Source organism: Anastrepha ludens, chromosome 5 (genome assembly GCF_028408465.1).
Source record: "Anastrepha ludens isolate Willacy chromosome 5, idAnaLude1.1, whole genome shotgun sequence".
Taxonomy (NCBI): Eukaryota; Metazoa; Arthropoda; class Insecta; order Diptera; family Tephritidae; genus Anastrepha; species Anastrepha ludens.
Window position 1 is genome coordinate 36,028,667 of NC_071501.1, and position 288,358 is coordinate 36,317,024.

The 288,358-nt window shown below is 37.3% G+C and overlaps 3 protein-coding genes across 4 annotated transcripts in view; 2 read left to right on the forward strand and 1 right to left on the reverse strand.

The window, feature by feature from the left end:
• Positions 1–4,866: 4,866 nt before the first annotated feature.
• On the forward strand, positions 4,867–15,864 carry LOC128864281 (lipase 3-like). The gene is made up of 3 exons (XM_054103876.1): positions 4,867–5,180; positions 14,447–15,184; positions 15,267–15,864. The coding sequence occupies exons 1-3, from the start codon at positions 5,082–5,084 to the stop codon at positions 15,675–15,677; spliced, it is 1,248 nt and encodes a 415-aa protein (XP_053959851.1). The 5' UTR covers positions 4,867–5,081; the 3' UTR covers positions 15,678–15,864.
• An 80,246-nt stretch (positions 15,865–96,110) lies between these two features.
• On the forward strand, positions 96,111–218,233 carry LOC128862799 (uncharacterized). Of its 2 annotated transcripts, none has more exons than XM_054101541.1 (4): positions 96,111–96,392; positions 115,087–115,939; positions 116,499–120,065; positions 217,291–218,233. In XM_054101541.1, the coding sequence occupies exons 3-4, from the start codon at positions 118,055–118,057 to the stop codon at positions 217,944–217,946; spliced, it is 2,667 nt and encodes an 888-aa protein (XP_053957516.1). In that variant the 5' UTR covers positions 96,111–96,392; positions 115,087–115,939; positions 116,499–118,054; the 3' UTR covers positions 217,947–218,233. The 2 variants fall into 2 exon arrangements, with proteins under 2 accessions (XP_053957516.1, XP_053957517.1); XM_054101542.1 differs by having other exon boundaries at positions 117,171–120,065.
• Positions 218,234–286,177: 67,944 nt separating this feature from the next.
• Positions 286,178–288,358, reverse strand: part of LOC128864653 (uncharacterized) — a 4,041-nt gene continuing 1,860 nt past the window's right edge. Inside the window, exon 3 of the mRNA XM_054104409.1 lies at positions 286,178–286,512. Coding sequence (XP_053960384.1) covers positions 286,178–286,512 — 335 coding nt within the window. The remainder of the gene's footprint in view (positions 286,513–288,358) is intronic.

Sequence of the window (288,358 nt, forward strand, 5' to 3'; positions counted from 1 at the left end):
GTCGAAGTGAACACGAATGTTCTCAAAAAAATAATTAATTTGTTTCTTTTTTTTAATTAATTTTTCTTCCGCAAAAAGAATTAATTTTTCCAAAAAATTATTTATTTAAAAATAATAATTAATCCTAACGATATCTAATGATAACATGGGTTACTGGCTATTGTGACAAATTGACTGATGAGTACATCACAATAATATATGTATACCCTTACAAACGTGTAAACTACTTATCCTCAAAGAAAGTGTAAGAGTAGCGACTGTACGATGTCAGCTGACTCACGCAACTTTACTTTACGATGTTTTTATGTTTTCTGGTTTTACCGCTTCATTTGGACGTCCGCTGCGTTGTGTACCATAGGTGTCTTTACGACCACGTTTGAAGTTAGCGAACCATCGTTCTATTGTTGTTTCTGACGGAGTGGAGTTCCCATAACACTTTTCAAGGCATTGCCTCATTTGAAAGGTATTTTTCTCATCAAGAAGCAGAAGAAGTGAAATTAAAACACGAAATTCTTGTTGACCCATTGTTTTGAAAATAACAAAAGTAGCGTCAGTCTTAGCACAATAGCTCACGAACTAATAAATAGAATATCATGCAATTTTAACAGCTGCCTTTTCAAGGTTAGTACTAACTGAAAAAGAGGTGAATGCAATAAAACTAGTGCCATCTATGTGTTAGGCCTGGGACTTCTCAGGCCATGCGTACTCTATGAAGCAGTCATGCCGAGACTTATTGTCTTATGATCTGTAATCGGAGTCAATTGATACTTCACTTTCACGCAAACAAGCCGCAGCAACAGTCTAATGGACGGATACTCACAAGATCTGTTAAGAATTAGTAGATCTGAGTATGAACTAAAGAACTGAAAGACTGAAGAATTAATTAATAATTAAAAAATGAATAAATTTTATTTCCATTATTTTTTATTTATTACAAATATTACATTAACAAAATATTGGGTGTTTTTTTTAGCTCCATGAGAACTATCGATATCGTTAACTAGGGATTGACAGCTTAAAATAAGAAACTGTGTTCACATTCAGTAAGGTTTGGAAAGTCGACTTAATATGAAAGTGAAGCGTGTTTCAATCAAGCAGAAACTTCATTGCTTCACGAACAAAAGCTTCACGATAGTATGCAGAATATTCTGGAATAACCCAATAAGTAACGTAGAACTCTAGAGACAAACGAACCCCATGAGCTCATCTTATGCCAATAAATACGTAGGAAGTGCAGTTCGGTGGGCCACGCTTTTAGAAAACCGCCCCACAGCGTCACAGTAATGGTCCTAAATTGGAAACCTCAGGGTAGTAGAAACCGCTGTCGTCCAAAGATCAACTGGAAAAGATCCATTCTGCATGACTTATCCCCCATAAACGCAAATTGGGACAATGCTCAGACGCTAGCATCTAACTATGCACGTTGAGGAACACTTGTAGAGGCCCTATACTCCTCAAAGGAGGGATCAGGAAAAAAACGCCAGAACGACGCTTCTAAATAATGGAAGTAGCTGCCTTTGTGGCGAATGTTGTTTCTAAAAATTAATCAGCGAAACATCGACGACCTTTGGTTCCAACAAGATAGAGCAACTTGCCGTACAGCGCACTTAACAATCGATTTAGTGGATGGATCGAATGAACCATGTTTCTCGTAGTCACGGCGCACATATGCCGGAAGCTTAGCAGAATGTGGCGATCTTGTACCCTGTTACTAATAACCAAACTTAAAATCTTCAATACCAGCGTTAAATCGGTTTCTATATGTCTCTGAGACCTGGCTTGTGTCTGACCACAAAAGTCGACGTCTTCACACGTTTTTCTACAATTGCCTCAGAATTATATGCCGTATCATTTGGCCGAGAACCATCTCCAATATGGACCTTCTTCTGCTTACTAAAGCAATCCAATTAATGCCGAAATAAAAAGGCGAAAATGGAATTTGATTAGACATAATCTCCGCAGAGAAGATAATAATGTTGCCAAAATTGCATTTCAATGGGATTCGCAAGGAAGTCGACGCAGAGGTCGCCCACGTCAAACTTGGGTGCGCACAATCTCCCCCGAGATTCCTTCAACCACCATCTGGAACCAAATCAGACACATAGCGGATGACAGAATTCGTTGGGGAACATTTGTTTCCGCCCTATGTTGCGACTAGGAACGATATAATTTGCATTATGATGTTTTTCATATATATGGGGTTGTCAGTTAAGAATTTGGAGATTTTTTTTAGAAAATCAAAGACAATTTTTTCATGGAACTAAATAACTTTATTCCGTAATGTAGTGCCGTTTTTCATCAATGACCTTTTGCCATCTTTCAGGCAGCATCATGATCACACGTTCACAAAACTTGGTAAAAACTGGTTTTTATTAGCAAAAAACTGAACCAGGCAGGTACGATTTGACATCATCATCATTATTGCAATTTTTACCATCCAAGGGGTCCTGAAAAGATTGAAACAAAAAGTAACCACAGGACTATATGGCGGATGTGGCAAAACATTCCAACCAAGCTCCCATAATTTTTGCCGAGTGGCCAAAGATGTCCGTGGCCTTGCATTGTCATGATGGAGTACAATACTTTTTCGATTTGTCAATTCGGGCCGCTTTTCTTCAGCTGCATTGTTTAATTTCGTTAGTTCAATTCAGACATCAGAATTGATCGTTCGGTTGGGTGGTAAGAGTCCGAAGTAGACAATTCCTTTGTAATCAAACCAAACTGATAACAAAACCTTCTTTTGATGAATATCAGCTTTTGATGTTGTTTGAGTTGATTCACTTGGACTGCTCCACGATCTTTTCCGCTTGGTGTTATTGTAAACAACACATTTTTCACCGCCAGTTATCAGTCGTTTTGAAAGTGGAGCATTTTCATTACGTTTCTTTAGCAAATATCAGCTGTAAATGCGTCACGTTAAATGCGTTTTTTTTCAGTCCGTGAGGAACCCATGTAACGAGCTTTTGAACATAGCCAAGTTGTTTTAAGTGATTTTCAATCCGTGAAGCTTCTCTGCAATCGATCTTCTCTGTGACGATCCGAATCGACTATTGCTTTGATTAGGGCGCCATCTGCTTCAACTGGATGACCAGAGCATTTTTCATCTTTGAATGAAAAATCACCAGAACGAAATTTGGCAAACCAATTTTGACACAATAAACAGTACATAACTGCGGAAATAAAAAAGCAAAATATCACGAAAATGTTCCTTTTGATTTTCCAGTTTTCTACGAACGCCAAACGAAAACTACGCAACCGATCAAACAACTTTTTTACTGATTGACAGCTGTAATAAATAACAGCTATCAAATAACAAAATATGTTTTACATTTGCACTACGTCTGCAAAGCTAAAAACGGAACTGAAGCTATCTACGAGTGAAATCCGCATTACTTAGTTGCCAACGCAATAGTTTGTTTATTTTCAATTGAGAATGCCATCTAAATGTATAATTTATCAAGGAATAAAAAAAAAATATTCAAGAAATAAATGCCATGAAATTATCTACCAGATTATAATAAAAAAAATCATTCTCAGTTCTCAAGCTCTTAAAAAACACCCATTATATACGCATTAGGCCGGGTCGATTTGTGGGGAGGCAAAAAAATCGTCCATTGCTCTGTGAAAATCATATTCTAGGGATCAAAATAAGAAACTTTGCCGAAGGAACCATACCTCTAAAACGAATTCTGATGTCCTCCAATTTGGGTCGAACTTTTTAGTTTCTTTTCTCATGTAAAGGCCAAAAATGGTGATATTTTGAAATGATTGTATGGGTAACCCCACAGAGGAGTTTCAGGGGGTGTGCCACTGGCATGGGTGGATCAGCCGTCCAAAGTTAGTGGGGTCGGTCGTACATTTGGACTCGATTGGAGCACTCTAAATGGGTCAAGGTGGGATTTTTCGTTCGACCCAAATTGGGGGACATCAGAATTCGTTTTAGAGGTATGGGTCCTTCGGCAAAGTTTCTTATTTTGATCCCTAGAATACGATTTTCACAGAGCAATGAGCGATTTTTAAATCGACCCGCCCTAGTACGCATATAAATATTTATTATAATCTTACGCTTTTATATTTACATATTTAAAAGTCAATATTCATTTAATTTTCTAATTTGAGTTTCAAGAGTTAATTGAAAATTTAAGCAATAAATTTAATTTAGATTATACATATATATCTTAGTGAATTTCGTTCTGTATATCTTAACGTTCAATATAATCTCTACCTTTTATATTATTTACATAACAAAAAATCCCCTTTTGCTTATAATGGCAACTGAAATTCGTCAGAATTAAATAAAATTCTAAACGCTAGATGGACCACCCTGCAAGTATGAAAATACTGCGTTGAAAATATATAAATTTATAACCGTACGAATTTTTACGTACGCCACTGTTTGTTTACATGAACATACTTAAATACTCCCGTAATAGGTAATACTAAGTGGGCAGATACACCACAACAGCTGATGCACGAAAAGGCTAACAAGTTCGAGTAGTTAGAAACAAGTTATAAAAATTAAATAAGACAATTTAATAAGCTGAGTGCGAATAAGTGAGTGGATAAGTTTAGCAGTCTGACAAGTGATGTTAAATTCGAAGTAATTAAATATTAAATCGAGGGAGAGTGAAGCCGAAATATTTATTAAGTAGGTATGCAAAGCCGTACACAATATCAAATGAGCCCCAGCTAAAAACCTCTAAAATTTTCTACCCTGAAAATTATGAAACTTTGCTATCCCTAACGAAAAAAAGTGCTTTTTAAAGTTATATCAGGCAGCTAATTGCTTGAACCTTTGACATCATTTCATTTAAGAAAAAAGTAAATCGTATGCGAGTATAAGTAAATGAATATTTTATTTGTGTACCATAAGCCTGCTTCGCCTTCGCATTGTTGTGCTGCGGGGCTTAGTGATAAGACTCATGCATTCTATTGCCCATATGATTTTTTTACAATTTAGTACGTAAATTGAAGCAGCGCGTGAAAGTGAAGCTCATACGCGCGATTAGAAAGTTATAGAATTTTAATAAAATATTTTTTGCATGTTGTTATTAAATAGAAACAAACTTAGTAATTAAGAAATGTGTGGATGTGCGCCGGCAATTGGGAAAATCTATCTTCCTGTGATATTTATTGTAGTGTTAAACACGCTTGTGTCGCCGAGTAATAGCCATTTAACGGTAAAGTGCGAAAGGAAACAAGAACAAAAAAAAAAAAATATTGTAATGTAGTTCATTTAAAAACTTATTAAGTTTGATTGATTTTGATGTGCCATGCCCGAAAATGGCGAAGATTAAGAGGGCAGACTAATCTTCACCTCTACTTGTCCTTTTTCTTACATTTTCTATTATTCTTAGTACCAATACGTTGGTACATTATTGCTGGTATTTAGTATTTGTTATCATTTGCTAGTGATATGCAACGGATGTTTTTTATGAGCACACAACTTTTTTCTTTGAAAAAAAAAAAAAATAAAAACAAAAAAAAAAAGGAATATTAAGAAATATGACTTTATTGAAACACACCAATTTGGAGTGTGCGTCTTGATGTTGTTCCACAAATGGAGGAGCCTACAGTTTTAAGCCGGCTCCGAACGGCAAATGGTTTTTAATGAGAAGCTTTTTCATGGCAGAAATACACTCGGGGGCTTGCCATTGCCCCCCGAGGGGCGATCACTATTGGAAAAAACTTTTTGTATTATTTTGACGTTTCATGTACGGAGATTCTAACCTACGCTCGAATGGTAGCTACGCAGCAATCCATTCAGATACGACTTGCAAATTTTATGGAATTTACTGTTCATAAATAATTTAAGTTTTATAAATAATTTCAAGGTTATTATAAAAAAACAACTTAGTAAAAGTTTTAGACCATAGTGAAAATTTCTCTCGTTTAAATATCATTTAGTGCATTCAAATTATAATGAACGTGATGTATTATACAGGATGGCACAAAATTAATCACCCTATCGGAAGAGATATAATTTTTGCAAATAGCGTCGTACGTCAGTCATATTTGACTTTTGTGAACTAGACAGCTGCAGTAAACAAACAGGCAAGCAAAGGAGCGCGTAAATGCCTACACAGACGGTGGCGCTAATTGGGATTACCGACTTAATTTGGGATTGTCTCAGGAATTAAGTGCAACTAATGCGGATTGACAATAATGATGACTAAGATGTTTTATGAGGTATTCACTTCGACGCCATGGTCTTTTGTGCTCTCTACTCATTACAGTACCTCATCCAGGCCGAGTTTCCTTATTAAACTCAGGATAGAGCTGGGTTGGATTGAGCGTATGTGCCTTTCTTCTGGCTGCAGTTGGCCAAGATATCTCAATGCACTCCCTGTTTTAGCGCTGCATTCCAGGAGAAGGTGCATTGGTACCTCCTGAGACTGGTCGCAGAAACGACAGGAGTCCATGGACCAAATGTCGATCATGAGCAGACAACTTCGCAGTTTGAAGGGGCCTGGGAGATCCCTCGTGATCATTTTCAGTTTATTCTTGGCGAGGGTTATGCGTTTCTTAAACCTCTTTTGGTTGTACTCTCCCGGTAGGGATTTTGCTTGACGTAGCCCCATAGTTTGGTCCCAACAAACCTCTCTCAGCCCTAGCTATTCGCTCCTAAGCTTCTCCTTGATAGTGTGCTGTCCCATAGCAAGGAAGGGCTTGGATTGTATTAAAGGCGAGGCCGCAGCCTCTCTCGCCAGTGCGCCCGCTATTTCATTGCCATTCCTTGGATTCAAGTTAGCCGGATGTGATTGTGTGTTCCTAGTAGATTAAGTTTCGCAATACAGTACGATAGAGCCATGAGTGCCGCGATTCGCTCATTCCGCAAATTTCTGCCCAAGTTTTTCTCAGCACATAGACAAATGGCATACATCTCCGCTTGGAAGATGCTCCGAAAACTACCCATCGGCACAGAGCGGTTATGTTTATGGGGCCGTAGATTTTTCCGGGCCATCTGTGTTCCCGTGCAGAGTACACTCCTGAAGTTTCTTTTCAAATGCAGGTCTACTCCAGTTTAACTTATTGTTCAGTTCAATTCTGAACTCCTTTTCGTATTTGATGACTTTAGAGATATCATTTCTGGGTAGCAGCAACCTTTTATGTTTTTGGATGACATTACTTTTCCTCTCCCGAAGCCTTCGCTGGTAATAGTCAGCAGGTTACGCTTGGCTGGGTGCCGGACAAATGTATAAAGCGGTGCCAGTTCAAGCATCCCCTTCATCGCAGCTGTAGGACAAGTACGCATCGCCCCCGTGATGCACACACATATGTATATATTATGACTTAAAATGATACTTAATTCTCATAATTTAAGCGGATTAGTGGAAACTGCGACGGCAACATTGCCGAAAAATGACAGTTAATATCTATTGTGAATGAAAACTAATGTCATCTTTAAAGAGAAGAACAAGAAAGACTGGATGCAATGCTAGTTTGTACGAACATGTGAGAAAATACATTAATTGTTTTTATATTTCGATATTTTATTTAACAAATTGAAATTTAAGATATTTTTTTAATTAATAATAATTTCTTAGTATTTGGGCAGCTAAAACCCGTATTCAGCCCGTGGTTCATCTTTTACTGACAAAACTGTCTAATAAGCAAATCAGCTGTTCACTAATCCGCGTAACAATCCCGTCTGTCACACTACAATTTTAATCAGAATCAATTGAACTGGTAATCCCGATTAACGACGCCGTCTGTCTAGGCTATAAAGGTCAAGATAAAGATTTTCATCACTCAAAAACATTTCTTTATTTAATAAAAAAGTCATTTAAAAAAAAAAAAAAAATGGATTATTAAATTTGCGCCACTTATAGTGAGTGAATGATATAAATAATAAGGAAACATCAATGAAAAGTAAAATATCTCTCAACAAGTTAATAAATTATTGCAAGAATCACAGCATTTTCTATAATAATTTCCAATCTCTATAACCAATAACCAATAATCATTTCATGCAAATATTGAATAATTGTGAGCAATACGCCTGTCTCAACAACCCAAGAGTCTGTATTCTACGCGCCGGTCAACTTCGATTATTTCTGTATTATTCGGTATTATCGACATTTTCTGTAAACATCAAAAATGCCTGAATGGAATCGACGAAACCAAAATTGTACGTAATTTCCTGTTACAGTATCGGCACCATAAACACCATTTACAATTTCAGCGGTCTGGCTTGCATTTTCGCCTTTATCAAAAAAAAAAAAAACCTGTAATATTTTCTCTTCACTGACTTCCATTATTAACACCCAGTAACTTACTAGTGAATGGAACAAACAAAAAACAGCAAACGAGTTTTTTAGTGTGTAATGTCACCTTGATAACCAGTATAAACTTTACGAAGGGCATTTTAGCGCTTATTTGTATCCAAAACTAAGCAACAGAGAGAGTGGGGTTAAACTGCAAAATTACCACTTTTCCCCCCGAAAATATTTCTTCCGACATAGCATCACTATCATGAACGACGAACGTGAATCTGAACAACGACTGATCGGACGGCCGTAAGAACATGTGAAATGAGCGAGTAGAATTCCGCTTTCGAATGTCCGATAACGTGGCAACCAAAGTTACTCCAACCTTAGAATCTATCATCCTTGGGTATTAAAGTGCCGTCGCTCACCTATGGCTTGAACAACTTAAAACAATATATCCGAATTTTAGTTTACTAAAAAGTCACCGAAATGGGCTGACTAGCACTTTCAAGGTCTTGGCTTCAATGTCCACTGTGAACTCGAAGGTCAAATGAAGTAAAAAGCGTTTTGCCTCCGCCATTCCCCACAAAAACACACAGAATTTGTCTAATTTTTCAAATTCATCGCACGAGCCTCACTAACATAAAAAACTTCATCATATTGACATAATTCACGTACGGATTTTATAAATATCTATGAATACAAATTTCAAATGAGGCGTCGTATTTCAATTGTTTACAAAGTTAGCTGTCTGTTGTTTATTCTCTGCTTCACTTATTCGTACTCAGGCTGGTTTACTTGTAACAAGTTTTTTCATATGTAAAGTATGTAGGTATATTTGCAAACAAAGTGTCAAAGTACAGCTTTCTGAATGAACAGGTGACTCATAATCTGTTTTGTGTGGGCAAACGCCAAACTAAAAACCTAAACACGGAGCCAACAATACCGTAAATGGTGCGCACAACTGACACATAATTTACAGCTTCTTGGCTACCTGTATCAAGACTAACCTTCTAAGTGTCAAATTGTTGCAAGATTATTATACTAGATTACATACGAGGGTTTCCTTTTATATTTTGCGCCTTTGTGACACTATACGTGATGAGCTGTAATTCGATATTTTGATCCTATTTTTTAGCATAAACTTATTTTTTCACTTACGAGCTTTATTTTTTCTTTTTTCAGTGAGTTGAAAAATTCATCTCGCCCAAATAGGTTAGGTTAGGTTGGTATGGTTGCCCAGGGAGTGAGCACACTTGGACGAAGAAGGATTCGTCCTTTGTGATACCATTGTCAAGGAAGTGAGGTGAAGAGAAGGACCGATGAGGTGCAGGGAGAGGGCGGGGAGAGGTGGTGATGGAATGGTTAGGAGCGTGCGGATTATGAACGATGACTATGTGTGCGTCAACCGCTTTGTGCTGCTGATGAAACTCATCAGATTTTTAATGTCAGCGGCAGCCATATCAGCAGGCGTGGCAAAGAAGTAAGAGCCAAGATGCCTGAATCTTAGCCCCGCCAGAGCAGGGCAGCTAAGGAGAAGGTGCTGAGATGATTCCACCTCATCCTCCATACATCCAGCACAAAAAGGACTCGAGGTGATTCCAAATCTGACAACATGCATTCCTCGCGCATTGTGTCTTGTGAGTCGACAGTGAGGTCAAGCATTCCTTGATCAATTCCGAATGCAGCGTCATAGACCCGAGGGCCCTTATTGCCGCTTGGCTGTCGGAGTAAATATTTACTTTCTTGACTGTTAATACGCATTTGAGCAGCCAATCAGCTGCCTCCTTGATTGCGGCTACCTCTGCCTGGAACACACTGCAGTGGTCCGGTAACCTGAGTTTTAGTCTGATGGGGAGCCCTTCGCAAAAGACTCCTCCGCCAACCTTTCCTTCCAACTTCGATCCATCCGTGAACAAGTTCACCAGGCCCTGCCCCCAAGTGTAGCCCTCCGTCCACTCTTCCCTTGACGGGATGTGAGTGGAGAATGTTCCGGTTGGACTAAACGAGGGTATACACTGGTCTGTTGACAGAGGGATGAAAGTTTCTAAGGATGCTTGAGTGCCCATAAGTGAGGTTGAGCTTATAGCTCCAGCCCCTCAGTCTGATTGCGGTAGCGGCAATTCTGCCTGCGATATCTACGGGTACCTACCACATTTAACATTGCGTTGAGCGCCAGAGTAGGAGTCGTTCGAAGCGCCCCACTGATTCCAATGAGTGCCGACCTCTGAACTCTCTCCAGTTTCTTCACCAATGTCGTCTTCTCTAGGGAGTTCCACCAGACTATGACTCCATATAACAAGATAGGCTTTTAATAGTATTATATAGCCAGAAAACAACTCTAGGCGAGAGGGCCCATCTTTTGCCAATTGCGCCCTTGCACCCATACAAGGCGATTATTGCCTTCCTCACCCTTTCCTCAATATTGGGCTTCCATGTAAGCTTGCTGTCAAGGATAATACCTAGGTACTTCATCTTATCAGAAAGCATCAGAGGAGCGCCCCCTAGTGAGGGAAGTTGAGCTCTGGGTATTTTATATTTCCTCGTAAATAGGACGAGCTCCGTCTTAAGAGGATTCACCGACAGGCCACAATCCGTTGCCCATCTAACAACTGCATTCAGATATCCCTGCATCAAGTAGTACAGAGTGTCCAAAAATTTTCCTCTAACAATTAGTGCCACCTCATCCGCCCAAATAACTCGTGGAAATTTTTGGCTGTAGAATGAATTTCGTGAAGATCGTACAAAAACTGTTTTTGTGCAACAAGCAATCGATGCTGTGCATCAAGTGATAAGGCAAGATCGTCATGTAACATGTCATGAGATAGAGGCATCTTTGGATATTCGTGGGATCAGCCTGCACTCAATATTGTATAAACATTTCGACGTTAAGAAGATTTGTTTTCGCTGAATACCACATAATTTGGCAATTGCCTAAAAAAAAGAAGTCATCGTCACCGTTACAACTCATATTGCAACCTAACTATTAAGGAAACTTAAAACAGTCAATTCAGAGTGGTACACAATGATTTGTCTGACAAAAGTTTTCAGAGAGTTGAGGAAAACTAACCGCCGAACAAGAATCATCCTTCCCCAAGGCAAGGCAAGCTCTTACGTATCTGCATACAACTCACACAAGCTTTGAGATTTTGAGCATTCAAAAGATCCAATCAATAGGTCATCCATCTTACTGCCCTCATCTGGGACCCAATGATTTATTTTTGTTTCCGAAAATTAAAAATAAAATGCGAGGTCAACGTTTTCAAAGCCTGGAAAAGCTGTTGAAACCTTTAAACAGCTCGCTTTGGAGGTATCCACTGCTGAGTGGCAAAAGTGCTTTGAATATTGATTCAAGTGAATGCAGAAGTGTATCGACTTCCAAGGAGAATAGTTTTAAAAACAATAAAATCATTTGCATTAGGCAACTCTCGAATGAATCAATCAATTTATTGGGAAAGTTTTGAGCGAGCGAGACAACTCCAGCAATGAACCATATGCTTGACTATTTAGAACTACATTTTCAGTGGTCTAGAGAGGGTGGTTAAAGATACCTACACATATTTCATATACTTAATTTCTTTTTGAATACTATTCCTTTACTTTCCGATACAACTCGCAAACTTCTGCCAAAATTGTACAACAAATATACGAAAAATATACAGTGGTCACACAATTTTTTCGTACACTCACAGTTTACAAACAGATACACCTGATACTTAGCACGATTTATACAAAAGAACCAAATTTGCATATATTCCTAAAAAAATTACATATTTATTCAATATTTAAGGAACAAAAACTTCCAAATTCATCATCAATAAAAAACATTTTTCCTACTACAGATGCAGATATGCACCTCCAAGCCATTACATTTCCTCCTCCCTGCTTGACGGTAGAAATGAAATTTTTCCATTTCGTTCTGCATTTGTTTTTCGCCAAACTTTTGGAGGGCCATCTGATCCGGAAACCTTAAATTTCGACTCATCACTGAATATGACGTTTTCCCAAAATGAATCTGGCTCATTTATATAGCGTTTAGCGAACTCCAATCTCTTCTTTCTGTTAATATCTGAAATGTAGGGCTTGCGGCGTGCCACTCTGCTATGATAACCAGCATTTTGCAGACAACTACGGGTTGTTTGTGGGCTTACTTTTTTATGAAAAGACTCTTGAATATTTCGGCATAGTATCGTGGAGGTTATGTTTGGATTTTGTGCGACTGATGCTACTTTGTTGCGTTCCTCTCGTGGAGTCAATATTTGTCGCCTTCTGGCTTGCTGGTGATTAGCTTCCAATTTACCAGTATTAACGTAATTACCACTAACATTTAGCATCGTGGATTGCGATTTGCCAATTGTTTTGCCGATTTCGCGCAGATACTTGTTTTCCAAGTACAATTTAATAACAATTATACGCATTTCTAATGGTAAATCCGCATTTCGCCCCATTTTGTTGCTTTCAACCGAGATATTACGCGCAACTGAAACTGAATCGGCGATAAAAACTAAGAAAAACCAATCTTATTTCGTTTTCTGCAATATTAGTAAAAAAAAAAATGAGTTTTACTGTTACTTTTGCAGCAACAATATCATGACCTGAAAGTGTACGAATAAATTGTGTGACCACTGTATGTCAAACACCATTTCCGGGGAAACTTTCGAAAAAATGTAAATAAAAAGCGGCGACCCAGTTCCAATCGGTTATGTTACAAGCTCTGGATTTCACAAAGGACCTGCAGATACCCATCAACATAAGCATACCCGCAATGGTTGATTAACAACGTCAAACCAAAACTTTCCAAAGCAGGCACTCCAATAGAGAAGTAGGTACATAAAACTCTTCGCCGCACAGAAAGAAAAATATCAAAATCTTGTTTGGAAATTCATATACTCGTACGAGTACACTGATGAGGAAAATACTGAAATTAGCACCTCCTTTGCAATAGTAGCTCAAAATGGAATAGTACCTCTGATTGGCGTGAAATTTCGGCATGTAATTGCAGAAGCATCAGCCTTTCGAAATATGCAAGAATCATGAAAATCGGTTGGCAAACAACAAAACTGTGAAATCTCCTCGGAAAAATGTCTCAAACATGGTATACTGGACTCGATATGGTCGGTGTTTACGGCGGAAGCTGCTGCGCTGCTCGAAGCAGTTATCGACGTCAAGTTAAATAAAATAGAATGCATTCTGTGCTCAGATAGTCACTCGTGTATTGACGCCGTCGTATCACCAACCAATACTCAGAGTGGAATGGTGACCATCCGCAACACATTAATATGCTGTTCCAACAAGAAAGTAGTTAATCAAACCATATCATATCATATTGGAATTCTTCTTAAATTGGTGCTGTGTATTATCTACACATGACAATAAAATTGATTTGCTGCAGCACCACGCATTACCGCACGTTACAGGAGAGGTTATCACAAAGTTACGAATCGCTTAATCGCACGTAATGCGAGCGTTATTTTTATATGACTTTCAGTTACTTCACTAATATGGGAAAAATCTTTTAGAGCCGATTTCAACAAATACTCCATGCGAGTTTTACTAAATGATGCAAAAGAGCAAAAGAACACAACGAGAAAAAGGAACCGAACAGCAAAATGATATATGCAGTTGAGGATGACGATGAAATGTTCTTAATTAAATCAAAAAGGCACGATAATGCAGTGGCCGAACGAGTGAGAACGAGGCGGAGATTGATGGCGAAAGCAGAACTGAGTGACGATTCAAGTTAATAAAGGGTTTTCCAATATCTGGTGTTATTTTGCATAGCCCGCTATTTCGGTAGATGTCACTTCTGAAGCTGTCATTTTTTGATAGTTGACAAGTAGAAGCTACGCCATTAATAAAAATGGAACGATATACGCTTAAACAACGTTATTAAAATTCACTATAAAAATGGTGCAAATTTGGCAGAGTTGGTTCGTAAAACTCGAACAGTTTTGGGAAGCACTTGTCGGACCGCAATACAGAAATTGGTGACAAAATTCGAGCTATAGGGACAAGTTAGTGATGTGAAAAAATTTCGATGCATGTCAATACTCGTATCATCGCCGAAGAGCTAAGGATCGACCATAAAACTGTTTTAAACCATTTGCGCATTGCCATTTGCAAATTTAAGGCAAAAATATGGATTTCTTTTTCCCCAAATTAATATTTATTTGTATTGTGTATTTCATATCATAGTTAAAACATATTTAATATAAACAGATATTTCTTTTCCGCAGCCCAGGAATATAGCCCACCACAATTATCCAGTGGAGGAACACTTAGTCCACACCAGCGATGGATACTTGCTTAACATTTATCGCATACCAGCCCCCGTTCAATCACTACCTATCAAAAGAAACAAAGTGGTACTACTACAGCACGGTTTTACACTCTCCTCCGATGTTTGGCTGTTGCGCGGCCCCAGCGCCGATCTGCCCTACCTACTTGCCGATGCCGGCTATGATGTTTGGCTGGGCAACCACCGCGGAAATCATTACGGGCGCAGACACAGCAGTTTAGATCCCAACATCGACACACACCACTTCTGGAACTTCACTTGGCATGAGATGGGTTACTATGATCTAGCCGATACGGTGGATTATATACTCGCGCAAACTGCGCAAGAAGCATTGCACTATGTGGGCTACTCACAGGGCGGAATGGTGGCGTTGGTGCTCTTGGCAACACGTCCCGAGTATGCGTCGAAATTTAAAACGTTGCAATTTACTGCGCCCACCATATATATGAATGATATCTACGTACCGCTGCTGACCACTTGGAGCCATAAACTAGTCGAATATTTCGGTAGCTTCTTGGACTGGTGGGGCTATGCTGAAATGTTGCATTTTGGGCGTTGGACTGCGCATCAGCGCTTGTGCAAGACGTTATGTGACGACGGTGGGTGGTTGAGGTCGGTCTACATAAAAATATATGGCTTGATCGCAGGTGATGTGGATGCAGATGAGAATTATGAGGTGAGGAGCGTGTGAATTTAGAGTGCATTGTTCATATATACTCGTATGCCAGGTTATATAATATATTATTTATGCCCTCTAGCATATTCTCACCGACATGTGTGGCACTGTTCCCGTGGGTGCTTCGAACAAACAGCTGCTGCATTATATTCAATTGCACCCCTCCGATGGATTCCAGCAATTTGATTACGGCAGTGCGGTTAAAAATCTACGTCGATATGGTCAACCTTCACCGCCCATCTACAATTTGAGTTCTATTAAAAATTGTGTAACGATCTACTATAGCGAAACGGACTTTATGTGCCCAGCGAAAGGTGTACGTAGGCTTGGTAAGGAGCTACAATGCGCGGAATTGTATCAAATGCCTTATGCGGCTTGGAATCACGGCGACTTTGTATGGTCCCGACATGTGCGAGAGGCATTACATGAACGTATCATAGCGAAGATAATTGGATGGGAGGAGAATGAGGATCGGGAAATTATGAAAGCATAAAATTAACAAAAATGTATGTAGTAACTAACATATTAGAACAAAAAATAGTTTATCTAAGTGCGTATGTATGTATATATGTATTGTAAATAGTAAATTTATATGTAACATTTATTTTTATTGTTTTAGAGTTTTATTGAATTTGACTGGAATAAATTAAAAATAAAATCGAATATTGCAAAACTGTAAGCACTACTAAAAATAATAGACTACTATTGTATATACAGTGTGTAATCATATATTATATTATTTTGACACTGACAGCTCCTTTTCGCTCGAAATTTTGACCGAAAGTCAATGTTATATGTCCACATCTGAGCATCGGAAAACCCGCACGTGATCGCCAAGAAGCCTATGCATTCTCAGAGAGAGCGACAAATTTAGTGCGAATTTCGGAGCGGTGGATTGATAGACCAATTTTTTTTAAACGCTGCTAGAGACTTCATTTCGGTCAACGGTGAGCACTACAGAGGCTCGATGAACAATTTTTGCTTCCACATATTTATGACATGGACGCTGACACCAACGATATTTTGCGTGCCAATTTCAGTAACTATGTCAGCTGTTTCGGCGATGCCAATTGGCCACCTCGGAGCTGTGATTTGACGTCATTCGACTTTTTTGTAAGGTGTCATGAAGTACCGATGTTATGCGCATAAATGTGGGATTACAAAATTTGTCTATGTGGAGTAAAATTATGGGAGACGTAGGGAACTTGACAACTCAACTCTGCTCGCTCAAATCACACGTATTCTTACACTCTTCTAAACAGTCGCTGGTTAGATGGCAAAAAAATATCGATTGATTTCTTCGTAAATTCCAACACAATCTGAAACAAACCGCTGTGATATTCCTTATTACGTCAGCAAATTATTTGATTTCTTGAAATGCGCTGTTTGTTGTTGGTTAAACTTTTACTCTTTGCACATCGTATGTTATGTGAATAATCCATTAACGATTGAGGCCTTTAAAGCGTATATTGAGCACGTCATTCGAGAGATAGAGCGAGAAACGGTCACAGAAGTTTTGGGAAACTGGCTTAATAGGTTGGGGTGCTGTGAAGGCAGTCGAGGCAGCTACATGAATGAAAACGCATTTCAAAAACAATGATAATGTTTTATCTTTTGAATAAACCAAAAATATACCGCAAAGATTTATCTTTTATTAAATTGTTAATATATAATACTAAAACTAATACGAGAACGAGTCTTATCTGCCAGGGCTTACAACTCAATAGTTTAATAAAAGAGCCTGTGCTATTAATAGCAAATCATATTAAATCACAGTTAATTTACAATATTTTAAAAAATTATTTACAGCAATAATCAGAAGAACAGAAGGCTTGCTGGATTCGTAGTGTTTCTTCCTGATACTTTCTAAGGCGCAACAACTGGTAAAAAGATGGTCAGCTAACGGGTTATTACAGCAAAACGAGCATTGTTGTTGGGTAAAGAATATCTTTTGAATAAACCTAATATAAGTTTTTGAAATTTTTAAGGAGAAACTACTTATACTACATATATGGATCCACCCGCCCTTCAAGCTAGCGTGCTTAGGTCAAGCTTTGTTTCCAATGTTCGGTGTGTATACCAATGTTGTTCTACAAATGATGATCGCTACAATTTCAAGCTACCTCCAAATGGCCGATTGTTTTTTGTGAAAACGGGGCTTGCCATTGCACATTGCAGACTTTAACAACTGCCTAGGAAGTTGAAACGGCTGATCGATCAGAAGCAAGCAGAATTGGCAAATGGAAAGGATGTTGTCTTCTATCAAAACAGCACAAGGTCAAGCATGAAGCTCTAGTAGCTCGCATAGGAGGTTCTATTGCATACCCCGTATACACCTGTCACCAAGCGATTATCACCTTTCCAAGCATTTAGCAAATGTTCTTAAAGGAGTGGGTGTACAACTTTGCTCCCGTCACTTTGTCCCAACGTGTTATTTTAAAAAAATTGATTACCTATTTACGCTGCGAAATACACTCCGTCAATTATTTTTACGTTTTTCTATCTTTGGGGTAGGGTACGTACTCCATGGTGATTCATTAAACGATCCAATTTTTGGCTTCTTTTTTGGCTATCAGCCACAGCATTAACTATGTATCGAAACAACTGAAAATCCCAAGAGGTAATATCTAAAGAGAGTAGGGCAGGTGAGGCACGACTTCTCCGTTCAATGAGACTAAATATGTCTTCCTATCTTTTGCGACAGGAGGTTAACTTTGCCGTGTCTCGCTAATTAGATACAATGATAATTTTTCTTTCGATGCTCGGCTCAAACGCATTAATTGCAATCGAAACTGGTCCTGCGCCTTGATTTCTTTCAGTCTTAATAGCTTCTCCGAACTCTATCCAGACTCACAAAGCGAAACGCCATTAAATTTGGAGGGCCCCAATTAAGTGAAATCAACCATCAAACCCTTTGACCAAAAAAAAATGAATAAAAATCCGAGCACAGTGTTATAGTCTTATCGTAAGTATTTAAGAGCATTCGAAGAGCTGAAGACGTAGTTTTCTTCAAAGTACAGAAGAAAATCTAAATTTCCCGCAAATGATGAGGATTCGACATGAATGCTGACATGTTTGACAGAGAATAAAATTATGAAGAAACCGTAAGGCTGTTTTGGGGTTATGTCTATAGATGTCCAGGTATACTGTAAAATATTTGAAATCTGTCTATTTCCATTAGCTCTTACCACTCCAACTTTCTGTTGAAAACCGGTGGAACAAATGTTGTAGACCTAATACAAAACTGGCTTGTAAAAATTAGTTGCTCGAATTGTTTTTACAAATGGATTCGCAACTGTTTCATAGGCCGAATGGCAATATTTTCGAACATTTTCGTAAGGTCAACATATAATGAGATGACATAGATATATATTTTGTGCATTTTTTTCTTCTTCTCGAAATGGCATCGCATTCGAGCAGCAATAATGTTGGTGTTTCAGAGAACGAGTCGCAGAGCCAACACGAGTCGTTAGACCATACCCCGAGCTGTGTGCAGATGGGTTCGTAGTCTGCAGTGACCCGTGAGATTGTCTATAAACTTTTTTAATTTGCTATTTGGGAGGTTTATAAGTTCTTAAAACCTTTTAAGATTTAGTGCTCTCAGTGAGGTGTTTGAGTGCTCAAACTTACAGAGTAGGGCCAGTGTAAGTTTCGTATATTTTGATCTCTTCTTATGAGCTGTGCTTGTTGCTGTGTTGTCCCATCATCAGAAAGGGATACGGTCCCATTTAGAAGCCAAAACTTTTTTTGGTCATTCGATCAGCTGTTTCTTTACCTTCCATGGGACCTGCATAAGCTGAATACAGTTACCTATCCCTAGAGAGTTTTTCCTTTGTTAGGAGTGACAATTTTACCTCATAGGAAAATTTCTCTGCAGATTTTTATTTTTGTACAAATTCCCAGCCCCAAACTTCCGCACGACTCAATTTACATTACGAAAAAACTATCTTGTTTTTCCATAATATCACGGCGTCAGTTGTAATTCGTCATTGTTTTCCATGACATATTCTTGATCCCAGCAAATACAGGGTGGCTGATGAATTTTGCTACATTAAGAAACTCAAATAACTTTTTTTTTAGTGTATGGAATACATTTATTTTTTTTTCAAGTTGAAGGTCATTAAATTTTATTAAATGTAGCTTAACCAGTTTTAAAAATAATTGAATTTAAATGCCCCCCATGCTCGTTGACACAAGTGCGGCATCTTAGTAAAAAGTTGTTCATTGCTGCTTTGAGAGTTGCTACAAGAATAGCCGCAATTGTTGCCCGAATGGATTGTTTTAGTTCATCCAAATTTGTTGGCTTTGTTTTATAAACTTCTTGTTTACATAAACCCCACAGGAAAAATTAAGGTGCAGTAAGGTCAGGCGACCTGGGGGGCCAACGAAATTCGGAGTTTCTTGAAATCAGTTTATTGGGAAATTTTGTCTGCTGCATTCAGTTTCTTAACCATTTGAATTTTGTAGGGAAATAAGTCTCAATCTTTGTGCATTATTGTTTGCAAAGACTGTCGGCTGACACCAAGTTGAGCAGATAAGCTTCTTGTTGAAACCCTTGGATTGCTTTGTATAGCTGCAGCTACAGCAGCGATCGTTTCCTCCGTCCGAACTGGTGGGTTTCGATGATAAGGCCTTCTTGCGACTGTTCCTTGCTCAGCAAAATTATACACCAGTCTCATTATGGTCCATCTGCTCGGGGGATCGCCGCCAAACATCCGCCTGTACTCTCTCTGTACCAAAACTACGGACTCCAGTGCGTGATAGCGGCGGACTATCCAAATTCTTGTTTGCGTGTCCCACTTATCCATTTTAATAAATTTTAAAGATCAATCTGCAAATTAAAACAAAAATGGAACAGATAACTTAAAAAGAAGAAAAGTTATTCAATTTTTTTTTGGTAGCGGCTTTCATCAGCCACCGTGTACTTAGCATAAATTTCGAACTATGGAATCGAACTGTGGATTCCTACAGCTTGGACTTGGGACCCAATAACTTTTCCTTTTTTTATATTTAAAGAACAAAGATCTTTGGAAGACAGTGAATGGCAGACGGCCGCAATTAAGCAAGGTGGCCCAAAATTAATCATCCAATTTTGTTCTTGCATAACTTTTTATTAAATAAAAAAATTATTTTGAATGATAAAATTTTTTATTTTGACCTTTACATGCTCCATTGCTTGTCTGTTTGTAACCTGTAGTTGTTTACTTCAGCAGTTTGCAAAAATAATAAATCCTTCGATAGAGTGATAAATTTTGCGCCACTTGGTATAAACTATTCTGAAAGTCTATTTCACTTGAAAAGGAATACATTGAAAAAACAAAAAAATTGTAAGAAGTATTCATTAAATATCTCAGGCCGCGAACTTGTCAGACGCACCTCGTATTCATCAAGCAAATTTATATGTGTATGTAGCTTAATTAGAAAAAAGGATAACATAGAAGCTTCCTTTATTTTGTGTCAGTATTCTAGATTATCTTCAAGGTCAGCTATTGGCTTTAATTTTTCTATTTATATTAAATTTTGTTTATCTATTCGTAGTTTTCATATATTTACATATGCATACATATATGTACATATTTATATTTAAACTTTTTTGTCGCGCGTCACTAGTTTTTCAAAGTTCAAGTTCACAATGCGCAATGACGATGAAAATATAGTAAATACGATTACTAAACTGAATGCAAAAGCGGACAGAAAGTAAAAAAAAAAAAATAAATTTAGAAAAAATTCTCACTCGTTAAAAATGTTTCGTAGTAATGTATGGGTATTTGTGTATTGTTCAACAGTGACAAACAATTTTTAACAAGTCTGCAAAAGTAGTTCATTGTCAACGCCATAAACTTTTATTTAAATTTGTTCTCTTTCCGTTTTTGGATATTTGGTTGGTGAAATGATGGCGTAACGGCTGCGAAGCTGAAGTATGAATGTCGCTGCATTTAGTATTCAGAAGTGTTGACTTTTCAACAGTAAATACATGCAAGTTTAGAGAATACAGCAAAAAAGCTACAAGGCACGGTGATCGATCTAGCGAAAATCTTGGTCATAAAAAATAAGTGGGGAGATAGAATTCGATATTTATTGCGACGAACAGATGTAGGGCTCTGCTACAAGTGTCTGGTGAGATGATGCAGATTGAATGGTTTAAAATGTAATTTGTTAAGCTTCTTGGAAAACCCCGGACCTTCTCCACTCTGCCACGGTAACGCCTGGTACCAAGATAGAGCGAAACTCATCGCTTGTGAAGACAATAGGTCAGCTCAGCTCTACAGGTTGGTTGTAAGCAAAGTCGGTGAGGTTTGACCGGGGTCCAAACTCGTAGCAGTCAGCAAGGAAGAAATTCGAAGCAGACCAGGAGCTCGAGTATGGATACCGTCCCAGCCGGCGGAGGAAATAGAGCAGATCTTTAGATCATGCAATTGTGACCTGCAAGCACATAATTGGAAGGTAGGGAGGATTAGCAGCCAGTAAAAGGTAGAAGGCAGGTGTTGTTGCGGCTGTGCAATACTTTTTTTTGTGCAAAAGCTTTGTGAATACTATTTACGAGGCTGTGCACCTGCTCCGTTGGTACCGTGTGCCTTTCCAAAGTTGAATTGATGATTTGGAATTAATTTTCGGATTTCAATTATGGGCATCACTATTTTTCTTTTAATTTAACTGTAACTACCTGAGGTACTTGTGTGTGTTGTCACTTGGTGAGAGAGGATGTTGAGTTCCTTGCAGCAAGATAAAATAATTTTTTGATGAAGCGATAGACTTTTTCAAAATAAACGCCTACTAATTTGTATCAGCCATTTAACTTTTGATTTTTAATTTTGATTGATTTCCCATTTAAAAAAAAAACTTATTGAAATGATTTTCAGCACACATCAAGCATCTAAAAAATCGTGCGCGATTTTGTTTGTATCATTAAAAATAATAAAATTATAAGCTACGAAAATCTCTTTTGCCCAGTTTTTTTTGGTAAAATTACCCACCGTGCAATGAAAAGTGGAAGTGTTGAAGCAGTGAAGGAGCATCAATGATGAGTTAGTTGGAAAAAGTTTATACTTGTTTGCACGCGTACTAAAAGTGCGCACATTCCTATTACGGATGGCAATCCCGAGATCCCGGGCTGTTTGGGAGTTTTAGTTTCTTCCGTGGCATATGAAATGGAGGCAGGAAACCTCCTTTTTATAGCAACATTGACTAAAATTTTTTAACGGATATTGAATTGTACGAATGTTAGAACAATCTACCCGTTCTGTAAACAATTGTACCGACTTAGTTGAATTTTTATTGTAACACAAGTTAATGTGTATTAAAACCTACTTTTCCCGCTTATTCCGCTTAAATTGTGTGAGTTTATAAAATATAATAGGTATATGAACAGCTTTCAATGACACAATTTGTACATAAATAATTTTTTTTACTTCTTTGCACTGAATGTTTTTTGACTTACTTTAAGTTACTTAACAGAGATGTACACACGAGGTGTGTTCAAAAAGTATCGGGAATTTTGTGTTTTTTCCAAAATTATTTATTTATTCATGAGCATCTATTTTGACCTCTTCAAAGTATACCCCATGAGATATTATGCACATGTGCAAACGTTTTTTCCAATCTTCGAAGCACTTGAAAAAATCATTTTTTTTTATCTTGTTCAGCTCCTCTTTCGATGCCGTCTTTATCTCGTTAATCGCAGCGTAGCGTCGTCCTTTCATGGGGCTCTTCAGTTTCGAGAACAAGAAAAAATCACAGGGGGCCAGATGTGGGGAATGCGGTGGCTGTGGCATCATTAGTGTGTTGTTTTTGGCCAAAAAGTCGAGCACAAGCAACGATGTGTGAGCAGGGGCGTTATCGTGATGCAAGAGCCAATTTTTGTTCTTCCACAAATCCGGGCGTTTCTGGCGGATTGCTTCGCGCAAATTGCGCATAACTTGCAGGTAATATTCCTTATTGACCATTTTACCCTATGGCAAGAACTCATGATGCACAACGCCCGTACAATCGAAGAAAACGGTAAGTAAAACTTTTACATTGGACCGAACTTGGCGCACTTTCTTCGGTCTTGGTTCGTGCGCCCGCTTCCATTGAGATGATTGAGCTTTGGTTTCCACGTCATAACCATAAAGCCACGATTCGCCACGAGTTATGACCCTCTGGAGCAAATTGCGGCAGCTTCCATTGAGATGATTGAGCTTTGGTTTCCACGTCATAACCATAAAGCCACGATTCGCCACGAGTTATGACCCTCTGGAGCAAATTTGGGTCGTCGCGGACAGAGTCCAACATCTCATTAGCAATGTTCATGCGATCCTGCATTTGGTTGAAATTGAGCAGTTTTGGTACGAATTTTGCGGCAACCCGTCTCATGCCCAAATCATTGATTTTTCAATGGCACGAGCCAATCGATGTGTCTAGATCCTCAGCAACTTCTCTAACGGTGATTCGACGATTGCTCAATACCATTTTCTTCACTTCATCAATTTTTTCGTCTGTTGTTGAAGTGCTCGGGCGTGGGGCACGCTTTTCGTCGTTCACACTTTCTCGGCCTTCTGAGACCATTTCGTACCACCGATAAACGTTGCTTTGGTCCAAAGTAGCTTCTCCGTATGACACAGTCAAAATTCGGAATGCATACGCGCACTTAATTTCGTTTTTCACACAAAATTTTAAACAGGTTCTTTGATCCATCTTTTTGAATAGGTAAAAATCGAAGACGAGCCGAAACACGTGCAAGCAAAGCAGCTGTGCGAAAATTCAAAATTCGCTATACTTTTTGAACACATCTCGTACTCTTCCTCTTATGCTCCCCGACTGCGATCATTTCTTCTTAATTGTGCTGTAGGCAAATTAGTCTGGTCCAGTGAGGCCTTTTGTGATATAAAAACAAATAAAATATATTTGAGATTAGCCTTTCTCTATGAAATTTCATGAAATGGAGATTCGGTCTTCGACCTTAAGGTCTATAGTGCCCCAAATTTCCGTTAGTTAGTATCCTAAAATCCCATTAAATATATTTCTGTTAGTAGGAAAAAATGTTTGAAAGAATAATACGGAGCGTTTTAGTGACAGGAGTAGTGCGTATGTTGAAAGTGCCAACAAGGTAATATGTGAGATGCGAACAAAAAATATTTTACAGAGTCAGTTTCACTCGCTTACACCTCGCATAAACATATATCATTTGAAAAGTCCGTTTAAAAATAAAAACTACTTAAATCTTTGGAGTAAGCTTTTTTTGTTTTTTCACATAGTTCCTTTTTAGGCTTTTACACTGCGCCCAACGCTGTTCTGGTTTGTTGATCGCTTTTGAATTTTACGATTTATCCAGTTCTGAAGAATAGTCATTCGTTTTTGCAATCACCTCCTCGTTTGTATGTATAAAAACGTTTTCCCTTCAGCCATTTCTTCAAATTGGGGAACAAATATTAGTCCGAGGGATCTGAGGCAGTCAAGTCTGGAGGCATGAAACGACTTCGAACTCTATTTCCATAGATTTTGTGAGCAGAATTGCGGAGGCGTGAGCTGGTGCATTGTAGTGATGGGAATACAAACTCACTCGATTTCCTTGACTCAATCGAATATCAAACACAAAGAAATAGATCGAAACTTGTTGTGCCCTTTCCAAGAGATGCTATTAACTGAACATAATATCGGTATGATATCTTTGACTTTGCACGGACTTTTCAAATGGCTTTCTTACAGTACGTTACTCAAATGCTTTTTATGCTTTATGTTGCGATATTCACTGGAATCGTTTGCAATAGCTTACCCCTTGCCTAACCTTACCAAAATTCGACAAGGTCAAATAGGAAGAAAAAATATCTATGAAAGAAGGCCACTCTACTCTACTACGCACATCTCCTACTTAATAATAAATCCTTTGTAAAATTTCTGATTTCATGCCATTTTTAACAGCTTGGAATCCAGTCATTCGAAAATGTAGACATAGTCGAGTGTGGCTAAAAGCAAACAATCAACTAAATACACAAGACACACATACTTACACATCTATGGTAGTTACAAATAGGCGGTTACAATATTAGCCATAGCTATAAATCATCACTGACACAACGAGCTACTCGCCCATAATTTTGTGTCAAACCACACACCGCACGCAGCAGCCAAGGCGTGCCAAAATCGCTGTCAAAACAAAACAAAAAAACTACTCCTACTTCAAAGTCAGAGGTGAGCGAAAGTAGCAGGAAACGGGTGTGTAAGAAATAAGGAAATAGAGAAATCTTCATGCAGAATCATACACGTGCCGAAGAGAGGCAACCGAACCGAAATTGAATACACCACAACTTGGCGAGACCGCGCGTAAACGCAGTTGACACAAAATTTATTGTCGTCTGCTTTCGAAAAAATAACGAAATGAAAAAAGGAAAAAGCAATATGTAGCAGCGCGTGTAAATGTGGTTGACCTCCTAATGAGCGGCAAAGTGCCTAAATTTAGGCAAATATATTTTGAGTATATGAAATTGCATAGAAATGTGAAACTCTGGCAGATTTTTTATGACCTAATGATTAATGTTCAAGGGCAAATGTCCGTTCGGAAAATTGTTTGCTGTTCGGTATCATAAATGTGATTAATGAATCATCGAAAAATAATAATTTGATTAATTTGGCTTAAGAAAAAGATGCGAAAAATCAATCACTATACAAACATAGATAAAATGAAATAATAAATAGTGATGGTGGAATTACAAAGTCAAATCGTGTTTTTGAAAAAATTATCTGGTTTCCATCAATAACCACAGTTCAGTATTTAGTTTCATTCATAAAAAAAATGTGCAGTAACGCTGAGTTGGCATAAACGGCGCGGTTGCTTAATATTGGAGGATGCAGTTATAATTTGATTCATTATGATTTTTTTTTTCAATTTAATTAGATCCAATACTAAGAAATTTTACATTGCTCAACAATACACTCGAGAAACTGAAAAATTATTCAATAATAACGTGTTTTTTTCAAGGATACATATGAGTATGTCAAGTCAACTGCACAAAAAAATAAATTTTTTCTATTTTTCGGCTTATTATACTAGGTGTGGCTATTAAATAACAAGATCGCCGTCACACGCTAGCCGCCTCCGGCTTCTGTTAACAATTCTGTTTGGGGGCCTTCGGCTTCGGTACTGCACAATTTTTCTCTGCTTTGTGAGTTTTCAACAATTGCTGATCCCCCAATTGCTCAATTGGGGCATTTAGCAATGGCTAAAGTCCATGAATTAAAGTTCGAATTATTGGCGCAGTCAGCGTGTTAACCAGATTTGGCCTTTAGCGACCTCCATCTGTTTCCAGACCTGAAAGAAAAATGCATGCGTGGAAAGCGTTTTTCCACAAATAATGAGGTCATAAAAGCTGTGGAAGCGTATTTTGCAGTCCTTCCAGATTCTCACTTCAGGCATGGAATGCATAAATTGGAGTCTCATGGGAATAAGTGCATTGATGTTTAAGGAGACTATATTGAATCATAAAGTGCATTTCAATCCACAAATTTGTGGTTTTCTTATCGAACCGCAAAACTTATTGAACAACCTAGTACAAGTAGTAGCATTACTCCTCGGTAGTTCAGTCTATTTTACTATATGGAATACTTGTGTGGTGGCCATCAACTCAAAAAGCAGGTTACACGAAACTGCTGAGCAAAGTCCAAAGAACTGCTTTTTTATGCATCAGCGGCGCTTTTAGGACTACCCCTAATAAAACGCTCGCGCTGCTAGTCAACTTGCCTGCTCTAAATGTGGTAGGGAAACACTTGCCCGCCGCTTCAGCACTTAGACTTTATTGTATGGCGCTGTGGAAGACCTGGCGGTTCGGCCACTCTTTTATGCTACATACTCTGAGTAGTTGTAATCAAGAAATCGACTACTCTTTCCCTAAGCCCACCTTCGACAGGCTCTTCAAGATTAATATCTTGCCAACAAGATAGTGGCAAACTCAAAACCCATGGGAAAGAGGGGAATTAAATTTTTACACGGGTAGTTAGAAAACAAAGTAAGCAATGGAGTTTTTGCAAAAGAATTAGGATTAGAATTGTCTGCCCGACTTCCGGACTATTGTGGCTTCTACCAGGTATAAGTCTTAGCCATGAAGGAGGTAACTGTGTACCGTAATACACACGTCCAGACAAAAACTACGATAAATATCTTCTCGGGCAGCCAGACGGCCAACAAATCAATGGAGGTAATTATACTAAGACCACTCAGGAGTGCCTGGCAGCTCTAAATGATATTAGCGCCATCTTCAAGGTCAGCCCTATATGGGTTCCGGGGCATAGAGATATTAAAGGGGATGTCCAGGCCAGAAAGGGTACTAAAACGGAACCCTATGGCAATTCGTAAGTTAAGCATAAAAAATAATATTCTTTAGGAGGCCAATAGGTCATGGAGAGAAGAAAGTACTTGTATTAGAACCAGGCTAATTTGGCCGCAAATATATAAAAAAATGTCAGGAGAATTGCTCAATCTCTGAAGAGAGAACATCTCGCAGGTCGCGGCTTGGGTCACCGGCCATTGGCTGTTAGGTAGGCATTCTTCTAGGCTAAGAGTATTTTCTCATGAATACTGCAGAAGTTGTAGAGACGAGGAATAGGAAGAAATAGTTGAGAAGTTACTCTGTAATTGTCCAGCCTTAGCTCGGAGTAGAGCGAGTTTGTTTGGAAAATACTATTTTGACTCTCTTACGGAACTATCCAGTGTTGCGATAAACCCTATCTTACGCTTCATAAGAGAGTCTAACTGGTACCATGAGAAATAAATAGTAAGACTCCCGAGATACACAGTAGTACCACAACGGATCTACAAAAATCTCACCTAACTCTAGTAAAGGGGTTTTCAATAACAGGTGTTAGGTGTTAAACAGGAGAGATGATTAACGATTTTTTATTGCCGGAATCGGATGGTATTGGTCTGGACATCGTTTATTTTCAACAAGACGGCGCTACGTGCCACACAAGCAACGAAACCATTGATCTTTTACGGGAAAAGTTTCTCTCGAAGAAGTGAGCACAATTGGCCACCGAGATCTTATGATTTAACACCATGTAACTTTTTTCTTTGGAGCCACGTGAAAGAGAAGGTCTACGCCAACAGCCCAGGGTCGATTCAAGGCCTCAAAGATGGAGTTCGTGATGCTATCGAGGGCATAGGGCAGCCACTTACGGTTCTGGAAAATTTCATGAAAAGGATATTGTCCTGTTTGCGTGGTCATGGTGGTCATTTATATATATATATAAATGGCGCGTACACCCTTTTCGGGTGTTTGGCTGAGCTCCTCCTCCTATTTGTGGTGTGCGTCTTAATGTTGTTCCACAAATGGAGGGACCTACAGTTTCAAGCCGACTCCGAACGGCAGATATTTTTATGAGGAGCTTTTTCATGGCAGAAATACACTCGGAGGTTTGCCCTTGCCTGCCGAGGGGTGACCGCTATTAGGAAAATGTTTTTCTTAATTTGGTGTATCACGGATATTCGAACCTACGTTCTCTCTGTGAATTCCGAATGGTAGTCACGCACCAACCCATTCGGCTACGGCGGCCGCCCGTGGTGGTCATTTGCCTTATGTTATTTTCCACTATTAACGGCATACCTAATGAAATAAACAACCGATCATTTACATATATTAAAAGTAGAATTTTTCTTTGAATATCAAAATAACAGCTCTTATTGGAAAACTCTTTACAAGCAGTATTTTAGGAGCTTCTCTCCAATTATTTTAAATCTATTTGTCTATAAGTTTCGCATTTAGCGATTTGATTGAAGTCATTTCTCCAGCGCGTAATGCTTTGTTTTTGTCTATGATAATTTATAAAGGCTGGCCTAGGGAACGACATAGTTTGAGCTGCTTTTCAACTCTCGTCCTGTTCTACACTGCATGAGTAAAGTACCTTTAAATATCTTAAATGACAATAAGCTATTGGAAGGCAGAAAGAAAAGCTCAACAAAATCAGCGCCAACATTTGTCATCAAATTTAACCCACTCAGTGCACTTAAGAATATTGTATTTAGAGCTTACATATACATACACACGTCATACTTACACATAGCGCGCGCATACAGCTAAATACCAAATCATTTTTACACGCATATATACACACATTCATCCATACATATCTGCATGCCTCAAAAGTATGTAGGCTGATTTGCGCGTGTATGCATGCACCTGTCATTGCCTACCTCAAATGCTGACTAGAGTGATCGCTGGTTAAAAGTTTACAGCGAATCAAAATCAAATGTCAGCATGCTTACACGCGTGAGTGTAAATGCCATAAAGTCGGCGTTCATACATATTTAAATGTAGGTAACTGTGTGCTACACACATGCACATAACTACCACTATTTGCGGCTTTGGAATCCACTTCAAAAAGCGCCATAAATAAAATCATTTGTTTTGCGGTGCCGTTGGGCTGCCGCTGCTGGAGACGCCTGCCTCCCGCGCCGCAGAATAGTTTATAACAAGCATGAGCTTCTATTTAAATTTGGTTGCATGCATGTGTGTATGTCTATTTGAATACAAGTGCAGCTCAATATAGATGGATGTGGCAAGCAATCTCAGGCAAAATAGTGAGGGAGAAAGAGGAAAGAGAGCAGCGTTGCTACTGCTCGTCCTGTTGTAGCAACGATTTTTCGTCGTTGACGAAGGTTCGTTAAAGGCTAAGCAAAAGGCTTACAAACCAAGGCATTTCAATATGGGCCGTCGAAGCTTGCTGGTTTTTTTAGTGCGGCAATGAAGTGTGCAATAACAACAATGGCGAAAATACTTAGCACAACTGGCGCAGCCTCACCGGCTGCGGCATCACAGAAATCGCTGCACATGTAAAAGAGAATACTTACATACATACATACATACCTATGTAAATATATGTAAGCAAATAACTCTGCCAATGATCTGCCTGTAGGAAAATCCATTTCGATTCCAATAATTTTGGATACAAGAAAACTGTTAAATTTATATAGTCGTGTAGGAAGTATATTTTTCGAAACAACGAAATCAGAACTAAATCCAAATTATCAGATTAATAATTTTCCAACAGATTCTTAATGTATTCGATTTATCAGGCTAATAAATGTCTCAAGTAAACACTTTAGTGAGCAGTGAGCAAAAATTTTCACATAAAAGAGAAATACCGAAAGAAATCGAAGGGGATATATACTAGAACTAGACTCTGAAACGTAGCATTGCCAATTATTTGGTTCAAGCATATTTGTGGTCAAATGACCCCGTCGCTTTAGGTAGTTGTATTATTTAATAAAACGTGCGAAAAAACGATTCAAAAAAATAACTTGTAAAATAAATATCTATATTGACAGTCAGATATGAAAATTTGTTATATGGCCCATGTCCGATTTCCTAGCTGAACTAATCAGCCTCTATATAAGCACTACCGCTTAGACTCAGCATTTGCATTATCATGCATCATACCATAATAAAAACAATAGACTTGTTAAATACGCTGAAAAATTTTTGCGGGAACACCAATGCGGCTTCTGTGATTGTCGGTCAACTTCTAACCAAATTTTTACGATTAAGCAGTCAATGGGAAAATGCAATGAACACAGCATTGATCTATATATAAGGTGGGCCATGTAAAATTTAATTTTTGAATCGGCTATAAAAAAAAACTAATCAATATTTTTTCAAAATTTTTTTTTTATTTTGAAGATTGAACATTGTCATTTATGAATGAAAAATAATATCGTTCAAATGAGTGCCACGACTGGCTTTACAGCAGGCCATTCGATCAACCAAAATTTTAAGCACATTTTCGATTGTTTGGGCTCCAATTTCATGAATGGCAACTTCGATTTCGCGTTTTAAAGCATCTATCGTCTCTGGATGGTTCGCATAGCATTTGTCCTTATCGGCCCCCTACAAAAAATAGTCCAACGGGCTTAAATCACAGCTCCGAGGCGGCCAATTGATATCGGAATTTCGGCTGATTATTCGGTTTTCAAAAACGGTAGCCAAAAGTTCGAGAGTAACTTCAGCAGTGTGACAAGTTGCACCGTCCTGTTGAAACCAAATGTCGTTCATGTCATCCTCTTCAATTTTTGGAAACAACTCGTTGAGCATTTCACGGTAACGCTCGCCATTTACTGTAACCGCGGCTTCGAAAAAAAATGGCCCGATGATGCCGCCAGACTAAAAACCGCACCAAACAGTGACTCGATGTGGATGCATTTGCTTCTCTACAGCAACGTGTGGATTTTCCGAGCCCCAAATCCGACAATTTTGCTTATTGACGTAGCCACCGATGTGAAAATCAGAAAAGAAGATGAAGACTCACCACTTTGCAAATAGGTTTTTAATATTTCCCAATTTTGTTCAAGCGTATAGCGTCCCATTTCGTAAATGTCAAACCTTTAAGTAAATTATGAACACATTTGACATATCATATGTGTTACCATTCTCAAAAAAATAGGTGGTTCAAAAAGCAAACGCTATATGGCCCACCCTGTATGATTTTCATTATCTTCAAACAAGCATTTGACACCATCAACTGAACGACCATGCCAACAATCTTCAAAAAATGCTAAATCCCAGAAAAACTCATCAGGCTAATACTGAATCCAAATCGTGAGACAGGATAAGAAATTTGTCCTGTTTTTAACTTAATACTGAGCTATGCAATAGATGAGGTAAACGATGCCAAAAGAACTGGACACATAATGAATAGAACAATTCAAGTATGATAAACTCTCTAGATTGAAAAACAAACAGCGACTAAAAGAGGTTGATATTGTAAAATACAAATTTGAAGTAGTAAGCATATTTCTATGCTGCTAACTGAAGACAGATAATGCGGTGAGTTTTGGTATAGAAGAACTAATTCAGAAGAACTTTTCAAATCAAAACTCCGTAACAGACCGTGCAAGCCGTAGTTCGACCGATTCTGTGCTATGGAGCTGAAACATGGACGTTGAGTGAAAAAGATAAGAAACAACTGCAAACATTTGAAAGGAAAGTTCTCGAACTTATTAATGGCGAAAATGTAGTTAGTTACTTTAAAGCGAAACGAATACGATGGCTAGGTCACGTTATGAGAATAGACAGTTCAAGAGCCCAAAAGAAAATTCTGGCGGCGAATGCATACGCAAATAACGCAAGAGGAAGACCAAGATCGTGGTGCATAGATGAAGTGAAAGAAGATCTGGAACGGCGTAATGTCAGGTATACTCTTCAGCAGGCCAAAGCTCACAAGAAGCTGCAGTGCCAACCGATGATGATGATGATCGAACTAGTATGACTTCTTCCACCTGCCACCTTGTAAAGTAGTAGTAGTCAAAGTAATTCACATATATAACATATTATTCAAATTTAAATAAATATAAAGAAATTCTGGATTTGTAAAGAAAAAACCTTAAAACAAAATCCTAATTTGCTAAATTTAATTTGCAAAAAGTTCAGTATACTGATACCCTTCCGAAGCAACAGGCGATTCTTGCTCGAAGTTGGAAGGATGGACGAGCGGTCTTCTCCGACGATCTCAATATCACTGCTTCTTTCATATACAGGGTAGGCCATATAGCGTTTGCTTTTTGAAGAACCTATTTTTTTGAGAATGGTTACACAAAGGACATGCCAAATGTGTCCATAATTTACTTAAAGGTTTGACATTTACGAAATGGGACGCTATACGCTTGAACAAAATTGGGAAATATTGAAAACCTATTTCCAAAGTGGTGAGTCTTCTTCTTCTTCCGCAGATACAGTAAATGGCGAGCGTTACCGTGACATGCTCAACGAGTTTTTGTTTCCAAAAATTGCAGAGGATGACATGGACGACATTTGGTTTCAACAGGACAGTGCAACTTGTCAACGAAATTCCGATATCAATTGGCCGCCTCGGAGCTGTGATTTAAGCCCGTTGGACTATTTTTTGTAGGGGGCCGATAAGGACAAATGCTATGCGAACCATCCAGAGACGATAGATGCTTTAAAACGCGAAATCGAAGTTGCCATTCATGAAATTGGAGCCCAAACAATCGAAAATGTGCTTAAAAATTGGGTTGATCGAATGGCCTACTGTAAAGCCAGTCATGGCAGTCATTTGAACGATATTATTTTTCATTCATAAATGACAATGTTCAATCTTCAAAAGCAAATTGCCGATTCAAGAAGCAAATTTTAAATGGCCCACCATATATCTGGCAGAAAAACTTACATGTATCTGTATACAAATCTGTGAAATATCTCAAAATCTTTAAGAATTTTATTAAAACGAAATCGAGATAGCCAATCACTTTGGTTTCAACCTTAGCTGATATAGTTTTAAGGGAAGAGAAGTTGCCATTCTTAACGGAAGGTTCAAAAATTGTCTAAAAAGTTCCATTATTTTCTCAGTGAGAGAAGGTCACAAACTTCCAAATATGGATAGCATTTTTCCAGCCAATACCTATTTAATTGGAATGACGGAAATGTTGGTATATATGACGCAAGTTCGCATTCTTTTTAAACAGTCAAGATGCCCTCCAGGTCCTTACGATGTTAATGACTAGCTTGAAATTTGTTAAAAAATGTCGAAGATTCTTACGATTTCTAGATTAATTTAAATGAATAAATAATAATAATATTTATAATGTACATATGCAATTATTCTATACGCGTTTACGACCTAATAAATATATCCGAAATATTTATTACTTTAATATCTTTTTAATACGAATGTTTTCTGCTTTAATTTGAGATAAATATGTAAACTGAAATGCATACTTCAGAAATATATATGATATGTATATATATTTTGATTATGTTAATTATATATAGTATCTGTTTTATAAATTAAAACGTTGGCACTCAAACACCGCCACTTGATATTCTAGCAGCTAATCGTGGTTGTTAGACTGTGTGAATTTGTAATTGTGAGCTTAAATGTCTAACTTCATTGCAAAGAAATACATTTCACATTAAAAAAATCATTGTTCAAATATTTTTACATTAAAAAAAAAACAAAATTGAAAAGAGTTTGAAAACAAAATTTGTTTCCAAACGGACGCATGCAAGTAAAAATTAAATAGAAAAATCTAAAATCAAATATAATTACATCTTGACCGCTTCTATTATTTTGCTTAAACTATTGAAAATATACACTCAATATTAGAACAACCTTTGTTTTATAGTTCATATTATCCAGCGGGGCTCACACTATCTCAGACAGTCATTCGAACCCAGTGAGCAAATAATTCGATAACAGAAAAAAACTACCAACAATAGTTTGGCTAATTCTCAAATACTGAAAATCTAGCCAATATTAAATCAAAAATTCTATGCTAGTTGGGGCCTTCAATATACTGGATAGACCAGTTGAGCTGAATATTTCCAAATACTGTATTGTTGAACTAAGAAATAAGAGCAAGAAAATAAAAACAGATATTTGTTGTCGATGTCTCACTACGCACTAAGCTCTTAGTTGGTTGATAAACTATTCGGAGTGTGATTCTGCAAATTCATTCTTGTGTTGTTTAAAAACTTCTGCTATTTATTGTTGTCGGGTCCTACGAAATCTACTTATAGTATGTATATATGGAGGACAGTATGTAGGGAAAGGGGGGTATGGGAAAGTGATGCGAAATCTATAACCTCTCCTCTTCAAACGACAACCTCACCCACTGTCTTTTAGACTTGGTGCCCCTTGTTATCGCCAACGAGGCAATGTCGACCGAGTAAGGGCGGGATAACCCTGGCGCTGAGCAAATGCTGGGCCCTGCGCAGGTAAAAATTCCTGCCGCAAACTTGCTGAAAGGCACGTGGACTTAGGGCTGACACCCTCATTTCATGTAAAAAACAATAAGTCATGACACCTTCACAAAAACCTCAGATTGTCTAAAGCTACAAAGTTCACTATGTACAAGACTCTTATTCGACCAATCCTAACATATGGTTGTGAGGTATGGACTCTTAAGGTTGATGATTGTGCTCAGATTTCTCGCATGGGAAGAAAAATTTTAAGAAAGATCTTTTGCCCAATAAGAATGGATGATGGTAGCTATAGAATCCGATTGAACTCGGAACTGAACGATCAAACTCAGAACGAGACAGCTGTGCGTTTTGTTAAAGCGCAGCGCATAAGATGGCTAGGTCATGTGATCCGTTTGCCTGTTGACTGTACCGTGAAGAAAGCCTTGACAGGAAAGCTAATGGGCGTGAAGGCCAAAGGCAGACCGAGGAACCGTTGGATAGACGCAGTGGAACACGATCTTAAGAAGCTGTGAATACGTAACTACGAAGCAACAGCTCAAGATAGACCGCTTTGGAGGAGCATTTTGAAGGAAGCTTTGACACACTCCGCGTTGTAACGCTATGAAAGAAGAAGAAGAAGAAGTATGTAGTGAAAATGACGCTTACAAAGTTGTAGCTTAAGTTCTACTAAGGGCAAATATTTTTTCCAAAAGCAGAAATGAAAATATATTCACATCATTGCAACAAATAAAATTCATTGACAATAAGCGAAGTATGAGCATTTCACTGCTAGCGGCTTGAAAGTTATAGTAGTTTCTTGCGAATTTATTGACTTGTTTTTTCTAGATGGCCTCTTCTGGTAGATCTTTTAGGATGTGTGCCGGTTTCTCTTCCATTTTCGAAACTTTAACGGAAGCAAATCTTGTTGCTTTTAATGTAGATTTCCTTTAAGAAAATGTGGTCGAATTCACGTAGCCATATAAGAATGATGGCCCAACAGTGGGATGTTGTATTTGGCTAGAAACTTCATGAAGAGGTTTCGTTGAGGTTGAAGCTCGTTACAAAATTGAATATTCAAATGGTATTTGCAGCTCATACCAAAATCAGTGAGTGTCTTCTCGTTTTCCTGGTCATGGTTTCAGTACAAACTCGGAAAAAGTTAATTTTTTTTTTAAATATTGTTTCATGAATTCTTCTTTGTTTTCATTGAACTGACTTTTTTATTGAATTCTTGGCAACATATTCACAAAGATCTCAAATCCAATTCTCAACGAGCTAATCATATCAAGAGTAGGTAGTTAGGCTTGATGGCAAGAATAGCACGGGTACACTACAGTGCCATTTTGATATCAAAAACTTAAAGGAAGAAAAACATATACAGCCACCCAGTGTTGTTGATGTAGTTGGGGAGAGAAATGGATGCCGGCTGAAGAACTGCTTCATGCTATACCCAAAAGGCACACTAAGAAACCTGAAGTTTCTAGCTGCCAGGCCCGGCTATTTGCAAAGGAAGTGTTCAACAGTCTCTTTCTCAGCAGGATTCGCGCAACTGATGTATGTAATGGCAGTTGTACTGAAGTCCAAGCTTCTCCGGATGAGCTCCGATCTCCCAGTGACCGGTGAACACCGCTATGAGTTTGGAAATTGAATGGCGGGGGATCCCCAGTACTTTAAGCGTCCGGCCTCTGCCGTACTGAGGCAAACGTGTTTTTGAGATAGCACGCGATCTGATAGAACTCCATCAGTCTTGAGCTTTTTTAAGAAATAAATTGTGCAGTTTCTCGTTTTAACAACAGTCAAGTGGACACAGTTGTCTGAGATGGGCGCAACTGAGACCAGCTCTATCGACCCTTTTCTGGCAATCTCATTTCCCACTTTGCTCCTATGCCCTGGAACTGAGATAAGATAAATGTTTCCTGCACATTCTAGACGTTTGATTTCTTCTTTACGGGAGTTGACCAGATGAGTTAACCACAGGGCCTTGATCACAAAAATCTATAAATTTATATAGAAGTTACCTCGAGTGGTTTTCAAAGTGGTAACACTCCATTCATACCTTTGCCAGCAGATTCCGTCTGTAGGAAGTCAAAAATAATTCCAACCGTTAGTTTTCTATACTAATTAGAATTATTAGCCCTAAAACTATATATATCGAACATTTTTTCGCCGCCGTAGCCGAATGGGTTGGTGCGTAATTACCATTCGGAAGTGCGAGGGCTCGAAATCCCGGGAATAAAACACCAATTAATAGAAAAATAGAGGTTTTTTCAAACCTCGGCAGGCAATGGCAAACCTCAGAGTGCATTTCTGCGATGCATCAGAAAGAACGCTCGGCCGTTTTACTTCCGAAATGTGTAAAAAACAAGAAGAAAAAAGGATTATCTTAACTGGCCACACGGGATGACCCTCTTAAGTATGCGTTAGTACCATATTACTTTTCTTTAATCATTTAAAGAGTTTCTATTAAATATTTCTTCTAATCCCCGTATCAGAAGTAATTAGTTTTTGTTTACTGGGTAACTACGGGTATTTTACACACATTTACATGTTGTATAATATCGCCTCCAGCAGGCTCAGCTCATCATGGTAACGGCTCGGCGGCAGCTTGACATCACTTTTAGCCTCATCGTCAACTACCTTTTTGTCTTTTACTTGTTTTAATGCCACAAATGATTTGGTTATGTAAAAGAGTTTTTCATATATTTTTAGATTTCATTATACAGTGCAAGTATGCATATAAGACACACACACACACTCAGATAGCTTTGTGCGAATGAATAATATAATTTCTGTATTTAAATACGTAGCGTATGTATGTATGGGTGTTCTTAATCTACATATATGTAGACTTTTGATGTGAATTTGCTTGGGCTGGCATGTTGACGCCACTATCGATTGGCATGACATCAGCCATTATCCTTTGTATTTTGAATTTAATACTTATTTGTGCATTAGAATAACGTAAAAATAGTTTCATTTCGCTGAAAACTTTTTTTAAGTAGAAATCAATGAAATCTACATTTAGCGTTTCAAGATTATTTACAAAGTTTCTGTAACGGTTATTGCAATGCCCTAATTTTAGTGAAGTGTTCGTTAAAAATGCTGATTAGTGCGTGCATATTTTTATTTGAGATTTACGTAGTGATACTCGTTTCGCAAGGAAGGTTTGAATGTGAAATATTTACTTTACGGGGAGATGTGGAAAATTTATAAAGAAATGCTTAATACTTTGCTCTTAATTATACTTAATTTCTATGTTGAGTGATATGCACATCGATTGCAATAGTAAGAAAACCTGGAATTTTATCTCTTGAGCTTTGGAACCTCACGACGAATTAATTTCTGCTTCACACTACCACGAAGGCCATTAAGATTATCTAGTTTTCCTGGTAGTTGGAACATTAATGCCTACACTTGGAAAAATACTGAAAGCTGAACTAGTCTATTCACGAAACGAAGAAGACAATCTGTGCTTACGATTAAGTTTTTAAGCTGTGGAAAGAGCTCAAATAAGTAGGAGTTCTTCTCGATTCTAAAATTTATTAGGAAAGAAATATCGAAAAGCGGTTGTAAGATCCATTCTTATCTACGCCTCGCTGCATCCCCTTAGAAAGTAGAAAATCATGTCCAAGGAAAGTAGCGACCAGATCCATGTCAAGACTAATAAGATATGATTTCCACATGATAGCCTTCTGTTGCTCAACTGAAAATATTTTTTTTCCCAGATGAGAAAATGTTCACAGTTGAAGAAGTTTTTAATAAACAAAATGACAAAATCTATATTAAAACTTCTAAAGACACAAAAAATGTTGTTCTAAGGGTTCGGCGTGGTCACCATCCAGCATCCGTAATGGTTTGGTGAGCAGTATCATTTAAAGGCATTACATCTCTTCATTTCTGCGGAAAAGAAGTTAAGACCGGAGAAAAAGTGTACCAGGAGGATGTCTTAGAAGGCGTAGTTGAGCAGTACTCTCTTCTGAGAGCGTTGGATCGTCCAGCAAGATTCCGCTTCAGACCATAAGGCAAAAACTACCTTGTAGCCGCAGAAGATTGACCGTCTCGAGGTCCAGATTTGAATCCTTTTGTCTACAGTTTGTGCTCAGAACTAGAGGCCAGGCCTCACAGAAATTGGAGAGACTCAAACATCTTTGGCTCGATCAGGGACGTCAACATCGATGGAAACCGTGCGTACTGCAAGAACTGAATGGCCCAAACGTTTGAAGGCTTGTGAAAAGTCAATGATGACCATTTCGAATGAAAATTTCAAATTTTGGTTTAACTTCATTAAAAAAGTATTAAAATTTCATATCTATAATGGACTTAAGTACTACATGAAAAAGTATCGAAATTTTTAGAAAAATTTCATCGGCACGATCATATTAGAAACACATGTCGGGTAATTCTGCAGAAGAATGAACAGCCATACCTTTGAATTTATATTTGAGCTTATGTTTCGAATGGTGAATAAAAAGCTTAGAGACCAATTAGAACCTTTGTTAATGGTTGATACGCCTATTACTCACGGTGGTTGGTTTATGAGAATCGCCCTGTAGAAATAGGAATATAATATCCAGCAAAGCAATAGTAATGAAATCTCCGAGAATATTAATAAAATCATCAAAATCGTAGAATCAGGTTGGTGTGTGGGCACTTATTTCATTGCTTAGGAACTGAAGCTTATTCAGAGAATTTAGATCAGATGATTGCAACTCTTTGTTAATTTCTTAAAGCAAAAATGTTCACCATTTTTCGCTTCTCCAACATATCACTAAATCCAACTATAACCAAATGCTGCTGTATAGAAATTCTTTTCTCAGTGCACCTCGACATTTTAGTTTATTGCTTGTAACTTATCAGGTTCAGCATTGACCTCTATGTAATAACGTACTTCGGTTTTGCTAAAGCTCAGCTGCTACTTATAAACTGGGACAATTAAAATTTTTTAAATTGAATTTGACGAATATCATTTTGTCATCTCTTAGCCCTTCGATTTTTTATATATAATTTCCTTCTAGTTATTTTTAGCCTTGCCATACTTTCCACGGTCGTCTCTCACCAATTGAGGGTAGTGTCAGAGAATTCCCACTTATTCCGCTTAAGGTAGCACAATAATCAAAATGCGGCATCTTTTTCATCTTAAAAAAAAAAAAAAATATGCCCAAAGGAGTGTAAAGAATAGACTGGTTTCTGTAAGAAGCCAATTAGTAACACATTCGAGAGCATATTTCAAACGCACTTAGCTTTATTAACGATGCGGCTGCAAGGGGTTGGTAAAAGATATTTCGACACATATGTATAAATAAGAATATCAAACAATTTCACTTGGTTTTATAGTGCGGCCACAATATGTATGCATGTATGTATGCATGTATATCTATACGAGACCAAGTTTTAGGTACAGCATAAAATGCTAATGTTGGTATTTTATTTATTTTTACCGGAGACAGGGCGTACTCTGTATTTGGAAATTGTGTGAAAGAAGAAAAAAAACAACCATAAAGGGGTGAAGAGAAAAAGAAAAGTGGAAGAAAGTACCCTATAAAGGGAAATATTTAACACCAATAAGGGAAATATTTAACACCAATAAATGCTTCTGAGTGCAGTGTCTCACCATGCGCACAAAAATTAAAAGAGAAGCTCGATCAAGCATGTGTATACAAGGATGATAGATTTCAAAGGTTTGCTTGATAGCTGTAATAGATAGTGAAAAAAACTTTGAGGGGAACTTTGCCGTTATGTCACTTGGAATGTGTTTGACAACATTAACATTTTTTAGTGTTCTACGAAAGAATCAACACAGCCAATGCTCATGCCATCGGATTCGTATATTATTCACACAAGCTAAATTTTGTTAAACGCATCCCAAGTGAGGTCAGCCCATCAGCCGATTCTGTAAAATTCGCTCAGAGTCGAGTAACGGTAGGCATGGTGAAAAGACCGTAAACCGGCTCTTAGTGAACTTGAAAGAATCAGCTGAATTGTGTTAATGATATACGAAACAAATCTACTCAATCTCCACTCATATCATTTGTTGCCATCCGAACAACGATTGATTGGCGTGAATACGTGCAAATGAGCGGGCAGAATCCTACTGCCGAAGTTACTCGCTCGTTTATTTTTAGATGGAGTATTAAAATCGGCAAGGCGGCCGCCGTAGCCGAATGAGTTTATGCGTGAGTACAATTCGGAATTCAGAGAGAGAACGTAGGTTCGAATCTTGCTGAAACACCAAAATTAAGAAAAACATTTTTCTAATAGTGGTCGCCCCTCGGCAGGCAATGGCAAACCTCCGAGTGTATTTTTGCCATGAAAAAGCTTCTCATAAAAAATATCTGCCATTCGCAGTCGGCTTGAAATTGTAGATCCCTCCATTTGTGGAACAACATCCAGAGGGACGCCACAACTAGGAGGAGGAGCTCGGCCAAACACCCAAAGAGGGTGTAAGCGCCAATTACATATATATATATATATCGTTCTTTCTTTACGTTCTCGAAAATACAGAACACGAAATGAGTCAGCCGTGCATAATTAGGCATGATAAACTAGGAATTCAAAAAAAAAAAAATTTGTTTAAATAACGGTCCGGGATCTTAGCCAGAGTGAGCCCGTGATAGAGGTTGAATTGAATTGAATTTGAAAAGGTCGAGCCAAGGAGCACCAGGAGATTTGGTGGCTAAAAAAAGCCCATTGTATTTAAAGGCTAAAAAAAGCCCATTGTATTTAAAGCTCTGGAAAGGGGGTAGATAGTCAAGGAGGGAGGGAGAAAAGTATCATAGAAAGAGATAGGAAAGAATAGAGACAGAGATAGAGATAGTTAGTCCTGTGAGAATTTTCCAGATTCTTTGACAAATTTGTAAATATCCTCCAGTTTTAGAGAACGAATAATACTCATTCTCATGACATCGGAACCCAATACTCGTAGTCGCGCTCTAGCAAAGGCAGGACACTCACAGAGAAAGTGCTCAGTGCTATCCGCCTCCTCCAAGCACGACAGGCATACCGGGCCCTCGATGATTCCAATGGTGGTCATATGCTGACCCCATGGGTTGTGTCCTGTAATGATGCCGACCATCAACCGAATGTCTTTCCTTCTAAGTTTTAGTAGAAAGTTTGACAGTTTTCTGTTCGGACTCGTCACAAAACACTTTGCAGTTCTGCAGCGTTCTAGACCGGACCATCGCTCTTTATGTAGATTGCCTACATAATCGTTGATCCAGTTCTTGATTCCTGCGGGACTGATTCCGATTATTGGCTCTGGCCCCTGTGGAGGCACCGCTGATCCACGGTTGGCCAATTCGTCGGCAATTTCATTTCCTTGAACACCGGAGTGTCCTGGAACCCATATAAGTACAAGCCTGTTCTGTCTTGCGACAGAATTAAGCTTCTTCTTACATTCTTGAACAATCTTTGAGGTTTGCTTCGCGTTCTCCAGGGCCTTCAATGCAGCCTGACTGTCACTGAAGACTCCAATCTGTTTCCCGCTCCATCTCCTCTCGATTATCCATTCGGCTACTTTTAGGATGGCAAAAACTTCTGTTTGGAAGACAGTTGCCATTCCCCCCATAGCGTAGTGATACTTATTACTATCGTTTAAGTACCATCCGGCTCCAGACCCTATTTCAGTCTTGGACCCATCGGTAAAGAAAATATCCGTCAAACCTCCCTGCATGCCTCCTGGATTGCTCCATTGCTCACGCAATGGAAATCTGACATCAAATTTCCTTCCGAATGAAACTGTGGGTATCAGGTCATCTTTAGGTGCCAAAAACAGTGGATACTGCTCCGACAGCAACTTAAAGATTTCTCTGTGTCCCGAAGCTCCATCTTCGTGCCAGAAACCATATTTATGGAGTCTACACATAGCTTTTATTGCTTCCTGTTGCATCTTAAGATCCAGGGGGAGCAAATCAAGCATAGTATTTAGGGCATCTCCAGAGGTTGTACTCATGGCACCCGTGATGCATAAACATACACTTCTTTGCAGCGTGTATAGTTCCCGGATTGTGGACTTAACCATGCTCCGTCGCCACCAGACCACAGAAGCGTAAGTGATGATTGGTCTGATAAGTGCCGTGTATATCCATAGGACCACAGCAGGTTTCAGACCCCAAGTTTTGCCAAAGGCTCTACGGCATTGCTGAAAAATCTTCAATGCACGATTCACCTTCAGTGAAACGTGTGTCTCCCAAGTCAGCTTCTTATCCAAGATTACTCCTAGATATTTAACTTCGTTGGAAAGACCAAGTGTCACACCTTTCAGTGTTGGAAGACTGAGTCCATCCAATTTCCGTTTTCTCGTAAACAAGACTATAGTTGTTTTGTTCGGATTAACAAAGACCTTGTCTCATGCACCAATCATTGATTTTGTCAAGAATCCTCTGCACTTTCGTGCAAAGCCTCCTTAAGGATTTATCCGATGTTAGCGCACAGACGTCGTCCGCATATGCTTGGACGTGAAAGCCGAGTTCCTGCATCTCCACTAATAGGGAGTCTACGACGAAGCACCACAGCAGCGGAGAAAGAAGACCCCCTTGGGGACATCCTTGCTTGGCCCTGACTGTGATTTGCTCGTCATCGCTCCCACCAGCGGTTAACAGCCTCTCAGAGAGCATGGAGTATATCCATTTTATAATGGCTTGATTAACTCCGTGTCGTTCGGCAGAAGAACATATCGAGTCGAAAGTGGCATTATCAAAAGCCCCCTCAATGTCCACGAACACGCCCATTGTGTATTCGTCAGCTTCCAGCCCAACTTCAATCTTGCTAACAAGATCGTACACATGATTTTCCACTCTGGTAAGCGTGTTGATTTCTACTAAGTGGACTTCTCGGCAATACCCCCACTCGAATATGTTTCTCCACCACTCGTTCCAGACTTTTCAACATGAATGATGTCAAACTGATTGGTCTGAAACTTTTTGCTAGGGAATAGTCATCTTTTCCTGGTTTCGGAATAAATACTACTCTTACGCGTCGCCATTGGGATGGTATATAACCAAATGCAAGACAGGCTGTGAAGATCCTTTTCAGGGCCTCAATCAGCCTGTCTCCTCCTTTTTTAAGCATTGCTGGATATATTCCGTCAGATCCAGGGGACTTAAAGTTCTCAAAGGAAGATAAGGAAAACCTTATCGATTCCCTTGTCACTATCCGACTAGCAATATACCAGCTGTACCTAGAGGTTCCACCGTTGCCACCGTTGTTGTTCATGCCACTCTCAACTTCAGAGATAGTTCTACTACCCGGAAAGTGAGTTTCGAGTAGAGCATTAAACGTTTCCGATTTGGAAATGGTGTATGAACCATCAGGTTTTCGAATGGAATCCAGCCTTACTGAGCGGTCTAAATGAAGGACCTTACAAAGTCTCGCTGTTTCCCTCATTTCTTCGACGTTACTGCAGAAATTTCTATAGGATTCAAGTTTGGCTTGCCGTACTTTTTTCTTATATTCTCTCTGTGTAAGTCGATGATTGGCCCAGTCCTCTTCTGTTTTGGTCTTCAAGGCCTTATTAAGAAGTTTCCTGGACCGTACACGAAGCTTCGACAGTTCAGGGTTCCACCAAGGAACCGCTTTCCCCTGTCTGCTTTGCCTGAGTGGACACAGTTCCTCAAAGCAATTGATTAAAGTACCTTCTAATTTCTTAGTCGCATCTTCAATCATTTCTGCTGATTTGAGTTTTTTCAGGTTTGGTAATCGCTCGTTACAAGCTCACCATACCTGTCCCAGTCCACATTTCGAGGATTCCTACCGGAAGGTATTGATATTGTGTCAATTCCCAGTCGGAATTCGATAAGACGATGATCAGAAAGAGAGTCCTCCTCCAAAACTCGCCATCGGTTGATTTGATTTCCAACTGACCTATTGGTAAGTGTTAAATCAATCACCTCTTGTCTCCTTCTGGTCACAAAAGTTGGTTTGTTACCAGTGTTTTGAATGACCAAATCGGATGACAGGATAAAATCCAGTAGCTTGAGACCTCTGGGGTTGCATTTGCTGCTTCCTCACACAATGTTCTGTGAATTTGCGTCACAGCCCACTATTAGCCCCAGATTATTGGATTCTGCGTACTTGACCACTTCTCTTAGCTCCCTCGAAGGAAGTGGCTGTAAAGAGTCGTAGGGTAGGTAGGCCGAAACTATAATAGCTTCGACACTGTTCCCACTTTTCAAGTACTTTATTTTTGCAGCAACGATATCTCCGGAGCATAGCTCTTTTAACATCGTGTGTTCGATCAACCTCGGCATGATAATACATGCTCGCGGTCTCACATTCCCTTCACAATGAAGTATTTGTCCCCACGACATAGCACTTAGACCACAGATACGCTTGTGACATACCTATGGTTCTTGTATAAGTATTATGTGTGGGTTTGTTTGCAGTTTTGCATGCCTACGGCACAAGAGAGCCGTAGACGCTTTGCTATGCTGCAGATTTATCTGTGTAAATATTACTTCAGTCATGAGACTGAGTATATTTACGCTTTGTCCTCCACCTTATCCTGGACGCGGAACTGGATCCGCCCCAGATGTAGGTGGGGACGGCACCCGTACTTCGACTTAAGAACCTTGAGGGACCCAAGATCGATACCCAGTACCAGATGGGAACCCGCCTCCGAAGTGGTAGCGGATTTCTGCCTGGTGCACGAGTATACTCTCCAGAGAGTCGTGTCAAGATCCTTATTCTGAACACGGATGCGTTTGAGGAGTTCTGCTGAATTACAGGAAGGACCCGGAATCCAGACACTCGCTCGTACCAGCCTTTCTTTGCTACTCTCAACAAGAATAAACTTGCTGTTTTCGCAGGCTGGGATTTTTGCTATCGCTTTTTCTAGCCATTCTCGGGAAAAAGCATTGGAACAGTGCACCTTTACGATGCCGTCCACCACGCTTTTCCCCTCGAAAGTCGGCGCGTCTTTCGACTCACCGATAGCTTTCCACAGATAGCTGTCAAGATAGTCTTGTTGCCCTTTGGACAGTAGACCATCTTGTTTGTCGGTATGTATCTCCACCGTCATTGCCTTTGCTGCCATTCTCGCGAGTGATTCGCCAGACGTTGACGGAAGAGTGTCATTCGACATTTGAGGTCCCTTAGCCTCTGCCTTGTCAGGCAAAGGTTTGTCTGCCTTGGATGGGGTCGAGGATGCAGGCATTTCCGAATTGCGTTTTTCAACTTTCCTCTTCTTTGCCTTCCTCCTCTTCCCGGTCGTTGGCACAGACCCCGTTTCGTTTCCGGAAGAGCGCAGCGCTACAGAGGAATCCTCTGTTCTGCCACGCTTTCCCGTTTCCGTTACAGGTGTCGAAGTTGACGGAGCTTGAGTCCTTGCCTTAGCTAGTGCTTCGGCTTGCCTCGCCTTCTGTCTTCTTCGTTTGATCTGCCTTGCGGTTAGACCAACACCTGCGTTCGACTCTCCAATAACTTCGGTCTTTTTACCGGTACTTACCTGATTCACACCAGTTTTAACCGTTGTCAAAGACTTACTCGGTACCAGAGATCCGTCTGAGTCTACTGAGAGATTGTCCGCCATCTCCACATCCTCCACAACTTGTTCAGTTGCTTCAGATCGTTTCGATGGCGGTGTATCGCTCACACTCACTCGGCTCTCCATTGGCATAGCCAATGTGCCATGTTTCACCACTAGTAATGCGCTTCCTCCGGAACCCTGGGTGTCAGTTCCGGTCATAGGGGAATGTGGGGTTCGGGCCTGCACATCCGATGCCCGAGCCGTCGATTGCTCGACGGGAGGATTTCCCAAAAGTGGGTTACCTCGTGCAGAAATATCTTTATTTAGCCTCCACATAAGAAAAGAAATGCATTTTATCCCTCCTGCCAGGTTGTCGGTACGGTACTCTCCACATAGTATTCGGGTGGCCACCAATTCCGCCGTTCCGCGGATGAGTGGATACCCAATTCCTATATGAAGCTGCCCTCTTAGTTCGTGGTAAGTTAATCTCCATAGAATGGGGTTAACTCGCCACTTAAGCCTCATCCCCGCGGCAAGGAGACCGACATGACAGAGGTAGTGATCGTGATAGAGGTAGTGATCAACATCTCTCCTTTCCGCATAATTGGCCTACTTTGGTACACAAGCAAAGGAATCCTTGGCGTTCATCCTATAACGGATTGCCGTCTGAATTTCCCGCTTAGGGCTTCGGTTGTGATGAGGCTCAATCACATTGACTAGGGAGGGATGCGCAGGAACGACAGCAGCAGTTGGAACTTCAATAACGGCAGCAGCAGTAGAAGCAGCTTTGCGGTAGAGATAAATTGTATTAGACGGATCGACGACAGATACAGAAGCTTGAGTAAATCACTCACTGCAGCACCAAACAGAAGACAAGCCAAGTATGTGTAATAATTGCTTTGCGAGAAACTTAAAAATCACGAAAGAAGTGTTATGTATTGAAATGAATTTTTGAAACAAAACATTTCGGTTTATAGTAGAGCTCTCGATTTTGCTCGCACATTTTCGAACAGCAATTAATACCTGATCGATGCTCATTACTCGAAAATTTTCGAGCCAGAGGAACATCATGCTAAATCGACAAATAGGAAGTACCTGAATTATAACTTCAAGGCCAGGATGTCTTTGTAAATTAACAGGAAAGGAAAGTGCAGTATTCTAGGTTTTGTGAAGAAAGATGCAAAGGTCTTCAAAAGTAAAAGCTGAAATAAGAAATACCATAAATTTCAAAAAGATGCTAGTGCTAAGAAAAGCCGGAAAGAAAGCATGGAAGATTTGCTAGGAAGAAGCCATTTCCCCCCTAATAAATAGTCAAAAACAGCTCCAGAATCTTTGAAATTTTTTCGGTTAAAAGCAAGTTTTGTATATTTGGAAGAAAAATGATGTGGAGGAAATCTGGTGCAGCGCTGAAAAAATAAAATGTACTTCCAATAATGAAACATGGTGGTGGAGGGGTTTATGACAGCTGGTGGCGTGGGCAAATTGCAGTTTATTCATTTAACAATGGTAAGTTGGCTTATTTGGATATTTTAAAACAAAATTGGGAGCAAGGCGTATGACTGCTAGGGTTATCAAATGAATAGTGCTTTCAACATGACAACTATCTCAAGCATACGGCTGATAAATCAAAGTCTTGGCTTCCCTTTAACATCCCCATGCTATTGGCCACACTTCCACAAGCGCCAAACGGAAACACTTCTGGAAAGAAACACGAATTATAAACGAAAAAATATTCAAACATATTTCGTAGGAAGAGTGGACTAGATTAGAAGAGACTATAACCAATAGAGTTAGGGAAATGTTAAAACACCGTAGGTACCCAAAATACTACAAAAAACGTGCAAATATTTTTGAGCTTTTTTTTAATTGTTTTTATAAATGAGCGTAGATTTTTTTTGTAATGTAATTTTTGTGTTTCAAATAAAATCTGTTATTTATTTGACGAGACTTTGTTATTTGCTTGAGGTCCTATGTATACAGGATACCTACGATAGTTCCCGACATGCAAATATGTGGCTATAACTTCCCGAAACTATTATTTTTCGTTGTGGTCTTTTCCAGATAAGACATGGAAAACTACAAATTAGCTCTTCAAATTAAGAGACATCGATATAGAAACTCTAATTTTCTTATATCTCCGGTGTCAATCCTACGTTATGCGCAGAAGACAGTTCATGTCGGAGCAAACACAAGAACGCCTTTTAAACAAAATTAAACACCTTGAAGCGCCTGAGATGCTATGAATTTTCTGTGGTGACAAAAAAATTTGGCCAAGACCCAAAGACCAAGCGCAGATAAGACCAGAATAGCAGTTGACTATGTTCCAATCCCGCAGAGGTTTCTACTGTCAGGCACACGAAGCTTTCCGCCGCTGTTATGATTTTAGGTGTTGTGAGCGACAAAGGACACGCCCTGCCACCACACTTATTTACTCAAGCATTTCGAGTAAATTCCGCTGCATATATCGAAGTTTTAGAGACAGTAGTGAAATTGTGGGTCGATAGTGTACGCTATGACAGCCCATACATCTTTGAGCAAACTCTGCTTTTTTACACGAAACTATGGCGACGCAAAATTGGATGGCTGAACATTTTTCCACTGGATTCCAGTTTTATCCAGTATAGGGAGTAGTTGAGCATGACACCAATAAGCATCCTCATCACGCCATTTCTTGTCTGCAATTAATACCATTGTGATCAATAGGAATAAGGAGCATTTGATCCGGGCAAGCAATTGCTTCCGGACCCGGATTGAGGAGGTTATTGCAGCTAATGGAAATTTCATTGGATGATTTTATAGATATATTGGTTTGAGGAATAAGTTCATAGCGTTTTTGTATTTTCTTTTATTTTACAATAACTTGTTTGCTGTTTGGCGGAGGGTATTCTTCTCTACAAAACTATGTTAATTGTATTTTGGAGTTATTTAATTTTTTATTAGTTTTGAGTCTTAGAAATGGAATACCCAGGATGCAAGAGTCAATATTTTCCACGTCTGCTCTTCTTTGCCTTTCATCGAGGTCAACAAGCTGCCGAAGCAGTCCGGGACATTTGCGACGTGTATGGAGAAGGTGTCATGCGTGAGTCTACGGCACAGAAGTGGTTCGAAAAGTTCAAAAATGGTGACTTTGACGCCGATGACATGTCCCGCAGCGGAAGGCCTTCCGAACTCGACGAAGAACGTCTCAAATCACTTTTGAAGGGGAACAGTCACCAAACCAGTCATAAATTGGAGGAAAAAATGAACTGCGATCATAAAAGGATTCTCAATCAAATTGGGAGCCTGGGTGCCTCACAAGCTCAACAAAAAAAGAAAAAAAAGGAGGTCGCCTTTAAATTGTTTCTCAGCATCTCGTACACCATCGAGCAACACGCGGTCATAAACAGAGCTTTTTGTAGGGAATCGTTACGGGAGATGAAAAATGGTGCCTAAACATCAATATAGGAGCAAAGAAAGGAGTGGGTTGCTCTAAGAGATATGCCAAAGCCGCGAGTCAAGCTGGATCTTCATCCAAAGAAGATCACGATATGTATTTGGTGGGACTGGGAAGGCCTGGTGCACTGTGAAATGCTCGACAAGAATGCCACGGTCAACGAAGAGCTCTACATTGCGCAGCTACACCACCTGAATGAGGATATTCGATTAAGGGGACCTGATCGACATGGTCAAACCATACTCTTTCACAATAACGAAAGGTCCCATGTTACACAAGACGTCAAAGTCATACTCCAAGAGCTCGAATGAGAGTTCCTTCAGCATCCGTTGTATTCTCCGGACCTTGTACCGGCAGATTACCATCTTTCCCACTCCCTATCAAACCGTATGAAGGGTGTTACCTTCGATAACAAAGAGGTCCTTAAAAACTGGCTTAACAACTGCTTTGACAACAGACCAGTCGATTTTTGGCGGAACGGCATCAACAATTTGGTCGAGAGATGGAAAGACCTTGTAAACAGCAAGGGCGAATATATAAGTGATTAACTTATTGATATAATTATTGGTTTTTGGTTCTTCGGTAAAATGCCTACCTGGGTGTTTACAGCTTTGAAAGGCTACAATCTATCCTTGAACTGGAGCTCGACCCCTCTCCTAAAATTCGCGAATAGTACACGCATCTTGAGTGATTCATATTTTCGCTTAATAGGAGCCTGATCTTGTATTGCTATGGACCAAAAAGTGTCTCTGCGTGGCTTCGGCCAGCCGGTATAACCTGACCTAACCTAACCTTCGGTAAAAACGCTACGAAGTTCTTCCCCAACCCAATAAAAGCTAATTAGTTTTACTCTCAAATTGTTCTCAAATACTGCTGGCACCCTGTATATACATATTTATTTGTTAAATGGTGCGATTCGAAATGAATTTCGCACTTTATGTAGTAAGTTTAATGTCGTTAAAAAAAAATTATTTCAAAAACTGAAACACTTTTTTTCGTGTTACTTTTTCAACTGCCCACAAAGGAGCGTAGACTTATGACACTAAGTGTATATGCATCAATTAAATAAACACATCGCACAATTGAGCTACTGTTTTGCGAAACACACATTACAAATACTAACAATTGAAAGTGAAATGTGAGGTTTATGTACTGTTTTTGACAATTTCGATGCGTAAAAATATAAAAAAGTACACCCAACCATTCGCCCTTCAGATTCAAGTGTCTACTTTGGTAGCATGTTTATGTTTTTGTTCATGCGATTTGTATGCACTTTTATTTTGTGTACAGTTGGTTTTTTATCGCTTTTTTGCACTTCCATCTGTGGATGACAAAAACATAAATTTTAAGCGCTCACTGACCGCAATCATACATCAGCACCAAGTATGACCATCAAAATTAACAACAAGCAATAAGCAACAATAACGCGCAGAGCGATAGCATTAACATTGAACAATAACAATAACGCATACAATTAATAATCGCCACTGTTGGGATGAGCTGACGCCGCAGCCGCAGCCGAAGCTAAAGCGGAGGCTGCCAATGCTAACGCAATGCAAGCGGACAGCCGGGCGAGTGCTTAAAAGCAAAAGCAGTAGCCTTGCATAAGGACAACACGCGCAAACACAAGCACTCACACATGGCAAACAAAGTGGACACACACACACAAACACATACAGTTGCAAAAGCTGACAAATGCACATTTTGAATTGAAGGATGACATTCGTTGGCATTCGCAAGCGAGTGGCCCGCAATACTTTTGGATGTATGAATGCACGCATGTGTGCGTGTATGCGTGTGTGTTTGTTTGTGTACATGTTACTTGTCCGTTATCCGCATTAAGTGTGGGCGTGTGTATAAATACATGGTCACTGGCATTCTGCTTCCTTTAAATATTGAGTTGTTTTTATTTGATTTTTTTTTTGTTCTCGCTTATTGTTTGCTTTGTTTTTGCTCGCTCGTCAGCTTGTTCGAAATTGTCATGGTCAGTCGTTTTTGGTGGTTCGACTTACAGATACAAAAAAAAAAACTAATAAAAGTAAAATAAAAACGCACACAAACACAAAATGCAGTACAATGCGCGCATTTCATTAACACATACAAGTGAAAAAAGAAAACAAAAAAAGCCACCAACAACAAAGGTTGAACATTTCATTATTTAAAATACTTTTATGTGATTAATAATGTTGGCACATTTTGACAGTTGTCCATATGCAATTTTATAAATTGCCAAACATTTCCTAGAGTAAAATGGGATGCATATGTATGTGTGTGAATTGTTGTAATTTACATATATGTACATCTAAAGTGTGCATTTTTTAAAGTAGCGCCATTGTAATGATATTGTATGAAAGGAGAGGCCAACAATTGAATAATACGCGGAAAATAAATAAAAAACTCGAACAGATCCATAAATTGTGCGCTGATTTAAGTTGAGCAGCAATTCAAGGTCAATATTTTTAATACTACTGTACAGTAAAATACTTTTTAGAAAACAGAATCATTTTGATTTCATGCTAGCATGCTGAGGTGTTATGGTATCTACTTAAGGTCACTTCTGGTGCGTTCCGGACAGCCACCTGGGGTCGATTCGCTTCTTGATATTTATCAATGATATTCCGGAGGTTTTCGTTATTTAATGTGCGCAGACGATCTAATCATATACAGTACACACATAGAAAACGTGTTTGACTGCATTAAACTTACTCAGATTGGTGGAACGTTGTGATGCCTGCCTGATGCGGTGATACTATCGGGTGTTTTTTAAAAGCTTGGGAGCTTAAAAGGATAATAAAAAACATAAATATTGATGGGCTGATTTTTTTAAGTACATATTTCCGCCGCGGCTACGAGATATACAGCTATGGTCAGACATTTAGCGCACTTTATATTATACTGATAAATAATGCAGTTACTTCTAAGAGAGTGCAAATTTTCCTAATTTTGTATTGAGCATGATAAGAGTTATTTATGGGTCTCTTCAAATGCCCAAAAAATAACCGTTATATATCTTTCGAATTTGTTATTGCTTATTTTTTCTTGAGTTCTGTCTCAATTACGTTGGACAACTATTTAGCGCACTTACACGTGTTTTTCTCTTACATGCGATCGGTTCGGCAAATAACTATTTTTTATGGTGAATATTTAATTAATAACGTCTATTATTTAAATTTTTTCTAAAATGGCTAGAGGAAAGTGTTGTTCAGTTGAACAAAGAAAAATAATATGGAACCTTTACCAAATGGGGACCAATCAAGTGAAGATTGCCAGAATAGTACATTGTTCAAGAAAAATGGTATACAATGCCATCAGAGATATCAAGTGGGATGCTAATTTATTAAAACAAAAAAGTTCGTAAAGCTCCGCCATGTAAAAGTTCCCCCCGTGAGGATCAAATAATTGTAAGGAAAAGTCGATCGCATCCTTTTATGTCTTCACGAACGATAGCGGCTGAAATAAGGGCAGAATTAGGATTAGTTGTGTCCAGTAAGCTCGTGCGAAGGCGTCTGAATGAAAATAAAATATTTGGTCGCATAAGCAGAAAAAACCCGCTCCTATCAAAAAAGAATATTAAAGCGCGTTTATCATTCGCGCGTAGGCACCTCTTCGAAAAGACAGAGTTTTGGAAACGAGTACTTTTTACGGATGAAACTAAAATAAACCGCATCGGTCCTGATGGAAAAACGTATGTACATCGTGAAAAAAATCAGGAAACCAATCCAAGGTACACAAAAAAGACGGTGAAGCATGGCGATGGGAATTTAAAAGTTTGGGGGCCTTTTTCGTGGCGCGGGGTTGGGCCGCTGGTCAAGATAGAAGGAAATATGGATAGGCACATGTATCTGAATATACTTAGAAGTAATATGGAGCCATATTCTTTCGAATTTGTGCCAGTAAATTGGATTTTTATGTACGACAACGATCCCAAACATACTGCGGGAGTAGTCAAAAACTGGCTTTCGCAGGAAAATATTACCCAGCTCGATTGGCCAGCACAAAGTCCGGATTTAAATCCAATCGAAAACTTGTGGAATGGCGTGAAGACGATGGTTGGATAAAAAAAATTTAAAAATATCCATGAACTTTGCGAAGGTGTACAGGAAACATGGAACTCTATTCCTTTGGATAGGTGCCAAAAGTTAATAGAGAATTTACCACGCAGGTGTGAAGCAGTTACGGCTATTCTACCAAATATTGATATGGTAAATAATAATAGTCAACAATCTTTCCTCAATTCTTACAAATATTTCATATTTTTTACAGAAATCAAAACTGCGCTAAGTCTTTGTCCAAATCCCACTATGACCAAATAGGAATTACTTCTATTTTATGATATATTTACTAGGGAAAACTGTCTACTTTAAGTTATTTTGTCGTATAATAGGGTGTTAAATATATTCAGTAAAAAAAACTGGATTTAATTTGGTTTCATATCATTTAATCGAGCATTATATTGAACTCTTTTTAAGTGTTCATGTTCAATAAGTTTTGCGGTTCGTTAAGAGAGGTCGTTGTTTCTACCCTAAATTCTGCTGATAAACTCTTCATATGAACGTATGTGGTGTTTCATTTCAACCTGCCAATTCATTCTTTGTTTACAAGCCATTTAGTTTCGACGTGTCACAATATTTTCTACAATGGAAAAAATCTAGTATCGATCAGTGATTGAATTTTTATTTGTGGAAGGTTTAAAAGCAGCGGAAATTTATGAACGAATGCTGAAAGTATGTACATAAAGGCTTTTTGTCATAAATTAGTACAGTAGAAAGATGGGTTGCTGAATTTAGATGTGACCGTACAAGTCTTGAAGGTGATCCACCTCAAGGACTCCAAAAACAGAAACGACACGTAGGAAAATACAGGATATTGCATTGGGAAATTGGCGAGTGAGTGAAAGTGATTTAGTAGAAGCCCTAGGGATCTCACTGAGCAGTGTAAGCAAAATATTGACTGTAGCATTGGGTTTTAGAAAGCTGTGTGCTCTTTTGCTAACAATGGGACAAATAACATTTGAATGCGACTTTTTCAGCAACATTTCGAGTGTTTTCGAAAGGATAAGGTAGATTTTGTGCGTCGATTTATCTCTATGGTTGAAACGTGGGTCTATCACCAATATTCTAAATCAAAACAAAGTGCTAAGGAGATGTGTGAACCTGGCTCTTCGGCCCCGAAACGAGTTCGTGTCCAGAAATCGGCCAAAAAGATGGGATTCGAAAGGAATTTTGTTTGTGGATTACTTAAAAACTCGTAAAATAATAAATTTTGAATATTATTGTAACTTATTTAATCAGCTTTAGGGAAAGGTCGTAAAAAGGACCCATTTTGCAAAAGAAAAAAATTCTTTTTCACCAGGACAATGCACGGTGTCACAAGAGATTTTCGATAGAGGCTAAAGTTCATGAATTAAAGTTCGATTTGTTGGAGCATCCATCGTGTGCTCCAAAATTTGTGACTACCATCTGTTGAGTTCATAACGGCTGTGGAGTCTCGTGGGAACAAGTGTATTTATGTTATGGAGTCTATACCGAATAATAAACTGAATTTCACACCATAGCATTGTGTTTTTCTTATCGAACCACAAAACTTATTGAACAACCTACTAATTGAAATAAAGTTGTGGGTGTACCTTAAAAAATATTCTACAAATTGTGTAATCCATTTTGTTCTAGAACAAGAGCAATTCAAATGCGCTGCCAGAGAGAGACAATTTTAAATTCTTATTCTATTCGTAGGTTTCAGCCTAAAAACTATCAAAACTTTGATATTGATAAGGGTATCACAATTCAGTTATTGTACTGATCACATATGCACTCACATTAAGATACCAATTTAAAATGTTTTACTTCAGGAATTTAATTAAAACAGAGATTTACATAGACCCGGTTGTGCTATACGAAATGAAAAACACTTTGTGGTCGAACCGCGGTTAATATCTAGAATTAAAATATAAAATTCGGTAGGTTAGGTTAGGTTAACCAGGTTGCTTGTCCAAGACAAGACATTCGGTACGCCTATGGCGCATTGTGATACCTGCATTTGATTTCCGTCCCCTAACTAAGTTGCTTAAACCACTTCGACCTTTTAAAGAAGGTAACTATGTAGTCCCTCCGGTGAGATATTTTGCAAATTTCCCAGGTGTTAAAAGAAATAATTCCCAAGAAATTTGGCACAGCTTCTGTGAAGTGCAGGACATTTACAGAAGGTACTGTCCCGACTCAATTTATTCTTCATCTTTGCAATTCCTGCAGAAGTCATTGTGAGGTACACCCATTCGACTGGCTAGGGAGCCAATCACGCAGTGACCCGTTGTAACACCTGAGAGGACGCTAGTAGTTGATCCGTTGAATCCAAGCAGACATTTTGTTCTTTTAAGATTCAGTTTGGCCAGAGCGAAATTGAAACATCAAACCCGAGGTAAAAACTGAAGCAACCATCAACATTGGCTATTGTTTTTCAAAACTAACTGATCTCCTGCGTGAATCCCATCACCTTCCTACTGGACATATGCATTTCTCAGATGCGAAGAAGACATAAAAATGGAATATCATACACATCTACTATGTACCATGAATTAACCTGCTGACCTCACTTCTCAGCTTAATCCATATGCTTTCATCAGTTTGTTTATAGAGATGGAAGGCTATATTTAAATGCTCTCAGGCTATTAGTCCAAAGAGAAGCTATGCAAATGCATTTGAGGCAAGCCATTTAAAGTAAAATGCAAACGAATATATTGGATGACTAAGAAAAAAGGACAAAAACAATATATAAATACACATACATACATACATAAGCATGTATGTATGTATGTATGGATGTGTATATGAAAAGATAAAAATGGTGAAAGTAATAGTAACAATTAAAATAGTAGTAGCAAATACAACAGATGAGAATGGACGAAAACCAGGAGAGCGGGAGGGGAACGAGGAGGGGGTGGGATAGGAGAACAGCAGCTCAACAACAGTCGAGTAATATGCAGTAGAAAGAATCGTTGTGTGGGCGTAAACAAAGCTGACAGCTGAATGCTGAAGACTAAGTGGTGTGCATGCATGTATGCAAGTGTATGTGTGTGTATGGCGAGGTACATAGGTGTGTATGCATGCATTCATGTGAGTTGATGTGAGTGTACAGGCGCTCAAGTCAGACGCATTGTTCTTTCTTATGGCGCTGCTGTTATTTGTTAGCTTCGTTTTTGTTATTGCTTCCTTTTGTTGTTGTTGTTGTTGTCAAAGCAATTGCTTTATTGTTACTTGTTTTTTTAACTGATATGTTTTGCTTGCCATCCATATGCACACACAAACATGCAGACACACACACACATACATATGAATACTGCTTTTGTAGCGATAGCACTTACTTGCTTGCATGTGGTAGATACACACGTGGGCACACATACATACATAAACATACATACACACATACACGCAAGCATTTCATACTTTACTCATGGCTTTTATAGCTGTCAGCGCGCGCTTGTAATTAAAATGACGTTTATGAATGTCGACATATTCGTGCTGACTTGCAGTTTGCTTTTATTTTTATTTTTGTTTTTTTTTTCTTTTTTTCCTCATATTTCTTCATTTTTTACATTTTTTTTATATTCTTGTGTTGCAGTTGCTTTTGTGTTATGCCACTGCGTTGCGTTAGTTTCAAGGACACGCTAACATCATCAGCGCTGCACATGGCAACAATAACAATATATATGTGTGTATATGTATGCACTCATATGTGAAAGAAAAATTGCAAGAGTAGATAGCTTTAAAAAACAACAACTAGTTTGTCAGCATTATGGCTGTAAAGTGTGCATTTTAAGTGGCAACGCCGTCAACCTCTAATAACACTCACAAGTAATGCGTGAAAAATATTTGTATTGTAACACCAAATAGCAATTGAAGAGAGTACCACAAGCAGCCACCCACAGTACACCCTTCTGCATATGCGAACATACACCTACAAAGTGCCTCTTGCTTTGGTGCATTAGTTGCATACACTAAGGCGCGGACGCATGATGACAGATCACAGGTCCTTAGTGGCAGAAAATCTCAAACCTTACGAGTTTTTATTCGTTCTGCTTTTATAAGCCTTGCAATCTTTAATTTATTGAAGCGGCAGCTGATCTTCTGTAGTTTTATGATCTGACAACACTGACCACTTCAGTTCTTAGACTCTACGTGCTGGTTAACTGCCCTCCAAGAATAGTCGAGAAATTTGGCCAATCCTTTGGTAGTCACTGTTAATGGGTGTTTGGCCAAGCCCTTCCTTCTATTTGTGGTGTACCTCTTGATGGACCTACAGTTTTAAGCCGACTACGAACGGGAAATGGTTTCATGAGGAAGTTTTTTATGTCAGATGAATGATAATGAACCTAAATAGTGCTTTCTCCTTGGAGAAAAATCATATATAAATTTAAAACTTCTATAATTTTTTTCTATTTTATTAATTTGTTTTCGCTCTATGTACCTGCTCATTTTTTTGTTTTTGTTTTTTCTTGTTCTCTGCTCTCGGGAGCATAGGGCCTCGACAAGACTCTTCCATCGTACACAGTTCTGTGCAGTTGTTTTCGCACCGTCCCATGAGATGTCGGCATCTGCTAGTTCGCGCAGCATCGACCTTCTTCCCTCGCGGATTCCAGTGCAGTGCCATTCTCGTGATGCTGTCTGGTGGTTTGCTCAATATGTGACCTATCCACCGCCACTTTCTGCGTTTGATTTGCTAAGGATGTGTTCGTCGTTCGTTAATCTCCACAGTGCGTCGTTACTGATGTTGTTTGGCCAGAATATTCTGAAGATGATGCGGAGACATTTGTTGATGAGGCATTGTAGCCTCTCTTTGATGGTGTTAGAGACCAGCCACGTTTCGCTTTAGTATAACAATACGGACTTCACGCATGAGCTGAATATTCGTAGTTTAGTGTGCCTGGAGTTTTGCTAACTCCCCCATACTGTACGCATTCGCCCGAACGCCGCCCTTGCTTTGTTTAGCCTGCAGTTGACATCTTCATCTGCTCCACCATTATCCGTCTACCCATATCTGCCTTGCGTTATTATAGTTAACTCTCCAAGACCAAGGCTATGTCTTGGCGATGTTGATCTCCAGTCCGACAGTGCGTGCCAGCGCGACTAGTTTGTCCGCCTTCGCTTGCATATCAGAGAGTATGTGGGAGTGGAGGCAGATGTCATCGGCGATGTCCAGGTCCTCAAGATGTCTGGTGAAACTCCATAAGATGCCTTTTTCGTGCAGGGTCAATGGGCTCATGACGCCATCAAGGACGATGACGAAGAGAAGGGTTGACAGGGGCCAATTATTTTGGGTTGGAGAATAAATTCATATCGTTTTTATATTTTCTTTTATTTTACAACGATTTGTTTGCTGTTTGGCAAAGGGTAAGTATTCAGTCGATCGAACTCTTTCTGCTCTACGAAACTATGTTAATTGCATTTTTGAGTTATTTAATTTTTATTAGTTTTCAGACTTAGAAATGGAATATCCAGGAGGCAAAAGGCAACATTTTCGACACCTGCTCTTCTTTGCCTTTCATCGAGGTCAAAAAGTTGCCGAAGTAGCCCGGAAATTTGCGACGTGTGTGGAGAAGGTATCATAGGCGAGTCTATAGCACGAAAGTGGTTTGCAAAGTTCAGAAATGGTGACGTCGATGATACGTCCCGCAGCGGAAGGACTTCTGAATTCAATGCAGAACGTCTCCAATCACTTTTGAAAGAGAAAGGCCACAAAACCAGTTGTGAATTGGCGGAAAAGTGAACTTTGGTCATAAAACGATTCTCAATAATCTTCATTCAATGGGATTTACCAAAAAATTCGTAGCCTGGGTGCCTCACGAGCTCAACGAAAAAAAACAAAGAAAGTCGCCTTCAAATTCCTTCTACGAGTAAGCATCTCGCCAGGAGGTGATTGATCTAACCCTATCAAACTCAAAACTTGGGTGGTCAATCAAGAACTGGAGAGTCCTTGCCGAAGATTCGTGCTCGGACCACAGGTACATTGAGTTTCAGTGTGGTGAGGAGGCACAAATGCCATTGCCCTCTAGAAACCCAAGAAAAACAGACGGGCAGAAGTTTAGGGAGGCGTTGAGGGACCTTGACGTTACGCCACCAAGACTTCGAAAAGAACAGGCCATTGAGGCGGCTGTTGAGAAACTCAACGCTGCCCTAACCGAATGTTTTGAGTCAGCCTGTCCAATTCGACCTCCCCCTAGCCGGACTCCCGTTCATTGGTGGAATCGAGAGCTCCAGATGTTGAGGCGTGAGTCGAGAAAACTTCTAAACCGGGCCCTCCAGACTAACCTTGCAGAGGACTGGGAGCGATACCGTGATGTTCAGAAGAACTACAAGAGGCTTATTCGGGAATCGAAAAAAGCCTCATTTAGGGAATTCTGCAGCGGTATTGAATCTCTGAGTCACACGGCGAAATTGGTTAGGATCCTGAAAAGGGACCCAACTGCAATGCTGGGGTCACTTAGGAAATCTGATGGCTCCTTCACGGAGCGGAAAAGTGAGACCTTCAGCTTGATGATGGAATCTCACTTTCCTGGTAATCAGATAAGCATCAGCCGGCAATAGCCCTTATTGATAGAGGCAGTTGTTAGAGCTGTTACTCCTTCTCGGCATGACTGGTTCGTTGCCAGATCTGTGGTGAATGAGGCCACCATTCGATTTGCCATCAAATCTTTTGGCGGCTACAAGTCGCCCGGACCAGATGGCATATATCCTGCCATGCTGAAGGAGGGTGCAGAGTTCGTGACAGCAGCCCTGAAGAAAATCTTCTCGGCATGCCTAACACTGGCTTACATGCCACGCTCTTGGATGATGGTGAGGGTCGCTTTCATCCCAAAGGTTGGAAAAGACGACTACACTAGCCCCAAAAGCTTTAGACCAATCAGCATGACCTCTTTCATGCTGAAAAGTCTCGAACGACTGATGGAACTGCGCACACGTCAGAAGTCGCTGAAGGCTTACCCTCTGTCTCTATTTCAGCATGCCTATCAGAGTGGAAAATCCTGCGAGTCGGCACTGCAAAACCTTGTTGCTAGGGTAGAGCTGGCCATCGACAGGAGGGACAACGCTATGGGCATCTTTTTAGACATAGAGGGGGCGTTTGATAATGCCACTTTTGATAGTATGTGCAACTCTGCAAGTAGGTACGGCGTAGACCGGGTGCTAGTAAATTGGATTCGTTCGATGCTGGCCCAAAGAATCGTTTCGGTGCGAGCAGAGGAAGATCTGCTGGTGTCATCTGGGGTTAACAGAGGCTGCTCCCAAGGCGGTGCTGTCTCCATTACTCTGGTGCATGGTAATCGATCTTCTACTCACCACCTTAAACGATTCGGGAGTCTACGCACAAGCATATGCGGACGATGCTGCTTGTTTGGTAACAGGCTCTTCGCTTATGATCATCTGCAGGAAAGTGCAGAAAACTCTGGATCGGATTGACACTTGGTGCTGTGCGAACGGGCTGTCGGCAAATCCCGCCAAGACTGGTATTGTCCTCTTTACCAGAAGGAGGAAGCTTGACGGACTCGTTCTGCCAAAGCTAAAAGGAGTCACAATCCAGCTATCCAAGGAAATTAAATATCTTGGAGTAATCCTCGATAGTAAGCTTCTATGGAAATCACACGTTGAAATAAAGGCATCCAAAGCACTGACAGCTTTCTGGCAGTGTAAAGGTGTCTTTGGGAAAACGTGGGGTCTCTCTACTAGCAAGGTCCTATGGATCTACACGGCTATGATAAGACCCATTATCACCTATGCATCAGTGGTCTGGATGAGTAGACTCTCTCTAGTGGGAGTCAGGAGGACCTTATCGAGACTACAACGCACTGTGGCCATCTGTTGCACCGGAGCTTTTCCGACTACTTCAGGCCCGGCACTAGATGCTCTGATTGGTTTACCACCACTTGATGCTTTCATCCAAGGAGGGGCCTTGAAGGCCATCTGCAGACTGAAACACAATGGGAACTGGTACGGCCCTTGTCCGGCATTGGAACACAGAGAAGGCATGGACATCGATCCAACGATTCTCTCCATGCCACTTGACTCCATGCCATCAAGAATCGTACTTGAAAAGAGATACAGTGTAGTGCTACCAGAGGCTCAGTTGTGGGAAGACTCAGAAAATGAGTCCGGCAAACACTGTTTTCGCATTTTTACGGATGGCTCCAGGACCGAGCATGGCTCTGGCTCTGGGGTCTACGTGGAATCCAGCGGGACAAAACTGCACTTTGCTCTAGGAATGCATGCATCTGTGTTTCAAGCGGAGGTGTATGCAGTTCAAGAAGCGATGAACTTTGTTGTGGAAAAATGATGGAGAGGCAGATCTGTATGTGTCTGCAGCGACAGCCAAGCTGCGCTTATGGCCTTAGACAGCCCTCCAACCACATCAGGGGTAGTCAAGTCCTGTAAATCCAGGCTGAACTATGTCGGTAGACATAATAGCCTGATGCTTACATGGGTCCCGGGACACGTGGGTATCGCGGGTAACGAGACCTCTGACTTCTTAGCTAAGATGCCACATTTTGCCACTCCCTTCTGCGGCCATCACAGCCACGGTTAGCAAATGGGTAACTACCATCCACAAGCGAGCTTGGCAGGCTGAGAGAGGCTGCAGATGGAGAAAACTGATGTTACCTGTCATGTCCGATCGACTGTCGCAAACCCTTCTGTCACTAAGCAGAGGGGAGTGCAGACGGCTGGTTGGACTGATGACGGGCCACTTTCTGTGGGCAAATCACATGGAAAGGTTGGGCATCTCAGATAGTGTACTCTGCCCAGCTTGTGAAGAGGAGGATGAGACGGCGGACAACTTCCTGTGTGTCTGCCCCGCCTTCGCTCGAATGAGGTTGATGTCTTTGGCACTGATGTGTTAAGAAGCGACCATCTTGGCTCCTTGGCACCACAAGATCTATTCAGATTTCTTTGGAGATCGGGTAGATTTTTAAAGAAAATTAAAAGGGAATCCAAGTGTAGTACAATGGACTCAATTAATGTCTGAGTGCTGCACTTGCTAGTTGTCCCGGCAAAAAAAAAAAAAAAAAACAACAAAAAAAAGCATCTCGCCCGTCATCGAGCAGCACGCGATCATAAACAGAGGATTTTGTACCGAATCATCACGGGAGATGAAAAATGTTGCCTACGCATCAATATAGGAGCAAAGAAAGGAGTGGGTGGCTCTAGGAGATACGCAAAAGTCGAGCGTCAAGCCGGATCTTCATCCAAAGAAGATCATGTTATGTGTTTGGTTGGACTGGGGCGCTGGGAAATGCTCGTAAAGAATGCCACGACCAACATGGAGCTCTACATTGGGCAGCTACACCTCGTGAATGAGGATATTCGACTAAAGAGACTTGATCGACATGGTCAAAGCCGCACTCCAAGAACTCGAATGGGAGTTCCTTCAGCATCCACCGTATTCTCCGGTCCTTGCCCAGACCGCTCCGCTCAAACCATATGAAGGGTGTTACCTTCGATAACAAAAAGGTTCTTAAAAACTGGCTCAAGAACTTCTTTGACACCAGACCAGGCGATTTTTGGCGGAACGGCATCAACAAATTGGTCGAGAGATGGAAAGCGGTTGTAAACACAACAGTGAATATATTTAGAATTGATTAACTTATTGATATAATTATTGTTGTTTTGTTTAAATAAAAGTCTGCGGTGAAGCGCTACGAACTTATTCCCGAACCCAATATTACAAGAATTAGTAAGTTAGGAAAAAACTAAATTGATGAGAAAATGAAAAACTGAGTTTTAGCATTGCTATGAGTTTAAGATCTATATTTTCACTGCATATGCAGTTTTTCTGAGTAGCATAAAAGTTGTTTTCTAATATAAATGATCGGATGTTTATTTCATTATAAAGAGGAAGGTATGCCGTTAATAGTGGAAAATAACATCTGGCATATTACCACCACGACCACGCTAACAGGACAATATCCTTTTCATGAAATTTTTCATAACCGAATTGCACTGTGTCTGCCCTATGTCCTCGATAGTCTAAAAAATGTCAGTCACAAGGTGTTAAATCAAAAGATCTCGGTGGCCAATTGTGATCACCTCTTCGAGAGATAACACGGTCCGGAAACTTTTCGCGTAAAAGATCAATGGTCTCGTTGCTTGTGTGGCGCGTAGGGCCGTCTTGTTGAAAATAACCGTTGTCCAGACCAATACCATCCAATTCCGGCCATAAAAAATCGTTAATCATCTCTCGATAGCGCAACCCATTCATTCATAACACCTGTTATTGGAAAACCCTTTATTAAGTAAAAAGGTTAAGCAGAAGCAAAACTAGCCTCCACTGCACTCCTTCAATGCACAGTGATTATAGGGTGAGCCATGCAAAATTTGCTTTTTGAATCGGCTATAAAACAAAACTAATCAATATTTGTTCAAACTTTTTTTCTGTTTTGAAGATTGAACATTGTCATTTATGAATAAAAAATAATATCTTTCAAATGACTGCCACGACTGGCTTTACAGCAGGCCATTCGATCAACCAAAATTTTAAGCACATTTTCGATTGTTTGGGCTCCAATTTCATGAATGGCAACTTCGATTTCGTGTTTTAAAGCATCAATTGTCTCTGGATGGTTCGCATAGCATTTGTCCTTAACGGCTCCCCACAAAAAATAGTCCAACGGGCTTAAATCACAGCTCCGAGGCGGCCAATTGATATCGGAATTTCGGCTGATTATTCGGTTTTCAAAAACGGTAGCCAAAAGTTCGAGAGTAACTTCAGCAGTGTGACAAGTTGCACCATCCTGTTGAAACCAAATGTCGTTCATGTCATCCTCTTCAATTTTTGGAAACAAAAACTCGTTGAGTATGTCTCGGTAACGCTCGCTATTTATTGTAACCGCGGAAGAAGAAGAATACTCACCACTTTGGAAATAGGTTTGCAATATTTCCCAATTTTGTTCAAGCGTATAGCGTCCCATTTCGTAAATGTCAAACCTTTAAGTAAATTATAAACGTATTTGACATGTCATTTGTGTTACTATTCTCAAAAAAATAGGTTTTTCGAAAAGCAAACGCTATATGGCCCACCCTGTAGAAGCAAAAGAGAACCTCTTCACCGATGACATGTGGGCTTTTCTCAGAAAATGGAAAACGATCAGCAATCAAAATGTCGCATATTTGAGTAGATTTTTTTATTTAGCACGCAAATTTTATTCAATTTCTTTGAGTATCCAATAATTTATTAAGAAAAATTTCCCACTACGTTGTTCTTTTATATTGTATATTTTTAAAAATTATCACAGTTGTCGACTCCGTAAATTAATATGAACTTGCAGTTTTATAAAACACTGCGTAGTTAAAGTAAAAATTTTATAATTTTTTAGTTTTGCTCAAATAAAATTTAGGATATTCAAGTCTATTTAAGTCTTTGCACGCACGAAGTTCATTGCCAGCCAACTTACAATATCTTTACTTTATTTTTATTTTTTTTTTGGTTTTGCTAATTTTGTTGCATTTTTGTTACAATTGCTTGTTTAAAACACTTGCTGAGCTACTAATTAAAAGGCGCACATGTGTGTCATTCACAGACCTCAATAGTCGACAATTTCTTTCTAGTTGCTGCTTTCCACTTTGCTGTTGTTCGTCTCACTTTTGTTGCTGTTTAGATTTTCATTGTGGTTGTTGTTGCTCGTCTTGTAAGGCATTTGAGACCAACAAGCGGAAGTGCATAAGACTACACGGACACACATAAGCTCTTACACGCACACACACACACATTCACTTATATATATGCACACATGTATGAATGTATGCATGGGAGAATGCCCAACTTGTGTGTTTCAGATGTTGTGAAGTACGTACAATGCGCCGCTTGAAGGCCCTTCCATGTTTGCCGAATAGTGCTTTTGTGTGTATGCATGTGTGTGTGTTGGTCTGCTGTGACACGTGAGGCGTGCGAAACAGCAGCAAACATTTTAAAAGAAAATGTGCTTACAATCTCATGGTGACATGTTGGCAGCGGCAATCACGAACGATGCAGCAACGGTGGCAAACAACAACAGCTAACAAATTTAGAACATCAGCAAGAGCTTAAAAATGTACATATGTTAATACATGCACACACACATACACACTAAAATAAAGTGCACGAAAGACATATCTCAATTGCTTAGCGGCGTTGTTGGCAGTGGCAGCGGATGCAACTTGACATTGCCATACTTAAATTAGTGCAAAAAAGAAGAAATAATAAAGCAACAAATAAGAAGCAACATTGTAAGAAAAGCAAAAATAAAAATGAGAAGGAACGTGCTTCCTTTTCGAGATGCGCGCAAATGCGGGCATTTTTTTCTAGAAATTTTGAAAAAGTACTGCTGTTGCTTGGTAGTATTGCAATTAGTTGGTCTTTGTCTTTCAGTTGTAATACCGGGACACAATTTAAAAATTACAAAAAATGTAAAACAAAAAAAATATACAATATATATCGTTATAAAAGAACATTCAGCCTTTTTCGTGACTGCTTAATTCAGTAGTGTTTGGGCGCTTCTATAAATGCTACTATTTTTTATTGTCCTGATCCTATACAGGACATTTTGGACAAGAAAATTTCAGTAAAATAAATAAATATAAATAAATTGGCGCGTACACTTCTGTTAGGTGTGGGCCAAGCTCCACCTCCTATATGTCACGTGCGTTTTGATGTCGTTCCACAAATGGCGGGAGCTACAGTTTTAAGCCGAACCCGAAAGGCAAACGCGTTTTTCATGAGGCGCTTTTTCATGGCAGAAATACACTCAGAGGTTGCTGTTGCCTGCCGACTGCCATGCTAGCATTTTTCAATTGCCCATAACCTAAAAATTGCTTGAGAAACCATTTGAAGTCCATGGAGCTAACGCTAAAACTTTGACGCACAGAATTTCGATCTAAGAATTGCTATTGAATTGGAACAAAACCGACGATTCATGAAGTGAATGCCGACTGATAATGCTGACATAAGTCACTTACGACAACGTGATTGGCAAGATTGGCAAATATCTAGGTTTTACTATGTGTTTGGACAAACTATCAGGAAATCAGCTGATATGAACTGCTCCCTTGTGACGAAACTCTTAGTTTGTACCTCTAATGTCCACATTTGGATCACCTGAAAGAAGCAGTCACTCAGTAGCGGCAAACCTTGGTGAATTGGAGAGAAATTATGTTAGACTAGAATAACGCTCCAGCCACAAATATCAATAGTGACTCCACAGCTGCTCCGAGAGCTTCGTTGGAAGGTTATGCAAAAGCTTGGTTGGGAGGAGACTGGTTCACCATTGTGTTCGACTAGAACAAAGTACAGACCTGCCACCAAGTTATGATCATGTTTTACTGTTCATGGTGAAAAAATTACATCAAAAGAGGCTTGTGAAGAATCAATTATCTCTGTTTTTGCCACACACATACATACATATAGAATAACCCAGCAGGTATTCTTTTAATTGGAGCGTTTTTGCTATAGACAGATTTTTACAGCGAACATTAAAATTAAGTCTTCGGAGAATTGTAGGTATTAATTTTGTTATCGAATATTTAGGCTTCGATTCGGAGGAATTTAAAGAATTTCAGGGCCGTAAGTTATAAGGAATACACGTCTTTTGAAGCGATTTCAGCCGACTATTGTGAAATTTATCATAAGGTCGTCATTATGATACTCAAATTTTGATCGGATAAAAGTGGAATATTAAGTTTTAAAAGTATGAGGATCACGAAAGTCTTGACCGATTCGAAGAAAAGATGCGAGAATGGAAACAAACTTGGGACAGTGTAATTAATATGTCTACTAAAGGTAAACTTCGTGTTGCAAAAAACTCCAAGGCCCTTCAGCTCTTAAGCTTAAGTTCGCTCAACGAATCTAAATACGTATTAAAAATAGATGATTAACGTAAATGATGTTTAGATAGGCTTGTGGAGTTTAGTGAATGATACTTAATACCATTTGATTCGCGCTAAGAGTATAGCTTCTCAAGTTCAGCCTGATGAGCAAGGGAATCATAAAAGCATTTAATGTAGAGAAAGTGTTTAAATCATTCGCATGTAAGAGAAATCGTCCAAGATAAAAATGTTTGAGAAAGTTCCATGAAGTGTAATGGTACTTTTCCTATCTGCAAGTTTAGACTTAAACCACTGAAGGGAAACTCAATTAAATGCTAATCGAGCAAGCTTAGAAATAAAATTTTGTGCGAGACTCTTTCAAATGCTTTAGAAAATTTGCATACGGTAGTAGAAGACATGCCATGCATGCCCAACAAAAATATTTTTTCATGCTCTTTTTCAGGTAAGAAATGGAGGACTACAACTTAACTCAAGAAATGAAGAGACATGCAGTTATCGTCCCTTACCGACTTAGAAAACTCTAGTTTTCTTCCGCCCGTTCATTCGTTAATAAGGCTCGCCGTGAGTTTTAAGCATCAGGTGGCGATGCAGAATCTGTTGCAAAGCGCAAACTAAATCCTTGAACTTACTGACACTGTCCGATCGGTAAGCGAGTTGGAACCCTATTTCTATTAATTTTGTGATCAAAACTCCTGAGGCGTGAGCTGTAAGCAATAGAAATGAATGCCAAATACGAAAAATAGACCATTCTAGCGGGAACTCGATGTGTCTTCTTCCAAGTAGTGCCATCTCTCACGAATAGCATCAAACGACCCTCGTAGAATCGTAACGGTTATCAAGAATATATGTACGCCTTAAAGTGACTTAGTAAAGGGTTTTCCAATAACAGGTGTTATTTTGAATAGGATTGCGCTATCGAGAGATGATTAACAATTTTTTTATGGCCGGAATTGGATGGTATTGATCTGGACAACGTTTATTTTCAACAAGACGGTATCGGACCGTGTTATCTCTCGAAGAGATTTGGGTTTGACCGAGCTAATTATCCTATTTGTGGTATGCGTCTTGATGTTATTGAGGGAACTACAGTTTCAAGCCGACCCTGAATGGCAAATATTTTTATGAGGAGCTTTTTCGTGGCAGAAATACACTCGGAGGTTTGTCATTGCCTGCTGAGGGGCCTCCGCTATTAAAAAAATGTTTTCTTAGTATTGATGTTTCACCGAGATTCGAACCTACGTTCTCTCTGTGAATTCCGAATGGTGGTCACGTCCCATCCCATTCGGCTACGGGGGCCGCTATGGTGATGGTCATTTGCCTGATGTTATCTTTCACTATTAACGGCATACTTCCTCTTTATAATGAAATAAACATCCGATCATTTATATTAAGCAATAGCTTTTTTCTTTGAACATCAAAATAACACCTCTTATTGGAAAACCCTTCATTTCTATTGGCACTGCAGGAGGCCAAGAAAAGCGGCTCTTCAGAGCCTCTCTTTGGGACCCCTGTGAATATCTCACCTCATTTGCGCAACACAACAAATATGCATTGAATAAACTGGCGCCCGAAAAAGCCGCAGAGAAATTACTAATGGAAAAAAATGTTACCTTGAAGGCTCTTATTATAGGGAGTGTTTACCGAGTCATAAGCCGAATATGGTCGACATATTTAAGTGCGATATACTCGATCCAGCTGCTGCAAAAATGTCGACACCAGAGGCTGTAACCAAAAGCAGTCAAGCAATCAGTTAATTTGTAATATTGCATAAAAATGTAATTTTGTATAAAATTTAAGTACATACAAATGCATTGAAATAAGATAGTTATGGAGGTATGTGCGGCCATAATGCATGTTTTGAAAGCTTAGCGCCCGTATATATAAACGCATTACACAAAACACAATACATTTGCTGGCAAGAAACTGGGAAAAAGCGTTTTATGCGATAAAAATTATGAACGACTAGCAAAAAAAAAAAAAGGAAAAACAAAACTAAATAAAAATACAAAAATATTATAATGTTGAAATATTCAAAATATGCGCTTAAGCTTGCATATACTTACGTACATATATATATATATATATTTCCATGCATTTCTTTCATTTTTAATAAATTTGTTTCTCGTCGAAGAGCTAAAAGCGTTTTTCCTTTTTACATTTCTTTTGCCTTCACGTAATCCATTTCTCGTTGCATTTTTTGTTTTAATTTTATTGTGCAAGATTTGCTCAAATTAAGAAGTGCATGCACATATACATGCACACGCTCTTGTTTGCCCGACGTTTGCTTGCACTTCACGTTATATGCGTGACATTGAATTTGCGTTGCACTGCGCATTCGTGATTTTATTTTATTTCATTTTGTTTCTTCTCGAAACAGCACTCTTGCATAACACATCCGCAATAATGGCGCGTGCCTTTGCTAAGTAATTGTGTCAGATTTGCGGCTAAGTAGGTAGTAAAGACAACGGCAAGATCATTGCGCTTGCCAAAGCGAACTGGTAGAGCGTGGCGTACGTGGCGTATGAGCAACACATTTTTGAAATCACAATTTGTAATTAATATTTTTTCCGAAATAAATATTTCATTCTGAAGCGTGAGTTCCTCATGCATAGGAGTGCTATGTGACGAGTAGGTTGTTTGAGTGAAATACCGAATCTATTTTAGATAGAAGAGAGGTGGTCTCGAGCAGTTGGGAAATATTAATGGTTAATGTAGAAATGTAAGTGGAGTCTTTTGGTACGTACATCTTTCCATCTAGCAAAGTGAAAAGGAAATAATTTTTAAAATATTTATTTCTTGAATTCCCTAGATTTGGTATCTAGATGCCATTTTGCAAGGCTTCCGTAAATTCTGTTCTTATTTGCGGCGGCCGTCGTGTCCGAATGGGTTGGTGTGCAACTACCAGTCGGTACCGTTTTTCAAAACACTTTTGCCACTAAAAAGTGGATACCTCCAAGACGAGCTGTTCAACAGGCTTCAAAAGTTTATTAAAACTATACCTCGCACTTTTTTGATGATTGGATTGAAGGGTTGGCATTTTTCACCAAGGAGCGGCCGTCAGTCGAAAAAGTTCTATATCCCAATTTATTCTTGACTAATAAGGCCAACCAATTACAATCTAGTTTAGAAGGGCGAAAATCCAAATTTTGGAAAAAAAATTACCCAAATACCTTTCGGTCGTAATTCTGCATTTTAATCGTTCTGTAAAGGCAAAATAGTGTGGAATTGATTATATGGATATTAAAATCCTGTATACGAATTTATTTTGACTAAAATTATTTATTTCTAAGTAATCATAACCAAACGAAAAATGTTGCGGCCGCTTCTCGCGCAGTACTCGGCTCAATCGCATCAATTGAAGTCGATACCATTCCCCAGTGATGGTTTCACTTGGTTTCAACAGCTCATAATAAATAACACCACTTGGTCGCACCAAATACATAGCATAACCTTCGCAGCGTGAATATTCGGACGAAGCGACGACGTAGAAACATGACCGGGCAGTCCCAATGACTTTTTTTCTTTGGATTGCTGTAATAAATCCATTTTCATCACCTGTCACGATGCGATGAAGAAAACCCTTCCTTTTTTTGCCGCTGGAGCAGTTGTTCACAGGCGAAAAAACGAAGTTCAACATCCCTTGGTTTTAACTCATAAGGAACCCAAGTCCTTGTTTCTGAATCATTCCCAAAGCATGCAATCGCTTGAAAATGGATTGGCGGGTAACTCCTAATACTGAAGCAATCTCTTCTTGCGTTTGAGCAATTCACCGTCTTCGAAGATTTTTGGCTTTCCTTCCCACGGACGGTCGTCAACATTAAAATCACCGTCTTTGAAGCGACAGAACCAATCTCGGCACGTTGTTTCACTTAAAGCAGCATCTCCATAAACTTTTTGTAGCTCTCGATGCGCTTCAGCCACCGTTTTTTCGAATGAAAGAGGAAAATCCACACTTCCCGCAAATGACGATTATTCGGCACAGAATCAGACATTTTCACAAAGCCAAAACAAAACCACTAATGTGTCGAAACAGTTTGTTTACCATATGTCTAAGCTTGGTTTATGACGTTTAGATTATGTTAGAATCGACCAGCACACACTGCCGGCGGCAGCTATTGACAAGCAGCGGGAACTTAGTTGCGCACTTAATAATTATTAAGAAAACTAATACCTACAGAACGAAAAAAATACTACTATATTTAAAGTTAATTTAGAATTTTTGTTTTGTAATGCTCCTTTGAACTTATTGAAGTCGTAGAGGTATCGATGTGATAAAGTATTTTATAATATTAGTTTGGGGAAAAAGAAATCCATTATTTTTGCGAAAATCGTTTGAAACTGTTTTTTGGTCGATCTTTAGCGCCTGCGCGATGCAAGGACTACTAATATGCTGGTAAATTTCGATTACTTCCGTGATTTTATCGACATTTTCTTTAACATCAAAAATGCTTGAACGAAATTGACGAAACCAAAAAAAAATTAAAAAAAAAAAATAGAAAAAAAAGAAAGAATTAAAAAAGCACCAAGTTTTTTTTAAATTTCAGACCACATTTGCCGTTTTAGCTAAATTTTATAACAAACATGTTATACCAGATTTCAGACCAGTTCCATAAGAAACTTTTCTATATAGCTTTTGTTCGATTTCGTGCACTTCTTAGCATATTTTCAAATATGAATGCATATTGCAAGCTAATACAAGTTTTCTTTGAAATTAGTACTGCCTTTTTGGCAAATTTCCTCGACTGCACTGAATTTTCTCTCTGTTGACTTCCATTGTTAACACGCCATAACTCCACAACTGAGTGGAACAAACAAAAAACGGCAAAATAATTTTTTACTGTGAAATGTCACTTTAGAAACGAGCATAAACTTTAAATTGTTTGATCGATGCTTTATGAAATATCAATCACTACATCCATCTACCGAGAAAATAATTTCTTTTTCGTAATCTAGTACTTTGATCAATTTTTGACCATCGTACACTAAGGGTTTAGCACTATGAAACTGTCTTTCATTTTTGAAAGCCGATTGAGAAAGTGTTGTCCACACATTTTCGATTGGATTAAGGTCAAGGCTACAGTTACACCATTCTAAAATTAGTATTTTTTCGCTGCCAAAATCTTTTTTACTGCTGTGAAAGTATGAACGGCTGCATTATCATAAAGAAAAAAGTAATAAGTACTTCGTCTTGAAGTTGCATATACTTGACACTATACATTTTTGTGGATATAAAACATATACACGTTTTGTCCAAACTATGACAGAAATCCCTCTGAAATTACAAGTTGTTATCGTCTCCTGTTTCTTTCGTTTATCATGCCAATACGTTTGGTAATAACTCGATCATTCCAGATTGAATTTTTTTCATCAACAAAAATTACTCTTTCCCATTCATCTTCTCAAAATTGGTACTCTGCTGGGAATGTCAATCTGGCCTGTTTCTGTTCTGTGGTTAACTTAGGCTTAGGTGCTTGTTTCACATATTTTAGCCAAGAATCCGCTTGCAAAATTGGTTGCACACGACAGGTAGTAATTGCGAAATTATGAGTGTCTTTAATTTCAGCAGAGATATTTGATTTATTTATATCTAAATGTTTGATTTCCCGAACATCTTTAGTGTTAAAGTTCGGTTTTCCACCACTTCTTTGGCACGTCCGAATTTTTCTTTCAAATGGAAGTAATGTAAAACCTCAGTTTTGCCTCCTTTCAATTTTGAAGCTATCACTCGTATTGTAAGGCCTCTCTCTCTCCTCAAATACAGACAAAGCTTATCCGCGCGGCATCAAAAATACTTCTTCTTCTTTTTAATTGGCGCGATAACCGCTTACGCGATTTTGGCCGAGCTTAATAAAGCGCGCCAGTCGTTTCTTTCTCGTGCTAACTGGCGCCAGTTGGACACACCAAGTGAAGCCAAGTCCTTCTCCACCTGATCTTTCCAACGCAAAGGAGGCCTTCCTCTTTCCCTGCTACCATCAGCTGGTACCGCATCAAATACTTTCAGAGCGTTTGTATCCATTCGGACGACATGACCCAGCCAACGTAGCCGCTGGATCTTTATTCGCTGCGCTATGTCTATGTCGTCGTAAATCTCATACAGCTCATCGTTCCATCGCCTGAGATATTCGTCGTTGCCAACGTACAAAGGTCCAAAAATTTTACGCAGAATCTTTCTCTCAAACACTCCAAGTGTCGCTTCATCGGATGTTGTCATCGTCCAAGCTTCTGCGTCATACGTTAGGACGTGTTAGTTTTGTTCGTCGAGAGAGGACTTTACTACTCATTTGCCTACTTAGTCCAAAGTAGCACTTGTTGGCAAGAGAGATTCTACGTTGGATTTCAAGGCAGACATCGGTGTTAATGCTGGTTTCTAAATAAAGTCTTTTACAACCTCGAAATTATAACTGTCAACAGTGTCGTGGGTGCCGATACGCGAGTGCGCCGACTGTTTGTTTGATGACAGGAGGTACGTCTTTTTGTCCTCGTTCACCACCAGACCCATTCGCTTTGCCTCTTTATCCAGTTTTGAAGTCGACGAAAAGATGGTGTGTGTCGATTCTCCTTTCATAGGTCTTTTCCAAAACTTGGCGTATTATAAATATTTGGCCGATGGGCTTCAGCCTTTCACACAATACGCTCGCTAAAACCTTATAGGCGATATCTAAAGACAAATCCCGCGGTAATTGGCACAAATTGCAGGATCACCCTTCTTATGAATTGGACAGACCACACTTAAATTCCGAGAGGTAGGCATGCTTTCATCCGACCATATTTGGTATAGGAGCTGATGCATGCACCTTACCAGCTCCTCACTGTCATGTTTGAATAGCTCAGCCGGCAGTCCGTCGTCGCCCGCAGCTTTGTTGTTCTTTAGCCGTGTTATCGTCATGGTCGGGTAGCGGAACGACAATTCCGTCGTCAACGATTGGGGTAACAGGTTCAAGAAGTGTTCCCTCCATAGTTTAAGACTGCTCTAGATGTCAGTCACCAGATCGCCATCTTTGTTCTTAAAGGAAAATACCCCGGTCTTGCAACCTTCTGTAAGCCGCCGAACTTTCTGGTAGAATTTTCGGACGTTGTTCCTATAGCATAGCAAGCTCCTCGCACTCACGTATTTCGACCTCTCGTTTCTTCTTTCGGATAATACGTCTCTCTTCCTTTCTTACCTCTCTGTAGCGATTCCACATGGCTCGCGTTGCGCCCGATCGCAGCGTGGCTCTATAGGCGGCATCTTTTCTTTCTGCAGCAACATGGTATTCCTCGTCGTACCAATTGTTTGTTTGGGCTCGGCGGAATCCGATTTCTTCTTCGGCGGCGGTACGTAGAGAACGAGAAATGTTGCTCCATTATTCGTGCATGCCAGTTTGTTGAGCAGTACTCTCTGAGAGCAGGAGTGAGAGTCGAGTGGTGAGTCTTCTGGCTGTCTGTTGTGATTGCAGCTTTTCGATGTTGAACATTCTTTGCGTAGGTAGATGTATGGTTTTTCCTGCTTTCCTTGCCGTACCCCGTTCATCGCATCTCTTGAATGCCAGTGATGCCAGCCTTTAGTCGCACGAGGTCTCATCCGAGGCTGTTTTAATATTTTCATTGGGGGGGGGGGGGGGGGGGGGGGGGGGCGATTTTTAAGTGGCGGGTCCCAAGCTCAGCGCACAACCAGCTATCCTGGAATGCTTCGCCTTCTAACGTTAGCTCACTGCCGAAGGGGTGTTCGGAAGCTACCCAGAGGATACGTGGGCTAATCCCGGACGTTGTGGGCTGCTTGAACCATATGCAGAAGAATAGCCCTGGCCACTCCCAAGTAAATGGCGGTCAGTAACTTGCCCCACTTGCGTTGACTTCTCCATATGGAACCATCCTCAAAAATACTTATAATATAATAATTTTAACGTAATAACTTACATTGCACACTTTTAAATTTAAAGCAAACGCTTTTGCTCTTATAACTACAAATTCATTTTGCGGAACAAGAATTTGCCTTTTACTAAAATATCAGCAATAAATGCGGAATAATTTTGTTATGAGATACCGTTTCAAATATACAATCAACGAAAGGATATTTACACATTTTTCTATGATTGCTTTAGTAGATGTCCTCAGCATACCATTTTTATGAAAGAAATAATGAATATGAATGCAAATATATGCAATGATGGTAAAAATATATGAATTCAAATAAATTAAAGCAGTATTGATTCACTCGCACACACATACACACTTTCAATACCCATCGTTGGGCCACGGAAACTATTTATATTTATAATCCAAAGTACATAAATATACATACATACGCACGTTTATAACGCCAATAAATCTTGCCAAGCATCTGTCATATCATCTCACGGCCAATTTGATTTTATCATGATTACGACGCGCTGACAGTCATAAAATAACACAAAATCCCTCTGTTATCTCTGTTATTGTACTCACAGCCTAGCTTCCCCTCCTTTCTATTAATTATTGACCAATTTCATGGCAATTTTCATACATTGCCGACACAATCGAGGGAATGGAAGAGCGTTAAAACTTTCGCGGTTGCTTTGTGTGATTTTTCTTCTTCTGCTCCTGCTCAATACCGAACATTGTCCCTTTCATTTGCCCACCCTACGGGCGAGTACTTTCAGTGATGAGTTAAAAGCCTGACAATTTAAGCCAAGAACTTCTTCATTATGTCGCCTTATGGTTGGCTTTTCGGTTGGCTTTACACATTTTTACTTTCATTGTTTTACTTTGCGCGGCACTTTCAGCTTAATGCTTGATTACGTGTGAATGTGTGCGCTGCTGTTGTGTTGGTGCGGAAGCTTGTGAGTGTTCGTTTGTATGAATTTCGGTTATTAATTAATTGCGGTTGGGGTTTTATAGCGTGGCAGGCGGAAGTAACTTTATGGCATGCACAAGGAAGCATATGCACACATGCGCAGAGTTTTTTTTGGATAAATATATACATACATATGTGTATGTACTTATACTTATATAAGCACTAATACATATTCAAGCTCATATTGGCACTGAGTGTTGTTTTTAATGGTAAGTTCAACGTACCCGAGGAAATAGGCTTGTGCTTGAACACCATACGATTGGCCTCAGATTCAATGCCCATTGTGGACACTACGCACAAATTAAATTTAGAAGAGTTTTTCCTAATATCGGTCGTTCCTTAGGGTTGGTTGGCAGGTAGGCAGGTGAAATGGTTGAAATACTATTCTGACACTCCCCAAGTACTACCGTTTTGATGCCATTTTTAGACCACCAAAGGGCAGATATTTACAGCCAGCCAGAGATGTTGATTTAATGGAAAAGTTTGATGGAATTAAGGTTGGCGCACTGCCTCAGGCTGCCAAAAAAGGAGCACTTAGTGACTTTAATCGTCTAGCTGCCAAACCCGAACCTTTACAGAGAAAGTGATCAACAGTCTCCTTCTCTGTAAGGTCTCCACAGCTTCTGTAATGGGGGTTTAAATGGTACTAGCTTTATAACGTGTGAGCTGCACCTGTAAATACAGCTGCGTGTATGGATATTGAATGGGTTGGAGTCCCCTGAACTTTCTGAGCCCTTCTTCTATTGCAATGGTGCCAAAGCGATTACGAAAGAAATGGTGCTTCATCTCTTCTCTACAAATCTCTTGGGTGTGCAGGTAACATTTCTCTGATCTGGGTTTCAGGGCATAGGAACATAGAGGGAAATGAAATGTTTGATGGGTTTGCCAGGAAGGGGCCGACTGAATTGGTCTATTTCGAAAACTCTTTGGCCCCAGTAAAATGGACTTTATTTTAAAGTATATTTTATTCTAAACCATTAACAAAAAATTTATAAAAATGTTGAGAAAATCCGAAGATATTTCACTTTAAAAACTCTATACCAAAATTTCTAACTTTAAATAAATCTTAGAATTATTAATTTATTTTCCGAATTTTTTCAGCTTATTTTCGATATACTCACACCTATATATGATCTAGTTTTCAGAAAAATTTCCAACAATGTCCAAAATGCTTAGATCACTTGACATGGAATCGCTTTTATATAGTTTTCGTGGTAGAAGAATCTTAAAGGGATTGATTTTTTATGTTGATTGTAGTTTTTTTAACGCCCATCTCTATTACACCTCGTAAAATTTAAAATTGTATGAAATCTGTATATTATCAAACCACAATTTCTCTAGAACTTTGCAAAACACACACATGTACGCACAAAATGGACCAGCTATAAATTACAATTAATTTAGATTTTCCAAGTTTTGGTCATACAAACAAAGTAAAAGGCGCGATTACTGATTGAATTATTACTGAAACTTTTTTATAGCAAAATTCCACTAAGATCATTTTATGGAACCTAAGAGGTTAGGGTTCAAATATTTCTTTGATTTTGCGGTTTAACTTGACCTGTTTTGTAAGAAAAGTTCTAAAATACTTTTTAAATGGTACATTTGAAGACTGAAATAAATATAATAATGATATACAAATATTTGTCAGAAACTTTCTGTGGGGGTTGACTGATGGCTCTTTGGGTTCTTTTTTTAAGGAAATCCAAACAGTCCTTTTAAATTGGTTATTTGAGGACTGAAAAGCTTCATGAAAATATTTTTCGGAAAATTTCAAAGACAACAAACTTAGTAGCGCCTACTTGTAATTGACAAAAAAACACAACTCTCTATAAAGAGTCTAATGTTAAATGTAAACTGAAAAAATATAATAGAATTTGAAGAATATTAATATAGAATTGTTTATTTATCTGCTGTATGCAAAATAAATATAGTGAAATAAATATTTACATACCCTATGATCAGAGAGTTCTGGTAATGTTCAGATAAAACAAAACAGAGTCAAATTTCAGGCAAATTTATTTTACGAGTATCTCCTTCAAAATAAGACCCTTGTGAAGCAACACACATGTGCCAACGTTTAACCCAGTCCTCCATGCACCACTCGTAGGCCTTCAGCTCCTTCGTCACATTTTCTTTGATCCCCTCTATCGACTGAAATCTCCTTCCACGAAGTGGTAACTTCAACTTGGGAAACAAAAAGAAGTTTACTTTATTTTTATTTCGTTTATTTATTATTTACTTCGTTTTTGGTCGAATAACCCAGCACAATTTGGGCTCGGTACGATGGCGCGTGCAAAATCTAAGAACTGTTTGCCCACATTTCCGGCCGTTTGCGACGTATAGCATCTCTCAAACGCTTCAAAACGGATAAATAATATTCTTTATTGACTGTCTGGCCCGATGGAAGGTACTCATGGTGCACTACGCCTTAGCAAGCGAAGAAGACAGTCAACATCACCTTCCCGGTACTTTTTTACTATAGGGTATTTTATAGGTATATGTAATGATGACAGACTCGAGAAATACCCGTTTAATTTTAATCAATCATAACTGATTTATATCCGCAACAGAGAATGACAAACCCAAATTATAGAAAAAGTTGTTTCTAAAGGCTGGGCTGAGCAGGCCAGGCATGCTCTTCATACGAGGGGTGCCTTTTATACGTCGGGATTAGAGAACAAAACAAATTTTAATCATCGAAAATCACTTTATTGTTTTTCAAAACATTCTCCATGAAGATCTATACACTTTTGCATGCGTTTGAACCAATTGTCGAAGCACTTTTGCCACTCTGAATGAGGTACCTCCAAAACATGCATTCTGAATGCCGCAACCGCTTCTTCAGGTGCCGAAAAACGTTGACCTCTCAGATTGTTTTTTACGTACGGGAATAAAAAGAAGTGCCAAGTCAGGACTATACGGCGGATGACCCATTAATTCGATGTTTTGGGTGCTCAAAAATGCAGTTGTTTGAGCCGATGTGTGAGAGCTCGCATTGTCCTGGTGAAGAGTGATCCGTCTTTGGCGATTGGTTTTCCTAATTTCTTGGAAGACAACTGGCAAACAAATGGTTGTGTACCACTCAGAATTTACTGTTCTGCGTTGTTCTAGTGGTACGGTTGCGACATGTCCAGTTTTTCCGAAAAAACAGGCGACCATTTGCTTGGAAGTGCTTCGTGGTGCCTTTTGTTGGATTTGGCTCATCTTGAAACACCCATACAGTCGACTGCTGTTTACTTTCGGGCTCATACGCGTAAATCCATGATTCATCACCTGTCACGATGTCATAGACGTGTTTCGAAGCCCCGCGATCGTATTTTTTGAGCATTTCCTTCGACCAATCGACACGAGCCTTTTTTTGAGCGATTGACAAATCGACGAAATTCGTCTTGGAGTGAACTACGACCACGATTGAATTCACCATACCATCGATAAACACTGGTCCTTGATGGAGCTTCATCGCCAAAAAATGAATTAAGTTCATCCATGCAATGTTGCTGAGTTAATCTACGTCGAAAGTTGTAAAAATAATCGCACGAAAATGTTCACGATTTAGTTCCATTTTTGGACCGAGATAAATCTTTTAAGTTACTATAAACAACACAAATAGCGCTGGTATTTCAAAACGTTCTGAGTACGTAAAAGCCAAAAAATGTCAAACTTTGCGATATAGCTGTCAGTTGCCAGATTGCAGCACCAGGGTTGCCAAATCCCGAAATATAAAAGGCACCCCTCGTAAAAAACCATGTGTCTCCATTAGAGGAAATACTTACATAAAACTCAAAATACAAATAGAAGGAAGAGGTAGGCCAAACACCTAACAGAAGTGTCGGTCTACATCCCGCAAGCCAACAGTAAATTTGGGCATGGAGCACACTTATGAGATAAATAACCATAACTAATAACACTCTAAACCTTCCTTCCATTAGTACGGTGGTTGATATCATTATCGGGCACTGACTACTAGGAACTCTAATGACTTCTGCCGCAGCTGTTGAAACGAAGAGTAGTGTAAGAAGTAGAAGTATTGCCCACCCCTCTGCACTATTCCATTGCCATATTTTGTAGCCAACACGAGATATCGCTCTTATACTCTTATTTTTGGGAAAGTCTGCCAGACTTGGAATCGACAGCCAGCCACAGTATTTTATTGCTTATCCGAGAGACAAAGTGACTCTACCTCATTGGGTTTTAGAGGGGGAACTTGAGTCTAAACTAATGGTGTCACAATGGGCCTCCAGGACTAAGTTCGTCCCCTCTAATCCCATATAGAGAGCGGCCATAACATATGGGACGCAATGAAACTAAAAAAACTGTCATATAAAACGTTTTTGGTTTTATTTCTTACAAATATGAACGAGACGTTATCAATAAAACGGTCCGCGGATGACATATGGCAAAAATAAATTTTTTGTTTTTTGGTAGGACCGTTATAAGCTTACTTGGCAAATTTCAGCGTGATATGTCACATAGTTTGTTTTCTGTGCTACTGTGAACAAGTCAAGCTCGAATGTGTTCTTCGAATTTAACGATGGAAATTCAAGTTGAACAAAGAATTTGTTTGAAACTTTGTTATTCCAACAAAATTTCGACTTCAGACGCCTTAAAAATGTTGCAGACAACCTATGGGGACTCTGTTCTATCGCGTGCACGTGTTTTCCAGTGGTACAAATCATTCAAAGAGGGCCGTACATCGGTTGAAAACTTGCCTCATGAACGTCGTCCAGCAACATCAGTAAACGACGAAAACATCGGAAAAGTAAAGGAAATTGTGCTTGAAAATCGCACAAATCGCAAAATCGGTTAACGCTGAATATTATTTCGACGTTTTAAAGCGTTTGCGCGAGAACATTCGTCTTAAAAGGAAGGAATTGTGGGACAACAAGTCATGGTTCTTGCATCACGAGAATGCACCAGCTCACACATCACGTCTTGTTCGCGATTATTTGAACAAAAATAATGTTAATATCGTTCCGCAAGCACCGTATTCGCCTGATATGGCTCCATGTGACTTTTTCCTGTTTCCCAAGCTCAAGTTGCCGCTCCGTATAAAACATTTTGAGAGAATTGAAGTGATAAAAGAGAATTCGAAGAACACACTCGAGCTTGACTTGTTTACAGTAGCACAGAAAACAAACTGTGTGACATATCACGCTGAAATTTGCCATGTAAGCTTATAACAGTCCTACCAAAAAACAAAAAATTTATTTTTGCCATATGTCATTCGCGGACCGTTTTATTGATAACGTCTCGTTCATATTTGAGCAGAAGGTAGGCTTGATTTATAGAGCACTAATTACTCTTCTATTTGGTGCTCAAGATAGTTATAAAAAACCAAGGACAAAAACAGAAGTGGTATTCGGGGTCAAAAATTCGCACGCCGATATCAATCAATGTGAGGTTATTTTTCAATGTGAGTGATTTGCCACATTAAGCAATATATTGCGCTTAGTGCGGGAATTAGGCTGAACATTTTAAGTAAGTGGTCAAATACGGACTACGGTAACGGTAAAACCCTGGATGGCATTCCCGTTGAAATGCTGGCTGGGCTTCCGCGACTAGTAACACGGGTTCCTGATCATTGCGATATTGAGGATGCCTGCAGAGCCGATGAACTAGCGAGACTTGGCACCAAATTTACTTATGAGTACACAGGCAATGACATAGGCATATGTAGGTAGGTAGGTAAGATGGCAAGAGTACCCCAGGTGCACTACAAGTAGCACTTATGTGCCGTTTTGATACCATAATGTGGACCACTACCTGTGAAAGGATTAAGGGAGGAGATAAAACCGTCTACAGCCATTCAGTGCTGTTGATGTAGCGGAGGAGAGAAAAGGGATCTAGGCTGGAGAATTTCATCAAGCCATCCCCAAAGGGGACGCTGAGGAATCTCAAACGCCTAGCCGCCAGAGCCGGACATTTGCAGAGAAAGTGTTTCACAGTCTTTTTCTCTGCAGGATCCCCACAGCTTCTGCAATGGGGGTTGTACGGAATTCCAAGCTTCTCCGCATGAGTGCCGATCACCCAGTGACCAGTGATCACTGCCATAAGTTTGGAAATTGAATAGCGGGGAGTTCGCATCACCTTAAGCGTTCTGTTTATATCGTATTGAGGCCACAGTGCTTTTGATATGACACACGATGAGACAGACCTCCATCTGTCTTGCGCTTTTCTTAGAAAGAAGTTGTGTAGTTTCCCTTTAACGACGGCCAAGGGGATACCGATGTCTGAGAAGGGGGCAGCTGGATCCGGTTCTGCCGCCCTTTTCTTGGCAAGCTCACCGGCAATTTCATTTCCCTCTACATTCCTGTGCCCAGGAACCCAGAGGAGGGAAATGTTTCCTGCACGTCCGAGATGTTTAAGTTCCTCCTTACAGGAGTTCACGAGAAGAGAGCTGCAATACGGCGACGACAATGTCTTGATTGCGTCGAAATCGGTTATGGAAATTTTGCAAAACAAAGTAATTTTTGGGTAATAATTAATAAAATATAAATGATTCAGTTTAATATTTTTTGGAAATTGAGTTACCAAACGAACTAGTGAATCGTCGATCCACTGCTAGTCGCTTTCCCTGCAGGGAAACTTACAAATCTATGCATGCAAAGTATTATCTCAGCTGTAGGCACATTAGATTTGTAACAAATGATGTGGTCACTTTCTATTGTATGGGTAAATGACTTTACATGAACATTTTTCTCTAGTTTCTTATTTTATTTATTTTATTTTTATTCTTTCGTCACTATTTTTGCTCTTATTGTTCCTTTTTCAGCTTTTATGTGTTCAGCGAAGTGTTTATTTTAGAGGTATAAATAAATTAAAATTAATTATAACGTTGCACGTTGACGTATCTTCGAATGACGTAAAATTGACGTGAATTCTCACACACACTTGGGGATTTGCTAAATGTGAACATACTCGTATATGGGACATTTTGTTACAACCCGGACAAATTTGAAAGAAATATTTTTATTTTTATTTGGAGGAAGTATCTTTTTTTTAAGTTCAACATATAACGTTTTACATACATATAAATATAATGTTTTTTCTTCTTTATTTACTATTCGTATTCGAAGATAAGCAATTATAAAGGGTGGTTAAATTTTAAGGGCCGATTTTGAATGTATACCACACCTAAACGTCAATTTTTTTTCTGCATTTCATTTGACAATTTTTAATTTCAGACTATTATTATGAAAACGGGCGTTCAAATCAAAAATCGAAGAAAATCATCTTGAGTGATTAGGCACATTTTCACCTCAGTGGATTCGTCAATAAGCAGAATTGCCGCATTTGGGCGAATGATAATCCAAGAGTGATTGCCGAAAAACCAATGCATCCACAAAGAGTGACTGTTTGGCGCGGTTTATGGGCCGGCGGCATCATTGGGCCGTATTTTTTCCAAAATGAGCAGTTACTGTGAATAGTGTTCGCTAACGTGAGATGATAACGCACCTTTTATGGCCCAAATTGGAAGATATGGATGTGGACGATATGTGGTTTCAACAGGACGGTGCCACTTATCGCACAGCTAACGAAACAATGGCTCTTTTGCGCGAAAAATTTGATGGCCGAATAATCTCACGTCGTGGTGATGTCAATTGGCCGCCAAGATCATGTGATTTGACACCGTTGGGCTTCTTTCTTTGGAGTTATTTGAAAGAAAAGGTGTACGTCGATAAGCCAGCAACAATTCATGAGCTAAAGGATGAGATAATTCGGCACATTAACGGCATAGAACCTCAATTATGCTTCAGCGTCATCGAAAATTTGGACCATCGGATGGAGGTGTGCCGCTGAGGCTGCGGCGGCCATTTGGCCTATATTTTGTTTTATACGTAATTGAGTTACACCAGTATTATCATAATAAAGAGAAATAATTTCTTAAAAAAATTGTATTTTATTCAAAATCAACACCGGCCCTTGAAACTTAACCACCCTTTACAACTCACAAAAAAAATATTATTAACATTTTTTTTTGTATTTTTTTCAATACAAATTTGAATTGTATTTGAAAATAATTCGCGGTTTCTAGCTGCTTCCAAGAGGTGCCTTACACGTTCCATACCGGTCCATTGCCTTCTTCTCCTCAACCAAGAAAACTGCTACGCCCGATTCCACTTACTCGTGAGATCTTGCCCTGCAATGTAGCACCTCTTATTTCGGAAATCGCAGTAGATGATCCATATACGTTGTTTTTCTATGTTTGGGGTGCAATTTTCTACTGAGTTGTCTGTTCCCGTGAACCCTACGTAGCACTTCTTCATTAGAAACGTGATACATAGAGTTTTTAGTAATCTCAGGAGAAGCCACATTTCACACGCCTCCAGTCTATTCACGTCTGACAATTTTATGGTCCATATTGCCATGCCATGGGGCAGAACTGAGCGCACATATCATTTTATGAAGCGTATTTTTAGTTGCAGATTTAATTCGTAACATTTTAGCACTTTATTACGCGTAAGAAATGCAGACCTTGCCATTATAATGTGACATCTTTTATCTGTTGAAGCATCCCAGTTTTCGTTGAGCAGGCAACCAAGTTATCTAAATTAATTTACTCTTTTTTCAGGAGCACTGTTGATTGCTGTTTTTGTTTTTTATTTTCTATATTATGGAAATTAGAGGAGAACAAAATTTTGAGGATTTTACAGTTTTTAGCTGGCAGACTCATTGTTTAAAAATATATCTCCTGTTCTGTTACATATAGACAAATAATAGATCATAGAATGAAGCACACCAATAGAAAATATTGAAATTAAAAAAAAATTCTGGCAAATAGTTCAATAATCAGACCATCCGGTTCCTATGTAAAATCGTGCGCCAAATCCAGGAATCTACTAAAAAAATTCCCTATGATGTCGTTTTCGAATATCGCCAAATAAAAGCAAAGTTTTGACAAAGGATTTCTTCTTGTCTATGTTTATGCTTTGTATTAAGAAAACCCGGTATTTTAAATACAAAAATTAAGTGCGGCTTCAACGCTCGGTGTTGCTAATGCAATCGCAGGCATCGCTGGTTGTAGCGGACATATGTGGTAATATAGGGACTATTGACTAAATTTCAACAAGAATCGACTTATGAGCCACGTACGTTCGTTAATTATATCGCTGATTTGTTGGCTACCATGAGGCTTGACCTGCTGAAGCTACTGATGAGATACTCTACACTCATCACTTTAAAAACATTAAGAAGACAAAAAATTCACATCAAAAATTGAGAAAAATGGAAAATTATGGAAATTCTTAAAACTAGGGTGTCCAGGTAAGCCCTAGTTTTAAGAAGAAACGCCAAATTATCAACTGACTACTTCATAATGCAGGCATCATCGGGAAGATTGATAAGCTTTAATTCCAAGCATGCGTAAAGGAATATTATGAACAAAGCTAACAATTTCACGAGAAGCGTCCTGCCAATAAGTTATAGGTTAGGTGAGGTTGTGGTGGCTGTCCATGTCCATGGGACACACTCAAGCTCATAACCTACTGTGATCGCGCGTCGCGAACTTGTTCTTCTCTTCTAAACTAAATGTTATCCGTTCAGAAACTTTAGAATGCCCCAGATTGCCAACGAGGTGAGATCTTCAAGCTCATTCACGAGTTGTCTACCTAAAATGATAAATCTCCCTTTGGATGGAGCAGAACAGTTGCACATAAGGAGTATTTGATAACTTCTTCAGAAATCATCGTCTGTCTGATCCATTATAACGGAAATGAGTGTGCAAAGCCTACGCTTATTTTGGCTTAGCAGAGATGCTGTGCGTCTAGAGAGAGTTGGGCACAATTGTTCGGTGGTTAGTTACGCTACCTTTCATTCACCATTCCAAGGGGTTTCTCAAGAATAAATATCTTATATTTCTGACTACCTTCTGCTCAAATATGAACGAGACGTTATCAATAAAACGGTCCGCGGATGACATATGGCAAAAATACATTTTTTGTTTTTTGGTAGGACTGTTATAAGCTTACATGGCAAATTTCAGCGTGATATGTCACACAGTTTGTTTTCTGTGCTACTGTAAACAAGTCAAGCTCGAGTGTGTTCTTCGAATTCTCTTTTATCACTTCAATTCTCTCAAAATGTTTTATACGGAGCGGCAACTTGAGCTTGGGAAACAGGAAAAAGTCACATGGAGCCATATCAGGCGAATACGGTGCTTGCGGAACGATATTAACATTATTTTTGTTCAAATAATCGCGAACAAGACGTGATGTGTGAGCTGGTGCATTCTCGTGATGCAAGAACCATGACTTGTTGTCCCACAATTCCTTCCTTTTAAGACGAATGTTCTCGCGCAAACGCTTTAAAACGTCGAAATAATATTCAGCGTTAACCGATTTTGCGATTTGTGCGATTTTCAAGCACAATTTCCTTTACTTTTCCGATGTTTTCGTCGTTTACTGATGTTGCTGGACGACGTTCATGAGGCAAGTTTTCAACCGATGTACGGCCCTCTTTGAATGATTTGTACCACTGGAAAACACGTGCACGCGATAGAGCAGAGTCCCCATAGGTTATCTGCAACATTTTTAAGGCGTCTGAAACCGAAATTTTGTTGGAATAACATAATTTCAAACACATTCTTTGTTCAACTTGAATTTCCATCGTTAAATTCGAAGAACACACTCGAGTTGACTTGTTTACAGTAGCACAGAAAACAAACTATGTGACATATCACGCTGAAATTTGCCAAGTAAGCTTACAACAGTCCTACCAAAAAACAAAAAATTTACTTTTGCCATATGCCATCCGCGGACCGTTTTATTGATAACGTCTCGTTCATATTTGAGTAGAAGGTATATCATTGCTTGATTTTCATCAATCAATCTCGCTACTTTATCGATCTTGCAGTTCTTCTCGATGTCGCAATGGGCAGGAACCCATAGTATCCTTAAGCGAAATGACTCAGCCATCTCGTTAAGAGGTGTGCGGCATTTCATGGCTACCTTAGAAGTTATCGACTGCTTTTTGAGGGAAAATGTAGATGTAGATGTAGATGTAGAAATGCAGATATTCAGAATACGCACGTCCGATCACCCTATCCTCGTGCTTTGAGCTACCTGTGTGCCTCGTGCTGATGTGGTGGCAGTTGCAAGCAGGGGTGCATAGGAGCACCCGCTATTAAGTGCAGTTGAGCCCTAACTATTTTATATTTCACCGAGAATGCGAAATCATCTGAGGATTTACAGAGAGATCGAAATTTTCCACTTGGCAACTACATTTAGTAAAACCTTCAGGAAACATTTTTTTCCATTTTGAAAACATAAGAAATGGTTCTATCTGATTTTCGGAAGTAAGTGTATTTATTAGTTGCATTTTTTTTATTAATATACAACTCACAAACTGCTGCTGCTATTTGATTTGGCAGTTTATTGGTACCAAGTTTTTCTTCTTGTGTTGCTTGTTTTCTAAATTTTTGCTTAAATATTTTACACACTTAAAAACCATTTTTTTTTATTTGCATACCAAAGGAAATGTGAATACTATTTTCTATTAGCATATCGCTTAAATTTAGCACATTGCTAATTTTGCTTCTACTCGTTTCTGGAAATCTGTTTTCTAAACATTTAATAATCTTAAAAATGATTCTTCTGATTTTATCAAATTTCGTATATGAATGGCTTCGGACGTAGTTGTTTACGCTTTACGCCAAAGCAGAAAATTCGTAGGATTTAAAATGTGATGTGTGTTGTGGGTGGCAATGATGCTCCATACCCTATTTCCCACTGTTTATTTTGAAAATTCATATAAACACTGCCCCAAACAAAAAAAAAGGAGCGAATTGCCTGGCATTTTGTTTCTCAAGATATTTTATTTTAAGTGAATTGAAAATATTTTGTTAGTAAACATTGCAAATTGAAGACGACGGGGTAGATATTCCTCCACCTAGCTAAGATGAGGTCAGTGCCGCTATTGAAAAAAACAAGGCAGCCGGTGTAGATGAGCTCCTAGCAGAACTTTTCAAGGCCGGCGGCAATGAGCTGATCGGGTGCATGAGCTTATGAGTAAAATATGGTCGGAAGAAAGCATGCCCAATGATTGGAATCTGTGTGTCCTTTGTCCTCTGTTGAAGAAAGGCGACCCTAGTACATATAAGCGCTAACTATCGGGGGATCAGTCTTATCGCCATCTTATATAAGGTTGTGTCGAGCGTATTGTGAGATTGGACCTTATCAGTGTGGTTTTTTGGCCTTGAAAGTCCACCATTGACCAGATCTTCACATTACGTCAAATCCTGAAAAAAAGCCATGAAAAAGATAACGACATAACTCATCATCTCTTTGTCGATTTTAAAGTGTTTTCGATAGCCCGATAAGGGAGCGCCTATACATCAATATGTTTTAGTTTGATATGCCCGCAAAACTGATTCGACTATGCAAAATGACATTGATCAACACGTCCAGTTTTGTCAAGGTACAACACAGTTAAAATGTTGTAAAGGAAGTTCTCGTCTTTTCTCGCTTCTTTAATGAAGTCTTTCGAGTTTTGAATTCTGAGCAATTTTTGGTCCTCAGTAAATTTGGGCGGAATGAAACGCGCACAGAAGTTTTGTAAACCCAAATTATCCGTTAAAATGCGATAAATCGATGTTTTGGAGATATTCAACTCCGATTCCATGAATTTCAACGATGATTTCTGTTCATTTTTGATAAATTTACGAACGATTTCGATGGAATTTTCGGTGATTACTGAATTTGGTCGGCCCGCATGTTCATTGTCATTTATGTCCTCACAACCATTCATGAACTCTGGCATGAGATAGACAATCATAGCCATACATTTTTTTCATCAATTCAAATGTTCGGTAAACACTTCCACTGAACCGTATGTCACCAAGATTTCACTTGAAGTCAGATAGGGATGTGACTTCCAACGCACTAACTCATTGAAAAGATAGCGCCATCAAAAACATTTAAAGGACATCAGTCTTGTTTATTGTGGACTTCACCTTGTACACGGCAACTATACCTTTGAAATTGCCAAGGAATTTATATATCTTGGCACCGCCGATAACGACTGCCGCTGAATGAACCACAAGCTGTATAAGCTCTAGAACGATGTGAACATAGAGAAGCGCATCAATATTCAGCGCTGGGCCATGTCGAGCATATGAGGGCAGAAGAGCCAGCAAAGAAGGTGTTGGGATGGCACGTTAGAAGACAACGATGTAGGGGAGGACCATGCCCCCGAGGAAAGGTCCAAGTCGAGGCAGTATCATCGCTTGGTGTAACAATTTGGACAATGCGTGCGCAAAGCAGAGACGCCTGGTGAAACTTATGGGGTTAGGGGTAGTCAGAATTTTCAAAAATGGGATTTTTTTGCATTTTCTGAAAGTATAATATCTTAAAAATATTGTGCGAAAACTTGAAGTGAATTCAACATATACTTTTTGAGTTATTCAACAATTAACAAAGAGCGCTCGGGCGCCCCGGAGTGCAAGTAGCTAGCAGCCGCTGCAAGCAACCGACATACGAAAGTGGTAGATAAGCGCGCTAACGATATTACTCGAGAAGGTAGAATGCTACGTTGGCAACAGCAACTCGATATTTTGGAAGCTGATATGACGGCTGTAGAACTATTATATGGCCCAGGAATAGATGACACGGTGTAAGTAATTAAATAATTGGTATAACTCTACATAAATCGATAGGAAAACTTAAAATGCGTTTTTCTCAAAACCATGTTTTTTTGAGCTGGTGATCACTGTAACTTAAAAACCGCTTGGTAGATTTGAATAAAATTTGTACTGCTTTTGAAAAACATAAAACACTCGTGCCTGATCGAAGGATTTTTTTTCAAAAATTTCGATTTTTAAACAATTAATTCTAGGTTTTTTGCTCGAAAATCTGAAAAATATTTTCTGAGGTCGTCATTTGTTAATTTTGAAAAAAAAAACCAAAAAAAGCTTCAATCAGGTACAAGATTATCTATTAATAAAACTAATTTCTCTTGTCCGATTGATTTTAGATGAGTTTCCATGGATTTGTGATGATCACCGCAAGGGACTTCTGGAGAAACAGGATCTACACAAACAGCGATATCTTTTACAATTATTATTTTTTTATATTTTAAATGCTGCTAAAGTCAAGTCAAGTTTTGTAAAATAAAGCCACTGACTAGCAAAAAAAAAAAAAAATTATTGAAAATCTTCAATTTTTTGGACCTCCGACTGCAATAAAGGGTTAGGGGTACCTTTATTGCAGTCGGCCATAATCCGGCAACGGGTTATTATCCCTGGTCAGGCCAAATAAGTAAGTAAATAAACATTGAAAATGTTTTTCACATGGATTAATGAAAATTGCAGCTTATGAGCAAATATCAACCAATACAATCAAACGAAGTTTCAGTAAATATGCATAACTTGTTTTTTGTATAGCCTATCTGGATTACTGATAAGGCGCATCTGTCTTTGCACACGTTAATTGATAGTTCTTGGCTGCACATGTGAAATGAGTTAACAATAATAAATATGCTTTAATATTTTTGCCATTTTATGAACGTAACGTTATTTCTTATTATAATAATTTGCGCTTTTTTATTTTGAAATAAATCACTGAGGTTATCACATTTCAGTTTGGTTTTGAATTACGTGGTTTTCTATATAAGAATCTGCAATCTCGATTTACAGGGGTTTTCAAGAATCTATCACCAGTATAAATCGGCAGATAAGTGTACACGTGCTAAATTTATGCGCTCTTTCACTAACACACTTACACAAACACACATGCAGTGCGCGAAAGTAGTTACACTACTCACTCACTTTCTTACCACATTTTTTGATTTTGTGGTTTTTACTCATGGCACCCGTTTAGTTCTTAACTTTTTCTTTCCCCGCTAGCGTTTTTATAGTTTTTATTTTTTAATTTTTGTGCTTTAGCTCTACTATGCACACAGCTTATTGGTGTGTGTGTGAGTGCTTCAAGTATTTTGTAGCCGGAAACTCTCAAGCAAGGAAAATATGTTTGTGAGGTTAGGCGAAAACACAAAAAAAAAAAAACAAATAAAAGAAAAATGCACATGCACATGCACACGAACATGCATGTAAACAAATGATTTAGTATGCATACACTCCGAAATCCTTAAAACTGTTCAATAAACTGTCTTTCGCTAAATGTAAGGAAGGCTGCAGCTGCTAATACTCTGCTCTTCACAACTTTATATTCACTTGCATGCATGGCAGGCACCGACTTGTTGTTGGAGAGCGCGTTCTGCACCTGCGTACAAGTAAGTGATTATTGTTGGTAGCAGTTTGCTATAATGGAAAGCCAAATTTAGGGAATCGAGTGGAGAAAAATGAAATTATGTTGAAGCCAGTTAGAGCAAATTTGGATTCCATAGGCAGGATAAAGTGAGCAAAAGCTACAATTTGCACTCAATTTGCAGAAGGCACTCAAAGCATTCGAACTCATAAATTTAAAACTTATTATGTAAGTTTTTATGTTGGAAAAGAGGTAAATAGTACGAATCAAATTTATGTTACCAAAATTGAATGAAAAAAATGACGATTCTTGATTCACGTTGTATCTTAATAACATCCACCCGGAGTCAATTGTAGATGTCAAATGTGCAAACATCAAATAAAACCCAGTATTTAAATTATAAAATAGAACAGCTCAACAAACATTTATTCATTCGATAATTATTTGAATGAGCGATTCTATGTCAAGTAATCGAAGTATTCTGGACTTCTTTGTAAGTTTTCATGAAAATTGCTTGGGATTTAGACTTGAGTAGAAAAAGAGGTAAACTGAAAAGAATTTGAAACAAAAATTAAAATTATCTCAAAATTATTTAAAAATAAATAATTACACTGCCCTGGAAATTTCAATTTTTCTGATGCGAATAAGATGTGACCTAGTGTTCCCGAAGGGAATTTTCGGGCTGAGCACGAATCCGAGTTCAAAAATTTTCCATCACGTCAGGTTTTCAAAAAAAAGGGGGTTGAAACCCCTAAAAATAGCGTATTTGGCCATTTTTCAAAAATTGTGGAGCAGAACCCTAACGCGCTACGATCTTCGTTATTGTCAGTAATTGAAGGTTGAACTTTGCTCTTTGAAATAAGCCCAAACCCAAATTGTTCGCATGCACCCTTAGAGTAGGGGGTGTACTTATGTACAAATGAACATAGGAACTTATAGGAAGATTTGCAACCGTTAATTTTACCAATTCACCAAAATAAATATATTCCCCAAAACAAAATATGTTTTGAAAAGCAAATTTCCGCTTTTCAAAGTTTCTTTAAAAACAAAAACAAAAAAATGTTTTAAAAAGTATATTTTATCCGAAAAAACGAAAAAAAATTAAAATTTTTACCTTTGTTCGCTGTTTATTTCACAAATTTTAAGCTCCACCTTTAACAAAGCCACCCAAACAAACAAAAAAAACTAACATTTTTTTTTTCAAAAAAACAGAACATGTTTTCAAAGTTTATTTTGTCCTGAAAAAATTAAATTTTTATTTTACCGATTATTCCATCCATTTTTAGCTCTATCATTAACAAAACTACTCAACCAAAAAAAAAAAAATTAATTAAAAAAAATAATCTTAAAATCATCCTAAAAACCTAAAAAAAAAAAACTTTTTTCCTGTTTCCCTCTGTTTATCTTACCACTGTAGATCTACTTTACCAAAATTACTCAAACAAACAAACAATTCCTTTCCAAAAAAAAAAAAATGTTTTGAAAAGTTTATTTTATCCTTAAAAAGTAAAATTTTTATTTTTCACCTTTTGTTATTCCAATTTTTAGCTCTACCTTTAAAAAAAAAATTTAATTTTTTCAAAGAACAAGAACAAAATATCTATCCTAAAAAATTGAAAAAAGTAGTAATAGTTCTCCAAAAAAAAAGTATTCCAAAAAATAAATAAATATCGTTTTTAACCATTTATTTGATCATTTTTTAGTTTTACCCCTAACATAACTACTCAAACATGCAAAAGAAAAATATATATATATAAAAAATAATACCATTTATCCTCGAAATAAACAAATGTTAAAAAAGTATGTAGCATCTTAAAAAATAAAAATTGGTTTTTACCGGTTTTATGGTACTTTTAACAAAATCACCCAAACAAAAAAAAAACAACGGTTTCTTTCCCAAAAAAATAAAATGTTTTGAAAAGTTTATTTTATTCGTAAAAAGTAGCATTTTTGTTTCACCGTTTTTCATCTTTTTTTCATCCATTTTTTAACTATACCTGTAAAACAAATTACTTAAACGAAAAAAAAAAAATTTTAAGAAGCATATTTTGCACTAAAAAACTAAAACAAATTGTTTACAGTCTTTTACCAATTTTCACTGTTTATCTTACCAAATAAACCTTTAACGAAATCAACCAAACAAAAAACAAAAACATGTTTTGAAAGTTTACTTTATCCCAAAAAACTAAAGAAAAATATTTACATGATTTGTTTTAAAAATGTATATTTCCTTCTAAAAAGGTAAAAAAAAATTTTTTCAGGATTCACTTAACCAAAAAAAAAAATGTTTTAAAAATATATTTTTTGGTCCAAAAAGGTAAAAACAGATTTTTTTTAGGATTCATTTAACCAATATTTTCCCAAAAAAATGTTTTAAAAATATATATTTTGTTCTAAAAATTAAACAAACATGTTTGTTTACCATTTTTCACGATTTATTTTACCAATTTTTTTTTAAAGTTGCCTTTATCCTAAAACATTAAAGACAAACATTTACCGTCTCTTACCGCATCGGTTCAAAAAGAACAATATATTTTACCCTAAAAAATAAAAAAAAATAAAAAAAAAATTATTGGGAGGTTGAATTAGTTTTAAAGGTTTTTTTCGAAGATTTGGGGCTTTATTGTGAAAAAACGGTACAAAATATTTTATTTGAAGTATTGGCCATCGCTAGCTACAACTTTCGCCCATCTTTCGGGCAATTTCCGGATGCCGTTTCCCCAAAATTCTGGCCGCTGCTTGGCTATCCATGACTCAACCCATATTTTGGTAGCCTCGTACGAGGAGAACCGCTGGTCCGCCAAATCGAGACTCATATGCCGGAACAAATGATAATCGGAGGGAGCTATGTCTGGACTATACGGCGGGTGGGGTAACACTTCCCAGCCAAGCGTTCCAAGGTATTTTTTGACAGGTTGAGCAACATGCGGCCGAGCGTTGTCATGTTGCAAAATAACCTTGTCGTGCCTTTTTACCGTTTCCGGCCGTTTTTCTTTCAATGCCCGGCTTAAACGCATCAATTGCAGTCGGTTACGATCCCCCGTGATTGTTTCGCCCGGTTGGAGCAGCTCAAAATATACGACGCCGACCTGATCCCACCAAATGCAGAGCATGATTTTCTTGCCGTGAATATTCTGCTTGGCCGTCGACGTTAATGCGTGGCCGGGCAAACCCCATGATTTTTTGCGTTTTGGGTTATCGTAGTGGATCCATTTTTCGTCGCCAGTCACCACCCGATGCAAAAAACCCTTCCGATTTTGTCGCTCGATCAGCAATTCGCACGTAAAAAATCGCCGTTCGACGTCGCGCAGCTTCAACTCGTACGGGACCCAATGTCCTTGCTTTTAGATCATTCCCATCGCTTTTAGACGCTTGCAAACGGTTGATTTATCAACGCCCAATGATTCAGCAAGCTCTTCTTGGGTTTGGCACGAGTCCTCGTTTACCAATTCCCCCAATTCCGCGTCCTCGAACTTTTTGGGCTGGCCAAGACGCTCCTTGTCTTCGGTGTGAAAATCACCACTTTTGAATCGTCGAAACCAGTACTCACATGTTGAAATCGACGGAGTATGGTCTGGGTAGGCCTCCTGCAGCAATTCACGGGCTTGGGCTGTATTTTTTTTCAAATTGAAGCAGAAAAGCAAAGCTTCCCGCAAATTGCGTTTCGACGGCACGAAAGTTGACATACTCGGAGCACGAAAACACTGCGTTGTTTATACTTCAGCGAAATGACAGATACTTATAAACAAAGCCTAGGGATGAGGCTTTGTCATGAATATATATTCAGTATTGCCAACGCGATAAAGTGATAAATAGCGCCATCTGTGTGTCACCTTTAAAACTAGTTCAACCTCCCAATAAAAAAATGTGTAACATTTTTTTTACAATGTTTCACGATTTATTTTACAAATTTTTAGCGCTACCTTTAACATAACCACTCAAAAAACAAATAAATATAAATTAAATTTTTCCCCAAAAGAAACAATTTTTTGAAAGTATATTTTATTTAAAAAAATTGATTTTTATACCGTTTTTTATCGTTTTCCACGGTTTACCTTACCAATTTTTAGCTGTACCTGTAACAAGAACAAAATCACTCAACACTCACATCACCCTTTATTCCTTTCAGCTTTAACTGATAACTCCTTTCTATTTTCCTTTCCCTTTCACAGCAAGCACACTCACATGCATACACACATACGAGTCCATGCCTGCTTGCGTGCTTTTTAAAACTTTTACGTAGTTGTAAAAGCTGCCGACCTATCATGTGTGCGGACACGAAGCGTCAACCGACTAACCGACTGGCCGACTATTTTGCCGACTTCCTTGCTTGCCCCTTCACCTTTCGGCGCCTTCGGCTTGTTGTGTTGCAAAGCTATCAATTCTCTTTTGAAGCTGCTTCTTGCCTTTTTTTTCTGTTTTTGCATGCGCTTCTGCAAGAAAAAGAAGCACATTTGAACACTACTGTCGCGCTGGGTTTCGCCGTCGATGCCGAATAATAGTCTCGTGCGTTGCGGAGAATCAAGTTGCGGGCCGCAACAGCAGCAAGTAACGCGGACTAAAATACGGTCCAACGACGATGGGCTAAAAGTGTAAATACTTGAAAAAGTGCAAAAAATTATTATGCATTCTGCTGAGTCTACCTAAGCAGAACTGTTTCGTTTCTGTTTTTTGTTTTCGAAAACTGGTGCTTTTCTGATGCCAGTTAGTGGCTGCTTAACGGAACGTTCGCAGTGAAGTGAGGGAAAAAAACTTTTTTCAACTAATGCGTACTTTGCAAATATTTACAGATATTGAAAATGTAAGCGAATTATTTGTAAGAATTTTTGCTTTTGAAGTGGTGTGCAAGATGTCAGTCGTTAATAGTTGAAAAATTTCCATTATTCAATGGTTAAAGTCGTTGGAGTTAATATATCCACAAAATTTTATATAATCAAGTAATAAAGTAGGCAAAACAAAAACAAACGCTGCAGCGGCAAAAGTACAAGAAAAGCAATAACAATAAAAGTATGAGCAAAAACAAAGTGTGCAGCGCGGCGAGTCACCAAAAACAGATTTTTGGGTGTGTGAAAAGGATATTAACGGGGCACACAAATACATCGAAATGAAAATTTGCTGCAATGTGTGTATTTACACGTGCGTATACATATTTCTGTGTGTTATAAATACAACTACAGCAACTTCACGTAATTTTTTTCATGCTCATGCTGCACCCAACCTCAAGTGCGCGGGTGTGTTTTACTGCCTCGCAGCGGTCACTTGGGCGTATGAGTGGCAAAACCGATGCCGTCGTGCCGATATCGTCGCCTTCTCTGTTCCCAAGCTAATACCAGCAGAAATGCATACATACATACATATTTATGAAATCATGTGTATGCGTTGCGCGTGTTGTAAAATGCCCAGGTGGAGTTAATGGTCAGCACCAAAAGTGTAAAAGTGTTCGTAGGGCAGTTGGCATATTGGGCGGTGAAGGGTCGAAAACTGTCGGAACGTTTGTTGGTGGAGATGAGATGGTTGGTTGTGCTCTTTTTGTATTCTTGGTACTTAATGGCGTTCGAAGTGGGTTGAAATGTGTGAAAATGGAATAAAGCAAAATAAATACATAAAAGGAAAAAAGGCACGAAAAAAAAACGGCTCGACTAGTTCGATTGACTGATAAGAAAGAACAGTTGTCAGGTGAAAAGTAATTGTAAGAAGTAAAAGAGATTATCGAATAAAATGACACATTTTAGCAAAGTGTCATAGAGATGAAAACCCACGTAAGAAATGATTTTTATTGGTGTTCTAGTTCAACTAAATAATTAGCAAATATATTTTACTTCATTTTACGTTTGCCTACCTCAATTTCGGCTAACAACTGTGAATGCTGAAACAAAGCGAATAAAGGAAGGAGAGCCGAAGGAACAGACAACAGAGTTGTAACCATACAGTGGTGATTGTGGGTAGGCAAGCATGAAAAAAGAGAAAGAGTTACAGAGACAGCAACAGTACTAAAAATAGCAATAGCAAAAGGCACTTCTTCTTTTCCTCCTCAAGTTAATGCTTTTGAAATTATTAGATTGGGGAATAAGTTCGTAGCGTTTTTACCGAAGACTTTCATTTAAACAAAACAACAATAATTATATCAATAAGGTAATCATTTATGTATTCGCCGTTCGCCATTCCGTCAAAAAGTACGAGAATTTGTTTAGCCAGTTTTTAAGGACGTCTTTGTTATCGCAGGTAACGCCCTTCATATGATTTGACAGAGAGCGGGAAAGATGGTAATCGGTCGGTGCAAGGTGCGGAGAATGCGGCAGATGCTGAAGTACCTCCCATTCGATCTCTTGGAGTGCCACTTTGAGAGTTTTGCAATATTGGGCCTGGCATTGTCGTGAAGGAGTTTGGTTTGACCATGTCGGTCAGGTATTTTCAGTCGAATAGCCTCATTCAGGTGGTGTAGCTGGGCAATATATAGGTCCATGTTCACCGGGGCAATCAGAAGTAGCTCTATCGAATGAATGCATCCTCCGCCAAACAGCAAACAAATAAAAGAAAATATATAAACGCTATGAACTTATTTTCCAACCCAATATTTCTGGTTAGCCAAAAATTACATATAAATACTTCATTATTTTTACAATAAAATTGAGGTTATCGTAAGTGCAGCGCCTATTCTCAAATCACTTCTAGAAAATAAGCTTGATAATTAAATAAAAAAATATTTTTGCATGCAGCTGGTCCAAGAATAGCAGATAAAGTCATGTCAAAGGTCTTCTTATCAGAAAAGTGATTCCTATTAAGCTACGCCAGCAATAAATATCGACGCACTCGCTTCTAAGACTAAGAGAGTCAATACTGTGAACAGTTAAAACCTTTAGAAATAAGTTGATCTTTCATTTATGGTGTACAGTTAGTAAATCAGGCAGCTTATAAATGGCTTAACTTTTTAAGTACGTTTCCCAATCAGCAACGACTGAGAGACAGCTACGGCCCGAAGTTCTTAGGGCAGCCGGTGCATATGTCTAAATTTTTTTTGCTGGAATTTTAGTACAACTGTCTTCTATAGCGTCGCAGAGTTTGAGTGTGATCTGAAAATTAATTTGGTTTTGGCATTTAATTATATCAGTCAACCGCAGGTGTGTTCTGCAATTTTCACTATGGGTAAAAATATCGAACAAAGAATTTCTCTAAAATGTTGTGTTTTCGAACGGGATTTCGTATGACGAATCATTGAATTGTTGCAGAAAGCTTAGGGCGAGTGAGCTTTATCAAAAACACGGGTAGACCCGTTAGTGATATAAGACTTTTGCAGAGGGCCGAGAAGTCGTGGAGGATTTGTCCCTATCTTGTCGCCCATCAACGTCTTCAACAGTGAAAACATAGACAAAGGCGTGTCACACGAAGCAATTCGCAACATTTTCCACCATCAATTGGGCATGGGACGCGTGGCTGCCCGACTCGTTCCAAGAGAGTTGAATTTCTTTCAAAAAGTGCATAGGAAGAAAGTTGCTGAAGACATGGTTGAGCAAGTGAATTCGGACCCAACATTTATCCATCGCATCATAACAGGTAATGAGACATGGGTATATGAGTTTGACATGCACACCAGTCAACAGTCGGCTGAATGGTCAAAAGTCGTTTTCTTTGATTGTCATGGTGTTGTGCACTCGGAGTTTGTTCCAAATAGTTGTACGGTAAATAAAGAACACGGAATATTTTCTGGAAGTTATCCGACATTTGAGAGAGAATGGGCGTAAGAAACGGCCCAATTTGTGGAAAGAAAAGAACTCACGGATCTTGCGCTATGATAACGCACCGTCTCAGAAGGCTCATATTGTGAACAGTTTTTTGACCAAAAACTCGACAAATATCATCGAACAACCACCGTATTCACCGGATTTAGCCCCATGTGATTTTTTCCTTTTCCCAGAAATTAAATTGCCACTCCGCGGATGCCGCTTTGAGCCGATAGAGGCCAGTAAGGAGAATTCGCTGAAGGAGCTAAAGAAGATCTCTTCAAACGCGTTTAAAACGGCCTTTGATGACTGGACTAACCGTTGGCATTTGGCGGTATTGTATTGCTTTGAATGGAGCCTATTTTGAAGGCGACAATATATATTTTGATGGTTAAGCAAGTATTTTGCGTTTTATTGAACAATTTTTGGTCCTTTTTTGACAGACTGCAGATGCGTGAATGTTGTTAAATTTTTACCAGAAAAAGCATAGGCCCCAAATTTTTGAAGGCACAAAACATCTTTCAAGCTAATAAAATTTAAAAATAATTTTTGGAAAAATCTAATATATCTTAAAGCAAAAACATATCTAAAAGAATAACGTTTTGTGATTACTACAGTATAAAGATAATCACGTACAAATACAAGAATGGGCAGCTAAGATGCCTCAATATTTATTATAAGTTTATATTGAATGAAATGAAGAAATTTATTACTTTGTCGGTAGATGGCCGCAGAGTTCGATATCTCGTACAGTATCTATCAAACAATTTAAAGTTTATGCTCCTTGTCAATGGCATATTTCGCACTAATTAATTTACTTTGCTGCTTTTCGTTTGTTTCCTTCAGTTGCGAGTTACAGGGTGTTAAGAATGAAAGTCAACAATGAGATAATTCGGTACATTTTACAGCTTTTCTCTGTTAAAGGCGAAAATGCAAGCCGGGTAGCTGAAATTGTGAATGGTGTTTATGGTGCCGATACTGTAACACCCAATTACGTGCAAATTTGGTTTCGTCGAAAATAAAGTCACATAAATAATCAAAGTTGACCGACATTTTAGTAGTCATTGCATCGCCCAAGAGCTAAAGATCGACCATAAAACAGTTTTAAATCATTTGCGCAAAAATTTTACTCAAAAATAATGCATTTTTTTCCCCCAAACGTATATGTACATATAAAAGCTACAGCTGCTACTGTGTGCCCATCTGGTCTAAAACTGTTTTACGCTTAAGAAGCCGACGATGAGTAACTGGCTGGACAAAAACCATGTGCACTTAAACGTTGTCTGTGGGCCATATCACACATTTTCGCCATGTCAGTGACGAGTACCATCACGATGCAAATCGAGGTTTCCCACACAGTTTGGAGCATTGTCGATTTTGCGTCACCCTTTATTGTGGAATCGTTAGATAATAGTAGGGCAAGATTCGCTTGAGCTTGTCTGCCACTATTGTAGTGAGTGTCTATTACCTTATCGACAGTGTAAAGAAGTTTTTATGTTTTAATTTCAGCTCTTCACGCCCTTTCTTGACATGCACTTTCTAGCGCTGTTTAGTATCAAAGGTAATTCCGAGATATTTGGCTTCGTTGACGCACGGCATATTTACGCTGTTTATGTAGACTGGTTTTAAAGTATTTTTTTTTAAGTCAAATATAATGCGTACCGATTTTGAATTGCTTAGTTTGATTCCTATGCTTACATGAAGTCATCTGAAGCTTATGATTCTTACAATTTTTAGCATTTGACCTCCTACTAAAGTGCCATTAGTCTCTATTAACCACGATGCGGAAATAAATTCAGGGTTATTTTGATATACCAAATGTTTACCACTTTTCGTAACTTTTTAGATTCATCGCTTATCACAACAAATGTACGTAGCTTCTAGGGTTCATCGAGAGAAGGTGGCAGTTCTATTTTTCAACAACTTTTTAATTTGTGTTTTTTGCTTCTTTCTCCCAATGTTATTTTTGATATTTGATACATATTTGTTTTTGTTACGTTAATTTTTAGAACTTCCTTTTTTACTTTTTTTAATTTTTTTTAAATTTTTTGTATTTTTTAAGCTTTGATATTGAATATAATGTAACCAAACTGCGTTTAACTGTAAGCGCTGCTGCTACGAGCCAAACTAAGACCTTCCTCTAACCATAGGCCCACGCAGAACACAGACAATATAATTTTTAATCAGAATTCAATTGTTACATTTTTTAAAGCTTTCAATGACCAAAGTTTGAAAAAGCTAATTCGAAGCTCGAATTCTCCTCTATGCGATGTTTCATTAAAATTTACCTATGCATTTATATTTTTTTTACTTTTGACGGGCTTCTAGCCTCTCATATTTGACCCATATCTGCTTGGTGATTGATTTACTAGACCTGAATCCCTACTAATTTTTTTTTTTTTTTTAATTTTATTTGCAATCTATCAGTTGACAATCAGCAAATTTTTTAAATATAAGAATTATGACAGGATTGATTGCGCTCCATTGAGACCAATCAATATATTGTAAAACAGTTGTATTCGCTACAAGTCAATTATGTTTCCTCAAATCTGTTTGGGAGATCCAAAACATGAATTTTTTTAAGGCGTTTGACATCCATGCTATTGTGTAGAAGATTTCTTGCTAGTAAGTTTTCATGGTACGACAGTCTGTTTAGGTATCTTCGAGAGGCTTTGGTGATTTCATTTCTAACATAAGGTACATTTAAGTCTTTGTGAATTTCGAAGTTAGTTATATACCAAGGAGCACCAACAATGCTTCGTAAAGTCATAGCCTGGTATCTTTGCAGGATTTCAATGTTTGAGTTACTCGCTGTTCCCCAAAGCTGTATTGCCTATGCCCATACTGGCTTTAAGATAGCTTTGTAGAGCAGTACTTTATTTTCGAGACTAAGTTGTGATCGCGAGCCTAAGAGCCAGTACATTTTTTTCGTTTTAAGCTTGAGTTGTTTCTGTTTCTCTTTAATGTGAGTTTTCCAGGTCATTCTTCGGTCCAAATGTACTCCGAGGTATTTGACAGTTTCACTTTCAGGTATGGTAGAGCCATTCAAAAATACGGGAGGACAATTCCCGGTTCTCAAAGTAAACGTTATCTGAAGCCCTACTAATGATGCCAAATTATTTCATTGCTTTTAGTAGTTCATTAATGTAGTAGTTCAGTGCTTTTAGTAGTTCACTATGCATTACTTAAATATATAAAACCGTATATGTAGCATTCCTAGTATTACGAATATTCGGATATCGATTGGTTGGAAATAGTATTCGAAAAAAGCTTTTGAAAATCTTAATAAATTCCTCATTAAGGAGTTCATAATAGAGGAGGCCAATTCGAGCATGGTAATGAATCGCGATATGCAAGAAGTGATACCTTGCATTGGCTTGTTCTCTGAGCTTTCACTAATTAACTGAAAACGTAGGGACTTATGTCGATGATATACGAACCAAAAGAACTGATTACTTAAAAGTGATCATTTATGATGATCGATAGAAAAAATTATATAAAAAGTAGGCCAAACAGGATATTGCAAGTGTTGAAAAGTGCGGAGATCTAGCACGTTAATTACAGAATACTTAATATAGTATTTATTTGATTAGAGTGCAGCAAGTCACAAAATTTGCTTCCAAACTTTGGTCACAGAAATCCTTAAACAGTGTTACAGTATCTGATAAAAAAAATATATGTAAATATTTGCAGTGTTGTAGAATTTTATGGGGATCATTCTTAGGGAATACACCCATAACTCACTGTACAACCGCTTATACGAGGTTTTTTTTTGCGGATGAAGGGGTTTAAAATGCCTAATGCATCATCAAAGCTGCCTAAGAGTGAAGTCTGTAGAATTATGAAATGAAAAATATTACTGTTCTACCAAAAATGGAGTATAGTGTACTGTCTATACTATAAAGGTGAATGTCTGTACGTTGTCCGCGCTTCACTACGAAACGACAACACCAAATGACGTAAAAATTATTATACATTCATATTTTCACCCAATGAAGGTTATAGGCATGTTTTTATGATGGAACTCCCTTCCCACAGCCCCCAGGCCGCGCCACTACTCTCATTCGTCACTAATAATCGAACATTTGCTTAAATTTAATCTAAAAAATCTTAGTTTTTCCTATATCCTACTATTTATAGCACACTCTAGACGTCATAATCCACATAAGCTGTTCAACTATGACGCAAATGCAAAGTTCAAAAACGGTTTGAGATAGAAAATTAATAAAAATAATTTTGCTTGATATTTTTCTGATTGGTTGTTTTGATTTTATTCAACTAAGCATAGCAACGGATGTCGGGTATTGTAATATTATGGTTATTAATAAAAAATTATTTTCTATGAAATTATTTTTTGTAATTCTTTTATATACATATCCTAAATCCCTCAAGACTACTCCTACTCCTATGCTATGGGGGGAATGGCAACTGTTTTCCAAACAGAAGTTTTTGCCATCCTGAAAGTAGCCGAATGGATAATCGAGAGGAGATGGAGCGGGAAACAGTTTGGAGTCTTCAGTGACAGTCAGGCTGCATTGAAGGCCCTGGAGAACGCGAAGCAAACCTCAAAGATTGTTCAAGAATGTAAGAAGAAGCTTTATTCTGTCGCAAGACAAAACAGGATTGTACTTATATGGGTTCCGGGACACTCCGGTGTTCAAGGAAATGAAATCGCCGACGAATTTGGCAACCGTGGATTAGCGGTGCCCCCACAGGGGCCAGAGCCAATAAGCGGAATCATGAATTGGATCAGCGATTATGTAGGCAATCTACATACAGAGCGATGGTCCGGTCTGGAACGCTGCAGAACTGCAAAGTGTTTTGTGACAAGTCCGAACAGAAAACTGTCAAACTTTCTACTAAAACTTTGAAGGAAAGACATTCGGTTGATGGTCGGCATCATTACAGGACACAACCCATGGGGTCAGCACATGACCACCATTGGAATCATCGAGGACCTGGAATGCCTGTCATTTTTGGAGGAGGCGGATAGCACTGAGCACTTTCTCTGTGAGTGTCCTGCCTTTGCTAGAGCACGGCTACGAGTATTGGGTACCGATGTCATGAGAATGAGTAATATTCGTTCTCTAAAACTGGAGGATATTTACAGATTTACCAAAGAATCTGGAAAATTCTCACAGGACTAACTATCTCTATATCTGTCTCTATTCTTTCCTATCTCTTTCTCTGATACTTTTCTCCTTCCCTCCTTGACTATCTACCCCCTTTCCAGAGCTTTAAATACAATGGGCTCTTTAGCCCGAGTGTTTTAGGAGCCACCAAATCTCCTGGAGGTCCTTGGATCGACCTTTTCAAATTCAAATCCAACTCCTACGCGAGCAGGGTCGCGGGTTAAAGCTAGTTTTTTATAAACTAAATTGGAATAATACTTATTTCCAAAAGTACTGTGCCTTTTTATATTTCGCACAGCTTTCACCTGCATTAGTGGTTCAATAGGAACTTTTTAAAGAGAGAAAAAGTAGTATCACAACAACGCATAGTTTGTAAAAGAAATATTTTAAATTTTCCATTTCAGTTTTTTTTTTCTTTCTCCGTCCCTTTACTGGATTAGATTCCAATAAGTGACTATTCACACATTTTTCTGTCAGTGAATGCTTGTGTGCATAATCAATGTATCGCATCACACTCATCTACTTATATACATATACCTTTGTATGTAAAGGCTCACTTCATGCATTTTTCATGCGCCATTTTGCAGCCAAACCCTCAAATAACACTTGAGAAATCACCGACGATGTTGCTATGACAACAACAACAACAACAACAACAGCAGCAGCAGCAACAATAACAGCAATATTTCGTCGCATTGCAAGTACAGCACAGTTGTCAAGTAATTGTCAACGTGATTGCTGCTGTCAGCAGATCTATGCTAGCATGTCTTTATGAATTCATGTATGCATCTACGCTGCATAGGTTTTTATATGTGATTGTATCTTTGCATCAAAGTGTGACTTTTGCCCACTTAGGTCTACACAATTTGTCATATACTGTCAAACTTTGCTCACGTAAATGCACACACACACACACACGCACACACACACTCAAACACATTAGTTTTAATGGCATGCATTCCATTACATGGCTATGCAAAAAAGTACGAGTCTTGTCATAATCGCTGTTAGAATTATGTGTACCTCCACTTGTACTTTTTCTCAGGCTTTCACATGGATGCGAACATGCAATAAGAACAAGAATTCCACACAATGAGCGAATAGGCATACGCAAAGTGTAGGAATGACAAAGTGTTCACAATTTATGCTAAATTATATAAACTATTCCAAATATAGTAGAGGGCGACCGCTGTAGCGAGTGGGATTGTGCGTGGCTCCTATTCGGTTGGTCTCGGGTTCGCAGTCTACTGTTAGGTTAGATTGATCTGGCTAGATGAAAGCCATCACATAGACCTATTGGTCCTTAGTGTTACCAGATGGAGCTAGACCTGTAAGTTTCCTTGTAGTAGGCTTCTTATAATAAGCCTGCATCGTTTCCGAATCTAAGTAAGCTCTGGAGCTCTATCCCCGAGAGGCATTCTAATTTATCATTTTGTAAAGCTCCTAAACATTGCGTTCGGGTTGCCATGCATTAGGCAAGAACGTAGAAGGTGCTTAATAGTTTCCCTCTCTTCTAGTTCATTGCAAAATCTGCAGCTATCATTGTTTGTAATTCCCATCTTGAATGCGTGTGCCGCTAGTTCTGCTTTCCTTTCTACACGGGGCTAGTACGAATCTGGCGTATTTCCTGCAATATCCTTATGTCCGGGTACCCAATAGATTTGCAACCGTCTGTCTGCGGCTAGTCTCTCTATGGCTTTTCTGGTCGTAAGAACGTTTTTAGAAGACATTTTATATGGGTTATTGCCTTTATTGCCGCTTGACTGTCTTATACGAAACACAAAATCTGAATCTTGCTGAAGTTGAGATACTTCTACGTTTCTTTATTAAAAAATTTATTTTTTTTGCCGTGAAATACTCCGATTTATATGATCACATCAAAACACATTTGCTTTCCTAATATCCATTTACATTGCGAGCATATATGAATTAAGTCACAGGCTTCCCCGCTGAGGGTACTGTACGATTTGGCGATACTTGGAAGGATATCTCATCATCATTATCATTATCATAGCATCACATCTCAGGTTGTACCATTTGCTCCCGTTACAATTCACTACCACGTCACTCGGTCATCAACTTTTCATTTGATATCAGATATGTCCAGATCTCCAAAGTCGTCTTTAATGTCATCTCTCCATCATCTTCTCGGCCGTCCTCTTCTTCTGCTGTCTTGTGGATTTGTTTCTAAGGTCCCTTTTAGAGTTATATCGTTGCTCATTCGTAAAATGTGACCGTACCATCGAATCCTTTGCGCTTAGATGTACCTGTTTACATTTGTACCCCTGATAAAAGTGTCTAACTCGTCGTTGTACCGAATGCGGTAGGTACCGTCTTCAAGTCGAACATATATTTTTTAGAATCTTCCGTTCAAAACAATTTACCTGATCGGTTTCAATAGATTTCAGAAACAAAAGAAAAACAACTGCATGCAAAATTTAGTTCTGAGTCATTGTCTGCGTTCATACCTTCGTTTTTGCACAATCCTAAGAGTAAAAAAAAAATTCGACTTTTCTGGACTCTGCTGCTAAATCCAAATCACACTACTTAGCACTTAGAGATATTAAATATTTCAGTGATGATTTTTCTGCCCACGTTATTAGCTTAATTTTTCGTGCAAGATGAAGTCTGTTTAACTTAAATTGGAGACCTTTTAAAAATGTACTTTCTACCGCCTGTACAGTTTGTAGCTCGGGTGTCTCTGAAAAAATCCAACATGTCAAATAGTACGTCTGCCCAATTTATAAACATTTTCGTTTGGTGCATTTTGGTGAAAAGACTTTTGATTTATCTAATGCAGGGTCCGGCACTCGAAGTGTAACCAACTTCAGGAAAATCACAACCAGCGATTGTTCGTGAGCTCGAGCATCTTAAAGTAAATAAAGTTTTTGTTTATCGCACCATTTATCGCTACAATGATACTGGTAGCAACACGAAATGTCATGGAGGTGGTCATCGAAAGGCTGCAACGTCACGTGAAATGGTTCAAAAATTGCAGAAGCGATTTGAACGAAATCCCCGACGAAGTGGCAATTAAATGCCGAAAGAACTGAAAATATCTGATTGTAGCATCCGCCGTATACTGAAAAATGATCTCAAAGTTAAGCCTTATAAGATCCAAAAGGCGTATGTTCTCACACCAATATAGCAACAAGTCAGACTTGACAGAGCGAAGGAGTTTCTTCGCATGGCCGAAAGCGGTTAATTTCTGAACATTGTGTTTTCTGACGAGAAAATTTTTCAAATTGCGCAATTCGTTAACTCCTAAAACAATAGGGGTATTTGTCCGACCGTTCATATGAGAATTTGAGTGATAGACTGGCCACCAGAAGGCAGCACCCACCATAAGTAATTGTTTGGGACTTTATACCACAAATGGGCCTCTCCAATTGTTTTCATCGAACCTGGAGTCAAGGTAAATGCGAAATATTATCGGGAAAGTATTCTGGATGTGCCTTTGAAGCCGTTGGCAGAGAAATATTTCGGTGGCGAACCATGGACGTTTCAACAGCACTCGGCACCGTCTCACAAAGCTCGAGTGAACCAAGAATGGCTAAAAAACAACGTTCTGACTTCATAACGTTCCCACAATGGCTCTCAAGTTCACCAGATGCGAATCAGATGGATTATTCTCTTTGGGCCATTTTGAAGAGCAAGGTCCGAACTAAAAGATTCATCAGTCTCGAGACGCTAAAAAAATCCATTGTCCGCGAGTGAGCCAAAATACCTGTAAGTCATATTCGGACTGCTTGCGATTCATTTCTGGACTGTCTCAAGGCCATAGTCAAGGCAAAAGGTTCCCATATCGAAATTGATTCTTAATTTTGTACAGGGTTTGATTGAAAAGTAATGAGCCTTCCCGCGCGGAGCGTCTGCCAAGCGATCAACCGAATCGGCTGGTGAGGGAAAATGATCGTTGGACCTTCCCCTTCCACTAGAAACCGGTCCCCGTTCGCTGGCAACAGCAGTGCAGTCAACATCGCTCCGCGCGTGAAAGCTGTTTTAAAAGTGTGTTAAGATTTTGCAGTCAAAGCTGGCCGCATCAATGCTGACCATCTTCTTCGACTCTCGAGGCAGCGTCCACAAGGAGTTTGTACCTCCAGGAAGCACTGTAAACGAGGCATTTTACAATGAAGTGCTCCTTCGGCTGAAAAACCGCGTCGCCCGGGTTCGGCCCGACCTCGTCAACAATTGGACTCTTCATCACAACAATGCGTCGGCGCACACCGCCTTCCTCTGCACCTCTGCATTGGCCAAGATGGGGGTTCCGGTGCTTCCCCACCCTCCCTACAGCCCATACCTGTCCCCTCCGGACTTCTTCTTGTTCCCGAGCCTGAAAAGAAAGCTGAAGGGGAGGCGTTTCGACTCCATCGAGGCGATCCAAAAAACTGTGACAGCCGAATTGAACGCGATTCCGGCGGATGAGTTTAAAAAATGTTTCCTGCAGTGGTAGGACCGCTACCAGAGGTGTACTAACGCTCAAGGGTCCTATTTTGAAGAATATTAGTTGCATAAGCCAAAAGGTTTAATACAATTGCTTAAACAAAATAAGGCTCATTACTTTTCAACCAAACCCCTGTATTATTTTCACATATTTTTTATTTTGAATTGCATAAAAGTAATTTTCCAAACTAAATGTATTACCTTTTTAATTGGTTACACCTCGAGTGCCGGACTCTGTAGCCTCAGCTACTTTCAATTCCAAATATCCCTTGACTTTATATTCTATTAGTAAATACCTGACATCTCAAAATTTATACACAAGTTTGGCCAATTTTCAACAAAATTTCAAACTTTTAATTCGCATTTAAAAAAAAAGATGTGCGCCATTTTAAGCCAACTAAATTTTAGTGAAATAAAGTAAAAAATTCAAGCTACTACGAAAGCTTGTAGATTTTTTATAAATTTTTTCCTTGACGGTGTTGCACATTCTCCCCATACAACAAATCCAGGGAACTTTTTTTTATATGCAGCAAACACAAAACATCGTCAGCGAAAAAATGATCACAAATCAACGAGAGTTTTTAACCACTTCAAGCTTACGCTTTATTATATAATACTAAAATGAAATGGGACATACAACTGCGCACACAATTTTTTTATATTTCTAATTTCTTAAAATTTTGGTAATTTGATTAAAATTTGACGAAATTTTATAAATTTTGCACAAAATTTGAAACTTGGATTAATATGGTTTGTATTAAGGTTTGAACAATATTTTTATACAAAAACAATGTAAAATAAATAAACAAAGTCTTAAAACTTGTAAAAACGTGCTACATTTCTTTTGTAGGCTGTAACTATTCGAGCCTTCGTCACAGTATTTCCTTCCAAAGGGGAATGGGATAACGGGCTTATTGTTAGAGAAAATGATATAAACATCTATGCAGATGGCTTAAAACTAAACAACAGAGTAGGTGGAGGAGTTTACTCCGATAAACTCGGAGTTAGTCAATCATTTCGCCTACCTGACCATTATAGGAAGTTAAAACAAGAGTACTATCCACAAATGAAGTCTTCATATACTCGGACAGTCAAGCAGGAATAATAGGGTTAGAATCTAAAACACACTCGTCAAAAACAGTCATATAATGTTTTAAACTTCTAAATGACGCATCGCAGTACTACAAAGGAACTGCAAGGCAGGTGAACTTGCTCGAACCGGTACACCGCTTGATGTCCAAGTGAATAAGACGTTGATACCTATGCCTATAGCCACTTGTAAACTACTGATAGATGGGAGAACCATGAATAAGGTAAATACAAGTTGGCAAAACCCCTTAACATGGGAACTAAGTAGACAATCATGGCCGAAATAGGACAGCGGTCGATCAAAAAGCTTATTAAGATTTAACAGAGAAGCTATAAGAAAAATGATAGCGGTATTCACTGGTCATTGCTTAATAGGCAGCCACGCTAGAAGGTTAAGGCTCCCATACTGCGTTTTATGTAGAAGCTTTCTTAATACAGAAGAAGGGGAAACAGTCAGACACCTTTTATTTGAGGGTGAAATCTTTGCTGTTAAGGGGCTCCGCTCCTGTAGCGGACGTAGAGCATCTAAAACTAACGATGCTTTGCCCGTTTATTAAATCTACCGGATGGTTTGAAAAGGAAAAGTTCCAGTGGTATCTCAATGGACCTACCTATCTACCTACTATTGGAGCCGCCAAAAAAACGTTGACTCTTCTTCCTTTTTCTAATAAATGGTGATAACATTGGAGACACTTTTTCCAATAGGGTTTTGTTGACAAATCACGCGTGACTACTGTCAAATTAAATGCATAATTATTGACTTTTCATCTTAGAAAGACTCCGGAGATGGTATCATGAAAATCGACGCTCTGTGCAAAGTGTTCATCGCCCGCTCAGGCCAACTTATGGTGCTCAGCGATTAAGCCCATTTTTGGCTTAATGGCTAAATCAACTGAGTTGAAAGTTTATTTCAATAAATGCCACAAAGAAGATAAGTTAAGTCATTTAAGAAAATATTTTCTTCCAATATTGACCGAACCTTACGTGAATACACTCTAAGAATTTGGTCTCCGTACTCCATGCCATTCGTTAGAGGAATGATGTCGGGATGCCATTAACCGCGCGAACGTTGTTTTCTTTTAGTGCTGAAATGGTCGATGGGTTTGTTTCGTAGACTTTACTTTTGGGATACTTTCACAGAAAACAGTTTATAGAGAGAAACTTTAAACTTAAACCCTAATTCTGCCAAAACTCACGACTTTTATTTTAATAAATGCTTTTCTTAGCTTGATTTGTCAAAATTTTTAAACAACAAAATCTTACTCAGTTCGACTGAATGAGTTGATTTATATTAAATTTTAATGGTACAAATTTCAATACAAATCAATTTACTCTGTATTGTATACTTTTCAGTGAATTAAAACAAGTTCTGTGAAATCGAAAATATTTTATTGTAATGCAATGACTTAAAATTTTTGGGGTTCCGAAATTAGCTGGTATTAATCATGCGATTTACGTAACCTAAAATCTACCGGGGTTCCGGTATTGGCATCTCTAACCCTTTCTATATGGACAGCTGAATGGAGAAATACTTTTCCGACATGCAAATCTTGACGCCGTTCAAGCAGAAGCTTGCAGGTCAGCATACGAGTTGAATAAAAAAGTGTGTGCGTGGTTTTGTATTTCTATTATATTATATTTTATTTCAACAATATGCACATTAATATGTGAGCTCAAAACAATCTCATATAAAACATAGTCAACTGCAAGCTTTAGATCAAACGCTAAAGAAAATCTTTAAGTGTCTATTGATGCCAGTTATGGCTTAGATGATAATAAAATACCATTGTCTTGCTTTTAGAGGTGAAATTTTGAGTTTTCAAAATCATATCCTTAGCACATTATGTATATGACACCTTTGTTTGGCTTAAATGTTTTTCTTAATTCCTAAGCAAAGTATTTTATCCCCTCCATAACGTTCTATCAAAATGTTGTTACATCGAATTTAAAACAAAATGGAATACCCATTTACATATATAAACAACTACAACAGCTGATGTTGTTATGCCTTTATATTGCGTTGGTAAATAAATATGCAATCACAAACACACACCGATATTTTAAGGAGATAACACGTGTACCATTTTTGAGAGAAAAATGAGAGAGAAACAAACTAACTGCTAGATTGAGCGCTTCTACCAAAACAACAAGTAAACAACACAAATTCTACACCCATCAATGTTACGCAATCTCAGCTAACCACTGAAAAGCAACAACAAATTAATATAAGTTAACAACAACTATGGGTAGCAATAAAAACAAATACCGACATGCGTAGTGAAGAGAAGAGAAAACGGCGCATAACGATTGAAGGTGAAGGAGCAGCCATTCTAAATAATTGTTTTTGTGGGTGAGAGCGAAAAAATTTAAATGGCACAGTTTGAAAAATTCTATGCAGCCATAAAAAAACAATAATGCAATATTAACAAAAACAACAGTAAATGGTAATTTTCAAAAACAGTAGTGAGCTTGCTCCGGATTGTAGAAAACGCACGCACATCCTGAGGATACTCAATGCGAACTTGCACATTCAAACATACACACAAATGCCTATGTATACCTATGTATGTACATGTGTATGATATATATGCACATTTGTGGTGGGCGGAAAGTGTCTGACATGGCCAGGAAGGTTTTCACAGACAGGAAATTTAAGTAAAAGTGTGAGCGTTAAGCGGAACTTGGCGAAATAAGAGGTGAAATAAAAGTTACTCAAATGGGACTGTAAAAAGTTTAATGATAACATGGAGAGTAGAGATATCGATATTTGTGGGGGTAACGTATTAAAATATGTATGCGTGAATTTATGGGGAAAATAAATAGCTTAGAAATAATGGTAATGATAATTTAAATACTGAAGTAAGAGAAATTAGTCGGTTTGAAAAATGGAAAAAATAAATAAATCAATAATACATAAAAAATTCTAAAGAAAGGGTTAAAATATTGTAATAATAATAAACAATTGCGTGGTGTTAATGACGTACACGAGTAAAGTTGTTGTTCTGAGCAAATTTTAATTATATTTAAATAGCTTAAAACTGTGAAAACTTACTCGTTCATAGCTCACTTCCTGTAGCTTTCTGAATTCGTAGTGTTGTGCGTTGAGGGAATCTGGGGTAACTATTTGCTACTTTATGTTGTTTCTGTAGACGTTTACGTTATTTGTATGCAGATTCTACCTGGGACGATCCTGAGTGAAATTCTCCAAAGCATTATTTTCTAGAACATTTTAATCCTCTAGCAGCTTTGTAAATGCATTGGTTTTCAATTTTGATGAAATGCCCCTATTTTAAGGCACCTAGGGGGTTTGCGGTCGCCTAAGCCGAATGGGTTGGTGCGTGACTACCATTTGGGAGTGCGTAGGCTCGAATCTCCTTGCATGAAACAGCAAAATGAAAACGTTTTTTCTAATAGCGGTCGCCCCTCGGCAAGTAATTTCAAGCCTCCGAGCGTATTTCTACCATGAAAAAGCTTTTCAAAAAAAATCATTTGATGTTCGGGTTCGGCTTAAAACTGTACGCCCCTCCATTTGTGGAACAACAACAATACTCACACCGCAAATAAGAGGAGGAGCTCGGCCAAACACCTAACAGAAGTGTACGCTCTAATTATTAAGCAATTATTTAATGGGCTAAAAGGTAGGACATTTTCTATCTTGGGACCAGCATCAAAAACAAAAATTACGTCAGCCTGGAGATCAAACGGAGAATAAATACTGCCAACAGGTGTTACTTTGGGCTCAGCAGATAATTAGGAGGTCCTCTCTCTCGAAGGACCAAACTGACAGTCAACAAAACACTCGTCTTTCTCGTCCTGCTATATGACGCAAAAGCATGCACGATGCTAACAGCAGATGAGAAAGCTTCGGGAGTCTTCTCCAAAAGATCTTTGGTCGCCTCCTTCTTGGTGAGGAGTATCGTGTACGGTGGAACTGTAAGCTGTATGAGCTTTATAGGGACATGGACATAATTAAGCGTGTAACTTGTGAATGAGGACGCTCCAGCAAGGGAGCCTACGACACGGTACCCCTAAAAGGAAGACGAGGAAGGGGAAGACCAATTCTGCATTTTCATGAGACAGTTCTCCAGCCTGGATTCCTTTTATTTCTTTCACTAAATCGCTTCATCCACTACATCTCTGATCAGGGTTTCAGGACATAGGAACATAGAGGAAAATGAAATTGCCGATGAACTTGCCTAAAAGAGGTCAACTGAATTGGTCTTAGAGACCTCCTACTCGGCATCCCCGTCCTAGAATACCTAGATTTACTATTTAATCTCCATTGCAGAAGTTGTAGGGACCTTTCTCTGTAAATGTCCGGGTTTGGCAGCTAGACGATTAAGGTCACTGGGTGCTCCTTTATTCGTATTCACCTGATATGGCCCCGTGCGACTTCGTTTTGTTTCCCAAGTTGAAGTTACCACTTCGTGGAAGGAGATTTCAGTCGATAGAGGAGATCAAAGAGAATGCGACGAAGAAGCTGAAGGCCATCCCTTCGTCGGCCTACCAGGGGTGCATGGAGGACTGTGTTAAACGATGGCACATGTGTGTTGGTTCAGACGGGTCATATTTTGAAGGAGATAAAATAAATTTGCTTGCAGTTTAACTCTGTTTTGTTTTATTTAAACATACCCGGTACTTTCTGATCATAGGGTATATGTAGATAAAGAATTGTTAAAGATAATCTCAAAAGGAATTACTAACGCCAGCCACTTCTTGAGCAAGATAGTTGAAACACCGACATTATCTGTATGTGACGAAGGTTTGAGAGGAAGCAACCCCTTAACAATTTCATAAGATGAGAATAGAAACAAAGATATCTCGAATGAAAGGTCAGGGGACGCCTCGTCAGTCGAGACTAAACGTCTTCGGATTAACTTTGATATTTCGCTCAGTGCTAGAAAGCAGATTATTTAAGAACTTAAATTACTTTTAAAAATGCTGGTATTTTACTTATTACCAGTTGTTTTAAATTTCTTGAGGCAATTATTTGTAAGATTTTTTAGTTTTAGATTTTAGATTTTGTAGTTCTTGTATATTAGTTATATTTTCCAGTTATCAAATCAAAGAATTCATTGGTTAATAATCACAAATTTTTATTTTCTTATTTCAGATGACAGAGCGTAAAAACTTTTCAAACATAACGACACATTTTATTGGCAAGAGCAACAACCAATGCACTCAGATGACCTACAAACATAATTTGAGTGGAGTAATCTGAGTTGAGAGAAATGCAAAGAGCAAACCGCCATAATCACTCAACTAGCCGAGAGAAGAGCAGCCCTGCGATGCCTTCCAATGCAAAGTTCCCATAAAAAGCTTCGGCTGACAGTAATCAAAAACGTGCGATGCCAAGCCTCCCCCCCAATCAGGCGCTCTGCGGAGCATGAGAGAGCATACACCTGCATGCGCCGCATCAGCTGCGCCGCATCTAAGCTATAATCGAATATTACATGCAGCCAGCCAGCCAACCAAGCCACCAAAGGCAGGACTGAGCGTTGAACGACGCAGCACTACAATATGAGAACGCGAACAGTGAGGAACGCTTAAATAGGAAAGCCGCGCACAGCAGCGTGCTGGTGAAAAAAATGTTGCAAGTGAAATAGTGCAAAAAAAATATACTTAAAAGAAAATATGGATTATTGTGTAGAAAATTGCAAACAATTTGCAAAGTGATGCAACAAAAACGCAACTAAAAATAACACAAATAAATAGGCTGGTATTATTGTGACATTTTGCATAACGCTTAAAAGTATACTACGGTTTAAGCTAAAAGCTATAGAATTTGTAGCATAAAAGTCAAACAAATTTCTGCAAAAAATGTGGCTAAAGTAAAGTGAGTTTTGAGGCGCTGCAAGTGTGTGTATGTGTGCATGCCTGACAGTGCAGCACCACGAAGAACACGGCGGGCGGCAAGTAAACGCCGTAAGCCGTCTATGCGTGCAAACGCCACACAACGAGAAAAGGTAAAACTAGGAGAAAAAAATTAAAGAAAATATATAGCATACTTTTTAGCTGGGCTGCAGAACACCACACCACAGTTACATGCTTGGGTGTGTGTGTATGTTTTTGGCTTTTAAAAAAATTATTCTTAGCCACGCTACACTGACTTTTGCTACAAGTTTGGGGGAAAAGTGAGAAAATATATATGGAATTTGTGCGTGTATTGGTTGTGACAAGTTAAGTGTGTGCTTGAGAATGGCATGTAAAATAACACTAAAAACAATGATATTACATGAACGCCTAGACAAGCCATGTAAACGGTGATTTGGCAGGCATAAGCAAGAATTCTTTTATTTAACAACTAAAAATATGCAACAGAATTTAAGTGATGCCACAAATTATGTTGGTTACATATTTTTGAAAAAAGTTTGAAAAAAATTGAAAAATGTTAGTGATGTGTAGAGCGTGAATTGATTTACAAGTAAATGCGCACAAAAGTATGCAACGCGTGAATTGCGAAATGCCGTCTCATACAACAACACAACAAAAAATTTATATGCATAAATCTAATTCTCTCTCTAGCGAATAACTAAGCAGCCATCTTTTGAAAAACTACCAAAATAAAAATACTGTTAATAAAATAATATAAAAAATAGTTCTGCAAGAGATACAGTGAATTATAAAGTGCACACTAACAACGGCCGACCAAGTTGCCTAGCAAATTTTGTTATTAATGTATTAGAAAAGAAATTATATAGAAGTAATATTTAAATAATTTGAAGCGGTTAAAAAACACTGCTGCGTGCATAAGCAAACTACATTTATACGGCATTAGAAACGTACATCAGTTGATAAATTTCATATAATAATTAAATGCAAGTAGGGCTAAGTTGATAATACAGAAATGAAAGTGAAAAAATGAAGTTAAATTTAAATTTAAAATAAAAGTAACCACTAAGTATTAACTAATTGTTAAGGATTTTCAGTTATACAAATATTTAGCAAGAATTAAAAAAGAAAAAAACATAAAAAATTTCAGCGTTAAGTGCAAATTAAATAATATCTTAAGTACTTAGTGACTAAAAAATTGTAGGCACAATACGCGTAAAACGCTCTGGAAATTTAGAATTGGTTGCAAGCAAATTAAATTTATTTGCAATATATGAAAAGTATTAAAAATCGAATTAATTGAATTTGTAATGGAAATATAAATGCAAATATAAAATACAAATTTATAATAATAAAAAATTTCAGCAAAAATAGAAAAATTTATAATACAGAAACAAGCAAATGATACTTGCAAGCCTAATAAAGTGCGAAAATCCTGCAAAAAATTGTGAGCTAAAAGAGAAATATTAGCCGTACATTCAACGTGAAAATATGTAATTTTCAAAAGACACGCAAAAAAGTATAATTACTTTGCTAAAGTATCAAAGAAACAAAAATTAACATAAATAAATAGCTGATGTTGGCCTATAAAACGAGAGAACGTAGCTATTAAGCAAAATATATTACTTGCACAAAAAAAAATTAAATAAAAATAAAAAATTTCATAAAAATAAAAATTAGCGCTTACAAAAATTAAAAATATGAGTTACTGAAAAAACTCAACAAATTAAGAAGTTGAAACAAAAATTATAAAAAAAAATTCTGCTACATACCAAAATTTTCCGATGCAACTTTATTGAGAAAACAAAAGTTTATTTTAAAAAATCACAGCTTACTTTCCGGCAGCTCAACTACGAAAATTGCTGTTACATACACACATACATATGTGCATGAAAAATTCGTGAAACAATTAAAATAACATAAAATACGGCAACACCAAACTGCTAGCGCGAAAAAAATACAGCTTTATAAAATTTCAGTAGTAAAACTTACTATATGAAAAAAAATTAAAATTATTACTTAAAAAAAATACTTAAAAAATATAGCAATTAAGGCACACAATTCAATGAACAACGATTACAACGGTTTATCAGCAACATAGTATACAAATTGAATATACCAAGTATTAGTAAAATTACTGCAAAATATCACGAAAACAAAAGAAAAATAATAATTAAATATTTAGAAATATTCAAAAAATTATGCAGTCATAAGCAACATTTAGCCCTTAAAGCTATACAAAGTTGTGCATGCCATTAGCAGCTAAACCAATGTTGCAGCAACAAAAATGTTTGGAAACATTGGCCGAGCAAAAAAAACGACAAAACAAAGCAACTCAAAGCACAAAGCTGCGTGGCGATGATGTTGCAAAAGATGCAGCTAAAGTAGTAGGCGTTGAGCGTTGTAGCGTAGACGCTGAAAACCGGCGGCTGAACAAAGCTTTAAACTCAACTTTGGCCGTCTTTGAACGCACAGCTTGCCAACATGTTGCCGCACAACAACGCCCATGCAAAACAAGAACAACTACAACAGAAAACTCGCCGAGCAAGCGTCAAAATGCAAATGTTGGGATAACAGATAAATGCATGCTGAATGCTGCGCCACGCAACACGACAAATCGCGCTAGCAACATTGTTGACGTAACATCACTAGCAGAACACACCAATACGCATGTCGCGTTGCCAGCAGTTTTATCTACACAAACTCAAGTAAGCGATGCGCGATCAACAACGATCCTTGTTGGGAATGCGTCTACAAATAGCGCTGACCTAAATGTGCTTGGCAACATGCTGCCGCAACAAGCTGCGCTGCCACGTTTAAAGGCCAATGAAATGTTGCAGCCAAAGCAAAGCGTTGTTACGGCCATTAGTGCTGAGAAGCTGGAAAAAATTCCAACTACTAAGATGAAAGCAGCAGTGTTAAAAACTACAACAACAACAACTCAAAGTATTATTAACACAGATATGATTGTGGGAGCGCCAGCAACATTGCCGTCGCTCAAGCACGACCAGCAAAACACCGAAAAGACGATAGATTTTAATAGTCGGCGTCGTCGCGGACGTCTAAGGTCAACGCGATTTGATGCGAGTGAACGCGTTCATAACGTTGTGTCTGACAGCGGCATAACTGGCGTCGTGTGCCGCACGTTGCTGTGGCTAGCAACATACCTGGAAAGAGTTGCGTGCAGTCGCGCTAATGCTGGCTATGGCAAAAGTGATCCATTGCTGTATGTGTTATCGTTGTTGTTGTCGTTGATAGTTGTCAATGTAAATAGAGTGGCAAGTTTAGTGAATGAATTTAATAAAAATGAAGTGAATAAAATACAATTAGTAAAACCTAACAACAACACTAACACCAACACCACAACCACAATCACCACCAATAAAAATAATAGCAACAGCTCCATTAAAAATAACTTAAAATTAATCACCAAATCTACTCAAGCCAGCAGCGTTGCTAAAGCGGGGCAGCTGGCAGCGGAGGTTGGCGTAATTGAAATGGCTATGCCTACAACCGATTCCGCCTCTGAGCTGGCGCCGCTAGCTGACGTGAAGCCTAAGCGTGCATTCAAAGTGAAACGTAATGGTAAATTGTGCCCACAAAATGCTGCCTCAATTCCCAACTCAGCTGCGGAGGTGGCCACTAAGCATAGCAGTATTTCCGAAACAACTACGCCTAATGCTGCGCTGGTGCGTGACGCGTCAAATTGCTCAGCCCCTCCCCAGCAAGCAGGCACTACCACTTATAATCGCCAAACCTTTTCGGCCATCTCGTGGCGTTCTAGTCAAATGCAGCTCCTCTTCTATGCCTTCATCTTATGCACATCCATTTTACTTCCATGCGGCAATAATTTGGTGTACGCAGCCAAGCCGAAATCCGCTACACAACTGCAGCAGCAGAAACAGCTACAGCAACAGCAATTGCTGTTGGAACAACAGCAACAGCAGCAGCAGCACCACCAGCAACATGAACATCATCAGCAAGGACATCAAGCTCATCAGCCTGCCGCTGGACCTAATGGTGGTGTTGGTGTGCCCGGTTATCCAGGTCTGGGTATTCCCGTAGCCGCCGGCGGTCCGGGTGCAGATTTGACACCTCCAACCTATCAGGTCGTTTCATCGCAAACATCGAATGAAGAGACGGAGTTCGTATTCCCCGCCGAGCAATCGGATGAGCAACTCTTCGATCAGGAGGAGCAGAATTTGAATGTTGTGGAAATCGAGGAAGAGCACAATAAACCGTATGAATTGGATAGCAACGGTGAGTTAACAAATGCATTGATCGGAATAAATTTGTGTGTATAAATGGAGTAGAGTAGTTAGGCCCGTAGTTATAAAGTTTCCATAAACGTTTGCTACTTTCGTATAAAAGCAAAAAAATGATGTTATAATAAAGTATGAGTTCCTCACTTTACAGTGACGAGCATTGGAAACAAGTCTGCTATTTGCTCCCTCCAATCCAATGTGCCTAAAACTGTGTCGTGTGTGGTTTAAATTATGTTTAGTGTAGAAAAATTGAGAAATATTGCGAAATTCGTGCGCGGTTCCACTGGAGAGAACATTCTTTCATTCATAATCTTTGTTGGCGTGATCAAAGCCTCTCTCATTTGTTTTTTTGCTGCAAGTAAATTTACGTTCTGTCAAAAAAGTACCGGGAATAGGTTATTTAAAAAGGTCGTTTAAAGTGATTGCCCATATTAAAACAAGTCAGTGAGCATAAAGAGTTGGTTTGTTGAACTATAAAATTCCCAACCTTCAGCTTCTGACACTCAACGGAACTGTGGTCAGTGACAAGGCAAGCTACCTAGGTTTAAACCTTGTAGACAACTAGCTGCCAAAGTGGCGCTAAGTTTAAAGGAATCATCGATGCTCAAGGCAAACAGCCAGGGACACTCAAGTATACTTGGGATGTTTCCTGGTATTCTGAACACCTCTAACTTTTGTGGCGAATACATACTTAGACAGGCTATCCATGGAGAACAGGGAAAATGGTTTAATAAATAATGAAAACGGGGTCAATATATTTACTGATGCCTTAACAATCAATGACCAAGTGGGAGGTGGTGTATACTCCGAAACTAGAGGCACCAATATATCCTTTCGTTTACCTGATCATTGCAGTGTATTCGGAGCCGAAATCTTGGCAATCGCAGAAAGTCTTCTAGTGCTAAATAAAAGTGCAATCATCTTCATTTACTCCGATAATCAGGCAGTTCTGTAAATACTCGCCCCAGACAGTAAAAGAGTGTTACAAATTATTAAAAATACTTCCACAGTATTTTTCTCTTAATCTACGCAGCGTGCCAGAACTTAGTAACATTAAAGGTCACTATGAGGCAGATGAGTTTGGGCTCCTTGCTCCAAATTAATCAGGACATGGTCGACATACAGACACACCACTACTGTTGCAAGTTTCAACTGGAAACAGTTAAACACCTGCGCTACCAGTAGACAAACGTGGCCCGAATGGAACATGGGTCGCACTAAGAATCTACTCAAATTAAGAATCGTAGTAGGGATCCTATCTGGACATTGTCTAATAGGAAGGCATTGTAATGGTAATGGTTGTACGGATTAACCTTTATGCACTGCGTCCAGATTGATATATTGTGCGTCCCTAATTACTTAATTATAATTATTTAGTATACCGAGGAATCGAACCAGCTCCTTAGGACGGAACAATTGTAGGTCTTCCTCCTCTAGTAGGTACGAGCCCAGGATTCTTTGTCTCCTCACAGTTTGTGATTAAGTGTTCCATAAACTCCTCATCATCACAGCAGAACCTGCATAATCTTGTAATAGATAATCCTATTGCGTCAAAGTGTTTATTACAGGCAAAGTGACCTGTAAGTGCTCCACAGAGTAATCTGAGGCCCTTTGTTTTTAAGGTTAGATCAGATTTTGCTCTGTTGGCATTGAAGCTCAAAAACTCTTTGCAGTGATTAAAACCGCTTGTGCCATTCCAGTGTTCCTTGAGTTCCAAATCAGTGAGACCTGATTATGAGTGTCCTGTTTGTTGAGTGCATTGTTACACTCTATTAGGACTTTTGACTTGAATGTGAAGCTATTCAAGGCTTTGAGAACCGATTCGCAGTCCGAAAGTATTTTAATTTTTAATTTTAATTAATTTAATTTTAAATTTAATTTTAATTTTTACTTTCTCGAACCCTCTTTTGGATATGGATTGGAACCCTCTTTTTCCATTATGGCGAAGAGCTCCGCATGAAAAATCGTGGTATCTGTACTTATAGGAAGACATGCGAGAAGATTAGGTGCACCATCCAATTACTATTGCAGCAGCTGTCAGGATATAAAAGAGGAGGAGACAGTCGAGCACCTTCTATGCGGGTGCATGGCTCTGCGGGTTGAGACTGCTCGGTCTCACTTTTCTGGACCTCATTGCGGATGTTGCGAATCTCAAACTAGTTCGTGTAGCCTTTTTAAAGGCCCCAAAATGGTTTAAAAAGGAACCAAGTAGAGTAAGGATAGGATAGTTCCGGTGGTAGCACAAGGGATCTCTAACTGACCTAGTTGCGTCGAAGGACAGCCACTTCACCAAACCTAAAGATTTGGTTATTAGGCAATGTTTGAGAGTGCACGTTCATTGAAAAAAAACCAAATTTATGTATAATCATTTTCATTTTTATACCACTATAACACACAGTACTATGATATGAACGAATTTTTGGCCAGAATTAGACGAATATCATCTAACAATCACCCTATTCACCTGATAATGCTCCGCCTGACTCTTTCCAAAACTTTCTTTTTGAATTTTTCGAATTGTCCGATTTGAGTCAAATATGCACTTTTTTGTTGTATAATTATTTGCCATTTCAAGGGTAGCTTCATAATGCCTCTCTTATAAAAGTCTGAGTCGTTATTGGCGAAAAACAGTAGCAAGCGATTTTCACAATCTTCTCTTGGTACGAATTTCTTATCAGTCAAGAAGTTTTGCTATAAGAAAAAAAGGTGGTAATCACTTGGTGCCAGGTCCTGACTATATGGTGGATGCATTAAAACTTCCCAACCAAGCTGCCGGAGTTTTTGGCGAGTCACTACAGACGCGTGTGACCTTGCAGAGTACTAATGAAACGCAAAACCTGTCCGGCTGGCCAATTCGGGCCGCTTTTGGTCAATCGCTAGCTTCAAACGATCCAGTTCTTGACAGTAAAGGTCTGAATTTAGTGTTTTACCGTATCAAAGTAACTCATAAAAATGATTCCTTTCAAGTCCCACAAAATGCACAATATAACCTTCCTGGTCATTAGTACTGGTTTGGCCAACGTTTGCGTTGCTTTATGGCGCTTTGACGGCGATCGTTTCTACACAATACCCATCGTATGTGACTCATTTCTCTGTCACCATCCGTTTAGGCAATGGGTCGATTTCATGGGGTGATTTCATTCCGTTTAGCTAAGAAATTCGTAGATCGAAATTCGTACCATCATGTTTTTGGTGTTAATTGGCACCCAATCCAGCCAATTCTAATTTTGTAAATCCAGCTTTGCGCAAATGATTTAAAACTCTTTCATGGTCGATCTTTAGCTCTTGGGCGATGCTAAGACTACTAAAATGCCGTTCAACTTTGATTTTTTCTGTGATTTTATCGATATTTTCTTTAACATAAAAAATACCTGAACGACCGAACCAAAATTGCACGTAATTGAGTGTTACAGTATCGGCACCATAAACACCATTCACCATTTCAGCGGCTTGGCTTGCATATTCGGCTTTATCAAAGAAAAACTGTAAATGTACCGAATATTCTCTTTGTTGACTTCCATTGTTAACAATTTGCCACTCACAACTGTCAAAAGTTTTGCTTACTGACCTTCAAATACAAATTCATGAAGTAGAAATTAAAGGAAAAACTAGCCAAACTAAAATTTTTGACTTTTTTAAATCTATTTAAATATCTTGGACCACAAAATTTGTTTTTTACATGCCTCGTATTTCTTTATATTAATGAAAAGTATATTTTCTTTAATAAATATTTATGTTTACATATTTTCTCGATTTTGTTCGCAAATGGTCCCGAACAGCTCGCACTTTTGTAAAATGCGCATTACTCGAGAACTTTCAAGCGTCAGTTTTTTTCCAGTAATTCGAGAAATACCTTTGATTATTTTGACTTTTTCGTGAGCAGTTGTTTTTCAAATTTTACAAATTATTTGTACCTGTTAATATAATAGGACTATGAATAAGTTCGTGCGGTTTTTTTTCGAAATTTGAAACTTTATTGACGTAAAATGGTTACAAATTTAATATTCAATCGCTTACTACTACTTTTTCCCATCTTTCTGGCAATTCACGGATTCCCTTTGTGAAAAATTCGGTCGGTTTTGCCGCAATCCACGAATCGATCCATTTTTTGACTTCATCGTAATTACGGAAGTGCTGGTCAGCCAGGCCATGTTGCATCGATCGGAAGAGATAGTAATCGGATGGCGCAAGGTCTGGACTATACGGCGGGTGGGGTAGGACATCCCATTTGAGCGTTTCTAAGTATGTTTTGACCACTTGTGCAACATGTGGCCGAGCATTGTCATGTTGCAAAATAACTTTGTCGTGTCTATCGGCGTATTGCGGCCGTTTTTCTCGCAGTGCTCGGCTCAAACGCATCAATTGTCGTCGGTAGACATCCCCCGTAATCGTTTCATTCGGTTTCAGTAGCTCATAATACACAACACCCAGCTGGTCCCACCAGATACACAGCATAACCTTCAGGCCATGAATATTCTGCGCCGACGTCGATGTTGAAGCATGGCCAGGGTATCCATACGTTGCCCGACGTTTTGGATTGTCGTAATGGACCCACTTTTCATCGCCAGTCACAACTCGATGCAAAAAACCCTTTCTTTTGTGCCGTTGAAGCAGTTGTTCGCATGCCATAAAACGGCGTTCAACGTCTCTTGGCTTCAATTCATACGGCACCCAATGGCCTACCTTTCGGATCATTCCCATGGCTTTTAAACGTTTGGAAATGGTTGATTGATCAACTCCCAAAGTTTTTGCAACCTCTTCTTGCGTTTGAGCCGGATCTTGATCGAGCAATTCCTCCAATTCGGTATCCATGAACTTTGGCGGCGCACCCTCGCGTTCTTCGTCTTCCAAGCCAAAATCACCACTTTTAAAGCGTGCAAACCACTTCTGGCACGTTCGCTCAGATAGAGCATGCTCACCATAAACTTCCACCAAGATACGATGACTTTCGGCTGCTTTTTTCTTCATATTAAAATAATGAAGAAGAATTCCCCGCAAAAACACATTATTTGGCACGAAATTCGACATTTTCAAGTGTGGTAAAAATATTGTTGTTTACGCTTCAAATAAAAAACTTATACTGACGTTTGTGCCTTACGACAGTAGCTCTCCAATGAATGTTTGGAAATGTGGATCGATGGAATAATAATCAAGTTACGCCATCTGTTGTAAAACCGCACGAACTTATAAATAGACCTATTATTACTTGACATCCTCAATAAACAACCAACAACAAGCGCACACTTTCTCTCACGTTAAAGCTACAACACAACCCGAAAATCTGGTCGGAAAAATGGAGGCTTTGATAGTGATATGTAACAACAAAACCTGAAAAACTAGCCCAATAATGAAAATACCGCCAAATAATATTGAAAATGGCTTTATTAATTTTCAATATACTTCTGCATTCGCTTGAACAAATTTTCAAAGTAATTTTGCCACTCAGATGTGGATACCTCCAAAACGAGCTGCTTGAAGGCTTCAACAGTTTCTTAAGGCGTTGAAAAACGTTGACTGCGCATTTTATTTTTGATGATCGGGAGTAAAAAGAAATTAATAGGTGCCAAATTAGGGCCGTAAGCTAGATACATATGCTGGTCCCACTAATGCCCAAGGATTTATGTTGTGATTTGTCATACGACAATCTTGTATTATCAATTGTCCATAGCATCGATTGTTTCTGGCACAACAACGGTTTCTTGACAGTTTTTGTTTTTAATTCATCCTGCAAAAAACGACTGGCCCGTTGGAATGCATTGTATCAGCGTTTCACAGTAGCTAAGTGTGGTGCTTGAGTCGAAGCCAAAAGTCGAAGTAAGTTGATCAGTGCTCTTCTGCATCTTAAAAGAGACCAAACTTTTTCAAATTTTTCATTCTTTCTCAAGAGGAGATAAAATTTGCCAGAGCTCAAAAGATCACTAGCTTTTATTTTGTGAAGTAACTTTGGCGTGAATTATACTAAAAATAGTACCTTTTTGTGCACAACTCTGCTGAAAGTTAATTTGTGAATCTTATTTTCTGAGAAGCGTTTGCTCGGCAGAACTATACGCGGAGGTTTGCTTTTACCTGCAGCATTTGAATTAACTACTTAAAAAATATAAAACGGTGCTTAGAAAAGTTTTAATTGAGTAACAATTAATACTCTTTTATTGGTTTTGCCGAATTTTTTTACTTCTAAAAAGTTCTCAGAAATATTTCATAACATTAACTGACATTAACCCCTTGCCGTACCATTTACCTCGAAGAAACTCGGGCCCAAGTGTTACGCGCCAACGCGTGGTAAACAGATCAGAATAATATGAACTACTTTGTAACAGCATTTATGAGACTCGTGACTAACTCTGGTGGTGTACAGATAGAAACTAACATTCAATCAAGACCCAGGCTCGTGATGCTTATGTTTCATCCGACTATCTGTACACGACCTCGGCTCGTCATATTCATGTTTGGACCAAAATTTTCATCACGAGTCAGATCCGTTAAAGCACGGCAAGGGATTAAGGACGGATTTCAAAATAAAAAAACAAAACAAAAATTTTCTTTAACTTCGTATTTCCGTTGCGAAACAAGCAGATGCTCCAGATAAAACCGCACATAAATGCATTCCTGCAGTACAAATACCTGAGTTCGAACTGCCACGAGTGGTAGAAATCATAATAAAATATAACATAGATCAGCATAATAAAGTTTAATTTATGAAAGTTCAATAAAAACGTAGCACGAAGCATTAATTTTATCATTGCAAAAGTGTGAAAATAAGCTTTTGGGGCGTAGCAGGAAAAAGTGTGGGCTGGTTGAAAAGTACACATACGCCATGGCAAACCACGCAGGGTAGGTAGTACATTTGCATACAAGAAAAAAGTTAGTCAAAGACAACTCAAATTAACGAATAAACTTGAAGTTTGCATTCACTTACACATGCACACATAAACATATATTTGTATGTGGCTATCTGTATATATGCTGGTGTATCCGCATTAGTACGAGGTGAAATAAATCATAAAGAGAAAGCGTGAGCGTGTCAAAGAATTTATGGCTTTCGAAGTGGCAAAGTTTGTGCGAATCGTAAAAATGTCAGCTAGCAGAGAAATAAAAGCACAAAATAAAGAAGTTTAAATATAATAGTTTCGGAAATGAAAACATAAAATTTCGAAAAATTACCGCGAATTTGACATGCGTTTGCTGAAACTCGCTTATTCAGAGGTTTATATTGTATAATAAATTCTATACACATAAATGCTTAAATTTAATAAATTTGCATATTTCAAAATGACAGTTGAACTTTTCAATTCTGATTCCCAAAAAATTAGCACTACTTCCCACGCGCAACTGACTGCCAATGGCATTGGCGCTGACGTAGACTGCGCTAGCCAAAGGTCAAAGCTGAAAAAGAAAGCGCATTGCCTTGAATTTCCACTTTTCAGTTGTGTATGTTTTTTTTCGCTATGAAATAACTGTGCATGTGTGCGCTATTTGGCGCCATATTTACTTTGAATGTCAAAGTTGATTAAAATGCAACAGCGAGCGAAACAGCAGTGAAATAAGAAAATAAAAGTGCAACACATAAAAAAAAATTGCAATTCATTTGACAGCTACAATAATAACAAAATTTTAAATTGCATATTGAACGAACAAATGTGCATAGTCACACGCGAGTGCAAATATATGTTATGCCATTCATTTGTTTTCACTGCGATATTTGTGAAAGTGCATTTGCGCTCAAAAGTATGCAAAGTATTGTAATTTTTCAAAGCGCTGTGAAAAGACAAACATTGTATTGGCTGTGTCAGAGTCGTTCGGGCATGAAATAGCTCGTCAATTGCTGTAGCACGTGTATCCGCTTCACCTCCGCTTAATCAGCTGCCAATGAAAAATGTTTCGAGAGTGCAGGTGAAAATTACAAACTAATGAAATAACCGACAAGTGCAGCGTTGGGGAGGTGCGCTTTCCTCACAGTTCGTAGGGAGGAAGCAATTTTGCTCTATTTGTAAGTTGGCTTCATCTAAACTTTATGCAAGCTTTAGTTTTTATTTATTTTGTTTTTATTCATATAATGTTTTATGTGTATTTGTGTGGCTTTTGTATTTTATATACAATAAAGTCTGTGAAAAAGCTATATCGCATCAATATTTTGTCAATTTAAATGTTTTGTTTATAAAAAATATAGTTTCTGTGGCGTTTTGTACAAAATTTATAAAAATTCAAAAACTGATCATACAAATTTTTAGTCAGTTTTAATCAGTTTTTAATTAAAGTTTTAAATTAGAATTAAAAAAAATGGGTTGCTCAGTTTTAAAAACCATTAAATTTTAGTATAATTAAGTGCAAGTTTGAAATGGTTCAATATTCGCATTGAATTTAGTTCATATTTTTCCCCAACGGTGTTGGTTATTCTCTACATCCAAAAAAAATTTCGTTTATTTGTCATATGGAGAAAAATTATAAAAAATCGATAGAATTTTTCAGCAATTTCAAACCTGCACTTTATTTTACTAAAATTTACTATAAAATAAAATTTGAGACTTTGATGAAAATTTGTCGAATTCTTCTAATTTTCGTATAAAGTTTTAAAGTTAAAATTATATGATTTTTGGTAGAAAATGAGCTATTCTGTTATAAAGAAACAGTGAACCATCACAAATAACAAAAACCAGAAAAATAGTCAAACCTGGTCAACCTGACATTTATTTTTTGAATATTCCGGCATATTCCATCGCGGTTACGAATTATATGGTGCAGTTCACTTTTTAACTGCTTGACTAAAGCTAGTGACAAAAACAAAAAAATACTTTTTCCCAAAAATGTTAATAAATAAAATTTTTACCAATAAAATGAAAAAAAAATCAAAAAAAAAATTTCCGGAGTTTACGTTTTCTCAATTGACAATAATAAAAAATGTTCAACAAAAAAAAAGTCCATAAACAAAAAATTTTCCCAGAAAAAAGTATTTTTCACAAATGACAAAAATAAAATTTTTTTCCAAGAAATTTTTAATAAACAAATTTTCTAAGAAATTTTTAATAAAAAAAAAAAATAAACAATTTTCCAAAACCAAAAATTTTTAATAAAAAATTTTTAACAAAGAAATGTAATAAAACTTCCTAAACAAAAAAAAATCGAAAGTTTCACAAATGACAAAAACAAAACAATTTTAACAACAAAACAATTTCCAGAATTTTCTCATTTGACAAAATTAAAAAGTTTTTAACAAAAGAGATCAATAAACAAAAAATTTTCCCAAGAAAATAGTGTTGTTCAAAAATTGCAAGAACAAAAAATTTACCCAGAAAATAGTGTTTTTCACGAATGAAAAAACAAAACCGTGTTCCAAGAACAAAATGGAATAAAACTTGCTAAAAGAAAAAATTTCGCAAATTTTCAGAAATGATAAAGGGAAGAAATTAAAAAGAAATCCATTAACAAAAATTTTTCCTAGAAAATATGGTTTTTCACAAATGACAAAAACGAAACATTTTTGCCAAAAATGTTAATACAAAAATTTTTCCAAAAAAATTTTAACAAAAAAATAAATAATTTTCCGAAAAAGTGAAGTATATTTTATAACAAAAAATAAGAAAACAACTGATAACGTTAGTAAGAAAAACCCAGGTATATAACAAAGCTCTATTCTTAAATTGAAAAAATCTCACATTTATTAAATTTGTGTCCAAAATTTTCTCAGTTCACTTTTTATTATACTGAAGTCTACAAATCATCAAATCAAATCAATCAATTTTCGAAAAAAATTACGGGAATGTCAAAATACTTGGTTCACTTGATATTGAATTGCTCAATTCTAACAATATTCCGATGGTGTTTTGATGCGAAGTTTTTCGTTCAAACATTTTTTGAGATTTTTTTGGCCGATAAGAGGGTGTAGTGGTTGATTATTCTTGTCTGCTGACTGCCAGGCAGCTTTAAAATTCCTAGCAAACAAAATCTGGCGTCAATGGTGGCTTGGATAATGCTAAGTGCGCTACAAGGCAAGTTGCGCCATTTTGTTGGAATCAAGCGTCGTCGCTGTTTAGCTGATTAATTTTCGGAAATAAAAATTCAGTCGATAGCGCTCGTCATCTACCGCAACGGCAGCTCCTTCCTCATTTCGAAAGAAATAACGACCGATGATGCCGCGACTTCGCAAGCAGATTAAAATTTTCTAAATAAATTTCCACAATTTGTTTGCATTGTTCTGGCGTTAAGCCATTCATGATAATTTACCAAGCCTAACTGAACAGAAAAGTCAGCAAATTTTGTCATTCTCAGCTGTCAAACCATAGTTATCGATATCGATAGATCTCATGCAGCCAAAAAACGTCCGATACTTCAAGAAAAATTATTTGAAAAATTTGTATTTGGTGATGCCGCTTGTGTGTTAGAGCATTTCCAGATGGAGGTAAAAACGAGAAAACTCGATAAATTATTAAAAAATATTAGGGCCAAGGAATGAAAATTAAGCAGGCAGCCAAAAAATGTGTGCTGTATATGGGTCGAATTCAGTGGGGGCTGCAATAGCAAAATGGTGACACCCACGATTCCGTTTTAGTATATAAATGTCGAGGGCGAGACACACTCTGCTACATTATTCGTTGAAAAGGACGAATTCTTCCTCCAGCATCCGAGGGCAGGTAGAAGTGCGAGTCACTTAGACCGTCGCCGATCTATTGGGATTACACAGTAGCAGTTTATCTGCTACTTCTCGTTCAACCTTTTCATTTTAACTGCAAACCCATTAATCTGACTGAGACTAATACCCCTAAGGTCATCGGTATCATTCAAGAACGATAAGAAAAAGTCATCGATAAGAAAAATTCATTCAAGAATGATGAAATAAGTGACAGAACAGTGACAAAGAACATGTCTATCAGACTCTTTCGCCTCCTCATTCTTCCCGCTTCTGCAATAGTCGAAATGAGGTACGTTCAATCTTTCAGCATGTCGACCTAGAAGTCACTGGCCTGTGATCAAAGCAATTTTGAGCAAATTCTTTTTGTTGCGTTAGATGTCAAACTGTCAACGCATCTCGTGTTGGCTGAAGTGACAATCCTACTTTCACCACGTAGTTTGTAGGTCGAGAGGGGTATATCTACAATCTCCATACCAAAAGTAGTCGAGTGGTAGTGCCCTCTGTCGCTATTTTCTCTGCCTTATAAATCTCTGGTATGACACAATGCACTGGCATCCATATCAAATGGACGCGGAAATATTACGCTATCTCGTTAAGAGATGACCGTCATTCGCGACCAATGATGGAGTTAGGGACAACCCAACTGCTGTTTGGTTATCAGAATAAATGTAGATTTCTCTAAAGGTAGAAAATATTTGCCTAAGCGGACAGTTACCTCAATTTTAGTTGGAATTGCAGCCTGAAATACGCTGTAGTGATTAGGAACGCGGGCCGAAACGCTTACTTTTGCCTTCTTACAGTAGACGCCAAAGCCAAAAGCCTACTTTATCGTCAAGCTTTGAGCCATCAGTAAATAACCGTAAGCAGTTCTTCCGGCCAGGTTTATTTTAAATCCACCCACGTCTAGTTGGAATTCTTGTACTAAATAACCTTTTAAAATATGGTTCATTACAACAATAGTAAGCAGGATTAGTTGGACCCAGACCGAGTGCTCATCACCTAAATCAGCTAATGATTAGTTGCGGCAAGATGAGTAGCAGTGTTACCAGCATTCTGTTTACCAACCAAGAAACCAAAGACTACACAACAAATTTTATCCTAATAGCAATTGATGTTGATTTTATCGCGGAAATTAAGGAAAAAAGGAAGTAGTTTATTCCATGAAGTAAACTTGGCTATGAGTAGATAAGAGGAATTTAATAAAATATAAAAAAGAAGAACCTCGAAACTAATCAAAAATCTGAACAAACAAATTTGGAATGCTTCTAATCATATAAATTTTGGAGTTGGACAGATTTCAAATGGGAAAGTTACTATTATGGAATGTAGGAAATGAGAAAAATAACAAAAGCTAAGCTGTTAACTGCCACAGATAGAAATAAACGTGCTTCAGAAGCCACAAAGTGCAGATGATTGCTTAAGATACGCAAACGGGCCAACAATACGAGCATACAATCAATTCTTGTGGCCAGCGCAATGGTAGTAGACGCAATCATATTTATATACTCAATAACATGCCATAATAGAAAATGCCAACAACCAAATAAAGCTTATGCCACAACTATAGAGCTCAAGAACTGTCAACTTAGCTGCCATGCTCCACTGAGCTTTTGTCACAAACTACCTACACTGAAACTGAAGCAGCTGCATCGCTGCCTGCCATCACCACTACCCACTATACATTACATATAATTCAACTGCCAATGCAGTTGGCACATTTTTAAACTCGTTTACTGCACGATTTGGCATGAATCCGCAATTCTTCGTATTAAAAGCGATGGCGAACCAGCGCTCACAAGGACATCAAGGACCAACTTTGGTGCGCCGCGATAAACATTCAGGAAGGCAGCCACGCAGGCAGGCAGACCGACAGTAAGCTGCCAACTTCGAGTGCAACTGCAGGAAGAAGACAAAAAAAAGCAGAAAGCTAAAGGATAAAACTTGCAAGTCGGCCAACACCGCCATTCCTCCACTCCACTAACCACCATACCATTGGCGTCACTCACGAACGAGCATTTCATGATGTCATCAATGATGGCAGCCAACGACGACAAAACGACCCCAACGGCTATGAAAGGAAATACTGGCGCGCGACAGGAAGCAAACTGGCTGGTAAGCGCCTGCCGAAACCCATGAGGCCATCAGTTGTGTGTCCCAATGCATATTGGAAGAGCGAAGTGAGTGCAGCGTAGCAGCGTAACAGGGAGAAGAGGTGTCCGCAACAACTGCAAAAATATGCTCTTGGGAAAAAGTTTTCAACAAAAAATATGAAAGAAAAAAAGTTAACGAAGCTAAACTGAAAAATTTAAGACAGTGCTTTTAATATTAAAGGAAGCAGAGGAGCATATAAATAATTTGGTAGCATACTTTTCAGCGCATCAACGTGCATACTTCAATTAACGTATCTGTGTGCGAGTAAGTGTAGATATGCATTTCAGAGTTATAACTCACGCTAGCTTACTGAATAAATTGGTGTAAAGTGGAGCTAATAACGGAAACTTATGCTACAGTATATTCTAAGTAAGATATTGCAGATTTTTTTGTCACAGAATATGGTTTATTGCTTTTGAAAAGTTGCTCAGCTAAAGGAATTGCGCAGAAATCCACAAAAATTTCAATAAACCTTTTGTATATTACAGAAAATGTGTGAGGAATACAAAATTATGCCATTTATTTATTTACAGATTTTGAGATATATGAGTATAAGGAGGGTGGACGCCACTGCCGAATGAATGGCTTGAAGCGTTATTCTCGTCCAGTAATGCCAGGTTCCGAGACCCGCATGAAACAACAAAATGGTGTAGAAGGTTTTTTCCAAGAGTGACTGCCCCTCGGCAGAAAATGCCAAAACCTGCGAGTGTATTTCTGCCATTCCTCCTCATAAAAAACCATCGGCCGAACATTCAACAAACGATGTAAGCGTCATTTATTTACGAGTATTCTTCTTCTTATTTGCAAAAAAGTGCCGCCTAGATGTCAAAAGTGAATAAAGACGATACAATTTTTTATGCCATCTTTGACATTTGTTGAGGAGACAGATGTACGATTTAACTTATTATGAAATTCGACGGTCTTTAGGAACTACATATCGCGAAATTCGTGAAATCTTGTAAGAATCTAAATTTTAAAATTTTTTATTTTAAAAAAGCATCTAGGCTCGTCATTTGAAATACCCTTTATTAATAAAACGACTAATAATGGCCGTATGTATAAACATTCTCTCCGTTGCAATTGGTTTGGAAAAAATTTTGGTCACAAACAATTCAATTCCATTCCACATAGCTCGCGAAAAAGCTATAGGTTGTTGTTGTTGTTGCATGAGTACTATCGATACTGCGGGGGCGGCACGACCTCCCAAAGAAGCCGGGAAATCGAAGAGCGTGGCAAGGAGGGAAAGCAGAAAGCGTCGGGCAAGGCTCATGCAAGACTGCAAAAGTCGACTGATGCATTAGGTTATTGCCTCCGGTCCTGAAGCCAACGCGAAGTGTTAGGAGACAAAGAACGGCAGCATAAAGGAGACATACGTGTCTCTGGCCAACTTCGAGTGGATCAGGACCGTGGTCAATAATTTGCCCCCCGTGGGGACCACTCGATGCGCGGTCTACAGCGAAGAGAGCGTACCCCTCAGGAAGGCCATCTGCTGAATTCCGGATCCAGATCTTGTGGGAGTCAGGGGGATCTTATCGAGACTAAAACGCACTGTAGCCATAAATTACACTGGAGCTTTTCCGACTACTTCAGGCCCGGCATTAGATGCTCTGGTTAGTCTACCATCACTTGATGTTTTCATCCAAGCAGGGGCCCTGAAGGCCATCTGCAGTCTGAAACACAATGGGAATTGGTACGGTCGCTGTCCGGCATTGGACAACAAAGTAGGCATGAACTTCGATCCAACTACCCTCGCCATACCCCTTGATTCCATGCCATACAGAGTTGTGCTTGACAAGAGATACAATGTGGTGCTGCCAGAGGCTCAACTGTGGTCAAAACTCAGAAAATGTGACCGACAAACACTGTTCTCGTATTTTCACGGTTGGTTCCAGGACCGAGCATGGTTCCGGCTCTGGTGTCTACGTGGAATCAAGCGGGCCGAAAGCGATGGATTTTGTTGTGGAAAACAGATGGAGAGGCAGATCTGTATGGGTCTGTAGCGCCAGACAAACTGCGCTCATGGCCTTAGACAGCCCTTCAGTCACTTCAGGGGTAGTCGAGTCCTGTAAATCCAGGTTAACCTATGTCGACAGGACACGTGGGTATCCCTTGGTCTGCCACTCCCTTCTGCCACCATCAAAGCCACGATTGGCAAACGGGTTACTCTAACCCACAAGTGAGCTTGGCAGGCCGAGAGAGGCTGCAAATGAACAAAACTGATGATACCTGTCATGCCCGACCGACTGTCGCAGTTCCTCCTGTCACTGAGCAGAGGCGAATGTAGGTAGTTGGTTGAACTGATGGCAGGCCACTTTCTATGGGCAAAGTACATGGAAAAGGTGGGCATCGCAGATAGTGCACTCTGCCCAGCATGTGGAGAAGAGGATGAGAGGGCGTCTGCCCTGACTTCGCTCGAATCAGGCTTTAGGTCTTTGTCTTATGAAGCGACCACCTCGGCTCTTGGCCCCACAAGATCTACTCAGATTTCTTTAGAAGTCGAGTAGATTTAAAGAACATTAAAAAGGGAACTCGAGTGCAGTACAATGGACTTAATTGTGTCTGAGTGCTGTACTTGGAACAAAAACAAACAAAAAAAAAAAAACAGAAAAAAACTATCGATATCGATAACTATCGTTCTATAGCTGAGAATGGCAAACTGTGTCGACATTTCTGTTTAGTAAGGTTCCTGGCAAGCCATCATGGGTCGTTTAAAGTCAGATCAGCGCTTCCAAATTGTGGAAATTTACTTTGAAAAAATAACAATACATAAAAATATGTTCCTAAAGTTCATACAGCACTGGCGGAAACATCGGTCCTTATTTCTTTCGAAATGAAGAAGGAGCTGCCCTTACGATGAATAGCGAATGCTATCGAGCCATGCGCATTGATTTTTTGTTTTCAGAATTAGTAATGAAATAATCACAAATTAATTGCCATGAAATTGTGTACCCGATTATAATACAAAAATGTATTCCAAGAATATTTTTGTTTTGTATTATTATTTGAAGTTCTCAAGGTCTTAAAAAACGCCCGATATAACATCTGCTTTAAATCTGCTTATAGTACTCGCTTGACTCTCTATACGTTGTGAGGTATGGGTCTCTGAGGACATCTAGCGGAAAGCGATCTGCACTTTTTATTTCATTTTTAATTTCCTTTTATTCAACAGAGTGGAGTTTCCCAAGACCTTAGTGACAGTTTCTTGCTCTATCTAACGAAAGCCTTGCTCGATATGCACTTTTAAGGCCTGAATCGTTAATGGATTGTTAGCATAGCATCGGCCCTGCACGACATCTTACAAAAAAAACCTGTACTGGCGTCAAATTGCAGCTTTGAGATGGCCAATTGACATCACCAAGTCGGCTAATAAGAAGATTACCGAACTTGGCTCGCAAAACGATGCTTGTGGTATGGGCAGTGTATCATGGCACGGCATGCTGCTAAAACTAAATATCATCCAAGTTCAGGTATTCAATTTTCTTTGCCGTACCTCTGTAGCGCTCATTGTTGACCGAAATTGCATTACCAGCCACATTTTCTAAGAAAAATGAGCCAATTATACAACCGTTCGAAAAACCGCACCACACTGTCACTCTCTGGGGATGCATTAGCTTTTCAAAGTTCATGTGTAGTTCATGTTCATTAGTATCGGCAGGCGTAGCAAAGAGATGAGAGCCAAGATACTTAAATCGCAGGTGCTGAGATGATCCCACCTCATCCTCCATAGAACTGACATAAAAAGAGCTCGAAGTAATGCCCTGTATTACAACAGTATACCTCGGGGCCAATGCTCGGTAAGGGCACCCACGAAAATCGGGAGGTGAGGTTTTGTTGACTTCAGGAGATCTCTTGAGCGCCTCCGATCCACTCGTGGCTAGAAAGAGTTCGCGTCCTTATAAGTTTGCGTACTTGCCCAGCATTCGCTGAGTTGATGAAAAGACCACCTCTCCAGAAGCAGGCCGCAGGTAGTCAACGGGATCTCAATCCTGTCGTCCCTACAGATCCCCTGTCCAGCTAGCTCATCTGCCTCACAGTATCCTACAATGTCGCTAAAATGTCGGCGCGGTGACAAAAACTGATAGGATTTCCATCTGCGAACTCAACCATTATTACGCGTTAAAACTATTAGTGCGAATCTAACTCCACTTTATCTTTTAAAATTTTCTTCAGAATTTTTCTTAATTGCTTGCTTTAATCATGAAGCTGGTGCATAAATAATGAATGTAATGAGGCGCTGGCCTCTCCAGCAGTCAAATGAAGTTGAAAAAGTTATGTTTTTGAAATAACGTCACAACATAAATCGTCACTTAAGAAAAAATTATGTCAAATATTGCATGCGAAAGCAAACTGAGATATGAACGTGAAGCTCAAGAAAAAAAATTATCTTAGCTTTATTGTTCTATCAAAAGAGTGGAAGTCATTTATGTATCCTTTGCGGTTTTATGGCCAGACAACATGACCGACCGCGTAATGAGGTGTGCCTGGGCGGTCTAAAAACCTACAGTCGAAGCGCAAAATTAATAGAAGTAGTAAAAGGAGAAAAAAGGCAAGAACATGACTTTTCTACGGCAAAAAAGTTTAACTGGCTTGCCCCTGGAAAAAGGCAAACAAAGCAAATAGTGAAGCGAACTGTATGCAGAGGCTGGCGAATGGACATTAGAGTAACTGAAGTGGAATGTTGGCAAAGTATACAAATACGCACACACATCTGCACTAAGTATATTTACTATAGTGCACGGAAATAAAGATATATACAGATAGTAGTAACAGCCACGCCGTTGGAAGCATGGTATAAATTGCAAACAGGCAAACAGACAAACAGACAACCAGGCCATAGTCTGCCTAGCGGGCATGTTTGCCCTCATTGTTAGGCTGATACTTACTTCGCTGCTGCTGTTGTTGTCCACCATTGCATGTCGCTTCATTGCTTATTGTTATTTGAGACATCGAGTCTTGTACATGCACGCATACATACATACATACATTTATACTGTACTGTATATTCGCCTGCATACGGGCTCATTTGCACTGTGTTTGGCAATTAGTTGCACGCTTAATAATTCCCTTAATTGTTGTTTTTTTTTTTTATTTCTATTTTGGTTTTTTATCTAACCAGAATATGGTCATAGCAATCAGGGGCAGTGCAACTTCCCACAATGTTGTCCTTTTTTCCTTCCTCTCACTCACATCCACTCTGCGCCCTCTAGCCTCATTAGCGCTGCTTGCCTATTTTTCCTATTATCTATTCTCGTATTGTTTGTGCTCATTTTGTGTCCTTTCGATACGACTTGTTTTCTAATTTTCCTCTTTTTTGCTTCAATTCTCTTCCGCCCACACACACACATACGCCTGCACTCACAGTGATACCCACTGGTGCACATGGCAGTGTAATTAAAGTGTAGCCTAAAAATAGGCTGTGTAAATTTGCCTGCGCAAGCTCATTCATTCTCTCATTTCATAATGCGCCTGTATGGGTGCCTTACTCTATGCCTTTGCCATTGGTGCTTTCTGCGGATCGCTTGTGTTTGCGAATGTTGGTTGATGTTGCCCTTTTTACTCCTTTCAATGGGTTTGCTGTATTTTCCCTGCTTTTTGTTGACTATTTCAGGGGAAAACAACGAAAATGTATTAATTTGGTTTGATGAAACAAAGAGTGAGCCACTAATGCAGTTTTACACTCTGCTAAACATAATTTCTACATTTTGATTTTGGTATTCCCCGTCTGGTTGCTGTTATTTTTTATTTTATTTAATATCATAATTTTTTTAATTAAATTTAATATTATTAAATTCATTTTTTTATTTACTTTTTTATTTAGTTTAATTTAATATTACCTAATAATAATAAAGGCAACGGTCATCCTACTCCCACAAAATCGGCTCGACAGACGCAGTACGCGGACGTGAGGTTTATTTTTGTCTAGATCTAAACTGTTCAGCTACAGAAAAATTCATCAGTAGAATAAAAAGTTTATTGTATTTATTTCAAGTCAATCTCATTTAAAACTATCATTACAATTCTGATAGTTTAAAAAATTAATAATAGAAATAAGTGATTTAAAATGGAATTTCCAACGACTTTAATAACTCGTCTTTGGGAAAATCTCCATGCAATGAAATATTTAAAAAGTTACAGCTATTTTTTGTTAATAGGTTATTGACTTCTAGAAGCGATCAGAGATTTTGTTTTTGCAGATGAGGGTGTTTACAATACTAAACGCATCATTAAGCTGCTGTCTCAGCAATGGTATGTCCGGAGACTAACAAATTTCCCCTTGTTTGGAACCATCGCTCACCTTGGGAGCGCTTTCTCATTACTTCAGAGTGGCGTTCCATCTTCCTCATTACAAAGGTCTATACCTAAGTGCCTGCGTCCAGGTACCGCTTTTTCATCCGGAGAAGTTTTTCCATTCTCTTTCATTTAAACTAAAATAATTTATAAATATACCATCGTCCATTATTTATTGAAAGAAAAAGGTTGTGCTTTCTTGACGTCACAATGCGCGCCCGATATTTCGAAAGTGTCGAAGGCGCTGGAATGAGGGTTGAAATTTTGGCACAAGGATAGACACCCGGAACGATAGTTACACCTGTTATTAAGACGATAATTTGTATTACGGGATTTTTAAAAAAGGGTCTTAAGTGCCTAAGTTTAACTTGCGTCGGTAAAAATAGGTAAGAATTGCGAGAAAACAAACAGCGTCGAAGAACATCGAAAATCGTTTAAAAAAAATCGATTTTATGTTTTTTCGATATTTCGAAAGTATTGTATTTTAAGAATATACTGTAAAATTTCATACGGAGCTTAGCTTCTACAGCCCACTAACTATGTAGAGAACAGTCTGCGCGCTCCTGCAGCTCAAACTTGAAACTGATTTATCTCGAAACGACTTTTTTTCGCCTACTACTAGAATCATATCATTATTTCAATTATTTTTTATTAAAAAACTTAAAAAATTCGATTTTTAGAGTGTCAAATTCAAAACCTCGTCATTTTGTTAGTTTTGTTTTTATTCTAGTACGAAACATAGCTACAGTCAACTGATTAATACATTTTTTGGCTTCTGTGTTTCAGATAAATAGAAGCACCAAAATGGACAACACCGTCTAGGTCGAATTTTTCAGGAAGGTCAACTTCAGCGTCATTTTTTAAATTATTAAAATGAAAAAAAAAAACATTTTTTTTTCACTTTTGTGCGTAGAAGAAGTTAAATAAAAAGCATAAAAACTTTAAATATCGTTTTCCGTTTTTTTTTATTGTAAAACCAAATTCCTGAAAATACCCTACATTTTCGAGTTCCAGACCATCGGGACCCCTTAAGGCAAAAATTAAAAAAAAGTATTTGAATGTATTCTTATACGAGTATTATCTTATAACAGCTTATCAGTTGTATTATACTTATATTTTAAGGCTCATCTAATAAGGCTTATATAATTTAATTCATTTTTTTTGTAACTGGGCTTAATTAAATTTTCTTATGAATTTTATTTTAGTGAACATTATTTAAAAAAAAATTGTATTTAATTTAAATTATCCAATAAAAATTATTTAAATTAAATTTTATTTTAGTGAATATTATTTTTTGTGTTTTTTTATTTAATTTCAATTTTGTTTATTTTGTGCGGCTGTATTTGATTTTATTCTGCTTTGTTTTACTCTTTATTGAATTTGTTTTATTTATTTTATTTTGTTTTGTTAAATTTTATTTAGCTTTAGTTGATTTTATGTTCTTTCGTTTAATTTATTTTGTGGTTTCATTAAATTTAACTTTTTTTGTATTTACTTAATTATTTTATTAATTATTAATTTAAATTAATTTTTTTTACTTAATTTTTTTTATTTTTTATTTTTTTATCGTATTTTGTTTAAGTTTAATTTTTTAATTTTTATTTAGTTTTATTATGTTATTTCATTTACTTTATTCACTGTATTTTATTATATTTTTGAATTATGTCTCATTTTTTGTTTTGTTTTGGTTTGGTTTATTATATTTTGTTGTATTTTTAGCTATTTCATAACTTATTTTTTAACAATAATTTCTGTTTATTTTAATTTGTTTTGGTGTAATTTCTTTTGCGGTTAATTTTTTTAATTTATTTTATTTAATTTAACGTTTGTGTTACATTTTTTTTCACTTTTTTTTATATTTTATTTTTTGGATTTTGTTTCTTTATTTTGTTTGATTATAATTTATGGTAACCTAGATTGTTTTTATTTTTTTATTTGTTTCTTATTTTAGATTATTTTATATGGATTTCTTTAAATTTATATATTTTTGTATTATATTTTTTAGTTTAATATTTTTTATATCCTATTTTTTATTTATTTATTTCGACATTACTTTGGTTTGGTTTATTTTGTTTTATTTTCCGTAATTGAATTAAACTTTTGGAACTTTTAATATATTTTATTTTGGTTAAATGTAATCTTTTCATGTCTTTTACTTTAGAATATTGCATTTGGTTTTCTTGTAGTTTATTTATTTGATTTTACTATATTTTTTTAGTTTAAATTTATTTTTTTCCTGCCTTTTTATTTTTGTTTATATTTTGCTTTGGTTTGGTTAATTACGTTTATTTTATTTTACTGTTTAATTATGGTTTAATTTATTTCTTTTTGTTTTTTTATTTTTTTTAATACTTTTTATTTATTTAAATTTATTAATTTTATATTATTACATTCTTTTATATTAAACTTTTTAAGTTTTCATTTCCTTTTTAATTTAGGTTATTTGGTTTGCTTTCAATTCTTTTTTTTAGTAGGTATATTTCTTAGTTTAATATTATTTTTATGCTATATATTATTTCGTTTTTTGTTTCATTTCTTTTTATTTTACTTTTTTTAATTTGTTTACTTTGTTTTATTTTAGGTTACTTTATTTGGACTTCTTTTAATTTATTCATTTAATTTTATTACATTTTAATATTTTTTATTTAGTTATTGTTTTATTTTACTTTGGTTTGGTTTATTATATTTTAGTTTATGTCAGGGAATTACATTTTTTTAAGTTTTATTTCTTTTTATTTTGTTTTGGTTAACTTTAATTTTTAATCTCTTTTTATTTTAGGTTATTTTATTTGGTTTGCTATAAAGTTATTTATTTTATTTTATTATATTTCTTAGTTTAATATTATTTTTATCTTTTATATTATTTTTTTTTTTTTTTTTTTGTATTTTCCTTTTACCATATACATTTGTATTTAAACTTATTTAATTCAATTTTTCAAGTTTGAATTAATTTTCAGTTTTGTGATTTTGTTTAATTTATTTTAATTTTAATGTTTTTTGTATTTTAAGCTATTTGAATTGGCTTTATTTAAATTAATATATATTTTTTTATTATATTTTTCACTTTAATTTTATTTTTATTCTACTTTTTATTTATTTAACTTTGATTTGACTTTTTACATTTTTTTATTTAATTACATTTCGTTTCTTTTTATTTGAGTTTATTTTGTTTTCTTTAGTTTCATTATATTTTGGTTAAATGAATTTATTTGTTTTTAATTTTTTCTTTATTTTGCGTTATTGCATTTGGTTTTCTTTAGATTTATTTATTTTATATTATTATATTTTTTTTAAATAATGTTTTTATTTTTATTTTTGATTTTGATTGATTTTATTTTAGTTTGGTTATTATTTTATTTTATTTTTTTTACGTTCAAACATCCCATTCTTTGGGAGACACTTACACAACTTAGCGGCAGCTTAGCTGCAAGTCAGATGTTGACGCTGTTTGAATAAGTTTTTAACTATCGTACTCTAAATAAAAATACAACTAATAAGTACAGGTGTGAATATTGTAACAATAAATATGTATTACTAATTTACTGAAGAAAATTTCTTATGATGTGGCAAGAATTCAACAAAACCGCTTTCTGAAGTTCATAGATAAGGTGCTTCTCCAATTTGAGCTTCTTGAGGTTTTCCGTCAGATTTACGTGAACGAGTCCGTGTGCCGATATGATCAGTGGCAATATAAAGACCTTTCTGAGTTTCCTCTGAGTATTTTCTCTGTGTACGTTTTATGAATATTTTTGTTCAATGGGACACCAATGTATATGACAAACTCTGTGTTGTCATTTTTATTTACCACAAATATGTCAGGTCTATTATGAGTTCTTGTGGTATTCGTAGGGCTTGTTCTGTCTAATAGAGAAGCATGTCCTTATCTTCATGCACTGGTTCTGGAACATATCTGTAATAGGGTGTCTTCTCACGGTGAAAATCGTAAATTTGAGGCAAGTCGTTGGTGTATAAATTTTGCAACATCGTTGTGCCGTTTAAGGTAGAAAGAGTTTGATAGCGTACACCCAGCTAGAACTGGTTTAGACTTTCGCCGTGGCCGCCACATCTACGACATATGTCTTCCGGAGTATTGGGCTCTTTGGTGACGTACTTTACATAATTTCGCGTGGGTACTACTCCATCTTGCATAGCAAATATATCACTTTCTGTTTCCGCGATAATTCCTTTATTGATTACCCATAAGTGCGACAGTTTCGCGTCGACATGCGGTCTTTTCAATTCTTATTAATATTCTATTTTATTTTTATTCTTATTTCTTTTTATTTAATTTTTTTCTTAGTTCGTTTTATTTTGTTTTGGTTAAACTAATTTTTTTAATTTTTAGTTTAGGTTACTTCAATTATCGTTTTTACTTTAGGTAATTTACGTTTCTTTACTATATTTTTTTTTAATTTAGTAATATTTTGACCTTTTTTTATTTTACTTGGCTTATTATATTTCTTATATTTTACCTGGTTTAATAAAGTTTTTATTTAATTTAATTTTGTTTTATTTTATTTGATTTTGGTGGCATTTAAATTTTTATTCTTATATTGTTATAGTGTAGAATATTTTATTTGGTTTCTTTTTTAATTTGTTTATTTTACAAAAGTTTTTTAAGTGTAATATTTTTTCCCCTATTTTGTTATTTTGTTTTATTTTACCTCAGTTTGGCTACTACAAATATTTGTTTTACATTTTATGTTACTTAATTAATGTTATTTTTGATTAAATTTATTTTATTTTGATTAAATACATCTACTGAAATTTTTTTTTAGTTGTTTTATTTGGATTTCTTTAAATTTATTTATTTTATTATTTTCTATTTTACTTAGGTTTGGTTTAATATAATATATTTTACCTTATTTTAAGTTATTTAATTCAATTTTGTTAAGCTTTGTTAGGATATTTTACTTAGTTTTCTTTAAATTTATTTAATATATAGTTTAATGTTTTTTATATTATTTATTTAATATTTTTTAATCTTATCCCATATCTGGAGTAATTAAACCGGAATTTTTAAGAATTGTTTGCCACCTAAATTTTACATTCGATAGTTTCACTAATTTAACTCAGAATAACAGAAACTTTAGCTTTTCAACAACTCACAAATATTTTGCATTGAGCAAATTTTTTTTTGCAGTTTTATTATATAGTTTTGAATTTATTCCTGAATTTATATATTGAATTTATTCGTGAAGGCATATTTTGCATTACCATATGGTAATCGCGGATTATTTCGGGTTAATACAGCAATTTTTTTCTCGCTTATTAATGCTAAAGTATTTCTTGCTAACCGCCTACTCGCTTCATTGACTCGCTCCTTTTCGCAAAATGATGCGCACCATTAGCTTTAAAAAACATAATCAGAAAAGGAGAAAGTAAACATTCAGAAAGTGAATACCAAAAGAAAGCCAGTGAACAACAACAAAGTTTGTAGAAACTCGAAAAAGACATGTAATGTAATTGAGCGAAGCTACATGGCTGTTTTTGACAGTTACGCCCGTAAAGAATTAACCGTATAATGAAATTTGAGTTTGGAAACATATAAAATTAAATAACAGCAAAGGAAATACCTGACTAGTCAGGCAGTCAGATATTCAGCATAACCATTTTTCAAAGCATACTTCTTTGCGCTCGTCACAAGTCGGATTTACTAAACGCCATAAGCAATATCAATAATTGCCTCAAGCATTTTGCGTCAAAGCGCTTTACATAACATAATGCCAGTCAGCGAAAAGTTAGCATGGCAAAGCATTTTATGGCATACTTTTGAGCGTACATACGCACATGCACACGTACATTCCAGACAGCAGCATCATAAATTTGCACAAGGGGCTGTTGGGAAGGAAAATACAATACTAAACACAAATATAACAACTAAGTAAATATAACTGTATTTTGATTTCACCTTTACACTTTGGATGTTATTATTTACGTAGCTACTTGTGGGTTCATGTGGTTTTATGTTTGGTGGCTTGGCTGCCTGGTTGGTTAACTATTTGGCTTGTTTGTACACGTAGTTTTATTCGGCAGCATATCATATGCAAGCACAATTAGATACAATAACAAAAATTAGAAAAATATAAAAGTAAACACAAAAAGTAAGAATTTAGTTTAACTATTGCGGCTTCGTTGGCTGAGTAGTTACTCCTTTGTACGCACAATTTTTTTAATCTGGTTATCTGCAGATAAAAATACTTTTTCTTGATGCTATTTTTGTATATTTTGTGTATTTAGTATGTATAAAAGGGATTATCTATGTATGTGTAGTCATATTTTGCTTATGGTGAATGGAGTTTAAAATTCATGGGCTGTTGGGTTGTGGAAAACGTAGCACGAAAAAAAGTTCTAAAAATGTTGAAATATTTTTTCACTATAGCGACTTTCAACTTATTAAGTAAAATGCATAATTGAATAAAATCATCATCGATCACCTTTCGGATGGAGTAATTAATACCCCGTTTGGCAATTTCAGACAGAATAGCGATGGGTTCAATATTATTAAAAGCACCTTCTATGTCCATAAATGCGACAAGAGAGTACTCCTTATTCTGAAGGGAAGTTTCCACTGTTTGCACCAGTGAATGAAGTGCCGTTTCAGTCGATTTCCCTTTAGTGTAGACATGTTGTGCCTCAGAGATAAACTTAGTATCAAGTAAATAATAGATTTTGTGCGATACGAAAAACTAACAAACTCTAAAGTTTACGCTCATTTATACACAATTTTAAATATCCATAATTCAAAAATTGTGCATGTTTTTAGTAGCTGCTGGGTGCTTACGATGTTTTAAAATTGTTCCAAGTCTGTTCGGCATAGAGTTTATCAATTTGGGAATTACATCCATAGTAATCTTTTCCCTCTCCTCCTACATAACATCTTTCAAGATCTCTTTCCTTTTAGCTTGGTTTTTACTTATATTTCCTTAGTGTTTAATAGATGTTCATATTGGCATAGTTCGAAGAACGGCAAATATTGCTCCAGTGCTTCAGTGCAGAATGAGCCAAACCATTTGTTTTTATACCTGCACTGGAATTGAGAGTTTCGCGTTCCACATAGAAGCGAATTTGCATAAATACTTTGGTCGATACATTAATACGATCGAATAAACTCTAATAGTTATGAAGCAAATTACTAATTTTGTGAATCGCCGAAGCTAATCTGATTGGACTATTCCCCAGTTGTTATGAAAAACCTTCTCAATTAAGCGAGCCACAGTAGAGCACCAATGATTATACAATAGCAATTTTTTACTTATTTAGTTGAGCCTCACCCCTCGTATATCATCACTGGAGCAATTCCATGCAGCAAAGCTGCTTCCATCACTTATTCCTAGAACTGGCATCGACTCGGGGTCTATTTCTTCTGCCCAAAAGTGAACGACTCTTTTTCCATATTTTATCGCTTATTCACTGCAAAAAACTTCCAACTTTTTCCCACTAAATCTACGGCAACCCTATTCATTACCTGAACAAAGGAAGACTGAACAACTGAACGTCAAAGTCGATGTTAGACCAATACCGACGGTCAATAATCACAAGTTATTGGCCGTTAACTTTAATAGTTTTCTTTCCTTCTCGGGTCATACAACGAGGCTTGCCAGACGCAAGTCGATAGCGCTTTGGAGCAAGGACAAAGACAGCATCAGGAAGTTACAACATGTTAAGCAGCTTATTAGCAAGTAATTCTTGCTGGGATGTAATCACCCCTGCAAGCAGTTGCTAGAGGCTGAGCCACCTCACGGGCGCCATCCCTTCGATTTGTTTAGCGACAGTCCTACACCTACTAGACTCTCTAGTATATACTTACAGAGGGCCATGAACGGCTTTCTACGGGAGTCTCTTACCATCTTCTTAAACTCCCGCACGCAGAATGACGCTATTGGAGTTCAACCAGCACCCAGTGCAAATGAAGATTTTCAGCGACTTAGTTTTCAGGATATTGTAGTAGGTTAAACTCATTTATCTTGGGTCTATCTTTAGATGAGTTCGACAACGATCACCGGTGGCTGCACTGTGCTTGACAGGGCTTGATAAACTGCTACAACAACAACAAAAACGTAATGTTATGTTATTACATTGCGATAAGTTCTGTTATGTTATGTCTTCTTATTTTTTGTTATGTCCCCTATGTCATGTTATGTTCTACTATATCATGGCATGTTATGCTATGCCATGGTATGTTATGTTATGTTGTGTTATGCTATGCCATGGATATTATGTTTTTTGTTATGCTATGTGCAACAATGTTATGTTAGGTTATTTTATGTTATTCCTATAGTCCCGAGTAATGCAATTTTCCCTACGACATCTGTTGCATGTTTTGATCCACTGCTACTTTTTTTATCAAGAAGGGTGTGAATTCAAACTGAAGGAGTGGGATGCAAACATAATGTTGGATATTGAGATTTGAATACCGCATATATCAATTTACCGAGTTTCAATGTTGGCCTAATCCCAATACTGCCCATGATGCCAAATTAAAATTTGTCCGCTCAATTTTTTCGCTTTCAACTTACTTTTCACTAATAACTGAGCCTGGTATGAATATATTCTACACTTTTTCACGCAATATGTACGCCATGTACGTATGCCAAGGAAGACCTCTAACTAAAATCTCATATACGCAAGGACATTTATTTATTTTTTATGGGTGCTTTAGCTATTACAAATTTGCCATCCTTTGCCTCTACATTTTTTATTAAGTCTAATTTTTTCTTTTTATTTCTTTAGATTATTTCATTTTACTTTCTCGCGTTACTGTGGTTTTGTTTCTTTAGTTGGGTCTCTGGCACGCTTTCACTCTTTTTGATTTATCGATTTTATGTAATCGCGAGTCCTACATTAACATTTGCGCTGCTTTCTGCATGCTTTTGCGTGCTGCTTTGTTAGCGTTTTTATGTGCTTTACCTACCGTACACCCACACATATCTACTTGCACATTGCTGTTGTGTTGATGAGTGGTTAAAAGTTGACGCATACATACACATCGCCTGCTCGCATGATCCCCTTTGCTCCCCTTTACTCCCCTTTACTCCTTACGCCACCTTTGAAAACCGCAACTCACCTATACACCCGCACTGTACGCTGTTCGCTGCCGCAAAAAATGTACTTATATGTGTACATATGTAGATGTGTATATAAGAGCCGTGGAAAGAAATGCGCCTCGGAGGGGATTGTGAAGAATTTCAGCTAATTTCAAGATAGCAATAAATATTTTATAAAACCACGATGTATCTTTAGGAGCTAAGCAACTTTTCAGTTGTAATTTGCCACTTACGATGTATATTTTGGAGCTGACCCTGGTTTGCTTCGACAACTGTTAAATAGTGCAAATGTACTGTAATGTTTGAAAGCAGACCAAATAGCAACGCGCTTGAAGCGCTTTATTTTTTCAAATAGCGAAATATTCTATAGTATTTGACAGCATTTGCTTGTAGGAGCTCGTTATTGACATTACAATTTCACGCCTCGCTTTGCCATTTATTTTGACAGCGTTTGGCAGCGTTCAAAGCTACCATTTGGCCACAGAAGCTTCCAAAGTAAAGCAAAGCAAAGTATAAGTAAAGCCAATAAAGCAAGCCTGCATTGGGTCAGCATCTTTTGTTTACAATTCCGCAGCAGTTCATTTTTTTGGACTCATGGAATTGCGCTAATATGACTTTAAGGCCCTCGCCTCATTGGAAATGGGTGTATTTTGAAAAGATACACTTTAAAAGCGTGTAAAACGGAAACGAGAAAAGATTTTTTATTTTTGTTTTCAATATTTTATTTTTTGATCCATTGTTAAAAAATAAAAATTCGTTCAAAAAGATGTAAGTCTTCACATGGACAATGGACTATATCTGTGTTGGTTCTACTGAACCGATTTTGATGAAATAAAATTTAAATGTCGTAGAATTTCTGTCGATGAACTACGATTTTTTGGAAAAAAATTGTTAGTATTTTTTTTTCGGACCTTTAAAGTCAAAAAAGCGTAGAAAAAAAAAAACGATTAAATCACAGGAGGAATGGGTAAGAGAGTGAAAGCCCGCACGGCGATTTGTTACGGCTATTATTAACTACTTCGTGAATCTGCTATTTCCGCAGGCGTATCAAAGGAGAGAAAGCCGAGATGTCTAAAGCTGAAGGAAAGGTGTTGAGATGATACAACCCCCTTCTCCAGACAACTGCTGCAAAAGTGTTTCGAAGTAACGGCAATGCATGCCATACTGAAACTGATGTTACCTGTTCGACCGATTGTTGCACATCCTCCTGTCATTAAACAGAAGGGACTGTAGGCAGCTGGTTGGATTGATGACGGGCCACTTTCTATGGGCGAAGCTCAGGGAAAAGGTAGACATTTCAGACAGTGCCTTCAGCCCAGCATGTGGAGGGGAGGATGAGACGGCGGACCACTTTCTGTGCATCTGCCTTGCATTGGCTCGAATCAGGTTTGAGGTCTTTGGCACTGATATGGCTTGGCTCCTTGGCACCACAAGATCTACTCAGATTTCTTCGGAGGTCGAGTAGATTTAAAGAAAAATAAAAAGGGAACCCGAGTGCAGTAAAATGGTTTTAATGTTGTCTGAGTGCTGTACTTGCTAGTTGTCCCGACAAAAAAACAAAATGCCAAGTTTCGCCCGCCGTAGGATAGGACATACCAAGTAATCAAGAATTGAAACTTTGCCAGTTTTAAAAGTTTCCTCTAGCACCATCGATCAGAGAAAGAAGTATTTTGCGACCTTCCAAATCGGTGTATTTGCTTAAACCTACAGAACGCTAATAAGACCAGTAGCATCATATGATTGCCTTCTCCTACCTTCTCCGCTTTGAGCGTAAAATCTAAGGAAGAATATTTGGACCTGTAAGGGAAGCTGATGGATCTTACAGAATAAGATCCAATGATGAGAACGAACAACTGATAACCGGTAAAAAACATTGAAGGTTGCGCTAAAGCTTAGCAGCTGCGATGGTTTGGACGCCCACTCAGAATGGACGACAGCAGGAGTCCGAAAAATACGTTAAACTCTCTTATTATGGGGAGTACTCGTAAAAATCGTGGAAGTCCGCTAAGAAGATGGGCAGACAAAAATACAATAAAATGCTAGGAGAAGCGAGACAATGAACCCTGCCGTATGGAGCGCTGCGAAGGAAGCACGAGCTCACCCCGAGCTGTAATTGCTTTGAAGATGGTGTTTTGCTAAGCCTTCACTGAGCAGATGCAAAACTTATGTTTGCAGAAGCACATCATAGTTATGTGGCTACTATCTAAAATGTCATTTTATATAAAAGGGCTTGAGTAAATGGTATTTCTAGTAAAATGATCTAACTTATTTTTTGTGGACTTCCAACTACGGACTTTTTTTCCACTAGAAAACTTTTTCTACTGAAAAAACCTGTGAAGTGTAAAAAATAACTGTTTTACTGCACTGAGATGGAATTGAACCTCTAAAACTCCTCTTTGCGTACGATCCAGGCGCATTCTTTTTTACATAAGTATTAGTTGTGTTCGTACTTCGGGAGCTCGCCGTCTTCGTGTGGTTTTCTTATGCTTTCACACCACCGTATTATCCTTCGCGTGAGAGTTTTCTTTGTGTTCAGTGTAGTGTGGCCTTTATGCAGGTGGGTATGCAAGTGTGCGTGTGTGTGTGTGTGAACGTGTGGGTGTTTGCCTTGTTTGTGGGTGCATACATGCGTAAATGGGGTAGACGGCTTGTGTATTTGGAACGCCATTTGTGTATGGATTTAGTTCAAACGTGTAACGGTAAAATGTATGCCCACTCACATATTTTCGATTGCTTTTCTACTCATTCTTGAAATACCCATTACTATTTCCATTACTTGAGCGATTCTCAGTCGCATTGTGCTACAGAAATTACCCGAACTACCAGTTACTATTAAAACTTTAAGCCACCTCCATCCGCTTGCGATTTTTTCTTTGTTTCGTTTTTGTTTTTGCCTTAATTTTGATACTAATGTACTTTGTTAGTTGTTTTTGTTAGTTGTTTTGGTTTTCTTCTTCGGCTCATAAGAGTGCTGTACTATCTACATACTAAACAAAATTGCAATTGTTGTTACTATGGCTATGGTGGTGCTTAGCTATTCTTTTTTCTTCGTTTTTTTTTGTCTTACTATTTGTTTTTGTCTCTGCTTTGTTCGCGGGGTCGAGGTCTTTTGCAATGAAAAATTGTTGTGGTTAGCTTTAGTAGAGCTGAATGTGTATGTATGTATTTATGTCTGTATACTAGTTTTAGTGGCAGTGGTTAGTTGTTAATATAGTTGTTGCTGTTGGTATTATTGTTGTGGGATTTTCAACACTTTCACTGGGTCAGTGTGATATTAGGTGAGGTTTCGTTAGTATTGGTTTAAGTTTTTATTTCTTTTTAATGGCTGAATAGTGCTTTTCCTTAATACCAGTTTGGCGTTTTGTTGCCCGTCGAGATAAGCTTGATGTTAATTAATGCAAAATCTAGTTCACAAAATTTATGAAGAGCAGTTGAAGTTTTCGCAAATGCATTCCCAATATTTGAGGAGTTTGAGATGTAAATATAGGCTGGGCCATGTAAAATTTGCTTTTTGAATCGGCTATAAAAAAAAACTAATCAATATTTTTTCACACTTTTTTTTTATTTTGAAGATTTATGAATGAAAAATAATATGGTTCAAATGAGTGCCACGACTGGCTTTAGAGTAGGCCATTCGATCAACCCAATTTTTAAGCACATTTTCGATTGTTTGGGCTCCAATTTCATGAATAGCAACTTCGATTTCGTGTTTTAAAGCATCAATCGGCTCTGGATGGTTCGCATAGCATTTGTCCTTAACGCCTCCCCATAAAAAATAGTTCAACGGGCTTAAATCACAGCTCCGAGGCGGCCAATTGATATCGGAATTTCGGCTGATTATTCGGTTTTTAAAAACGGTAGCCAAAAGTTCGAGTGTAACTTCGGCAGTGTGACAAGTTGCACCGTCCTGTTGAAACCAAATGTCGTCCATGTCATCCTCTTAAATTTTCGGAAACAAAAACTCGTTGAGCATGTCACGGTAACGCTCGCCGTTTACTGTAACCGCGGAAGAAGAAGAAGACGCTATTTGGCGCACCCTATCAATAGCATTCGCTTCGTTTCGTATAAAATCTTCTTTTTTTCCAACACATCAGTATATTTTAATTTGTGACTTAAGAAGCCTTTTTCGATGCATTGAGTAAAATTTTATTGAGCTCTCATCAGTTGGAATATTTTTTAGGCTGGATTGGAATTTAGTACTTCACCAGTTTTCTAAGGCGGCTAATCATTACCGAGTAATATCCAGAAAATTTAAATTGGTCGCATTGCCTTCTTTATATTGTACAATATATTTATTTATTAATTATTTATATAATAAAGCCTAATTAGCAAAATGGAATTGGAGTATGGGTTTAAAAGGGATGAATATATTTTAGGAAATGAAAAGTATTGTTATTATAAGAAGTAAGCTGGTAGAGTAAAATAATTGCGTAAATTTATCTTTGGTATCTATTACTAAAATTATAATTTTCGATCAGTTTATCCTAAAATTAGTGCCAGCAAAACGCGCCCCAGCGTCTAAAAACTTATTAACTTTTATGAACTGAATAATTAAAATGTTAAATTACTCACTGCGGGTAGATAAATAAAATAACGCGCACACACACACGCAGATGCTTACATACTAATATATGTAAATGCATAAATGTAGGTATATGTAAATTTGCAATGTTGAATTTTTAATCGTAAATTTGCTCCTGATCAGCGTGGAGTTAAATCGCCGTTTCGCTATAATCGTTAAAGCCGATTAAATGCCTGAGAATGAAAAGCGCTGAGTGAAATATATTTGCAATACGAAAAATGCGCCCAGCATGGCGTAAAATTCGTTAAATAACGTAACGGCGCAAGCATGAAACGGAGATATGTGTGTGTGTGTGTGCAAGCGTAACGCAGGCAGTATAACATAAAGAAAGTGACAATAACTACAATAAATTAAAGCAAAACCAAATTTACAACAAAAGTGTAAGGCAATAACAAAAATATTGGAGCTAAATAATGCGCCTAAATGCATGCTATGCCACACACGCTCTAGCTGCAGGCCACTGAACGCGAAATATGTATGTATACAAATCGATTAGTTTAGCCATAAGCAGTTTAAGGGGGGAAGTCCATGTAGAAGCCTCAAAATCGGTAATTTTTTAAACATATTTTTAAAGGTGATAAAATAATTATATTAATTAGAAACTTTAACACAACTTTATTTAACCTTTTAAGAGTACAAAAAAAAATTTTTTTTTATTTTTTTTTTCAAAATGGCGGCTCAGCATCATTTCTTGTCGGCTGCCTACGGCGCGAGGTCCCAAACTGCTCCATTTTTCACTCTTAATCTATCGATCTGAAACAAAAAAATAAAAGTGATTTGTTTTTGAAATATTAACGGAAAGGATGAACCTTTAAAATTAAAAAAAAAGTATAAAATTAATTATGAAATAAGCCTTTCAAAAAAAAGTCAGAATTTAGGGCTATTTTATTGACATTTTTAACCCCCAAAAAGTAATTTATCAACTCGAAATGTCTAAAGTTTTTAGTTCATCCTTCCGGTAGTAACATACAAAAAGGCCTCACCAAATTTCAAACAAATCGGTCGATAACTTTTTGAGTTACAACACGAGCAGTTTTTAAAAAAGTCGTTTCGAAATAATTGAGTTTAAAGTTTGAGGTACAGGAGCGCGCGGACCGCTCTCTACCTAGTTAGTGGGCTGTAGAAGCTATAATATTGAGAATTTCGAGATGAAAATTTCACAGTATATTCCTAAGATACTATTTTTTCAAGTTATCGAAAAACAAAAAAATCGATACTTCTACATGAGGCTCCCCCCTTAATGCGAGCGGTGTATGTGTGCGCTTGTGTGTGTGTGCGGGTGTGTGGCTAACAGAAAATGTTGTGTGTCGTGCAAGCCACAACAAAACCAAAGTTCTATGTTGGCGATATTTCGACAATAGCCACGGCGACGATTACAGGACTAGCAGCCACACTAACAATTCGAAATTTTCACACACACACACATACGTATTTATATATATGTATATGAATATATACATTCGTAGAATTTCCCTGCTTTACAAAGCCAGAAATATTTTATGCGATTAAAGCAATGCATCAATTCCAACACAAACCCAGTTTACGAGGACATGGGTGTGGGTATTCTACTATAGCCTATCAGCAGGCGCAATAATGCAAGCAGGTGCATGTGTTGCGTGGCGCTATGTGGGTGTTTTACAATTTAAATGGCCGAAACATGTCTGCTGCATGCTGAAAAATATTTATTGTGCAGCTGGGCGTGGCCAACGCCCATGCGATTACTTAACAGAGGAAAGCAACAAAATTAAAGTGAAAAAACAAACAAAGAGCAGGTATGAAAAAATATTTTAAAAATGTTAAAAAATATGTAGCACGGCTTAAACGTGCAAATATGTATATGCTACGTGCAGCACATTTGCAATGGCTAAGGAAAATAAAACAAATGTGCAATTGCAATTTGCTAGACATGCAACACGAACAAAATAACAACGTTAAGTGAAAAAAGTGAATTTCTGAAATGTGGTAGCGAAAAATATACGAGAAATATTTACAATCAACTCCAACTGCAGCAAATTACAATTTTAATTTCGTTATCCCGTTAAATGCCGATTTGAGCTGAGGCAAATACGCGCACGAACTTGTGTGGCCGCTGCTGATTACATGAATGTGCGCTGATCTGTGCATGTGTGTGTGTGTGTGTATACATGCACAAGTACGGCGAGGTCAGGCCTAGTACGTCCTTATATGTGTGTATATAGTATACAAATATGTATGTATGTGGCCCAGATATCGCAAACCTCTTGGGAAAGCATTCAAAAATAAAAAAGAAAGTGAAAGTACTAGTTTTTTTTTACTTTTTTTAACTTTTTTTGCTCAAAAGTTGTAACAGCTGGGTTTTGGCTCAGTGTATTAGTGTATTAAAGAACTTTTAGCACGTGCGTGTAGGTGAAAGTGGATTAAATGAAGAAAAAAACACGTAAGAATGCAATCTACTTTGCTATTTCTTTTTATACTTCGAAGGCTTTTATGCTTTGATAGGGAGCCAGTCACAGCATAAGTCAGATCAGCTAAAGAAGAAATAAAATAATACTCCGTTTGACACAAGCTCGAGAGCTATTGATTTCGTACACTCTTCGTACTCCTATAGCACATTTAGAAACATTTCAATGCGATAAGTGAAAGGATATTTCTCTTAATGGGTTACATACGTCCAGCAGCGCCAAAAATGCGCTAAAAGAAACACTGTTTTTAGAAAGGATAAGAATAGAAATAGAAGTAAAAAAATTGTATACATTGTTTATTAGTACTTAAACTTTATCAAACATTTTTTTTTAATGTTTCTTTACAAAAATTGAATGAATTTGAAAAGGTCGAGCCAAGGAGCACCAGGAGATTTAGTGGCTCCTAAAACACTCAGGCTAAAGAGCCCATTCTATTAAAAGCTCTGGAAAGGGGGTAGATAGTCAAGGAGGGAAGGAGAAAAGTATCAGAGACAGAGATAGGAGAGAATAGAGACAGAGATAGAGATAGTTAGTCCTGTTAGAATTTTCCAGATTCTTTGGTAAATCTGTAAATATCCTCCAGTTTTAGAGAACGAATATTACTCATTCTCATGACATCGGAACCCAATACTCGTAGCCTTGCTCTAGCAAAGGCAGGACACTCCAGAGAAAGTGCTCAGTGCTATCCGCCTCCTCCAAGCATGACAGGCATACCGGGTTCTCGATGATTCCAATGGTGGTCATGTGCTGACCCCATGGGTTGCGTCCTGTAATGATACCGGCCATCAACCGAATATCTTTCCTTTTAAGTTTTAGTAGAAAGTTTGACAGTTTTCTGTTCGGACTTGTCACAAAACACTTTACAGTTCTGCAGCGTTCCAGACCGGACCATCGCACTTTATGTAAATTGCATACATAATCGCTGATCAAATTCTTGATTCCTGCGGGACTGATTCCGATTATTGGTTCTGGCCCCTGTGGGGGCACCGCTGATCCACGGTTGGCCAATTCGTCGGCAATTTCATTTCCTTGAACACCGGAGTGTCCCGGAACCCATATAAGTACAAGCCTGTTTTGCCTTGCGACAGAATTAAGCTTCTTCTTACATTCTTGAACAATTTTTGAGGTTTGCTTCGCGTTCCCCATGGCCTTCAATGCAACCTGACTGTCACTGAAGACTCCAATCTGTTTCCCGCTCCATCTCCTCTCGATTATCCATTCGGCTACTTTTAGGATGGCAAAAACTTCTGTTTGGAACACACTTGCCATTCTCCCCATAGCATAGTGATTTACAAAAATTAGTACAATATATAAAAAATCTCGTGACCCAAAGTACAATGAAAAAAAAGTTGCTCCACGGTCTGCATCATTTCTCTTTGACGCATTGATGGATTTGTAAAAAGTAAAAAAAAAAAATCGTAAAATGAAGTTGTTGTTATAGTCTGTTGAGTCGGATTTTTGAATTTCGAAAAAATTTTGCAATTTACGGCATTTCAAAAAAAAGTATGCGTTTGACGTCATAAATGTCACACTACATTTTTTACCATAACTTTGTATCTATGGGGAATTTTTGCAATCGACTTCCACAGAAATACGTTTAAACCTATAAAGAATAATAATCTGTAAAAAAATCAATTTTTTGAAAATTCTGTACGATTTAACCACTTAATATGATTTTGGATTAATTAGCGATATTTGTGTCACTCCGTCATTACTCGTTCAGGAAGCGTTAAACTATATATTAATTGTGTGCTGATTCATTTGCTATGTGGTAGTTAATTCTATTTTTGTTTCAACATCGCTCTCACATAAATAAAATAAATAATTGGCGCGTACACTTTTGTTAGGTGTTTGGCCGAGCTCCTCCTCCTATTTGTGGTGTGCGTTTTGATGTTGTTCCACAAATGGAGGGACCTACAGTTTCAAGCCGACTCCGAACGGTAGATATTTTTATGAGGAGCTTTATCATGGCAGAAATACACTCGGAGGTTTGCCATTGCCTGCCGAGGGGCAACCGCTATTAGAAAAATGTTTTTATAAATTTTGCTTTCACTGAGATTCGAACCAACGACCTCTCTGTGAATTCCGAATGATAATCACGCACCAACCCATTCGGCTACGGCGGCCGCTCTCACACAGTTCTTTAAAATATAACAAATTTTATGTAGAGCTTGTCTTAAAACTAGTGGTGCTCGAAATTGTTTTTGGAGCTGAACTTGAACGTAACTTTTTAATTGCAATTTGGTGTAGAATCTGGAAACAAATTGTTCCCTACAAATTGACTCGCACTAATGCTTATACACTTATACGAGTACATAAACTGTATAATATTTATAGAACGTGTATATATTTCTATATTCAAGGTTTGATTGAAAAGTAATGAGGCTTATTTTTTTTAAGCAGTTTTATTAAACCTTTTGGCTTATACAACTAATATTCTTCAAAATAGGACCCTTGAGCGTCAATACACCGCTGGTAGCGGTCCTTCCACTGCAAGAAACATTTTTTAAACTCATCCGCCGGAATCGCGTTCAATTCGGCTGTCACAGTTTTTTGGATCGCCTCGATGGAGTCGAAACGCCTCCCCTTCAGCTTTCTTTTCAGGCGTGGGAACAAGAAGAAGTCCGGGGGTCAGGTCTGGGCTGTAGGGAGGGTGGGGAAGCACCGGAACCCCCATCTTGGCCAATGCAGAGGTGCAGAGGAAGGCGGTGTGCGTCGGCGCATTGTCGTGATGAAGGGTCCAATTGTTGACTAGGTCGGGCCGAACCCGGGCGACGCGGTTTTTCAGCCAAAGGAGCACTTCTTTGTAAAATGCCGCGTTTATAGTGCTTCCTGGAGGTACAAACTCCTTGTGGACGATGCCTCAAGACTCGGAAAAGATGATCAGCATGGCTTTGACCTTGGATTTCGACACGCGTGCCTTCTTGGGTCGTGGCGACTGGCTCGTGTGCCGTTTTACCTGGGCACGGCACAGAGATTGGTCCCCGTAAGCCTCCTTGAGTAGTCCAATGGTTTCGGTACTCGTTTTGTTTAGCTTTACGCAAAATTTGATCGAGTAACGTTGCTTCAACGATCGCTGCATCTTCGCCACTACAAAATCCTAACACACTTTTCAAACAGCTTTCACGCGCGGAGCGATGTTGACTGCACCGCTGTTGTCAGCGAACTGGGACCGGTTTCTAGTGGAAGGGGAAGGTCCAACGATTATTTTCCCCCACCAGCCGATTCGGTTGATCGCTGGCAGATGCTCCGCGCGGGAAGGCTCATTATTTTTCAATCAAACCCTGTATACAGGGTGCACCATCTTTTATGTTAGTATGAAAACATTGAACAACTTTGAAAAAAAAACTGATTTGTATAAGTGAGGTATTTTTATATGGTTTGGTTATTTACAATTTATTAAAACTATTTTTTGAATAAAATATCAATCAAGTGGCATCTCCTTGTCAAGCATTTCTGATTTTATAGCGTCGTATGTCTGCTTTAAGCTGGTCAATAGTCTGCGGCTTATTGGCGTAAACCTTACTTTTCGGATAACCCCACAAAAATAGTTCCGGGGATTGAGCCAGGTGATCTGGGGGGCCAATCGATGTCGCCTCTTTTTGACACTAGACGTCCCGGGAATTTTCGTTGCAGAAATTCAATTGTTGCTTTCGCAGTGTGGCATGGCGCACGGTCTTGTTGAAAACAATAATCGTTCAAACCTTTCTCACGCATTTTCGGGCAGACATAATGAGCCAACACCCGTCAATATCGGTTTCCATCGACCCTTTTCGTTTTCTCGGTAAAAATATGGCCCAATGATGGTTTTGGCGCAAATGCCGGCCCAAGCAGTTACTTTCCGGTCAAGCAATGGCGTTTCAGGGATCTCATGTGGATTCTAAGTTCCTAAATGCGGAAATTTTGTTTATTCACGCAGCCAGAGAGGTTAAAATGTTCCTCGTCAGTCATTAAAATTTGCTTCCAAAAATTGGGTTCAGTGTCAACTATTCGAGCGACTGCTCAGCCGTATTCCAAGCGACGTGAATGGTCTGTCGGCAATATTCTTTGTGTCAATTGCACTTTATACGGAAACAAATTTAAAGCATCCTTTAAAATGCGACGCATTGTGGTTTCACTGACGCCGATACGACACTGTTAGCTCCTGGGCAACGCTCCCCCTCACTGCTTCAACAAGTTCATTGGAACGTCTTGGTCGTATGTTGACGATCTACTACTGTCCCGTGCTCAAAATGCGCGTTGAGTTAGAACAATAGAACGACTATTTTCGATGTATAGCGCGTTGTTTTGGCGTAAAGCGATCCATTGTACTGAATTTGTACTGAATTGACGTATCGAAAACATGTATGTTGAAGTCGTTCGGTTGGTAAATGACAAAGTTATTCAGCGTTTACATACCGACACAAAAGATGGCGCACCCTGTATATATATGTATATGTATATATATATATAATTGGCGCGTACACCCGTTTTGGGTGTTTGGCCGCGCTCCTCCTCCTATTTGTGGTGTGCGGCTTGATGTTGTTCCACAAATGGAGGGACCTACAGTTTCAAGCCGACTCCGAACGGTAGATATTTTTATGAGGAGCTTTATCATGGCAGAAATACACTCGGAGGTTTGCCATTGCCTGCCGAGGGGCAACCGCTATTAGAAAAATGTTTTTCTTAATTTGGTGATTCACCGAGATTTGAGCCTACGTTCTCTCTTTGAATTCCGAATGGTAGTCGCCCACCAACCTATTCGGCTACGGCGGCCGCCGTATAAGGTCGGCAAAAACTACAGCACCAATGCAGTTGAAATATCACAGGCTTAAGCGCATAAAGCTGGAGTACAGAAGTTTTTTATCCTTCCCATCTTTTTAAGAAATAGTGGCTTTAGTGGATATAGGCTGTGTTGTATGCGCCACACATGCAGGCATCACATGTACATGAATTGTTGTTATTGCATACATAGGTATATATATGTATATATAACTGGCACTTACACCCTTTATTAGATATTTGGTCGAGCACCTGCTATTTGGGTTATGAGTCGTGATGTTGTTCCACAAAGCACGAAAATATTACAGCAAGTGTTAAGGCAAGCGAACTTTAGAAACAGCAGCATCTTGCGCTTGTGGTTAATAAAAATTAAAATCTTCTTGATTGCACTCACACATATTCGCATACAGTTCATGTACGAGTATACTTCGGCAACTTCTGCGGTTAAAATTTCCTTTGGCATAAAATAAGCCAATAATTTCCTTTTTTTTATGTTTCTTGTACTAAAAGAGTGCAACAGCTGTTGAAATTTAGAGTGAAATAAAAAGCATTTTAATACGAGCATCCAGAAAGCTTGTAGCAATTTTTTTACCTTGCCAACGCAGATAATATTCTGCTATTTCGATTTATGTGGAAGATTTTATTTTTACTCAAAATACAAAATATGAATTTTAAACTCTTTATATTTACTTTTGCGTAGAATTTTTCTTCTCATGAAGCATTTTCTTTGCGTTGAAAAAACTTAAAGTTGTTGTATAAAAAAAGCTTTTTCCCCTGGGCAACTTGCCCTGAAAAGCTTCTCTTAAGAAACTGTCTGCTGTTAGCTGACGACATAAAACTGTAGGTCCCTCGACGTGCCACGCAAATGGGTATCAGTCCGCGGTCTTTACAGCGAATTTTGGTACAAGATTTGAAGATGTTTCCATACAAAGTCCAGACGGTGCATCAGCTGTTAGCTGCTGACCTCCAATCGCGTCTAACATACGCTCAAGCCATCATTAATCACCACCAAGAGGAAGATGATTTTTTATCAAAAATAATCATGAGTGATGAGGCCCATTTCCATCTTAGGGGGTACGTAAATAAGCAAAATTTACGCTTCTGGGGCACTGAAAATCCGCGTGTAACCCACGAAGAGCCATTACACCCGCTCAAAGTCATTGTATGGTGTGCTGTTTTCGCTGGAGGAGTCATCGGACCTTTTTTCTTCGAAGACGTCGCGGGCCAAACGGTTACTGTGAATGGTGAGCGCTGCAGAGCAATGATCAACGAGTTCTTTTTGCCGCAACTTGATGGATTGGGATTGGAAAACATGTGGTTCCAACAGGACTGCGCAACGGCACACACTGCACGTGCCACAACCGATACGCTGAAGGATGCATTTCCCGTGCGTCTAATCTCCCGTTTTGGCGATTTGCACTGGCCAGCAAGATCGCCTGATTTGACCGCTCCAGACTTCTTTTTGTGGGGCTTTTTGTAGTCGCGGGTTTATGTCAACAAGCCTCAGACTCTTGCAGCTCTTAAAGACAATATCCGTCAAGAATGTGAGGACCTATCGCCGGAAGTTTTGGCCAAAGTGATGGAAAATGCCATAAAAAGGGTTCAAATGGCATTCAACTGTGGCGGTGGCCATTTACATGACATCATATTCTCGACTTGATGTAAAAAAAAATTAAAAGACCAAATAAAAATAATCCACAAGAAGAATCAAAGTTTTTCATTTTTATTTCATTATTTTCACTTACTTTTGCGCCACCTTGTATATCTACACTTATCGACACTAATAGTGCAAATAAGCAAATTGCTATTTCTTAGAAGATTGACTAATATTCGTACATTTTTTCATGCCAATACTGTGCTATAAATCCTTTCTCTCTAATATCGGGCAATAGGTCCAGTTTACTTGTTTAATATTTATTTTTGCCACGATTCACTCGGAATGCATATTATTACGTTGGGCAACGAAATAGTAGTAATATTTCAATCATTAATTGCTATAATTAAAATCAATTTTTTCGGTATATCCTTATTTGTTATAATTATCATACATATATATTTCTTTTTTTTTAAATCGTTATTGGGCACGAAAATGGGAAGAAGACCTGGCTGCTCATTTGAAGAGAAGCACTTTTTTTCGGACTCTTACGAAAAAGGTACAAAACAAAGAAAAATTCCATAAATAATGAGTTGTTCACGTAAAATGGTATACACTGCCAAAGTCCCTTCGAGCGATAACGCTGGAAATAAATGAGGAATATAGACTTTTGCTAAGACGTTTCAAGGAAAATAAATTGCACGCCTAAGCAGAAAAAAACGCTACTGTGAAAAAAAAATCAAGGCAAGTTTGCCTTTTGCAAATGCCCATCGAAACAAATGCGTAAATTTCTGGGAAAGAATAAGTTTTACGACTGATTATTTAAACTAAATTGGTTAAAAACTGGCTTCCCAAAGAAAAAAATCCATTGAAAATCTGTGGAGCGATATTAAGGTTCAAGTTGGGCTATTATATCAAAAAATCCTAACGAAGAATGAGAAAGAGTACGGGAAAGTTAAGCTCGCAGATGTGAAGCCATTTCAAAAAATACGAATTTAGTAAGTTTTGCGGCTCGATAAGAAAAACACAGTTTCATGGTTGAAATATCCATTATTATTCTGTATAGTCTCCCTAAGCATCAAAACACCTATTCCAACGAGATTCCAATTTATGAATTCCATCCCTGAAGAGAGAAACTGAAAGGGCAGCAAAATACGCTTCCACTGCTGTTATGACCTCATCATTTGATGAAAAACGCTTTTAGCGCATGCATTTTTTCAGGTCTGCAAACAGATAGAAGTTGCTAGGGGCCCTATTTGGATGCACCAATAATTTGTTGTACTTTAGCTATTGCCAAAATGCTCTTGTGACACGGTGAATTTTCCTGATGAAAAATAATCTTTTTCTCTTGCAAATTGAGTATTTCTTCACGAATTTTTTCCTTCAGCTGGTCCGAAAGAGTTCAACGATATGCAGAATTTATTTTTTTACCAGTTTGCAGGTAATGTACAAGACAATTCTTTTTGCATCCCATAGAACTGATTCTAGCAGCTTCGTAGCCGATTTCTGGACACGAACTCATTTCAGAGTCGAAAAACCCAGCTTACGCCACTCTTACCACTTTAGCCTCTTGTTTTGATTAAAGATCATGTTGATAGACCCAAGTTTAATCGATAGTCATGAATCGACGCGCAGAATCCACTTTATCTTTAGGCGGCTATACCTGTAAGTTCTGTGTTATGTGACCAAGGAATTTTTCAGCATTAAGCAAATTTCCATTCTTGTATCGCCATCGCTTCATGTGAAGGAGCAGAGTCTTGCTGAACGATGGCTATCATCGTGCACACTATGACCTCACTGTTTCACCACTATCTCTAGATCCTCGATATATGCAGCAGGATTCACTTTGTTGCGCACAACACTTAAAATTATAACAGTGACTGGAGTCTTCGTGTGCCTGACAACACAAACCTTCGTAAGATTGGAACTTAGCCATCTGTTATTTGTCTTTTGGTCTTGCTTAAAGTTTTTTTCATTATGGAAAAGCTGTAACATTTCAAGCGCTTCACGCTGTTTAATTTTGCTTCAAAGACGTTTTGATCGGATAATTCGTGGTTCTCGTGCGGTCTCTGACATAAACTGCGTTCTGCGCTTAAAGTAGGATTTATATCGGAGATCTTCATTGACAACTCCACGGATAAGACATTCAGAAATATTAAGCTCCCTCGCGAGGGCAGTCATTGATTTTGAAGGGTCCCCGTCAGTGATTACTTGCTCTTGTTGAATACATTTTGCAGATCGGGAAGAGTCAAATCGTTCCTAGTGTTGTTTGCGTTTGGCAACAGATTCTGCGTTGCCTTCTGATGCTTCCAAAGCACGGCGAACTTTAAGGACGAATGGGCGGGCACCCTTTATAAAACTAGTGATTTCTTAATCGGTGTGATTTGCACATCTGGCGAATATAACTTCTAATAACTCTTCCTTTTTTGAGTTAAGATTCAGTTACAAGAAGGCTGTTTACTATCTTTTTTCATTACACTCAAACGCTGAATTCAGTCAAGCAAAATACATCACAGTCAATTGAACTTCAATTCAGTAGCAAGATTTCACTCGGATACGCAAGGCCTCTATTCCTGAAATAAGCCGATCAACTATTCTCAGCTGGTTACTCATTAATGCAAATTTTATATTACTAATTATTTTTGGAAGTAATAACGTCAATCAAATATATAATTAAATATAAATATCAAATATATAATTAACTTTCATGATTCAATTCAACCAAAAACTCTCCCCCATTTGAACGGTATTTATACTTTATTAAAGTTTTTAATTTGCATGCGCGCCTAAATATAGGCTATGCGTGCAAAAAATTCGCACACGCATAATATTCGCACATTTCAATTGAAGGGTTGAAATGAAGTGAGCTGCATAAATCAAATCCACGTATTGTTAACTTTTGAGCGGAGAGGCAGCTAATTATACGTTGTTGCCTGCAAAACGTGGCTACAAGCGCGAAAATATACAGTTTTATAAAACCAGCCTACAACAAGCAGCTGCAGAGATGTCGTGGAAAATAAGTTCAGCCCCCTCCTTCCTCGCTGTTTCAGCGGCACCATTTAAACGCATTTTAGACCCATAATTGCCAAAATTCTATGAAATTTTCCTAAATTCTCCTATTTGCATACATACAAATGTAGGCGAAATGTATTTCCGTTACATGCGTCGCCCTAATCAGCTTTTCGGTGCTCAGACGCGCAAGTGTTGGTGAAACTTCCGGACAGCCGCCAATGTTTCGCTTATTCCGCTTATCCTTCCACTATTTCTTCCTGCTCTCGCGGCACTCGCTGCTTGTAGTAAATTTCCGGTTACATTTTTGTGCGCAAACAACATTTCTGACATTTGTTATGCCAAAAGAATGGTGCACTTTTGCGCGCTTAAAAGTAGGCTACTAAAATTTCTGTGGTTTTTTTTTTGAATGTCGTAATAAATTTTGGTGAAAGTAGCAAAAGTTTTACGTAATTTTGAAAGTTTCAATTATTAATTTATTTGATTGTATTTGTGTGAACTTTTGGCAATATTCGGTGGTATGCTAGTTATGTGGCCTTCGGTGGCAGTTTTTCTGTTTTCAGTCAAACACCAAAGTACGTCATGCAAATTGCTTGAAACTGTTTTATTTATGTATTCTAGAAATCTAGATCAGAGTGGTGAGGCGAATAAGGGAAGGTGGATCCTGCATGTTGTTATACACACTTTACGAGGGGGACTCAATAAGAGCCCGTGTTAGAAATGAAGACACCATACTGTTGTAATCCGTGAAAATCCGTGACTTTTTTTTTGACTGTAAATGGCGTGTTGTTTTGGGCTTGCTTCAGTCGGAGCTTCATTTACTGGCCTGATGTCTGGATTGATTGTCGTACTCATAAATCCATGTCTCGTCTCTAGCACATATGGTCCCCAGTAATGATGCCTTTAATGAATGTTGGGTCGGATTCAGCTTTGGGCATCATGTCTTTGACGATATTAACGTTTTTCCTAGAATTTCGGATCCTTTGAGATCAAATTTCCAGCAAAACGGCGCAAGCCCAAACCATTAACTACACAGGATCCATTAACAATGTTCAAGTCCTCTTCCAGCTCTCTGATGGTTAATTTGCAGTTATTGATAAATTTTTTTTTATTTTACTGATGTTTCTATCAGATTTTGATATCAACGGTCTGCCACTACACATGCAGTTCGTCTTCCTCGTTGGACTCACCATCTCTTCTGAAGTGTTCAAGCAACTCGTAAATCGCTGTCGGCTGTTTTCTTAGAGTATCATTACTGAAAAAATTTTCCATTTTTAACGCAAAGTTTAATGGAAACTCGTTGTTGCAAAATCAAACCCATTTTTAAAACTGTCAAAAATCAAAAGCACTTGCAGAGGTGGATTTACTCAAGGCGGCGTAATTTTTACAAATGTCCAGCAATGGCAAGATAATATTAATAAAAATGTTAATCCTAGATGTGGCAACCTAAAACAAAAAACAAACAGAACTGAAATGAATTGACTTAGAGCGTCACCTGGCGGTTGTTCCGAGAACTGTTTGATAAAATTAATCATCTAATTTTGTTTTTGAATAATTTATTTGCTAAATAAAAAAAATATTTTGAGTAATGGACATCTTTATTTTGACCTTGGAACGCTTGTATGTTTGTATACTGCAGCTGTCTAGTTCACAAGTGTCAAATTCAGTGATGTATGACCACATTTGCAAAAATCCTGAATCTTCCGATATGGTGATTAATTTTGTGCCTCCTTATAGTTAGCACTAGCAGGTTTAGATACACTTTTTTTGCTAATCTTTAGTTTCTATGCAGTCATAAGTTACTATTTCCACGATTTTATAAACGTTTTCGACGATCGGTCAAGCAAGGCAAACCTCATCTTCAACATCCATAGCACCAGCACGGAATCATTGGCACATTCGTCTTGCTATGGCGTTCGAAACTGTATTAGGTCCATCAACAGCACACATTTTCTTGACCGCCTCCTCCTCCTTCTTTGCAAATTCCTTGCACAGGTATGGAAGAATGTTTGAAATTTTCTTTATTACTACTCTTTCGGAACGATTTATCTGCAAAACTTCTCAAAGCTCGTAAACAAGTTTGTTTGAAGCATCAATCCATTCTTAACTCGCAGCAGTGGAGATGGACTTGACTTCACCTAGTGCGTCCAACTAACGGCGATTAGTACGAGAAAAAAACGACTGACGCGCTTTGTTAAACGTAACCAAAATCGTTAAGCGATTATCACGCCAATCAAGAAGAAGAAGTATGACCCACTCAGAACCAGTTACTTCGCCTCCTATATATTGAGTTTACCTGCTTTAAAGAAACGGGCGAATCAAAAAAAAAAAATTAATTGGAAAATTAAAAAAAAAAAACATCACGTAAATCCTCATACATTTTTCATCTTTCTAATTTCATTTCGTTTTTTTATCTATTTGCATTTCATTGCGCTGCATATTCGCAACAGTCTCTGATTTAATGTCAATTTTCTGTATTTGTGTAGCGAAAATGTTGCACTTTGTTAGGTGGAATATTTCATTTGGGTTTCTAAAAAAGAACGCAATTTACTTTCCCCAGTTTTTTATGAGCGTGAAATTGCACATAAAGTTGCTTGTGGTACTGCATTTAGAATTCATGGAATGCCTTTAAAGTTTCGACTATAAAATCACACAGTAATCAAAAAAGATACGCAGATTCCTGCCACGAAGAATTGAGTTTCGTAAATAAATGAAATGCGCTTGCTATGTAAGCATGCAAATTTGTTGAATTCTGTTTTGAACCTGCATATTTTACCAATATTTAGCTGGAAAATCAGCGTCAATGAACATTTGAAATGATACTTTTAGTTATTCTAATTAGCATCTTGCTTCACGTTCTGAAAGTAGCTGATGGTGGTATCAGAGAAAGAGAAATGAAATGTTGGGAAGATTAGATGGAGAAAGTCTTGGCTTCACTCTGTGCGCCCAACTGCCGCCGGTTAGTACGAGAAAGAAAGCACTTAAGGGGTTATCGCACCACGTCTTTCCACAGAATTTTACTTTGCATCGAATTGCTTGCTTTGCTTGGTTTTCATTTTGAGGCATTTCAGGGTTCCTTTTTTATTTTTAGTTTTTGCATTACTTTTAGTTTTTATTTACCGCATCTACAAATCAAGCATCTCTAATCCATAATTATATGTGCTTACAATTTATCTATACCAGTGCTCGACAACCTGCGGCTTGCGAGGCACATACGGCTGCCTGGATGTGAAGCTGCGGCCCTTTAGTTCCTTGCGCAAATAATATTTTTTTTGCAAAAAAACAAAAAACCTTTAAAAATCGTTCTGATTCGACTAACGAAGATTAAGCATCGTTTCTATCTCTCAGCCACTTTTACCCGCTGACTTTAAAGAACTTTTACACGAAATGGAGACTCGGTATTCCGACCTCTTTCTTGACAATACAGTACCATCGCTTTCCAAAGGCAAGGTTTCGAAACGTTTTGCTTTATGTTGGAATGAAATAAATATAATAAATTCCTAAATAAACAAATTATAATTATTAAATTACAAAACCAATGCAGCTATTTACACGAATTACTTCAGTCCAGTTATAGAAAAAAATTAAGATGAATTGCTGACAGATTTGAGTAATTCAAAGCCAACAAAACCACTCTAGCATTCATAGTAGATTCGCTCAACACAAATTGTAACGCAATCCACATTGAGCTATTTGGAATTGTTACAGGACCTCTAGAAATACTATTTAATGGATTTAAAAAGTATAGCTTTGTAGAGTTAAAAACTTACATCGTTGAAAAGCAGATTGGAAGCTGTGGAGCTCCAGAAATGTATGTACGTAACCCAACACAAGTGGACAGCTTTAAATGAAATACCGCGAGTTGAGGCACTTATGTTCTTCTTCATCGTTTATTTCGGATTTGATCCTATGTACAATAAAGTTATAGGCTACTTTATATTATATTTTATGGATGTATGTACATATATTTTATTTTGTTGTATGTTTAGTTTTGCGTATGAGCAGATCTTGACGTCCAGCACTCGTGCGAGCGCATTGGCGGTCTTCCGGCCTGCGTTTATTAACTAATGTTAACTTCGCCAGGCGTCGATTCGGCGTTCTTCGGACGTGATCTCTCCATGCCTTTCTTCGAGCTCGGACCCATCTTGTCATTTCTGCTATGTTGCATTTTTTCTTATTTCTTCGTTTGTCTTTCGGTCGTACATGGTGTACCCAGCTATTGCACGCAGTGTTTTTCATTTCAACTGTTGCCATGTCTTTTTGCGTTACAGCCGTGTCCGCCCTTGTCTGCGCAGCATACGTGAGAATTGGTCGAATGCATGTCTTATAGATTCGTACTTTGCTTTCGGTCCTCATATACTTGCTTCCCATACAACAGTTCTCAGGCAGGCAAATAGCGACGCTAGCTGTTTGTCGTTTTCTTCACTTCTATTCTTAGATCTCTATTGCTGGTGAGTCTTAATCCGAGAGAGGTAAATGCAAGAACCTGCCCTATCGCTTTGTTGTTGACTGCCGATATGCATCGTATGGGTTCTTTGTATACAACCAAGCATTTGTTTTTTTTCAGGAGATATTTGCATGTTGTACACTTCGTCAACTTGCTCAAACTTGAAGAGAAGTCCCGGTAGGTCGTCTTCATTCTCAGCAATGACAACAGCGTCGTCTGAGTTTTTGAATTGAAACTTCTTAGGCGTCGATGGACGAGCGAGAATGGAGAGTAAAATTTTAAGGCCATGCAACGTTTTGGGCATCTTTGTTCCGCGAGAGAGAAAAAAGATATAACGTAGAGAAAAGGAGCGAGAGAACTGTACCTTTTAAATATCTTAGATACACTTTAGGCTATTTTTCCTGAGTTTTTCCTTGTGGTTGCTAATTTCTAGTGAGTAATAACACTCCCTCTTTTTTGGCGCTTGTTCGTTGGTGCAAACTTGTAAATATATTTTTGGTGCCTACTTTTTGGCGTTATAAAGCGTTTTTCAGTAAGAGCGCTTCACCTTTTTTTTTGAATAAAACACAAACGGTTTGACTTTCTTTTTATTATCGAGTTTGAACATATACATTTAAGTATGAAATTCGATTTCTTTTGCATGACCACCGCATGCACGTTTTACGAAGTCCAGTCGTTGAACCCAATTTTGTACCACTCTTTTGCATAAATCGGCCGAAATTCCAGCGATTTCGCGTTCAATATTGGCTCTGAGCTCACAAATCGTCGCCGGCTTGTTACTGTAGACCAATGACTTCACATAACCCCAAAGAAAATAGTCTAGAGGCGTCAAATCACACGAGCGCGGCGGCAATTCGACCGGCCCATTTCTGGAAACAATGCGCTCATCGAACTTACTCTTCAACAAATCAATTGTAGCGTGTGATGTGTGGCTTGTGGCCCCGTCCTGTTGAAACCACATGTCGTCTAAGTTCATACCATTCAATTGCGGCCAAAAATAATTGTTTATCATGTCGCGGTATCGATTTCCATTCACAGTAACGTGGCGATCGTTCTCGTCAACGAAAAAATATGGGCCAATTACGCCGCCGGCATGTAAACCGCACCAAACAGTGATTTTTTCGGGATGCAACGGTGCCTCATGAATCACGTGTGGATTGCTTTCTGCCCAGTAACGCATATTTTGCTTGTTGACAAAGCCATTGAGCCAAAAGTGAGCTTCATCACTGAAGATGATTTTTTGGAAAATTTATAAATTTTCATAAAAAATTTGCACGATTTGCAATCGTTGCTCAAGTGTGTAGCGTTCCATGATGAAATGTATACTAATGAAGTTTACAAATGACAAGCGAAAAATAAAAAATATTGGGTCGTTCGCCCTCCCTATCGGAAAAAAGTTGAAGCGCACCTATTGAAAAACGCCTTATTTCCTTGGTGTCTATTGTTTGGGGCGTTTTTTGCTCCCAATTTTTTTGGCGTTTTTTTGGTGCCTACTTTTTGGCACTGATTTCCATTTCCTGGCTAATGCTTGTGCGTACTATAAAGTGCTATCTATTTCGGCGTCGGATTTATTGGTATTCCCTTAACCAGTCGACCCTTCTCCGTTTTTTGTAAATTTTGTCTATTTGTATTCTCTGCAAATGTTGTAAATTTATTTAGATATATATTCTTTCTCTCTCTCTCTCATTCTCTCTCGGGTCTCTCCCTCTTTCTTTGTCTGCCTTGAAAGATTCACTTCTGTTATGTGTACTATGCTACACGCACTTTTTTGACTTGATCTATTATTTGGTTCATTACAATGTTAAACAATGTTGGACTCATGCTATCACCATGCAAATTCCTGGTGTTATCGTTATTAGACTTGTTAGCTTTGTGTTTACTTTTATGGCTGCTTTGTTGTTTGAGTTTAAGTCGCAGATTATTTCCAAGATATGTTTTGCAACCTTTTTTTTTTTGCTGGGCAGCTCTATCACGTCCTCTAGTCTAACCCTGTCGAAAGCTTTAGTAAGGTCTACAAATCATAAATAGGCTGATTTGTTGTATTCCAACATTTTTTCTACGGTTTGTCTCGTATATTCATGGCATCTATAGTCGACCTATATTTTCGGAAGCCTTGTTGCACTTACCGTGTTTTGATATTTCTGTCGCAATTAGTTTTGTGAAGAGTTTTGGCCTTGAGCAGAGTAAGGAGATGCTTCTGTAACTATTTGGTTCTTTTTTTGAATACAGGGTTGATGATACTCTCCCTCCAAGCTGCTGGTGAGGTTGCTGACTCACAAATCTTGTGGAATAGTCTGCATATTTCATTGCATTGTGGCACATTCGTGCGAGCAAATTTGAATTGAGTTGAATTTGTTTGCTTAATTGTTTGTTATTGTAGTCAAAGTTAGTATTATAAGTAAATGTTTCATTACTTGAATTTTTACTAAAATAATAATACTATTTTACTAAATAATACATATGCATATCATCGAATGCAGATGGACGGCGAAGCTCATTCTTACAATAGGTAAATTGGCTCAAAGGAACTTCGGGAAAGTGGGCTATTTCATGATTCACTTTTGCTCGGGCCACGAATACTTCCAGCAATACCTATACCGCATGTGTAAGTTAAGCAACCCCAGGAGCATATACTGCGAAGCACCCAGCGATGATACCTTTACGTTCTTTAATTGCGACAGGTGGCTCGCAAATTGGCAACATCGCGCCGATCGATCACTTTGGTAAGATAGGAACTTGCTTGAACGCGAGGATAACTGGAATGCGGTTAAAAATACGTTGAAGGCGTATTACGGTGAAAAAGATAGACCTCTATGCAGTACTACGAAGCGGAACCTCACAGACAGAGAAATAAGAAGACGAACCTGTACCATAAAGCTGGCTACAAGGTGAATGGAACTGGCCCATTTTATGGGCGTCTTTCTGGGCCCTTCCGAAGTAATATAGAAATTAGTTCCGAGAAGGGAGTCCCCCCAGAACCGGAGGAGGGATTGTTTTAGTGGCCACACTACACGTCGCAGTAGACGACGGTCGCTGTAAGTGCGAAGGCAGTTTGAAACCTACCTCCCCACCAAAAAAACAAAAAAACATTTGTTGGAAAATGAATTTGTCATAATTAATTAAAAAAATTTCTTTTTTGTTCTTGGCGGCCGCCGTAGCCGAAAGGGTTGGTGCGTGACTACCACCCGGAGGAGCTCGGCCAAACACACAAAAGGAGTATACGCGCCAATTATACATATATCTTAAATAATAAACAGAAAAGTTTTATTTTATTAAAAAAAACTTTATTTATGCGAGTACTGTTGATTGGTACTCAAAAGGTTGCCGACTCCTGGTCTATGCTAAATGTATATACATTCGCATGGATAAAGCTTTCTTGTGCACTCACTTTAATTCGTACGAGTTTTTCTTTTTCGATGACCTCCAGTAAAATTGTCTGCTTAAAATTTTTGTTCACCACTTTAACCCTTTTAGTTGTTAAAGGGGAATTGCACAAATTATTTCTTAGGAAAGCGCAGAAAAGATGGAGCTCTATTTCTTCCAGTGCTATTTCGAAAACCCTTTGGCCCGAATACGATATACGAAGGACTTTCCATTAGACTCCTCGCCATTAAATTTTCAAACCCATAGCTGTGTTTACCGGTTCGATCGGCACACACGCGGTAAAGCTAGGGTTACTATTTAACCCCCATTGCAGAAGCTGTGGAGACCTTTCAGAGAAGGAGACTGTTGAGCAGTTTCTCTGTAAATGCCCAAGTTCGCCACAGCCTGAGGCAGTGCTCCAACCTAAATCCAATCAATCTTCTCTATCATATCAACAGCTCTGGCTGGCTGTAGATATCTGCCTGTGGTATCAAAACGGTGCTTCAGTGCTACTTGAGGAGTGCCAGACTGGCACTTCAACCATTTCACCTACCTACCTACCTACACCTTTATTGTATTATATATGAAATCTTTTTATACTTAATATTTTCTATAAACTATCCCCACTTTTGCCCAAAATTTTAAGCATCCATAAAAATAAATTCAGACACTCGGGATTAGTACTGCATTCGGGATTAGTACTGTATTCGACAAAGTTGATTCGGAAGGTATACTCTTTCATAAATATTAGCGTTTGTTCGTTCCCCGTATGTAAGTATGGGAAATCTTTATGCTGCTACAACAACAACAACAACAAAATTTTCTTTTATGACGAGAGTTGCTCCGTATTACTCATATCTTCGTTTTCCTTTACCCCTCAGAAACATAACTCAAATTCCTCACATTTTCTTAGAGTACAGAAGTATAAGTTGAAAGTCATCAGTTCCTCCCTCTGCAATTATTTTACTCGCAGTTCGGTGCTCAAGCAATTAAAAGTGTATGAATAATTCAAGTAGAGATTTCCAAGTATGAAATGAAGTAATCACAGTTGCGAAAACATTCGCGTGTTTTTCTTAGTTTACAAATCAAACAAGTTCGCTTGTTAATTGCTCATTACAACAAGAATGTGAAAGTAGATGCGATAATTTTATTTCTATCCCCTATTTGCTTCTTGACTCAGAGCTTATGTAAATATGAGCACGTACGAGGGAAGACAGATAAGTTCGCGGCCTAAGGTTCTTAATGAATGCAAAATATCGTTTTAAATTTCTTTAGTTTCTTATGTATGCCTCGCTCTAATAAAATGTACTTTCACATCGCGAAGATAATGTCTTTATGCCATTAGGAAAATGTTCTTTAGACTTCGCTTCAAATTGGTTGTTGTTGTAGCAGCTTACTTAACCCTGTTAGGGCAATGTAGTCACCGGTCGTTTTCATCTAGCTCATCTAACTGTAGGCCCAGGAAACTTGCTGTTTCGACAGGTTGAGTCCAGAAGGAGAGAGGTGTTAGATGAGTGGGTTTGATGGGGCTTGTGATAAGGTGGTTAGTACCGTGGGGGGTGGCTTTACATGCTGGACATATTTTAGTACGTCGGGGCAATTCTTTATAGGCAGGAGCTTAACCTGCTACAGTATCCAGATCCTAATTCGGCCAAGGTTACGCGGGTCTGTCAGGGTAGCTAGAGCTATTCATCTGCTAAGGGTGGCGGTTGGACTCCTATGGCATTCGGAGCTCGGGAGCTTAAGAAGGTGGTAAAGGTCTCCCGATGAATGTGGTTTACTGTCTGCCTAAACTCTGTCCCCTCCAGTAGTTGTCAATTCGTTTTGTGCTGGATCTCGTCGGAGTAATTGAAGAGGTGCCTCCTGACGTGCCTGGGAGGCGGCTCTACATGAGTGAAACCTGCGATAGCTCTCTAGTAGAAACTATTTACTGATCAGTTTTTTATGCTCCTTCATAGGGAGCATCTATGCCTCATTATGTAGGTGTTGTAGAGGGAACATCAGGAGGCATCCCGTCGCTGTCCGAATAGCAGTGTTTCGGCATGTCTGAAGCTTTGTCCACTGCGTACCACTAGTTCCAGTCGACCAGGCAGATGCAGCGTAATTTAGAACTGGCCGGCCAATTGCTTTAAATGTCGCCAGCAACATTTCCTTGTCTTTACCCCAAGTACTGCAGGCTAGCGATTTGAGGACCTTGTTGCTGTTTTGGACTTTAGTAGCAATTGCGGTTGTGTGCGCAGAGAAGGAGAGCAAACTATCAAAGGTAACTCTCAAAATGTTGGGGTTATTTACAGTCGGTATTGGTGTGTCGTCAACTTCAACGTTTGACCTCCTTTGTCTGGGTGGTAAAGAGGGTCGCCGAATGTATTCGCGATACTCAACATGCACTAATTTTTCTCGTATTTATGTTAATGCCCATCCAACATTTCTTAAGTTTAGTCTTTGCTAATTGGTAGCTATTCCGCTATCTGTTTCAGTTTAATTCTTTGACTGGTCAGTAAGAATTGGTCGGCTTTTTCCACATTTTCTTTGTTCACTACTGTCACTAGGTGAACCGGCCGGGAGTCAACTTCACAGTTCTCACCCCCTTGTTAAAATAGCCGAAGCCACTTTTTACCAGTTATTGTGTGCCTTGAAGGTTCAGAATCCTCAAATTGTCATTGTTCAAAAATTTGTTTCAGAAAGTTTAATCAGAGTGCGGTGCTGCAAATTGCGAGAATTTCCAGTTTTCAGTTTCTGTTGGCATAGTGTTGTTGCTTTTCCAAGAATAACTTTTAATAAACTAAATAAAAAATTAGTGTTATTTATACTAACAATGACTCAGTCAGCCAGTGTTGGCAGTAACGAACTGATGATTCAACGCTAACTACTTTAGAGCGCGAGCTTATCTGCCGCTCCTCGTGCATATGTATGTATGTATGTATGTATGCCCAAGTGTACCCGAAGATGCTAATGATTCACTTGCAAGTGATGCGGCTTTCCGGAATAAAATCGAAAGTTCACACTTAGAATGTTAGTTAGGCAAATATTACTCGCATTGCCATTGAGTGGATGACGAAAGGTCAAGAATTTTGATTTCATAATTTTTTTTAAGGAAATTAATAACTTTGAACTGGTTTATTATAGAAACCTTCTGCTGTTCATAGGTGACATAAACCGTAGAAAATCAAAGAAATATAAGGAAAAGTTTGTATATCAAACTCTGTAGGATATATGCGACTCTCTACAACCACAATTGTCTTATATTGAGTATTTGTGGACTATGAACGGTAACTAATTTGCGACTGTGTTAGCCGCTTTATGGTACTAATGAAGTTCGTCAGATTTTTGTTATCAAGACCTGCTATATCAGCAGGCGCAGAAAAGAAGTGAGAACGAAGATGCTTAAATCTTAGTCCCGCGAAAGTTGGCCAGCTAAGGAGCGGTGTTGAGATGATTCCACCTCATCCCCCATATAGCTGATGCAAAAAGGACTCAAAATAACTCCGAGCCCCACGGCATGTATACCCCGCGCAAAGTGCCCCGTGAGGATGCCCACGAAATTTGAGAGCTGGGATTATGTCTTCCTCAAAGTACCCCTCGAACGCCTCCGATCCAAACGGGACCAGAAGGAACACGTTAGCGTACTTGCCCAGCGCTCGCTGAGTTGGTGCAAAGCCCCTCTTTTCAGGAGTAGAGCGCCGGTTGTCAAGGGGATCCCGATCATCTCCTTTCGCGGGTACACTACCTCACAGGTCCCTTGTCTGCCCAGCTAGTCGGCTTCGCAGTTTCCAGCAATGCCACCATGAGCAGGTACCCCAGGTACTCCTTATGTCGAAGAATTCTGCTGCAATCGAAGGTGAGACCAGGCATTCCCTGATCAGTTTCGAGTGCACCATAATAGAGCCCAGAGCCCTAATTGCCGCTTGGCTATCGGAGTAAATGTTTACCTTCTTAACAGTTAGTACGCAAGTAAGTAGCCAGTCAGCTGATTCTTAGATTGCGGCCAGCTCTGCTTGCAACGCACTGAAGTGATCCGGTAACCTGAATTTGAGTTTAATGGCAAGCTCTTTGCAGAATACTCCTCCTTCAACCCTACCGTCCCACTTCGAGCCATCCGTGAACAGGTTAACCAGGCCCTGTCCCCAGGTGTTGCCCCCGGTCCACTCCTTCCTTTATGGATAGGGGTGGAGAAAGAGCCGCTTGAACTAAGCGAGGGTACACAGTGATCCGTCGACAGGGGGATGAACTCAAAGTTTCTAAGGATGCTTGAGTGGCCATATGTGAGATTGAGTCTATAGCCCGAACCCCTCAGTCTGATGGCGGAAAGTGCAGCGGCAGTCTTGCCTGCGATGCCTACAAGTACCACATTTAACATTATATTAACTCTCTCCAGCTTTTTAACTGATCTCATTCTCTTCAGTGAGTTCTACCATATATGGAGTATAATAAGATTGTCTTTATTATGGTATTTTGGAGCCAAGTACAACTCTTGCATCCATACAAGGCGATTGTTGCTTTCCTTACTCTCTCCTCAATGTTGGGCTTCCGCTTTAGCTTACTGCCAAGGAATAGACCTAGGTACTTCACCTAGTCAGAGAGCACCAGCGGAGCCTCCCTATTGAGGGGAGTTAAGCTCTGAGTATTTTATATTTCCTCGTGAAAACGACGAGGATTCACCGACAAGCCGCAATCCGCTGCCCATCGAACAACTATGTTCACATATCCCTGCATCAAATCGTACAGGGCATCTACAAACTTTCCTCTAACAATTAATTCAACGTCATCCGCGTAAACACTCCTATCATCCCCTTCGACGTATTGGTGCTACACGGCACTAGTTAGGCCGATATTGCTGTATGGGGTCTTAGTATGATGGACTGCGACAAGAAAACTGACATACTCAATGACACTGGAAAGGATTCAGCGACTTGCTGCTCTGTGCATAACAGGAGCGATGAAAACCATTCAACGGCCGCGCTGGAAAGGAGACTCAGCACGCCACCTATTGACCGTATGGCAGAAAATCTGGCAGCGAAATCCGCGGGGAGGTTAGTGGCTACTTCAGTATTTACCTGTAGAACCTTCGGACATAGCTTAATAGGAAAAAGGAGTTCAGGTTGTACAGACTACATGACTCCGTACTTTAATTGGGAGAGAAGGTTTCCTACTACAATTGAAGAGGAGGGATGGCAGAAAGGCATGAAGTTCGACCATAGGACTTTTCACATCTACACAGACAGCTCTAAAGCTTTAGACGGCTTGGGAGCATTTTACTGCTCATTTATTCATCAAAACTAGAGGTTAGGCAGCATATCAAGACCAGCAGACCAGATCAGTATTTTCCAACCGGGAGTTTGGGCTTTGGGGAAAGCCGCGAAGTTAGCCTACAAAAGAACAAGAAAGAATTCAACAATTAATATACATATACGTGGACAGTCAAGCAGCAATAAAAACAATAAGCTCATATTGTATTAAGTCCAAAAATGTTCAACGGAGTAGGCAGGCCATAGAAACAATAGGCTGCATATCCCTTGGGTAACTGGTCACAAAGGTATGGGAAACGAAATAGTAGATGAGATAGCAAACAGTGCTGTTAGACTACCATTTGAACAAGAGAACGTCATACTAAAACCTCTAAATACAATATAAAACGAAATGGACGACTACATGAAAAAACTAGTCGAGGCTAGGTGGACTAATTTGACCACATTCAAAACAACAAAAAACTGACTCAATTCGTACTTACGCTCTCGCGAAAGCACTGCAGAACTATCTATTATAGGTATGCTGACACATCATAATCTATCTGCTAACACGGACAAATGCAGGAAATGCAGAGAGGATGTTGAGGAAACTTTAAAACGCCTTCTGTGCGTCTGTTCGACATTACTAAAAACGCTTTTCAAATGCCTGAGAGCCCCACTGTTTGAGGGTCTGGAGGACGTCTCAAAAACGGATCTCTCAGCTCTGCTTAGACTCGCTAAAGGCGTTGACATCCTACATGATGTCTACTTTCGGTATTCATAGAGGTCGGTGTCTATCTGGTATCGCTAGGACCAAAAAGTGTATGCGTGGCTTAATGCCAACCAGGCTAACCTAACCTAACCTATCACGTCTTTTCCTCCATACACAGTACATATGTGCTCGATGTTTCTTATATGGCAGAAAAAGGCCAACACCGCCAACGGTGGTTATATTGACACAAAAGAACCTTATAAATTCGTTTAAAATTTGCGCTTTTTTGAAGCTGACCCTAAGAAGCAAGGAAACACGGGTCACCAAAAAGTAGTAAAATCGAGGTGTGGTGGCCCAAGTGACCGCCATTAATATGATAGTTAAAAACGTGTTGCTCTGTGTTGAGGTTGAATTAAATGGGGATCGGTATGAGCATCTGCCATTAACCTATGCAGTGAATTAAGACCTCTATTGTCAGCAGCTGACCTCCCGAGCAATCGACAAGAAGTGGCTAGTGGGTGAGTGCTTGTTTTTTTCCCCCAAGACAACTTCGGGCCACACACCTCATAGTACGTCTTTAACGGAGCGCCTGTGATTTCCGAAACTTGGATTATCATTTTCCAAAAGTAATTTTAGAAAACCCAGTGTTCCCATAGTTTAATATTTGTTCACACGGGAGCTACCGAATGGTATTTACGCACAAACAAGAGCGAACCTCCATTATTTCATCGTTAAAAACTTAAGATATATCAACAGCACAAAAAATTAAGTTGCGAGGTTACGATATTTTGTTTATTTTTTTTTACCTTTACTACTTAAAGTAAAATATTTAGTTCCATTTTTTGTTTGTTTTTTTATTACTAAAAATTCTCCAAATTCGTCAAATGTTTACAAACACTTTTTTGTTGTTAATATTACTTCAATTATGTTTTTTAATATTATTCCATATTTTTGTGTGAACAATGCAATTACATACATCTACATACAAATATTCTATATTTCCTTTCACTTAAAATGCATGCATTGCATTTATGTCTTTCCTAATGCACTTTGCACATTTACCCGTGCAAGTCTTGTCTTGAACAGAACTCTCTCCTCGTTGCTCTTTCACATGTTAGTACTCTCTCTTTCACCACTTATTTGCACCTTGCTCGCCAACTGATTCCTTTCACTGTGATAACGTTCCACGTCCATGAAATTGTAGAGTGTAGCAGCCAAACTACCAGGCTTTTCGCCGTACCGCTTTGCGGGTGTGTAAAGATTTGGATTGATTGCCTCCACCAGCTGTGGTGCAACAGACTCCTTCGTCAGCGTTTCATTTACCTCCTCCGCTTCCACTGATGGCTGCACCACCTGTGTATGCCACACGTAATCTGTGCCGTTTTGTACCGACGACAATTTCAGCTCCAACTTTGCGGTGCTAATGTAAATCTTTGGCTCTTCGTGTTTGAAATCCGCGGGTGTGGGTGGTGGTGTTGCTGGCAGTGCCGCTGGATAGGTAGCTACTTCGGCGGACATTTTTTGTGATATTTATTTTTTTTTAATACTTTTTTAGTTTGAAATAAGATTTATTTAAAATAATCAGTCTATATTTTGTGTGTAAAAAGTTTACTAGTCCAATTCAACTGCCGTGCGCCCCCAATCGTAACAAACTCACCGACGTTTCTTTTGTGACTAACTGACTCACTGGCTTATGCGTACGTTTGGGAGCTCTCGGTGTGATTTTTTGCTTGTTTGCTTTCTGGTTTTTTTTATTGCTGTTTTTTTTTTTTTTTTTTTTTTTTTTGTTTTTGAAGTTCTACATTGGGCGTCGCCGTCAACGCGTTGGTATGTTTACTATTCCGTTGTTGTTGTTAACTTTTGTTTGTGTTTGTTTTTTCTTTTGGTTGGTTGTTGTCATCGCCGTCAGCCTTGTTTGCATTCAAACTGTTATTTCTTTCAATATTTTGCGACGATTTAATATTCTCGAGTTATCTTGAAGTGTTTGTGAATAATCATCCAGTTAGGCGACCGACTCGTCGATAAGGCTAAATGCTGGGTAATTTCGAAATGTGATAGTTTTGCTGATAAAAGTTCATATTTAAGTTAAAAGGCTAAAATATTATTAAAATGCGAGCAACAGTATAAATATTTATATTTAATATTATTTAAATTTGATAGATTTATTTTATTTATGTGGTGTTAAATATTTAATGGGAAGATATTAAAATTTAATGGATTATTTAAAAACATTAATTTATGAACTATTCGTTATATGTAGAGAACGACGAATGATATCGACTTCAGCTTCAGCTATGCTCGCCCACCAAATTTCTGTTCGATTTTGGCCCGGCTTCGATAAAAAAAGGAACCGAACATTTCTCTAAACTATTTTTGTTCAAAAATATTGTAAACTTTTAGTTTTCGCCGATTTTTTTTTATTTCTGGTATCAAAGCCGACTGGATTTTTTTAAATTGCTTTGAAACTTCGTCATCTGCTGCTCCATCGACTGTAGCTAATGAGCAATGCTCAGGACTGCAAGTCAGCTCATATATGACTCATTACAAGTAGACGATGGTGTTAGCAAGGGGAAATCCTGACAAGCTAATGATTTTACATTACAGTAAAAAATTATTCAACTATTATTGTTATATCATTACTACAAGGTGGAGCAACATTAATCATCCAATTTTGTTTTTGAATAACTTTTTTTTACTAAGTAGAAGAAATGATGTTGAATAATGGAAATCTTTATTTTGACCTTTACGCGCTCCATTGCTGGTCTGTTTGTATACTGCAGCAGTCTAGTTCACAAGGGCCAAATATGATTCAAAAACAAGTTTTTGTTGTTTTTATTTTTGAAAAAAAAGTATTATTTTGAAACTTATATACTTTTTTAATTATAAAAGTACTGTGTTTTTAATCATTGTTTGTTTATTACTTTAGGGTGGGTTCGGTTTCGGTTCGCCTTCGACTAAAATTGCAGAAATTCGATCGTTTTCCAGTTATAAGATTAGGTCACATACCTTAAGGAAAACAACGTAATTTCTTTTCAGAATTCCTATGGATAAAAAAGTTCACAACCTTGATTGTATTAAGATATATTTTCAGGTGTAGCCGAAATTTTTTAAAGAGGAAATTCTTTAGTTCGACTAGTAACTAATTTTACAGGGTTGTTATGAAGAAGCTTGCGCAGGTTTATATACCATACTGGATACACTAAATGTGGGTCGTGTCATGATACTTCTAATATTTTAATCACCTTTCATTCTTATCGATAAATATTTTTTTTATTCATCAATATCTATTTTCTATCTATTTCTTTTTCCAATCCTCGAGTACCTCCAAAAGTGTGGCAAATCTCAGTCTTTTCGTAGGTTCTGTCTCTTTTTAGAACGAAAAAAGTCGCAAGTGATCTATTTCGGTGACTACGGCGGTTGAGACAAGATTATAGTGTTATTTTTGGCCCAAAAGTTCAAATTTTTTAATACGTTCCCGCCGGCGCTGTTATTCATGGTCTTCGCCCACAGACGGTAACGTTTACATCTTTTCGCTCTATCGGAAGCAGTTGCAGGTTATATAAAACGAAATTTTTTCATAAGGGTAGTCGTTTATGGCTTCTCATCTCATAGGTACCGTCTAATAAAGTACCATTGGTGGTACACGCCGTCCCATGAAGCAATCTTGTGCGGGCCACCGCTGGTACACGCCGCCTCATGAAGCAATCTTGTGCGAGCCACCGGTGGTACGCGCCGGCGTGAACGTGTTAAGCATTTCAATCTCCTTGCGTTTTGAAGCCCACCTCATGCAGCATTTCAATCTCCTTGCGTTTTGAAGCTCACCTCATGCATGCATACTACATATACTATATGTATATACTTACATATATATGTATGTACATATATACATATATCACGAACAATTCGAGCAATTTTGAACTTTCTGAATGCGTTAAAAGTGCATAACACTTACAACCTGTGGTTAGGACATACTCTCTACTATAAATTATTTTTTTCTTTTCTCCTGATTACTTCTTTGAGGAGCATTGGGCTTCTACAAGAACTTGTATTGGTTATAAGGATGATAGATTTACAAGCTTTGCTTTTTAACTATGGTGAAAAAGAAAATTGTAAGGGGAACTTGGGATGCCACGTCACTTGGGAGATTCGGCAGTTGAGTTTTGCACGATCATTTACCATGTATTCACACACTCGTTCAGTCAGTCATTGTTCAGACTGCAATCAAGTGTCTTTTCGTATATCACTAACACAATCTCAGTTTGTTTGTAAACATATCCCAAGTGACGTCAGCCAAGCAGCTGTTTCTGTAAAATTCTGTAAAGAGCACACCTCTGAACATCTTTTCACCATTTTCGCTATAATTAGCCTACCCTTGTAATTTTGTAATTATTTCAGTATGCAATTTTTACATTTTCACCAATTTTTCATGCCTTCGAAATATGTGAAAAAATTCAATATGGTGAATACCCAATACCAGTCTGAATAAACTTTTAAATAAAAACAACAAAACCACTAAAATCACATTTTCGATAAAAAAAAATTATATATACATAAGTGTATATAATCAATTAAAGACACCTCCATTTTGTCTTACTGTGAGCCTGCCCGCAACAACATAATTCTTGCACGTTCAACGTTTGCGGATCCACTTGAAGTCATATTAAATTCTTGTTAATAAAATTTCATACACGTTTTTGCACACTCAGCGCACAGTCAGCAAAGGTAGTGAACTTGACAAACTAAATAAGCAACAAAAAAATCACATAAAAGCAATAAAACACAATCAACAACAACAGGAATCGGTAATACATACGAGTACACATATGAGAGCCCAGACGCAACAACAATAGCAATGGTACCAAACTACCTACTCGTACTACGGCGAATGCAGCTCAAATGAAGCGAAACAACTTAACAAAACAAACGAATTCAAGAATATGGCAAATAGAGTGTGAGAAAAATACAAAAAAACAAAATGCAGAAACTTTACTAACATGCTTGTCACTGGCAACTTCAGCACCTTCTTCAAATTCATATACCTACACATACTTATATAATATAAACGCGTATGCATTAGCGACGGCAGCAGCTGCAAATGCACAGCACCTTCACTTAAAAAAAAGTAATAATGAAAAAATAAAAATAAAATCAATAGCAACTCATACCTGCATATGTATGCATGTAAGTATGTTAGATACCCCAAAAAACCAATCACCAACAACACCTACGCTACTTCGAATTATTGTACATTTGAATTTTGCGCAACAGCAAGAGAGACGGCGGAGATTCGCCATTCACATTTAGTGTCGGCTGCAATAGCGGCATTGCTCTTATTGCCCCGCTCAATTGAGAGTGACAGTGAAGTTGATTTGTATAGGCTTAATGCGTGTTTTTGTTATTTTTTACAATTCTTTTTTTTTACTGATGCTGTTGCTGTATTGTGTGTTGTTCATCTTATTGCTTTTTGATTTGCTTTAACTCTCAACTCCTCCAGTGATTAATGTTTTGCTTTTTTGTTTGTGTTTTTCTTTTTTTAATGCCAATCAAAAGATATTCATGGCTTTGACTTGTGCTGCTTTATTTATTTCGTTTTCTTTATTAACATATTTTTTTCGTACAGTCAGAGAGTCAGTGTGCTTTCATATAATATACTCTGTTGCTCTGAATAATAAGTCATCGTATAAGCGTTTAAAAATAATAACAACTTTTGATATACTCTACATTAAACTTGAACGCTACATTTGTGCGCTAGCCATTTGAGTTTTGTAGATGCTCTGCGGTGTTGAGTGATAAAGAGGGTGAATGAGGTGCTACTTAGTGTTAATTTATTATAGAAATATTTTTGAATAAATGTTCTATTTATTAACATTTATATAAATATTTATACCATATATTTAATATATCAGCCTCGCTTGTCACCGCCAAGATAACTATGATATACCATCCTCTCTCAATAACTGATTTTCGATGATATATCTGAAAGTTTTTATTCAGAAAGTTTTATAATTAAAAAAGGTTAAGAAAGGCAACTCTCTGGTAATTTTGGTGATATTGAAAATTTAATAATTCTTATAAAATTTGATGTTTTGACGGTGCAAATCTAATTTTTTGAGGTTATACAAGAATATTGCATCTACTTCTCTCAACTTTTCTTAACATTTAAAACCTTTTTATAAACTTTAAAAAACCTTTGGATTTACTGAATACGAATTTAGAGTCATAGATATGCAATTATAATAAAAAAATGAAAAAAAAAAATAGAAAAACTACTGAAGAAACCATAACGGCATTTTTGGAAAGGGATTAGCTTATTTTGTTACATAACCTTAAATATAGCAACAAAGTGTTTTTCGGGCCTTTTTCAAAAAGATTCTCTTAACATGAAATTTAAAAGGATTGATTTTTAAAACTCTGTTCCATACAGTTTATTATATATAACCATAACACATTTATTTAAAAACCACAAGCACTAAATTTGTTATGCATACAAAGTTATTTAGGTAATTCAATAAAAATTCGGTATTTTCTTTTCTTTGAATGGGCATTTTAATGCTTTTTATATCCAAAACTAGGCAACACTGCCGTCGCGCGAAAAAGATTTCACTGCCCGAAGGAGAAGAAGCACAAATGTCACACACAAATAAACCAGACCACAGACAGGATACCAATCGAAACAATCGGTTAAAACTCATTTCGCCACACACGTGTGAATTTGATGACAATTTTTGTTCCCCTTGTTCGTTTTTGAGTGAACATTGAACGTGGCAACAAATTATTGGAATGCATGATATTTATTTGCGTGTCAAAAGAAAGGAGGAAAAAGTCATTCAATTTGGATGCAGGGCTGGACAATCGTTGAGTGTAATATTATTATAAAACAAAATCTTTATAGAAGTAAAAAAATTATCCAAACTTTTTTTAAAAGAAAAGCCGAATATTCACTGCTGCTCGCACTTATTCACACTAAATGTTTCAATAAAATTTTTCGGGCATTTAAAACCTAAATGCTTTAAAAAGGTGCGCTCCATATCGGGCATAAAAGTCAAACAAATTTTCTTTTTAAATTCGTTTGGGAAGAAGTTCGATAATTTCAAGCAGACGTATTTTTTCTCAATTCATTCATTGTTATTATCAACCCAAAATATCCAGTTCCAGCACGAAGACTTTGTTTAACATTATGCCGCCAATTAAAGTTACCGCGTTTCTATTGTCAACCTCAAAGTTATTACAATTTCAGAGGCATGGCTCAATCACACGTTCTGAGCAAACAGCGCTTCATACAGAAACTGTTAGTGGATGGTCTGTCATCAGATGGAATGTACAAGAATTGTCGTTTGCCCAAAGTCAAGAATTATGTTTGCTTACATGCCTCTCGAAAAAAATTAGGTTTCCATTTATTCAGCTGCAACTAAGAATGATAAAAGCAAAATTATAAGAGTAGCTTTGGCTGTTACATCATAGTGGACCTGCCAACTCCATTGGGTCGGCTCATTCTACACGTATTCTTCCGCTCTTCCAACCAATAGTTTTTCAGACGGCTACGGAGTAACATGAGTATTGGCTTCGTTGTTGATTTTTTCTTATCTCATCAGCACAATCTCAGTTTTTGTCGACATCTGTTGTAAACAAACCGCTGTCATGTAGCCTTATTACGTCAGCAAGTCAGCTGAATCTTTCAAATGCACTGAGAGCCGATTAGCGGATTGATGTTGACCACACATTTGAATTCTGTGCATCGTGTATATTCCTAGAAAAGCTGATACGTTTTTTCTTTCGTTTTAGTAGTTTGAATGCCAAAGTGAAGTACTTTATTTACATTCTGATTCAATTAGCTGATTTTCATATGCATGCCTTCAAATTGTAAAAATTAAATATAATTATCTTTGTTTTTGTACTACTGCTTGTACCATCTTGTAAAAATATCACACTCAGTTGCCAGGTGGCTACCAACAACTGTTGAATCTTTTGAATGTGCGAAATATCTTAAAAATTCCTTAAGAGAGAATAGAGAAGAGAATACACGCGGAGAGAGAATATTTGCCATTGCCTGCCAAGGAGCGAAATCATTTAGTATTTCCATGATGTAAAGAAAAATGAGATGGTGCCTATCGTGGTGCCTTTACTTTGCTCTCAGCAAATTTGACAACGAGTTACTTGGTTTTAGCACCAGTATGGCCAGATTACCATTTTCGTAACTTGATTAAGCATTTTTTTGTTATTTAGTCTCAGAGTTTTAGTTCTTTCTTCATGACATTTTTCTAACCTGTACTAATTAAAATGTAATGTTTATAATTTTGTAAAATAAACATTTTTTTAAAATTAGTTCAATAATTCACTCAGTTTTATTAAAAAAAAAAAAAAATAAATAAATAATTGGCGCGTACACTTCTGTAAGGTGTTTGGCCGAGCTCCTCCTCCTATTTGTGGGGTGCGTCTTGAGGTTGCTCCACAAATAGAGGGACCTACAGTTTCAAGACGACTCCGAACGGCAGATATTTTTAAGAGGAGCTTTTTCATGGCAGAAATACACTCGGAGGTTTGCCATTGCCTGCCGAGGGGCGACCGCTATTAGAAAAATGTTTTTATTAATTTTGGTGTTTCACTGAGATTCGAACCTACGTTCTCTCTGTGATTTTCGAATGGTAATCACGCACCAACCCATTCGGCTACGGCGGCCGCTTTCTTCTCCTTTCAGCAGTCAAATCTCTCTCTCGCTATTGCAGTGTTGCCTAGCTTTGGATATAAAAATGCACCAAAATACCCATTAAAAGAAAATAAAATACCAAATTTTTATTGAATTCCTTAAAAAACTTTGTGTGCGTGATAAAGTGTCTCTAAAATGTGCGTTTTTTTCATTAAAAGGGTTATGGTTATGTACCTACAATTCAATTTAGGAGTTTTTTGTTTAGAAGAAATTCTTTCGTTAAGAAAACTACTATTTCACTATATTTGAGGTTATGTAACCTGATAAGGTACTCTTTTTGCAAAAACGTCGTTATTGTTTCTTGAGTATTTTGTGCTATTTTGTCGTTTATTTTTACTATGAATACACCTCTTGATGCCCTATGCCCCACAAAGAATTGTCAACCGGAAGAAACGATTACACCTCTACGGTTTTATTTCGCATACAGTAAAATCAAACGCTTTTTATGTAAAAAAATATGTAAAAAGGTTTTCAATGCTAAGAAGAGTTAAGAGAAGAAGATTCAATATTCTAACATAACCTTAAAAGGAACAAAGAATTAAATTTTCACTTTCAAAATATCCAATTTTATAAGAACCAACAAATTTTTATTAGCACTAAAATCTTCTCAGAGTGACCTTTTTAACATTATTTTGTTTAATAATATAGTTTTTTTTAACATATAGTTTCAGTAGCTTCAAATTAAAAAAAAAAATAAGCAAACACCAAACTTAAAAATGTTCGCATTTTGGGTATAAAAAAGCACTAAATTTATTGCGAAGAGCAAATGGTTAGCAACACTGCACAACTCAGCTTATGGGACGTCACGCACTCTCTGATGGGCGCAATCTTGTTTCTATCATTCTTGTAGTATTTCATGCCCACAGTGTGTGGCCAATCCAAGTGAGTTTTTATTTTTATTTTTATTTATTTTTTTTTTTTTTTTTTTTGTTTTTTATTTCCTTGATAATTAATAAATTCAAATTGGTATTTATAAACTTAACTATCGCTGCTTTTAGGACGTCAAACAATGTTTTCTAATCTCTTTAGGTCGAACCTTCAAATGCATATCTGCTACCGAAAAGCTACTCATGGAAACCATCTGCTTTTGATAGGTGCTAAAAAACTGTAGGGTATATGAACATCAACAAATGCCGGCTGTTTAGCTTTTAAGCTCGTATACTTCACACATTCAAATGCACAGCAGAATGGTTTCAATTGCAATCACATTTCATGCCGCATTCAAGATAATTCCGCCAAATTATTTGTTAAGTGCAAAAACATGCAATTAAGCGCCGTTTACTGCATTTACGATTATGATTATGAAAGTAAAAGATGGCTTAAAGCTACTTTATATGTATGTGCATATGTAAGTGTGCCCATCAAGCCGCTTTCAATCAGCCAACAAATAGCAATTTATGATATGCACTAATTTTCAGAGCTATAAAATGCCTCACTTATTACAGATTTAAGTCACTCATAATTCATTTCAAAGATGTGAATGTTTGATTGTGAATGTAGAAGACAATTTTCAAAAGAATTGAAAAATTGCAATTCAAAAATATTTGGAGTGCCATTGAATGGAAGCGAAGCAATCACACTTGATTGCAAATTTGGGTGAATGCAATCACTTATAGTGGTCACAACTACAACTACAACATATATAAAACGGTATAATTAAGTATTTGTATGCCATAGATTAATAAAATATCTTTTTTGTGTAGATCTTTTGAAACACCGCGATTGTAAAATGGAACTTTTCATGCTTCTGTGCAATGCGAGGGTCCTTTCATAATTTTTGTATTGAACGATTCGTACTAAATAAACGAATTCACTTGCAGCACAAGAATCTTAGATTACCAAGGATGATATATTAGATTTAAAAGGTTTGTTCTTAACTATGGTGAAAACGAACAATGTGAGGGGAATTTCGGCTGCCACGTCAGTTGGGACATTTGGCAGTCGAATTCTGTGCGATTATTTCACACGAATACACACACTCGTCCAATTAATCGTTATTCAGATGGCAACGTTGGGTCATTGGTAGATATTTTTCGAATATCACCAGCACAATCTCAAGTGACGTCAGCCCATCAGATGATTCTGTGAAAATTCTTCAGTGCCGAATAACGGTTTATTAAAAAGCATGCCCGTAAAAATCGTTTCATCATGATACATTGCCAGGCTTGGCCTTTAGCTATGGTAAGAAACGAAATTGAGTGAATAACTTCGGCTGCCAAGTCACCGCAAGAATGATAGATAACAGGTTTGCTCGTTAGGTATGGTGTAAAAAAAATTTTTGAGGGAAACTTTGGATTGTACGTCATTTGTTTTGTGTTTCACAAAATTTAGCTTTAGCTTAGTGAAACACAAAACGAATGGCGTCGTCATATCTGTCAAATTCGCTCAGAGCCGAATAACGGTCTGCTTGGTAGTACACTTCTAAAAATCTTCATCACCATGAGGTCACCAGATACCCGGCAGCAGAATTCTGCCCACTCATTTCACACGTATTCACTCAAACTTCCAATCGCTCGTTGTTCAGAGGGCAATGAAGCAACGTCAGCAGAAACATCGTTGATTTTTTTGTACCACACCAACAATCTCAGTTTTCTTGTAAGCAAACCGCTATCATGGCGCCGGTTACGTCAGCCAATCAGCTGATACTTTCAAATTCGCCGAGAGCCGGTTAACGGTCTAATATTGGCCACACCTTCTGAATTTTTCCCACATCATTCATTTTGTTCATTTCATTTTAGCATTCATTACTTTCATTACTGAATTCAATAATTGACGTGTTAATTCAAGTTCCTTTTATGTAAGTACGGCTCTATTCCCAAACGAGATGAAATCCTAATACAGGTTGGTCCAAGTTGCATTTTGAATGTGGCTATAATTGGCTTTTGAGTCACAAATTGAATTTTTGAAGTAATTGTAAAGAATTATGGTGATATACATTAGGGACGGGCAGCAGCGTGGCACGCTCGCAGCAGAGCGTGCTAGCAAAGTGCTAGATGGGGGGGCGACAAACTTACATTAGAAGAGTAAGCAATAGGCGTGTACGTATATTAATCACTTCTGAGCAACGCATATGTGTTTGTAAAAAAGAGAGTGAAGCTTTGCCAACAGCAAAGTTACCAGATAAGGGGACTTCATTCCATGTTAAGGGATTTCGAAGTGTTGATCGTTCATATGAAATAATAAAATGCTTTTGGTTTTTTTTTTATTGGATAGGCTTCTTTGAATATTAACATCATCTTTGCAAATTTCTATTTTATTTTAATTTACTTTTATAATTTTTGTAACCAAGAAGCATAGGCGATTTTATAATCAAGAAGTTTGAACATTCGCATGTCAAAGTTTCATAGTTGCTAAACTATGTGGAGATAAATTTATACTGACAAATCGGTATATATTTTTCTGAATGAAAAAATTGTCTTCGTTTACATATAAGTATGTAGGTATATCGTATGTTTTTATATTAGTGCATTTTTTTTTAAAGAATGCTGATCACAACAGCGAACAGTAATCTCAACCAGCCATGTTTTATTTAAACAATGGATGTTATACATTTTATTTTGTTAAAAAGGACAATTTATACATGTTTCCATTAAAAAAAATAGAGGATTTTTTCAAAAAACATTGAGGAAATTATCATAGCAGAGTGGGTATTCTTGGTGAGTACTTAGTTTCTTTCAAATTTAAATCACACGCATATGGCAATGCGCACAGTATGACAAAGTACACAAAAATGATTAGAGAAATTTGTTTGCATCCGCTCATGGATTTCACACCATCGGTAGCAACGCAAACCACTTTTCGTCATGATACACCCATACGTTCAGTACATTCATTAACACATTGAAATAAATCTTCACCTTTAGTCGTCCCTGTCACTAGAATAATGTCCGAAAGCTCTTCACATATATTTAGGTGGGCATCAACTCCTCGGATAAAAATCGCTAATTGGGCTATATCGGATATATCTGTACTTTTGTCAATTGTGAATGAAATCGCTGTGAATGATTTTATACGCTCTTTTAACTGCGATTCTGTAATTTCCGCCATTTCATCTACTCGTCTGCTTATAGTTCTACGAGATAAGGGGACATAATTCCTACTGTTTTTAATACACAAAACTTCACCAATTCGCCATCCGGAAATGCACGATTCTCACGAACAAGGTTTAACGCGATTTCATAAGTTGCACGCTTTGCATGTACAACGTAATCTTCGCTTTCCTAAGAAATTAAAAAAAAAAAATTTGAATAATTTGAATTTTTCCGACCTTCTGTAATTTGGCACATCGAATCGGGCTCTTCGTTTAGACTTAAGGATTTGTGTATACTTTTCCTTTCTTTTCCTACATATTCATCATAATCACTCCTGTGCAGCTCATAATGTCTCTTTATGTTAAAAACCTTACACACCACACGTTTTTCACATACAAGGCATTGTGATTCTCCGTCTACATATTTGCATAAAAAAGTTACACTTCGGATTCAAATTTAACAATGTTCTTTTATTTGAGGTCATGCTGAACCAAATGTTTTGTATTTAATATTTTATTTAACTTTGTTTATTTAAATTAGAAGTTAAAACAGAGTAATATATTACACATAAGAAATAAATTTAGGTTTTTGTCGGCAGTTGAACACTGTGCACTTTGTTTTGACGTTCGCCGTTTCAAATTTTTAAATAGAATTTTCAGCACTTTCACTGCATCCACACCATACAAATACACTTAATATTAGTGGTTTTTTGTGCGACAATAATATGCAACTTACGGTCTCTAAAAATATCGTCGAAAAATGAAGAAATCACGAAAAAACTGATTTTATTTATGAAATGTCAAAACTTATGAGTAAGAGTTGCCGCAGTTGTTAAATGTGGGAATCAATTTTGGGCATTGTTGATTTTATTATTCAAGTATATACTCTTGGTTGTTTATTTTTATTTGCAGTTGTGCATATCAGAGTGTATTGGATTTAGATGGGCGAAATTAGTTATCAATCACGTCCACTTTTTATGAAAAATAAAAGAACATTCGACAAACTTCGGTAGCTGAAGAGAGTTTGCAGTTTTATAAAGTAATTTGCTAAAAAAATTGATTTTCTGGATTTCTTAGCTCAATTTAAAAAAATACAATATATCCGTTCTCAAAAACCATTTAAGTAATCATAACAAGAGTATGAATAATTTACAGATTCGTCAGTATATGCAGTGATCAATATTATTGAAGATTTAACTGGCATTGCTTTCCAATATGTAAGATTTTAATTTAATCTCAAATTAAATATTTTCAGAGGTCTTAATTTTCTTTACATCTAGCAATTAAAAAACAGTATTACGCGAACTTTTGAAATGTTTAATTGCTTGTTTATTGTTGTTCATTATCTTAATTCATTATTATAATAGAAAGTGTAATATGGATTAAATTTAGTTATTGAAGAAAAATGTACAAAAAAAACCTATTTTTTTTAGAAATTTGTTGAAATGAAGTTAAAAGTTGGCATCCCTGGTAAGAATTCACGAATAATTGTTCTCTCATTCAGGGTACAAACACAGACACAACTCGCTCAATTTTTCTGTTTCTTCCCTGTGCTTTGTTATCCCCCTTCACCTAGCACTTTTACGCACGCAGAAGCACACGCTGCTGCACAGTGCAAATGTGCTGAGTTTGCCCATCACTAATATACATTATTAAATAAAACGCATAACAGCTTACAGCCAAAACGTCTATCTTACCACTTCCCTGTACTGCTTTTGTTAAGTGTATCAGAAATTATCATTTATCCGGGCAAAGGAGATTTCAGTTTACAACTACCATTGAGATAAGACAATTTATTGCTAACAACTTTTCTCAGAAAGTAATTAAATTATTTGGCAAAAATACAATAATTTTTTCTAGACGACTCTAAAAAGAAATTTGGCATAAAAGCAATAGGCTGATATGTAGCCTACATCAAGTGAGAGCGAGTGCATTTAAGAAGTACGACGTCTTAAGAGCGGTTGAATGGATCACCACATTTATACGCTCGTATCTATAGAGACTCAAACTCCCAAGGTGGAAAGAATTCTAGAAAAATTTGCTATAAATAAGCGACGAGTCGAAACCAAATTATATTGGGTTGGGGGGAAAGTTGTGACACATTTTAAATAGGCAGGTAATTTTTCTTGTAAATAAAAAACGTCTGGGTAGTGACTCATTGGGATTTTTTTTTGTTTTTTACCTACTGTATAATATACAGTTCATCATTTACTTGTGAAATTTGAAGTAAAAAACATGTCAGTAGATAAAGTACACTTCCGACACTGCATTTTGTATGAGTGGACGACCATTCAAGATAGATAATGATGCTTTGCGATTGATGTTGGAAAATAGTTCACATTTAACAAGTCGAGAAAGAGCTTGGCATTCATCATACACTAAATCTCTTGGGTTTGTGTTAAAGAAAAGTGTTTGGGTTCCATATGAAAATATTTTGTTTTTTAAATACGACAGAATTTTGCATCCAACACAAATCTTTTCGTATCTTTTACCGATTTATTGTCTCTATTTGTTCCATTGGGACTTGAACTAAATTTGTTCTCAATGGATTGAATACAGAGCCCCGGGCCCCGAAAGAAAATTCTGGTTGCGTGCCCGCAGCTGACCAAATCTAAAAATATTAAGAATTGCTTTAGATTTTTCGCAAATAACTTATCTCACCAGAATGTTAAAATTTTTTGAACTTTTTTTGAATTTTATTCTTATATTATTAGCAATTTCGAAAAAAAATACGTTGTATATTCAGTGGCATCCTCCTCATGCGCATAGACCCCCTATAGCGCTTGCGTAGGCTCTATATATCTCAAAATAGCAAGTCCATCCTCTGCATGTTGCAAAAGATGCGCCATTTAAAGACTTCGATGGTGAAGGTTATTCAGCAACACTTTGCGCTACAGCAGCAATATTGGCAATATTCTGAACAGAACGTTCAGTTTTTGGTTTGCCTGTCTTTTTTGTACCCTCGACAGCACCAGCTCTGAATTTTTTCACCAATCTTTGAATTGTGGACTCATTCGGACGATTATTTCCACCAAACAAATCACGAATTTTGCGAAATGTGCTTCTAAATATTTTTAATAAATAGTTTTATAAAGAGTTTCAATAGTTTTAACGTGTTACTCTATTGCGTAAAATTGTGTATCTGTCTACTTGAAAAAATATCAAAGATGGCATAAAAAGGGGCGTCACTTTAAACTCTTTATTATCAGTTACCAAATAAACCCTACCCTAATCCACAATTATTACATACAACGCAGTATTTGCCCTGAAATATATTATTGCAAAGTTCAAAAAACACCCTGTATATTTCACAAGTGCACTATGTACTCGCATATTATATCTAAACAAACAAATTTCGGAAACTGTAGAACATCAAAATCTGAAACAGGCTTGCACAGATATGCTAAATATTCCAAAAGTGCTCCACAGCCAATAAAACAGGCAATTAACAAAAGGGGTTACAAGTTTTTATTACATACACAGTTCACCAGGTCTGTAGTATTGTTGGTGGCAACAAACAAATAAATTTAAATACGCATTTGGCTTTTTGCTAAAAGAACTTGATTTTTTAAATATTTCCTTAAGTCGAAAACAGTCATACTTTTAAATGGCTTACGGCTTTATTAAGTGGATAAAATATCCAAACATCGCTTAGCTGGATTATTCGTTTCAACTATATATAAGTATATACAGGGTGGTCCAAATACAAGCCGGTTTTTAAAAAGTAGATGCAATTTTTTCCACAAATTGAGAGAGATCTTTAGAGAGAGTTTTCCGCTGCCTTTGAGCGACAAATTGTTGTTTTATGAAGAGGTTTTTCATAGCATAAGTACACTTGGACCACTTTTGGAAAACAAATTTTTATGTCAATTGATGTTTTGTGCGAAGGTGTGCACTTCGGAATGGTAGTCGCGATTCAACCCATTCGATTACGGTGGCCGCTAATTAAATCAACATAGCGCTCAGTTTTTTATGGAGTAAATTTTTCTATTATTATTAAAAAACGCATTTACCGAAGGCACTTTCTGTTAGCCATTTTCCAAAATGTTCCTGGTGATTTCTAGTTCTATGTTATTAATGGCTCAGAAGATATTCGATTTCTGGCGACATCTCTTGTAAAACAGAGACAAATTACAATACAAGTACGTATTAGTGCGTAAATGATCATTCATTTGATTTCCAAGAGCATAGCATTCAATTCTGCTTAGACCAAGCACCGTTCGTTCTTGAACTTCAATCGACAAAGAGTCTGTAACCGATGTATTTTTTTATATTTGTCAATGTGCTTCATGCCACTATAAAAGCTTTCTATAAAGAAATTTTTCCAAGAGTTTGAGGGCGCTGCATATTCTTCTGTTTTCGATTACGTTAATCCTAGAGAGTTTAAGATGGGTAAGGAATGAGCCTTCCACATTTGAGCCTGATTTCGGGGCTGCCAGCTTTTCCTCCAGGCTGGCAGGTGTGTGAAGCATATCCTCCGCCGCATTCAATTTAGCCATTTGTCTTGGTGAAACTGATTTTATTTCTTTTGCTCACAATTCTCTATTCAGCTGATCCAAAAGGTTTCCAAATACTTAAAGTTAATAGTTTTACTTTCCTAAAGTTAATCAATCAACAAAATCAATTTGGTATCACAAAAAACCATTTAAGACGATCGACAGCCAACTTCACGTTCTAGATTCAAGTCTCATTCGTAGTTATAAAATGAGATATAAAATTCGTTTAGTTCTGGTTGAAAGGTCCACTGTCAGTATCAAAAAAACATCATTCAAGTAGAAGCCGTATTTTTTCAAGTGCTTATTGGGTACCCTTTAATTGGGAAAGCTTTGCAGAAATGTTCTTAGATTCGTAATTCTATTGCTTACTCATATAAGATAGCATTTTGTGTCAAGCTATTAAAAATTATAGGTAATTTTTAGCAATTAAAACTGTTTTGTCATCAAACACATACTTTGTTTTACTAATATATGTCAACATACCTTCGTACATATACAGTTTGGTATTTATTATTGGTGCTGATAAAACAATTCCTAATATGAGACAAAATAGTTATTTTTATTTGTGATTTATATTTTTATATTGCTTTGTATTACCTGATAGAAAACTCTAAACAAAATGTAGGTAAATGTAATGAATAGATTAGAAGAAAGCAAACATATTTTAATGGGTAGATAAGACAATATAACGGGGTTTTCAATGGATGCATAGCAGTTTTTTATTTACATACCCTTAAATTTTTTAATTATCTCGAAAACGGAATATGTTAGCCGAGGTTTATATTTTTCTCATGTCGAAGTTCACGAACGAGTGTTTCACAAGCTTAACCCTCTAACCGTTTAGACCGTCTGTAGACGGTCAATAATTTTTTGCCAACAACTACGCCTTAAATATTATTTTAGAATAAAAAACCGTTACTCCGCACTGTTGTGAGTATGCTTTTTATGAAGTGAAGCTAACAATCTCAGTTTTCTCTCTATTTTGAGCGCACACGCTAGTGGAGTGCTGCAGGTCAGTGTGATAAGTGAGATAAATTATTTTGAAAACTGGCGAAGTTACGATTCGAAAGAAATTGCAATTTTTACTTATGCTGATGCTTTAAAATTTTATGGTAAGCTTAAAATAATATATATTTTGATAATCTATCATGTTCCTTTGAGTAAGCCGAAGGTTATATGTATTATTCTAGCATTTTCTGATGACCGTCTGTAGACGGTCATAACGGTTAATGCGAAATTTTACATATTCATACCAAATATGACTTTCATTTATATATCGGCTATTTTGTAACGTATTTTTTCAAGTAATGGACAAAAAGAGAAAATGTAAGTTGTCTAGGATGTCGGATGAGGAGTTAGAAGCATATATGATGTCAGTTGATGAGCAACTGAACGATGATGGCTTCGATAGTGACGACGATATTTCTGACCCTAACTTTCAACCTGATGATTTCATTGAGGAGAGTACCGATAGGGTAATATTGAAGTGCTTAGATGAAATGGAGGAAGCTAACACAAGCTCTGCATTTTTGAATGCTTTGGATTTGCCTTTGAATGTCAGCTCTGTTGAACAATGTATATCTGAAAACTCTGTACTTTCCTTTACAATGAATTTCGATTTAATTTTTAAGAGAAACTAGCCCCTACCACCTCGGCAGCAACACCTTTTAAACCATCAAAGCGACCACGATCTCCACTTCCTGTGATTGAAATCGAGGGACCTTTGTCAATTCCATCTAACGGAGGATTTAGCTGCAAAAATGTGGGGGAAATCGATATCAGATCGGAAGAATTTCAAAAAATTTGTTGGAAGAAAAAGTCATTACAACTTCACGTTAACGACATCGCATTTCGAGGCAACACATCTTTGCCAGCATTCATTAATAATTTAGAAACGCCATTTCAATTTTTCAAATACTTTTTTTCTTCAGAAATTGTCGACCTAATTGTTAGGGAAACAAATCGTTCTGTACATCAGGAAAATGTCAATACTTCGTTTTCAGCTACAGAAGCAGATATTCACAAATTTGTAGGAATTTTGTTGTATATGTCACTGTACCGATATCCAAACATGGAAAGCTACTGGAGCAAAAACGCATTTGAGCCAATAAGAAAGGAATGTCTTGCAGGCAGTTTGAAAATATAAAGCGTTACTTATCATTTGCTGACAAAGAGCAACGCGCGGAAAGAGGAACTGCTGGTTATGATCCGTTGTATCGTCAGACGTATTGCGGAACTGTTTAATGAAAGGTTTGAAAAACAGCACGCCTTTGTGTTGACGAACAAATGTGTGCAACTAAAACTAAGCATCGTCTACGTCAATATATGCCGAATAAGCCGCACAAGTGGGGTATAAAATTGTTTGTTTTATGCGATACTTCTGGATTTGCGTATAGGTTTGAAGTATTTATCGGAGCGGGCGATAACACTGTTTTGCCAGGAGAACCGGACCTCGGTCCCACAGCAAACGTAGTAGTTCGCCTAAGCCAATCGATTCCTGAATTTCAAAATCACATTTTGTATTTTGACCTCACTGCCTCTTTTAGTTTATCTGCGTGCAAAAGGAATTTTTTCTTTGGGAACTATTCGCTCTAATCGAATTCCAAACTCAAAGTTGCCAAGTGAGAAAGACGAAGAATATTCAGTTTCGAGCAGGGGATATTCCGTTGAGTATGTTGGTGCAGCATATGGTGTGGACATTTCAACAGTGACATGGAAGGATAACAGAGCAGTTCGACTTGCATCTACATATGTAGGGGTGATGCCGCTTTTGAAGACCAACCCCACAGCAGTCTCAACGAAACTACCACGTTACGATCGTAAAAAAAAATCGTATATCGAAGTAGACTGCCCACAAATAATAAAAGAGTACAATACCCACATGGGAGGGGTTGATTTGATGGATGGACTGATGGGACGATACCACATCCGACTTAAGACACACAACCCAATGAACCGAATATTTTACCATTTCCTCGATATGGCCGTAACAAATGCATATATACTCTACCATCGCGTCAATCCAAGCGATAAAATTAATCTTCCAGACTTCCGCGAGAAAATCGCTTGTGGCCTTTGTTCTTTTTCGCTTCCAAAGAAAGTAGGGAGACCATCAACAACCTCCTGTCAGCCAACTACAAGCCAAGGAAGAAGGTGTGTCAGACCTATAGATGACATCAGATTTGATAACACTGGACACATTCCCGCTATGTTTGATAAATCAGGAAAAAGGAGATGCAAATATTGCAAACAGTCCGATACTCAAATATATTGCTCGAAATGTGAGATAAACTTGTGTTTGACGCCTAACAAAAATTGCTTCAAGGAATTCCACTCGAAATAAAGTTCATTAATAATCTTTTAATATGATTTGTATTTTAAACCATTGCAATGTAGTATATTTTAACTTTAATTGAATTATTAAAATACATTGCTTACCAGATTTCATATTTGATTTGTTTTGTCTCAAACCGTTTTGACCGTCTACAGACGGTCAAACTTTTTTCCTCTCTAATTTCCTCATTTCGGGAATTTTATTAATCTGCAGTATTACAACATTATTCAGACTGCTAAATTCACCGGAAAAAGAAATTCGTATGCATTTTAAATCGTCATTTAAAAAAAACGGTTAGAGGGTTAACAGCATTAAATATTTGTGCTCAAAACATATTTCCATGGGCAAGGGCTGTTTGAGAGAAAACTGTTGATCTATTTTTGATCTTCTATGTCGAAATTCATATTGGTACTCCGGAAGAACTCTTTCTTCGTGGCCTATAAGTCTTTTGTTTACAATCCATGTAAGGATTTTATACGTTGTAGTTGTTTTATGGCCTTTCTTGTGAATTGGGCGTATTCTTGCACGTCTTCTTCTTCTTCTTAGCTTCACATTCTGTGGTGGAATCATAGCTTCATCAACAATCTTCCATAAGTTCACTCTCCCTCTTGCTACATTTTTCCAATTTCGAACGCTCGTCACTTTCAAGTCTGCTTCGACGTCATCAAGCCATCTCTTTATTGGCTTAATACGCTTTTGCTATCGGAAATTAATAGTTTTTTTGTTTAGTGAGTCCAAGTGCTGTATAAAAGATGGGCATAAGCTATTGTTTATTATAGAAAAGTTTCCAGCAAATAATTAAATTCTTTACATTAAACATTCAATACAAGATCCAATACGAATAGATGATTTGCTTTACGGAAGTGTAACGCCATTTCCTAGTCAAATGAGTGTCTTTACAAATTGACTTTATGTAGAAGCTAATAAGTTGAAAAGCATATACATACACACACGCTTGTCAGTGTGTAGGTAGTACCTACAATTGCACCTCAATTGCAAATGAATCACAATGTTCACGCCCTTTCAATGTAGCGCGCAAATGAAGTCACTCAAGCCAATATTTGAATGAATATATTGAGTCACTTGAATTGAGTTGGATGATAACTAAAGATTACTGAAGATGTTGTATAATGTTCAAATGTTTGTACTCGTATGTATATTTGTGCATAAGTATATGTGCGTGTGAGTTGATGCACATCTACGCTTTGATATATTTATGGGCAAATGTATTTATGTTTAGTACGGCGCTCTTGTTAGGCATTATCTTAAATATGCATATGTATGTATGTATATAAGTATATATAATAATTTTCCGTACAGTGTAATATAATCAAAAAATATTTGAAAAAAACCTCATTTTATAAGTCATTATTTAAGTACGCGCGTACTTGCGTGGTACCACACACATTTATCTACATATTCACACACGTTTGCCGATAAGGCGGCAGATTTCCGCTTGCTTTTTGCTGTTTTATATGTACATATATTATCAAACAAGTGTGGCCTACTCCTATTTATACATACCCTACAGGGAAATCCATTAGTTCTGATTTGAGAATCCATTGAATTGCTGTAGTGAGTTTGTAAGCATGAGTGGCTTGTGTTTAAGGGGTTATAACCTTGTGTTGGACTAAAAAATCGAAAATTTTTTTATGGCATGCTCTAAAAGTACATCATCTTAAAATATAAATTCAAAAAATCATAAAGATCGTAGCACTTGAACGAAAGTTACAGACCGTGGAAGCGCGCGAACTTATCCATAAATGAAGTGCACGCAAAACTTTAGACGCGATTATCTCGAAGTCGTTATTTATCAAAAACTATTTGACCGATTTGCATAAACTTTTTTTGACGTGATAACGTCTTATAATTCGATTTAACAGGCTGCACGCACGAAAAAATGTGTCGTTACCTTGCTCATTAGTGTTACCTTGCTCATATTAGTGTTACCTTGCTCATATGTAGTTACCTTGCTCATTAGTGTTACCTTGCTCATATGCAGTTACCTTGCTCATTAGTGTTACCTTGCTCTTTAGTGTTACCTTGCTCTTTAGTGTCACCTTGCTCATTAGTGTTACCTTGCTCTTTAGTGTTACCTTGCTCATTAGAGTTACCTTGCTCATTTGTCGTTACCTTGCTCATTGCATTGCATGAACTGCAAGCGAGAGCGCGGAACGAACGACAAAGCAAACAAAGCAAACGAACGGCAACGTTCGACATCTTGCTCTCTCCTACTTAAGTGAGCGTATATATGTATGTATATGCGCATATGTACATATATAAATTCACGTATTTGTATTTGCATATGCCTTCTTATTGATTATTATTAATTTGATTCACTTGAAGAATTTAAAATAAAACCAAGTTTGTTAATAATACCTGTTGTTTTAATGTTATAATTATTAATTTTTTTATTATATATGAAGGAAAAAATGTATTTTAATATTTACCATATACCTTATAAGATATGTTGTCTATACTAATATTATAAAGAGGAAAACTTTGTTTGTTTGTAATGAATAGGCTCAAAACTACTGGACCGATTTTAAAAATTCTTTCACCATTCGAAAGCTACATCATCCACGAGTAACATGGATTATATTTTATTTTGGAAATAGGGCTCGAGATATAGGTCAAAACGTGGACCCGGGTAACCTTCGGATGTGTATGTACAATATGGGTATCAAATGGAAGCTGTTGATGAATGCTTTAGTCCAGAGTATTTTTCATGCCACTCCGTGACTAGGGTCTCGAGATAGAGACCAAAACGTGGACCCTAGAATGTGTTTGTACAATATGGATATCAAATGAAAGCTGTTGATAAGTGCTTTAATACGGGGTAATTTTCATACCTATTGATGACTAGGGTCTCGAAATATATGCCAAAACGTGGACCCGCCGTGTCTTTGAACCGAATTAAACCAAACTTACACACATTGTTAAGTAGGTATTGAAGATGATTTCCGTATAGTTTGAATACCTATTGGTAGATAGGGTCTCGAGATATAGGTCAAAACGTGGACTCGGGTAACCTTCGGACGTGTATGTACAATATGGGTATCAAATGAAAGCTGTTGGTGAATGCTTTATGCTATGTTATGTTATGTTATGTTATGTTATGTTATGTTATGTTATGTTATGTTATGTTATGTTATGTTATGTTATGTTATGTTATGTTATGTTATGTTATGTTATGTTATGTTATGTTATGTTATGTTATGTTATGTTATGTTATGTTATGTTATGTTATGTTATGTTATGTTATGTTATGTTATGTTATGTTATGTTATGTTATGTTATGTTATGTTATGTTATGTTATGTTATGTTATGTTATGTTATGTTATGTTATGTTATGTTATGTTATGTTATGTTATGTTATGTTATGTTATGTTATGTTATGTTATGTTAACGTTAACTCATTCTCTATATCCATACAAAATATCTATCAAACAAATAAAATTAAAATTTTCTTTTGAAAAATGCAACCATTCAATCAGTATTTTCTTATGACGTTATCACGTTAAACTATCGTCAGTAAACCGACTTTACAGACAACCTCTTTTTTTAATTATTCGAAGTTACAACCTTGTGAATCTGAACGGTTCACTTTTTATAAATATTTGCATAGTTCGCTGGAATTAAATTTTTTTTGATTTTTCAAACCCTCAAAAATCGTTTTTTTGGGGCGAAGCGGTTTTCATATCAAGAAAAATTTTGTTTGGTTAAATACGCCGTTCAGATTCACTAAAAACCATTTTTCTACAATAATCATTTAATTTTTTTGATTTCAGTTGAGCTGCTCAATCGCTACCGTGATCACCGCAAGCCTCTTTTAAAAAAGCCTCTTAATAGCATTTTTTAAAATGAAAACACCTGAATGTATTCTTTGAGAGTTACCCTTCAGTATGATATATGCCTCATTTGAATAAAAGCTCTAAAACATAGACAATCGTCCATTTTTTTGGGCTCACAAGGTATATAACCCCTTAAAAATACGCTTTTTAATGTCAGTTTACTAGTTTGGGAGGGTCAATCACCTTCCGCTGTAGAAGTAAAAAATTTTTAATATTTTTCAGGTATTACGAAATTCGGTACATGAGATCCAGTATAGACTCCCATGACTAGGAAACTTTTTAACCTATTCGATAGCTTATAATACATGTAATACGCAATATATTCAATAAAATGTAGCTGTAATGGCTGCACATCTTTGAGCCATACTTTGTGTTAATTTCTGCGCAAGTTGTGGAAGTACTCGGGTCCAAATCAGCCGAACTTGCCTTGATAACTGTTTAAGCGCTTGTTTTCCTTTGAGTTTTTGCTGAACTCTCGCCTAAACATTTACAATAGCGTTGGCAACATATTAATCAAATTTTGCTGCTTCCACTTCATACATTTTCCACTTCTATACTTGGGAACGTTGTCTTCTTGTAAGATCCATAAATATCTTCGCATCTGATGGCAATGATGCTTTTCGGTAAATTTTATTCATCAAATCTGCATTCAAATTGATGGTAAACACAAATGAACAGACTTTTTCGACGGAGTAGCGCCAAACATGAACCTTAACTGGACGTTTAACAGTTCGTTGAAGTTGTTGATTATCAGCAGAACACCTGGACTGACGTATGCAACTATTCGCCCAACAAGAAGATTCCCCGCTTGTCCTATTCCAAGTCCTTTTCCAGGTGGGATAATGAAAGTAGCGGTTTTTGTTCCGGAATTTGAGGACTTCTGTACGTAAACATCCCCGACTCGTGTCTTCGGATACCTTAAACACACTTTTCCATAAAAATAACTCAGCTTTACGCAAAGGAAAAGTTCGGCTTTGTCACAAACAAATCAATGATCGTCTGATCTTGCTTTGGAGAGGTATTTCTATTTATCTGTGCCTCGTCCGTTATTTTTAATTTCGGTGTACCGTTGAACCCATTTATTTATGAACTTTTTCGACTTGCACGTGACAGTTTTGGACCTATAGGGTGAGTACATAGGAAAACTGCTTCAAATCGTTTTTCATGCGCGGAACTCATTTCCTAAAAACAAAGTACGCTTTCTAAATTTCTCACAAAACTAACAAATGGCACAACGCGTATTGCGAAAAGGATACACCAATTAAGCAGCATTTGGATATTTTTATAACAGAGCTCTAATTTTGAATTTTGCAAGTCACGCTTACATGTCGCAGTCTGTAAAAGCAATATGCAGCTGTATGAAAAATATTCATTTTAGGAAGATGTTCGTATTTTTTAAGTTAGCATTAAAATCGCTGGTGGTAGTTTTAGCTTTTCGTGTTTGCCCTTCTTTCACTCACACGGCAGTTATACGTCTTCGACTACAATTATTGCATTAGGTCCATTACCTTTAGCTGTTTCTGTTTGTGTGCTTCCGATTCCCGCACCTTACACATTTGCCTTCGCTTTATAGCATTTCGTTTACTTCGTTCCTTACGTTCGCTGACAGTCATGTCTCCCCGACAGTATTTTTAATAACAATTTTGTTTTTGACAAAATATACATGGCCTGGACTCGCTTGCACGGTGGCAAACTTGTATAATCCATAGATCAACGGTTGTTCCTTTACTCTTTCCCATTTCTTTATCCAGCTGTAAAGCTGGGACTTCCAATTTAACAAACGCCAAGAGAGCTGTGAGTTGATCGCCCTCCTGGTCTTTTCTGTCTTTGCCAACTGCAGTAGATCTTAAGAGTGCGGCTTTTGCGCATTTTGTGGAACTCAATTCTAATGCTTTCTTCAATTGCAGAGAGGTCACCAGAAGAATATATTTTTTGAGCAGGTTAAATTTTGAGAGCGGGCACAGTTCGAAATGAAGAGGTCAGTCACAAGAATGATAAAAACAAAATTGCGCCCATCAGAGAGTCATCGTATTAGCTGAGTTGTGTAGTGTTGCCAACTATTTGCTCTTCGCAATAAATTTAGTGCTTTTTTATACACAAAATGCGAAAATTTTTAAGTTTGGTGTTTGTTTATTTTTTTTAAATTTAAATCTCCCGAAACTGTAAGTCAAAAAAAACTGTATTATTAGAAAAAGAATGTTAAAAAAGGTCATTTTGAGAAGATTTTAGTGTTAATGAAAATTTGTTGGTTCTTATAAAATTTGATATTTTGAAAGTGAAAATTTAATATTTTCCTACTTTTAAGGTTTTATTAGAATATTAAATCTTCTTCTCTCAACTCTTCTTAACATTAGAAACCTTTTGACACATTTTAAAAAGCGTTTAAATTTATTGAATGCGAATTAAAACCATTTAGGTGTAATCGTTTCTTCCGGTCCTAAATCCTTAGTGGGACATAGGGCATCAAGAGGAAAATGCATAGTAAAAATAAGCAAAAAAATACCAGATAATATTGAAGAAACCATAACGACATTTTTACAAAAGGAGTACCAAAACGAGTATAGCAAAAAAGTCGTTCTCTTAACAAAAAACTCATAAATTAAATTGTACATAACCGTAACACTTTTATTTAAAAAAACGCAAATTTTAAAAACAATTTGTCACGCATACAAAGTTCTTTAAGTAATTCAAATAAAATTTATATTAGTATTTTATTTTCCTTAAATGGGCAATTTATTCCGTTTTTATAACCAAAGCTAGGCAACATTGCAGTAAGCGAGAGAGAGATTTGACTGCTGAAAGCAGAAGATCGCCAACAACAGCTGCAAAAGCGGGCAGTGAGACCAGATGTTGAAAAAGTAAAGCTAAATAAAGTGGAGTGAATTATTGAATTAATTTTTAAAAAATTGTATATTTCACATAATTATAAACATAACAATTTAATTAGAACAGGCTAGAAAATATCAAGAATAAAGAACAAAACTCTGAGACTAAATAACCAAAAAAACATCATAAATCAAGTAACGAAAATGGTAATCTGGCCATACTGGTGCTAAAACAACGTAACTCATTGTCAAATTCGCTGAGAGCAAAGCAACTTATTATTATTTCCATCATGACTTCAACCTGAGATTAGATTGAGAGATAAAGCACTTCCCAAATTCAATGGGGAAACATTGAGTATTCTCAAACAAAATAGCACTTTTACGGCAAGAATTTTATACGGTGGAGCAGTCCAAATCAACGTTCTTGATTTCTCAGTGAAAAATTTCAAAAGGTTCACTTTAAAATTTTCGAATTTTGCTCATTTTGCAACACTCTTGTTTTCAGAAAATATAAAATTTGCAACTAGCTATCTCATTTTTTTCCTACGGAGCATGTATAGTCTTACACAAGCACATACATATATGGTATACATTTAAACATATTTATAATATTACAACAACACTTCTTGTGATTGCAGTGAGCCATAGACTGCAGGAATTGTGCCACTTCTCTTATTATTTTCAGAGGCCTTATCAGCACTCCATTCTTCTTTTGAACTCTTTTGTTGTTTCTTAGAATCATAATATTTAAGTACAATAGTTGTTAGTTACATATATGTGTTTATATGTATGTATGTATGTACATATTTGTGGTATGTATTTTGATGACTGATCTTTGTTGTGCTGCGGCCGCAAAGTAAAAGCCAAATGCAAATATGCAAACAAATTTGAGCAAGCAAATAAAATTCAAAACAAACAAAGAAAAAAAATCATACTTTGCTTAATAATTCTATTGGTATTGTAAATGTGTAAGTTTGTAAGTTGATATGCTTGCGGGTTTGAGAGTTTGGATGTTTGGGCGTTTGATAGTTTGCGATTCAATCACGACAAAGCGACTGGACGGATTTGTATGCAATTTTTCACAGTGATAGCTTATGACTCGGACTAAAAAATAGGCAATTTATAAGAAAGTTGCCACCTGTTGGAAAAATTAAGTTGAAGTAAAAATAATAAAATGAATTTAATATACTTTAAGGGGACAGATACCTGTAAACGGCCATATTTTCCCTGATATTCATTAAAATTATTTAAAATGAAGAAGTCAATATGTTTTTTTTCAAAATTGGCATACAATTTATTTATACATTAAAATAATATAAGTTTTTTTATTTTAATCATTTAAAATGGTGGATGCACACTCAATTCTTCCAGGAAGGTCGCAGCGGGGCTTCTTAATCGGCGGGCATTGTAGCATCGACGTCAGTGACCTGAATACAAAAAACCAAAATTTTTGTTTATTAATGTCATAATTTCTATATGAATTAAAAGCAAATGGAAAAAAAATTCGCGAAATAAAATGTTTGAAAAAAAAAATGGATTTTGGGTCGAGTTTTCTTACTATTTTTACTTCTAAGGAATAATTTTTTCGAAAAATTTTCGTAAACTTGTAAATTCACATAGAAAGTAATATCATAAGAAAGACGTGTGCAAAATTTCATTGAGATCGGTCAATAATTTTTCGAGTTGTCGTGTACGGCAATTCGAAAAATATAGTTTTGAGAAAAACGCGTCTAAAGTTTGAATACATGAAAATTTCTCTCCCAGCGCTCGAACGCAAAGAATAGAGTCGTCACGGTTGACGATCTATAATATAAGATGTGCTTAAATTTACGTTCTAAAAATTTTTTGACATATTCTTAAAGGATTATATTAACATTTTATGAAAAAAATGTCGTAATTTTAAGTATTAAGTGTTTTAAGTATTAAGTATTTTTCCCATCTTTTTCTTGCATCGTCGTGAATACTCTAATGGTCTATCTCGCCATCTCTTCTATGATTGCCTGCCATAGTAATTTGCCGTTAAATGTTATACCCAGAAAATTTACTTCCTTTTGCATTTTTACGCCAATTCCACCACCTAAGCAAATTGGCTTAAAATGCTTGAGTTTGTATTTTTTTTTGAATGATACGATGGTCGTTCTTGCTTGATTTGTCTTCAGCCGCACCTTTTCACATCACTTTCTAATTAGTTTTAAAACTAATTGAATTCTGTTACTTAGAGTCTCTTCGAATTTCCGTCTACATATTCGTATTATGACTGTGTCGTAGCATAGCGACAACTCCGTTGCTGTCTAATTCCATCAAGAACTTATCTATTATCTACTAAGTTTCACATTAGTGGTGATAATACACCCATCTAGGTACCCTGTGCGAATATTTACTGTTAGGCCACCCGAGCCTCTTAGTATATCTACATTTATCGTACTTATCGTATTGCCCACATTTTATGAAAAACATTTTTTTTTTCGAAATTTTACAGGTATCTGTCCCCGTAAACAGTTTAGAAACTAAATTCCATAGAATAAATAATTAACTATAAATAACTAAAGTATAAAAATATTGCCAAGCAAAAAATATATGAACATTTTTTTAAGTGGAGTTGCCAGCATTTAAAAACTAAATTCAGTACAATAAATTATTAATAATAAATAATTATAGCATTAAAATATGGGGGCCACATGAAACTTTATTTTAGAAAACATTTTTGGAGATAATTTCCATCTGTTTTAAAGGGTTTTGAATTCAATGTAATAAAGAAATAAATTAAGTAGAATAGTAATATATGGGTTACAAACGAAAGATATAAACACAATTTTTTTTAATAAATTTTTGATTGGAGCTGCCACCTGTTAAAAAACCGAAGGCGGTTTCAATTCGCCAAGTATTAAAGTATTAGCAAGTGGTGAAGAGAAGAAGCCACTGCATTAAATAAACATGGAGAAGAGCTTCCAAAACTTACATTTGCTTGGAATCACTCAATGCGTATTAGTAAGACTGCTTTCATACAAGGAAACATTTTTTGCTTCAACTCGTATCCCCGTGCAACCCCCTCTGTGTCCCCGTTTTTCTCAATACTGTTGTTGACTAAAAACTAATAATTCCAAGGTATGCGAATACGATAGGCAACTCCAAAAAAGAATTCCCAAAGTTGAAGCAACAAAATTTGCTCTGTATGAACACGGTCTAATGAAACTTGGCAAATATCAGAAAGAAGTGTTGGCAGCATTGAAATAGTAACTTACACCAGTTTCATGAGGTATAGTGGCGAATCGAAGTCGCCTTACATTCAGTAAAAGGAGCATACTGATGAATACTAATCGGTGGTCCCTAAGACAACTAAGAAATTTCGTTTTATTTGGTAAAAAAAAGTGCAGCAATGTATTGAGAGCAATTACTAAATCGTCATATTTCATAATAAGCAAAGTAATAAATTACAATATACTCGTATGTATGCCCGGAAGGAAACTTTTTTCCACATATGTAGAGCTCAAATTTTGCTGATATTCTAAACACTTCAGACTTACAGTGCGCGTCAAAAGAAAGTGTACCAACACAAGTTTTGACTATTTATTTTTTAGTTCCAATAATTTTGTTTAACTAATATTTTTTTATAAATACAGTTCATACCGTACCTTTGTCTTCACTGACGGCTTCGGCTTCAGGACGGTATCGGGAGTCGGAGCACGGGTTATCTCTCTCTATCTATCAGCCAGTTCTGTTTCCTTAAAATTGCCGTGTGGTATTTCGAAAAGTCTTTGGCCACAGGACAATAGACGGAGGACTAAGAATGTCCTTTAGACTTCTCGACATTCAATTTCCAAACTCATAGCTGTGTTTACCGCTCATTGGACGATCGGTACACGGGCAGAAAAACTAGGTTTACTATTTAATGTCCATTTTAAAAGCTGTGGTGACCATTCAGAGAATGAGACTGTTGAGCGGTTTCCCTTTAAATATTCGGGCAGCTAGACAATTAATGTCATTTGGTGCTTCTTTTTTCGACAGTCACGGACAGTTCGCCATCTTAAATCCCATCAATCTTCTCCATTACATCAACAGCTCTGGTTGGTTGTAAATATCTGCCTGTTGGAAGTCTCATAATGGTATCAGAATGACACTTTAGTACTACTTAGGGAATGCCAGACTGGAACTTCTAGGTGAAATAGACCTACCTACCCAACAGCAATAACCATATAACAATTTTCCTTTCAAACGTTGCGCAAAAATTTATGAAAATTTGGCAGATTTTCTTCAAAATTTCAAAACTTTTAATCAGAATTCCAAACCTTTTAATCAGAATTTCCGCAAAAATTTTGAATATGCAGTTTTATAGTTCATTGAACTTTAGACAATAAAATACAAGTTTCAAGTGACTCAAAAATCGCGTTGATTTTTGACCATTTTTTCTGCTGACGGCATTAGGTTTTTCCCTCCATATAACAAATGTTTGACATGTTTTTAGTCAAAACTGGTCAATAGGTAGTATAGCCTTTCTTGTGACGCTAACTTTTTATTTATGTTTTTTAAACTCCGGACATCAAAAAAAAAAATATTTTATTACGCGAGCCAGTGCTGCATTTCTTGAATTTAAGTATAGCAGGAAAACGAAAATTTGTCGAAAATCGAGAGCTATGTCAAGTGAGGGTATTTTGGCGATAGATCCCCGAGTTAGTATTACTAAATTAAACCCTTAACTTGCAGTCACCGATGGTTAAGATATTTAGCATAATTTAATTCAGGAATTAAGGCGGCAGCAGTAGCCGAATGGGTTAGAAGTGCACAGGTACGAAATCTGGGTACGAAACAACAAATAATAGAAACAGTTTTTTCTAATAGCGGTAGCCGTTCGGCAGGCAATGGCAAATCTCCGAGTGTATTTCTGCCACGAAAAATTTCTTAATAAAAAACCATCTGTCGTTTGGGGGTGGTATACAAATGTGGGTCCCTCCATTTGTGGAAAAATATCAAGACGCACACTACAAATAAGAGGATGAGCTCGGCTAAAGACGGAATGCGAAAGCAAATGGAATACAGCACAAAATTCTTTAAATAATAAAAAATGTTTCCTCTGTCCACCTAAACATTCACAGGTTACTATAGACTTGTTACTCCATAAAAATTGTTTACCTATGCCCCAAGTGGGAAGGCCAAAAATGTTCTTTAACGCTGGATTGAAATAAAAACTTAATAAAAATACTTTTGCTTAATATTTTTAATAATTATAGTTTTTCTATTTTTTTATATATTTGTTTTATTTTATTTTTTATACATATTTTTTTTTTATTGAGGCATAGCAACGCATGCCGGGTATTAGCTAGTATAAGTAGATAATAAAACCAATTTAATATTGAGAAAATACCTGCAAGCCTAGTCTACAATTCGTTATTTCTCGTTCAATATAAAAATATGCATTTGTCGTGAAATTTTTGAATATTTTTGTGTGCAAATTACATTAAAAATATATATTATACAATCAAAAATTATTATTTTCAGTCTGTAAAAACACAGGCAGAGCTTTATTTCCATCTGAAAGTGATTATAATAAAAAGGCGAAATGATTTTACCTGCTTTATGCTACATAAGCGCGCGCTTTTGATGGCGCGTGGGTGGCCTCAGTCACCATATTTAAGAAATAAAAAAGTTCATTATCATCAACTCAAATATGGCGGCATAAATAATTTTAATGTAGTGTTGAAAATTTTATTTATTTCGTTTTTTACAAATTTGGTCAGAAAGCCATATTATGGACATTCATTTATAAGTGGAAATATTGGTACGAATTGATATGCAGTGCGTTTTTATATGCTTATATGTATGTATATGGTACATTAAGGTGGAGCTTTTGTATGCGGATATTTTATTTATTTTATGTTTAAACTAAGCGTCAAAGTGCCGAATGGAAGGCCCCAAACAAGCCATCACCCAAAAAATTGCGTTTGGAGAAGTCAAAAATCAAGTCGATGCTCATTTGTTTTTACGATGCCAAGGAAATTGTCCACAAGGAGTTCGTGCCAACAGGCCAAACCGTCAATTAAATTTTCTATCTTGACGTTTTGAAGCGTTTGTTGCATCGCATTCGTCGATTCCCTGATAATTCACCATCTCATCGATCCACTCTTGTGACTGATCTTTTGACTACAAATCGATTTTTACCATCAATCGCTCATCGTATTCGCCTTATATGGCTCCCTGTGACTTCTACCTATTCGGAAAATTGGATTTGGCCATGAAAGGAAAACGTTTTGCGCCCGTAGAGGCCATCCAAAAGGCTTGTACTGACATCCTGAAGGACATTCCAGGTAATGACCTGAAACACTCTTTCGAAAAGCTTTTACATAGGTCGCGTAGGTCAGAGGGGACTATTTTGAATAAATTAATTCGAAGTTTTCAGAACAAAGCTCCTGTCGTTACTTATTTAGCTTAGTCTTGTTTATTTTGGGCTCCACCTTGTATATTCGTCAGTAAGCAACATTTCCATTAAATCTCATTCCAGAAGTCATCTTTCCTTATTCCAAATTTTCCTGACTAAAAGTCATTTCATGTCTCCAGATATCTCAATAACATTAAATAGCCTTATAAATCTCAGAAGGAAATCAAAACGCTCTGACATCAAAGTCAGCTTTAACAACAACTTAAAGTGAATACATGATTTTTTTTGTTTTTTTTTCATAGGCGTAGACGTAAGGGTACGTGGCCTCCTGAAACCAGGTTGATCCTGTTCATTTTCATCACCTCTTGCCGAGGGACTATCGTCAAGTGGTACTTCAGGACAGGGAAGGCGATTGCCGTCGCCACTGTGTCGCAGTCTTCCTAGATACCTTATCTCTTTTATAATATCGGCCAATAATCTAAACTTTTCTTTCGAGCTCCACATATGATGCACGAATGTTTCCGGCGAAGGAGGTTCTCCAAAAGTTGTAAGAAGTTTTTCTTTTGCAGAAGGGAAGCGGGAGCATGTGAAGAATAGGTGGTGAATGACCTCTAAAACGGTTTCATCGCAGTAGTCGCAATAGGGATTGTGTCGTGGTTCATATTTATGCTTTGAAGCATCCATACCCACTCAAAAACTGAGTCAAGTAAAAGTTCACTCTCCGTGTGGCCTTGTTAGCCAAAGTTTTAGGTTGGGAATGCATTTGTGCGTCCAACGCCGTTTTATGGAGTTATTCCATCTCGTTTGCTACTCTTCGAAGCAGACTTCTCGTAACTGCACACGAGTAGACGAGCTTATAGACCTCGTGTTCTCATTATTTTGGCAGCTTCCTCTGCTTATATGTCTAGCGGGTACATGTCAGATATTACTAAGGGTGCATCGTCGACCACCATTTTAAATGCGTTACATATGCGTAGTCCCCACAACCGGTAGGTAGACCGTAGACCTCGAAGGTATGATGTATATATGCGTTTTGTTCGCCCAAAATGGTGTTCCATACAAAATTTGACTTTTCACGACATTAGCTAGGAGCTGACGGCGATTTTGTTTTGGTCCTCGTACGTTTAACATCAGCCTCGACAACGCCGTTGTAGTGGGGGGTGCTTTTTCGTTAGCGTGGTGTTCTTTAAAATACAGCCTTTTATCCATCATTATTCCCAAGTATTAGATTGCGGGAATGGTCTATATGTTGAAGTCACCGATTCTAAAAGAGTCTTATATAAGGACGCGTTATGGCGGATGTCGTCTAAAGTTTTAGCAGTTACCACAACCGTAATTTCGTAGGCGAAGCCAAATACATTAGTTTCCTTAGGAATATTGGCACGGAGGATTCCGTCGTATATTATATGCCACAGCAATGACCCGAGAACCGAGCCCTGGGAAAAGCCACTTTCAACCTTTTTTCGTTCCTTTGATGTACTGTACCATAGAATTCGGCCATCAAAGTAGCTGCGCAATATTCTCCTCAGGCACGATGAGACCCCAACTCGCTCTATGGCGTCTAAGTTTGCAGAGTTAAATGCATTTCTGGCGTTTAGGGTGATAATCAGGCTGTACTCTTTGGTCCCATATATTATATTGAACTCAAGTGTATGTATGAATAAATAATTTTGCAAAGTGAAGTGAAGTGCAAAGCACCTCTTAACATGCGAAAAGGCCAATAGTTTTGTGCACACTTACTTTGAAGATAGATAGTTAACTTCCTGCAGGTCTGCCAAAAGTGGTTAAAAAAATCACTACACCCTAATGCGCATACTTATGCCTACCATTTACAGAAAGATGTGTGTAAAGGAATTTTTTTCTTAATATTTTTTCTCACTTAAATGCTTTCAAGGTATTTTTTTATTATTTCTGTGTATGATAAATATTCCTTGTAATAATCAATAACTGGCATTGAGCTCCATATTAGTTTTTTATAAAATGAGAGTATTCGATAAATACGACTAATTAAAATTGATAGCTTTTCCTGTTTTTGCTTGAAAGAGAGTTCACTCGACCATTAACAAAAAAAATTATAATTTACTAAACGAAAGAATTTCTTCTATGCACCATCTTGATAAAAAAGTTTCCGAAATATGTTCGGAAAATTCAAAATAAAAGTTTAAATTCTCAAAAGCGATATTATCGCCTGCAACGCACTTATGTCTGCATTTGATCCAGCTCTCGAAACATTTCTGGAACGCTATTTTCGGCCAAAGCAGTCAGAGCCGTCTCCAAATGTTTCATTACTTCCTTGCGTTAAAATGAGCTCGCCAAAGTGGGGTTTTGACTCGATTAAACAGAAATAAATAAAAAAATCACAGCGAGTCATTTCGTTCTTGGTCAAAAATTCACGTTGGTTAGGTTAGGTTAAAGCGGTTTTCCACACACTCAAGCTCATGACCCATTGCTTAATTCATTATCTCATTAAAGGATTATCTACCCAAGCTAGAGCAGCACAGTGACACAGAAGGTGCGGGATCGTCTCTTCCTCTTCGTCGTCTAGACAACTTCTGCAGAAGTCATGTGCTTGCACACCCATTCTCTGGGGGGGCCCACCGATTAGACAGTGCCCCGTAATAACTGAAATCAGTGTGTTAAGACTGTGGTTATCTCATCTTAGTAGAAGTTCCGCGCGTTTAGCATTGAGAGTCGGCCACAGCTGTCGGGCGATTTTGCCAGTGGCTTCATTACGTCATCTTTCAGCCGCTACTCTTACACTTTCTTTGAGGATACGTAGTTTACATGTGTGCAAGGGTATACCTATATCATGTACTTATGAGTCAATTTGGTACCGATTTTCGCTAGTTCATCGGCTCTGTAGTTACCCTCAATGTCGCGATGGCCAGGAACCCATGTTATCATTAGATGAAATGACTCAGCCATCTCGTTAGGAGATGCGTGGCATTTCATGCCTACCTTTGAGGTTGTCTGCTGTATTCTGAAGGAGATCCTCAGATGTTCAGAATATACACCTCCGCCCACTCTGCACTTGAACTTTGAACCAAATTCACTTATAATGATGGAATTGTGGGACGGTGCGTTATCATTGCGCAAAATCCAGGAAATCCTGTTTTCCCACAATCCTTTCTTTTTTTGGCGAATTGCTTCATTTAAACATCTTATAACGCCCAAATAATAGTTCTTATTAACTGTCTGACCTTCTGGTAATAATTCATGGCCGACAATACAGTTGTAATCCATGAAAACCTTGAGCATCGCTTTGATCTCTCTTTTGACTGAAAATGGCGTGATTTTTTTGATTTTGGCTCACTCGAAGCTATCCACTCACTCAGCTGATGTCTGGCTTGCGTGTCATATTCATAAACCCACGCCTCGTCTCCGGTAGCAATGCGTTTGATGAATGTTGAGTCGGAGTCTTTGGTCATATCTTTGGACGATATGTCAATGCGGTCGCTTTTTTGCTTCAAATCCAAGTGCTTTGCCACTGTCTTTGCAGCAACACGGCGCAAACTTAAATCATTAACTGCAAAGTGCATAACGGATCCTTAAGCAATGTTCAAGTACTCTGCCAGCTCTCCGTTATTGATCAACTTTTCGTTTACTTTGTGGATAACCAACAATTCGAGGTTGTGAAGGACTGTGTCTACCTTAGGACCAGCATGGACAAAAAAAATGACGTTAGCCTGGAGATCAAACGGAGAATAACTCTTGCTAACAGGTGTTAATTTGGGCTCAGTAGACAATTGAGCAGTTCAGCTCTTTCTCGAAGCACCAAACTGACACTCTACTAAAGGCTTATCATTCCTGTTCTGCTATATGGCGTAGAAGCATGAACGATGTCAACAGCAGATGAAAAAGCCTTCGATAGAAAAATTCTCCAAGAGATCTTTGGTCGCCTCCCTCTTGGTGACGAGTATCGTGTGCGGTGGAACAGCGAGCTGCGGGAGCTAAATAGGGGCATGGCCATAGTTAAGCGTGTGTAAATATAGCGACTACGCTGGCTTGACCATGTCACCCGTATGCACGAAGACGCTCCAAGCAAGGCGAATCTACGATACGGTACCATAAAAAGAAAATACGAAGAATAGGAAGGTCACATATCCATTAAAAAGACCAAGTGCTGTAAGGTCCGTCAACTCTCGAGATTTCAAACTGGCAGCAGCGAGCGCAGAACAGAAACAGCCGGAGCTTTGTTTTGGATTCGGCCTCAACCGATACACGGTTGCAGCGCCACATGAGCAGAGGAAGAAGAATGAAACTAGTAATTTATTTTAACTAGTAATTTTTACAAAAAAAGTTGCATCTAAAAAAATGCTATGAAATTTTGCAAAGTCGACTCTCAGGTCAGCCGACTTTAGGAAGGAAAAAAATTTCTTTGCTTGAGTGTGCACAGAAAAAAATGAAAATAAATAATTGGTGCGTACACTTCTGTTAGGTGTTTGGCCGAGCTCCTCTTCCGCTCTATTTATTCCTGGTGTGCGTCTTGATATTGTTCCAGAAAGCGACGGACCCACAGTTTTAAGCCGACTCCAAACGGCAAATGATTTTATGAGGAACTTTTTCATAGCAGAATACACTCGGAGGTTTGGCATTGCCTGCCGAGGTGCGACCGCTATTTAAAAAAAAAATGTTTCTATCATTGTGCCGTTTTATGCACCGAGATTCGAACTTGCGCACTTCCGGATGGTAGTCACGCACCAAGCCACTCGGCTACGGCGATCACTCTAGAGCTCTATAGAACATTGTAATACTGAAATCTAAGCTAATCGTTGCACAAAAATAAGATTTGAAGTGGCCTATAAGACATTTTCGTGGCACAGGATGACCCAACAAACTGATGCTTAAAACTATTTGTTTCGAAATCTCGGGTGGTAGCATGGCGAATTTATTATAGGTGACAGCAACCACATATAAGTAAAATCCTACATGTATTTGTTGTTGCCTTTGGTACAAGCATCAAGTCAAAATATAATACAATACGAATGTAAACATACCAATACATACAAACAAAGCATATCATTTTGACGTAAGCCATACCTTCAGCTGGGTGAATGCTTTCACCTATAATAAATCCATCTTGGGTGGTAGTCATGCACCAATCCATTCGGCTACGGCCTAATGTAAAATTTTTATTCCGAGCTCAATGCAATTCTTTATATGCGGCTCAACTTGATATGAAAAAGAGGAGCGCTAATTCTTATATTTTTCTGTTTTTGAAGAATTTTCACAACATTGACTTCCGTATCAATTTAGTCTAAGAACGTAACCTTTTACTCACGATTTTATACATTTATAAGTTTGGCAAAAATTCTTGCAAAAAATCTAATTAATTATATCTTTTTTCCTTCTTTTATTACAGAAACCATCCATCCGAATGTGACGAAAGCGCCGCTCTTCCCCAAGGATCTCTTCACAAAGGAGCAGCTGGAAAATGGTGCTGTTATCTTTCACATAATCGGCGTAATTTATATGTTTGTAGCGCTCGCCATTGTGTGCGATGAATTCTTCGTGCCTTCCCTGGATGTGATCATCGAGAAATTGGACATCACGGACGATGTAGCCGGCGCTACGTTCATGGCAGCCGGCGGCAGTGCGCCCGAACTCTTTACCAGTGTCATTGGCGTATTCATCTCGTTCGATGATGTGGGCATTGGTACAATTGTCGGCTCAGCTGTCTTCAACATACTCTTCGTGATCGGTATGTGCGCGCTATTCTCCAAATCGATATTGTCGCTGACATGGTGGCCACTCTTTCGGGATTGCTCCTTCTACAGTCTCAGTTTGTTGGTGCTCATTTACTTTTTTCGCGATAATTTCATCTTTTGGTGGGAAGCGCTCATACTTTTCAGCATCTACATAGCATATGTGGCCTTCATGAAGTGGAACGTCCAAGTGGAGAGATTCGTGAAGAGGCTCGTAACGAAAAATAAGGTGACTCGCGTCAGAAGTACAGATCAGCTTATGCCAGCAGTAAGTAGTTGGGAAGTTTTTTTGCAAAAAAAAAAAGAAAATTAACAGCAAAATTTGAGAAGAAGAAACATTTGAACAATGAACAAATTTTAATTCGTTTAACAAATTTGAGAAGACAACAGATGCAACAACACACAGTAACTTCGATACGAACACAGCATTTGGCCTATTCGCTTATGAATGAAAAGCTAAATGTCAATAGAGAAAAAAAGAAGTCAAACTTAACATTAAATCGAACAAACAGTACATAAACACTGCTTATTTTTTTGACAGTAACTTAAATGTTCAACTTTTGTAGTATTTAAAATTTTCAGTTGTGTATTTTATTTTCGATTTGTATTTCAAAACAAAAGCAATTTAGCTAAGCACAAATGCGCATGCTTTCCAAATGTGCTAGAAAAAAAATTTTTGTTTAGAAAAAATAATTAATTTTATTAATTGAAATATTTTAGTGGTTCTTAATTTTAATGAAATATATATAATTTTCTTTTATTGGTAACAACCTAATCACAAATTATATATTAGTTTTGCTTTTTTTGTTTTCGCAACTAAAAAACTTTATTTTTTTTTCCAACCATTGGAAAATTTTTTTGTTAAATTTTTTTAGTTTTTATTTTCACATATATATGTATGTATGTCATGAATTTACACCGCAATATATACCGCATGTGTGTTAGCACATATGTACTTATAAATCCATTTTTATTTCAGTTTACTATTGCAATTAGCACAAAAATGTAGAAGCTAAACTTGGCAGCATTAAAAACTTGTTTCTTAGAAAACTTTTCTTTCACGCACGCAATACACATAAGAAAAATTTGGTATGATTTCACTAAGCGCATTTTCTCTTAAACGACCAGTTGAAAAACGGGAGGTTTCAAGCAAAAAAATTTCGTTTTTTGTATTGGGTATGGGAATAAGTTCCGTTCTTTCTTCAATCAAATAAAAAATGATATTATGTGAGGTATGTGCCATTGGAAGCTACAACTTTACTCAATCTTTCAAGCAGCATACGGATGCCTCTGACGCGAAATTCGAGTTATTTTGACTTGATCCATTCATTGAGTCAGTTTGCGATGCTCTCGTAAGAAGTGAACCGCTCTCCAATAAGGGCTGACTGTATTGATCGGAACAGTTGGTAACGCGAAGGTGCAATGATTGTGCAAGATTTCCCAATTCACTCCCTGTAAATATTTCTGTACCGATTTAGCAACGTGTGGCCTGGCGTTGTAATGCAGCAAATTCAGTTTGTCATGTCTACCGCCCGATTCCGGCCGCTTTTCTTTGAGAGCTCGATTCAAACGCATTAGCTGCTGTCGGTAAGGATCGCCAGTGATGGTTTCAGATGGTTCAAGGAGTTCATAATAGTTGACACACTTCTCATCCCACCAGATGCACAACATAACCTTTGAAGCATCCAAATTTTTTTCGCTGTCGATGGGCCTGGTTCACGTGGCAGGCTCCAACATGTTCGACACTTAGGGCTAACATAATAGATCCATTTTTAATCGCCTGTTTCTTTTCTTTTCTGCCGTTGAAGAAGAGATGCACGCCACCAAACGTCTCTCGATATCCCGCTCCTTCAATTGATGTGGCACACAGTTACCTACTTTCTGTACCATTCCCATCGCGTGCAAACGTTTACCGACGGTTGACCTATCAACATCCAACTCTTTAGACATATCATCAAGGGTTCGACATGTGACTTCGTCCAATAATTGTTGTCGTTGAGTATCTTCGAATTTCATATTTTTCGGTGCCCCTTCGCGATCTTTATCACTCACGTCGGAATAGCCACTTTGGAAGCGTCGAAACCACTTTTTACAAGTTGTATTTGATGGAGCGAGATTACCGTAAATATTTATCAATATGCGACACGTTTCAGCTGCACTTTTCTTTAAAAGGTAATAATGACGATTGACTTCCCGCAAATGCTGCTTTTTCGGGACGAACGTAAACATTTTTGGCGTCAAATAAGAAAAGACACCAAAGCGACACCTCTTTTACGGTGGCGGAAACTTATTCCCATACCCAATAATTTTTATTAAATTTATATGAAGTATTCCACAATTTCAATGAACTTTTTCAGCTTTTACCACATTTTATAAGTCCTACGGAATTTTTATACTAAGAGTAGTCTCTCGCTTACACACTACAAACAGTTTTTAAGTGTTGGGTCCCAAATTCAGCGCACTACCAGCTATCCTGAGGTGCTACGCCTTCTCACATTAGCTCGCTCGCAAAACGGATGCTCGGGAGCTACCCAGAGGATGCTTGGGCGAAGCCCTGAAGTTGTGCATAGCAATCAGGGACTTTTCCCTGGAAGTCCTCGAGGACTTCTATACACGGAATCAGCCACCAAATAAGATCAACTATGTGATAATATTAATATTAATAATATCAATAATTTAGATAATAACTTTACGAGCCGAAAGACATATCCTTATACTGTCGATTTATGGTTTGTAAATTCAAAACATTAGCGATTCGCTAAAAAGTTATTTCATATCAAAATCTCAGAAAAAATTTAATATTTTGCTTCATCTTCTTCATGTCACAACACCTAATTGCCGCTTTTCCGGCGCAAATTACTTCAATGACGAGTAACAAAACTTAGCGAAATCGCCTATTTAAAAAAAAAAAACAGGACAAGAAATTTACAATATTTTTATAGTAACATCGATATGCGTCTATGTGTGTGCATCTATGCGCATCTAACAGTTCATAAAGTCAGATAATTGCTGTCAAAAATGTGGTGGCTGCATTTATTGCAAAATCGTGACTGGCATAAAGTGAAATTTAGGTGATTTCCAAACACAGGCACACACACACACATACACATGTATGCCATTGTAGCCATTACTCGTAAGCGAACGCTGAAAACGGGCTAAACGAGTGCCTAATGAGCAAAATGTGCCATGGAAGGACAGACAGATAGACAGAAATGGGGCGCATATGTAGTTGTAAGTGGCAACAAAAACACATAATTGCGCCATAAAATTTTCAAAAGTGTATAGAGCAATTAAAACTCATTTATTTTGCAGAAATTTATATGAAAAATGAGTAGCAAGTGTTATGCCGTTAGCAAGAAGAAGAAGAACGTTGCAAGGCAGAAATTGCAAGGAAACTTTACAAGAAGCGACACAAGCATGCATGGAAATACATACACATAGGCGTGTATATACATACACACATACATACAAATGTATATGCATGCATGTGTATGTATTTGGAAAGAAAGTTTAAGTTACGTGTTGAGCTCCTCAAACTCTGCCTCTTAGTTAAAATAATTTTTTTTCATTTTTTTCTTGACATACAAGTCTCCTACCGAAGCGCAAAGTAATTGCATTTTCCAAAGTGCAGTTGCAGTAATTACTAGCTGTGGGACGCACAGCGCCTGAAAGTAGGCACATGCATTCCGCATAACAAATGCCCTGGACTAAGTGCTTAGCAACACACGCATACACATACACACGTACACCTTCTTCACATGAATTGCTGTGTAAAAGTTTCGAGTTTTCAAAATTTCGATATTCTCCACTAAATTTGAAATGATTGAGAAGTAGAAAAATGAGTAGCAGTAAGTTAATAAGAAAATGTACGCTTCTACGTATGCGACGATGATTTATTTCACTTAATTTTAAATGCCTTGTAGTTCCAATAAAACTTGTTTCCAATTGAAGGTGAAGCAAAAGGGGGGAAAAATTTAAAATTTAAAAATATTATATAAACGAGGATATAAGTAAATACGTGATTTTCAAGACATTTTTAAGGGGTCCCGGTGGTCTAGGGACTCAAAACTTAGGGTATTTTCATGAATTTGTTTTTATAATAATAATAATGAAAAACGATATTTAAATTTTTAGGCCTTTTATTTAGCTTCTTTTACACACAAAAATGAAATTTTTTTTTTTTTCATTTTAATAATTTTAAATATGGTGACTGTGCCGTTTAGGATGTGAACACGGGTGGCTATAGTGTGACCGCTTTGAAGGCGTGTAAATATCTTCAGGTTCTGAGAAGACATGTGTGTAGCATATATGGGTTTGATGCCGGTAGGATTGCACTTTTTGTAGTGGTGTTGGTAATTAATCCATTGACGATTGTACGTTTTCTGAAAAGATTTTAGTATATTTTTCCGCATATCTTTTATAGTAAAATGTGTACTGAAGTAAAGGGGTTTCTGGGCGGCTTCTTTGGCTCTTGAGAATCATTTAGCGTTTCATATTTCCAGTTGATGTTGAACCAGGATTCTATCTAATGGTGTTCGTTCTGCGGAAGTCCGCAGCTGATGACTATTTGTCTTAGTGGATGCGACACCCTTTAAACGAAAAGTACTCAGAACAATTTTCGGAGCAATCAAAGATCACGGCGAGTGGCGGATAAGATGGAACGACGAGCTAGATCAGCTGATAAAGGGCGAAAATGTTATACGTTTCATCAAAGCATCAGAAGAAAATCGTAGAAGCCAGAGCGTTCACCACAAGAGCAAGAGGAAGGCCGAGAACAAGATGGACCGACGAACCAGAGGACGACCTCAAGAAACTTAGGATAACGAGCTGGAAAAAAATCGCAAGCGTTCGAGACGTATGGAGGTCCCACGTGCAGCAGGCCAAAGCTCACAAAGAGCTGTAGAGCCAAAAGAAGGATGCGACATATGCTGAGTAGGACTTCGTTTCCTAGAAGAATGAGTAAAATGTTGCTTTCAGCTGGCACCAAAAAACAAAAGAAAAAACGGTGAGAAATTCACGAACTTTCTACGAGATTTGTTAAATGAGCGTATATCTAACAGACCTTATGGCCATCACTTCGAATATTATATTATATTATTTATATAAATATAAATTTTATACTGTGGGCAAAAAGTAAGGTGAATTTGGTTGTAAAATGTAAAATCTTTATTTATTCTTGTAAATCAATTTCATCTCCTTCAAAATAATCCCCTCTCGATGAAATACACGTATGCCAACGATTTTTCCAATCCCCGAAACATCCCAAATAGTCCATTTCCGGTATAGCCACCTTCTTCGATTCAGCTTTTATCTCCTCAATCGGCTCGAAACGCGTTCCCTGGAGTGGTCTCTTGAGTTTTGGGAATAGCCAGAAGTCACACGGAGCCAAATCAGGCGAATACGGTGGTTGCGGAACGATATGCGTGGAACTTTTGGCGAAATGGTCACGAAGAACGAGTGCAGTGTGAGACGGTGCATTATCGTGATGCAAAAACCAAGAGTTGTTGGCCCATAATTCTGGTCTTTTTAGACGAATTGCTTCACGTAAACGACGCATAACGCTCAAATACAATAATATTCCTTATTAACAGTTTGGCCAGGTGGAAGGAATTCATAGTGCACCACACCACGAAAATCGAAAAAAAAACTGTCATCATGACCTTTATTTTTGAACGACTTTGACGTGCTCTTTTCGGTCTGCTCTCTGCTCGTGCTCTCTCGCCTTTAGCACGATATTCGCTTGATTGGTCGGTTGTTTCAGGGTCGTAAGCATAAATCCAAGTCTCATCTCCCGTAATGATGCATTTGAGCTTGTCCTGATAGTCTGAAAGCATCGTTTCACACACATCAACGCGACGACTTTTTTCCAAGAAATTGAGAGTTTTCGGTACCAAACGAGATTTGCTTTTCGTAGACCCAAATGGTCTTTCAAAATGGTTTTCACAGATCCTTCTGATATTCCGATCATATCAGTAAGATCTTTAACAATCAACCCACGATTTTTGAGCACTAACTCCTTCAGTTTATTGACGTGTTGGTCATCTGTTGACGTCGATGGTCGTCCGGAGCGCTCCAAGTCATCAACACGTTCTCGACCCTCTTTGAAGTCTTTGTACCACTTATAAACATTTTTCTGCGACATGGTCGAATCACCAAATGCTTCCTGCATGCTAGACGTTTCCGCAGCCGAAATTTCATTCCGCAAACAAAATTTGATGGCACTTCTCTGCTCAATCAAATCAGACATTGTAAAAATCGAAAAATGCACTCTTGGTCGTTTGGTAAACACAAGCGTAAATATATTACTGATAATGACATTCATTGTGAAAGTTGGCCCAGATGTTATTAACAGTGCTGCCAACTCATGGAAAAAATAGCTAGAGCGAAATTTTAGTCCCGCGAACTTTGACAAATAAATTCACCTTACTTTTTGCCCACAGTATATATTTTTAATTTCTATCACGAAATACATCTACATATATCTTAAATAATAAAAGAACACTTTTATTAGAAAAATTCCGGTTTCATGGATGTATACCCAAACCACAAAAGAATACCAAACATGACACAAGTAAAACCTTCTCCGCGCTCTGCCAGCGAAAAATATAATTTGCATTTAAAACTGAAAAATCTATAAATATAATAAAACATTGCCTCTATCGTACACTGGATAAGCAGAGCTGAAAAGACGTTATTTCGCATACGTTATAATCGGTTGTAATTTATGTAAACGCATTTGTAACTGCACACATACGAGTATATGCATTTAGAACTTCATTCACCAATATTTACACGCACATGAGAGCCTACTTGAGCGACCGTAATTATACTTAAAAAACATTTGCGCGCAAAGAACTGCAAAACCCACATTTCTTCACGCACATTTCTTCATCAACTTGCTTAGTCAAAGCGTGTGAGAGAATTCACCTTCCATTTGTCTGTACACAAGCAAGCATTTCCACATGAATGACTACGTGCGAATATGAATCGGATGATATTTGCATAGCAAATAATTCATGCAGCAAACCAACGCCTGAGAGTATGCTAAGAAATTTCTTCAACAATAAAACATTTTAGTGCAAGTGGAAGACATCAGGCAACAACTTTCTAAGTTATACCCGCCTACAGTAAACGAGAGAGAGGGAGAGCGATAGAGAGGAGTGCTATTCATAAAACTAAATATATAAATGACAATAGGTAGGAGAAGGTAGAGTAGCGCGGTAGCGGGTTAACTGTGAATTAATTGAAATGGAAATACAGTTTGTCATCGTGTAAAAAGCTCATTAATTGAGTGAATGAGCACACGAAGTGATTGCTTATAAAACTTAGTGCACAACCCGTCTAATTATAAAAGCGTTACAGTAGAGAGCAGCTGTCGCCTAAGAAAGTTTTAAGTTTTGTAAGTTAAATGGTTAAACGAGGATAAGTGAAAGGTATTTTTGCACATATGTAGGCAATAAAAGAGGAGGGAAAAGATATAACTAAGTATTAAATATACAAGTGCAGTAGGTACTACTTTGCAGAACTAGTGCAGATATCACCAATTGCGGACCACTTTGCCAAATATAATATTAAGTATTTGTAAAAAATTTAACAATTTAATAAAATATCAACTGAAGAAAAAGCATTAGTAGAAATACAGTATATTATGTTTTTATGCGGTTTTGAAATAGTGCGGTTTTTTTTTTAATTCAAAAAAGCATGTCGACCTATCGGGAATTGCACATAATATATATTGTATATAACCAAGATTCTAAACCAGCTAAGCAAAAACTCATCACGGATTATATCAAAAATGCCAACCCTACAAGTATGGAACCGCCTGCATCACCATCCAGATCAGACGTGTACATTTCCTCAAGTGATTTTACGCCAAATCCTAATCGAATGCGCAACATGCGGGTATTGTCTGATTCTATTTCTGACGATGTAAATTTATTTTTCGATTCTGACGTTTCTTAAATAAAGATATAATTTTCAAAAATACAATTTTTTGTTTATGCGATTTTATTAAATTATTTCAGATTTATGCGGTTATTAGCACTTTTGAAACGTATCTATAGTTTTACTATAGAACTGGTTGTTTTTTTTATGCTCTTTCTTGCGAAACGTATATACCGCATAAAAACAGAATATACTGTATACAAGTACCGAGTACGATTGACACTTTCTAGCTGAACACTTTGTAAATCCTATGAGTTACTTTTAAGGGGACAGATACCTGTAAACAGCCATATTTTCTCTGATGTTCATTAAAATTATTTAAAATAAAGAAGTCAATATATTTTTTTCAAAATAGGCATACAATTTATTTATACATTAAAATAATATAATTTTTTTTTTATTTTAATAATTTAAAATTGCGGATGTACATTCAATTCTTCCAAGAAGGTCGCAGCGGGTCTTCTCAATCGGCGGGCATTGTAGCATCGGCGTCAATGACCTAAATACAAAAAACCAAAATTTTTTAGAAAATACAAAATACAAAAAACCAATTTTTTTTGTTTCTTTAATGTCATAATTTCTATATGAATTAAAAACAAATGAAAAAGAAAATCGCGGAATAAGCACCACTTTGACAGTAATGATTTTTCCTGCCCGGTAATTGCGCTCCTTTCATCCCTTCGTTTGTGTTAGCAGCTAACTGGCAAAACTCTGCCTGACTGCCGTACAAATGTGCAGTTTTTCACCAAGCCAAGCCACCATTTGCCCACTATTTGTGTATATTCTTACACTTCCGGCCTTAGTATCTGTCTGACGCGCTACTTCCGCTTCCGCCTTTCGCTTTGCTATTTAATTTTCATTGACGCTAATGATGACAGAGCTCGTGATATATTCGTTGTGAAGATTTATTGTTTTTGAATACTTATTTGCAAATACTTGACATTCGTAGGGAAGGAAGAAGAATACCAACTGTAATGTTATAGGTTTTGTAATTTTGTTACTTGTTTTTTTTGTTGTTTTTGGAATTCAACTTGTATTAGTATGTTCTTACTCCCACACTTCATTTACACAAGCATAGTTATGTCGGTAAAGAGGAAGACATTATTTGAAATGGGTTTCTTCTTATTTTATAATTTGCTTAGCATTTTTTATCTGACCCAGCTGAAACTATTTTACCACTACAAAGCGCAAGAACATTCAGCTATAGTGACAAATATCTGACCAGATGAAAGTTCGATTCAAAAGCTTTCTACTAGTTCCACTTATATTTTCCATTAAAGGAAAGAGCGGCTAAACTGTAGTAGTAAAAATTGAATTGTCTCTCATTCAAAAATATATTTGCCCATTGGTATAGCCCTCCATGAGTAGCAGAAGCTACCTGCTGTACTATTAAAATACCGACTATCACACGTGAAATTAGGTTAGGTTAGGTTTTTGTGGCAGTGGGTTTAGAATAGCCAACTCACTTAGGCCATGTAGGTCCATTGTGGTATTACCCTTTAGACGCTCTTATGAAACGTAAGATGGGTTTTATTGCAGAACACCAGATAGCTCCGTAAGAGAGTCAGAATGGTATTTTCCCAGCAACCTTGATCTACCTCTAGCTAAGGCTGGACAATTACAGAGGAAGTGTTCTACTGTTTCTTTCTCTTCCTCGTCTCTACAACTTCTGCAGCATTTATGAGAAAATACTCCTAGTCTAGAAGAGTGCCTACCTAATAGCGAAATATCGGTGACACAAGCGACGACCTTCTAAATCTTCTCTCTTGTGAGTTTGAGCGATTTACCTGACCTTTTTTATCCATTTACGGCCAAATTAGCCTGGTTCTAACAGCCAGTGCCATCTCTCCATGGCCTGTTGGTCTCCTTGATAATATTATTTCAAGTTGCCATAGGAATTCCAATATTGCCTCTAATACTATTTAGAGCTGCTAGGAATTGCTGAGCAAACTTTGATCTTAGTATAACTGTCATCATTGATTTGGTGATCGCCTGGCAGTTCGAAAAGATATTTATCGTAGTTTTTGTTACGACGCGTGTGTTAAGGTACACTGCTACCTGCTTTATGGCTAAGACTTCTGTCTGGTAGAGGACACAGTAGTCCGGAAGTTGGACAGATAGTTCTAGACCTAATTCTTCAGAAAAACTTTCATAGCCTAATTTATTTTCTATAGGGTGGGCATGTAAAATTTGCTTTTTGAATCGTCTATAAAAAAAAACCTAATCAATATTTTTTCAAACCTTTTTTTTATTTTGAAGATTGAATATTGTCATTTATGAATGAAAAATAATATCGTTCAAATGACTGCCACTACTGGCTTTACAGTAGGCCATTCGATAAGCACATTCTGGATTGTTTGGGCTCCAATTTCATGAATGGCAACTTCGATTTCGGCTTTCAAAGCATCAACCGTCTCTGGATGGTTCGCATAGCACTTGTCCTTAACGGTTCTCCACAAAAAATAGTCCAACGGGCTTAAATCACAGCTCCGAGGCGGCCAATGGATATCGAAATTTCGGCTGATTATTCGGTTTTCAAAAACGGTAGCCAAAAGTTCGAGTATAACTTTGGCAGTGTGACAAGTTGCACCGTCCTGTAGAAACCAAATGTCGTCCATGTCATCCTCTTCAATTTTTGGAAACAACTCGTTGAGCATGTCACGGTAACGCTCGCCATTTACTGTAACCGCGGCTCCTCCCTCATTTTCGAAAAAAAATGGCCCGATGAGGCCGCCAGACCAAAAACCGCACCAAACAGATACTCGTTGTGGATGCATTTGCTTCTTTACAGTAACGAGTGGATTTTATGAGCCCCAAATCCGACAATTTTGCTTATTGACGTAGCTGCCGATGTGAAAATCAGAAAAGAAGAAGACTCACCACTTTGGAAATAGGTTTTCAATATTTCCCAATTTTGTTCAAGCGTATAGCGCGCCATTTCGTAAATGTCAAACCTTTAAGTAAATTATGAACACATTTGACATGTCATTTGTGTTACCATTCTCAAAAAATAGGTGGTTCGAAAAGCAAACGCTATATGGCCCACCCTGTATATCTACCTATTTTCCTCCCTTAAGAATAGTGTATAAAAATTACTCATTAGAAACTTTTGCGTAAATGCAATGACATTCGCATACGCTCGATATCACAAGGGGTTGGAAATCAAAAGTTTACAGAGTAAATTTTTGAAATAACGAACTTTGCAAAAAAAAAACGAAATATTTATCAACCGAAAGTAAGTCGAGATGGAATTCATTTATATACATACATGTACAAGTACTACATACCATATATCCATATGTATGTTAATTAAAATGAAAATTTTCCTAATTCAATAAAGCTGGCTTTCACCAGTTTAGCTCTTATTGTTATGCTACTCTTATCAAATGTGCAATTGTGGTTTTCGTAATTGTGTTTCAATGCCACAGCACTTTTAACTAAAGCCGTCAAATGCCATACTCGGTTTGTGTATTTGGGCGAATATTTATGTAGATTACATTTTTGGTTTCAGTGTCAAATTGAGTGTCATTTAATATTGTCGACGAGATGGAAACAGGGAATTATACAACCTATATTAAAATTGATATTAAAATTCATGAGCTTACAGGGAAAGTCATTAAAAACGCGATCGATTTGAAATACTTTATAAAGTGCAAATATCACTTTATGTAATTTTTGAAAATCACTTCAATGTTTTAAGGTACTTTTTTATGACTAGTACCGCTAATTTCTGTATTCAGTCATCTATTAATAAGTAATAGAAAAACTGCATTTTCAACCGACTTTTCTCTATTCGCTTGCAGTTTTTTTGTTTGCATAAATTTAGTGGTCACAGAGGTGAGGAGATGTACAAGAGATCGAAAATATGTACAAAAACATGTCTTTCTATGCTTCGTAGACTACGAAAAACCATTTGACACTGTGCAACATGACAAATTGTTCAATATTTTAAGATATCTGAATATCGATAAACACGAATATCTTGGGTGAAACGATGCGTGAGAGCTCGAATTGAGATGATTCGTCTTCTGTGGTTGGTTTTCCTGAATTTTCCGAAAACTTCTGACAAACAAGTGGTTATATACCACTTCGAATTGACTTCCTTAAGTTTTGTAGTAGCACAATTGCGGCATAATTGAATGGAATTTTCCCAAAATCAGGCGACCATTTACTTTGAGGTACTATTGCCGCGAACAACTTTTGTTGGAATTGAACTCGTCTTGGAGCACCCAATGTTGTGAGGGTAAAAGCAGAACTAATCAAGCAGAAAAAGTGGCAACCGTGCAAACTGGCTACCACGATAAGGCTACTGAAATTTATCTTGTTATTGTATTAACGCGATATTAGTTTGTTAACGTCTATTGTTTATTTGGTTTTTGTAAAATGTGAATTCGAAAAAATTTCAAAATAACAATAAAAGTATAAAAGACATTCAAAAACAAAATTTTATGATGTATTAAGGTGGGGAATAAGTTCGTAGCGTTTCTACCGAAGACTTTTATTTAAACAAAAACAATAATCATATCAATAATTTACTCAATTATATATTCGCAGTTGCTGTTTACAACCTCTTGCCAGCTCGCGACCATTCTGTTGATGCTGTTCCGCCAAAAACCGCCAGTTTTTAAGGATCTCTTTGCTATCGAAGGTAACGCCCTTCATATGGTTTGAGCGAAAAAGATGGTAATCGGTTGGTGCAAGGTCTGGAGAATACGGCGGACGCTGAAGGACCTCCCATTCGTGCTCTTGGAGTGCGGCCTCCACGACTTGTGCAACAGGCGGCCTGACGTTGGCGTGGTTTTGTTTGACCAGTGTGAGCTTGGTTTTACCAGGTCTTTTTCAGATGAATAGCCTTAATCACGTGGTGTAGCTGGGCAATTTTGAGTTCCTTCCCAGTGCTCCTTCCATTTCAGTCCCACCAACCGCATCTCACGATCTTCTTTGGATGAAGATGCGTCATGATTCTAGGTTTTGGCGTATTTTCTAGAGCCACTCACTCCTTTCTTTGTTTCATATTGATGTATAGGCACCATTTCTCATCTCCCGTGACGATTCGGTATAAAAACCGCTGTTTATGACCGCGCAGCATCTCGCCTGTCATCGAGCAACATGAGAAGCAATTTTAAAGCGACTTTCTTTGTTTTTTTTTTCGTTGAGCTTGTGAGGCACCCAGGCTCCCAATTTTTCGGTAAATCCCATTGAATGAAGATGATTGAGAATCGTTTTATGATCGGAGCTCATTTTTTTTTCTACCAAATCACGATTGGTTAGGCGACCGTTCTCCTTCAAAAGTGATTTGAGACGTTCTTCATCGAATTCAGAAGGCCTTCCGCTACGGGACGTATCATCGAGTCAAAGTCACCGTTTTTTAACTTTGCAAACCTTTGCTGTAGAGTCGCCTATGACACCTCCTCCATACACGTCATAAATGTCCCAGGCTACTTCGGCAGCTTTTTGACCACGATCAAAAGGAAGGAACAGCAGGTGTCGTAAATTTCGATTTTTGCCTCCTGGGAATTCCATTTCTAAGTCTCAAAACTAATAAAAAATTAAATAACAAAAAAGATAGAATTAATATAGTTTTGTAGAACGGAAAGAATTCTATCGAATGAATATTTACCCTTTGCCAAACAGCAAACAAATCGTTGTAAAGTAAAAAATATATAAAAACGCGATGAACTTATTCCCCAACCCAATATACATATACAAGGTTTCGCCAAATTAATCACCATAGTGGAACGTTTTATAATTTTTGCAAATAGCGTCATACCTCAATCTTATTTGGCACTTCTGAACTAAACAGCTGCAGTATCTATTTATATATATCAGTATTTTTCAAAAATGTTACTAGACCAAAAAGAGTTGGCGAATATTTTCTTTACTGATGGGTCCAAGAATGAAATAGTTTCTGGAGGCGGAGGGTACTTAAATGATAGTAAGAAGTATAATTAGGCCACGAGAGGAATGGCAACTGTCTTCCAAATGGAAATTGGTGTCGCTCTGAAAGTAGTACAATGGATGATTGAGAGGAAGTGGAGCAGAAAACAGATTGGAATTATTAAGGACCCGATTTTAGTATCTTGCTTAGAGGAGGCGAATAGCAGAGAGCATTTTCTCTGTGAGTGTCCTGCCTTTACTAGGGCAAGGCTGCGAATTTATGCTTCCGGTGTCATGAAATTGAGTTCTCTCAAACAATATTTTTTTTTATTATTCATTTCAGTGTCTCTATTCTATCCTATCTCTTTCTTTCTGTTACATCGATCTTTTCATCCTTGACTATCTCCCCTTTTACTTTCCAGAGCTTTAAATATTATGGACTCTTTAGCCTAAGTGTTTTAAGAGCTACCAAAGCTCTCAGTACTTCAATTTCAGGCCGAAAACATTAACACTCTCGTAAGTTATTAGCGCGCCTCAATTTTCTCTACGTTATGCCATATAGTACCTGTAGATTACGCAAAATTCTAAGCATCTTCAGCAGCAGCAACTCTAATCCTACCTTACCTCCAATCTTCAATCTTACCTAACCTCTGAGGGAACAGATAGAACCAATCTGATCTAGTCATGCTTCTAAATTCACTATAAGCGCTCCAGTTGAGCACAACCAAATTTCCACGCAGGAATTACTTTTGGCAGCAGCTTCTCATATGCATGGCTATGTATGTGTTAATAATATAAATATGTATAAGCACATTTTTGTGTATAAAATGCCAGCGCACAAATAAGCATTCCAGCATCCGTACGTGTTGTAGTGGTAGTGCGTGTCGTTATCTTAAAATAGCTGCCGGGTGAATACATCTTTTCTTATCGCCGAGTCCTTGTAAAGGCGAAAAGTATTTGTCTGTCAATAGGTTTTGCATGTACATAGTCTCTACGAGTGTATGTGTGAGTATACAAATTTCCTTTGTGCATTCACAATAAAAATACATGAGCTTTTATGTATGCCACTATGACGCGCTGATTCTATAAATATTTATATATCAATTTTATTGGTTACACACGCTGAATAAAATGTTTCTCTCGAGTAGACACATACGCCTTTTTTGGTTTTGTTTTTGTTTTTGTTTTTGAGAAACAGCATCAGTTTTCTTGCTAGTTATGTAATATGCCGGTTATGTGATGGAGTCTTTAGCTTATCTCTGTCGCTTTTAGGGCATCCTGCGTTGATGACCTTCGTGAGTTGCCACCACATTTCACTACGCTGCGAAATATCGTTTCCTGTCGATGTCGGGCACTTTAACGATGGCGAAACGTATAGCTTAACATAGTTCTAGGCATTGCGCTTTAAGTGAGATGTGAGATGGATAGAGGTTCATATGATAACATTGATAAGCGATATCACGCAGCCAGCTGTATTTCAACTTACTCTCAGCACGAATTTTTGCTAATATGGAAATTCTGAGCGTAGTGCGGTAGTAGCTTTTACCCATTTATTATATCAGACAGGCGCGTAGCAGTAGGCGTGTGCTAAAAATACGAAGTCGAATAAAGATGCCGAATTTGTGTCTTTTGATGTGTAATTCGCGAGCACGTGGCGCATATGAAGCTTGGAGCAGTGGTAGAAGGCCAGTTTTGTGGTGTAGGTTAATCCAATATTGGAAATAATGACAATTGAAATATCTACTTTCATGAGCTTCTTTCTGCTCAACAAGCATTCGGAAGCTGATTAAAAGATCAATTTTTTATGGTTCTTCCTATATATAGGTATTTGCTTGTTTGGAATAGATAGCGGAGTAGACAAAAGTTTTGTTCTCAACAGTTTTTTTGATACGAGTGTGGCAATTAAAAGCAGTGTATACATGTAAAGGGTAATTAATTAAGAGGTATCGGATTTTAAATTGAAATAAAACAACAAAAATTCAAAAAGATTCGGCAATTTTTATTTATTTTTTGTTTTTTGTAGAATCATTCATTTATTTATTTAAGATAACCCACTTCAAATGTTGGCCGTAACTAGAGATCAATTTTGAATGGTTCGCTTCGGTCGGTATCTCGTGAATAACTTTAGTATTGTTGGCGTCCAATGCCTTCACCGAAACTGCTTTATCTTCAAAGCATTTAGACTTTACATATCCCCACAAATAAAAGTCCAAAGGCGTGATGAAATGTGTCACCAATCCACTGTTCCGAGACGAGCGATAAATTACTCACCGAAACGATGTCGCAGTAAATACAATATATTGTTTTACTAGCTGTATAATAAGTAGCACCGTCTTGTTGGAACCAAAGAATCAAATGTTGTGGAGATCACGAGCTTCAATTTCCTTTCATCCGGCATCAAACATTTGTTTACCAGCGTCCGCCATTCACTAGACAAAAGTGTAAAGAAGAACCAGTCAAATTTGGCAACTAAAATATAAGCAATTATACAAACACAAATTAAGCAACTAAACTTTAAATGTTTCCAAAATTAAATCTAGCTGAAGCGAAAACAAGCAGGCTGGAATTAATAACTAATTACAGCCTCGAAGTGCGCAAGCAATGGGTGCACTAACTCGCAAATTTAGTCTTAAAGTTTTCCCATAAAAAGGGTAAAATTGCAAAGACTCCTTTGTGGAACATTAAAGTGTATCCGCTCAAGTTGAAGTGAGCTGTTGCTGATGCCATTAACAACACTGAAAATAAACGAAAATGCGAGGTCTCTCTTTCACTTTTCTAGATATTCTAAATTAATTGGCCTTAGACGAGAATTATGGGATGAAACAGGGGACTCAAATCGGAAGAAATGCGTCAATTCTATTTAACGAAAGTATATAATGAAAATAGGGTACCGACTCTAAGTGAGAACGCACAAGAGCCATAAACAGCAGTTTAGGTATGTGGATCAGAAATTTCGGATCTACTTCTACGAATTCAGCCCAGAACTGAGTTCGATTTTTGAAGAACAAAATTAATGTGACCACTGAAAAAAAATTTTATATCGATTAAAACTCCAAGATCTTTAAACTCTGTGATACTTTGTAGTAAGTTATTAGAAATACTCTCGGATGTATTAAAAATGTATTGACACCTCGTAAATGCTAAATGAAAACATGTTTTAGTATTCAAAGACAGACGCGACCTCATGCACCATCGATGAAATTGAAATTTGAAAGGTCGTGTCGAGAAGCACCAAGAGATGTGGTAACACTCAGGCTAAAAAGCCCATGGTATTTAAAGTTCTGGAAAGTGAGTGGGTAGATAGTCAAGAAGGGAAGGAGAGAAGTAACAGAAGGAAAAATATAGGATAGAATAGAAGAATAGAAGTAGTTAGACTTGTGAGAATTTTCCAGATTTTTTGGTAAAATATCTTCCAGTTTGAAAGAATGAATTTCACTTGTTCTCCTGACATCGGACCCCCAAATTCTTAGCCGTGCTCTAGCAAATGCGGGACACTCACAGAGAAAATGCTCAGTGCCATTCGCCTCCTCTAAGCAAGACAGGCAAATCGGGTAAATGAAAATTGTTCAAGTCAAGTTGAAGCTTCGGAGCATCCACTGACTCCTTGCCAGATGGTTCAACTTTTAATTCATCCGCAAAGAGCAAGAAACTCTAAAGGAAAAATATTTGCTTATGTTATACATAGATAAAAAATGACAAAAAGAAGGGGCCTTAAGATGCTCCCTTGGGGGAGCGTCAAAGTGGTTCGATAAAACTCCTGCGCTTTGAACGTAGAATATGATTTGAGCGACTGCAGCTGCCATAGTCGAATGGGTTGATGGGTGTATACGATTACGAGTGTATTTCAGCAATGCGAAAGCTTCTCTGAAAAAAACCATGTGCCGTTCGCAGGCGGCGTAAAACGGTAGGTACCTCCGTTTGTGGAACAACATCAAGATGTACACCAGAAATAAATTGAGCGGAAGAGGAGCTCGGCCAATTGTGTACATAATATAGTATATACAAGGTGGCGCAAAATTATCCATCCAATTTTGTTTTGCATAACCTTTTTACTATTATAAATATTTTTTATTTTTCAGTCATGGATTTGAGGGATGGAAATCCTATTTTATCCTTATATACATATATATGTATATATATTGTATATATTTGTTCTACAGAAGTACAGTGGTTTGCGAAATGTAATTTTCCTCGATGGGACTCTGATTTGACTTTTCAATAATTTGTCAAATAGAACTCCTATGTGAACTATAGGGTAATGTTGTCGGAGTGTAGTACAAAAAGTAAACGAAATATGAAACGATACCCTTCTGAGCAACTTTAGTAAAAGACTTTGACTCTTTGTCATTAAGACTCATGAGGTGGTAATCTTTTGCAGTAGTCAAGGGAGATTATTGCCTATAAATAGTAGCCAACGGATCTTCAGGAAAAGTCTTTCCTTCTTTTCAGAGTTAAACAAATGCTTATGAATAAAGATTCTCTCCGATGATTATGTCCAAATAATTATCTCGAAAGATTAAGCACTTTTTTTACTGAAAACAAAAATGCTTGGGTTACTTTGAAAGAAATTCATTGATTGATTTTATTTTATTTTAAGAATTTTATTGCTTGTGTGCGAGTACTGTTTAGCAAATATTTTTTTTTTATTTTCCAGTTATGAGTTTTAAAATTTTTCTACACTATTTAATATTTCATATTTTAATATTTTTATATTAATATATAAAATATTAATATTTAATATTTATAAATTTAATATTTTCCTAACTTGAGGGCATACTAGAGATTCTCTAAAAAAACAAAGAAAAAAATATTAACTCACTTCCGTGTAATTCTATAGGTTTTGGCCACTTTTCATTGAAAGGCAAAAGAGTACTTTTTTAATGTTTTTACTAGTTCAATTTAAATATAAAGCCTATTTGTCGCCATTAAGTCAAATTTCTTAGATAACTCGAATTAGTATCACTGCCTTCTCGCATCGCAGATGATCTCATCGGTGCCGTTTTCCACTTCTTCTCTCTGTGGCACCGCATTCGTTAAGCAAGTGCTATTGTGTTTCCGTAGATAAATTGCAGAAACGACTGCAGTCGTTAGACCATATCACGAATCTATGCGAGTAACTGATCAGTTAGCAGGATGGCAGTACAATAAAAAACGTATACTTATAATTCTGTACAAGAAAAGTAAAAAAGTATAATGTTTCCATTCAGAGACTCGGACTTTGAAAGCAAATAGCAGCCATGTACTTAAAGCTTTTTCTTTCTGTCGATTAGCTTATGCGATTTTGACCGACTTTAACAAATTGCCCAGTGAACAAGTGAAGCCAAGTCCTTCTCCACCTGATCTCTCCAACGCAGAGGAGGCTTTCCTCTTCCTCTGCTACCACCAGCTGGTACCGCATCGAATACTTTCAGAGCCGGGTCGTTTGTATACATTCGGACGGCGTGACTCAACCAAACATACTTACACATGAAAATAAGAGTAGTTACTTGAACCTTAGGTGCCATTGTGTCCTACGGGAGTAACTTACTTAGTCTTACCAGTTAACCCTAAAACAACAAGACGCTAAAATTTTTAAAATTAATTATCAAAATCAGTGATCTGTGCGCTATAAATTCCATGCGCCAAGTTTACGACGCTGAAATTTCATATTATAAGCTTCTTAGTAACTGTAAAAGTCTGCAGTATAAAGGTACAATTGAACTTCAGGTCGTCTGCTATCTATCACAAGATCCCTAGTTGGGGCTAGGTTAGGTTAAGTTAAGTCACTTAGACCCTACAGGGCCGTAGTGCTGCCACTGTTCGGCATGGGTAACTCATTTATTTTTCTTCGTGGAGCCATTTTGTGGCTCTTATGAGATGCAGGATTGGTCCCAACCCTACGCCAGACAGTTCCACAAGAGAATTGGAAAAATATTTACAAACCTTTCCTGATTTTAGCTAAAGCTGGACAATTGTAGAGGAATGCTCAGCTGTTTCTTTCTCTTCCTCATTTCTATAACTTCAACAATATTCATGGGATTTAATGGCCGGCTGGCTATGCGAGAATATATTTATTGTAATTTTTGTTACGGTATGCATATTTAGATACGTAGAAACTTGTAGAAACCAGAACTTCTGCCTGATGGACACTGCAATGGTCTGGTAAACAAACGCATAATTCAATTCCTAATTTCTTAGAACATACTCCATAGCCAATTTTATCATCTAGCGTGGAACCATCCTTTTAGAAATCAAGTTCTCCCTTTCTCCATGGCTTTGGTGTCTGCCAATCTCTTTTTAACGGTAGGCTCGTCTTGAAGATTCTGTCGAAAAAGAGTATAGTTTATTTCCCGTTTGTAGCTATTCAGAGTGTGCAAAATAGAGGCGTGGCCAAAACACCGATCTTTTTATTCTTTTAAGTCTAAGCGTCACGTCTCTCCTTACAAGATGTAGTGCAGGCAAGTTGATGAGCGCTTCTAGCACTTTGTTTGAGATAGTCCTCAAAGCACCGGAGATGCATAAAAAGATGTTATTCGGACCTTACTTATGACTTTAGGTAGATGGCCACCATAGAAGTATTCAATATATTAAGAGTGGCTTCACTACAGAAATATTGAGCCAATGTGTAATGCGCGGTGGTAACCACTCGAGAGTTTCTCATCTAATATCAGTCCTATGCACTTGACACTCTTCGTCAAAAAACCTCTACACCTTTAAAAACGTGCGGGAAGTTTATGGGAAGCCTATGCTTCTTTGTGAAGAGAACTATTTCAGTTTTTGCGGGGTTTATACTGATACTACTACTACTACTACTAATCCAACTCCCAGTCCAGCTTCTAAACGTGGCCATATTAGAGCGAGGAATATCCATTAGGATGCCTTTAACAGAAATTTATAGGCCATCTGCGTAAGCAGTGGCTAACACAATCCTAAATATACCAGAGTGCATTAATCACTTAAAGTTGCCAAGCTCAGAAGGACCTCAAATCTATTATTACTTCACTTTCTATATCTACACATATTCGAAAACACTTTTCTTAACTTTCTTTCACTTTCCAACTTTATAAAAATAGCTATCCAAAATACATTCATATATATTCCCTAGTTGGCGCTGGCGTATACGCAACTTCCGAGTGTTTGTCTACCCAACATCCAATAAACGTACGAACTTTGAGTAAATTTTAAATTGTTAATGCATTTAATGTCGGCAGGTTTTCTCTTATTCTTCTGGTTTTCTGTTAGCCTATTTATTACTTTTATTATTTTCCTTTGCCTCTGGTCCTGTGTCTCTTATTTAGTGCACGCAATATAAATTAAAATGGCTCTTGCTGGAAATCTTTCGCAATCAATGACACGTGCCCAGTTTGCAACAAAAACAAACATGTATAGTGCAGACCAGAAGTTTTGGCCGAGCTTTTCCGCTACCTGCGGTGTGAATTTCGAAGTTGTCCCACAAAATATAAAATACCAATGATGAACCTTTTTCTCAGGCAGATATACAATCGCCGGTTTACCGTTAGCGGTTTTCTTGCTTTATCGTTTTAAAGTTTTACACGCGAAGTATGTTTTAAAATCAGTACGTTTTGCCAGCATGCCACGCACAAACATGTTTGGTAATATAAAAAACACAAAAACAGATATAATAAAAGACACTCAATAGGGAATACATACATAAATATTTCTCCAAGACACTATTAAAGGCTTCAAAGCCAATTTGTGTTATTTGCAGCTTTAAGCGATACGATTCTATATTTTTATGAGCTGATGTAAGCAATTTCCTGTCTTTTTTTATTTATTAATCTGCTTTTCATTTTTTTTCAATTTCCTTACTAAAAATATGTAAGTACAGTTACGAGTGTTTATGTGAAAATAGCAACGCACTGGCCATTTCATGTTTATGGTTACTGGCCATTTCAAGTTTTTTAAGGCACTTAAAATGAGAACTGCATGATTTTGGAAGGTGTGGTAATTCTGAAAACAATGGACTCTTTTTGCGTGGGCACTTATTTTTTTGTTTGCTAAAAATGTAAATAAGAATGATTGTAAAATTTACTTACTATTTTTTACGCAATTTAAGGGGTTACAAATGCTTTACAAGAAAAACTGTTTTTAGAAAGGATAACAATGGAAATAAATAGAAAAAACTGTATACATTGTTTCCTCGTACTTTAACTTTATAAAAAGATTTATTTTAATTTTTCTTTACAAAAATTGGTACATAAAAAATCACGTGACCCAAAGTACAATGAAAAAAAGTTACTTTACGGTCTGCATCATTTCTCCTTGAATTGTTAATGGATCTGTAAAAAGAAAAATAATTCTTGCAAATAAAGTTGTAGTTACATTTTGTGGAGCCAGATTTTTGAATTTCGAAAAATTTTGCAATTTACGGCATTTTAAAAAAAAGTATGCGTTTTACGTCATAAATGTCACATTTTATTTATGTTTAAAATTTTTTTTAATAAAAATATCCAGGTGGATAGACTATAGAGAAACACTCTCGAATATTTAAAAAACCGCATCAAAAAATATTAAAAAGTACAATAGTTTCGAGAAAAACGATTTTAAATTTTCAAATGCCTCAAACGAAGGACAGCTACCTGTGCTGATCAAACTCTTGCCGGGCAGTTACATTTTCTACCATAACTTTGTATCAATGTGAAATTTTTACAAACAACTTGCACAGAAATACGCCTAAAACTATAAAAAATAATATAATAATCTACAAAAAATCGATTTTTTGAAAATTCAGGACATATGTAACCCCGTAATTCAATTTTTTTTTTTAATTTTTTAATTTTTAAATTATTATTAAAAACTAAAAAGGTTTTTAAAAGCAAAGTTCAAGTCACTTAAATATTTAATATTTTTTAAATATGCATCTAATTTTAAAGCAATGCTAATTTTTGGTAATGGCTTGCAAGGTGTCCGGTGGCAGAATTAGGTTTAAGGGGGTATTCTAGTCTAGAGGCCCGAACTTCAAATTTTTTTTGACAGTGAATAAAAAAAAAGCTATTGATATTTTTACTACCCATTTTTTATCATTTATTTATTTATATATTAAGAGCACACAAAATGAATTAAAAAAAAAATTCATGGAATTATGCGTCCTTGAAGTGGAATGGGAAAACAAAAGGCAGTGTACTCGTCGTCACGATTTCTACCCTTGTGGTCATCTGAATAAAAAACGATGACAAATTCTTTAATAATATGAATGTCATTATCATATGACGCAAAACAAAAGGGGAACAAATTTTTTCCCATAAAATGGCGGCTACTCAAAAATTGAGCTCGATTTTTCCCTAATTTTTAAGCTTTCTCGAATTGTTTACACATATTAAAAAATTGAAATTTCCAGTTTTTCGTGCTTCATCCGGTAGAGATATATTTAAAGAATATTCATGATAAACTTCAAGCAAATTGCTTGATTAGAACTTGAGATATCGTGCCGACCGTATCGAAAGAAATAGTTTCGAGAAAAACACGTTTAAAGTTCGCCGTCCGCTCAAACCAGACTAGCTGTTGCGTCACTAAAATAGTTGTAACTTCGAAAATAATTCGAACTTTGAAAAATCCTTTTAGGGAGATATTTTTAAATACTTAAACTATCGAGTTTTGAAAAATAAATTTTTTCGATATTTTTAAATTTCTACACTAGAATACCCCCTTAAAATGTAAAGTCTTTCCCTATCCGCCAACCGTTTGAGCGGGGAGCGCACCGCGTTAGCTTTGTCAGGGATGATGGACTTACAAGGTTTACTCTTCAACTATAGTGAACATGAAAATTTTGGGAGGATTGTGACTGCAGGATCATGTCACATATACATATTCCTACACTCATCCAATCAGTAGTTATTCAGACGGCAACGAAGTGTTGTTTGTTCATTTTTGAGTTAGTTTCGCCAACAAAATCTCAGTTTTGGTTTATAAACACATCCCCAAGTGACGTCAGCCAATTAGCTGACACTACAAATTTAGACACTTTCCTGAAAATAGGCAAAATATAGTTTCTAGGTCTGACGCTGGTTCTTTCTCATCTTGAGTTCGCTTCATCACTGCATCTATAACTAGTCGTTGTTACCAGAGAGGTATATATTTGTATACCGGCCGTGCTTTCGTTGCTGCGTATATGTCAGAGATCACTGAGACTGTTCATAGCCTCATTCCGAACAGAATATTGCGGCTCCAATACCCTCTTCCATTTTCGGAATGTCTGTTTATATTGTATGTTAGAGGTGTGGCGCCTTGAAAGTTTTCTCTTCCGTCATCTGTCCTTTTCTAATACTACCTTTGCTTCCCTGTTGAAATTAATTTGAGGAATAAGGTAGTCCGAGTTAGCGCTTAAAACTCTGCGTGCACGGCTGTGGCCATGAGGCCTTTCAACTAGTTGTACTGTTGCCAATAGTCTAGTGCAGACTTCTATGTCGAGTCTAAGTCCATTGGGTGAAGCTCAAATATCTTGTCCAGTGCTGCTGTCGGAATGGTGCGCATTGCTCCCGTTTTACACAGCTCTGCAACTCTTTGTACTTTTTCCAATTTTTTAGCGTATGTTTTTTTGTTCAAACTTGTGCACCATTCTAGGATGCCATGGAGCATTATTGGTCTAACTACCGCCTTGTAAGCCCCATGTGAAAGTCGTCGAGATAAGCCCCTTGTATTACCGCCCGTTTTTCTGCAGGCGTGCAAGGTGTTGCGTGTTTTCTTCGTTCGTTCTTCCACATTGAGTTTCCACGTGGGTTTGCTATCCAACATTACTCCCCATCCAGCCTAGATGGAGTCCAGTTCGGAATGTTGTACTTTCAAAAACTCAAATTACCAATTCGAGGCAACCGCTTTTAGTGGATACATTAGCCATAAAATAGAACTGCCTGTAAGTGTAATATTTTGTAAATACGTTGCAATAAAGTTGCATGAATAAAATATGATGAATTAAAATGTTAAAGCAAAACAGAAATATTGTCGTAATGATTTTTTTTTTTATTATAGTCTGATAGATAATTTCGCGGTATTTATTTTTTGGCCCATTTGCTTGGTCCATTCGATCAATCAAATTTTTGACTACTTTTTCCAATAAATCTCAATGAGTTCAATCTGCAAAAGGGCGACGCAAATGATGGTCATTTGGCTTGAAGTCTTGCACGATCTCTATTTGATAGGTATCTAAGGATCCTTATATAAAATTTTCCACGTAATCGAAGGACAAATCTAAGAAGTTGAGAACGACGACAAATCGATATTCCCACATTTTGTTTAACGCTTCGCTCTATGAACTTTTCGAACAGATTTATTTTTTTCAAGTGAAACTTCTTAGGCGTCGATGGACGAGCGAGAATGGAGAGTAAAACTTCAAGGCCATGAAACGTTTTGGTCATTTTCGTTCCGCGAGAGAGAAAAAATATATAACGTAGAGGAAAAGGAGAGAGAGAGCTATACCTTATATATATCTTAGATACACTTTAGGCTATTTTTCCTGAGTCTTTTCCTGTGGTTGCTAATTTCTAGTGAGGAATAACAGTGCCTACTTTTTGGCGCTTTTTTGTTGGTGCAAACTTGTAGGAAATATATTTTTGGTGCCTACTTTTTGCCGTTATAGGTATTTCCTTAATGCCTACTGTTTGGGGCGTTTTTTGGTTCCAATTTATTGGCGTTCTTTTTTGGTGCCTACTTTTTAGTACTTATTTCCGTTTCCTGGGTAGTGCTAGTGCGTACTATAAAGTGCTATCCATTCCGGCGTCGGATTTATTGGTATTGCCTTGCGGTAATTTGTGCCTTTGCTGCGGTCCTGGAATCGCTGCGTTTGTGCGGGTGATAAACGCTCGGAGTAGTGCGCGTTGTTGCCACGGTTTGTGTCCGGCGTTTTCTTACACCGGTCGACTCCTCTCCGTTTTTTGTAAATTTTGTCTATTTGTATTCTCTGCAAATGTTGTGAATTTATTTAGATATATATTCTTTCTCTCTCTCTCTCGTTCTCTTTCGGGTCTTTCCCTCTTTCTTTGTCTGCCTTAAAAGTTTCACTTCTGTTATGTATACTACGCTACACACACTTTTTTTTAAGTTCACCAATTTGGAACCACGGGAGTTCAACGATTTATGATAACAATTCAAACCTTATTGAACAGAAATATCAACACATGGCAAACTCAGCTGTCTAACCATAGTTATCGGTGTCAACAGTTCTCATGCAGATAAAAAAACACCCCATATTACTGGTTGTTATACACTTAAAATACGTATTGCAAAATACATAAAATCCTCCTTCTTTTCTTTAGCTTTGAAAGCTATACCAACGAAACATTACATTTCAAACTTTTGCGCTCATGGATAGCATAAAGATATTTTAAGTTTTAGAAAAAAATTATGATTTTGCTATATTCGTGCTCACAGTTGTACGCTATTTGCCACATGGCATTCTTTGATGCTTTGCAACATGGCATTCTGTGATTTATTTGTTTTCTGTCTCACTAATTTTTATTGCTTGGCAATAGAGCTATAAATTTGCAATTGAGTGTCGACCTCGTAGCTTTAGGTGGTAGGAGAAATTGCTGAAGGTGTTGAGAGAAAGAGGAGCTATTGTTAATGTACTTGTACATATTTTTGTTTTTGGCTTACTGAATTTTGATCAGAAATTTCAAATTACTAATAAATGCGTCTGTTGATGAAAGAAAATGAAAAAAATGGACTTAATATGTGACTGCCTAGTTTATAAAGTTCTACTATACTCTCAAAATTTATCGATATTAGCAAGGTTTATATATTGGATGCGGCAGTTTTAAAAAAATCATTTTTAATTCTTATAACCTATTTAAATATCACTCTTTTTTTGTTTTTTGTTTTTGTCGGAACACTAGCAAGTACAGCACTCCGACAACATTTTGTCGATTGTACTCCACTCGGATTCCCTTTTTAATCTTCTTTAAATCTACCCGACCTCCGAAGTGCCAAAGACCTCAAGCTTGAAACTGGTCCGCCGTCTCATCCTCCTCTTCACATGCTGAGCAGAGTGCACTGTCTGAGATGTCTACCTTTTGCATGTGCTTCGCCCATAGAAAGTGGCAAAAACCAGTTAGTGATTCAATAAAAAAATTTATTATGAAGATTGAAAGTTTATAGCGAGAAACAATTCCCTAAAAAGAGAGCTTTAGAGCAAAGATACGTTTACAAAAAATGAAATTTTTCTTAACACATTTTAGAAATTTACAAAACAGCAAACTAACGAAGATCGGCAGCTCCTCTCATCCACAAAAGAAACATTTTGATATACCAGGTTTATAGTCCAGTGAGAAGTTCTTTGGTAGGAGGTTTGCCTTTTGATGCAGGTTTGTGTGCAGATTTGATGTTGGTTATCAAGCGCTGGACGTACTACCGGTGTATCTTACTTAGGTATACAATGTGGCGCAAAATTAATCTTCCAATTTCGGATTTGAATAACTTTTCAACTAAATACAAAAAAATTGTTTTGTGTAATGATGCAAGTGTCAAAAAATTTTAGAAATTATAAAGCTTCCGATAGGGATATTTGACAACATAAACAGGATATTCATTACGATAGAGACACATGAGAAATTTAAAATACTAATCTACAAGGCATTCTTGTTTAAAAAAGGCAGAAATGTTAACTTCGCGAGATTTTCCTTCAAATATAATATCTTGGAGGTGTATTTAAAGAACAATAAGCCTTCGAGATCACTAGGATATAAAAATAGCGTTTATTATAAGAAGTTGAGTGTTCGTGAATCTTATTTTATAGTACACCTTCAGAAGAGTTAGCCAGCTAGAATTCCCAGTGCAATATTTATATTGTTTGTTCCGTCATCATTTGTGAAGACTTGATTACCTAAATTAAGACAGTTTCAACGTCCACTTTAATTTGCTTCTGAGATAGATTAATAATATGGGTAAGCTAAGCAACTGCCGAAAGTGGAAGTTCATCTTTGCGTGATTTGGGAAGTTTGTTTTCTCAAACTTAGCCTTCCCTATACCATTTTTCACTGGCTGTGGACTCCCTTGCTCCCATGCTTTGTGAATGAAATAAACAACCACCAGCAAAGTTATTGATTAGGCAGAGTTTGTGAGCTGTCCGCCTCTTAGAGAAATAAAATATTTTTGGTGAAGGAAAAAAGTGTTCGCGTCCTGTTATGGGAGAGTTGACCGCTCAAAAGAAAAAAATGTTTAAATCTCTAAGGAATTTTGCGATACTGAAAAATGTGTCCACTTATAAGGGGTCCGCTTAAGAGAGGTGCCCGTTAGGAGAAGACACACTGTATATATATTTATATGTATGTATATAAAATTGGTGCTTACATTCTTTGCTGGGTATTTGCTCTTCGTGGTGTTTTTCCACAAATGGTAGGACCTAAAGTTTCATGCCGCCACCGAATGACAAATGATATTTTATGACAAGCTTTTTTATGGCAGCAATACGAATTGCCAGACAAGAGGCGACCGCTATTAGAAAAAAACTTTTGTATGATTTCATATTTCATGACCTTAATGGATTTCGAACACAAGCCTTACAGAATGGGAATCGCGTACCACCCCATTTTGCTTTTGTATAACTTTTAATAGGTGGGTAGATATGTCAGTCTTCCAAGCGTCTTCCATAGATGCGGAGATGTATGACAACTGTCCATGTGCAGAGATGTGCGAATTGCCATTTTGAGCGACTGTCGGACACTTAAGGCCCTATCGTCCTGTGAGATCAAGTCCTCACGATACACAATCGCATCCGTCTGACACAGGAATGGGTCTTAGGATACAGGGATTTAACTGGGAGCGAAGTAGTGGATGCATTGGTAAAAGAGGTTGCGGCCTCGTCTTTAATAGGATCCGAGCCCTTCCTTGCTATGAGTCAACACACCATCAAGGAGAAGCTTACGTGCGAGGAGGTAGAGCTAAAGGTGGTTTAGTGGCCCCAAACTATGGGGCTGCGCCAGGCGAAATCCTTACTGGGTGTGGTACAACCAAAAGAGGTTTATGAAACTCATAACCCTCCCCAAGTATAAACTGAGAATACTCACCGGCATTCTTACAGGCCACTGTAGACTGCCAAGTTATCTGCCTATAATCGTGATATGGTCTACACACTCTTGCCGTTTCTGCTATCAATCCAAGAGTCCAATGCACCTTCTCCTAGAATGTGGCGCTATATCACAGAGAGGCTTGAGACATATAGGCCAACTGCAGCCAGAAGAAAGTCACGCTTAGTCCAACCCAGCTCAATCCAGAGTTTCATAAGAGGGCGCAAAAGACCAGAAGGTCGAAGTGCAAACCTCATAAATAATCTTACCTAATTTAAGCCAAATGTGCTCATGTTGATATACAAGTGTGTGAAAAACTCAGCAAATTTAGCTGATCCTTCATTCTTAAATTATCTTTTTATTATTACATAAGGTGGTGTAAAATTAATCATTTAATTCTGATTTTGAACAACTTTTTTATTGAATAAAAAAAAATGCAGTAATGAAAATCTTTATTTTGACCTTTACGCGCTCCGCCGCTTTTCTGTTTGTTTACTGCAGCTGTCTAGTTCACAAATGTCAAATATGATTGACATGCGACGCCATTTGTAAAAATTATAAATTTTTCAATCGGGTGATTCGTTTTGCGCCACCTTGTATTATAAGAAGCCACACTAACGAAGGCGAAACAAATTCTTTTTCCACAATCTCACCTTTTTTTATCAACAGCAGAACTAGATAAAACACAAAAATATGCCTTTCCACTCCCAGCGTGGCTGGATTTCTCACTTTCCGCAAAAAAAAACAAAAATATCCAAAGCATTATTTTTAAATGATCAAAACAAAAAAACTTAAGGACGAACAACAGTTTGCACTATTTGCCTTTTTACATGTCTATCATTACTAGCTTTAAAAATGTATCAGTACACAAAACATATACTTACACACACACCCACACATACATGCTGGGTATGTGTTCTTCGCATGCATTGCGAAAAAATCCGCCCACGTCAAATAAATTAGTATTAAAAGTGTATTTGACATTTTGTGTCAGCCACAGTCAAGCGCGTATGTAGGCATGCATACACACTCACATACATTTTCATGCATTTACACTTAAGTAAGCCCACACATACGGGAAGAACCCACATTTAAAATCTCACACTCAAGTCGAAACAATACACGTGCGAAGGAAAAGTGGAGAGTTTGCGTTACAAAGTCATAAAAATGTCACTTATGCGACGCAGACACTGATTAATACATTTGCCGTTGCGCTTTGCCGAGAATCTGGCTTTTTCCCTCTTAAGACTAACAACTTTTGCATAAAGCAGAAAGTGTGATTATGAAAAATAAAGCAGAGAAACAATGAAAATTCCACACAAAAGTTTAGCGAGCGAGCTGTTAATTTAAAGTTTTATGAAAAATATGAGATCTACATACATATGTACACTTGTACGTACAAACATATATTTCACACGAAAGTTGAAATTGACTGCGCTTACCGAACTTTTCGCCACACTCGCATAAGTATTTCCACCTTTGAACGCTTGTAAACGCTTTGGGAGCAGATAAAATACAACTAAAAACATACTTTCTGGCGCACACAAGCAGCAGTGTTTGAGTTAACCAAGCGTATGAGAAATGCGCCTTTTAAAAATAGTTTGGCTTGAGCATTGTGAGTGATGCAAAATGGATATTTTTCCAAGCGAAGGCTGCATCATTGTCGAATGCGGCGAGAAGTGAGTTTTAACTGCAGCTTTTCTAAAGACGCAGAACTTAAGAAATTCTGCAGCCCCAAATACATAAATACTTAACAAACTACTGGATATGTATGTATGTATGTAAGTGGGCATATAAAAGTCATTGTACGAAGAAGGTCGCCTGCTTCATGCACAGTGCTGACACAAAAATGTCAGCTCAAGTGTTTTGCGACGAAACCAAGCCAAACGAAACCAAGCAAATGGCAGGCTGCTGGACAGCAGCAAACTAGCAAAGCAAAGCGGGCATCTGCTTAGGGTAACTTCAACAGCAGTATCAAACGAACAAAGTCAAGTAGCTTGGTAGTAGAATACACTTACCGTCATAAAATATTTATATATGTGTGCATGTACCCAGCAGTTAAACGCGCTAGTTCTGATTTAGCTTGCAACCAGTTCGATTTTCTGCTGAAGTATGTAGTTTGCCTGAAATGTTTTTCTTTCAATCCAGTACCTGTAGGCTGTTCAATAAGTTTTATGGCGCGTTGCTACTAGCCTACAGTTTTTTGTTATATTGGTCCACTCATCATCTTCAGGTATGTGAAGTTTTACTGCAATCTCTAAATTCATTCTTTGCTTGCGAGCCATTTAATATCGACGTGCCCCAGTATTTTCTACCATGGGAAAAATCAAGTATCGTGCAGTAACTGACTTTGTATTTTTGCAAGGTTTAAAAGCAAAGGAAATTTGTGAACGGATCTTACAAGCATTGAAGGCGATCCACGTTAAGAATGTCAAAAAATAGCAACAACGCCAGAAATCGTAGAAAAAATACCGCATATCGCATTGAAAAATCGTCGAGTGACTTAAAGAGATTTAGCCCTGTACATTTCATTGGGCAGTGTAGTATTGGGCTTTGGGAAGCTGTGCGCAATGGGTGCTGCATTCGCCAACAATGGAACAAAAACACATTCAAAAGGGACTTTCTCAGCAACATTTGGAGTGTTTTCAAAAGGTTAAAGTGGATTTTGTGCGTCGGGACTTGGGTCTATCAGCATGATCCTAAAGCAAAAAAAGAGGCTAAAGGCTAATGTGAACCGGCTTGGAAACGGGTTCGTGCCCAGGAATCAGCCACGAAGGTGTAAGCAGCCTCCATTTTTTGGTATGCGAAAGAAATTTTGTTTCTATATTATTTGCAAGTTGGTAAAACTATAAATTCTGAATATTATTGTAACTTTTTAGACTAGCTGAAGAAAAAAATTCTTGAAACCAAACCCAGTTTGCAAAAGAAAAAAATTATTTTTCATGAGGAAAATGCAAACTGTCGCAAGAGCGTTTTGGCAATGGCTAAAATCCGTGAATTAAAGTTCGCCTTGTTGGAACATCCACCATTTTCAACAGATTTGGACATTAGCGACTTCCATTTATTGCCAGACCTAAAAAAAGCATGCGTGGAAAACATTTTTCATCAAATGATGAGGTCATAACAGCTGTGGAAGCGTATTTTGCAGCCCTTCCAGATTCTCAGTTCAGGGATGGAATTCATAATTTGGAATCTCATTGGAACAAGTCTTTTGATGTTCAGAGAGACTATACTAAATTATAAAGTGTATTTCAAGCAATTAAATTGAATTGTGTTTTTCTTATCTAACCGCAAAATTTATTGAATAACCGAATAACGAAACGCCAATTCCTTGTCCATTCATCAGCATCATACCATTCAAACTGCCTCAGCAATATAAAAACTAACAAACGATTTCATAAAGGACAAAAAAGCAAATGAATGACGCCATTAACGCTAGTTGACGCTAGAGCCGATATATTTGCAAAACTATTATTTATCATCATCATCGTTTCCTTTATCTCCCATTAAATAGGGCCTCTCATAGGGCCTAAGTAAAGCATTTCCACCGGGTCTTGTTTTTCGCTAGCAATTTTAATTCGTTCTACGATTTTCTGCATTCATCGATTTCTTTTAGCGGCTTCTTTTGGGTTCTCAATCAAGAGCTTGTCAGCAGACTTCCTTAGCATTTTATCGCAATGTGTGGCATATACACCTTCATTTTCGTATTTATAATATAATTTAATTCCGAATCTTAGTTGGGTACCTAAGAAATAATTGTTTTTGCAAAATATGAAATTAGTATAGGTACATATTAAAATAAATATTTAAATTGCTTAATTTGGTCACTACCGCTGCGATCGAGATTTAGCCCATAAAAGCAGAAGTTTTAAACTTCACATTCATTTAATGCATTTCTTGATACTATTTTGAATGCAGATGAAATCGTTAGGTTAAGTTATACTGGCTGGCCAAAGCCATGTAGAGACCATTTGGGTCCATAGCGATAACAGATCAGAGTCCAATTTTAGCGAAAACAGCCATTGATCAAGATGCGCGTAATGTTCACGAATGTTCGGAGTCGCTCAAGCTCCAATTCAGGGATACATTCTAGTCTTTCACCCAGGTAGCATAGTCCAGCATAGACAGCAGCAGTAAGAGGTACTCCAGGGTGTCTTTTATTCCCGGCATATTACATTTCCTGCAAGCATCGTTAAGAGTTCGATTTAGCTTATAGGCACGCGCTGTAGCTAGGCAGTGTCCAGCTAGTACACCAACTAAAGTTCTACAGTTCCTTCTAACGAACGATATAACCGATTCGGTATACTTACCATCGTATGCGCGTTATCCCAGCAACTTTGCAAGTAGTGGTAAACTAAGCCATCCGCCCTTCGCTTTTCTCAACATGTGCTCTTCTAATTAGTTTTTAATTGTACTCAGAGGTTTGACTTATTTGATCCCCTCCCTGTAAGTCACGCGCCTTGTTTTGCTATGACATCTATTATCTCATTTCCCTGTATACGTTTATGCCCCGGCACCCTATAAACTCAAGGCCTGCGGTTACGAGCGGGCTTGTTAATTGCTTCCTTGTATTCATGGACATTTTTAGATTGTAGACAGTATGGTTTGATCGCTTTTATAGCTGCTTGGCTATCCACGTAGAAGTTTATTGTGCAGTTAATTGTTGCTTCTGTTCATGCAAGCTCTGCTGCTTTCTTTACAGCAAGCACCTCAGCTTGAAACACAGTGCATTAGTTAGGGAGCTTAAATGACTTTTTGATGCTTAATTCCGCACAACATATGTCAGCGCCAACCCCATCTTCCACATTTAATCCATTGGTAAATGCATTAATGGTGCTACTTTTCGGATCAAACCTCTGCGCCATCCATTGTCTTCGATAACAGTCTATAGTGGTTTTCCTAAACTCGTAACTGGAACCACATAATCGCGGCCTTCCCTATAATAAAGCTTTACGCGAGAGCTCTAGAGGTTGCCTGTTGCATCTCAGCAGGGTTTGCAGCCCGACTTTCCACATAGAGGATGAATTCGTTAACTATACTACTGAAAATTTCAAATTTTTTGGACTTACCAGAAATGCCATATGCTTTCACTTAAGGTTGGTAGGTCTAAAACTCTTCTCCACAACATAAATCCACCTCGGTTTTGTAATGAAACTAGATTTTTTATCAGAAGAAACTGTCGCCTAATATTATCGTAGTGACAATTCTCAATGATAAATCAAAAGGAGGGGATGTTTTTGATTCTACAAATTTCTATGGTCATTTGATTTGAAGCACTTAGTCAGGTGGCGCCAAATTAATCATGAAATTTCGTTTATTAATAACTTTTTTTTATTATAGTTCGGCTGTCAACTACAACCGATGGTCGGTCTTGGACGCTACCAAAATGTTGCGCCAATCGCCTGTGTATTGCACGCGTTGACGTCTGTTAGAAACACCAAGAGCGGTCAGGTCATTGTCGACTTGGTCTTTCCAACGTAGATGGACGAGGACATCCTTGATTGCGAGTTCCACCAGTACATTTCGAAAAGAGCATCTTCTTTGCTGGGGCGTTATTGTTCATTCGCTCGACGTGGCCTAGCCAGCGCAGGCGCTGAATTTTAATACACTTCGATGTCGGCATACAGCTAGCTATGGTTAGATATGGTTGGTTCTCATCTTATTCGGTATTATGCATCAGTCAAGCAAATTGGACCAGAGTTCTTGCGAAGAATTTGGATGGTTTCATGTGTAGAAGTCCACGCAAGTGGAGAAAGTCACTGAACGCCATTCACTTGGTAGTGGCCAGGACGATTCTTCTGCATGCCGTCTAAGCAGTTTACAACTTCCAGGCTGCGGCCAAGTATTCTCTGGGTAGCTTACCAACATTCGTTTGAGAGCGAACTAATGTAAACCAGAATATCTGGGTTCCAAACTACCGAGTAGGGTTGTGCGTTGGGCTGAAAACTCACTTCATAAATATAAACGTTTCAGTAAAGAAAACTTACAACCCTCGTATAGGAAATCCCAATTTTAAATAACTTCTTTACTGAGTAAAGCAAAGTAGTTTTGAATAATGGAAATCTTTTGCTCGCCTTTTTGTATACTGCAGCTATCTGGCTCTCAATATGATTGACGTGTGACGCTATTTACAAAAATTATAAATTTTGCGCCACCTTGTAGTTTCTAATCAGCCTTGCTTTCTCCATAAGAATTAACAAAGCACGAAAGTAGTCACTACAAGTTTATGGATTAGATATCGCAAAATCATGTTTTCGTATGTCCCTTGCTCTCGAGTGGGAAATCCGACATATTTTTTTTTATTTTTGCAAAAGAGGGATAAACAGAAATCGAAATAATACTAATGCTTTAGAGTAAAATACTTTGCCTTGCTATCCTATATACCTCTCCAAATGGACATATTGTGACTGGTACAGTTATAGTCTATTTGGTACTAGTATCACTTCTTCCATCAAATATCAGTGCACGAACTAGAATATTTGCGGACCAGTTAGACTTTTGTGCAGTAGATATATATTATACATGCACGTGTGTATGTACATATGTATATGTATGTATGAATGTATGTATGTGTAGAAGCACGCGTGTACTCGCTTATGAACCTTCCCTGTTTTCGTTGGGTATTATTTTTGACTTGTTTATTGCTCTCCTTTTCTTGTTATTGTTGTACTTATGTAATTTGGTCCTTCGCCGGCTACCGCTTGTGCTGAGCTTGTAAGTGTCACTCTAATGTAAGTTACTGGCGCGCATAAATGCCAACGTAAGTGGCTTAAACTCAAGTTGTGCTAGAGCGAGTAAATGTTTTTGCTTTGAATTTCATGTCGGACAGGCTGAAGTGTTCTGTGTTAAAATTATTTTAAATTCTTTTCTTGACATCTGGCTGTTTAAATCCTGTTTTACTTAAAACAAGATTCGTAAATAATTTCTTTAGCAAAGTTAACTTGTGCGGTCATCTAATATATATCCTAATGAAAAAGTAAGCAAATATTTTTGTTTCACAAACCCTCTAAAAACTTCTCAGTAGTTTGATTAAAAGTGCAAACGAAGATATACGAACCGCAGCTGCGTGAAAGCATGAGCTAATCACCCCCAGCCACTGTCTTAGGAAGAACAAGAATTGGTGAGAGAACGATCAACGATCTAGTAAAGATTTAACTCTTACTTAGCCCTAGAAGCTTCAATTAACTTCTGTCTCGAAGAACATAAAATGGCGTTTACTAAGCTGACCTAATGCAAACGGGGTACCAAGAGGAGCTCGCACGTAGCTTAAGGGGTTACCTGGGTTTCGTTGGTTCAAAAAATCTATTTTTTTTTTTGCTTATTAATTTCTACAACATCTCAGGAATATTATCCTAAATTTTCAAGTCGATCCGAATAATAAATTCGGAAATACAGCCTTTGGAATATGTGCGCTCCAAGCCACTTTTATTGTTACTCAAACTTTAAACGCGTTTTTCTCGGAACTGTGTTTTCAAAGTCGGTTGTCAAATGTTCTCGAAAACTACTCAACCGATCTTGATGAAATTTTACGCAAGTGTTCGAAATACAATTTACTCGTGCTTGAACGAAGGATTTTGTTTTTTTTTTAATTACAATTATTTAAAAAAAACAAAATGTCAAGCAATTTCACCGAAATTTTCATTTTTTTGGAAAAATGTCTGCCAAAATTCCAATTTTTATTTTTTTTTCTTTCCTTCGTTCAAGCACGAGTTTATGGTCTTAACTAAAACACTGATTTTTGTTTTTTAATTTTCGATAATCCTGGCAGGAGTTATGCTGACAACGCGGACGCACCTTTTTTTCGAGGGGTCACCGGAAACGACGTCACAATGGAGGAGTTTTAATTTTTTTTTTTTAAATTTCAGAAATTATTCTGTAAATATGTATCTATAAGACAGAAAAAAAATTGAATTAAATAAATATTTTTTTACATAGAAAAAAAATATTGAAAATAGGCCTTTTTTTACCCGACGAAACCCATGTAAACCCTTAAGGAGTTACCCATACCCAGTTTGCTCGAAGTGATCTCCACTTCGTGCCACTTCGTGAAATATTCCATTTCCTGTAATATACCACTTCCTGTATTGTCACTGTGGCTTCCTATCCATATCAGACTGATATGAAACTTTTCCTAGCAATCCAAGAGTCTTAAAGGAAAATCGATAATTGTTGAATAATTTTGAAAACATTATACAGGTAAACCCCAAATCTTGCTAATATAAAATAAATGTATTGCCCTTCAAAGAGTAATACACCTGTGGGAAAGTAGTTGATAGTTTATTTTATAGCGGCTACTTTTGCTTAAAATAGGCTACAGTAATCTGATGGCCGCCGTAGCCGAATGGGTCAGTGCTTGATGACCATTCAGCAGACCCTACGATTTCTCTCATAACGGTCGTTCTTCGACAAGCAAATGTAGATCTCTGAGTGTATTACTGGAATGAAAAAGCTCCTCATAAAACAACCCTCTATCGTATGAAGTAGGCATAAAACTGTAGGTTTCTACATTTGTGAAATAATAATAAGAAGCTCGCACTACAAATTGGAGAAGCAGCTCGGCTAAACACCCAACAAAGGCTACACGAGGCATATAAGAGTATATGATATGAATGCCTGAGCCTAAAATTTGATAGAGTGTTCCTATCTATTTATAAGGGTGGTGCTTCTTTACCCTCCGTCAATTATGATGCTCTTCGTTTAGGAATTTGTACCGAGCTGCACGATCGGTCAGTTGAAATGTGGTTTTCGAACCCGCCTCCTTTATTACTTTTGCCACATTTTTTGGTCGACCATTGAATCAAACGAGTGTGGTTTAAATAAAGTCTACTGTCAGTCATAGCCCCCAGAAGAACAGATGTGGTAGGCAGATATGAGTGAGGTGCAAAGCTCCATTACTGCTGATTGCAAAGGAGTCTGAGGGGCACGTGTCAACTTAGATTGAGGGCGGGATATTTAGTGACCATCCTTCGCAGATGATAGAGCCCAGGCCATGATAGATATATAGAAGACCAACCAGGAATAGTCAAGGTTTGGTACTAAGGAAGACCCTTTCCATCGGTCTTTGAATAATTTTAAGCAACTTGTGTATGTACAGGTACTATGTATTCAAAGCGTGACACCACGGCAAATTCAGCTGTGGATGTAAAGAGAAGAGGTGAAAAAATTGGCAGACACCCCACTTTTAATCAGTTGGCAGATATTAATTCAACCAGACTTATCAATTAACTCAAGGGCGCTGAAAAATTTAGGGGGATTAGTTAATAAGGAGTTTAATGTGGCTGCACTCATTTCAACCTAATCTAATCCAACCTAAGCCAAACTAGTAAAACATAAAGTCTGCACCTTTTGATGTTAACTGTAGTTGCAGTTTTTCTGTGATTTCATTGGATTGAATATTTGGCATAACATTCAACACCTGAGTGGAGGTAGTGCACTCCTGACTTAATATAGCGTTTTTCAATAGGTGGGCTTCAACTTTTTTCCGATAGGGAGGGCGAACGACGCAATATTTTTTATTTTTCGCTTGTCATTTGTAAACTTCATTAGTATACATTTCATCATGGAACGCTACACACTTGAGCAACGATTGCAAATCGTGCAAATTTTTTATGAAAATAATCGTTCTGTTGCTGCTACTTTGAATCCAAATAATTCCAAAAAATCATCTTCAGTGATGAAGCTCACTTTTGGCTCAATGGCTTTGTCAACAAGCAAAATATGCGTTACTGGGCAGAAAGCAATCCACACGTGATTCATGAGGCACCGTTGGATCCCGAAAAAATCACTGTTTGGTGCGGTTTGAATGCCGGCGGCGTAATTGGCCCATATTCTTTCGTTGACGAGAACGATCGCCACGTTACTGTGAATGGAAATCGATACCGCGACATGATAAACGATTATTTTTGGCCGCAATTGAATGGTATGAACTTAGACGACATGTGGTTTCAACAGGACGGGGCCACAAGCCACACAGCACACGCTACAATTGATTTGTTGAAGAGTAAGTTTGATGAGCGCATTATTTCCAGAAATGGACCGGTCGAATGGCCGCCGCGCTCGTGTGATTTAACGCCTCTAGACTATTTTCTTTGGGGTTATGTGAAGTCATTGGTCTACAGTAACAAGCCGGCGACGATTTGTGAGCTCAGGCCAATATTGAACGCGAAATTGCTGGAATTTCGGCCGATTTATGCAAAAGAGTGGTCGAAAATTGGGTTCAACGATTGGACTTCGTAAAACGTGCACCCGGTGGTCATGCAAAAGAAATCGAATTTCATACTTAAATGTATATGTTCAAACTCGATAATAAAAAAAAAATTTGTTGAAAAAGTCAAACCGTTTGTGTTTTATTCAAAAAAAAAGTTGAAGCGCTCTTACTGAAAAACGCTTTATTAGACTAGAAGCAACTATAGTGGAGGCAGAACAAATCGCGAGAATACCATTGCTATCTATACATTGGCATAGGAGCTTGGGTACTGCTTAAAGCTCTAGGCGTCTCTCTCTCTCTCTCGTTTTGACTGCTTACATAAGTTAGCTATCATCTCCCCAGCGAAAGCATATATAAGTACAGTGGACTGGGACTGCTTCTAAGGAACTCGTACAAAAATCAAGCATCCTTTCAAAGAACCAAGCCACATTCTTGCCAGTAACATAAAAGATAATCAATTTTATAATAGTCAGAGATGAGAATAGAAGTCGACTAGTTAACTGCTCGACTGCATCAAAAAATACCCCACTCCTTCCATAAAAGCATACACGGTCACGAGGGAACAAACAAATTGGTCTTGGCCGTGGCTTTCCGAAGCAATGACACTAACCTGCTTATTATAAATAAGTAATTAAGAGAGGCCTTTAGTTACAATTCGCATATTTCAATAAAAAAAATGAAACAAAATACATATCCCTAACATTCCCAAAGCAAATTTGGCTCAACTAAGGCAAACCGAAAATAGAAGACTCTGCAGGAAGGGGACGAAATATTAGCAGACCATAATATATACGATTAAAATGTATATTAAAATAAGTATACCGTAAAACACTCGCTTCCGCAGCTGCCAAACTCGAGAACGAAAAAGAAATATTTGATATTTATTTTTATTTACTTTATTTTTTTATTAGTAAGAGTAATAATTATAAATAACCAATGCACGTAAATTTAATCATTTTTTCTGCGAATATCGAACTTCAATGCACCAGAAATACTAGACATATGTTCTTCGTAAAACAAAATCTATGGAAGATCGCAAAGTGATTCCTGATCAAACTCAACAAAAAATTCAATAAACAGCGCCGTCATGCGTTCCCGCAGGAATCGCATAAGAAGATATTATTTGGGTTATAGATTTGAAACTCAAGTGACGCCAGTGTTAATCAACCAACTTATCTAAGAACTAACTTATCCTCAAAAATAACGATAGGTTACCGAAAAAACCCTTACTCCACATATGTAGCTCGAGAACCGTAGTGAAGTGTTCAAGCCTCCATCAAAAATGTGATTAAGAAAAGTTTAAATATTCTTCTCACTGTAACGATATGGGTACCGAATGTTCACTTGGTACAGAAGGCGGAAAATTGTGGCGTTAAAATTGCAGCCAAAGGCGGTCATGGATAGCTGACTATAATAAGGGCAAGGACTCACTTTCATCTTGATGAAATCGATATACTTATCAATGCGCGGCTTACTCTGCAATTCACAAAACAGTTTGGTAAAAAATTGTTTATTATTATCTTAAATGAAAATTACTTGGTTGTATCTTTTTATATCATTTATATGAAAAGAATAAGAATCGTTAATTATTAAAAAAAAAATACGCACTTGTCCAAATGTATTAACAAAAGATTTCACTTGAGTATCTTCACTGCAATTTCAACACTTGAAATACGAACATTTTTTAAGCAAACCAATTGAAAATGAAGCATGAAAACTCAAAATTTGTTGTCTTCAAATCTCAATTCAATTTGACCGCAATTTGACGAAATTTTGTTGAATTTCATGCCCTCCAACCGCAACTATTAATTCGGACAAATGAAAATTTTAGCTCAGTATTTCATTTCTTTCCTTCGCATTTTTAGCACTTTCAACAAACTTAAAATGTACACTATATGCACACACAGAAACATACATACACACATACATCCACGTCACTCCGAAGTCTTTATATTCCTTTTTATTCATTTACATGTGTGCATTAGGGAGGGCCACAAAAATTCTAAATACTTAAAATTGTTAACAATCCTTTTAAAATTCTTCTATATTGAACAAAAACTACACGCGTAGATTTTTATTTAATTTTATTTTTGTTTTTTTATTTGTGATTTTGAGATGGTTGATATTTAATGGCCTATAACCTATGTATATATGCCGTTCGGAGTCGGCTTGAAACTGTAGGTCCCTCCATTTGTGGAGCAACATCAAGACGCACGTCAGAAATAGGAGGGGGGAGCTCGGCCAAACACCTACACACCAACACCAACATATGAAATAATATTTCAGAATAGGTACAATAGAAAAAAATATAAAAAAATATAAATATAATATAAGATTGTGTGTCATCATCTTTATCACAGCATCACAGTTCAGAGTGAACCATTGCTTTCGTTAAAATTCGCCTCCACGTCACTCGGTCATCACCTTTTCATTTGATATCAGATATCTCCATAGCTCCAAAGTCGCCTTCAATGTTATCTCTCCTTCGTTTGCTCGGCCGGCCTCTTCTTCCGTCGTGTTGCATATTTATTTCGAAGATCTTTTTTAGAGTTCTTTCCTTGCTTTTTAAAAAAGGAAACAATCTTCTATTTCCTCTGTGAATGCCCTGCCCTATAGAAAGACAGAGTGCTAACCCTGGGTAAACCGCTGTTCGACAGTCTCGAGCAACTGTCTGGCTGATAAGTTTCTTAAATCGCACAGATTGGATATAGTCATGCTGTAAATAATCGTTAAGCAAGTTGGTAGCGAGGATGTGGCAACAAAATAGTACGGAAGCGCTAAGGATTCTACAATAGATGAATCACCACTTCAACCAACCAAACAACTAGGATCTCGGCAGATCTTTTTTAACCAGGATACAACTAACTATATGAAAAATCTGTAAAAATTTAAATTTTAAATTTTTTGGACGCTCAATTCCTTCCACTGGAGTGTATGGCAAATTTCATGGGCTTTGCAACTTGACTCAAGTAATATCAAACGATTTCAAAATAAAAAAATATGTTGTTTTTCATTCTCATATGTATCACTTTTTGATTGTGTATTTTATAATAATGAGTACAATATTTTAAATTTAATAAATAATTAATTAATTTCATCCTTAGCGGACCACCCTAATGCACATATGTATATATATATTATGTATATTCGATCATATTGTCTAACCGCAAGCAGTTTAGTGAAAAATAAAAGGACTAACAAGCGCCGCAGTAAGAACAACAACTGTGAGAGAGAAGGAGAAGGTATGAAAGAAGCCAGGAAGCAACTAAAAGCAATAGGAAATTATATTTGTTTAGATGGGACTGAAGACAATCGAGTGGATGAAACAAACATAAGACAGTTGAAAAGGACATTGAAAGTGAGGTTAGACAAAAGCCACAAAATACAATAAACATGCATCCGCACAGGCACAGAAGTGTCAAGAGCAGCTACGTAAGAAATAAAATACAGGAAAAAGCACAAAAATATGAAACAAAAAAAAACAATTCCATTGCAAACTCTTTCGCTTGCCTTAGCGGGCTTTTCAAAACAAAAATACTATTTGTGGTATGTGAAGTATAAGAAACAAATTTCCGACTTTACTCAATGTTTTTATATACAAGTACAGTGAGGAACTTAAGTCTACTTACAGTAGCATATTTTCTTATTTCACAGAAGTATACAATAATTGAAAAAGAAACTTTTGCTGTAGTTTTTTATGAAACTCATATTTATTTGTAAATTTACAAAACTTTAATATATTTCATTTGCTTTATAACAAAAAAATCGCTGAACTAAACCAATACCTCACAAAAAAGTTGAATTGTACCCTAACAGCTACTAAACGGGCAACTCACTACACCAAAGGGGCTGATTACACGATTATCGAGCGTAGTCCGATAAATACCGAATGCTGAAACACTTTTCTGGCTCTTGCGAAATTTTATTGGAATCAGTGTTCGCTCACATTCAATTCTTTAATATATTGCCGAAAGAAATAATGTAGCTATTTCACTTATATCTGTTGCACTCTCTGTTGACCCTAATCGTATTGGTACCTTCTGCAAATACTCAGCGGCCCAGAGGCTTAAAGCGAGCTCACAATGGAGGACCATCACACATGGACATCGAACCATCTTAGAGTCTTATACGGATACACCCAGTGATTGTGATTATCACCCTCCCATTCTCTACTACGAAAGGAATTTCTTAATGAAAATCCCTTCTAGACTGGTATGGCTTGAAGGAGATCCATCACCCAACACACCCGATAAGATTTATATGGACGCATCTAAAATGGAGGTTATATTGCGAAGAGCTTTTTATTAGGGATCACTTTAGTGCTTTTCAATCGGAAATAAACGTTATTAATAAAGCTTTAAGATGGTTAGAGATAGACAGAATATCATCAACAGATATCTGCATTCTATCTGAAAGCCAAGATGCCCAACGGGCTCTGGATGTATTCCAAATAACATCAAGGAATGTCTTACATTGTCGCCAATCTCTTAATGAGATGGCTAAACAATATAGCATTCGAGGCCACAGACATATACCAGGAAACTATTTCAGGAACGCTGCTGAAATGCCAAACATAAATAATTTTATGGGGGTACCTTTCGCAACTTGTAAGCTTCTTGTTATGAACGCACTAATCAATTCTGTAAATCAAAGATGGATTATTGTCAATACCTGTGAAATTGTTAGGCAAATATGGCCAAGGCAAATATGGCCAAGGCTAAATCTACGTCTGTCCAAGAATATTATAGAATTGAGAAGACTTCAAATAAAGATCTTAGTAGCGGCCCTCAAAGGACATTGTTTCATATGAAATCACGCAAGGAGATTAGGTCTCTACATGCATGATTTCTGTACTCTGTCGTAACTGTAGGAATGAAAAGGAGTTGGAAACAATTCAACACCTTTTTTGCATATGCCCAGCTCTAGCCAGAAGCAGAAACCGATATTTAAAATCCTACTCCTTAACGAAAGTAGATATTCTATACACTTTAGATATCAACAACCTCTTACGCTTTGTCCAAAGCTCAGGATGGTTCAATCTGGAGAGGGAAATGTAGACCTGCCCCTGCGGCTCACAACGAACCCATTTCGTGGTCTAAATGGAATCGCTGTCTCTGTGTGCGAAGCGGTTGCCGAACCTAGCCTAACCTAGTATTGAAATTGGAGTACATTTTCTTAATAGAAAAAACTCGTTTTTAAAGTCCTTCAAGTACTACTTTAATCCTGCACCTAAAAGAGCAGAATATTACTCACATTTCGAGAGCCATATGTGCCCGTCTACTTAGGCCACAAAACCCACATTCCAACTCGTTAATGATTATTTCGAGTACTTCTGTCACTATTTGCCTTTGCAAATGCGAATAGGATCTGAATAAGTATATCCACACATACATACACATTGCGCCTTGCAGCGACACACATACCTGCATGACTACATTCCTCTTTCCCACATTTCACATTTTTATCGGTCGTATTTGTATGATTTTGGCATTTTTATTCAGGCATAACAATAAAATACCGTATAAAAACTCACTCAAGTAGGATAAAAATGACGTCGAGGACGCATACAAAAATTTAGTGAATCGCATAAGTACTTGTAAATGTACAAAACAAATTAAAAAAGGAAGTAAGCAAACGCAATGGAAATGTGTTTACATATGTACACTCATGCGCAAAACTTTATGATCACATACATTTGTGTATAAAAAAAATGAAAATATTTTTATATTATACGCGTATGTACTGTATTGGGTAGTCTAGAAAGTTCGGTAATCAATATGCGGTCTTAAACCTCAAAGTTGTTTATATGAGACATTTTAATATGCGCGCGTCGATGTTGGCAAGCAGTGGCAGCCTCTGTCAAAGCTGTTGTTTTTCATTCAATCACTGATGCCAAACTATCAGCGAAGTTGCAACATTAAGCAGCAGTTGCAAATGAATGATTTGGGAGTATTTTTGCCGCTCATAGAGGTGGCGTGTATAGGCAAAAGGTAATATCAAATTACATTCACAGCTGCTTGAAATGCTGCAGAATTTTCGATTACTTAGCTAAGAAGCTTTATAACGAATTCCCCTTGAACCCTCAGAATATAAATTGCTTCGGAATTTGCGAAACTCACCTAATGCAGTAAGGTGAAATTAAATACAGACCTGCGAAATTCATTTGAACCAATCTTTCGCTCCAGCGACTTACGAGTTTGCGCGCTGCTGAAATAATTTAACTACTCAAAAAATATCAAAATATCGGAGTATAAATTTTCTTTACAAAAGTTCTTTAAAAAAAGCATTAAATTTTATTTACAAAAATTCTTAAAAAAAGCATTAAATTTTCTTTACAAAAATTCATTAAAAAAAGGATTAAAATTTCTTTACATTTTTTTTTTTGTTTCAAATCTTTAAATATTCTTAACTGAATTCGTTTAAAAAAGTTAACATGTCTTTACTAAAGTTCATTAAAAAAGATTAATTTTATTTACAAAAATTCATTTTAAAAAAAGCATTACATTTTCTTACTAAAATTCATAAATACTAAAAAAACATGAAATTTTCATTTCAAAAATTCGTTTAAAAACGCATTACATTTTTTTTAATAAAATTCCTTTAAAAATAGTATCAAATTTTCTTTACTAAAATTCATTTAAAAAATGTAATTTTCTTTACTAAAATTCTTTAAAAAAAGCATTAAATTTTTTTTACAAAAATTCTTAAAAAAAGCATTAAATTTTCTTGACAAAAATTCATTAAAAAAGGATTAAAATTTCTTTACAATTTTTTTTTTGTTTAAAATCTTTAAATATTCTTAACTAAATTCATTTAAAAAAATTAAAGTTCATTAAAAAAGATTAATTTTATTTGCAAAAATTCATTTTAAAAAAAGCATTACATTTTCTTACTAAAATTCATAAATACTAAAAAAACATGAAATTTTCATTTCAAAAATTCGTTTAAAAACGCATTACATTTTTTTTAATAAAATTCCTTTAAAAATAGTATCAAATTTTTTTTACTAAAATTCATTTAAAAAATGTAATTTTCTTTACTAAAATTCTTTAAAAAAAGCATTAAATTTTCCTTTCAAAAATTCATTAAAAAAAGGATTCAATTTTCTTTGCTAAAATTTATTAAAAAAAGAATTAAACTTTCTTTGCTAAAATTCATTAAATTTTCTTTACTAAAATTCAAAACAAAAAACATAAAATTTTCTTTCCCAAAATTCATTCAAAGGATGGCGATTAAATTATCTTTACTAAAATTCAACTCAAAGCACTGGAATTTCTTTACAAAAATTCATTAAAAAAAGGATTAAAGTTTCTTTGTAAAACTCATTAAAAAAAGATAAAATTTTCTTTGGTAAAATTCATTAAATTTTCTTTACTAAAATTCATTAAAAAAAGATAAAATTTTCTTTAAAAAATTCATTGATCTTTTTAACGTTTTTTGCTAAAATTCATTAAAAAAAGGATTAAATTTTCTTTATTAAAATTCATTTAAAAAATCACTAACTTATCTTTATAAAAACTCATTTAGAAAAGCATTACTAAAATTCTTTTAAAAAAAGCGATAAACCGTTTTTAGTAAAATTCGTTTAAAAAAGAAGAATTGAATTTGCCTAGCTAAAATTCATTAGATTTTCTTTAGAAAAATTTATGAAAAAACTGATTAAATTTTCTTTGCTAAAGTTTATTAAAAAAAGGAATACTTATTGTTTGCTAAAATTCATTAAATTTTCGTTACTAAAATTCATTAAAAAAATTAACATTTTTTTGATAAAATTCACTAAAAAAGCATTAAATTTTCCTTGCTAAAATTCATTAAAAAAGGACTAAATTTTCTTTAGTAAAATTCATTAACTTTCTTTACTAAAATTCATTAAAAAAACTAACATTTCTTTACTAAAATTCACTAAAAAAGCATTCAATTTTTCTTGCTAAAATTCATTAAAAAAAGGACTAAATTTTCTTTGCTAAAATTCATTAAATTCTGTTTAATAAAATTCATTTAAAAATAATCATTAAATTTTTTTTTAGTAAAATTCATTAAAAAAAAGTTATACAACTTTTCAACTTTAAATTCGTTACCAAACTTCTTTCCCTACCCAATGTTAAGGAATGTACAAACAATCAAGCTCATATACAGACACATACATATATGCATTTGGTCTATTCAAGTTGGTGTGCATTCTTTTTCGGTATTCGCCAAATATTCGTGCCTACATTTAGGCAGAGACACATTTGGCGCATGTAAAATTCACATGAAGCGCATGCTTGTGCGTGTACGTATTTGTCTTTATCTTCACTTCGAATCTGAATTTATATATGCATATGTGTATGTATGTATTTATGTTACTTCGCCTAGTCAGTGAAGTTCGTTGCCTTTTTTCGTTTTCTATTCTTTTTTCCGTCCTTTTATTCTTTTATATTTATTTTTTGTGTATGTAGATGCCCGCTGTCTATCTACGGTCATGCATTGGCATAGTCTCACATCCATACACGTTTTTGTGCGTTTCAATGTTCGGTCTGTTAAATTCAGCAGCGCCGCTAAATGCTTGCGCTGTCGCATCCCGTGCAGTGCCTTTTGGGTAAGCAAAGATATTTTTATTGCGAAACCAATTTCCAGTGTAAGCACATACGAACAACTACAATACAACAATACAAATATATTATTTAATATATATTGGGTTATACGGATGGTGGAAAGGTGCATTATGTGTGAAGAAAATGGACATATTACGTAGTTTTTAGCAGCTGTAGTCGAGTGGGTTATGTATGCGGTGAGTCCCGGGGCACTGTGGGCATGGTGGACAAATATTTTTTTTTTCAATAGCGCTCTCCCATCGGTAAATTTCAGCGAATGCACGTCAAAAATGTTAAAGAGTACAAACAAAATATATATTTTTTTTTAGTTATATGGTATTTTTAATTGTCTAAACAATTTATTGTTGACGGTTAATAATTTCTTTAGATTAACTAGAAACTTGTGGGTTTTTAGGGTACCCTAAAAATAGTTGAAATTATTTGTTCTTTAAATATAGGAATAAAGCCTAGAGAATAATTTTTTTAAAGGAAAAAAAATTATTGTTTGATAATAATTTAATTCTATATTAAGTAATATCGATTTGTTAAAATTTCATTCTAAATTTGGGAATAAATATGTTTTTCTTATGGAAATTCAGTAGACATTTTTTTTGGTGCCACGAATAAATAATAAACAAGCAAACTTGGGAAGTAGATGGCATAAAACTAATTTAGGCGTTAGCATCAAGAAAAAGTTAGTTTTTTATTTGGAAATCCTAATGTAAAGCGTCTTTCGAAAGTGACGACTAGATTTCAGTGGTGATTAATTCCTAGACGGTAACTTTTTTATGTCATCCTTGATGTAATAGAATAAGGCATTCAAATTACTTAAACTTATTATGAAAATGGTCGAGTTTTAGAAGCAACATTTCGCAAAACTCGTGATTTTTTAGTGGAAATAACCATCCGAATGAGTCAACAATACAAAGGTCAAATTCAGTCAAGGACAGAAAAAGGCTGACTGGCAGATCAAATGCTGGCCATTCTGTTGGCAATATTGCGAAGATTGCTGCTGTAGCGCCAAGTGTTGCTTAGCAACCGTCAACAGCGATTGCTCGATGTTCTCAACAATTAGGCGTTCATGAATCGTCTGTTCGGCGGGCTTTAGATAAGGAATTGTATTTGCATCCTTACAAAATTCATTTATCACAAGGAATGAAGCCCATAGCAGAAATTTTGTAAATTGGTTATTTGATTATGATGCCGGTTTTTCGCGCAAAATCAACTTTAGTGATGAAACTCATTTCACACAGAATGCATTTGTCAAAAAGCAAAATTGGCTCATCTGAGGAATAATTTCAGAAAAATCATTACATCCATTAAAATGTGCTGTTATAGTTTTTGGGTTGGTGGAATAATTGGTCCGTGTTTCTTCGCAGATGAAAATAAAAAGCTGTTGCTGTCAATGAACTTTGCTCCAGGCAACTGATTGAACATTTTTTGTGGCATGAGGTTGAAGGAATAGACATAGGCGATCTTTATTTTCAAGAGGATGGAGCCACAAGTCACGCAACACGAGGAAACATTGCATTATTGCAAACTCAGTTTTGTGGTAGTTAATATCACGTTTGTGAGGTTTTTTGAAACGTGAAGTCTATGTGAATAATCCAATAATTATTCCAGATCTGAAACACAACATTCGGAACGAGATTACTGAACTCAATTCGTTAATGTGTGTGCGAGTCCTTGAAAATTGACGTATGTCAGCCTACAGAAGGTGCTCAATGATGCTATTTTTCACATATAATTGTTAAGAGCCACATTAAAAAAAAAAATAGTGGAACCTAAACAAAAACCTAAATTTGTACATGTTTTCTTTTAAACCACAACTAGGCGCATTTTTTGAGAGACCCTGTATTATATATATATATATATATTTACGAGGGGTGCCTTTTATATTTCGGGATTAGAGAACAAAAAACATATTCTCCATGATGATCTATATACTTTTGCATGCGTTTGAACAAATTGTCGAAACACTTTTGCCACTCTGAATGAGGTACCTCTAAAACATGCATTCCTAATACCGCAACCGCTTCTTCAGGTGTCGAAAAACGTTGACCTCTCAGTTTGTTTTTTACGTACGGGAATAAAAAGAAGTCATTCGGTGCCAAGTCAGGACTATACGGCGGATGACCCATTAATTCGATGTTTTGGGTGCTCAAAAATGCAGTTGTCCTGGTGAAGAGTGATCCGTCTTTGGCGATTGGTTTTCCTAATTTCTTGGAAGACAACTGGCAAACAAATGGTTGTGTACCACTCAGAATTTACTGTTCTGCGAATTTACTGTTCTTCGTTGTTTTCCGCAAAAACAGGCGACCATTTGCTTGGAAGTGCTTCTTGCGCGAACAACTTTTGTTGGATTTGGCTCATCTTGAAACACCCATACAATCGACTGCTGTTAACTTTTGGGCTCATACACGTAAATCCATGATTCATCACCTGTCACGATGTCATAGACGTGTTTCGAAGCCCCGCGATTGTATTTTTTGAGCATTTCCTTCGACCAATCGACACGAGCCTTTTTTTGAGCGATTGACAAATTGAGTGGGATCCAACGCGAACAAATTGTTTTGACAGTCAAATGTTTATGCAATATTGAATGTATGCTGGTCCCACTAATGCCTAAGATTGTCTCAATCTCACGATAGGTCACATGACGATCTTGCAATATCAGTTCGCGCACAGCATCAATGGTTTTCGGAACAATAACTGATTTTGGACGACCTTCACGAAATTCGTCTTGGAGTGAACTACGACCACGATTGAATTCACCACACCATCGATAAACACTGGTCCTTGATAGAGCTTCATCGCCAAAAACTGAATTAAGTTCATCCATGCAATGTTGCTGAGTTAATCCACGTCGAAAGTTGTAAAAAAAATTCACACGAAAATGTTCACGATTTAATTCCATTTTTGGACCGAGATGAATCTTTTATGTTACTGTAAACAACACAAATAGCGCTGGTTCCTTTGCTGTAATAGCCGCTTAGATATCAATGAAAATGTTTGTCCGAGAGTGTTAAGAAGAGTTTATTCAAATTTATGCAAATTCAGCTGCTTTTGTTGCAGCATAGATTTCAGCTTAAAATTTATGTACTACAGTAATTAGGGAGTCTTAAAGGCTTTTGGAGATCGAATTGCCGACAAAAGACAGCCGCTCCTACTCCTTTCGTCATTTTGGATCCATCTGTAGATAAATTGTGTGAGTGGTATGTGGATTCTAGACCTTTCTGCTATCCTTTTTGCACTTTAATGTCGCTAGACTTTTTGCCAAATTCAACTTGTGGAATTACATAGTCTGGCCTTGCGTTGGAATCCATAATTTTGCTGTGACCAGAATTGTCTTGACATCTTTAGTCTTGGTTTTACCAAGCATTCATTTATTATTATTGTTACTGCTATTAATTTTATTAATTTTACAGTTATTAATACAATATTTCTTTCTTGTCTTTAAGCAGTAGAGAAAACATAAAGAAAAACTAAAAAAAAGAATAAAAATTGAAACAAAATTTTTGAAATTCAATTCAAAATTTAAAATTAAAACAAAATTTAAATAAAAAAAATATTTTTCTTTAAAAATTAAATTTTAAAATTTAAAATATTGTTTTTCTTAATGCAAAATTAAAAAAAATGTTTTTATTAATTTTAGAAACACAGTGTTTAGTTGTTAATTTTTGGAAGTGACTAGGGCCATTATATTTTTTTATTCCTCAAGCACTTGAAAAATATGAAAACTTAAAACTTTTTTTTCAAATTCATTTGAAAATTAAAAAAAAAAACAGTTTTTTTAAATATAATGAAACTTTAAAAAAAGCATCACAAAAAATTAAATATTTTCCTTTTTCGAATTCAATTCAAAATTCAAAAGTTATTATAAAAAAAATTGTTTAGATTAAAAAAAAATTAAAATTAAATATTTAAAAAAATTAAGAAAATAAAAAAAGAAAAAAAAAATTAATAAGTAATTTTAATAGATAATTTTTCTTTTAATTTTAAACTCTTTTTTATATTTAAATTTTTTTTTTAATTTTAAATCTTTTTCTTTAATATCTTCGAAACTTCAAACTTTAATAAAAAACTGTTTAGATTAAAAAAAAACTAAAATCAAATATTTAAAAAAATTAAGAAAATAAAAAAGGAAAAAAAATTAATAAGTAATTTTAATATTTTATTTTTTTTTACTTTTAAACTCTTTTTTATATTTTAAATCTTTTTTTAATTTTAAAATCTTTTTCTTTAATATCTTCGAAAATTCATGCGGCACACAAGATAATCCTTAGATGTCCGTCTCAAATACAACGTTCTTTTGGTGCCATATCGATTTTTCTTCTTTCTATTCATCTACGCACACAAACTCTGCACCTACTCTCCGCCCCCACATACCGCTCTTCTTCTTCTACCTTTTCTTCCTTTCGTCAGTACTGTGCGCCACTTATTTGTGTCTCTTTTTGTTCTCTTTACTCCCTTTATTGTCATAAGTTTTACTTGCGTATTTTTCTGTTCAAATCCTGTAAAACTCGGAAACTTTATTTGCATACTTTCATGTCGTTCACTTGTTTGTCATGCGCCAAACGAGTTTTATACGTCATATTACAGTATTACCTACTGTGATTTTATTTTTAATTTTCTTACGCCTTTTGCTTCTTCATTTCTCATTTTTATTAAACTTTTCTTGTGTTTGCTTTGCAGCTCTTCATATTAAAGTAAACTTTCAAATAGTTTGGCAGTAAAGGCGCAACGCTGTCAATGACAATAATAAATACGTATATGTGTGTGCGTGTGAGTCTGAACCTGTTTTTTTTCTTTTGGAACTTCATGAAGTTGAAAGTTTCAGATAAGTTATTCAGTAAACGAATGTGGAGACTAAGGATGTAACAGATAACTTGCAGTTACACGAACTTTCTCAATAGGAACTACAGGCATTAGGTCGTAACTCATAACTGGATATGTTGTTTTTGTTGAAATGAACTTTTAAGATTTGTAGGCATTTCTTGTGTGCATCTGGAAATTCAAAAATATATACACATTCGTAAATTAGGGTCTCTCACCAAAAAAAGTTGAGGTTTTTCCTTTGGAATTAAATTTTTTTTTATATATTTTAAAACATTTGGATACAATGGATAGCAAACATGTTTACGGATGGCTCGAAGTCGGACGAAAGGGTTGCTGGCGGAGTATTCTGCGAGGGCTCTCCAAGAAGCTCAAATTTAGGCTACCGGACCACTGTAGTGTTTTCTATGCGAAGGTAGCCGCAATTAAAAGAGCAACGGATTTGTTGCTTTGTGCTTCCGAGTACTTCGATATTAGGGTCTCCGGTCACAGTGGCATAGAGGAAAACTGATGAGCTGTCCAAACAGATATCCCTCTAGATGGTTTCACCGCGAAATGAGAAGATTGGGGTTCCCTTGAGAACCTGTGGTCTGCTCCTGGAAAGATGGGCTTCCCGTCAACTCAGTGAACGCGTGGTCAGTGTGCAGACGTGCAAAGTCGCGAGATCCTTCTGGCCACGGGTAGATCAGGGGCGCTCGAGGTGACTTCTGAGGTTAACAAAGCCGCAGCTCTCAAATTTGACTGGTGTCCTTAGCGGGCATTGTCCATAAAGTGTCCATGCAGTGAGACTTGGGATTGCCTTAAGTTCTCTCTGCAGAAGCTGTTTGGAGGACAGGATGGAATCATCTCAATATCTTCTCCTAAGCTGTCCTGGTCTCGTCGAGATAAGATTCAGATATCTGGGCTATCACTTCTTTGTTATGCCTGCGGGTGTAGCAGGTTTCAACATTACTCACCTGGTGAATTTCATCAGCAGACTGAAGTGCTTGACGTAATTAGTCACCATTTGGTCATCATCCTACTTCTTTCTTCTTCCCCCCTTTGCGGATTTTCTTTGGTTTTCTCTATTCTGTTCTTCCTTTATATGGCACCAAAAAAGAGTGAATTTGATTCTTTGTCCAAGTGGGCCCCTTTTTAGGGCAACTATTCATCCTAACCTACCCCATCCTAAAACTTCCAAACTATATATATTATTATATTTTAAAAATATTTTTACCGACAAGTCATCCCAAATGATGGAAGATTCTAGATTTAAAAATGCCTGCATAAAAATGTTTAAAAATCATATAAATGGAATCGAGGTGTGTTGATATTTGCGCAAAAGTAAAAGAAAATAAGAAGAAGAAATAAAAAAGCTGAGCAAATATATTTTCAGTGATACCTTAAAAGTCTAAATCGGCCAAAATTTGGCAAAATAGCTAAAGTTCTCCTTAAAATTATTTTCCGAATAAAGTAAAAAAATAGCATCAAAAATCTGATTACTTTGCTTCCGTAGATTAACATAATTTTTTTAATTTTTATTGAAAATTTTTCCACATTTTTATGCAAACTCTGTATGTTTAAACTCCTCTACCATCTGAGGTGATTTTTGGAAAAAATATTTATTAAAACAAATTTTTTTATTTTATTTCTAAAAACTTATATTTTTGACAGTACTTTCAAGTCAGCCCAACTCGCGTAAGTCTAAATTTTCAAAATATTCTGGCGGGAGTTTTGAAATATAAAAGAATTTATATAATAATTCCGTAATCTATACTGTTAACACCTTTTTTTTTTCGTATTGAAAGGGATGCACCCTAATGTTACCCAGTTGCAGTCTCTATGATATTAAGCACCAATTTATACTTCTCAATCGGAAGGAAGTGATCCTACTAATTGTATTATAATGCGTAAAACTAATATTGAAATCTAAATGAGCATTTGTATAATTGCAAATGACAAAAAAATTATGTGAATATAATTTGCAGTAAAACAAAAAAAGCATTACCCAAATCTGCATTAATAGAATAATGAAAAATTTTAGTTAAATGACAAAAAAAAATTAAAATATGCTTAAACTATTTTTGTGGTTGTTGAAGTGGTGGAGTACTTCTATTGTAATAATCTAACTAGCGAGTAGCGCCCCTTTCCTGTTCTCGTCCTTTTTGTGTTTTTTTTTTTTTTTGTTTGTTTGATGAGTCAGATCCATTTCATGAGATTTGAAGTCTAGCAGCAAACTTTTTATTTCTTTCTTGCTTTAGCTACACCTGGACATTCGCATTATTAGTGGAAAAGACTTTCTTTCACCCCCTCTGCCTGACAGCTCATGCAGATTGGATTGAAATGAAGGTTTATTCTGGCTGCAAGCTCCCCTACCTTCCAGTGACATGTAAGAGTTGCAATGATACGTGAGATGCTTGGGTTAGACATCCCAGCATTAATTCGTTCTCGGGATGTTGTACGATGGCTATGTTTTTCTTGCTCTAGTGCGTGTAGTTAATTGCTGCCACCTTCTTTCGGCTAAAGCATGTCTAGTGCGGAACCATTTCTTGCCAGCTCATCTGCTACCTCATTACCCTCTGTATTCCTATGACCGGGAACCAATATCAGAGCAATTTGAAGTCACTGACCAAGCAATTCTAGTTCCTCTCTACACTGTGAAATTAGTTTGGGTGAAATCGAATTGGAATCTAAGGCCTTGAGAGCTGCTTGACTGCGTGAAAAGATAGCTACTCTTGCCCCAATTTCTATGTAGTATTTTAGTGATTTGCATGCTTGTATGATTGCTAATACATACTTCTGTCTTGAACACGCTGGCATAGTCAGGAAGTCGAATTGATTCGGATAAGTTGAGCGGCTCCGAATAGAGGTAAGATCCCACACCACAGTTAATCTTAGAACCGTGGTGTAGATTTCGACATCGAATCTACCAATCACTTTCCCTTTACTCCATTCGGCTCTCGATGGAAAACGTACCATGAAATATTTCTTGAATTTAAGTCCGGGGACTGTGTAGCCTGATGTGTTTTTGAAGAAGGAGGATCTTGCTGCGATAAAATATGTCTCTATTCGCTAGAAACGGCACCTTTATTAACTGAAGCTGGACGGCGGGCAGACTTTGGATTCTTCATTTATCTGGAAAATATAAAGTAAGGATACTTTAGCCTACTTCTTTATATAGTTACTTCTGACATCAACATTTTTTATTTGATCTTGATTTAACCCGTATCTACTCTTCACCTTTAACCCTTTCAAAATTGTATGGAAACCATTGGATCCATTGCAAATTAATTGAATTCCTTGGCTTAGTACAACGCTGGTCGGAAAATTAGTAAGGCATTTATTTCTTAGCAATTCAAGAAAACGCAGTAAAATTACTGCAGGAAAACCGTTACGAAGATGGTGTAATATTTACAGAAGATTTTTGAAATAAGTGAGCTGAAGTTGAGGAAAATTATCTTGAATAAAAAAAACTGTTTCGTTTCAAAATTCGCATTATTATTATATTACAATATAATATTACAATATATATAATATAATTTTTTTCTTAAATTATTTGATGCCTGCTTAAATGTCGTATAATCGAAAATAGCTTCAATGGAATGGAAGAGAATAGAATAAAATGTCGGTATGCACTTCAACCTTAAGGTCTTTTAGAGTAAAGGGCAGTAGTAGCGGGCGAACTAATCACAATACCACATCCAAACGCAGTGCCTTTAATAAACTGTGCTACACTGAGTGTATGTACCCTTTTTCTAGCTGTACCAGGCCGAAAAGTTCACTTTTTTTACTTACTATAGCTTCCCATTCGAGATTTGTGGAGATAGATCGCAGGATCGACAGGTGTCAATGGAACATAACCCGAGCCAGTACAGATGGGTGCGCAATCTGCAGTGGTCCGTGAGACTGACATTCTCGCATTTAAGTTTCTTCTTAGAAGGGTTTCTGAGATGTTTAAATCTCCTTGGATAAATTTAATTTGTTTAATAGCCATTTAATAAGAAATAAGAAAATAACTAAAATTTACTCAAGAATTAAACATCAAAGAGTCAAAGGAGATAAACTTATTTATTAAATAAAATCAGAAAGCATGCAAACCCTCCTACCCACGAAAATCGGTTCTACGTTACCAGAACGACCTCGATTTATATCCGGCCAAGGACTGTCACTCCAGCAGCATTCTGTGAACATGTATGGAGAATGTTTATGCTGCTCTCACATTGGTTTTATTTTCATCCGTCTGCCATGATAAACTTGTACTAAAAAAATATGACCCAAAATAGATTAGGTTAGGCTTTAGCAGTTGTCTATTAGATAACATACTCAGTCCAGTGTGAAATTTTCAAACATTTTAGAAAATCTCCGATTTCTACAGTACTGAGATCTTCCAACGTACACCCAATAGAGCAAGACAGTGGCACAAGAGCCAGAAAATCATTTTTTACTCTTCATCTTTAGACAGTCTATTATGCAGTGCCCCGTTATAACGGAAATCAGTGAGCCAAGTCCATGATTATTTTGGCTTAGCAGAGATTGTGTGCGTTTAGCAGTGAGAGTCCGCCGCAATTGTTGAGCGATTCTGCAGGTGGCCGCGTTACGACAACAATCATTTGCTGTTCATACTATTGTGTTTCTTCACCATTTAAAATAAGTAACTTACAAGTCTGTAACGGAATACCGATGTCCTTGTCTGTGTACTCATTAGTCAACTGGGTGCCAAGTCTCGCTACTGCATAGGCCTAATAGTTCCTCATGTTACCTTTGGACGAATGGTAAGGAGCCAACTCGAGCCATGCCGAGCCGAGCCGAGCCATCCCAAGTGTGCGGCATTTCGTGGCTACCTTAGGCTAGCAGTGAAAATGATCTACATTTTCTTCATCTTCACTTATCGTATCATAGTTTACCAGTGTCACTGCTTTTATTATTGTCTTAAGCTCAGCCTGAAAAACACTGCAGTAGTCGGGGAGCCGGGGAGCTGAAGGAGATCCTTAGATGATTGGAATATACACCTCCTCCCATCCTATCCTCGAGCTTTGAGCCACATGTGTATACTTGGATGGACTTACATTGTCTGACATCGCCCCCCCTTGCCGTGCTTTAACAAGTCTGACTCGTGACAGAATTTTGGTCCAATCAAGAATATGACAAGCCAGGCTCGTGAGTAGATCATCGGGCCTAACGTAAATATCACAAGCCGAGGTCGTGTACAAATAGTCGGATCAAACATAAACATCACGAGCCTGTGTCGTGATTGAATGTTAGTTTCTATCTGTATACTACCAGAGTTAGTCACGAGTCTCCTAAATGCTGTTATAAATTAGTTTATATTATTGTGATCTGTTTACCACACGTTGACACGTAACACTTGGGCCCGAGTTGGTCGAGCTAAATGGCACAGCAAAGGGGTAGAGATGGCTAAGAAGCTATGCAAAATGGGTGAATTCGTTTAAAGATTTAAAGATATACGAGGATAGTTTGAAAAATGCGTGCAGAACTGAAAACAGCTTAATTTGTTGGGGTAAAATGTTTAAAGTTTTCAATATAGTCTACTTTTAGGCGAAGATTATACGAAGAGGATTTGTCCAAGTCTCAAAAGTAGATATTCGTTTCTGCAATCACTTCTTCGTTTGAATAAAACCTTTACATTCAAATTGGAGAACAAATACTCGTAGTAGTTCGAGGATCCGCAAGAGTCAATTAAGAAATTTTAAATGAGTTCTAACCCTCTTTCCCTTAATTTTGCGACCAGAACTGCTGAGGCGTGATCTGGTGCGTTGTTGGGATGGAGAAAGGAAATCACTCGATTTTTTCAATTCAAACGAATGCCAAACACAAAGAAATGCAACAAACTGGCTAAAGATTGGTGTATTTTATTGCTAGAGGTTCTACTAACAAGGCTTTATGTTATGTGCCAGTAGCGCCATCTCTCTGACTTTGCACAATACAATAAATTTTTTTAATTTTCCAAAAAGAATAACTTCAGGGAAGTTAGAGCCATGCTGGGAAAGCGTTACAGACATTTATTTTTTAATTCATGAGCAAAAGCGTTTCGTGTACGTTTTTAAGCGCAGTATAAAATACGAAAACAAATTTCTTCACGAAATAAATACGAAAAAATTGGGTTTCCTCATCACCTTTCAACATCGAAAATTTTACCTTACGATAGGTTTTTTTACATGGTATTTATATTAATTTCTAAAAAATCGTACAAAAAATAAATTTGAAATATTTCACAGCAAATGTCATGCCTCAAACACTCCCAGCCGAACTTTAAGCTGCGTACAAACACTCCTCCTCCATCTAGATAAGCCCGCCAGACAATTATTAAGTCTCGACTCTGCCTTTAATTGCCTCATAATTAATTCATGCCTGATAAAACGATATTTTATGGCTATTTTTCCAATAGAATCTTTCTGGCGGGCACGCCGTATGTGCGTGAGCGCCGGTGTATGCTATGCTGCGCATGTATTCGGGATACAAGTGTGCTACACTTCAGTTTCAACGTTGTTTGTGTGTAGGTGTGTATTTGTAGGCATGCACATATGTATGTGTTGAATTTCTCATAAAATATTAACCCTAAACAATCTATTTAAATATTACTCTGTGTTGAACTAAACGAAGTTATTGACACCTAAGCCCATTTATTTTTTATTTATTCGTATTCGTAATTCAGTGAGGAATTAGTTTATAATCGGTAGGCAATTAAGTGCTTAAGCTTATGTTTAAATGTATATGTGGCATAATAAATACTGAAATTAGGTTCCATCATTTATGCAACAATGTACAGGTTGCCTTTTTTGAAGTGTTAGATAATTTGTTAAAACAGTTTTTAACTCTGATGAGGTGGCTGTACAGGCAACCTGCAAAGTGGTTTTGCCGAGCAAAAAGAGGATGACGGTTTTCTAGGCTACCTCAGGTCTACTTTGACCACAGCGATGTCTTTATGTCTTGTACTGCTCTACTGTCTACTTCTGGAGAGGTGCGCTACATATCAATGGGTCCACGTGCGCTTACTTTTAAGGTCGCAAAATCTTTTTTGCCATTCGTGAATCGCAGGCGCTCAAGAGAACTGCTAAGACTAAAAAAGCCACATCACTCTTTAGTGATTCATTTCTTTTCAAAATATTTGAGCATAATGCAAAACTAGATATGCACATTTCATTTTTCATATCTTTCTCTCAAAAGAATAGAATTTCTTACAATTTAGTTCTCATTCACTTTTACGTGGAAAAGTTGAATTTTGTGGATATCGTCTAAGAAATTCAAGCAGACAACTTTTAAAGCAAACCCAATTAGACACAAATAGATTTTCACATTCCGCACTCATCCGCAGGTGGAGAAGTGAGGTGCAGAAAATATAGCTTTTCATGACTTTTCACTTTGCGCTCTTTTTCATTTTCGACATTGCAATTGCGGTAGACTTTTAGGCGCGCAAACAACACAAAAAAACCAAAATCAGAAAATCAGCTGAACGTGAATTTGCACTGTGCTGAGCCAGACTATGCCGCAGTTGGAAGCGTTTTTGTGAAAAGAAAGTAACTGCATTTTTATAAACGAATATAAGAACAAAAAAATATATATAAAAGTAGCTGATATTTACATACACAAAGATAGTTACATTTGGATACCTTAAATCCACTGTAAAGCCACAAATCTACTATTACGATTTAACTCATACCAAACTTTTTCACGACCGTTCACTGCAGAACTTTGACATTTCAATATTGTATTCTCTAACTATTCTCTGTACACAAAAAAAAAAAAAAAACAACAAATAATAGCAGGAAAAAACCTCCCAGAAGACTTCAAGGTAAATAGCATTCGTACAAAAATCTGCCTATACATATCTAAAACCTTAATAGCTGCTATACACGAAAGTAAAATAAATAAAAATAGCAAAAAATTCGTTAATAAGTGTGTATGTATGTGTGCAATCACATCGCCACCTCTAGCAAATCCTTGTTGAGCTGAACATGGCCAAGTGTTACATACGTAGGCACAGTCCCACTGGGATCATTATTTTAACTTATTATCAAGGTAGACACAGATTTTCCGCTGCCATATTAGAAATTATTTATTTTTTCCAACCCTGTTTCAAAGTTAGTTTGTCTACGTTGCTCAAGGTTTGAATGAAGGTCACGCCAGGTGGTAATCCTTTTAGTTGTGCATTTCTATTTCAGTCAAAGTTGAAACAAAATTCAGAGTAGGCAGCTCAGAAGTATTATTTCCCGCTTGTCGTTTCTATTCATGTGCGATGATACCGAAAAGTAGAATAAAATTAAAAATATGTATGGAATTTAAAAGTTAGCTAAAGAACTTCATAGTTTCATTTCAAAGCGTTTCATTACATGGAAGGAAATGTTTTAAGTCTCGTAGGAAAATAACGCCGTTAAAATGTTTTTAAGTCTTCTTTACACTTCTGTTAGGTGTTCGGCTGAGCTCCTACTCCTATTTGTGGCATGCGTCTTGCTGTTGCTCCACAAATGGATGCGCATACAGTTTTAGGACGACTCCCAACGACAAAAGGTTTTTTATGAGGAGTTTTTCATGGCAGAAATATAGTCGGAGGTTTGCCATTAGAAAACAACTTGTTCTACCATTTTGCTGTATCATGCACGGAGATTCGAAACTGCGCCCTCCCGTATGGTAGTCACGCACCAACCCATTCGGCTACGGCGGTCGCCATCTTATACTCGCGTCAAAATTAGTCATCCATTTTGTTTTGAATTACTTGTTTACTAAATAAAATAAAATATTTTGAGTGACGAAAATCTATATTTTAACATTTACCTCATGGATCCCTGATTGTCTGCTTAGTTCATAACGGGGAAATTTGATTGGCGTACGACGCCATTTGCCAAAATTATAAATGTTCCGATGGGGTGATTAATTTTGTGCTACTTTGGATAAGTAGTTGAAGAAGAAAATAACTGATAATTTTGGAACTGACCCAATTCTAGTCATTTTCGGACTAGTCCCTCTCGAGCAGTATTACTTCTTCCATCTATTTACTAATTTTACAGCTGTTGCATTTCTACCTATATTCCTCTAATACGTACATCCCCAACCTTTGAAATAATATTATTTAATAGGACATCTAATTGATTGCTTTGTAACTAGTACACACGCCCTTTCGAACAAGAATAACTTCTTCAATCTAATGGGACATCTTGCAACTAGGACAATTCTAGTGACTTTCAAAATTAGTCTCTTTCGACCATATAACTTCTTTCATAAAATTGATCATTTTGCAACTGGGTTAATTCTAGTCACTTTCAAGCTAGTCCCTTTCGACCTATATAAATTCTTTCATGTAGTTGGTCATTTTGCACCTGGTTCAATTCTAGTCACTTTCCAACTAGTTCTTCTTGAACTAGTATAACTTCGTCCTTCCAATAGGTCATCTAACAACTGGCATAGTTATAGTCACTTTTGAAGTAGTGACTTTCGAACTAGGCACTTTCGAACTAGTCTCACCCGGACTACTTTTACTAAATATCGGTTCATAAACGGGAATGTTTGCTGATTCTTTTGGTTTTTCACTGCATTTTTCACTATTACGGTCCGTTTTAGCGCACTTACAAATTCAGTGCTCAACTAAGCACGACTGCTATTAAAATGTTTATCTGTCACTTCACCCAGTCCGAGATTAAAAAGTTAATCACTAAAATAAAATTATGCACATTCTATGCTTAAGAATAACTCCCATTCACATATACTCTCAAAAACGGTGCATGTTTAATATGTTGCAGCATAATCTCACGTAGTACATTTCTATGCCACATTTGCGGCATAACTGTAGTAAACTCCATGGGAGCGCAGCAACAGCAACAACATAAATTACATGCAGTATTACAGGGATAACAGTTTGCTCTAAAAGCGCACTAACACACAGACACAGACATGAACTCTCATGCAACTGCATGTTGTTAATGCAACTGCACACGTTTAATAATAATCTGCTTGGCTGTGGAAAATTTATGCGTGCTACAAATGCGGCACGTAGCAAACGTAGCCAAGCAAAAATAATACAACCTCGTACATACTCGTACATAAACCGCAACAACGTGCCAAGAGTGTCCCAAAATTATTTGGAATTCCGTGAATTACGTCAAAATTGTATTTCTACGCGAATGTTGCAGCGCGCATAGCTGTAGGTAATATTTCCTAGTGCTTGCTGCGAGTGTGTGCGTGACACACAGCTATTCCAGCACTTCACTCAGTCTTGCACAATTTTTATTGTCCTATTACAGCCGAAACTTGAGTTGAAAACAAAAAACAAAGAAATAAACAACATAAATAAATAAAATTAAAAGTAAAAAGAATCGCTAAAAACAATTTTGGTAGCAGTTGCAGAGCTATGTTGCAAAATTGGATTTTTTACAGGCACACATTTAAGTGCACATTTCACATATACACTTGTACATTTACAGGCGTTTTAGGTTTGGTTTACGAATTGCGCTTATTCATAGATTCCACTTTCTTGCAGTTTCTTCTCGGTTCTCAATTTTCCATTTTTTTGTCAGCTCTTTAACTAATTTATTTAGCTCCTACTACAAAATGTGTCCTTGCTTTGTGCTTCTAAAGCGCTTTTGAACCGAATTGACGTCTTTAATCAAAGTCATAAATATATAAGTATATCTTTTATTTAAACACAGTCACCACACTAAGCCGAGATTACAAAAAATACGCTTTAAAGCATGAATAAAACATTTCTAGTTTTACTCAAAAGCGTAGAAAATCTGCAAATAAAGAAGCAGCCAACAAACGGCTCAACAGCCGACAAAATGCATAAATGCATGAATGAATGGAAGAGAGTAAGAGTGGCTGAAAAACAAATGTCTTAACCCAATTCCCAAAATATGGTATATTTATTCTTGTAGACACAAATACACATACTAGTAAACTTATATGTACCGTGCACTTGCATAGGTATTGGTGCTTTCAAGTAGATGCAAAATCAAAAGATTCAAAGGAAACAATAGCGAAATGCACCACAAAGGCAAAAAAGGCACAAAAAATAAAAACTCAAAAATGTGATATTAAATGAAATACGATAAGCAATAAAAGAATTGAGAATTCAAGTAAAAAATGCTGGAAATTTCATTTTAAGAACGATTTAAGTGCGCAAGCAAAATATATTTACTCAGTTATAGTAAAGAGGCAGCGAGCGACTTGAGGGATTATTATTACTCTTATTTTGTCGTTGTTGTTCTTAAGTAGTGTTTAGGCAATAGAGCTGCGGTAAGAGCCCTTGGGTCTATAAAAATCCAAATGAGGCCGGTAGCGATTACCCGTTTGCAACTGAGCTTGCCGAATTCCACTCACGCTCAACAGCACTGTGCAGCAGCCAAAAAAGAAAGAGACGCTTGCCATTAAGCCATTACGAAAGCCGTTATGAAGTGCCGTAGAATATTGGACCGCCTGCTGCTTTGTCACTAAACACCACAAATTTGATTACAGTCTATCCACTTTGCCTAATTTAGTCTCAAGTTGTTCGAAATTATTTGGAAAAACTCTTATAAAGCTACATTTGCCAGGGATATCGTCTTCAAGAGCATAACAAAAATTTAATTTATCATATTTTGCGGAATATTTCAGCCCAATATTTCTTATTCGTGTTGGTCATGTGGTCCCATATTTTATAAAATCTAAAAAGTACTAAGTTCTTAGGGACGATAGAGGTTTAAAATGTCAACATTACTTAATACATTGGAAAATAAAAAAGAGATCAGGGCACATTAATTATGACCGAAAGCTCATGGAGAAATATTACGCGTGTCACGGCTAACGAAAACTCCCTTTACAAGGTTTGTAAATCCAGAAAAGAGCGCATAGAACTTTAATGGAGACCCATTGGTAGGATAACAAAAGGCGCGAGTCACAGGTTAGTTAAGGTGAACTAATTGTACGAAGAGGACCAACGAAGAGTTAAATTCGTCCCTTGTGATACCTTTGACAGGACGGAAAGGATTGGGCTGATCGAAAAATGTCTAATTAGGCTTATATTTTCCATTTCATGCTGCTGATGAAATTCGACAGGTGGCTAATATCTACATAAACCAAATATTTCTGTGGGTGTAGAAAAGAAGTTAGCAAAAGATACCTACTTCCAGCCCCGCAAGAACAGGACAACTAAGGAAAAGCTGCTGAGATGAAGAAGCCGCCTCATTCTCCAGCAAGCTGTTGCAGAAAAGACTCGAAGCAATGTCTAGACGGATCCCACACCGAGGATGGTCCAGGGATAAGTGTTTGTGGGCCGGGAAAAGATACTTGGATGCACTAAATAAAAATACAAATATATTTATTTCAAGCGGAAGTCTGCGCAACAGAAAGATGCGCTCACTTTAACCTTGAACTAAACTCTGAGAACAGAAATAGCTATGCTTCTGTTACTGTTAGCCTGGCAGCAATCAGAGCTCTAAACTCTTTCCTGGTCCCATCAAAACTGCGGTTGGAACGCCTTGATTAACTGAATATCTTAAGCCACAACAATTAGGTACGTATCCTTTGAGTTCCAGAGCATAGAAATGATATGGAGCGAAATGGGCGATAAATTAGCCAAGAAAGGGGTGGGCTCCCCATTTGTAGGTCCACCGCCGGTTTGTGGTCTAGGAAAGGAAAACTGAGAGGAAACCAGCTTCACCTCTCTTATTCAAGAAATAGTGGAAACTCAAAGAATATCATATTGGGATAATCTAACAGGTTTATCGCAATCAAACTCAGTGATAGGTAGCTTTAACTTAGGCCGATTTAAAGATTGTATGGAAATTGATAAGAATAATTTTGGAATCATCACGGGAACTCTAACATGGCACTGCAGATTGAGTTACGAACTTGTAAATATACTCCAATGGAACTTGCAGAACAGAACTGGAGATGAATGAACATGTATTGGATCGCGCGAGAGGAGGAAATAAAACTCAATAAAAAAGAAAAAATTTATTCAGGAAGATGGGCTCAGATAAATGCTTATTCTCTAAACCCATGAAGCGGGCACAACAGATTTTCCATGTCACAGTGCTAATTTGCCTCATAATAGTAATCTTGCCGAGTTCCACAGCACGAATACCTAGCAGACAATGTCCGATAAGTCGGAGTTGAGACTTCGTTAGCCTTAGAAACTCCATCGATCCGCCCATAACCAGAAGGATCTCGTGAATTTGCAAATTGATGTATCATACTTGCCACATTTCTAGCAATAGTAGGTGACCTAGTATGATCCGCTCAGGATGATCCGCTCAGCAGCTTCCCACAATATTCCTGTGAACAGATACACAGATGAGTATAATTCCAAAAAATTCTGATGGAGTCGAAAGGTAAGCCAGACTTTCCCCGATCAATTTCGAGGGCGTCATCATAATCGTGCCTGGGGCCTTAATTGCCATTTGACTGTCGGCATAGATGTTTACTTCCCAGACGAAAATGATATAAACATCTATACAGATGGCTTAAAATTAGATAACAAAATAGGTGGGGAGGGGTTTAATCTGTAGTACATTACTAATAGATAGTCAAACCATCGTAAATACAATTTGGCAAAACCTCATTAAATACGAACTAAGCAAACAGACATGGCCGAAATGGAACAGCGGTCGCTCCAAAAGCCTGTTGAGAGTTAATAGAGAAGGTGTATTAACTGGTCATTTTTTAATAGGTAACCACGCCAAAAGGTTAGGGCTCCCATAATACAATTTTTGTAGAAGCTCTCTAAGTACAGAAGAAGAGGAAATAATCAGACACCTCCTATGTGAGTGTGAAGGCTTAGCCAGAAGGATACTTCTCACTCTTAGTACTGTATTCTTAACAGATGTAGCGGATATAGCGCAACTAGTTTTAGTTAGAAGCTTTGCTCGTTTATACTTATTTTATTTATTTTTATTTTTTTAAAGCTTAAATAACAATATATATATAATATATATAATTGGCGCGTACACTCTTGTTTTGGGTGTTTGAACGAGCTCCTCCTCTTATTTGTGGTGTGCGTGTTGATGTTGTTTCAAAAATGGAGGGAACTACATTTTTAAGCCGACTCCGATCGGCAGATATTTTTATGAGAAGCTTTTCTATGGCAGAAATACACTCGGAGGTTTGCCATTGCTTGCCGAGGGGCAACCGCTATTAGTAAAATGTTTTTCTTAATTTTGGTGTTTCACCGAGATTCCAACCAACGTTCTCTCTGTGAATTCCGAATGGTAGTCACGCACCAACCTATTCGGCTACGGCGGCTGCCAAAGATAGATAAATAACAATCGAAGTGTTAAATAAACAAAAAAAAAAATGCAGCGCTAGCAACGAAGGCTTTCAGCTGGTGGTGAAGAATTCCTGGTTCATGTACGTCGTAGAAGATCAGAGTCTTCAAAAAAGTATAGATTTTGGAAATTTTGCGATAGTACATCATTACCGTCAAAATTCTGATGTCTTTGCCTATCTAGTCTAGGGCAAAAGGCTAATAAGTGTAAAATACTGACTGGAGTATTGCAAAATAGACGCAGGCTTGGTTACCTCCCTTGTAGTAGATATGCATTAGGGATTACACTGTGACCAATGCGCGAAGGTGAGTGTAGGGCGTAGTATAGTTAGATGGGATGAATGATAGATAATAAACAAAGTTACGATTAAGACTAATCCTGGAGTAGTGATGATAAGATTTGATGTGGTCGAAGGAGTAATGCTCATATCCTTCGCAGCAGTATCAGCGATTGTATTGCCGTTGCTGCATGCATGTCCTAGTACCCACATGATTCTGATTTTATGAGGGTGAGAAATGGGGATATTTCTTATGGTTCCAATAATGTGATTGAAGTTATTATAGTTGTACGTGGCCTGAAAACGTGGCCTGCTCGTTTATAAAAGTTACAAAATAGTTTAAAAAAGAGCCCATAGTATAAGGGGGGGTATCACATTGGATCTACGACAGGTGTAAGTGTGTCATTACGATAACCACCCTACCTACCTACCTGCCTACCTTCACAGACCAATCAGCTGCTTCTATGGTGGTTCGGCTAACTCCGCTTGAAACTCACTGCAGTGGTTCGCTAGCCTGAACAGCGCGCCATTAATTTAAGCGGTTACATGGGTTTCGTGGGTTCAAAAAATAGATTTTTTTTTGCTTATTAACTTATTTCTACAACATCTCGAGAATATCATCCTAAATTTTCAAGTCGATCCGAATAATAGTTTCGGAGATACAGCCTCTGGAAGGTGTGCGCTCCAAGCCACTTTTATTGTTAGATACTCAAAACTTTAAACGCATTTTTCTCGGAACCGTGTTTTCAAATTCGGTTATCAAATGTTCTCGAAAACTACTCAACCGATCTTGATGAATTTTTACACAGGTGTTCGAGATACAATTTACACGTGCTTGGACGAGGGATTTTTTTTCAATTACAACTATTATAAAAAAACAAAATGTCAAGCAAATTTGACCGAAATTTTCATTTTTTTGTAAAAATGTCTGCCAAAATTCCAATTTTTCCTTTTTTCTTTCCTTCGTTCAAGCACGAGTTTATGGTCTTAACTAAAACACATATTTTTATTTTTTCATTTTTGATGATCCTGACAACGCGGGCGCACCTTTTTTCCGAGGGGTCACCCGAAATGACGTCACAATGGAGGAGTTTTAATTTTTTTTTTTTTAATTTCAGAAATTATTCTTCAAATATGTATCTATAAGACAAAAAAAATTTGAATTAAATATATTATATTAAATATTTTTTTACATAGAAAAAAAAATATTGAAAATAGGCCTTTTTTTACCCGACGAAACCCATGTAACCCCTTAAAGGGAAAAGTTCGACTTCAACTTACGAAGTTTGCACTACTCTTCCGCTATTCTTGATACAGTTTGAATATTTGAATAATCTTTTAAATTTATTTCACTTATGTATGCGTAATAAGTATATATGTATGTACTTGTGTATATCTAACAAACATTTGTTTCTTATGAGGTATTTATGTTGACATTTTGATTGGCACATTCGTAGCTGTAGTGTATGTAGACACTTGACAATGGAAATTCGATCAGCAAATGCTGCCTTTATTTATTTTCATAATTATAAATTAATGCACTTATAACTATTGTAGATTTATCTGCATGTGAGTCATATTTTATTTCTCACGTAACTTGCACTCAATCAAGAAATCTCTGTCCGTCAAAGTATAACTCATAACTGGAAACGAAGCGCAGCTTGTCCGCGTCTTCATCAGTGTGATTGACATACAACGGTATAGTTACGTCACTATTCCGATTTGAATCTGTTCCATTACCAATTTGCGTTCTGGCTGGAACTCTGGGTGGCTCCACTCGTTTACTAGCGCGTCGCTCCTTCGACACGTACAATGCGGTATCCAAAGTGTGTGGCATATATTTAGTGTCCTCGGGTTGTGAAGCAGCGTAGCTCTCCAGCTCATTGGCGCGCTTTTTCTCACAACGCTTCAAACAACAGTAGATGATGCAATGCAAAACTATGTAAGTTACAATGAAGATCAGTGCATACAAAATCGTTGATAATTTGCTCGCTACAAAGGCCGCCGGTTGCACGACGAACCAAATAAGTGGGAAAAATATGAACCAATAGATGCTAAAAACGATGAGAAGTGTCCATTGCAAGTGATTGAAACTTTTGTTGTTGTTCGCCATTTTTGTTTTTGTTTTTTTATTGTGTTGCTGTGGTTGTTTTGCAATAACTTTTTCTACTACTTCATAAACTATTAGTTTTTGATTAAATTAGATTTTTCTAATTCACCGCGATTCCTGACACAAATTTATCCATTTGCCTGTAGCTGTTACTTGGTACTGAAGTCATTGCTTACTCTGGTATTTCAGCGAGCTTGGAGTATGATTCATGAAAAATATGCTTTGTTTATTTGTGTGTGCACATAACGGCTCTTTGCCTTGCTCAAGCTGTTGTTTGTGGTTTTATGGTGGCGATAGTTTTGTCAGAGTTTTGGTTTTTTTTTTTTGTGATGCAGATAAAGTTGTGCTGCACTCAAACAAGTCGCCAATTCCCGCATTACAACCTTGAGCGCTCTCGAATAGCTGATAAGTTTGTTTTGTAGGTTTGTGTGCTATGCATAAGTATTTTCGAAAGAATTTCTGACTTTTAGCAGCAGTAGGACCTCTAAATATAGTAGCCTCTAAAATGAGATTTATGCAAAAATAATAATTGATAGGGTAAGTACTAGGGCTTGCCGATTTAAAAATCGCTCATTGCTCTGTTGCTCTGTGAAAATCGTATTCTACGGATCAAAATAAGAAACTTTTCCGAAGGAACCATACCTCTAAAACGAATTCTGATGTCCCCAATTTGGGTCGAACGAAAAATCCCACTTTGACCCATTTAGAGTGCTCCAATCGAGTCCAAATCTATGACCGACCCCCACTAACTTTGGACGGCCGATCCACCCATGCCAGTGGCACACCCCCTGGAACTCCCCTGGGGGGGAGGCCATTTTTGGCCTTTACATGAGAAAAGAAACTAAAAAGTTCGACCCAAATTGGGGGGCATCAGAATTCGTTTTAGAGGTATGGTTCCTTCGGCAAAGTTTCTTATTTTGATCCGTAGAATATGATTTTCACAGAGCAATGTGCGATTTTTTTGCCTCCCCACAAATCGACCCGGCCTAGTAAGTACATTTGTCGTTTACAAAATATACATAAATTACCAGGTTACTCAATAAGTTTTACGGTTCGATAAAAAACACACAACTTTATAGTTTGAAGTGCACTTTATGATTCAGTATAGTCTGCCTGAACATCAATATGCTTGTTCCAACGAGATTCCAACTTACGAATTCCATCCCTGAAGTGAGAATCTGGAAGGGCTGCAAAATACGTTTACACAGCTGTTATGACCTCATCATTTGATGAAAAACGCTTTCCACGCATGCATTTTTTTTTAGGTCTGGAAGCAGTTGGAAGTCGCTACAGTCTAATTCTGGTGAATACGCTGCATGCACCAACAATTCGAACTTTAATTCATGGATTTTATCCCTTGTCAAAATGATCTTGTGACAGGTTGCATTGTCCTGATCAAAAGAATTTTTTGCTTTTGCAAACTGGGTTTTTTCACGATTATTTTCCTTTAGCTGGTCTAAAAGGTTACAGTAATATTCATAATTTATTGTTTTACCAGTTTTCAAGTAATCCAAAAACAAAATTCCTTTCGCATCTCAAAAAACTGCTGTTAACATTTTCTTGGCCGATTTTTGGACACGAACTCGTTTCGGAGCCGAAGAGGCAGGTTCACACCTCTCCTTAGCCTCTTGTTTTGATTTAGAATCATAGTGATAGGCCCAAGTCTCGTACGTA

What these genes read in the sequence shown, in the direction of transcription:
- LOC128864281 (XM_054103876.1), top strand. Translation starts at nt 5,082, where the DNA reads ATGTGTGGATGTGCGCCGGCAATTGGGAAAATCTATCTTCCTGTGATA. An exon ending in CGAGTAATAGCCATTTAACG is followed by an intron (nt 5,181 to 14,446) that starts GTAAAGTGCGAA and finishes TCTTTTCCGCAG; the next exon opens with CCCAGGAATATAGCCCACCA. An exon ending in ATGCAGATGAGAATTATGAG is followed by an intron (nt 15,185 to 15,266) that starts GTGAGGAGCGTG and finishes TATGCCCTCTAG; the next exon opens with CATATTCTCACCGACATGTG.
- LOC128862799 (XM_054101541.1), top strand. Translation starts at nt 118,055, where the DNA reads ATGCCATTAGCAGCTAAACCAATGTTGCAGCAACAAAAATGTTTGGAA. An exon ending in GTATGAATTGGATAGCAACG is followed by an intron (nt 120,066 to 217,290) that starts GTGAGTTAACAA and finishes CTTTTATTACAG; the next exon opens with AAACCATCCATCCGAATGTG.